The 288,358-nt window shown below is 36.4% G+C and overlaps 1 protein-coding gene across 2 annotated transcripts; it reads right to left on the reverse strand.

The window, feature by feature from the left end:
* Nucleotides 1–57,010: 57,010 nt before the first annotated feature.
* On the reverse strand, nucleotides 57,011–169,094 carry MDFIC2 (MyoD family inhibitor domain containing 2). 2 transcript variants are annotated; one of them, XM_045385882.3, is made up of 5 exons: nucleotides 168,975–169,094; nucleotides 168,310–168,397; nucleotides 100,558–100,596; nucleotides 69,432–69,653; nucleotides 57,011–59,730 (listed from the first exon to the last, which is right to left on the reverse strand). In XM_045385882.3, exons 2-5 carry the CDS (start codon nucleotides 168,395–168,397, stop codon nucleotides 59,471–59,473), a joined length of 609 nt encoding a protein of 202 aa, XP_045241817.1. In that variant the 5' UTR covers nucleotides 168,975–169,094; the 3' UTR covers nucleotides 57,011–59,470. The 2 variants fall into 2 exon arrangements, with proteins under 2 accessions (XP_045241817.1, XP_045241816.1); XM_045385881.3 differs by lacking the exon at nucleotides 100,558–100,596.
* Nucleotides 169,095–288,358: the final 119,264 nt, after the last annotated feature.

The following is a 288,358-nucleotide window of genomic DNA, read 5'->3' on the forward strand; positions in this document are numbered from 1 at the left end:
ATCTTCTCCATAAGAAGAATCAGGGTATATATGTGTGTGATGGCCAGTGGAGGTGGAATTATTTCAATTATGAAATGCCCAATAAGAATTTTTTTTTTCATGTACCCATTCTCAATGCTTTCAGTTGTCTGGCCATCCCTCACGCTGCCAATCTACTCTCTGTTCTTCTCTACCTTGTTCCTGGCTCCAGGAGGTTCACCTTTGTGGGTCAATGCATGTCATCCTGTTGGGTTTGGCCAATGGGGGTTGCCAGCAGAGAGTAAGAGTATGGAAGGAGAGTGAAGTAACACCCCAGAAGTTTGCTGGGTGAGAGTAGAGGGTGTTCTCTTCTTCAACTACAGCTACTTTGGAAATCTTTCCTTCCCGGTAGTCCTTCAAGTCAAAGAGTGAGCTCCCTGCAGTTACTAGCATTGGTGTGTCTCACCATTCTTTGTTGATTTCCCTGAACCCTGACCACATCTTTGTAAATAATTTCTTTTCAACTCCTCTCAACATTCCTTTGATGTAGCAACTGCTTTCTGCTGTCCTGTCAGGACAGCATATGATAAACCTCTTATTTTGTGAGAAGCTATTGTTTATTATTATTTGTAGACCTTTATAAGTACACAAGTGGCAGACCATCATTATGACTCTTGGAAAACATTTTTGAAGATAATGTTGGATTCCTATCAAAGTACACTTAGATATTGTTAAGCTGCTGGAGTATGCATTGTATGCTAACTATGCATTTAAAAACAGCTTTCCTTGGTAGAAGAACTCATCAAAAAATATTTGGAAAGGGCAATGACCTTTTGTAAAGACATCCCATTTAAATGTTTTATATTTTTACCTTGACTTTTTTTCATTAAACAATATGCATTATTTATTAATAAGGCCATTCACAGGGACAGGCAGCAAATTGGCAAATTGGCCTTTCCATCAAACTTTTAATGTTAACTTTATAATGAGTATGCTGAACTGCTATATATAAAATAATTCTCTCTCTCTTCTTTACCCATACAAAGAAAAACTATAGTAGGTCCCAGTGCTAGTGTGTATATACAAGGTATATTTCTTTCTGAATGCTTTTCTCATCTAAATTAATAAAATTCACCCCTTCCAATGCTGCTGTCATCAGATTCCCAAGTCCATTCATTAGAATTATGTATTTATGTATTTCAAGTTCATGTCTCCCCCTGTGGAATCCTGAACTTTATCTAAAATGTCCTCCAAAATATACTTAAGAAATAAAAATCTGATTATGTTACTGATATGGTTTGGCTCTGTGTCCCCACCCAAATCTCATCTTGTAGCTCCCATAATTCCCATGTGTTGTGGGAGGGACACAGTGGTAGATGAATGAATCACGGGGATAGGTCTTTCCCCTGCTGTTCCTGTGATAATGAATGGGTCTCACAAGATCTAAATGGTTTTTAAAATGGGAGTTTCCATGCACAAGCTCTCTCTTTGCCTGCGGCCATCCATGTAAGATGTGACTTGCTCCTCCTTGCCTCAGCCATGATTGTGAGACTTCCCCAGCTATGTGGAACTGTAAGTCCAATTAACCTCTTTCTTTTGTAAATTGCCCAGTCTCGGGTAAGTCTTTATCAGCAGTATCAAAACAGACTAATACAGTTACTGTCTGCTTAAATGTCTCTTTTTGCTCCCCGTTGCCCACCAACTAATTCTTGGGGCCACACAAGTATGTTTAGAATCTGTTACCCATCTTTCTCCCTTTACCTCCTGCTTTGCTCCCTTCTTCTTCATTGTTACCCAGGACTGCTGCAGCCATAGAAAATCTCAGGTCACAGAAAATCCAGTGCTCTTATTATCCTCCAGATGCCCTCACATGCTGAATTCACCTAACAAAGAATTTCAAAATTCCTGAAACAAAAACTGACAGAAATGAAAGGTGACAGACAAGTCCACAATTGTAGCTGGAGATTTTAAACCTCCTCTTTAAGTAATTGACAGACCTAGCAGACAGCAAATCAGTAAGGCTGCAGAACTGAACAACACCATTAACCAACTGGAAACAAATTGATGTTCTTAAAACCCTCCATCAAAAACCAATGGAATAATAGCCTTTTCAAAGTACGTAGAGCATCTTCAGGACAGATCATATCCTGGGACATAAAACAAATCTTAGCACATTTAAAATAGTTAATCATTAAAAATGCTCTCTGAATACAATGTATAAAACCAGAAATCAATAAGAGAAAGATAACAGAAAAAACTCCAAACGCTTGGAAATTAAGCAACACACTTCCAGATAATCCATAGGCCAAAGAGAAAATCTCAGGAAATTTGGAATATATTATGAACTAAACAAAAACAAAAACAAAACATAACAAAATTTGTGGGTTGTAGTTAAAACAGTACTTAAATGAAAATTTATAGCATTAGCTGCTTATGTTAGAAAAGAAGAAAGATCTCAAAGAAGTAATCTTACCTTCCACCTTAAGAAACTAGAAAAAAAAAGAGAAATGTTAACCAAAATAAGCAGGAATAAGGAAATAATAAAGATATGAGAAATCAATGAAATTAAAAAAATAGAAATAAAATTTAAAAATAAAATTATCAAATGAAACTAAAAGTGGATTCCTTGAAACTATCAATAAAATTGATAATCCTGTAACAAAACTGACAAAGAAAAAGAAAAGACACAAATTCTTAACACCAGGAGTAAAATAGAGAGCATCACTATAGACATTAAAAGGATAATAAAGGAATACTACAAACAAAGCATACCAATTCAGCAAAATAATTTACCTTTTCCCCAAAAACTATAAACTGCCAAAGCTCACCCAGTACAAAGTGGGTAATTTCAATAATCTTATACTATTAAAAATATTGAATTGATAGATAAAAACTTTCTGAAAAAGAACTCTTCAGACCCAAATAATTTCACTGGATAATTCCACTAAACATTTAGAGGAGAAATAATCCTAATTATACCCAATCTTGAGAAGAGGAGAAAATACCTCCTGACATGTTTTGTGACACCAGAATGCCCCAATATTAAAATCAAAGACAGTACAAAAATAGAAAACAATAGGCAAATATCTGTCATGAACATAGACACAAAAATCCTCAGAAAATACTAGCTAATCATATCCAGCAGTTTATAAAAATTAATATACCATGACCAAGTGGGATTTATTCTGGTACTGCAAGGCTGGTGCAATATTTAAAAGTCAATCAATGTAATCCACTAAATTAATAGCCTAAATAAGAAAATCCACATGAATATATCAATTGATGCAGACAAATGATTCCACAAATTTCAAAACTATTGGTGACAAAATCTCCCAGCAAACTAGAAATGTGAGAAAATTTCTTCAACCTGATAAAGAAAATCTATTTTTAAAAAAACCTACAGCTAACAACATTCTTAACAGTCTGTCTTATAGAGGAATGTTGTCCCTTTAAGACAGGGGACAAAGCAAAGATGTACACTTTCCTCACTCTTATTCAACATCACACTGCAAACGAAGCTAGGAAAAGCCAGTACAACCAAGCTAGAAAAAAGAAATAAAAGGCAGTCATATTGGAAAAGAAGAAATAAAACTGTCACCTATTCATAGATGATATAATTATTTATGTACAAAATCCCAAGGAATATCTAAGATAGTCTCAGAAATGAGTGAGTCTATCAAAGACAGGATCCACAATCAACACAAAAATTAATAGTATTTCTAGATACTATCATTGAAAAATAGGAAACCAAAATTTGAAAAATTACTATTTATGATAGCTGCTGCAAAAGGAAGTACTTGGTTACAAATCTGACAAAACATCCTTGAAATCTATTTGCTGAAAATTATAAAACACTGATGAAAGAAATAAAAAATGAACTAAATAAATGGAGATACATCTGGTGTTCATGAATTGGAAGATCTATACATAGGGAAGATATCAATTATTTCCTAATTGATCTATAGATTTAATAAAATTTCATTTGAAATTCAAGAATAATTTTTTTTGTAAGAATAGAATATCTGATTCTAAAATTTTTATGAAAAGACAAGAGATTTATAATGGTCAAAATCAATTTTGAAAAATGAATAAATCGAGAAGAATCACTCTACTCAATTTTTGGACTTACTGTATAGCTACAGTCGTCAAGACTGTGTGTTACTGTCAAGGGATCACATGTAGATGACTGGAATACAGTCCAGAAATAGACCCACATGAGTATACCAACTGAGTTTTTTAATAGATGAAGCAATTACTTGGAGAAAGGATAGTCTTTTCAACAAATAGTCTTGGAAAAATGGAACATCCATGTGCCATAAAATAAACCTTGACCTAATCTCACACCTTATATAAACATTAACTCAAAACAGATCTTTCATCTAAGCATAAAATTATAAAAGTTTTAGAAGAAAACATGGAGGAAAACTTTGTGATCTGTGGTTAAGTGAAGAATTCTTAGGCATGGCACCAAAAGATAATCAGTCCCTAAAAGAAAATAATTATATATTGAACATCATCAAAATTAAAATCTTATGCTCTTCAAAACACATTGTTAAGAAAATGAAAATCAAACTGCAGCCTGGGAGAAAAATATTTAAAAATTGCATTTCCAACAAAGGACTTATAATCTGAATTTATAAAAAACCCTCAGTGTGGCACCAAGATGGCCAAATAGGAACAGGTCCAGCCTCCAGCTCCCAGCGTGAGAGACACAGAAGACGGGTGATTTCTGCATTTCCAACTGAGGTACCAGGTTCATCTCACTGGGGCGTGTCGGACAGTGGGCACAGGACAGTGGGTGCAGCCCAACGAGTAAGAGCCAAAGCAGGGCGAGGCATCACCTCACCAGGGAAGCACAAGGGGGAAGGGAATTCCCTTTCCTAGCCAAGGGGAACCATGACACACAACACCCGGAAAATCAGGTCACTCCCACCCTAATACTGTGCTTTACCAAGGGTCTTAGCAAACAGCACACCAGGAGATTATATCCCACGCCTGGCTTGGAGGGTCCTACGCCCATGGAGCCTCCCTCATTGCTAGCACAGCAGTCTGAGATTTAACTGCAAGGTGTCAGCGAGGCTGGGGGAGGGGCGCCTGCCATTGCTGAGGCTTACGTAGGTAAACAAAGCAGTCGGAAAGCTCGAACTGGGTGGAGCCCACCACAGCTCAAGGAGGCCTGCCTGCCTCTGTAGACTCCACCTCTGGGGACAGGGCATAGCCAAAGAAAAGGCAGCAGAAACCTCTACAGATGTAAATGTCCCTGTCTGACAGCTTTGAAGAGAGTGGTGGTTCTCCCAGCACAGAGTTTGAGATCTGAGAATAGACAGACTGTCTGCTCAAGTGGGTCCCTGACTCCTGAGTAGCCTAACTGGGAAACATCCCCCACTAGGGACAGACTGACACCTCACACCTCACAAGGGCCAGTTACACCTCTGAGATGAAGCTTCCAGAGGAACGATCAGACAACAACATTTGCTGTTCAGCAATATTCACTCTTCTGCAGCCTCCACTGCTGATACCCAGGCAAACAGGATCTGGAGTGGACCTCCAGCAAACTCCAACAGACCTGCAGCTGAGGGTCCTGACTGGTGGAAGGAAAAATAACAAACAGAAAGGACATCCACACCAAAACCCCATCTGTACGTCATCATCATCAAAGACCAAAGGTAGATAAAACCACAAAGATGGGGAAAAAGCAGTGCAGAGAAGCTGGAAATTCTAAAAATCAGAGCACCTCTCCCCCTCCAAAAGAACGCAGCTTCTCGTCAGCAGTGGAACAAAGCTGGATGGAGAATGACACTGACAAGTTGAGAGAAGAAGGCTTCAGACAATCAAATTTCTCTGAGCTAAAGGAGGAAATATGAACCCAGCGCAAAGAAACTAAAAATCTTGAAAAAAGATTTGATGAATGGCTAACTAGAATAACCAAGGTAGAGAAGTCCTTAAATGACCTGATAGAGATGAAAACCATGACACAAGAACTACATGACAAATGCATAAGCTTCAGTAACCAACTCAATCAACTGGAAGAAAGGGTATCAGTGATTGAAGATCAAATGAATGAAATGAAGTGAGAAGAGAAGTTTAGAGAAAAAAAGAGTAAAAAGAAATGAACAAAGCCTCCAAGAAATATGGGACTATGTGAAAAGACCAAATCTACATCTGATTGGTGTACCTGAAAGTGACGGAGAGAATGGAACCAAGTTGGAAAACACTCTGCAGGATATTATCCAGGAGAACTTCCCCAACCTAGCAAGGCAGGCCAACATTCAAATTCAGAAAATACAGAGAATGCCATAAAGATATTCCTCGAGAAGAACAACTCCAAGACACGTAATTGTCAGATTCACCAAAGTTGAAATGAAGGAAAAAATGTTAAGGGTAGCCAGAGAGAAAAGTCGGGTTATCCACAAAGGGAAGCCCATAAGACTAACAGTGGATCTCTGGGCAGGAACTCTATAAGCCAGAAGAGAGTGGGGGCCAATATTCAACATTCTAAAAGAAAAGAATTCTCAACCCAGAATTTCATATCCAGTCAAACTAAGTTTCATAAGTGAAGGAGAAATAAAATCCTTTACAGACAAGCAAATGCTGAGAGATTTTGTCACCACCATGCCTGCCCTATAAGAGCTCCTGAAGGAAGCACTAAACATGGAAAGGAACAACTGGTAGCTGCTACTGCAAAAACATGCCAAAATGTAAAGACCATCAGTGCTAGGAAGAAACTGCATCAACTAATGAGCAAAATAATCAGCTTACATCATAATGACAGGATCAAGTTCACACGTAACAATATTAACCTTAAATGTGAATGGGCTAAATGCTCCAATTAAAAGACACAGACTGGCAAATTGGATAAAGAGTCAAGACGCATCACTTTGTTGTATTCAGGAGACCCATCTCATGTGCAAAGACACACATAGGCTCAAAATAAAGGGATGGAGGAAGATCTACCAAGCAAGTGGAAAACAAAAAAAGGCAGGGGTTACAATCCTACTTTCTGATAAAACAGACTTTAAACCAACAAAGATCAAAAGAGACAAAGAAGGCCATTACATAATGGTAAAGGGATCAATTCAACAAGAAGAGCTAACTATCCTAAATATATATGCACCCAATACAGGAGCACCCAGATTCAAAAAGCAAGTCCTTAGAGACTTACAAAGAGACTTAGACTCCCACACAATGATAGTGGGAGACTTTAACACCCCACTGTCAGCATTAGACAGATCAACAAGACAGAAAGTTAACAAGGATATCCAGGAATTGAACTCAACTCTGCACCAAGTTGACCTAACAGACATCTACAGAACTCTCCACCCCAAATCAACAGAATATACATTCTTCTCAGCACCACGTCACACTTATTCCAAAATTGACCACATAGTTGGAAGTAAAGCACTCCTCAGCAAATGTAAAAGAACAGAAATTATAACAAACTCTCTCTCAGACCACAGTACAATCAAACTAGAACTCAGGATTAAGAAACTCACTCAAAGTTGCTCAACTACATGGAATCTGAACAACCTGCTCCTGAATGACTACTGGGTACATAACGAAATGAAGGCAGAAATAAAGATGTTTTTTGAAACCAATGAGAACGAAGATACAACATACCAGAATCTCTGGGATACATTGAAAGCTGTGTGTAGAGGGAAGTTTATATCACTAAATGCCCACAACAGAAAGCAGGAAAGATCTAAAATTCACACCCTAACATCACAATTAAAAGAACTAGAGAAGCAAGAACAAACACATTCAAAAACTAGCAGAAAGCAAGAAATAACTAAGATCAGAGCAGAACTGAAGGAGATAGAGACACAAAAAACCCTTCAAAAAATCAATGAATCCAGGAGCTGGTTTTTTGAAAAGATCAACAAAATTGATAGACCACTAGGCAGATTAATAAAGAAGAAAAGGGAGAAGAATCAAGCAGATGCAATAAAAAATGAGAAAGGGGATATCACCAGCGACCTGACAGAAATACAAACTACCATCAGAGAATACTATAAACACCTCTACGCAAATAAAGTAGAAAACCTTGAAGAAATGGATAAATTCCTGGACACGTACACTCTCCCAAGACTAAACCAGGAAGAACTTGAATCCTTGAATAGACCAATAACAGGCTCTGAAATTGAGGCAATAATTAATAGCCTACCAACCAAAAAAACGTCCAGGACTAGATGGATTCAGAGCCAAATTCTACCAGAGGTACAAGGAGGAGCTGGTACCATTCCTTCTGAAACTATTCCAATCAATAGAAAAAGAAGGAATCCTCCCTAACTCGTTTTATGAGGCCAACATCATCCTGATACCAAAGCCTGGCAGAGATACAACAAAAAGAGAATTTTAGACCAATATCCCTGATGAACATCGATGCAAAAATCCTCAATAAAATACTGGCAAACTGAATCCAGCAGCACATCAAAAAGCTTATCCACCATGATCAAGTGGGCTTCATCCCTAGGATGCAAGGCTGTTTCAACATGCACAAATCAATAAATGTAATCCAGCATATAAACAGAACCAAAGACAAAAACCACATGATTATCTCAATAGATGCAGAAAAGGCCTTTGACAAAATTCAACAGACCTTCATGCTAAAAACTCTCAATAAATTCTGTATTGATGGAACGTATCTCAAAATAATAAGAGCTATTTATGACAAACCCACAGCCAATATCATACTGAATGGGCAAAAACTGGAAACATTTCCCTTGAAAACTGGCACAAGACAGGGATGCCCTCTCTCACCACTCTTATTTATCATAGTGTTGGAAGTTCTGGCCAGGGCAATCAGGCAAGAGAAAGAAATAAAGGCTATTCGATTAGGAAAAGAGGAAGTCAAATTTTCCCTGTTTGCACATGACATGATTGTATATTTATAAAATCCCATTGTCTCAGCCCAAAATCTCCTTAAGCTGATAAGCAACTTCAGCAAAGTCTCAGGATACAAAATCAACGTGCAAAAATCACAAGCATTCTTATACACCAATAACAGACAAGCAGAGAGCCAAATCATGAATGAACTCCCATTCACAATTGCTTCAAAGAGAATAAAATACCTAGGACTCCAACTTACAAGGGATGTAAAGGACCTCTTCAAGAACTACAAACCACTGCTCAATGAAATAAAAGAGGACACAAACAAATGGAAGAAGAGTCCATGCTCATGGATAGGAAGAATTAATATCGTGAAAATGGCCATACTGCCCAAGGTAGTTTATAGATTCAATGCCATCCCCATTAAGCTACTAATGACTTTCTTCACATAATTGGAAAAAACTACTTTAAAGTTCATATGGAATGAAAAAAGAGCCCACATTGCCAAGATAATCCTAAGCAAAAAGGACAAAACTGGAGGCATCACGCTACCTGACTTCAAACTATACTGCAAGGCTACAGTAACCAAAACAGCACGGTACTGGTACCAAAACAGAGATATAGACCAACGGAACAGAACAGAGCCCTCAGAAATAATACCACACATCTACAACCATCTGATCTTTGACAAAGCTGACAAAAACAAGAAATGGGGAAAGGATTCCCTATTTAATAAATGGTGCTGGGAAAACTGGCTAGCCATAAGTAGAAAGCTGAAAATGTATCCCTTCCTTACACCTTATACAAAAATTAATTCAAGCTGGATTAGAGACTTAACTGTTAGACCTAAAACCATAAAAACCCTTGAAGAAAACCTAGGCAATACCATTCAGGACATAGGCATGGGCAAGGACTTCATGTCTAAAACACCAAAAGCAATGGCAACAAAAGCCAAAATTGACAAATGGGTTCTAATTAAACTAAAGAGCTTCTGCACAGCAAAACAAACTACCATCAGAGTGAACAGGCAACCCACAGAATGGGAGAACATTTTTGCAATCTACTGCAAAAATCTACAAAATTTTTGCATCTGACAAAGGGCTAATATCCAGAACTTATGAAGAACTCAAACAAATTTACCAGAAAAACCCCATCAAAAAGTTGGCAAAGTATATGAAGAGACACTTCTCAAAAGAAGACATTTATGCAGCCAACAGACACATGAAAAAATGCTCATCATCAGTCACCATCAGAGAAATGCAAATCAAAACCACAATGAGATACCATCTCACACCAGTTAGAATGGCGATCATTAAAAAGTCAGGAAACAACAGGTGCTGGAGAGAATGTGGAGAAATAGGAATGCTTTTACACTGTTGGTGGGACTGTAAACTAGTTCAACCACTGTGGAAGACAGTGTGGCCATTCCTCAAGGATCTAGAACTAGAAATACCATTTGACCCAGCCATCCCATTACTGGGTATATACCCAAAGGATTATAAATCATGCTGTTATAAAGAGACATGTACACGTATGTTTACTGTGGCACTATTCACAATAGCAAAGACTTGGAACCAACCCAAATGTCCATCAATGACAGACTGGATTAAGACAATGTGGCACATATATACCATGGAATACTATGCAGCCATAAAAAAGGATGAGTTCACGTCCTTTGTAAGGACATGGATGCAGCTGGAAACCATCATTCTCAGCAAACTATTGCAAGAACAGAAAACTAAACACTGCATGTTCTCACTCATAGGTGGGAATTGAACAATAAGAACACTTGGACACAGGAAGGGGAACATCACACACCAGGGCCTGTTGTGGGGTATGGGGAGAGGGGAGGGATAGCATTAGGAGATATACCTAATGTAAATGATGAGTTAATGGATGCAACACACCAACATGGGACATGTAAGAAACCTGCACATTGTGCACATGTACCCTAGAACATAAAGTATAATAATAAAAAAAGAAAGGTTAAAAAAACTCTCAAAACTCAACAGTGAGAAATTTTAAAATGGGCACAATCTGGACAATTTACCAAAGAGGATACACAGAAGGCAGATAGGCATAATGAAAGAGGCTCAATATCATTAAGGAAATGCAAATTAAACCCAAGGTCAGATGCCAATATACATTTTTTGGAAAGGCTATAATTAAATATACTAATTATACCAAGCACTGGTGAGAATGTGGAGCAACTGGAATTTTCAAACATTACTGATGTGAATGCCAAATTACATAGCCACTCTGGAAAATAGTTCAGTGGTTTCCAGTAAAGTTAAATACACACTTACATAACCTAGCTATTCCCTAGTAGGTATTTACCTTAGAGGAATAAAAACAAGTTCACACAAAAATGCTATACATGAATTATTACCCTCAGAATGAAAGTACGTTTTGTCATGAAAGGTAATTGGTTTCTTATTCTTGCAGATATTCAATTACAGAATTAAAAAACTTGTGCAATAGCTTGTAGAAGTAATTTGTCTTAGCCTGTTTGTGTTGCTATAAAGGAATACCTGAGACTGAGTAATTTATAAAGAAAAGAGATTTATCTGGCTCACTGTTCTGCAGACTGTGCAAGAAGCATAGTGCTGGTATCTTGTGAAGGCCTCAGGCTGCTTCCACTCATGGCAGAAGGTCAAGGGGAGCTGGTGTGTGCACAGATCACATGGCCAGAGGGGAATCAAGAGACAGAGAAGGGAGAGGTACCAACCAGCTCTCAAGGGACCTAGTAGAGCAAAAACTCACTCACTACTTGGAGGGCAGCACCAAGCCATTCGTGAGGGATTCATTTCCCTGACCCAAACACCTCCCACTAGACCCCCACCTCCAACACTGGGTATCAAATTTCAACTTGAGGACCAGGAGAACAAATATCCAAATGATAGCATGATTCCTGCGGAAAGCGTGATGTTTTGGATTGGATTTCTGAGATTATGCGATCTGAGATTTGGTGAAATACCAGGAGCCAGAGGGATGTGAATGCATCTATTATGGAAGGCGAGGAAGAATGCTGCTTGGCTGAGTTGTGCAGTACCCTGGGTCTCTCACAAGGAACAAGTTCCATCAAAATTATTCTAAAGACACCAGTTTTGGACCTTGATCTATCAGGCTAGTTAGAAGGTCTGAAAATCGTTCCTCAGCAGAAGGTCAAATGTGGTGAAAAGAATGACTCCCAGTTTATTTATTTTTAAAATCTTTCTTATAGCTATTTCTAATAGGTGTTTAGTTTACAAAGCATTTATGTTGATTTTGATGTAAAGCTGTTAGTCTCTTTATATTCCAGAAAATTCCTTAAGCTTGTCTGGTCTATTAGGGGACAAAGCAGAGCTAGTAACCCTGAAGCCCTTTTCTAGTTTGCTAATGTAAAGACGCACACCTGCTTCTACAGTTAGCAGTGGCTTAGAACAGTCCTTAACCATGCGTTTGAGCCAGTGGTTCTTAGTTGATGGCTCAGAACAGCAGCATCAGCTTCAGCTGGGAGCTCATTAAAGATGCAAATTCTCAGGACCCACCCCAGACCTACTGAATCAGAAATTTGGCAGGGGGTAGCAGGTGGGGCAGGCAGAAATCCATGTTTTAATAAGCTTTCTAGATGATTCTGATGCAGGCTAAGGTTTGGCTGATGGATGCTAAGATTTGACAACTATCATGCAGTTAACTTTGCTTTTGATTTATTTCAAGCAGGGCACTGGACAAGCACCCACAGGTGATTTTTAAGCCACTGGGAATTTGCATTATGCTGTCCCAAGCTGTCTTGTCATAGAAGTTCCACTTGGCCCACTACTGGCTTAATTCAACATTAGGCATCAGAGAAATCAAAATTCCATCACAAGTCCGTCCATTTCCTACTTACAAGCTGTCTTGGTTTGCAGCTCCAACCCCTGATCAGAAAGAAGAAACCAAACATACACTACTCTTCAGCTTCTTATGTGATTGGCTCATTATTAGCCCATTTAAGAAGGCATACTCTAAATTGTATGTCCAGCTCTTTCTTTCAAAACTTAATCATTACACTCTCACCACTCCTTTTTTCCTTTTTTAAATTTCCAATTGGTAGTTATTGTCTCGTGGTGCTTGCCAGACTGAGTTTAAAACTTCACTGTCTGTTTTAATATCTCAGTTGGTTGCCATAATATGACTGTAGAGGTTTTTCGAACCAGAAGTATGTCTGCCAAGTAAAGCTTTCTGTCTGAAACTTGAATGTGACATGTTTCCTCATCATTTAAAGCACTGTTATAATTAAGGATTGGTGAACCCTTTTTCAGTTTCAGTTAGTTGAATGTCTAATGTTTATTCAAACATCCTGGTTTCAATAAAAGCTCTAAATGTGAGTTGCCAGCACTTTTTCCATTAACTTTTAAATCCCTGTGTGTTTCAAGGGAAATACAGTTCGTATGTTTCTGATTCATTTACACTTAACTCATCAGAATATTATTTTGCTAGAACTAGGTCTTATCCAAGTATCACGTACCTCTTGAAATCTATAGAAATATGATGTTAGTTAAAATACTGCAAAATACAGACCAAGCTGACGCTTAGAGGAGTTGAACCATAGTTGGCTTTGTTTCTGAATTTGGCCCCAAATGCCATATGTTTAAATTTGAAATAGATTAGCAGGATTCATTCTATTATTCTAGAAAAAAAATAGAGCTATGTACTTTGTACCCTGGATGTAATCACATGCAGAGTATTATTAGAGGTAACTGTAAGATTACATGACTGACAATAAACTACATGTAATACCATTGTTTTAGCTTCAGTGATGAGGATGCCTCACTTTCTAAAATGTACATACGAAGAGAAGCCATGTGCCCATTTAACATGGAGCCTGGGAAATGTGGAGGGAAAACAATTGGCTAGCTGCCATCCCCTTAAAGGCTACAGATAACCAATATCCAGGAATGCAGAATTGTGTGAATAAATGTTAAATTTTTTGAGTCAAGCTATACTAAAAAATGTGACATTCTGGGTTATCAGATTAACAGAACTATACATATCTATATAGAGATACACACAAAAATAAATGTTTTTAAAAATATATTGTTTACATGTTTCTATTAGCGTCCAGCCAGGAAAACAGACCCACTTTATTTCAACAGAGAGAATTTAATGGAGAGAACTCATGAAACAGGTATGAGAAGTCTCAAAAAGCAAAAGGAGAAAACTGAGGTAATGAAAAGCTAATGACTGCAGGATGCAGCTATCATGCCTAAGAGTAGAAGGAAAAAGGGAAGAAGTTGGGGTTATCACACCAGGAAGTTGGGAAGAGACTCCTTGGTGCTGGAGCTCAGACCTCGGAGGATGGTGTGGGGGTGTTCAGCTGGTGGAAGTACTTTTGGGTTCTGCTCCATGAGGCTGGTTCTGGGAGTGCTGAACAAAGCTGGATGCTAGAAATGATTCTTTGCTACTGCCAGCATAAAGAGCTCTATTATTATGAGTTACAATCCCAACTGGATTTCTGTTGATTCATGTGTATTTGTCATCCTTCAAGTTGAGATGCTATAAGGCTATGTTTTCCTCCTTTCTTTGCCTCAGTCTCTAAGAACATTATCCTTAACCATAAAACAGAACCAATAGTCTTTGCACTACCCCTCTTTATGGTGTCTTGGGAAAATAAAGAAATGTTAAAACACTTGGTAAATGATAAAACACTGATACATTTTAGCATTTCTTTACTTCAAAATACAATATTCAAATAAGATAAATGTAAGACAAAAATTGCTTATAATGCCATCATCTTATCATGTAAATGGGTTGTTTTTCTTTTTTTACATAATCGTTCAGTTTTATTTACTTTCTGCTTTTATTGTCATTTTAAACTCGAAGCTCTAAAATTTTTGACTTTGAGTACATAAGTGAATTGTTTCTCAATCTCTCTAAAATAAGTCTAAAATTTTTAAACATGTTTGTTTTTTTATAGAAATACATATATAGAGGAAGCAAGCAATTTTAAATAAAATCATATTATTAAAAAATAGTGTTAAGGATATTTTACAGCTGCAGATCACAGCACTGAAAGGAAAGCATAGCTGTGTCTATAAAATTCTAAACAGAAATATAATTCCATGTTCCTTGATCCTTTTTCCTAATTATGCTGCTTTCATGCAGGTTAGAGTAAAAATATTTATAAAATAAGATACAGTTCTGGCACCTGTTGCAGAAATATGTTTATCCTTCAAATTTTAAAATATTTCTCTATTGAAATTGAACACTCGGTTTGCAATACTATTAAGAAAAAAATATCATCAAACAATTTGGAGGATTTCAAGTCGCCATATCAAGTATATGGCTTTGAGCACTGACAGTCCTCAAAATATGAATAGGTGGTATTTTCTGAATAACAAAATGTCATTTTGATGCCCCTTGCATTTTTGAATTTTCATTTAGTAAAGCAATGTACAAATTGAGTGAAATGCCTATTACCAATGGATCTTTTTTAAACACTCTTCTAATCAAAAGTGACAGTGGGTACCTTCTTCTATATGTCCTAAACAAGTATGGTTTTTGTGATTTTTTTTTTTTACTTTTTCCATCAAAACATATAGTATTGGCATGTTATTTTCGGCAGCCCCCAAGGTGCTTTATTCTCTAACCCTCTCTGTCACCATCACTAAAAGTGGGTGGCAATAGACTATTTTCCCCTTGAGATATTGTTGGAATAGACTGCCTTTATGTGTATTATTTTCTTAGTCAATGAGCTTTGGAAGACAAAAAGCTATCAGTCTGCTACTCAGTGACTTGCTTCAACACAAAAATACCCTTAGGGGAACCACAGTGACTGGTAGAGTAGAAGGTATTGCTTCATGTTTAGACTTTTCCAGTGAAAATGAATTGGAAAGTTAGAGCCGTTGTAGCATGGGGGCGTTCCAGGGGGAGTGCCACAATCAATTGGAAAAGGGAAATGTGAATTCGAAATAGCTATTTGGTCTTCCCACTCCAGTAGCAGAAAATGTTAAAATTGTATCTGGTCTGAAACATTCACAGTCACAATTGAATTTCAGTAGAAGTGTCTCACGCCATGCGTAAATGTATGCAGTCGTCATTCCATTGGCCCTTTAATGAATCTGAAGGAATTGCAGAGCCAACACATTGTCCCTAGAAGGTATATATATTATACATATATATTTTTTTTCTCCCAAGGAAATGATCCCAAGGTGAGGGGCATTATTCTGTCAATATGACAGCCCTTGGGATGTCAATGAAGTATTTTTTTTAATCCTCACCCCAGCCCCGCCTAAGTTTTTAAAATGACTTTACAAAGTCAAGAGCGGTCTCTAATATGGTTGCACTGACAGTGTATAAGGTTTGAAAAAGCTGTCACAGCATCAATCAAATGTCAACTCTACAGAAACTTTACAATGTCAGTGAAATTTTCCCTATTAATGCTCAGGATTTTCTGTTTGGGGGAACCCTGCAAGTCACAGAGCATTCTCTATAGCTCCAGTTCACTGCAACGGATACCACTGAGGAATGTTTTTGTGGTTGGGTCAATTTCCCATTGTACCTATTAAAAGTGAGGTCATAAATTAAAAAAAAAAATTATTGAAATGTGGCCTTCACCTGGGGAGCATGAAAGAGAAGAAAGAATACACGTGGGATTTTAATATACTGAAAGTAATCTTGTAATCAGGGAAAACTATATTTAACTACACCTAAACTATATTAAACATATTCTATATTTATGTGATTTTTAAAAAACTCTCTTAACGTTCTTTTTACTGTGGTAAAATATCATAACATAAAGCATACCGTTTTAATCGTACAGTTCTATGGTATTCAATACATTCACACTGTTGTGCATCCATCACCAACATTCATCTCCAGAGCTTTTCCTTTTTTTTTTTTTTTTGAGACAGAGTCTCGCTCTGTCCCAGGCTGGAGTGCAGTGGCCGGATCTCAGCTCACTGCAAGCTCCGCCTCCCGGGTTTACGCCATTCTCCTGCCTCAGCCTCCCGAGTAGCTGGGACTACAGGCACCCGCCACCTCGCCCGGCTTGTTTTTTGTATTTTTCAGTAAAGACGGGGTTTCACTGTGTTAGCCAGGATGGTCTCGATCTCCTGACCTCGTGATCCGCCCGTCTCAGCCCCCCAAAGTCCAGAGCTTTTTCATTGTCTCAAACTGAAACTGTGTACCCACTGTACTCATTGAACAGTAACTCCCCATTCCCCTGAAACCCCCCATTTCAGAATACTTATTCTACTTTTTGAATTTGACTACTCCAGGTTCCTCATGTAAGTAGAATCAGACAAAATCAGTCCTTTCGTGTCGGACTTATTTCACTTAGTATAATGTCATGAAGTTTCATTTATCCTGCTATTTTTTTCAGGATGTTTGTTCTCAGTATTAAATGCTAGAGCTTCTGTGATACCAAAATACTCCTTGAAACTGACTTTTTTTTTTTCAGCACAGTGTTAGGGACTATTTAAAGCAGCATTTAATTACATTTAAATCAGAAAAATGTATTAATCCCCATATACAAATCACTGTCCCACATCTTCAAGTATTATAATAATAGCAATACTATATAGGGCTTTCTATGTGCTAGACATAATTCTATATACTTTGCATGTACTAGTTTACTTAATTCGCAGAATATTCTTACAAAACTGGTCTATTATCTTCCTCATCTTATAGAGAGTAAACTGAGGCACAGGACGGGTAACTTGTCTATGACCATACAACAAGTAAGTGGCATAGCCAAGTTGTAAGGCCAGGCTGTCTGATCCTGGAGGCTGTGCTCTTAAGCACTGTATTACATTGCCTCTCATGTATCCCTCCCAGTAAGAAGAGACTATACTTGAATTGATCTGAGTTTGGGTCTGAGCACTCATCAGCTCTTAAAGCTCCTCCAGTGATTCCAATTGTATAGTCAAATTGAGATTGCCTGGGCTACAGCATAGGAAAATAATAAAAGATGACTCTGGGTACTTGAGCGAATGGACTTGAACATCAGTTTCCTTAAAGAAGTTTGGCTTTGATTTAGTTAACAATGGAGGAAGCCATGAAAGTTTAGGGTAGTTATATAAGCTGAAGTTGTTTTAAGAACGTTAACCTGGTAAAGATTTTAGTAGTCACTTGCAGTGGAATGTTATGGTAGGCCATGCTGCTCCTGTCGACTTTGGCTTTACCTTTGATCCTATGAAGAGAGGCATCCCCAGGGAAAATTTAAATATAGGCTGGAGAGAAAAATGCATGGGGGAGGCAATATCTAAAGGGTAGGGGTCCATGGCATGAAACAGAATAACGTTTTAGAACAGCCAAGGAAAATAAGAGAGGTATGGACCACTCAGATCAATTGATAACATTTCATTGTTTTTATGTTTATTTGTATGTTTAGCGGTCAAATGGTTCTGGTGGATATCATATACCTATATTAGCTTACATATTGATAACATTTCATTTTTATATTTGTTTATTTGTATGTTTAGCGGTCAAATGGTTCTGGTGGATATCATATACCTATATTAGCTTACATATACTAGCTTTCTTTTCTCTCAAAATGCTATAATAGGTACCTATATCTGCAACCTCAGTCATGTCACCTATCAGGGCCTCATTTTCCTCGTTTGTAAAATATGGTTTCAAGGGCCCCTAGGGGCCTTTGGGTATTGACATTATGACTCTGGGGGTTGGGGTTTATTTCTCTGGATTATGAAATCCCTCAGCCCGATGCAAAATTCCAGGGGAGCCTAAGGCCTAAGGAAGGAAGCTCTTTCAGGAGATAATGTTATCACATTAGAATTGGGCCATAATGGAAGATCGAATCCTCATTCCTCTTCTTGTTGAGACAGTCACTGGTCATCCATCTTTTGCCTCTGTCACCCTAATTTAGGTCATTCCTATTGTGAGCCTTCTCAAACAGTACCTGTCTAGGTATAAAATTTATGTCAAAGAAGCATTAATGCAAGCTCTTAATAAGATGAAGAACTTAACAGTATGGTGTTATCTGGGGATGATATATTTTATATACTCAAGGCATGTTTAATTAGGTTTGCAGAAGTCAAATTGGCTTAGGCAGTAATGAAGCTTTCTTTCTACCCCTTTCTTTCAGATTCTGCTATAACAACATACAAGACATTTTTAACAATCTTCTTTTAGTTTTGGTATGTTGGCAAATCAGTCTCTCTTTCTTTGTTCTTGCAAAACCGATTTGTTTTGAAAATCCAGTTTTTGCTAAGGGTGGAGGGCAGAAGAGGGAGCTTATTGAGAAATACACAATGGAACAAATAATAGAGCTAATAGGTGTTAGAGCTCCTCAAATATTGAACATGCATCTTTTTGAAATAGAGTTACTAAATATTTAATAAGCATTTACATCTGAGCAGCACTCAAGGGTTTCATAACCTTTGATCCTCACTCCCATTTTGCAGATGAAGACACTGACTTCAGAGTTCAAGCAATTTGCTCAAAGCTTTATGTATTGGAGCCAAGACTCAAAACGAACCCTCCGCCCTGAATCCCTGCCTACTTCCAAACAGAAAGACCCAAGTTTAATTTACTAAGTCCATTCCCCTACTTAATGAATAAAAGAAAAGATGAAATTGACTAACCCAGTGGTATCTTTGAACTTCAGGGGTCAGATGAGGATTTGTTTCAGATGCACCCACCCAGTCAGAGCTGAAGAGGAAATACAATGAACATAATAATGAATTTGAATTTTGATCCCAAATCACTGAAGTATTTTCATACTTGTGGTCTCAGTTATTCTTTCAACATGCCTGTGCAGTCAACCATTTTGAACCCAGCGTATATTAGAAAGTCTCTCCTATCCAAAGTCAGTCACACACACAGACAGTGTTCAGGCAAGGCCAGGAAAATGTTGCTCCCAGCCTCCAACTAGGATAACCATGAAGTTTTATCAAAATTTTCAGTAACTCATATTTGATAGACACAAGACTAAAGAATAAATGGGAAAAGTGAAGACCTCATCAAAAGTGACAAATAATGGAAGGATGTAGGTCATTATCTGTTGTAAATGTATTTGTTAAAAAAAGAAGGGGACAATTTAAAAATCGTTTGAAGAATGAAAACCTCAGCAAGAACAGTTACTTCCTGCGGTAAAGACAGGTCTTTTGGTTGAAATTTTGATGTCTAAACTTCTGGAAAATGTCTGATTTTTTTTTTCCTTTGGAAGAATTGTAGAAAGTGAAAGAAGGGGAATATTCTTACAAAGTATCCTTCTATTTTAAGAAATAGAATTTCTAAGTTGTTGCTAATAAGAAAGATTAATTGTATCAACTGTAGTCCATGGCTTCATTCACTAATGTGCTACTTAATGTTTGCAGTATTTTGAGAGAGTTCAATAGAGTTTAACCGAGGGATCAGAATTTCTTTACAAGTTAGATATTTAACACACCTAAATTTATTTTCTTGCCTATTTTTACTGATAATATCTACTAGTCTTGGATTCTTAACCCTTTCGAAAGCAGGATAAAAAGATATAGTCATGGGCTTCTTTGTCTAGCAGCTAAGGAAGGATGTTAACGTATACTTTACAAATATCTTAACATGTCTTTTAAAGGACTTCTATCTTTTCCTAAACATTTTTATTTATTCCACAATCACTGAGCATTGCTTGATGCAACTATATACCCATAAAGATTTTATCTAGATTCAGGGAGAGTAATTGTCAAATCACCTGCCACTCTGGCTATGAGAAACGGTGATGAAGAAGGATTTAAAAGTTACACCTGAGCTGACTAGGCAAAAGTGGCATGATTTGATACATTAGTGCCCTCAGGCAAGGGGGAGTGTGGTAGCACATGAATCAAAATATATGCTGAGGAGAAGGTAAATGGCAATAGTGTGAGTGTGTGCTTATGATTCACATGAGTGATATGGATATAATAATTTGCAAGAGTTTAGGAGAGAAACATCCCTGGTGGAATGAAATGCTTGGAAGGAACTTGAAAAATAAGTAGTTTTAGTGGCAGGAGAGGTAGAGACCCTTAGGTGAAGGGAGTGACAATACAATTGCCAGATTCAGAATGTCTAGGGATAATCGATGAACAAAAATGGCTGAAGCAGAATTTATTTTGCAAAAGTCTAGACATAATTTGAAAATATAGCTAATGATTTTAGCTACCAATCAGTAAGGATGTACTCTACGCGTAGCATTTGCTAAATGCGTTATGAACCCTGCCTCCTTTAATTCTCATGACGATCTTGCAAGGAAACACCATTTATTGACCCAGTTTTACAGATGAATATTATAAATCTCAGAGAGGCAAAATCACTTGCTTAAGTCACATCTGACTCCAGACAGATTTGTACCCTCACAGTTTTTGTGTCTTGGGTAAGATAAAATCAGTGTGTATTTTATAGAACTTTCAGTTTAAATGTTAGATTGAGCTTTGTATGTTTTTTATAATCATTCAGCATATTTAGCATATCAGATAATTTACCTTTTTGATGTGTACGATTCCAAATTTTTAAAGTAAATTTACCAAGTTGTGCAACCATCACTACAAACTAGTTTTAGAACATTTTTATCATTTTGGCATGATTCCTCATGTACATTTACTGTTAATCCCTCTCCCTTGTCCCTGCTTCCACCTCCAGCAACCACAAATCTATTTTCTGTGTTTATGCCTTTGCCTTTTCTGGGAATTTTATGTAAATGGAATCATACAATATATGGTCTTTTGTGTTAGACTTCTTTCACTGAGCATAATGTTTTTGAAGTTTGTCAGTGTTCTAACATGTGTCTATAGTTCATTCCTTTTTATTGTTGAATAGTATTCTATTGTGTGGTTATACCACATTTTGAGTATTCATTCACCAGTTGATGAACATTTAGGATGTTTCCAAGTTTTAGCTATTATGGATAATGCTGCTAAGAACATTCACGTTCAAGTCGTTGTGTTGACATCTGTTTTCATCTCTTCAGTATATTCCTAAGAGCAGGACTGTTGGAGTTATGTGCTAACTATGTTTAGCATTTTGAGAAACTTCTAAACTGTTTTCCAAAATGATTGTACCATTTATACATTGTTATCAGCAGTGTACGAGAGTACCAATTTCTCTAATCTTTGCTAGTATTTATTATTATCTGACTTTTTTTTTTCCTAGATAAAGTCTTGCTCTGTCACCCAGGCTGGAGTGCAGTTGTGAGATCTTGGCTCATGCAACCTCCACCTCTTGGGTTCAAGCAATTCTCCTCCCTCAGCCTCCCAAGTAGCTGGGACTACAGGCACGCACCACCACACCCAGTTAATTTTTGTATTTTTAGTAGAGACAGGGTTTCACCGTGTTGGCCAGGATGGTCTCAAACTCTCAACATTGTGATCTGCCCGCCTTGGCCTCCCAAAGTGCTGGGATTACAGATGTGCGCCACCGTGCTCGGCCCTGACTTTTTGAATTATAGCCATTCTAGTGAGTGTGAAACTGTCTCCTTGTGGTTTCTATTTTCATTTTTCTGGTAACTAACGATGTTAAAGAACTTTACAAGTGCTTCTTAGCCATCTGTCTTATTTTTTGATTAGATTGTCTTATTGAGGTGTAAGAGTTCTTTGTAAGTTCTGGATATAAATTCTTTGTTAGATACATATTTTGCAAATATTTTATCCCAATTTGTTGCTTTTATTTTTGTTTTCTTAATGATGTCTACTGAAGTACAAACATTTTGAATTTTGATGTGGTCCAATTTATTAATTTTATTTCTTTTATGAATCAAACTTTTCATGTTATATCTAAAAACAACTTTGCCTAATACAAGGCCTTGAAGATTTTCTGTTTTCTTCCGTAAGTTATATTGTTTTAGCTCCTACATTTAAGTCTACAATCATATTGAGTTAATATTTGCATGTGTTGTGAGGTAAGGGTTTCCTTCCTTCCTTCCTTCTTCCCTCCCTCCCTCCCTTCCTTCCTTCCTCCCTCCCTTCCTTCCTTCCTTCCTTCCTTCCTTCCTTCCTTCCTTCCTTCCTTCCTTCCTTCCTTCCTTCCTTCCTTCCCTCCTTCCTTCTTTGTAGCTTTTTGCAGGCAGATAGCTTATTGTACCAGTACAATTTGTTAAAACTCAAATTGTTTCTCCAGTGAATTTCTGAGGTGGATTTGTGGAATATCAATGGACAATTGACCATTCATAGAAGGATATCTTTCTGGACTCAACTCTGTTCCTTTGATCCATATGTCTGTCCTTATGCCAGTATTATATTGTCTTGATGACTGTAGCTTGATAGTAAATTTTGATATGAGGAAGTGAAAGTCCTCAAACTTGGTTCTTTTCTCAAACTCCTTTATCATTCTGGGTCTTTCCCTTTCCATGTAGATTTAATGATCAGCTTGTCAATTGCTGAAACCACAACAAGGAAAAGGCTGATGGAAATTTGAAAAGAACTGCATTGAATCCATAGATAAATTTGAGCATAATTACCATCTTAACAATTTTGACTCTTCCAATCCATAGATATAGAATCTCTCTCCATTAGTTTAGATCTTCTCAGCAAAGTTTTATAATTTTCAGTATACTAGTCTAGAATTTTTAAATTTATTCATAAGTAGTTTATTCTTTTTGATGCTTTTGTGAAACATACCCTCAATTTTATTTTTGGATTTTTTATGTAGAAATACAATTTATTTTTGCATGTTGATCTTGTATCCTATGACCTTGCTATACTTCTCAGTTCTAAACTTTGGTTTTGTTTGTGAATTTCTACACAGGGTATCATGTTATCTTCAAATAAAGACAATTTTACCTCTTTTTTTCCAGTCTAGATGTCTTTCTTTTATATGCCTTTTATTTCTTCTTCCTATCTAATTGCACTAGTTTAAACTTCCCAGTACATTGTTGAAAAGAAGTGGTGAGAGAGCGTTCTTATCCTGTTCCCAATCTTAGGGGACTTCCTTCAGTCTTTTATGAGGAAGTATGATGTTCACTGCAGATTTTACATAGATGCACTTTATCACATTAAAGAAATTCCTGCCTATTCCAAGCTTGTTGAGAGCTTCTATCATGTATGAATGTTAGAATTTTTTGAATGCTTTTTCAGTATCTATTGAGATAATCATGCAGTTTTTGTCCTTTCTCTGTTAATACAGTGTTTTATATTAATTGAGTTTTAGCTGTTAAACTATCTTTGCATTCCTAGCATAAATTCCACTTGGTTGTGTTAACTATTTTTATATGTTGAATTTGATTTGCTAATATTTTGTTGAGGATTTTTGTATCTATATTCATGAGGGATATTGGTCTGTGGTTTTTGCTTTTTTGGTGATATGTTTATTGGACTTTGGTATCAGCCTTCATAGAATGCCCTCATAAAATGATTTCAGAAATTTTTCTTCCTCCTCTATTTTCAGGGGAATTTGTAGAGTATTAACATTATTGCTCCTTTAAGTGATTTATAGGATTCACCAGTGAACCATCTTGACCTGGCCTCTTCTTTCTGGCAATTACTTTATTTTCTTTATTTGTTATAGGTGTATTCAAATTTTGTATTTGAGTTAATTTGGGTAATTCATTTTTTTTTAAGTAATTTTTGTCATCTAAGTTATCCAATTTGTTGATATAATGTTGTTCTTAGTACTTTGTAATTATTTTAATTTCTAAAGATTCAGTGGTAATTCTCCTCTTTCATCTTTAATTTTTGTGATCTGTGTCATCCTTCTTTTTTTCTTGGCTGACTTTTGGTTTTCCAATTTTGTTGGTGATTCCAAAAAACAAGGTTTTGGTTTCATTGATTTTATTTATTTATTTTTCCGTTTTCTAATTCAATGGTTTACCACTCTAATCTTTATTGTCTCCTTTCTTTTCACTGCCTTGGTCTTATTTTCTTCTTCTTTTTCAAGGATCTTAAGATGTAAGATTAGAAAATTGCTTTGAGATCATTCATCCTTTTAAATATAGGCATTTAAAACTACAAATTTCTCTCCAAGTGTTGATTTAGGTGAAACCCACAAATTTTGGGATATGTGTTTTCATTTTCATTTTGCTCAAAATACTTTCTTATTTCCCTTGTGATTTCTTCTTTAACCCTTGGGTTATTAAGAAATATGTTGTTTAATTTCCAAATGTTTGTGGACTTTACAATTTTTTTCTGTTGCTGATTTCCAATTTAATTCCATTTGATTGAAGAACATACTTTGTATGATTTCAGTTTTTTAAATTCATTATGATTTGTAGTACGGCCTAGTTTATCTGTCTTGGAGAGTGTTCCATGTGCACTTGAAGCAAATATGTATTCTGCTGTTGTTGGGTGGAATGCTCTCTAGATGTATGATAGATCAAGTTGGTTGGCAATAGTGTCCCAGTCTTCTACATCCTTGCTGATTTTATGTCTAATTGTTCTACCAGTTTCTGAGAGTGTAATATGAAGTGACCAACTATTATTTTTGAATTGTCTCTTTCTCCTTTTATTTCTGTCAGATTTTGTTTAATGTATTTTGAGGCTCTGTTGTTAGATGCACATATGTTTATAATTGTTTTATATTTTCCTGTTGAATTGATTACTTTATCGTTATAAAATGTTCTTCCTCTTTGTCTCTAGAAATATTTTTTAATCTTGAAGTCTATTTTGTCTAATATTGGTATAGTTACTCCACTTGTTTTTTGGTTACTGTTTGTATGGTGTATCTATTTCTATCTTTTTACTTTTAACCTTATTTGTATCTTTGAATCTAAAGGGTATCTTTTATAGGAAGTATATAATTGAATCCTTTTTTTCATTTTCTAGTCTGACAACCTCTATCTTTTGATTGGATGCTTAATCTATTTACATTCAATGTAGTTATTGATATAGTATGATTTATTTCTATTTTGCTATTTGTTTTCTATATATCTTATGTCTTTTTTTGTGTCCTTTGTGCCACCACTACTGCCTTCTTTTGTGTTAAATATATATTTTTAAGTGTTCCATTTATATTTTTTTTCTGATATATATATCAGAACTATATATATTATCTGTCTATATGTAATATATATATTTTATATATATATATATATATATAGAGAGAGTTATCTTTGGTTCCTCTGGGTATTACAATATGCATCTTAATTTTAAACAATCTAGTTTAGATTAATATTAGCTTACTTTCATTAGTATATAGAAACTTTCTTCCAGTATAGTTCCCTTCCCCCCTCCTCATTCATGTTATTATTGTCATATAAATTACATAAAATACTTACTTTGTAGGATTTAAAATGCCAGATTGGGGTTTTAACTTACTCTCATAGGCACTGAGGAGACATTTTAAAGACCTTGGGCAAAAGAAAGAGAATCATAACAAAAAGCACATTTTAGGAATATTATCCAGGCAGTGGCATGAACGCTGTGTTGGGGCTGGCGACGCGGGGAGGGATTGGAGATAAGTAAAAAGAAGAAAGAGCAGTGACTTAGTAAAACGATGGCCTCTTAATTTTACTGAAGTTCTCAAATTGAGGTTGAAGTTATTCTGGAGAAAGTCAGAAAAAAATTGCCTCAAGCTTTTCCAGGGTTCCTAGCTACCAAACGCTAGGTTTACTTGTGAAGGGATCCAATGGTTCAAAGCACAGATATGAAAGTTCCCAAAGTAATTGCCTTGTATAGTTTAGCCATGTGCCCTGTAAACCCATGAACCCTATTTTTAAGGGCAAATTTCTTGTGGTAACTGGCAAAGTAATCCCTTTAACTTATCCATAAGAGGTGATTAATTGGAGACACTGGTCCATTGGCCTTGCAGTGATTGTGCTGATGGATTTGGGTTCATAAAAAGCTTACTTTTTATTACTAATTCATGTGTTTGTCATTTGAGGGGGAAACAAGTAGAAAGAATCTGAGATTCTGATGCAGGCAGATGAAAGCTCATATTTTAGTTCTGCCTCTAACTAGCTGTGCCATTTTGAGACAATTGTCTAATTTTTTTTTTTTGAGATGGAGTCTCGCTCTGTTGCCCAGGCTGGAGTGCAATGACACGATCTCAGCTCACTGCAACTTCCACCTCCCAGGTTCAAGCGATTTTCCTGCCTCAGCTTCCCAATTAGCTGGGATTACAGGCACCTGCCATCACGCCAGGCTAATTTTTGTATTTTTAGTAGAGACAGGGTTTCATCATGCTGGCCAGGCTGGTTTTGAACTCCTGAACTCAGGCAATTTACCCACCTCGGCCTCCCAAATTGCTGGGATTACAGGCGTGAGTGACCAAGCCTGGCCAACAATTGCCTAATTTTTGTGAACCACAGTTTCCTCATCTACTCATAGCAATAATACTTATCTCTCTATGATGTAATATGTATAGACCCCCTAGCACAATGACAGGCATTGTTTAATTAATAATGGCTATCATCCAAAGAGGGCCTATCAGATAATAATATAAGATTTAAGAAAAAAAAGATCTATTTTCTCTCTTTCTGTAACTTCAAGGGATTTACTGAGGTGACTAGTACTTATTGCATGAATTTTGTAAACCTTGTGCCTGCACTTTTTCTGGTTAGATCATTTGAAGACCAGCAAAATTTTACCAGGTAGCTCTTGACCTCCCACCTGTGCAAAAAATAAGGCTTCCAACTCAAGGTAGTATGCATAGTGTTCTGTCCATGAGCTCTGGAGCCAGACCATCTGGGCTCACTCACTCTGTGATCTTAGACAAGTTTTTTAACCTCTCTGTGTCTATACTTCCTCATCAACAAAATCCAGAGGATAATAATAGAACCTACCACAAAGAATTAAGTGAGTTATCACATATGAAGTTCTTGGAAGAGTGCTTGGCACAAAGCAAACTCTAGGTACATTTTAATGTTATTGTTCTTGGTGTTGTTATTTGAGTTTCACATAAAAGTTCCTCCACAAAAGATTTTGGGGCTTTAAAAAAGAAAACTTACAAACTGCTTCTTTGCATTATTGAATTTGGCGGCATAATATTTTGAAGACACAGTGCATTAGTATCTGCAGTGTTAAGATAGGTTTCATGATATGTATAGATATATTTTCAAGATATATATAAGATATATTTTCAAGAGATGTTCTACTAAATGGTCAAGTTAACTGGAGAGCCCCAAGGAAATGAATTCTGTGAATATGTGGAGTAAGGGTTTGAGAATTTACTATGAACGATCCACCATGTGTCCAGAAAAACAAATCTCTTAATTAGGATGTAATTTGTATCAATTATATAATCATTTTCTAGGTGATATGGAAAGAACAAGACTTTATGCAGACTTATCAGATAAGACAGGCTAATATAGTATTGTGGTCTGAATGTCTGTGTCCTCCCCAGATTCACATTGAAAACCTAATCTGTTGGTATTAGAGATGAGGCCTTCTGGAGGCGCTTAGGTCATGAGGGCAGGGCCCCATGAATGGCATTTGTATCCTTATAGAAGAGGCCCTAGAGAGCTGTCTTGGTTCTCCCACAATACAAAGACACAGAGAGAAGGCACATCTATGAGCCAGATGAGCAACCCACCCCAGACACCAAATATGCTGATGCTTTGATCTTGGACATTTCAGCCTCCAGAACCATGAGAAGCAAATTTCTGTTGTTTACAAGCTACCCATTTTATGGTATTTTGTCATAGTACTCCCAATGAACTAAGACATAGAGGAAGTTGCTGTCCAGAAACGCTATGGAAAGCTCATTCCTCAACACTCTGTCGTGGCTTTTCTACCAAGGATCAGAAGTTTCTCTTAGGTAAAGGATATGGAAGATGCTTCCCTGTCTATTCTTTTAAAGTTCTTGCTCATCAAATTTACCATTCTTACAGGATGTGGTGTCATGGATATGTCTCCAAAATTCAATGCATCATATTTCCAAAGCTATTGCCATGGGAAAATGTGCCATCCTGCTCTCTGGATATTTTATCCATGAGATACCATGAAGTGTAAAGACTGGGAGTTGTGACGGTTCCAGATTTTGCACTAGTTAATTATGGGAAATTTAGGCAGGACATTTAATTCCTCTGAGCCTCACTTTCCTCATCTGTAAGACATGCAGACTGAATTAAAGGAACTCCAATTTTCCTTGTAGCTAGTATGGCTTCTTTGTGAAGCTTCTAGAAATTTCAGGGGCAATAATTTTGATGGAACCATTGTTTTGTGTTCAGTTGGTTAAGATTACAGGCCTTGGAGTCAGCCAAACCTGGGGTTGAATCCCAGCTCTGCACTATGATATTAGGAAGGTCACTTAACCTCTCTGAAACCATTTTAAAGCATATATGAAAAAAATATCCTGACTGTTAGAGTTTTACAGTGAAAATGTATGTAGTGGAATTCTAAAAGGATGAGGCTTTGTGGTAACTATTGCTATGATGGTGGTTTGCCTTCTCTAGGTTGAAGAATTGCTTCCAATAGCTAGAAGAATAGCAGTTAGCCCTAGACAATTTTGCTTTCTCATATCCTATTTTAAATGTAGATCTCTAGAAGAGGTGTTCTTGAAGGTAGTATAACTTCTTCCAAAAAGAACAAGATAACAGATAGCACAATAGTTTATAAACCATTTACAGCACCCATATCCTCCATGGCATTCTTTAGTAATTATTGCCCTCCTAGAAGTCACTGACCTTCAGGCTGCCCAAGCGTGGCCGGCTGCTTCCGTAGAGGTAGAGGGTGATTTAAGGAAGAGCAGAATTAAATTTGAATTCCTGTTTATAACCCCACAGGTCTATTTGGTTTTGAATACTAATGCTGAGTCCATACCTTCCAACTTAAAATTGCCTGTGACAATTTTCTTTTATAATATCAACACTGAATACTCACCCAGGACAAAAATTTAGTAAATTTGAATCATTGGTGTCCACAATTTGTACAACAAGTGTCAAGAGATTTTCCTTTCCTTACCCTCCAAGGAAAGAGAATATTGGAGACAGGTGGGGCTAGACATTATTATATTTTATAGGTATTTTTCTCTTTAGTTCACCTTATTTTCTGTATCAGTGCTGTCCAATAGAAATATAAAGTAAGCCTCAAATGTAAGCTATGCAAGGAATCTAAAGTTTTCTAGTAGTTACAATAAAATGCTTTAAAAAAGGAAAAATTAATTTTAATAATACATTTCATTTAACTCATATATCCAACATATTATTCTTTCCACATGTAATCAGTATAACTCTTTTTTTAAACTTACTCTTTAAAATCCAATGTGCATTTCACACTTAAAGCACATTTCAGTTTGGGCTAGCTATATTTTAAGTGCTCATAGTCACATGTGGCTAGTGACTATGATATTGAAGAGGGAAGTTCTATATCCTTGCATGTTAAACTATAGTTGGCCAATAAAAATAAATAGATTGGTGGAAACACAAATGGCTTGTTATTTTCTACCTAGTAATGGGTACAGAATATATAGTGAGTAATTTTTGCATTTAAATACTGAGCAGAATTCTAGCATCTTCTAATAGATGATCTTCTTGTGAAATAATACATGTACATGAAAATAAAGATCATGCTTCAGATGTAGCATTTCTCTAAATGTAACATAATATATATTTTCACAGCCTTTGGACACATTGTATTTTGAGAAATACAAATCTAGTGATTTTTATCACTAGAAGGGAACATGGTGACTGAGAGGCTGAGCTGAGAAAAATATGGCCAGAGTACTCCTTTCAGCTGCCTCCTAAGAACTCCTGATTTCCTTCTACTGGGAGATCTTTATCTCCTGGAAATCTGGTCAACTAAATGCATCAGCTTTCTTGCTAGCACAAAGAGCGTTAGGGGAACAAATGGGCACCACAGACCCGATGAACATCAGCACCGATTGCATTATGACACCCTAGCTGCTAAATCTTTCATGGTAATGGGCCGCGCTGGAGATGACTACAGAGATAGACTTCATACTGAAGAAGCCTGTGGTCATCGCAGGTGGTGCCGATGCTGTCCTTATCACCGAATTTGAAGGATCGTTTGAACAGCTTGTAATGAGAGTGGCTAAAGTATTGATTTTGGACTACATCTGAATGTGGAAAAGGCAATGGTTTTGAATCTCGGAGAGCTGACCTACAGGGAAAAGTACCATCTTCACAGAAGCAATTTTTAGGGAGTGAAAATTGTAGCATTGTTTCCATGGCCAGAGACGTGAAAGACCTGCATATTCTGAATTAAGGACAAAGAGTGTTTCTCCTCCAGTTTTCCTATTCCATCTTTGATTATCTTGGTTGGAGCATTAGATAGCTGAGTTCACAAGTCAAGGGGACAGATTCAGTCATCATGCAGACTAGTGAACTTCAATATTTCCCGGCTACAGATACCTGCCTTCTTCTAGCTGCTGTCTTGAGTGTGTAGTTGGTCCCAAGGGAATTAAGAGAGAAAGGGGTGACAGATGAAAGTCATCTATCACCTCTATTGGCAAAAACAACTCATAACCTATAGAGCACGGGTCAGTAGTGATGCCTTTTAAAGAAAATCAGCACATGGAGCTTATGCCACCAGGAAGAGTCATGTGCTTATAAACTGGATCATGGTAAATTTTCAATGAAAGTATGCATTGGTAGTAATGCTGAGAATGGATGCAAAACCAGTCAACAAAGCAGCAGAAAAGATTAGCTCTTTGAAATATAGGGCTATCAGAAAAGCCTAAAAGAACACAAGCCAGTGAGATCAATGAGCACAGATAAGAATGCTGTTTGACATAGAATTGGTAGCCAACATCAGCACTAATGTTTCCATATCAATACTTATTTATGGCCCCACTTGTCAACATTAGGCTTACGTGGAGTGTTCTCAATAGATAGCATCTTTTATGCTTGTCCATCAATTTATTAGCATCTATCTTGCTTATTATGTTTCTAATCATTGTAATTTCTTGTACTATTCTAAAGGGAGTTATTGGTTATTTTTTGCTAAGAAACAATGTGTTACATGTGGAACCCACATCATGTTTGCTGACACTTGATTCAAATTCTCCCGCTGTTTTCTGTGTTTGTTAGTTTCCACCCAATTCAATAGCTATGTGTTGAATTACACTGACTATGCTAAAGCTACTCTCCTAATAGAAACAAGGTGAAGACATCATGGTCCCTATCCAGAAAGAGTTCTGTATCTAGCGGGGCAGAAAGAATCATAAAACAACTAAAATATAAAAGGAAAGTTTCTATCATGGAAAGGGGTTTTGCACACATGTGTTTAATGTCACAGATCTGGGAGAAAAAAAGATATTTTGGATAAACTTTGGTTTTGCTTATATTGCTACCTATGAATAATCTTTCAAAGCAAAAATCCTTCTCAGTTTTAAGATGGAAAATATCATTTGAAAAAGCTTAAAATAAACATAAGTATCAAATACACTATGAAGTCATTGAGTGAAGGCTATTCAGCCACAGTTTTCAGGATATCAAAAAAGCATATGATGTTTTATGCAAGGAGAATTTGTGGCTTACGCTTCAAAACTTTATAGATCTAGGAAAATGTTTGTATTTCTTATTTGGTATGATTTAGGGTGATATTTCCTTAACATCTCCTTTTCATATTGTGCAATTCACACTAGAGACATGTCTATGAAATATTTACACATGATTTTTATTTGAAAGGAAGTAGCTGGTTGCTGCATGAAAGCTTCATGGCGAAGATTCCTTGCTTTCAAAAGAAAATTGAAGCTAAATAAAAAGATTTCAAGGAGAGTTTAGAGGGGTCCTTTCTTTTTTCTTTTTCTTTTTTTCTTCTCAAGAGGTAATTGATTTGCTCCCCAAAAGAGTCTTTCTAGAACTCTAGGTAGACAATGCTCTAACCTTGTCAGAAGAGGATAATAAATTTAGAGTTAGACTGGTTTGGAAGGAAGGACTTAGAATGAACTACATTTTATAGGAACAGAGCACCAAGGGTCTGTTGTTAGTTTATAGGCCCTTGATTAGATAGCTTATTGATTTTGGCTGCTGGTGATATGGTTCATGTTCAGAAGGTATCAAACTCATGCTGAATAAAATAGAAGCAAACGCTTTAGAAAAAATACCTCAGAAAGGAGGGGGACACTGGCTAGCAGTCTAGTTGTAGTTCTTCAAATGGAATGGGCAGCTGTGCCTTATTGCCTTTAGCCCTCTGGAAGCAGTTATGTGTATTAAATACTGGAATAACTTGATATTTTAAAAGCTCATATGCTCATCCAAGTAAAATGGTTTTAGAAGACTACCGGGAGTTTTATGATTTTATAGTTAAATCAATACCCAGATTTATGCCTTTTGGACAGAGAAACTTGAATTTAATTGAGAAAATGGATCTAATGAGGATAGACATATTTTGTGCAGATGTAGGAGAGGTTTTTTTTCACTTATTATCTGAAAAATGAAACAGGTACTTTTGTCATGAAGATGAATATAGCTTTACAGGAAAAGTGACAAATGTTCAAAAATTTTAAAAGAAGGTTTGTGATATAATATAGAGGTTCCTGAATGTCTGGGATCTGGCAGGATAATTTTTTGTCTCTTTTAAATTCTTGAATTTAAAATTCATTAATTATACAGAAAATCACATAATATTTTTACTTTATACTGCACAATTAATGGCCATGTGGTATTAAATTGGCAACCAGACTTTCAAGAATAACAATTTTAAACAGAATCACTTGCAGTCTAGATTTTCCTTTTTTTTTTTTTTTTTTGTATTTTATGATACTTTGAATAGAAATTTGTATTTTATTCACTGGCTAAATAGAGGTGAAAAATTTTAAAAAGGAAATTGTGAAGGACATTGTTAATATTTTAAGAGATAGATATAAATAAAGATTCTCTAGATATTATTTTCTGTATTCTCAGAAGTCTTGGCATTTTCCAAATAGAAGGGAAAATCAAATAAGAAAAATTAGTGAGTGCAGAGATGTTTTGGTGATCTGCAATTTATTTTCCACTAACCCTAATTCTCCACAGTCTTTGACCACATTTTGCTGTAGGAAACATTCAAATACACTGTTCTTACACAAACAAAATTCAATTTCATGGAGATTCTGCCTGTGTAATAACTGCATGATTAGACCTTGAAATGCAATGAAGCAAATTCAGCTTCTAGAAACATATGGACTCAAGTAACTTTAAGAAAAATCATCGGAGGGCAGAATTTGGCTCTGTGATATTTTTATGCAATGAAAGTCTTCCAGAAATAACTGACTGCTTTCCTGCTGTCCAGAAAACACTCTTAAAAAAAACACATACACAACATTTTTTTTTTTTTAATTTTACTTTTTCCCCTAGACTTCATTTCTCACAAATTAAGAGCGCTCTTCTCTCAGGGCACTTGATGAACATCAAAATTTTAAAAGTGGAATTTGTCTATCAAAGTGCCAGAGACAGGCTACCCTGTGTTTTTCATAAGTATAGAGAACTGATCACTAGTAAATCTGGGAGCACCTAAGAGTTATGTCTAGAAGGTTAGCTGAAGCTTAACTTCATTGCCATATATTTCTCCTGGAAGATGTTGTGAATATAAGTTTAAAAAAATCTTCAGACATATCAAACCCATACTGTTCAGAGAATTTATAGGTTTTATGTATAATGCTATAAATAAAAATACATTTTCAAAATGAGCACTGCAAAAAATAGAAAATCTGAGTATAGTTTTGGCTGAAATAATTTTGAAAATGCATGAAAAAAATGGACATTGATGTAACTTAAAAGGCACAGTCTTTGGGGGGGAGCTTGACTCCTAGTTTTTACTCAAATGTGAATTATCCTCATTAATGAAAACATAAAAGATATTTATACTCTTCAACTTCATTTTGTGTGTTTTGGAATTTATTCTCTTGTCCTTTAAACTTTCTCTACTCTTTTCAAAGGGCATACTCATTATCCCAGAAAATCAAAACAAGAATCACTGGATACTCAAAAATGAATGAATCTCCCACCCCTGCCACATATTTCAGGAAGACACCTGGCGTATTAGACTAGGAGAGGCATAGAATTCAGCTGAAAAAGCCTCAAGTTGCAGGTTTCTATATTTTAAGGCTATAGTGGAGTGATTTGGCTGGTGCTGATAAGTGATTTGAAAAGTAAGCAGTGATTCAGTCATTTTGTCTCTAGAAAGTAACCTGAAAAAGAGATGCTATCTGGGGAGAATCTGCTAAACAACAATGATTTTATCTAGATAGTTGATCTGATCCACTAGAACTACATTTCCTATTACAGAGAACTTTCTATTGAGCTTCGTTCAATTACATTTCATTTCTTACATCTTTTGCCTTTATTCAATTGGTAACCACAGGCCAGGTAAAATATTTTTAAAGTCTAGTTATTGGAACAGATTTTCCCCCCAAGTTGTTACTTTGTTTCATTAGTGGTCTTTTTCTTTCTTTCTTTCTTTTTTTTTCTTTTTTAGGTGACAGTCTCATGTTGGCCATGGGGTACTCTCTGCGTCATGCTAGAAAGAGTTTATGGTCCCACCTGCATCCATGAGAAAGAGAAAACAAAGATTCAATTTTAAGTCCTTGGAAATTCCATGCCATTAAGAAACTGCTACTGCCAGCTTTCTGGTGTTATTTAAAGGGGTAAAAAGTTCATTACACTGGTTTTCTTATAAGCATTGGTTTTATTTCATATTATTTGAAGAGCTATTCTATTTAATAAGAATAAATTGCTTGGAAGATGTCAGACTTATGTTTGGGTTAGGGGTTGCTTTTAGCGCAGGTAAGAACACTCACAAAAAAAGGGCTTAAATGCAACAAAAGGGGAAAGGCTAAGGGCAAAAGGCATGTGACTTCAGCATCTGTTCCTTATAGAGATAACCCTATTTTCTCTAGATACTCATTGAACTGAACTCTTTCTCGTGGTCAATCACAACCAAAAGACAATTGGGGAAATTCAGGATTTTAACAGGGCACACTTGCTATGCTGAACAAAATCTGAGTTCTTAATTTTAAAAATGAAGAAGGGAATGATAGAGAGATACATGTTCCATAGTAGTTATTTAACTGTTTGTGTTTAATAAGCATCACTTCATATCAAATGTCAGCTTTACATCTGTTATTTTTTCTTTATTAGAACTTATATTATCTAAGAATCTTCTACTCTTAGTCGTTTGCTTCATAGCATTCTCATATTAGTTCTTTCCTACTGAGGATGCTGAAACCATTCACACAGGGTGATCCAGTGCTGTGCAGGGATTGGGAGGAGATGTAAATTATTGCTTGCATACTTGACCATTAAAAGCCCACTGCATTTTTCTTCTTGGATAAATATAAGCAGTTTAAATTTATACTGATAGAGATATTATTACCCTATCATATTAATGCATTGAGAGTTTAATAGATTGTAATACAAGTTACTGTTTCCTCAAACCATTTATTCTTCAGCAGACTATTTTACCTTTAAAATAGTCTCTGTTCTGTTTGTCACAGGACCCATGGGAGGTACTGCATTAATCAATTCAGTTTAATTTAAAAACAATTGTTGAATGCCTACTATTTGCTGTGGCTTTTCAAAATCCATTAAAAATAGCTTTTGGATATTTCAAATAATGATATAAAATTCATTCAAAAATTTCACAGCAGTAACAACCAAAATCTGCTTTAACTAAAAAAGCAAATATATGTTATACATTTTAAATCCCCTCTCTGGGCATTATATTATCCTTGATCTTTACCTCATCTTCCCTCTCATGACTTTGCATGTGCTTCTCATAAGTAGGAGAATTTATATATGCTTACACTAGATAATTTTTGCAAAAATTTAAAAAACATTTTTCCCTGAACCATTAGTTGCTTACAATGACAACTACAAATAATTTTTTAGTTTTGCATACTGTGTTTTTACAGTCTTGTTAATCATATTTGCCAGGTAAAAATCATACATCTATTTAATTTTTTTCTATTTAATTTTTTCTATTTACTTTTATAATCATATCGCTAATTTTTTTCATTAAGAGAATAAAAATAGTATTAACAGCACTAATGCTCATAAAGTTTTTCTCTTTGAGACGATATTTTGTTACTTTTCATTATAAGAAACAACTTAATGCATTTAAGTTGCAGGGAAATAATATAGATATACCAGAACATGTTACCAAGTTCCACATTTCTGCATCTGGGGAATGTAGAATGGATAGGAATCTGAATGGCTGATAAGAAACAAGCAAACAAAACCAAAAAACTTCCCCAGGAGAGTCACTCAGGTTTGTAACTCCTAAATCACATCCTCTCTTTGGACATCTGGACATTCTTTTTACGAGGCATCTTGTCCAGCTTAATCTCTTATATAATTCTTAGGTTATGAACAGATTTTGTTTTTGACTGGAATTTTATATTTTGGATAATTGCAGTGATATGTATTCATCTTCAGGTTTAAACCACACCTCTGCATCTGAGTGTTTATTAAGGTGGTATGAAGCATGGTGAGAATAAAAATTGTTTGTACTAGGAAACTGTATTATTTCATCTTTTGGAAAAAAAATCTAAATGATAAACCTAATCACATATTGATATCTTTTTATGTACGCTTTAAGGGGGTATAAGTGGTTAAATAGGGAGTGAAGTGTTGGTTGCTTTATGAAGCAGTTGTATCTAAAATCCAGGCTCAGAGTCAAGCCAAAATAGAATGTGCATCATCAAACCATGCAGAGGAGCAGAGCTAAGCAAGGCATAACATAGAGATAAAGAATCCTGGAAGTGGTTGCAGATATTTAGTAACTCTAGATTTAGGTAAATTACCATTAATTATAAGAAAAAACTAGGCTAGTCAGAGGTACCTCATGGTGTCAAAGAAGAATTTTCAACTTTTCTCAATAGCATATCTATTTTTCTACAGAATTTAGTTTTATTGTATTCATATGCCTACAAATGAAAAAATATTCTAGAAAAGGTTAATTTTCTATCCCTTCAATTATCTATTCAATTAGTGTCAATGAGGTCTAAGATTTTTTTTTAGGCTGCCATCTATGAAGAAGTAGCCACTGAACTGGAACCACTTGTAATTATAGATCATGAATCCTAAGTGGACAATCTAATTTCAAAATCATGAACCAAGCCAATTCTAACATATTTTCATGTTACAGCTTATTTCCCAAATTCTAATAAGTATTTCCCCCCACCTTCCCACATACATTTTAATGTTTTCAAATTGAAATACATCTTAAAATCAATATGAACACTTAATGAGGTGGTTTTTCTTTTATATCACAAAAGCTGGTATTCGATTGGCTTAAGTAATAAGAAAATTTATCGCAATTAATAGAAAGTCCGGAGATGAAGAGGTGTGCTTTTTGATTGATACAGTAGTTTAACTATATGGGGGACTTTGGTTCTTTTCATCTGTCTTCTGCTAATGATATGAATATAGGTCTGGCATTAATTTAATCATGGCCATAAGTTGGCTGCCAATAGCAATCAAGACACCTTACTTTCTTGCTCATGCCAAATGAAATAGAGAAAGAGTACTTCTCCCACTAGTCTAATATGTATGTCCTTCCTTTCAGTCTGATTGGGTCAGTTTAGGCATCTTTCAGACCAATCGGAGTTACCAAAGAAATGCCTTGCACTGACTGGTTTATTCTCATCAAGCCCTACCAGAGAAATGCCTGAGTCTCATGAATCACTTGAACTGTATGAGAGACAGGAAGTATAGGATTCACGTCAGGGCTCTATTAGGAGAGACGCAGGAGTAGATCTAGACAGACAACTTGTCATGTCCACTTTTGAGAAGTGTATATATGTGAGCTGATCCAGAACCACAAATCTACTGTGCTTCAAAAAAAAGTGTTTCTGAGACTTTATAGATATCATCCAAGAATTTGGATGCATCCTTTCTCTTACCTCACTTGCTCTACAATCGCCTCCAGAAACTCTGCCAAATGACTAAATAATGAATTCCTGATAAGGTGATAATGGCTTAGAATGACTTAATGTGGTAAGAGTCTCAGGACTACTGCATTATAACAAGACACTCCTAGCATAAAATTTCTCTCTAATGATGGTAAAAAGTTGAGTCCTGGGTTTCACTAGGAGAAAGCTAGTTTGAAGATGAGTTGTCCTGACCATTCATGGTTGACTTTACATGGGGCCACCAAAACATCTTTGCACATAGTAATTAGGCTTACATTTTTATTGCTTGCCATTCAAGAGCAAACTTCATCTAGAGATATTTCTGCCTCTGCTTCAAGTCTCAGATTCAGCATACCCATGATATCTCCATGCCTTAGGGATTCATACTTCAGGTCAGAATTTGAGTTCACTAAATTCACCAAGACACAAAATATTTACAAGTGGAATGCAAAAATCCCACTTGTTCACTGTCTTCTTCATGCTTTAATATATTTCTTTTGGTGGAATTGAGGACCAGGCAAATCATGGACGTAGTGTTGAGGACCAGGGGAAGTCAATTTATTTGTAGTTCACAGGGTTATACCTGCAAGGAGCCATTTGGTAAAACTGATTGCTCAGGCGAAACCCAAGAAATGTGCTTGAAGGAAACCCCATAAGCCTCTGTTATACAGAGTAAGTAGAGGAATTAAGAAAAACAGAAGAAGCTTCTGTGGGTGAGATAGACCCTTTTTATGAGATGACATCACTATTTGAGAGTTTAGCTTCATCAACTTTTCATCAATGTCTTGACCTGACATGGATTACAAAATATTCTTTTATATTGTGAAATTTGGAATTTTCTTCATTTTCCAATGCCCCTCAAAATGATGTTCTATGAGTTGTTATCAATACTATGATAATTCAATAGAAGCTTTCATATCTGACCCCCTACTTAAACAACTTTTCAAATGAATAATTCTCTTTTTCTACCAGAAAACAAACTCTGGTCACTTGCAATGACAATACTACTCTAATACACCTATCATTTAATTTGAATACTAAAAAGATAAGACTAGCTGTTCAAATTTGTTAATGCCTAATGTACTTGTTATATACATAAATGATTAAATATTATATAAACTGATTAAATAAGAGTATAAAAAGATAATCTTTTTTTCCTGAAAACTAAGTTACCTATTATGGAAATACTAGATAAAGGCTTAAATTCAAAATTTCTCTTCAACCGGGTGGAGAATAGATCAAAGTCTGAAGGGTGTGAGTATCACAATTAACTAGAATTCTTCACACAGGATTTTTATTAAAGGTCTATGAGAGGCTTGCTTTAAGAGCTAAGGATGAAAACTTTACGTGGTGCATTAAAGAGTTGGTATATACAAGAAAAATGATGCAGGGCATTGAAGATCAGACATCCACCTATCCTTCGATGTTAATACAAACAACTAGAGAATATATATGCATCTATATGTTCTCAGTGAAAGAAAATACAGAAAGAAAGTATGTGTCTTTTTTAGGTTCTTTTGCTTTATCTGCACTTTTTTGTTTAAGAGATCAGCTTTTACTGGAACAATTTACACTGGTACATACCCCTGCCTGACCAAATCTGACACATCCCTGTGTGCTGAAAGATCTGCCCAGGGTGTGCCATCCATTCATAATGATCTGTTCAATCAATATTTATTGAGCACCTACCATGAACTGGTCTCTGGTCCAGAAGGTAGAAAACAAAGATAAAATATACTCTCCCTGACTTCAAGGTCATAGTCAAATGAAAGGAGAGAGATATGACAGGTTAAGTACATATGGCTGGGGTGTGGTGAGAAGCAGAGGAGAGACATTCGGTTGTGAAGGATCTAGATGGACAATGTAGAATATGCTGCCATTCATTTTGACCTCTCTTGTTTCCAAAGACTTTGGGTGGTCAAAACCTGGTATGACACCTCGTATTAATAATACTAAAACTTATTGAGAATTTACCTTGCACTGGACAATATGCTAATTGCTTTACATGCACAATCCTATGGTGTCCTCACAGCTATCCCATGAGGAAGATCCTATTATGATTCCCATTTTATAGAAGAAGTTGCACCACTGAAAAGGGTAAAACTGAAATTCAAACTGAGTTCTGTCCATCTTTAAAATATGCCTTCTCAAGTGTCCACTTATGGTACCGCCAGCAACTTTTAGTGTAAGGAGATCCTTATTCGTTCATGATATAGTTTAAAAATTGTTTGAACATATGGACAATATATGTGCGTGTTTGTATGTCTGCAAAATATACAGTTGGATGTTCTCTATATGTACTTGCTGTGAAAATGTATGGTGTATGTATATATCTATAAACACTCCCTGCCCATATGCCGAGCGTTATAGTTAGCAAGATGAACCAGTTGGCCGTTACACATGCTGGCAGGACCATCCTAGGAGCAGTTGCTGGGGATGTATATCACCCCCCTTCCCCCAGGAGGGCTGTCCTATTGTCTTATGAGGGCTCTTCAAAACAGTTCCAGGCTCTTCTCTAATGCCAGCATTTCTGTAGCCAATGGATATTTTCTGCTTTTCTCTTGTGCTGGGGATGTGTGGAGGAAGGAGGGGGCATTAAAATAATTTTCTGCTCTAGGCTCTGATACACTTAAGACAGCCCTCTTCCTGGAATATATAAATGCCAGCAAATCAGCATTTCTTAAACTGCAGTATCCTTCCTGGAAATCCTGTTAAAGGACATACCCTGGCTGCTTGTCTCGGACCGAACGAGAATATAGCAAGCCTCATAATTTCCACTGCTGAGATATTAGCATAAATCTCCCACTAATGCACCTCTGTCTGTTAGTGGAAGAGTCACTGCAACCTAAGAAAATGCGTTAAATTGAGAAGGGACTAAGGTTTTGCAACTGGGGCATGGCACTACGAAGGAGGCATTTGCTGGGAGTTTCCAGCCCTGCAAATACCACTTGGGAGGCGTTTAGAATTTTTTCTTGTTTGGCCCATGAAAAATGATTTGCTGCCTCACTATGAAAAATGATTTTTGAACTGCTTATGGAGCAATAATAATAACTTTGTGCTGGGCGCAGTAGCTCATGCCTGTAATCTCAACACTCTGGGAGGCCAAGGAGGGAGGACCACTTCAAGCCAGGAGTTAGAGACCAGCTTGGGCAACATAGTGAAACCCCGTCTTTAGCAAAAATACAAGAAAATTAGCTGGGCAGATGGTATTTGCCTGTAGCCCCAGCTACTAGGGAGGCTGAGGTAGGAGAATCACTTGAGCCCAGGAGGTCGAGGCTGTAGTGAGCCATGATCGTGCCACTGCACTCCAGCCTGGGTGGCAAAGCAAGGCCCTGTCTCAAAATAACAGTAATAATAAGAAGAACTTTACAACTGATCAGTTTCATTTTATATTTTTGCCTCTGACATCACAATAACCTCATGAGGGAGGCAAGATAATTAGTCCCATTTTGAAGACGTGGCAATTGAGACTTAAGAGGTTAAGTGACTCTGAGACTTAGAATGTCAAACTGGAAGGGCTCTCAGAATTATTCTGGGCACGTGGAGCTCTCTTCTATGGGTGCTGTCTCTTTTTCCCCCTCTCACTTCTTAAATCTTTGTTCCCCTTCTTTTTGAGAAGTGAATGTTTTAGGCACTTCCACACTGCTTGGAGCATGGTGCTCAATACAGACATTTTTGGTGTTTGTTGAATGCATGTTAGGTGACTTTACACAGAATCCTATGTGGGACTGCAGTACCTAAGACAGATGGGAGCAGAGTTGCCAAGGCTGAGGGGGAAGAGAAGCCCAATACCCTGCTCACTCAGCTGCTCTTGGCTCCCACCTTGTCCTGTTGACCAGTCCAAGCACTGCACAGGGTACACCCCTAATAGAGTTCAAGATCTCGTTTTACTGAGGCCTCCTTATTTGCTGAAAGCCAGTAAGTTTCTTTATGGCAAAGGTGGGTCTTAACACTAGGATCTTTATCTACCAGCCCAACACTTTGCTTCTAAGCTTGTCTCCACTTGTACATGAGAATGGCTGACTGTGGCTTGGAGTTGGAAGAGAACTTAAGAGTTTTTTTTAATTGCCTTTGGACATTGGAATATCCTCTGTTCTATCTCTGAATGAGGTCAATGAACTTCTGCTTGAACTCTTGGATTATAGTGACAGGCTTATGTCCAAAGGACATTAAGAAAAAGTTCAACTGCTAAGAAGGATGTGCTTCCTGAGTGGGTGGATGTATGGGGAAAGATGCCCAGTGGATAGTGTCAACAGTCCTGTGGCCTTTATTCTCCTGGGATTCTTTTCCTCTCATCGTGGGATAGGTTTTTATTATTTTACCTATGCTTCGTGCTTGTGTGTGTGTGTGTGTGTGTGTGTTTGAAGAGAAAAGATAGGTAGAAAGGAAGGAGTTTGTTTTCAGTTTTGAGTGATGGCATAATAAACTGAAATTCAGTTGTCCTTAAAGAAAAAATGATTTTGAGTCAACTTAGGTTTTAGTCTTGGGTCTGAGAAACCTCAGACAGATAACTTAATGGTCCTAAGCAGTATTTCTTCATAGATAAAATAAGTATAGTAATATCTTTTTATGGGGTTTTGTGAAGATTGAACTAAATAATGTATATAAATTGCTTCGGCCAATGTCTAACACACAGCAAGTTTTCAGGTCAATAGAGGCTACTCTAATAATAAAAACAACAATAATACAATTATAATCATGCTGACAGTTACTCATATATGTGTAATTGTATATACTACCTACATATATTACATATATGTAGCATATATAATACCTAATATAGGCTTATATAGGTACACATACACGTATGTATGTATGCTTAATACTGAGGCCTTAGAAAACAGAAATCTAAGAACTGAAACCCTTTTACAAGCCTAGGTCTCTGTTATACACCGACATAAACCAGAATCTCCTTGAATTACATTACCGCCCAATCAAGCAAATGTTCAAGTTCTTTGAGGCTTCAGATATGCTATACTTCACTGAGCAATCGGGACTTACAGAAGTAGACCGTGCTGCTCCGAACCCATTCAGTCTTCCAAAAATATTAAATCTGGGCCAACCATGGGATATACAGCGGTGCACAACAGACAGGCTGTTCCTGCCCTGGCCATGGAGTTACAGATTCAATTAAATGCCGTGAAGGCAAAGAAAGATTCTATGAGTCAGAGAATAACAAAGGCCCCCTAAATTTAAATTGAGGTTTCAGTGGGGAAAGAGAACAAAGCTTTAGGCCTGAAGGGTGAAGCAAAGTTAGCCAGATGAAAGAACAGCAACAGCAAATGGACTCAGTCAGGAAAGAGCTGTTTATGTTGGGGACTAGCTGTGATAGCCAAGGCCTTGCACAGGCTCAGATCTTCCTGGCCTGGCAAGTCATAGGAGCTTGGAATTTATCATGGTAACAGTGGCTCAATGTTGAGAGTATCAAGTGCGGAAGTGATAAGCTTCAGTTTGCATTCTAAAGAGACTTCTACAGGACTATCTTCCCAGCAGCATTGCGCCTTTCCTCTCTGCAGTGGCCGAGTTTATTGCGTGAAACATGTCCACAGAAAAGGATCCAATTTTCTCACTCTTGAAAAGCAAAGTGGCCAGTGAAGCTGCATATGTGGTCTTGAGAGGACATTTATATTTTAACAGAGGTTCAAGTTTTAAGCTAAAGGAATGAATCTCTAAGTGTGATATTTCTTGCATCAACAACCTCATGAGTTGAAGGGGCTTCTTTTGGAGAGGGATGTGGCCTAATAATGTGTGGAAACTCCGAGACAAGCAGACCAGGGATAAAGTCCAAGCCCTGCTTCCTACAAGTGTGACTTGTTTATACTCATTCTTCTTAACCCGCAGTTTCCTTATCTGCAAATTGGGAAGAGTCCCCACCTCATAGGGTTGTTGAACTGAGTAGAATAATGCGTGGGAATAAATACACCATTGTGGGACTGTTTATATTAAAGCCTGCTGTGCAGGGTGGGAAAAGGACCTCCCTTCCTTGAATTCTTCTTTTGAAAACATGATCACAAGATTCCAGGGTAATTTCAAATTGACTTTCTCATGATCTGTATCACATCATCTATGTTTAGACATTTTCACACTTTCATCTGAAAACATTTTGGGTGTTCTTCCTTTAAGAAACATATACTTACTTCCACACATATTTTTGCATGTTACAAACTGTGTCAACGTGCAAATTATTTCCTTGAAATAATTGGCAATTTGGTATCGGTGATGGGCAGGGGTGAGTCAACTGGAAGCTCAAGAAAGAGATTTCAGAAGGACTGCAGGGAAGAAGCACTGGGGAGGGAGTACTCTTCAGAATCACAGGGTTTAGAATCCTAGGAGACACTGGCAGGATGAAATGAATGTCCAGGATGCTCCAGTGCTCTGATTCCAGGCCCGAGATGGGCTGGAGGTCCTCATTTTGCCTTCAGAAAGGGGCCTGGATAGGAAGCAGGTGTCTAATGGTGCTAAGGAGTTTTTTTTAAATTCCTATGGCATATGCCCTCAGAAAGCTTGCTTATCTCCCCAACCCCCGCCCCCACCTTCGAAAGAAAGGGGTGGGGGAGCTGAAAAACACTTGGCACAGGTGCAAGAAAGCTGAAAACGTCTGGCAGAGCTCACAGACGTCGTTTTCCACTCGGCACCAAATGTTTTACAGTCTTCGTGAGCCCATATAGATTCTGGCTTCTGCCCAGTCGTTTGTTTGAAACTGTAGGCTCTGAGAAAAGGCTCCACGCTGCAGCTGGCCTTTAAACTGTGTTTTATGGGGGAGAGTGTTCAGGGTACAATTGGAATTAGGAGAGCTTGCCTTTGACGTTGGACGTAAAAGTAACAGATTGGAGCGGGGTGGAGCTCATGCTAAGGAATTGTTGGTCTGTTCATTCCCCCCCCCCCCCCGCCGCCCCCCCACACCGAAGACGAAGCTTTTGGAAATTTTACCTCAATCTCAATGATTTCACGGGCTAATTTATAGCGAGGCCCCCAAATGTGACTTTAGCCCAATTTGGCTCAATTTGACTCCAACATAAATCTAACAGTTCCAAGTAATGGAAATGGCAGAACCGTTCTTAGTGATGTAAATTTCTCACTAATTTAGGGCAATTGTGGCTTAGTTCCCACCTACATGCATGTTCATTATGAATGAACATTTAATAGTTAACTATTCGTCTTTCTCTTTCTTTGTAGCCCTTTCTGGTTCCTTATCATGCTTATGGCTCATAATTTCAAAGGACTAATGACTAATTAGATTTTTTTTGCAACCGTATATTAATGATGCAAAAGAAAAAGACTTCAACAAGAGAGTTAATGCTGAAATCTGAGCATTAAAAAGTCTTTCTTGCTCTGACAATTTAGGGAAAAGTAGGCATTTGGGTCCTCCTCAGGTCTCTGGATTCAAATAATAACTATTCTTTGTTGAACACTCGCTACATGCCAGGTACGGGCCTAGGTGCTTCCCATGAACTGTCTCATTTTTTCTTCACTGTAACTGTGAAGTATGAAGATGAAATCTATGTTTCAGCAGAGGAAATTGAAGCTTAGAAAATTTAAGTGACTTTTCCAAAGAGATGATTATGAATGTGCATTATGGATTTACTTATTTGATCCTTTTCAGTTTTCAGGAACCATGAAGAACAAAATAGTTCACAGTTCCCAGAGTAAATATTACACCCACTTCTCTGTTCTCAGTGGCTCGTGTGGAATGACTTATCCTGGAATTTAGAGTTGAAGATAATCCTGCTGCTTCAAAGAGCAGAGTTTGAACACAGTCCTTTTTCTAAACAGAGGAATTGTTGAGTATGCGACTGAACCTCTGACTTAACTAATTAGTTAATTTGGAGGAGAGTTTGAACGCAGTCCTTTTTCTAAACAGAGGAATTATTGAATATGCAACTGATCCTCTGACTTAACTAATTAGTTAATTTGGAAGTTATAGGTTTTTTATTACTTGAGGAGCAGCTTTCTCTGAACATCAGCAAGTACAGTGTCCCCTGGGGTGTCCAAATTGTGACGGAAGAGTAGCTCCAGCTTGAAATTAGTTAGTCATCACATAGGTGGTATCATGTGAATGAAGACTCCCCCAAATCTGTGACTCTCTTCTATCCTTATGAACTAATTCAGTAAATAAATGAGCACTTTCTCAGTTCCCAAACTGAGAGCAGTTTAAAAAAATAATGAGAACACAGATATCTATTTAGAGAGATGGCGAGACAGAGGAGAGAGCAAGTTGCACACCACGAAACAAAGGGAAAGATAAGAAGAGAGAGTGTGTCACTACTTCCCCGTGGCAGAATCACAGTCTTCTTTTGGATGTCATGTTGAAAAGATTCCCAATTCGTAGTTCTGTGAGCTAAAGCAGATGGATGCTCCATGTTGGTACAAATTCCTATTTGAAGCAGTGTGGTTGCAAAGATGGGGTTTGGGTCATTTGATTTTCTCTGAAAAACAATCTTGTGTAACTGTTAAAAGAATTTATAATACCCAATGCAATGTATCATCCATGATGCTTCTTCAAAAATGTTAAATAAATGCTGAAACCAATGTTTCAAATATCTTTGCCCAGATTAATAGACAGGGTTACTTTGATTAACATATGTTTGGGAAATGCTGAATTTAACATATATAGACAGGTTTGTTATTCCCCTGCGGGACTTCTCAGAGCCTTTACTATTGCCCTAAGATTCTCTAAGAAGGGATAATATTATACCACTTGATCTTAGAATGCTTTTTCCATAAAGTGTCGGCTTGGCACTACTGTGCTGCCAAGCAAACTTAGGAAGACCCTGAAATATTATCACTTAGGTAAAGAAGGGTTTAACTTTTTCACCCGATTTTGGGTCATTATGGCTAAACCTCCACTTACATAGAAGTTTGTTATGAAAATTTTTAATAGTTAACACATCTCTTTAGTCCTCTTTGGTTTCTTATATGTTTGTTAGCACATAATTCCTAAAGATTGATAACTGATTAGGTTGATTTTTAGATAATCAGAAATTAAAGACATACATGAAGAGATTAAAGCAGTAAGGTAAATCAGAACAGAAATTTGGAGTCTCGGTTCCCATTGAATAATTTAGTTGCCAGCCCTTGCTGGGCTAACCACATGAGGTTATGTCACCTTTCTGGGGAATCTTTGGGAAGAATCCTGAAACAGAAGGCGAGATACCTCTCAGCATACCACATTTTACCTCTCAGGTTGTCAGGTGGAACTGATGGACTGTGTACTGTTCTTAGCATGGTGGACCAGGTTTGCAGTGACCTTTCCCTGTGAAACAGGACTATCTCCACTAAGGAGAATGCCAGCATATGCAAAGTCCCTGCTGCAGTCCTTTCTGATTAGGTGTAAACTTAACTTATCCTATTGATGTCTAGGTCTCCATCAGTAGATTGCAGAGAAACTTGCTGTATTGTATCCCAAACAGAAGCCTTTCAACATTTCCATGTGTTTTTGGAATATTGCAAAATTAAGGTATCTTTGAAGTCTTGATCTTGAGATTCTCTGAAGTTTTAAGCATCAAACCCCACAGGACACAGATCTACTCCCATCACCAAAGAAAGCCTTAACTGGATTTTGCCAGAAAAGGATAAACCATATTAAAAGTTCCTCCATGGCATATATCTTATCCCATGGAAATAAGAAAAAGGCTCAGAATAGCCCTTCCACTATGAAATGTGGTTGAAATGTCCACTAAAAGTTTCATATGGGTGCTCAGATGTAGCTGGGTGCTCCTTCTGTCTTTCCTTCCCTGTAATTAAGGGGGCATGTCATCTCTGGGGCCCAGAACTCTCCCATGATTAAAGTTTCCCGCCCTCTTGTAGGCAGAGGATTGAAAGCCTGACATAGCATATTTGGATACTGTATAAGCTTTACAGGACAACAGAGAGCATGAATAACCCTTGAGTTGTCTTTGGCAATTGCTTTCTAGAAATTTCCTTTTCATGATGAGTAAAAGAATAAAAAATATCACCCCCAAGATTGGCAGATCCAGAAGTATCACCTAAAGTCGACTTCTACCTTCTAAACTCTTCCATGGGTCATTCAAAGAGGTTGTGCCAGTGAGGTGTGGTGGCACATGCCTGTAGATCCAGCTACCAGGAGGCTAAGGTGGGAGGATTGCTTGGGACTGGGAGTTCAAGAGTAGCCAAAGCAGCGTAACAAGACCCTGTCTCTACAAAAATAAAATAAAAAATTAGCTGGGCATGATGGTGCGTACCTGTAGTCCCAGCTACTTGGGAAGCTGAGGTGGGAGGATCACTTGAGTCTAGGAGATTGAGGCTGCAGTGAACCATGACTGTGCCTCTGCACTCCAGCCTGGGCAACAAAGTGAGACCTTGTCTCACAAAAGCCAAAAAACAAAAACAAAAAAAAACCCAACAGTTTATGCCATCGTCCTGACCCACTACTGCTAGGAGCTTCCGGTGTGAGCTACAGAGATCTACTTATTCCATCTTCACCTCAGCATCCCCACTTGAAACACAGAAAGAGATCCTTTCCTCATCACAATGTATGTCACACAAAGCTTTGCATACTCTAGGAATTGGAGGACTTATTAAGTTTTCTCTACTGCAGATGACCATATATGCATTCCTTGTATTTAAAAAAAAAAAAAAAACAAATCCCAGTAATATTCTTCTCATTTTCAATAATGGGATTTTTTTTTGAGACAGATTATGCTCTGTTACCTGGACTCTAGTGCAGTGGCATGATCTTGGCTCACTGCAGCCTTGATCTCCTGGGCCTAAGGATCCTCCCAGCTCAGGCTGCCAAATAGTTGGGACTACAAGTGCATGCCGCCATGCCTGGCTAATTTTTATTTTTATTTTTTGGTTTTTTTTTTTTTTTTTTGTAGAAACGAGGTCTCACTCTGTTGCCCAAGCTGATCTTAAACTACTGGGCTCTAGTGACCCTCCTGCCTCTGCCCCCCAAAGTTCTGGGATTACAGGCGTGAGCCACCACACTCAACCCCAGGAATTTTTATTTTGAAAGGTTACCAAATAGTTGAAAGGGATTTCATTGATGGCACCAAATTGAGGGGTGGTTAGTAGGAGAATGAGAAAAACTTTGGACCTTTCTTAGCTGAAAAAGGAGCCCCCAAGAAGCTTCCACAGTGTGATGGGAAACAAATATCACTGGCATGTAAAACAATCAGTGCTCATAAAGTGTCATTATAAAAGCAACTTCTCATTTATCTCTTGCCATTCTTTTTTATTTGTCAGAGGGAGTCTTTTCCTAGCTCTTGGAAGTAAACTCAGGGGAGCCCCATGACATGTCTGTTTACACTTCAGTTATAGACAGCTTTTAAGTCATAAACAGTCTCAACTCATAATGTAGTTTGAGTATTAAGAACCGTAGTTCTGAATTTGATTCAGTCAATGTCTCCTCCTGTTGTAGCTGGGGACTACTGTGTGGACTGGCTGCTGGAAGAAAGGTTGTCATGGGCCTTTCTTCTTTCTCTAGCTACCATGTTTCCTTCTTGACGGGCACTGTAGCTCCTGACCCTGCCAAGGCCAAATGGGGAGTAGGGGGTTAGGAAGAGGATGAAGAGGATAGAAAGCTCCTAATTTGATTGATATCTTTATAACATGGTGGCATATTCTCTGGATCTTGCATATGTTTAAGGCGCCAATTTTATTAAAGGGTGCCTTTTGTGGTTCATCAGAGTACCCATCATGGAGAAGGGTCTCCAACGTGTATTCCTTTGACCTGGGAATACAAACCCTATTTCTCCAGGGCTTGGTGTTGCACACATAATTTCTTTTTGCTGAAGTCTCATAGACACTTTTGGTGGCCTTACGAGACAGGGCATGAGACAGCTCTGGGACCAACTGTGTCTCAGGCACCTCACCCATATGTAGTCCATCGGATCACACAATTCCCTGCCTGTGCTTGCTCTGCAGCGTGGTGCTTTTTTTTCTAGGCAAAAGCAACTCTCCCTCACTCTGCTGCCAAAGTAGCTCAACCCTCTGATTTCCTGGGTGGGAGTCAATGTGGTTCACCTTGTCTCCCCATAAAAAGAGGCCATGTAGCAAGCTCTCTGAGCGTTCACTTGGACATCCTTCTCACCACATTAAGGAGAAGGGCAGCCACCCCACCTTTCCCCTGGGGAGGCATCACAGAGAAGGATCTCTAAGGAAATCAACACCATACACTCATCTCTATCTATCTGCCACTGTCCTACCTTTTTAAATCCTCAAAATGGTGGGTTGGCCAACCTTGCCTTCAACCATGGCCATCTTACAGCTCTCTTTATTGTCTTTATAGTAAAGTGATGAAGAGCATGGGTTTTGAAGTCAGACAAACTCCAAAGTTCAAATATCTACTATGCCATTATGTTGTCTTGGTGTTAGAAAGCTATTTCAAGTCTCCAAGACTCACTTTACCTCATCAATAAAATGGGGGTCATAATACCTTTCTCAGAGATCGTTGAGGTAGTTCAGTGAGATAATGCATTAATGGCTGTTCATACAGCACTGACACATAAGTGCTTATTGAAATTACCTACTACAGTAGGTATTATCCTAATTTTGGGAGAAAAATGTACGGTATCTAAGAGAAGAAAAAATAAAGAGATGTGAGAATTAGAAGTGCTCATTTCCTGGAGGAATAATGAAAGGGATATTATATGGAATAAGTCTCAAAAAATTGATATGATGTGGGATAATGCAGAAATAAAAAATACATATCTCTCATGTGTTATGGAAACAAATGAACTAGGTAGTGATAATAATTATAGCTGAAATTTAGTGAGTTTACCATATGTACTAAGCCTACACTAAAGACTTGGCTGAATTATCTTTTTTACTGCTCACAATGACCCAGTAGGGTAGGTATTATTAACCACACTTTATCATCTAGGAACCTGAGGCTCAGAGAGGTTTAGTTACTAACTCAATGCATTTGACTGGTAAATGGTGTCGATGACTAGAACCAATGTTTGTCTGTAGTCTGCAACCTTTTCTTCTAGTATTACAAAGCTAACATGACAATTTTTCATGAAATATACTTGAATTATAACGGGGCATTCTAGAGCAGGAATCTGCTAATGGTCCAAACATCCCAAAAATCAGAAGAGAGGGTGCTTGAGACCATGAACCTTTAGAATGTTTCTCCAATTTTGAGTGCCTAAATAATATACCGCCCCCAGCACAAAGAAGTATAATCCTTCTAAGACGGTTTTAAACTCAAGGATGACCTCTATTCTCTTACTTTCTTTACCCCCAGGAGGAATCTTGAATTACTAATAATTGCTGTGTTCACAAAGGATAAAGCCAGGAGAATTGACAGGGATTTTTTCGCATAGATGGTATTAGTTATAAAATTTATGCTAGTTCTAGAGTTTCATAGGGCATCCTGGTAGCTCTCTCCCTCACGCAGAAAGCCCCGGTGAGGGCAGAGAGAAGTACATTTCAGGCATGACCAATAATATACACACTAAGTTCTAAGCCATGCAAATGTGCTGAAAGTTCATCAGTTGAGTGTTCACTGATTATTCCTACAGGACCAATCCAGCTATTCAGAAGTCAGTTTCCATTATTTTCTCCATGAAGCAGAACTTGCCAGGGCCCTGGAATACAATATAGAGTATAGTCAGATGGATTTTGCACTTCGTCCAACCTAGCAAAGTCACTCCTTGGCTATTATTTTTCACTCTATTGTAAATAGCAAGAGGCAGATGAAAAGGTAAAAAATATGTTGCTTGGAAGATACTTATTCTCGCCTACCTAGGGTAATCAAGAATAGACATCAGCTCCAGATTTGGTAAGTAATAACTCACATTTGACTTTAATACACCGTGATAAACTTTGAGGAATATATCTTTTAAAACATAAAATGCTTTACCTCTGATTTAAAGTTTGGGGGATTGGTCCTGCACCGTAGGCAGGTTAGATTTAGCATCTCTGGAAATTCCAGAGCAATTTTAAACTACTCTTTTTGATCACTTGCTGCAGCTCCAGCTTTCAAAGAGAATGAGATGTTTTGGGAATGAATTGTGATGGACTTATATGAAAATTTATATGACCAAGAATTGGATTTGTTCCCCTGGAATATTATAGATTATGTTTTATGTTGGAATTACATCAGTGTGCAGAGCAGCAGAAGGCTGGCTTAATGTAGCTAAAAATATACCTTGACTTTCCACTTGGAATAGAACTCCCCCCTCCCCAACCCGTTTCTTCCCTAATGAAAATAATGGCTTCATGACTCATATATGTGATAGACAGTAGGGAATATTTGAGTTTTAAAATAAGAAGAGTTTGAGAAAGGACTAATGGTCCTTTTCTAATTTCTTTCCCATCCATCTCTTCCCTCCTGTTTCCCTGTCACCATCCTATTTCAAGCCTTCATCACCCCTTGCCTTATTGCAGTTGCACCTTTCTCAATCTCTACTCTCCTGGCTTTAATCTGTCCTGCATGCTGCCGCCTGGTCAATCTTCCTCCTCCACCACTTTAATCATGTAATTCCTGCTATTCTTCAGTGGGTTTTCATTTGCTCCTTAGTAAATTGCGAGCTCACTTCACAATCACCATCTTAGTCAGGTCTTACCTGAAGTTGGGCAGTAGCCTCCTACCTGGCCACCTAATTGGTCTCAGTATTGCTTTGATTTGACCTAATGTTTTCCAGAAATATTATTCAAGTATTGTTTGTTACATGCAGGATGATTTTGGTGCCACACAGATACTTTTATGCACAGAATTACTTATAAATCATTGCTAATATATTATAAAAGTGTAACTAGGAATTTATGTATATTTTTGCTTAGAATGAAAGGCGTCAACAAAGTGAGCTAATAAATCACTTCATGGGGTGTATACAGTCCAGGCTTTTCCATATCCCTTAGAATACCATCTGCACCTCACCTCTCAGGGGGCAGTTTTACAAACTCACTTTATGTGCCAGGTGGTTTACTGCCATGCCCGCATTGGCAAGGAGAGGATCACAACAATGGCAGAGTGGCGACAGTGGGACCATCCTGGCCTCTTGCCTTCATCCCTGATTGCAGGGACCTGCCCCTAGTATTGCAAACTACACAGCAGTGATTGGACCCATTAAAGGAGCTTTCTGAAGTCTCAACTTCAAATGATGAGTAGCTTAGCTACTGAGAGAATCTTCTTCAATATTCTCATTTTATTTTTTAAATTTTACGGGAACTCAATATCAAATGAGGAACTATAGGCAGAAAGTGCTGAAAGAGGAAACAAAGAGGATGTTGGGGAGTGCTGAATTTAATGAAAGCCCTGTATCCACAAAATAAGTTGTGGCTTTGTAAATTCACTCTAAGTACATTTGAGGAACAATAAACCATAAAAGAGGTTGCCGTGACCTTGGATTCTGTATAGCTTTTGAGATAAAAGGTCTAAGTATCAGAATGCATTTTTTGAGCATAGTGTTGTTGACTGATTAAAAACAATTCATGCTCCTAGAACCCTCTGGTGGAATGCTGATGAGGGGCTGGCCTGGGTGCATTGTGCATGATTGACTGTCTTAGAGCAAAGATCAAAGTTGCTTTTCTAAAATGGAACACTAAAAGGTAAGTCTTTGTAACCATAGATAAATGAAGCAAAACTACTGACATAAGGATTACATTGCAATACATTGACTTTGCGTTTATTCCTTATTGGGTACGTATCTTAAAAGCATTTTGAAGATGTTCCAAATTCTAATCATTGTACAGGATAACAACTCTTAAAACATTTTCTATCAGTGAATGCTTTTCTTTGAATATAGCCATTGTATTTTTCTGAATGCTTTAAAAGTGACTACTTGAATTTTATCTTGGTTTCATAATTTTTCACACGTATAACTTTTTAGGTTTAGTGATTAAAAGCATGGGTTTTGGAATGAACAGACTTGGGCTCAAACCTTGTGATAATTGCTTATTTGCCGTGTAACCTGGGACAATTTACTTAACCTCTTTAAGACTCTTTCCCTAAAAAAAAGAAATGGAAATAATAATAAAATCTATTTTATAGGGCTGTTTAGAGAATGTGACAATATATAAAAATACTTAAATATTTTCTATATGATATTTTTTCTCATCTATAAAATAAATTAATAAAAATAAAAATTATGTAGAGAACACATCAATCTTTCTGGTCCACCCCTAACTATATACTAAGAGTGTAAGGTGAAATTTGGATTTTAGTAGATAGTATTGCAATCCATGACCAAAACATGTCTCCATCTCGCCCTCCCACTTACCCCCTCTCCCCCCAAAGTGCCCTAATAGCAAAATACGGAAAGGAAAATATCTGGAGAGGAGAAAATACTCCTTTATAGCTCTTCTAGAACCTCTAATACAGGTCTTTCTGGCCAAGGATTGAATCAGACAATGTGTTTTAGATCTGCAGACTTAAGTCGTTCTTCTTCCCACCCTTTGAATCAAGATAATCCTTTGGCTGAGGGTCCTCCTCAGCTGCCAATCAAGATGTGAAGCAGAGGAGATTTGGCCAGGGTAGTCCAGGGCCATGGGCCCTGTGTAAGCTGTGGACAGGAAGGAAAATGCCATGGAGGTGATCTTTAAGCCAAACTCCCCGAACCTGTCTTAGATTGCACCACATTGGAAAGTGTGGCCCAACGAATGTCCTGGTCTCCCACCAAAGAGATAAACAACCCCTACTCTCTGGGCGGCTGGGAGAAAGCTGAAGGTTCATCACTTCTATTGACCCCTTCTCAAAATGTGGAGTCTTTAGAACTAGGGTTACCAGCTTTAACAATTAGAAATAAGGAGCACCCAGCTACGTTTGCATCTCAGATAAATCAGGAATCGTATTTGTAGTATAAGTAGGTCGCATGTAATGTTTGGGACATGCTTGTTTGTTGTTTTTCTGAAATTCAAAGCTGACTCAGCATCCTGTACTTTGTCTGGCAACTCTATTTTCAACAGTTTCTAAAGGTGAATTGGTGATGGATAATTGACACTGACAGAATGCTTCAGTGAAATGCTGTTGACATTTAGATATTTGTTGGTGGGAGTCAGGGGTGGTGGCTGTCCTGTGCCTTACGGATGTTTAGCAACATTTCTGGCTTCTACCCACAAGATTCTAGTAGCAGTCTCCTGCCCTCCATTGTGACATCAATTACCTCTCCAGGCTTTGCCAAATTGGGAGGGAGGGAATTGAGAATCACTGCTTTAGATGCAGTGGAAAAAGCAGAGCTGTGAAGCATATCAAGATGGTAGATCAGAGGGTGGCAAATTTATCCAAATAATGGTGCTGCTCCGGCCCCCACCTGCATTTCTTGCCCTCTCCCTACATTCTGGACTCCTTCCCTGTAATATTTAGAGCTGTTCGGACCTCTGTTGGAGAAGCCCCACAATATAATTTTAGTCCCATATTAATTAATTAATTATTTTGAGGACAAGGTTTTGCTCTGTCACCCAGGCTGGAATGCAGTGGCATAATCATGGCTCTCTGTATCCTCGAATTCCTGGGCTCATGCCATCCTTCCACCTCAGCCTCCTGAGTAGCTAAGACTACAGGAACGTGCAACTATGCCAGCGAATTTTTTAATTTTTATTTTTTGTAGAGACAGGGTCTCATTATGTTACGCAGGCTGGTCTCAAAGTCCTGGCCTTACGTGATGCTCCCACCCTGGCCTCCTGAAGTGCTAGGAGCCACCAAGTCCAGCCCCATGTTGATTATCACTAGAAATTTGTTTGACTCTATTCACTTTGCCTTTCTGCACAGCTCACCTGAAGATACATGTGGCAACTGTTTAGGTTTTACCCAGATCTTCTTCAAAGAACACCCAATAAACTCTTAAATCAAATATTTATATTTTATCAGAGTCTATAGTTTGTGTGGACTGAGGGAACTTAGTATTTGATGGGCAAAATTCTTACAGTCAAACAACCTTACTTAAGTGTACATATTAATAATTTTCTCTGTTTTGTTGAGAGAGAGAAACTTAGAGGCACTGGGTCATGAATTCTGCCTATCAAATATTTCCATCTATACATTTATCCTTGAAAAAGTGCTAATACACCCTCCCACAATGTTTCCTATTTGTAAAGTTTCTCTGCCTGGATGTTTTCTTACGCCTTTGGAAAAAAACTGAAGCAGCTTTCGCTCTATTAACTTTGATTGTCCAGCATTGATAATTAATTTTGTAGGCCTATCAGCTTATGTAGTGGGAAAATTTCATTAGCAAGTTAAATGTAACTTCATATCTTCATTGCTTTCCATATTTTGTCGACTTTTACAGAAGCAATGGTTTTATAAAAAATCCCTTGAGCAGAGCAAAGACAATGTAGATATGTGGTTATAATGCTGTAGGAAAAATGCTGTTCTTCATTCTATATAAAGATTGTATGTTCTTAAATCTCTTTTACTCTAGCACGCTTCCTTAAATCAGAATACTCTGTTCCCTGAGAAGTCCCATCTTAAAGAACAACATTATCTTTATTTGTAATCACAGGCCTTCATCATTGCATAAAATATCTGAGCCTTCTTAGATTCTGATATTTGTATTTAATCAATAACCACATCCCTTTTTGATCTACCTTACTTCTGCAATTGTATTTTCCCAGTTGCGTATGTTTCATTGTGCAAGAATTCAATTGAAAGAGCCATTCATGTTTGCAAAAAGGATGATGTTTTATTATTGGTTATAAAGAAAAGAAATTTCACACTTTGTATAACCGACCCTTTCTGTTGTAGCACGGTGAATTCTGAAATTGAGGAACAAAGTTAACAAACCGTGGAAAGCAGGGCCACAGAAAGATCTTGTAGTGTTCTGACCACATTATCACATAAGACCTGGTGATTTTTATGTCTCTAATTGACAAGCATTCAATTCACATTTGAAATGCACAATCTTTGCATAATTTGAGGGTATGTAGAGTAGAAAGAATAAGGGAATGATAATTGAAATATTTAACAACAATATGGCATGGCCTCACCAATGATACCAGGTACCATATTATAAGAATAGGGTTCCAGAGACCCCCAGGTGTTCCTCCTTTAGTGACTAGACCACGGGTAGAGCGGTAGGTGCTCAGAGAGGAGCCAGGAGGGATGGGACATAAGGAAGCACTAGGAGGTGCAAGGCAACAACAGTTGATGAGTCGGTCTGGTAGTGTTTTAGTATTTTAATAACTTAACACCTGTGCCACTGTGTACCAGCTGGACTAAGAATTGAGTAGTGCAGGTAGTGAGAAAATTAGAACCCATGTTAGAGTTCCTGACACTGCCAATAATTCACTATGTGGTCTTGAATAAGTCAGTTCGTGGGGCCTCTGTTTTCCCCTGTGAAATATAAGAAGGTTGCATAAGAACAGCCTTATGTTCCCTTCCTGTTCTAGGAATCTATTTTTTTTTTTCTTCTAATGATCTACAAGTTCTATGCATCGAGTATAGAGCTGTTTCTTCGAGCTTCTGAAAAGCAGAAATACTGTTTCATAGAAGGTGTGGGGCACTTTCATGCTCTGTGGTTTGTGAATAACATGATCATCAAACAGGAATGAAGCCAGCATTAACCATGGATGCACTGCGCTGCCAGCAGCAAGTTGAGAGTGGTTAAATGCCTTTTTAGAGGCAGTTTACAAATATTTTTAAAAGATGAATAGTTTTCAATGTTTGGGAGAATTTACTTCAAATTAGAAAAATGTGTTAATTTGCTGCAGAAATAAAGCAAATGGTGATTTTTCCTGAAATTTCCTAAGTCAGGAAAAACAGGTATTTTGGAGTTTTCTTTTGCTATTGCTGTTGCCTTAAATCACACACAAAAAATTCCCTCAACTCTCCATTTCACTTTTGTGTTCTTTGTTTGGTTACTCATGCATGATGCTTTTTTATATCCAATGAAAATATTAAGATATATCCATTGAAATTTAGCACAAAGTAATGAGCAATGTATTTGCCCAAGGACTATGGAATTGTTTCTACAGAAAGTAAAGAAGATTCCAAACTAACTTTAATGTAGATGTGTTTTCACCACAAACTGTTTCAACTTATTTGAGACGAACCTCACTTTCCAGTCTATATCACATCTTTTTCTTAAAAAAAAATAAGTAAAAGAAGTACTTGACATAATTATTGATCACTTTAATTATCAGACAAGGAAAAACATATGGTTTCTGATGCACATGCCATATTAAGAAGCTTGGTGCTGAATAAATACCCTCAACGTGTATTTCTTCCTAGTATCTATACAAATGATAGTTTTGTAAAATGAATGGAATCTGTTTTAATATCCTGTTGCTTATTGGACCTGACAAATAAAAATGAAGAAAGTGAAGAATTGATTGGGATCTTTTTTTTTTGAAACTTGCACATAATTCTCATTTATGCTTATTAGAATAACTAACAGCCTTTCTGTAACAAATTAAGAATATGAATAACCTGTTATGACATAGTCATAGACGTACAATAATATGGTCTAGAATTATAGTACTCTCTTGAAGTACACCATATTCAAAATTCACTGGAGATGTTTTAGAGACATCTGTTGTAATTACAGGAACATGGTTTCTAATTCATTTAATTCCCTTTCCTACCTAAACTGTACATATAAGTGAATTTTAAGAGACTGTATAAATAAATTTTTAATTACAAAATGATGTTATACAATACATTATTAATAATAACCAACAATACATAATGTTTATGCATGAGTCCATTAGAAAGACGAGCTAATGTATGTCAGTTCTAAAAGAATGCACTAATTTGTCCTGAATTTGTGAATGAGGTTGAATCCGTGATGCAAGCTGATGAGTGCAATAACACAGTGGCTTAACATGCTATTTTATAGTCAAGAAACATCTTGTACCTACGGCATTTAAGAGGTATTTAAGATTTGTTCATCACATGTGATCAAGAATCTTATTTTTCAGTGAGCCATGCGGTTGTGAAATTTGGAATAAGACCATTGAGTTGACAATACTAGCTTTCCTAGACAGGTGCAGAATAAAATGGCCTATAGCATCCAAGAAATGTGTACAGTCCTTACATTTCAGCACATGGAAATCAGTCTTGTTGTAATGGAATTTCCCACTGTGGCCAAAAGGACTGCCGGAATGTGGTTACTTCACTGTACTAGCGGTAACAGATTTCTGAAATCTCCATGGCCAGTTCCAGACACTCGCTGGTCTCGTGGCAAGATTCAAAAAGGCTGCAGTCCATGTCACAATTGCAGTTGCAATCATTCCGAGAGTGATTTTCATCCGAGGTGTGGTGATACCGGTGAGAGGGGCAGCACACTTTGGTACACACTGTTTCGCACGTGCCGGGGAGCATCAGGAGACAGTCCCAAAACTGGCAAAACAGACAGGCGAGGATAAGGGAGGCACACTCCTCTGTTTAAAGAAGAAGACCAATTAATAGTGGCACATCTGGGGGTGTCTATGAACGGCGGGCATGTGTGCTGGGATACTTGATAACTTGATAGCCAACTCTTAATTATTTATCCACATTAGAGGTAATGTACACCGTTCTTCTCTCAAGCTCCCCCACCCCCATGCCAGTGCTCACTCTACTTAAGTAATTGCTTTATTAACTTCCTGAGCATTTCCTATTGATTCGACATGATCTGGTTATTTAAAGTGCTGTCACTTTTCTAAACTCCTTTATTTACTTTGCCTGCAAGGCTCTGGGAATCCACACAATTAGCTACCTCTTTGGAAACCTTGCAACTGTCTGAAAAATTGCAGGGACTCCCCAAATACTTGGGGCTTAAGAAGCAATTAGGACTGGGGACAAGGAGAGACTGTAGAAATGCCCTGTTTCTTATCATCAGGCTTTGTTATTTTTCAACATGGATTCCCATAAATCTGCCACACCCATATTCCAGTGCAAGCAAAAAGCACATTTCAAAACTTAATATAAATGCTTTTTAAAATAATCACAGCTTTTGGGTTGTGTTTTATTTTTAATCTCTGTTTCCGTTTCCCTCCAGTTATGTAAAGCCTTGATTTTATATTCAAGTTGTTTAAGTGAAATACGTCATCATATGCCTAAAAGGTTTTAAATCTTATCAATCCTCTTTAAGAAAATTGGTTTAAAAATTTACTACGCAGACTTGTAAAAATCTGGAAAGTATCTCTAAGGCATTGAAGGTAATTGGTAATTCTAGCCAAACAGCTGTGATGGGTTATAGATTATTATGTTTTTTGTTTCCATAAAGGGAATTAGTTAGAAGATGTAGCAGTTCTCTTGTTAAAACTATAACTTTTCTTTCTTTTAAGTTAAAAAAGTCTAAAAAATGTGTGAGTGTTTTGTAAAAGGGTAGGTAAGTGTTCATGTGATATATTATCTAATTAATTAAAATCAGTAATCTGAAGATTATTGATAATTGAAAGTAACATTCTAGCATGAATTGGAGAAAAATTTCTCCTCTAGATGGGCTTGTTAATTGATTTAAATTTGACTTTCTTAAGAGTCTATATTTGTCCCAATAAGAATGCTAATAACTTTGGTTTTCAGACTTTAGTCAATGGGGAGTGTATAAGCATAAGGAAGAGATTTTGCCTATAGTATCAGTGCTCTTATCGCCCTATTCATTTACTTTTCATTTTCCAGAAAACTCTTTTCTTTCATTATTCGTATAATTATTAGTCTGCAAGTGAAAGAAAAATATGGAAACATCTTATGAAAAGGAACAAATATTTTAAAGAAAGCCACTTTAGTTTCTTGTAAAAACACTATATAAACTTATGAGGTGAGTCCTGAATACAAGTAAACAAAAATCTTCTTCTTTCCTCTTTTTCTCTCTATCCTCTTTCTCTTACCTTCCCTTCCTTTCTTCCCAGAATGATGGTGGTAAAGAACCACATCATGACTGTTATGACTACTTTAATTGTCATATATTGTTGCAGGTGCTGTGGCCATTACTCAGTATTTATAGTTTAGGCAGCAGATTCCACAATACCTCTACAGTGTACATACTCATCTCTTTGCCAAATTTGCTGTATATTTCTTCACCTAGAGCCAGCTTTTAGCATGTGACCAACTCTCCCATATCTCATAAGTCACCACAAGCCGCCCACAAAAATGCAAGAGTAAGTTAGTAACAGTACATAGACGTTTCAACTATGCTTTTCTGAAAAGGAAAAGGTGGTCAAAGATGAGGGACATACAACCTCATTGAGTTTCACCAATATGAAGACCGCTGCTATAGCAGCCACTGGAAAAGAAGAGTCTGTCAGCAGATCATATTCCAAGTGAATACTCTGTGATCCCTCAGGCTGAATGCTCAGGAGACTTACTCAAGCTTATGACCATATAAAAATGAGTCCACTGGATCCTGTCCTTCATACATGCAAGGTTTAAAGTTTGCTTTGGAGCTAAGTAGGGCAGGAATGCAGGTGACCTTAAGGATAGGAGCTGGTGCTTCCTATCAGAGTGTGAAGGACCTGTTTGTAAAGTGGTCTTATAATTTCCTGAGAGTGTACAACCTTTTGGTTCAATTGCTCTTGCCAATGTCTCCTCAAGCTGGCAGACTCTGGAGGTCTCGTCTTCTGATGTATACTGTAGATTTTATTTACAAAAGAAAAAAAAAGTTTTGGCTTAATCCTTTGGCCAAATTGGCACTTCTTTCCTTCTACCCACCTATTTTGCACTTGAGAATAGAGCCCTTTTTTTTTTTTCTGTTTCTAAGTCAGTCCTTTTTATTTGGTTTTAAAAGGCAGAGTCTCTTGCCCAAAAACAACATAGTAACATTAATGAATTGAAAACAGATTTTTCCGAACTTTCAAGTGTGTTCCACACTTTTCCTAAAAGGCATGTTAAATAGTTCTACATGAGCAGGTAAAACTGTTTTGCATATGGCCAATTTTTGTTTGCACAAGCAGTTCAGGGGAAAATTTGCAACTGTTTGAAAAGAGTGTTGGATTTCCTCTTGTCCTGAATGAGTATATTTTTCTTTGCCTGCACTATTTCCTGGGGATTTAGTGTTTAATAAATGTGATATTCAAAGTCATATCCCATGATTCGCACCCCTTCTCTCAGCCCATCCAAAAGTGTGTACCATATAGGCTATTGCCTGCTGCACATCCCTTCTGCAACGTCTTCAAAACATCTCACTTACCAAGGCCAAACTGCATTTTGGATCTCTCACTCCCCGGTCCTACGAATCTGTTTCTCCTCCTATTTTCTTTTATGGATGGCTCCTGAACACACAGATGAATTCGGCAGAAACCTGGTAGTCATTCTTTGTCATTTTGCTTTTCCTCATCATAACTTTCCCATGCAATTCATTGCTGAGTGCTGCTGATTCCACCTCAAATTCGTATTCAAACTCCACAAGCTGCTCACCACCTGCAGGGCCACCATCTTAGCTCTGGCCACCATCAGCCACCAGCAGGTCAACAGCAATAGCCCCCTGGCAAGGACACTCTGCTTCCACACCAGCCCACTTCAAATTCATCAGCTCCTTCGATATTTTTAATTCTAAATGTAAACAACTCACTCTCCTCTTAGAGAAAAGTGCTAAATCCTTGCCTTAGCCTACAAGCCCTTGCATGACTGGATTCCTGCCTATTTCTCTGACTTCTGGACCTACTCTACTTACTTCATACTCACAGCACTCCAGCCACACTGACTAAATTGCAGTATTTGGAATGCACCTGGCTCAGGGTCTTTGCACAAGCTGTGTTTTTGCCTGCATTGCACACCCTTCTGTCCCCCAACTTCACCCAACTCCTATTCAAACCTTTACGTTTTTAGCTTCAAACACCTTCCCTCTAAATCACATCCTTGCTGAAACTCTCACAGCAATCTGTTTTATTTTTTCTTCATAGCACTGACCACAGGATGGCATGAAATTAGTTTGTTGCCTCCTCTTACTAGAATCTACGTTGCAAGAGGCAAAAAACCATCTCTCTCTCTGGTTGACTGACTAAATCAACGAATGATTCTAACAAGTAAATATTGTGGTCCTCATTTTTTAGATGCAAGGACTAAGGTTCAGAGATTGTTTCTGACTGTGCTAAATCCTCCCAACTGTAAGATTGTAGAGCAGAGATTCAAATCTAAGTCTTTCTGGATCCAAAGCCTTTGGTCTCTATCACACTGTTATATGTGTCAACTATTTTGCCAAAAGCCAGTCTATAGCCCTCTATACTTTTTTGGGGGGTGTTTATTTCTCTTCTCCTTCTTTATTTAGAACCTTTGTTTTGTAACTTTTTAAAAATTTCTTTAAATTCTTTTTTTTAAAAAAACATTTATTAAGTTCAGGGGTCATGTGCTGGTTTGCTACATAGGTAACCTTGTGTCATGGAGGTTTATTGGACAGGTTATTTCATCACCCAGGTATTAAGTCTAGTACCCAATAGTTATTTTTGCTGATCCTCTCCCTCATCTCACCCTCCACCCTCCAATAAGCCCCAGTGTGTGTCGTTCCCTCTCTGTGTTTATGTGTTCTCATCATTTAGCTCCCACTTATAGGTGAGAACATGTGGTATTTGGTTTTCTGTTTCGGTGCTAGTTTGCTAAGGATGATGGCATCCAGCTCCATCCATGTTCCTGCAAAGGATGTGATCTTGTTCTTTTTTTACAGCTGTGTAGTTCTCTATGGTGTATATGTACCACATTTTCTTTAACTAGTCTATCATTGATGGACCTTTAGTTTGATTCCGTGTCTTCACTATTACAAATTTTGTGCAGGCCTCCACATAGAGCTTATGCAGGTCTCCAAATAACCCTGAGTTGAGTACTATTATGATCCCTGTTTATGGATGAGGAAACTGAGGCAAAGAGTGTTTAAAGGCATGCCCCAGGAAACACAGGCTATTGCGGCACTGTAATTTGAATCCAGACTGACTCCTCCATAGTTTTTAACTAGGACGCCAACCTATCTTCCATAGTATGCTCCCAGTTTCCTTCTGACACACTTGAGCATGGCACAGGCCACTGCTGGCTTCTTGATGGCCTGCTTCCCTCTCCATTCCCTCCTCTTGCCCTCCTCTGTGCTGGATTCCCAAGATTGGCAAAGAACATTTTCCAGTTGCTCTTAGTGGCTTCTGTCTAGATTCAGACAGTAGAAGGCAGTAAGTGGAACCTGCAAGATGGGAGGAAGAGAAAATTCAGGGTACTTCTCCTCTTGCTCTTTGCTTTGGGTGGTGTCTTAGGCAGTGGTTTTATCTTCTCTTTGCTTTCCTCTCTCTCTGAGTGTATATCTTCCCTCTGTGGCTCTGGCTAATGGCAGTGACTGTGGTCTAACAGTAGTTAGTGACTAGTGGTCTATCTGATAGTGGTTAGTGACTAGTGGTCTAACAGTGGTTAGTGACTAGTGGTCTATCTGACAGTGATTGGTGACTGACTAGTGGTTTATCTGGTAATGGTTAGTGACTAGTCGTCTACTTGATAATAGTTAGTGACTAGTGGTCTATCTGCTAACGGTTAGTGACTAGTGGCCTATTTGATAGTGGTTAGTGACTAGTGGTCTTTCCGATAACTGTTAGTAACTAGTGCTCTATCTGATAGTGGTTATGACTCGTAATCTATCTGGTAACGGTTAGTAACTAGTGCTCTCTCTGATATCGGGTTAGTAACTAGTGCTCTATCTGATAGTGGTTAGTGACTAGTAGTCTGTCTGATAACGGTTAGTAACTAGTGCTCTATCTGATAGTGGTTAGTGACTCGTAATCTATCTGATAACGGGTTAGTAACTAGTGCTGTCTCTGATAACGGGTTAGTAACTAGTGCTCTATCTGATAGTAGTTAGTGACTAGTAGTCTGTCTGATAACGGGTTAGTAACTAGTGCTGTATCTGATAGTGGGTATGACTCATAGTCTATCTGATAACGGTTAGTAACTAGTGCTCTATCTGATAGTGGTTAGTGACTAGTAGTCTGTCTGACAACAGTTAGTACTAGTGGTCTCCAAGTTCATACCAGTGCACTAGGAGGCCAGTGGGACGAAAGGAAGAGGTGGGAGGGGCTTCTTGCTGTTGCTAACGTCTGGGTGGCTTACTGTTCACTGTATTTGACTTTTCTGCTCTTCTAATACCTTTGTCACAAGTTATTTGTGTATTAAATCTCCTCTATAGGACACCTGGCATCCTGGCAGAGGCTCTAATCACTGCTATTGAAGTGTCTACCTGGCTTTCCTTCCTTAAACCTGAATTAAAGAAGGTTTAAGATGGATCAGAGACCTGCAGGCTGCACAGTCAACAGTGGTGTTTCGCTGGGAGCAAAAAGCCATGACAAAAACCCCCTTGGGGTTCATTTCCTTGCTACACCCCGAGGCACCTTTAGGACACGGAGGCCGTGATGTGCAAAGTGATACCCTAATGACACTGAAGAATTAACACAGCTTCCAGAGGTGTTAAATGTACAACTGGGGACTGGCTAATTAGGAGGGAGAATCTCTCTCACTAGAAAGCATCATTTTAAATTAGACTGGAAAAGATGGCAATGCAAGGAGGTTCCACAAGTGTATTTGAGGGGAGCCTTATGGCTGCGGTCCTGCACTCCCTGATTCTGCCCTCCCAACTTTGGATCTTGCCATCTTGGTGCCCATGATTAGGAGGTGGGAGGGATAAGAGCAACCACAGTAGTTCCTGAAGCATTTCCGAGCTGCCGAAGCACACCTCCTGCTACCCCAGGACTCCTTATCCTAAGTGGCAAGAATCGTTCTCCCAGAAGTGACTCCAGGCAAATCACAATCATTCCTCTTCCTCCTCAAAGCAAAGAAAAAGAAAAGAGCCAACATGATACCAGCCCAAAGCCAGTATTTTAATACACTAATATGCTATCACAGAGAATTCAGCATCATAATGAGATTCGTGACACAATGAATCCACTGATTACTAAAAGTTTCCAAAAGTATAAAAATCAGTTCCCACTCCCCCACATTGAGTTCTTTAAAAAATGTCTGTAATGTAGAATGGGAATAAATAAAGAGTGATTGAATGCCTTTCTCTAGCTGGGGTATCATCCCTGATGTTATCAATTTTAATAGCTACTTAAATATGTCAAGATCTATTTAAGTTCAGACAAGCACAACTAACACTCAAGTCAGTTCTTTAGAACTAGAATGACTAGATTTGGGTGATACTAAGTAAATTTGTGCTTATGTTTTTTTCTGAGCAAATGAACTGAAATAATTATAAAATTGAAACATTTTATAAGGTGACACTAGTGCATTTAATTGTATGAAATTTACAGTGTAGAAAATGCAATCATTTTATTCAGTAGTCCATGGTGTAATTAAGACTATTCTTTTGAGGTATCTTGTATTTATGATTTTCCTCTTCCACCTGGATGAGATGCCTCAAATTCAAAATTATACATCAATTAGGTATATTCTCAGGATTATTTTTAAGGGGACTGTTTTCTAATATCATATATATTTCTGGTTTTCTTATCCACAGAGAAGATTTCACAATCAGAAGATTGCAGAAACAGAAGTGGGGACACGGATAGTCCTCTGGACACTTTCCATTTTATTCAGGAAAGGGACCACACACGATGAACCACAATTTAGTAATAAAGTAATGTTTCAGCACACAGTGTGTGATGTGCAGTAAAGATCCTTTTAAATTCCCATCAGAGCACACACCATGAACTGTGCTAATGGATGTAACACATTTTACAAAATCTGCATGTGTGAGGCTTTTCCATCCTGTTTTAAGTGGGGCAATGTATATAAATAATAGATATTAGCAATTAAGCATCTATTCCTACGCACTCATTTATACATTCGAAAATAAATTAGCCACAAACTACATGAAAGTGGATGCAATATTCTCTTTTCCCTTCTGTTTTCCCTGCTGTTCCTGAAAGATATTTCTGTATTTATCTCAGTACGAACAATGACCCCAGATCTCAATTTCTGCATCCTTAAATTAATTACAATTACTATCGAAAATTCTCTAAAATGGAATGAGTCTGACTTAACTCTTGATTTCCTTGATGTTTGCTGTTTAGGATAATAAGAGTTTCTTATCACTCTTTGGGGGTCTTAGGCTGACTTCTTTTCCTTTCTCTTTTATCCGGGTGCCAAAAGCTCTTACTTCACTGGGGAGATTTTTCACACGGGAGGAAAAGGACAAGTGGACTATCACCTATGTGGTCAGCTTACAACCTGAATTTCCTGGAAATGATCTAATTTAATTATCTTCATGGATCTCCTTTGCTCTTTGAATGAAGAGTAGTCAGCTATTTTTTTTTTTTTTTTTTTTTTTTGCGTGAGGCTCTTGGGTGTCAGTTGCCATTTTAATGAAGTAGTGATTTGGACCCTTTCCTGAGAATACAAGAGTTCAGGTGTCATGCTAGTTGGCTTGGCCCCTCTTATTCCTCCAGTATCCCTGATAGGTCAGATCACAGTGATTGTGGGGGGAAGGTATGTTTCACTGTGTGGATATGTACAATGGCAATTCCCAGTCCTGGAATTTAACTTAATTCAATTATTCACATGATAAGCAGCATCCACACATTCCTGGTAAAATTTGATAAAATGCTGTAGCATCAAGATGCTTTTAAAGAGGCCGCTCTGCCATTACGTTTTCTTGACTGGGATTAATCTCTACCAAAGCTAGAGACTTGAGTATCATCCTGAATTCAGAGTCATAATCTGATAGCTACAGGTCAAAGTTGGCCCAATAATGTGTTGTTGGGAGTATCTTGAGCTTTGTAAAATAAATGCAAGTAATGATCAACACTGGAAAACTTAGAAATTTTATATAACACTTCTGGTCTCTGGATTTTCTTGGAAACTTCAATATCTGGCAACTCTGGCCCTGTATTTCCTTTTGGCAACAATCAGCTGGTACTGTGTTGAGGCAGTGACCTTTAGATGAGCCATGTGCTCTCCAGCTTGCCATAGTCCTCACCAATTCCTATTGTTTACTTCCAGCCTACTTAGTATTCGTATTATCCGCAGGCGACTACAGGCAATTAAGCCTGTAGTTTCTGGCCTAAAGCATTCATGACAACATATGCACAAGATACCACATATATAACATGTGTTAGAAACTTTCCTTACTTTCCAAAATTGTAATCACAATCATGGCTAAAATTGAGTACCTACTGTGTACCAACTTTTGTACTAGGTGCTTTATACATGTTATTTTATTTGATCCCCAACATATCCCATGGTGTTAACGAGCCTATCGTATAATCGGAGACTGAAATTCAGAGATGGTAAATTTAAAAAACGCGTCCAGTACTATACAGTTAATAGACTTCAGAGGCAGAAGTGAAACTGGTGTGATTCCAAAGGTGCTGTTATTCAAAGTTTATTTAATCTTTTTTCTTATTTTCAAAAAGTAAATATGAATTTAAATGTTGACCAGAAACCATACCTTATTACATTTTCCTTTGAGAAACTCCAGACTTTCTTTAAATGCAAATGTAGATACTGAACACTACAAAATTCTTGAATGGTTTGTCTCCTGTAAAGGTCATTGCAAAGTTAACCTGAGTAAAATTCCATATCTTGGTGTGGAGTCCATAATTTTGAACTTTGTTTGGCTGATTGTTTATTTATCACCAAACCAATTTGAAATTGGCTTTGCAAATGAAACGTACCATTTATATCATATATAGGGATGGTTGGGTCTAGGTTTGCACTGATCAAAATGTCTAGGGATGATACCCAGGGGAACCACTCGTTTCTCATAGATTGCTGAGGTAAGCATCTTAATTTTTTATGCTGTCTATATTTATATATTTCCAGCATTTTAATACTATTTCTCTCTGCCTTCTTCTCTCTGACTAGAGGTATAGACTGAATAGTTCCATATCTGAGGAGAGAAAGAAGTTTTCCATTTTTCTTTATCTGCCTCATAGCCCCATAGCAAGAATGATTATGTCTCACCCCAGCTATTTAAAACATGCTGCCTCCGATTCCCAGCTTTGAGAGCAAACAATCTGCCAAGCGCCTCATAACTGCAAAGTGACCTTGACATATGTCATTCACCAGAGTTTTCAAATCAGAGTCTTCCTGTTTAATATTCATAAAGACTTTTTTTTCCCTAACAGCATATGTGATGATTTTACAGGGGATGGGGGTTGGGAGCTTTATTTAGAGATGGTTTGAATTCTGAGAAACATACCATCAGTGTCTCTGTGATGAACTGAAGTATCAGTTTGGAGGTAAGAAAATGTTGTTTGGCATTCTTCAAGGGAGGACAGTGATGTGCTGGATTCTGACAGTTTTTTCTCATTGGGGTTTTCCTTGGCTGGTCCATCTGTGATATTGAATTCAGATACTGAATTTATAACGATAGCATTAATGGGTTTCTCATCTGCATGCTTTTCATTTGTGAGTTGCGTATCTAGACGAAAAAAGAAAAAACACATACAGAAACCCACTATAGTTTATGTGACCTAGTGACCTAAGAATGGACATTTGCAGAAATTTTCACATTTGACTTTTCTAAGATTGAAGTCTTAAGAAAAAGAATGAAGTATTATTGAGCAAGACAATTTTGAATAAAAATATAAGAAAGAAGAGTGCAATCATAAAATTTTATACACATTGCAAACTTTACCTATCATGGCAATTTGTGACACTTATTTCTACTATTTTTTTTTTTTTGGTGATAAGTAGGGAGAATCAAGCAATTCATTCACTTGGATCAACAAAATCTCATAGTACATTGCCAGCCTCCTCTCATAGTGTATTAATCTGAAGAGCAGGATAAGGATCTCATATGGTGGGCAATACTGCTGAGTTATTCATATGATCTCAATCAAGTCACTTTATTACTTTGTTTTTACAAACCTCATTTTCCTCCTCTCTAAAAAGAAAAATGCATATAAATGAATAGTCTATAAGCTCATTCCTGCTTCTGTCCTCATAACCTCACAGTGGCTTTCTCTGCCTTGGTATTTAAGTTCCTATTCAGGTGATAACCTGTATGGCTTTGGGGGTATGCTTCTTGGGAACATGCTGTATTTCCATGTAACTGTCTGGCACAATAGTTAGAGATGTTCAGGGAATTTCCAGCAAAGTTCTTGACTGAGATTCTGGTTTGGAGAGCCATAGAGAAGGCTGAGAAACCCCAAGTGTTCTATGTATTTTACATCTCCTGTACAGTTGGCCCTCCGTATCTGTGGGTTTCACATCCCCAATACAACAAATCCTAGATACACAGATAGAAAATATTCAGAAAAAGTTCCCCAAATAACAATGTAACAACAAAAATGACACAAATAAAAAACAATACAGTATAACAATCACTTACATAGCATTTGCATAGTATTAGGTATGATAAATAATCTAAAGATCAAGTAAAGTATATGAGAGGATATGCATAGGTTATATGCAAATACCACATCATTTTATATTAGGGACTTGAGCATCTGAAAATTTCGATATCTGTAGAGTCCTGGAATCAATTCCCCTCAGACACTGAGGGACAACTGTATGCATTCTCCTGCCACATAATGATTGGGAGTCTGCTCTGCAACAAATGCTGGGCTGTATACTGGGGATAGAGGGATGACTAAGACAGGCATGGACCTTGACCTTCATGAGCATCAAACGAATCATCAAAGAAATAACTAAGTTACAGGATTGAGAAGTGTAAGCATATCATAATATCATGTCAGAGAGGACCAGACTGGGTCATGGTGCAGTTAATTTATAACTTCCTTACAGGCTCATGATGCCCAGGAACAACTTAAAACCTGAACAAGCAACAGGCCTCGTGGCTTGGTGGCACAACTGGGAGGTGGTCAAGAGGTGTCTTTGGGAATTACATTACCATTGTTAACACAATGCCTTGTTTGTTGGGTAATGCTCATTGAGTGACTGAAATTAATAATACAGTTGGCAACCTGGTTTGATTTTGCCATGCTTATGCAGCTCAGTGCAAGAAATATATTCTTGCCAAGTCCATCTTTATTTCCCTTCCAAGGTTGTTTCTTAGTTTAGGGCCAATGGAAATGTCTACTGGGTTCTGCCTTCTAAGGCAATGGGTTCTAGACTTTTCTGCAGAGTAGAATCACCTGGGAAATCTTTTAAAAATTCAGAATTTTTAAAGCTCTGGTATTCTCCTCTTCAGGAGACCAATTAAATCACAATCCTTGGTGGGACGGGAGAATTTTTGAAGCTCCTCAGGTGATTCCAACATGTAGACGAGTTTGGGAATCACGATGCCTGGGATCTTCTGCATTTGAGACTAGAGAAAGAGAGAGAACAGCCCGCTGACCTGTGCATCAGTGATTTTCAGAAACCAATCTTGAGATGGTTGCTTTCCGAAGACTCCTAACTGGCACCAGAACTATCAGTCTGGTATACACAACTGTCTTAGGTCATTTTTGTTTCCTTTTGAGCCTCCAAACAGCCTTGGTTTTCAACAATGTTTAATTTCTATTCTCTTCCTTTTATGTGCTGGCTTTAAATTTCTTGGTTGTGGTTTCATCCACTATAAAAAGGATTGACAGAAATAGGGATTCAAGAAAACATCTATTGTTGAAAGCAATTAATGTAGTATTGAATATTGAAGTGGAATCAGTCTTACAGATGAGAGAACACTAGGCTTCCTCTAATCCCAGAGGGATTCACCAAATTAATGATATAATGATGATGATGACGATGATGATGAAAATCATAATTAGTTTATTTTTCTTACTTAGGTTTCAAAGCATCCAGTAATCAGCTAATATTGCAGATAGATGGACATTCAAATGATGTCTTAGAACACTAAGAGCAGCATCAATATTTTGGGCCAGATATTTTTCTGGCATGGAGAGATTGTAGGACGTTTAGTGGTACCATAGTCTTTTATCCACTAGATGCTAGTAGCACCTGACCCTCTAGCTCATGACAATGAAAAATGTTTGTAGATATTGCTGCATTTCCCCTGTGGGACAAAATCATCCCGGTTGAAAACGACTGCTTTACACACACACACACGAACACACACAGCGTGGCATGTATCTTATGTCAAGTTCTATGTTACCACTTATATGCCTTATTGAACTTAAGCATCACAAAGACTCTAGGAGGTAGATATTGTTAGCCTCCTTGAACAGATGGGAAATGTATGAATGGGTATCCCCAGTTAGCAGATGAATGAAGGTAACCAAGGCTTACAGAGTTTATTTAGGTAAATTGTCCCAGGCCTCCTCCTTATTCAGTAGTAGAACTGAGATTCAAATCTAGGCCTGGTGGATTCCAAAAGCTTTGTGCTTGTCCTTTTCCCTTTTATATTATGCAATATTTTCTCTAACCTATTCTTAGCTTTTATCCCTCCTTCCTAACTACTGAGAATGCACATCAGCAAAACCTTCTCACCCTAAATACTGCGATGTGTCACCTGCCCAAAATCGAGCCTTGCAAATAGCTGAGTTTTACACACTCGCCTTTCCCTAAGCAGTCTTTGCAAAGCAAAACTACCTTCTTTGCACACTCAGGGAATCCTGCTTGTTCTGTTACAGCTGCTTTATCCCGTACATTAGAGAGCAGCTCAGAAAGAGCTGATAGATAACGAGACCTTGATGAGTATGGAGATTGCAGCAGCTATTTACTTAACAGAATTAATTAACAATCAGTTCAAATTATCACACGTAGTCAGGCTGCATGTAATTTAAATTGCTTTTGCACAAAGTAATTCAGTAACAAAAAAAAGTTGGATAGAGGTTACTGGAATGTAAGAACATGCGGAGAATACAGTATACAGCCAAGTGGTATATGATTCTCTTTTTAATTTTGTGACAATTTTAAGTATAGCATTTTGAATGTAAGTGGTGTGCTACATTAAGCAACCATTTGGAGCACACTAGGCTTGTACTGAGAGAATTTTATGGAGAAGTTAAACTGCCATTCATAAAGTTATTTTAATTCTATATCTCTGTTTATATTTTTATTTTTTTTCATTCCTCAGTGGGAACTATCTGTTGCTCATTAGAAAGTCATCTGACATGCACACATTTGAGAACCCAGTCTGTTCAACCCAGAATTCTGACATCTGAAGTGAGTCACAATTTTTGGGTGAATGTTACTGACATCTTCCATCTCTTATAGATGATGCTAACAATAATTTCATCACATTCAGATTCCTTCCTTTATGGTATTATTTGACATTGCACCCAAAGTACTATAAAGTAGCATAAGCTCAAAGGAGAAACATATAAAAAGTAGTATCACTTCTTCTGTAGAGAAAATTATTTTAGAGTTAAATAAGGAACTCGTGAAACTATATTTGGGATGTTATTCATAGTTCTTGACATTAACTTAGAGAAAATAATTTTTACCAATAGTTAAAAACAAACCAAAATTAGGACAAAAATTAGAAGCTCATCTATATTTCTTAGAAAAAAATTAAAGTGAATCTTAAACATCAGTGAAATAGAAAATTCATGTTTGGGCTACAGGTAATTGCAAGAACAAATGGACATAAACTTAAGTCAGAGAAAAGATAGACAGCTAATTAAGTTTTTATTACTGTTGAGCAAATGTTATTAATTTAATTCAATTAACATTTATTGAGTACCCACATGCAACGGATGAATCAATGTGACAGGAGCTATTAATTTATTTACTCTAAGTTATTAAGAAAACGTTTTAATGATTTTCATTTTTGATCACTAAATGTGACTTTGTAATTTTTGCATCCATGTTTTCTCTCATTTGAGTCTTTATAGATAAAAGCATTCAAATGATAAATAAGCACTATGTCCTCTTCTCTAGGTCCACTGATTCTATTCTTGTTTCTTCCTTTCTTTTCCCATTTTCCTTTCCCTTCTTTTTTCTTTTCCTTTTCCTTTCCCCTTCCCTTCCCTTCCTTTCCTTTTCCTTTTTCCTTTCCCTTCCTTTCTGCCTTTCCTTTCCCTTCCCTTGGCCCTTCCCTTCCTTTTGCCCTTCCCTTCCCTTTGCCTTTCCCTTCCCTTCCTTTCCTTCCCCTTCCCCATTTTCCTTTTCCTTCCTTTTTGCTTTTCTTTTGCCTTTCCTTTCCTTTCCTTTCCTTTCCTTTCCTTTCCTTTCCTTTCCTTTCCTTTCCTTTCCTTCCCTTCCCTTCCCTTCCCTTCCCTTCCCTTCCCTTTCCTTTCCCTTCCCTTTTTCCTTTTCCTTCCTTTCTGCTTTTCTTTCTCCCTTCCCTTCCCTTCCCTTTGTCTTTTCTTTTCCTTTGTCCTTTCCTTCTCCCTCTCTGGTGTAATTCCTTGACTGACCATTATCAGCTTCTGTTTTCTTCCAACTCCCTCCACATATTTGTTCCTTAGGACTTTGTCCTCTTAGTTTCTTTCTTCCTACCTTACCCTTGAAGGCCATATTTGTCCACACTCATAACATCATTGATTTCTTTATGAATTTGGCCCCTAAATCTTCATCTAGCTAGCCAGAGATGCAGGCAATATTTGCCAAGCATAAACTACATGCCTGGCACTGCACTAACTACTGCAGAATTCAGAGAAGAACAACAAATGGTTTCAGTCCTCAAGAAGCTCATAGTCATCACAAATTACAGTTTCACGCTTGTAATTGCCTATTGGACATTTTATGTGGGTAACTAGCAAAATCCTTTCAGTTATTATGTCTCTTTCTACTAAGTCTCTCATTCTTCTCCCCAAACTGGATAACTCTGGCTATCCCTGGAGAATTCATAATTCAATTTGTCTTTACTGTATTGTCATTTTTCCAGTTCCCTGGGCTTAAAACTATTCTTTGGCCCTATCCCTCCATCTAATCATTTACAAGTTCTTATTTATTCCTCCTACTAAACATCTCTCAAGTCCATGTCTGCTTTTTCATTTCCATTACTACCACTCAGATTTAATCCTCTCTGCCCTCACATCTGGACTCTTTTCCAGAATTCGTTGGCTCTGAATACAGTGACAACTTTCTTCAAGATATCTTATGCATTATAATCAAAATTATACTTTGGACAATATTCTTCTGATAATATTAGTCATAAAGAAAGCAAAACACACACATCATGAACACACACACACACACACACACACACACACACACACATATTAATGGCTCACTATTACCTGAATATTTTCTGATTTTCTCTCTCTTTTTTTGAGACAGTGTCTCACTCTGTCACCCATGCTGGAGTGCAGTGGTGGTGGTGCAATCACAGTTTACTGCAGCCTCAACCTCCCAGGCTCAGGTGATCCTCCCACCTCAGCCTCCTGAGTAGTTAGCACTATAGGTGTGCACCAACACAGCAAGCTTATTCTATTATTATTATTTGTATTTTGTGCAGAGACTCAGTTTCACCATTCTGCCTGGGCTGGTCTTGAACTCCTGGGCTCAAGGGATTCATCCACCTTGGCCTCCCAAAGAGCTATGATTACAGGGGTGAGCCACTATGTCTGGCCTCCATTCTCTCTCCCTCCTCTCTCTCTCTTTATTTTGTTCTTCTTTTAAGAGACAGATTCTTGATATGTTCCCAGGCTGGACTAGAGCTCCTGGGCTCAAATGATCCTTTCACTTCAGCCTCCTGAGTAGATCTTTTTATTCTCATTTAACCTACAAATTCTATTGCCAAGTTGCCTATGGAAACAGGTAGCTTGTTGCTAAGTTTTTCTTGTGAGCAGTAAACTCCAGAAGCCTACATGGAAATTATTACATAAGACTTTAAGGTAGGGTGATTTTAATTTTAGTTCTAGGCCAAAACATTTAAAGTGAGTGTATTTTTCAAATGTATAGACCATTTTTTAAAGCTATAATGGTGAATTATGTTTTCCCTTGGATTTAAACTATACTCCAGCTTAGAATTTAGTACTGTAATTATCCGTGGCTGAAATCAGACCAAGGCAGACAAGTGACATTTCAAGGTATAAGCTACCAAACCATTAACAAATTATTGTGGTTAGTAAAAGGAGTTAATTGAAGTGACACTGTATAGAGAAAAAAAGTTTTTTCCTTTGTATGAAAATTTTGTAAAGTTCATTCAAATGTTAGAGGTGATTTTTGTTGTTAAAATATGTGATTATACTCTCCACAGCTTGGTAGGTAATAATACAATGTATAAAATATAGGAAATCATTCAACATGATCAAACATGGTGAAAAGTATCAGCCAGGGTCAGAATCATCATTTTTTAGATGTGTAGATCACTATTACTTTTATATTGAGTAAAATTTGAAAACATACAATGGCTGAAGACAGAACAAAATTAGGAAGATGAAGATTTCTTGACATTGAGAAAAGCATAATAAAAGGTGATTGATACTCAAAGAAGCTATGTTTTCAAGAAAAACATATTTTCTTCTTTGAAAGCTGAGTAATAAAGCTGAGTGGATAATTTTCTCCAGTTGAGGGATGAAGCCTTCTAAAATTTCCTCACCTTTTTGAAATGAATGGAAATAAGTAACTATGGAGTATTCAATTGCTACATCCTGATAGATTGGAAAAGACAAAACCTTGGGTTCATTAAATCTAATTTGGGAGGGAGGGTAAATAAGATAAATACATTTGACATTTTTTCTTTAATTTTCAAATGGCAGCTCTGGTTGGAAGATGTCCTTTAAAAACTTTCAAGTTAAAGTCACAGTTGTATAAATCATTGTTTTGATTTGTCTTCTGTAGCACTTCAGCTAAAATCCTGCCTCAAGAAAAGTTAGATGAAATGTTTATCAAGGGCTATGAGAAGAGGACATTTTAAGCCTTTTCAATCAGCCTTAGTAAATCTTTTTTAAAAAGAGAGAAAAGGCTAAAGTATATTATTCCTCCAGAAATAATAGAAGTGAGTGTTCAAGGTGAAAAGGATTAAAGAGTACAAAAGAACGAGGGAAGAAGGCTGAGCATGGCCCCCTCCCCACGCTTCCCTGACACCTGCAAAGCAACTTCAATTTTTGGGGGCTGAAGTGGGCTTTTTTTTTTGGTCTAACTATTGTGGATAATTACTTCAGTTTTCTGCCTGCCACTATACTTTGCACCTGTAGACAGACATAGGCTAAGTGATATACTTTTATAGCTGGATCATAAGCTGGTAACAAGGAACAATTGACTCCTAAGAGATAGTTGAATCTTCTTCAGACATGAAAGCAGTTTGCAATTATGAGTCTCCATTTCATTTTTATGCAGTTACCTTCAGTTTAATGTTTGTAAAAAGTGTCTCAAGAAATAAAGATTATGTTATCCGAGAAAAAAAATGGTTAGCAGTTTTTATAGTTTGATGCACTTGGATTAGTAATAGGTTTAGGGCTCTGAAAAAATAAATGAAGCCAATCAGGCTATAAACTCATGCATGATTGGTATTACATATACAGTCATTTTTTTACTATCAGTGTTTAAATATAAATGTTAAAAATAAACCATAATTATTCAAAATATTCTCTATTATGTTAAAACCATCACAATTTATTCATCCGAACTATTTGAATGTCACTTAAAGTCTCTTATGTGCATTATCACATTTGAAGCTCACAACAGTTTTGCAAAGTATTATTATCATTATTACATGAATGAGGAAACGGATAGAGGGTCAGAGATTTTAGTGGTTTGCCCAAGATTACCCCGCTGGTAAGGGGCACAGCTAGTACTTGAACTTATGTCTTCTAATTCCTACAGCAGTCAGACTGCATTTCCAAACTGCTTCAGAAACCAAGCACTCTGATATGAGCTTGAGATACTTTCTGAAATAAAACTGCTTTGTCCCTTCTGACTTACCCCTCTCCAGGTTAATTGATCCTGCTGGTATTTGATTAGCAGGTACTTTGTATGTAGGTTCAAACCCAGAATTCCTATTTGATAACTAATAACTGCTTTTTCCAAACTTACCTCTCAAAGCCCACTGTAAGAAGCCTCCTACAACTGTCCCCTGCAACTCCCATCAAAATTGTTTCCTTTGGGAGCCCCCAGAAATCCAGGTTGATATCCTCACTAGAGCACTTAGTTTAGTTTATAGTACTGTGATTAATTGTGGATGTATTTCTCCTCTCCTTTCTGTTGTGAACTCCTTGAGGAAATACATAAGCCATGTAGCTCAATTTCTCAGAACTTAGCATAGTGCCTGGCAGAAATAAATAAATAAATAAATAAATTAATTAATTAATTTCAGCCAACTGATGACCTGATAGACTAAAGGTAGGGTGTCTTAGTTTTCAGTTGACATCCTTAGGGGAGGTTTTCTGAGCACATCCCAGTGGTCCTCCTTCCACATTCTCTGTGGACCAACTGATCCTAGTAAAAGTCTATAAATTTCTGTCTTTTGTGGTAAAACACATCTTGGTATTTTATTTTGATTTGAATGCAACATTTGCACTGATATCCGTAAAACTGTGAAGAATACAAAATGATACAAATAAATTAAAATCTATAAAGCTACCATTTTAAACACATTGTTATATTTGTTTCACAAAAATGTAAATATCTGGTATATGTGTATTTTATATTTATAGATTTATATGTATGTATCTATATATTTGTATTTATGTTTCATATTTGCATATTAGGATATATATTCTAATTCTAATTTATATATAAATAAACATACAATTACATTAGATTAATAATTAATAAATACACTATTCCAATTAGATATCTGATTAATACTACATATTCTAATTATAATTTATATATATATATATATATATATAAACTTACAGTGCTTCCCAGATGCCATTCATTTTTCTAAGAGCTTTGCCTATATTAACCCATTTAATACTCCCAGCAACCCTTTGTGGTAGGTACTGCTAGTGTCATTGCCATTTTTTATTTGAGGACACAGAAAACACAGGGATATCAAATAACTTACCCAGAATCACATAACCAGTAAGTGATGGAGCTAGAATTTTAACTAAGGCAGCCTGGCTCCAAGTCCATGTTCCTAACTTACAGGCTAGACTGTCTGTCTAGATAGAATTTTTTTAGAGTAGAATTTTATTGAATATAATGTATTATAGTGCTACCATTGTATTGTAACCATTTTCCTTCATCCTAAAGATTATTGAAAAACATACTCAGGTCTCTGCTCATATGTCACCTCCTGGGTGAGACAGGCCTTCCCTTACATTACATCAAAAACAGTGCTTCCCAATCAGGGCAGATTTTGCCCCCAAGGGAATGGAAATTTGGCAATGTCTGGAGATAATGTTTATTGTTATGACTGGGCTAGGTACACTAGCATTTTGTGGGTGGAGACCAAGGATGCTGCTGAACAACCTATTATGCACAGGGACCCCTCCCCCTCACCACCAAGACCCATAAAAAACGTGGTTTCAAATGTCAATTGTGCCAAGACTCAGAAATCCTTTAATGTCATAGTCCTGATCACCAGTCATTGCTATCACATCACTCTGTTTCATTTTTCTGCACAGTGATTTTTAAAAATATCTTATTTGTTTATTTGCTAATGGTGTGCATGGATTTCCCACCCTTGACTAAAATGCCGCCTAATGAAAGTTTGTCTGTGTCAATTAACTGCTATATCCTAGAAGAGGACCTGGCATACAGCAGGTACTCAGTATACAGGGAATTAAAGAATGCTTAGCATTTCTTACATGGTGAATAATAAACTAACAGTTCCCCCATTCAACACAAATGTAGACAGTTTCTATTTTTTGCTACCATGAATACTCTTGAAAGAAACATTGTTGTCATGATTATAAAATACTTATTTATTTGTGTAGGTTGAATTAAGAGAAAAGGACTTATTGAATTAATGGTTGAATTTCTCCCTTTTTATATAATTTGCTAATTGTCTTCCAGAAAGATTGTGTTCATTTAGACTTGTGCCAACAGGGATTGGGAGAAGTTTTGTCTATTCTCTGATCTTTCTAGGTTTGACCACTAAGATATTTTATTTTTATCAATTTAAAAGGAACTGTGATTTAAGTGTCCGATTTTTCCTACAGCTGAAAAAACAGTTTTTCACTATAAGAGGTAGAAGGTGTTTTCATATCCACCACCTTTCTGTGGAAGTTTTGTTTCACAACTAGATTCATTGGTAATCTGAAATCTCTTGCATGATATGGAATTGGGCAGTTAAAGACATCTAATCTGTATTTGTAAATCAGTAAATTATTGTTGAAAAATACTTACTGAATGATCATTGAACCTGGTTTATTTAGCTAGTTCTGTCTCTGAGTTATGAGGCCTTGGGGGTGACATAATGTGGATGGACTTTAGGAGTCTCCCTATCAGCATCTATCAGGTTAATATCCATTTGTACTGTGCCTGTATAAATGTAGGAAATAAGATCTATACAGAGGCCTTGGAGAGGCCAGAAGTCAAGCCACATTGTTGGAAGGACAAGAAATCACGGGAGCAAGGGAACAGAGGATCAAACCATATGCTTATTTATAACTCCTTTTGCCCACCTCTGTGTGCCCAATGAACTATGGAATCTTTCAAAAGGGGATTTAAGATCTATTTTCTTGATTGTCCACTCGGTGGAAATTTAGCCCAGTAGTCTCCAAAGTGGTATATGTATATCTGGAGGAGGCGCAAATTTATCCAATGGGGTTAGAACACTTATTTCTATTTTTAAATCCTAATATAATAACTATTTTTGCATGTTTTATAATGTTTAGTACAGTGAATATGGTAGCATATGCCTCCATTGTGTATGCGTGTGCACATGGATGTATATAGATGCATATATGCATGCATTAGGTGGGCTTGCTATTTTTCCCTTTTTTACTAGTAAAGGTTTATATAAGCTTTACAATAAAAAGTCTGGAGACCGCTGGTCTGAGTAATAGACTGAGGTCAGCACTCTACATCCCTCTTCTACTGAAAAAATTCAATTTTCTTTTGCTTCCTTTTGGTACCCAGGGTGTGGTTGCTGGAACGTTTACAGCCACAGCAGCTGCAGTAGTGGCCTGAGTAGACTTTTCCTCTGAGTTTCTATAGTGGTAACAGGATTAACAGACTCTATTCTGGAAGTACTTGGGTGGCATAACACCTCCCAGCAGAACTATTCCTGACAAGGATGTGCAGATGGAAATGCATATTTATGTCACTTAAAGCCTACAAGAGACACAAGGATTTGAGCTATAACAATAAATAGAAAAAAAAAAAATTCTTCAGCATTTTTGGTAACCCATACTCAAGTGCATTGACTGTGCTTGGCGAAAGACCTACAGTTTGCTCTTTGTCCAAGCATAAAATATTCAGCATTCAAGCATGTTGAGGTGAACTATTCTGAATATATTTTAGAGTGTTAAAATAAGCTACCACAAAGTTAGTTTAAAATTTCAGGTCTTAAAAATAACAGGACAATTTTATGAAGTGTTTGGGCCATTTCGAGAAAAAAAAAGTTCCCTTTAAAAAAGAATGTTCATTTGTTCCAATTGTTAGTAAAGGCAGGTTTAAAAAAATTATTTCTAAACACCAAATAGTCATTATAGTCAAGGCTTTCAAGTTTAAGGTATTGTCTGCATCACAGCCTCTCCTAGCTTTCTTCTAAAACACCTTTAAAAATATGGAAAAACAAGAATGCTCACATCTGCAAATTTGGGTTTGATAGTATTGGGAAAGGAGAGATTTACACTAAATATCAACCCATTAGAATTGAACGGAATAATCCAATCAGTCTGGCACTTATGGAGCTCTGCTGAAAGTAAAATGGAATTAGTGTTGTTTTCTGCATGCTCCCGATTCACAAACCATATTTTGTGTCAACAAGAAAATTAGGCTGTTACGATTTTTTAGAGGTGTTGATTTTTGATGTGACCAAGAGAGCTATAGTTCTTTGCCACCTTGACTGATCCAGAAATAATTTGTTACGGTAAACAGAAGAAATTTTTCAAAAATTGTATAAGGCTCTCATTAGGCTGCAAGAATAACTTTGTAAAGAAAAGAGACATACTGAGAAATAATCTTAAGGATCAAACAAATTGGGATAAAAAGCCAACAGAATGGATTCAAAGGGACATGTGTGAACCAAGAGAGATACTGAAGAATTCAAAATTGAAATGACAGAATTAAAATCTGCATCAGAAGCAGTAAAATACAGAATTGACACTGCAGAAAATATCATTAGTAACATAGAGATTAAAAGCAAATCTGAAAAACTCTCCCACAGTTCAAAAGTGAAGGACAAAGAATTCAAGTTATGATGACAAAATGATGTCAAACTCAAACGTTGGAACATATAGATCTCACCTAAGAGATACAGTTTCCTAGAGGAGAAACCAAAACAATCCAAGCATAAGCTTTGTTCAAAGATGGTACCACAATGTATTTCCTGAGCAGAAACACTTTTTGAAAGTGTGCTCCATTGCCTAAAATTTAGTAAACAGAGACCCACAATTCTAAAAAATATTTTGAATTACAAAAATAAAGAAAAGATCTTTCAAGTACTCAGGCAAGGAAAACTAGATCAAACGAGAAATAACTGTTCCTGAAGTTGGCCTCAAAGTGTTCTTGTACAAAACTGAACATCAGAAAACAGTGGTGTGATGTATTAAAATTTTGAGAGAATAAGATTATATTTCATGAATTTTATCCTCAGTTTGTCTTTTCTGTGTGAGAGTACAATAGTCAGAAGAAAATTTTATTATCTTCATTATCAGAAGAAAATATGCTACATTAAAAAAACTTCCTTAAGGGTAGGCTCAGTGTCTCATGCCTGTAATCCCAATGCTTTGGTGAGAGGATAACTTGGCTCCAGGAGTTTGAAGCTGCAGTTAGCTATGATGGCACCACTGCACTCTACCCTGGGCGACAGAGTAAGACCTTATCTCTTAAAAAAAAAAAAAAAAAAGCTTTTAAAAAGAATTATTTCAAGTTATATTTTTGTGACTGACAGCAAAAATTAAGAACTGGTACACAATTTGTAACTGGTTCAAAATTGAATTTACTACCAAAGCACTGAAGTAAATTTCAACATACAAAACTAACCCTGGTTGGAAACACAGTCAGGACCCAGGAAGTATGTTGAGGTGTTTGTTGTCCCTTTAGAATGGCATCTGGGTATAATGTATAAGGAAACCTTCAACAATTAACTTTTATTCAACAAATATTTACTGACTGCTAGTGTATCAGGCAGTGAAAATATGGGGAAGAGTAAAATCCTTTGTCCTCCCTTATGAAGATTTCAGTCTCTCTGAAGTTTTCCTCGACTTGCATAAAAGAAGGTCATTTCCTTTTTTGTACTTCCATGACATTCAGTTGTAAGTGTGTCTTTCCCACCATCAGGGAGGGGAATCATGCCTTGGCATTCCTGAGCTTAGCACAGGGCTTGGCGTAAAGGGTGAATGAATGTAGTAGCTATGCATCAGCTTACTAAGTGGTAGGTAATGACATGTTTTAAATCTGGTTCTAGGGCTGCTAGTCCATTTGCTTTTTCCCATATTATATTGCATCTAAACCAGGTACAATAATAACCAGCACTGGTGAAATATTTTCAGATAAGAAGTTTTCAGACATGAAGTTCTTTGGAAACTGAACAGAAGTATAAAATTTTAGATGTGGAATACACCGTAGATGTCAGTTAGTTTCCTCTCCCATGTACCCATTCATCCATTCATTTATTCATTAGTGCCTGCTATAATAATAAAAATAATGATAGCTAACATTCACTTCACACTATGAGAAGCTTTGCCTAAGTGCTTTAAATGAATTCTCATTTAATCTTCACAATAACCCAACGAGGAAGTTATTATAAGTTCAATTTTCCTAGTGAGGAGAATACGTCTTAGAGAAGAAGGGCACTGTGCCTTATTCATTGCTTTATTACTAAACTAGTAAAGATTATGAGGAAGAATTTGAATTTAGGCATTTGGATTCTACAGCCTTTCCTCTTAACCACTGTGATATATGCAGGAGACACAAAGATGAATGAGGCCTGGTTGTGCCCTCGGGAGCTTTATGGCCTATTTAAAGGAGATACACATGTCAACAGATAGCTTGCCTACAGGCATTCCTTCTGTGCCATCTCTAACCTGATTTTGAAAACCAATGTAATTCCCCTGAATGACTAGTGACTGGTCAATGATGCCAAGGTTCAAATGGAAGGGGAAAAAGGACAATGAGGTAGATCTTGGATGATAAGGCAATTTGACTGTTGTCCCAATCCTTAGAACCCTGATTACATCAAGCATCATTGTTAAGGTGGTCTTGCCATTTACAGGACATTGCTACATTTTTTGACTGGGGCAAAAGTAATTGAGGTTTTTGCCATTACTTTCAATTGCAAAAACCACAATTACTTTTGTGCCAACCCAATAGATAATGTGTGTTCGTATTCATCCTATCAGTTGGGTAGATTAGTCACCTCATTCCCTTTTAAGCATCTTGATCAATTAGGTTGTCATAGAAAAATTTCAGGCATTCCATAGGCGAGTGCTTTGGCTCTATCCTACTTAGTAAATAACAACAACAATATTAACCGTTGGCACACCCACCCTTTATGCTTTAGGTTTCTCACAGTGCTTTTACGTTCCACAGCTTCTCCCCGTCTCCCAGGTTTACAGAGACAAAGATGTTCTGCTGGTCTCTTTGAAAATCTAAGGCAGGTGAACAGTCAGAGCCTTGGAGAATTGTAGGTTTGGATAAAATTCGTACTTGCTTTTGGCAACTGGAGATGAAGACTCTTTGAAACTTCAGGTCCTGTACTTTGGAAATTCTATGTTATCATGAAGATAAAACTACTCATTTTAGCTCATTGCTAAGAGCTCATTGGCATTTTTATTTTTGTCAAATGAGTTATAGAAAAGTATGCATTTTAAACCTATTTTAATAATTGATATTTATGGATTTGTTTGTGTCTATGTACTTACAAGTTAGTACTTTGGATAGGTTGGTTTTCGGTAAAGCAATTCTTTACTTACGCTAGATCTGATTTGGGCTAATCTCACTTAAATTGAATTCTGAATAAATTTGAAGAGACTCAAAAGGTTGAAAACAGTAACAGAAATTCCAAAGGAACAATATTTAAGATGGAACCATAGGGCCTCCTAGGTTACTCAGACATCCTTACCACTTAGCTAATGGACTATTCAAACCTGAAGTGAGCCAGTCATACTTTGTACAAAGTTGTGTCTTGGTGATAGAAACCAGTGTAAATATACCAGGTGACTCGTATTCAATAATTGTGGTAGACTGGAAAGAGTACTTCCTCCCTACGAGAGCTCCATAAGTCATTAGAAGATACTGTTGATGTTTTAAAGGAATACCATTTGCTATTGTCAAGGTCACTCTGACAGGAATGCCTTTTCAGGTGATCAGCTTGGTAAGCCCAAATGGCATACCATAATTTATATATCATGACCTGTAGTGCTTGTTGAAACACATATTGTTATGTTATACTCTCAGAATGTCTGATTCTGTGAGTATGAGTTCTGTGAGTATGAGTTAGGCTCAGGCTTCAAATTTCAGATACATTATATTAAACAAAGAGTCATGGAAAACGTGGCAAGTCTTATGGTCAAGGTCCTTTATGAAGATTTCAGTCTCTCTGAAGCTCTCCTCTGACACCTGTTTCTGATGATTGTCATTGTTCTATGCTATTCTTTATGTCTATTTGTAACAGGATGCTAACACGTGAAAGTGATACTTTTTGTCTAGGTTTTCCCTTATTGTGCTCTTATTTGTGAGCCACAAAGCAACTGAAACTCAGAGAGATGAAGTTATTTAGCCAAGGTCACACAGTCAAGACTCAACTCACTTTTTTTTCTGACTCCCAAGCCCTCTCTCTTACCACCACCTATCTCTGCACAGATTCCTTAAAAATCAACTGAGATGAGTGCAGAGCGCTGATATAAACACTCATATCCAGTATTTTGAGCCTACATATGTTTAAGAAAATGAGATAGAATTAAAAATGATTCCATTTTTTCCTTTCTGAGCAAAAGTTACCCTTCTAGATTTCAAGGAAACTAGTGCAGTGCCTCAATTCAGAAAAGCTGAAGTTGTCTCCCCCACCGAAAATGAGAAATCTATTGACAAATTATTGTCCTTTGGGCAGACACAATGAGTCTTACAGGCTATTTCCTGGTGCCTTGTCACAGGTTCATTCCCAAAACTTAAGTCTGAAAAATTTATTTTCCCAACATATTTCCCAGTTTTAAGAGCATCCTAGAACAGGACCAGGTCAATTCCAAGCTGGTTGCATGCATTCAATTTAATTCACATACAAATGAACGTTAGCTGCTTTGAATTTCTTTTAATGGTTTTTCTCAGAGGTGAGTTTGCTTTTAGCCACTCTTTTAGACTTAATCTTTTTTCTCCCTTTATCGTGCTCTTTCTCTTACTCTGTTTCATCAATCTAACTTTTGTACTGTCCTCTTCCCCCACCCTTTTGGTTTTCTTTCTTTCTTGGCTATAACCTGATATGCTCTCTCTACTGGAAATATACTAAGACTGCAGTATCTGCAGTCTTAATATATTTCCCCATGTATCTTAATCTCTATTCATTACCACAGAAGATATTGTAACAAACACCAGGTTAGTGTAAAACCCAAATCCCTGTGTGTATCTTTATCACTAACAAGCGGAGGGAAAATAATTGAATGTGGATGAAACTGGATTTGTAGACTTTGGTAAATAGCCAAAATATATTTTCTTCTCGGTTTATAAGTAGGCTGATTCTAAGTCCCAGCCAAGGTTTCTACATGAACCCAGCATGTTGCACTCTTCCTCAATCCTCCAAGCACACTGCAATGGTGGATAAATCCAATACATTTGGAGAGATGACTCCATGCTGCAGCGGATGTTACAAACTTCCATGGCTGAGCTGCTTTATTTCATTATGTTCTCCTACCTATTCTAGAAGCCCTTTGGATGGGCTCCAGATGTTCTATAAAAGGTGGCCCTTTTTGTAAAGAAAAGCGCTTCATTCTCTTGTTGGCAGCACTTAATGAGTGTGTTCTCTGAAGATAGGAAAGCACCCTGCAGAGGATACATTTAACACAACACTATAATTTCCGCAATGCTCACTAAGTGTCTGACTTTACAACTGCCCCTTTGGCTTCTCAAGTGCCAGAGGCAGTAATGGGTTCAGTTAGAGAGCTTCCTGCAATACTTGGGAATCCACCCTCTGAGACCAGTGGAGTTAAATATCAGGAGAAAATTCACCCTTGGTTTTTTAAAAATTCACATAACCATTGCACTCGGCAAAATGCTATTTCCAGTTCTGCGCTCTATTAAAACACTGCAGTTGATAATATCACTGTAATTTTTGCAGTTCCCCCACCACCTCACCTATCCAACAAAGAAAGGAGATGGCTGAAAATGTATGTTAAGTGAAAACATAATATTATATCCTCTTTTACTTTTTCAAAGTGTGGTGAAACAGATTCATTAGTTTTGACTAAATATAAGGTTTTCATGAGGATTTTGGATAGGTGACATGACAATGTTGATAGGTGTACTCAAGACAATGGAGGTTAAAAGTGTTTGGAAAATATATTTCTCTAATACATCTTGGGTGCTGGAAAGTTACAGAATAAATACACGGTAGATCTTTCTCAATATAAGAAAGGAATTTTCAAAGCAGGTACATCCTTTCATGAAACACCTTTTGTGCCATGATGAACTAGTCCACAAAAGAAATTTTATTTTTTGGTTTAATAAGAAAAATTTATAATACTGATATGTCAATATGTTTTTCAATAAACTTTTCCCCAGATTTTCTTGAATTCATGTCAGTGTGAGAATTATAATTATATGTCTTCCTCCCACTTGGAAAGTGGCACAAGGTGCTCATTTGCAGAGTTCTGCCGTTCAAGTCGCTAGAATAGAAATGTCATGACTCAGTTAACAATGCTTTATTATTCACATTGATCTTTTTTTATAGTGTTCTTTATCTCAAAAACATTGTAAATCAGATATCTACCTCCCACTCTTTTGTTCATTTGCAAATTTTTATTATTCTAGTTTAAGAAAGCAACGGTGTGTCAAGAGTCAGTGTATACTGTTTATATTCTCCCTGCTTCAAAATCCTTTTCTCTGTAAAAGTGAAGATGCCAGAAGCATGCCTAATTCCAAGTTCTCTGAACACCTTCACAAGAAACACTGTTTCTCTTCTAGATCAAAAGCAGTTTAGTGTTTCTTGAACACTCCCAAGATGAAACAATAAAATAGAACTATAGTTTGGTGATAAGAACAAAAACACTTAAGATTTATGTCTTTTAAAATAATGTCATTTGTCAGTTAAAGATACATGGTGGTGCCATTGTTGAAATAATGTTATAATGAGCTTTGTTTAGACAAACGTTGCTAGTGGAAAGAGTTCTGGCCTCTGAGGGCTTAAGAATTATGTTATCAAATCTTTGTTCCCTCTCCATCTACCAAGTGGTCTTTTGATGATGCTTACGTCATTAACAATGTAGAGAGGATGAGACATATTGCCTTAATTTTTCAATTCCTCTCTATATTGAAGAGTATGGTAGGTATTTTCCAGGATGGATTAATCAGCATTCACTTAAAAAAAATAAAAGACAACAGTGGATTACATCCCTCAGAAAACACATACAACATCCCCACCTAATAGATAAATTTTGAAGCAGGACAGTAATCAGCATTTCCTTCACTCATTCTGTAAACATTTATGAATGTTCGTAAAGTGCCAGGCAATATAAACTGCACTGGTAGATATATAAAGATGAGTACGACCTGGCCTCTGCCTTCAGAATTCACTCTCCCGTGTGTGAGAGGCACTCAGGTCATTTTAATAGCATATGATGAGCCATATAACAGAGGCATGCACACAACTTTGTGGATGCAAAGCCCAGGAATTTCCTATTCCGTTGGGTATAATATGCAGAAGGGTGTCTCAGAGGAGATGAAATTTTCACTGGATCTTTAAAAATTAGTGTTCAAGGCCAGGAGCAGTGGCTCACGCCTGCAATTCCAGCACTTTGGGAGGCCGAGGCATGCATATTACCTGAGGTCAGGAGTTCGAGACCAGTCTTGCCAACATGGTGAAATCCTGTCTCTATTAAAGATACAAAAATTAGCCAGGTATGGTGGGGTGTGCCTGTAATCCCAGCCTCTCAGGAGGCTGAGGCAGGAGAACTGCTTGAGCCTGGGAGGCGGAGGTTGCAGTGAGCCAATATTGTGCCACTGCACTCCAGCCTGGGCAACAGAGCGAGACTCTGTCTTAAAAAAAGAAAGAAATAGTGTTCAATTTCCAGGTGGCAATTAAAAGCAAGGATATTCGGTAGAGAAGAAAAAGTTTGTAGAATATGGAAGTGTAAAAAAATAGTGCTTAGCAGAGCATGGTAAGAAGTGGGGATGGGAAAAGAGAGAAGAGGGACTGGTAGGAATTCTGATGAAGCTTTTGATCTTTACCCATAGATTATTTTTATTTCAGCCTATAGACAATGGAGAGGCACTGGAGAAGTGGCTCTTGAATGACAGAGGATGGACCTCGAAAAAATACATGCATCTTTTTTCCTGGGAAAATGCACCATATGCAGACATATGATATAGATTCCTTCGTTCCCCAGCACACAAATTATATCCAAGTTCCCTTAACACCTGTGTAAGATACCTGAAATACAGGTTAAAGCAGGAATACAACAAGATGATATTTTTGTCTTAGAAATGCCATGATGGAGGATGAATTAGAAAGGAAATAGACTGGATTCTAGTCATTCTTATCTCACTGTTCTCTTTTAAATTAATCTCCAAACCTATTATAGTCTCCTCCTTATACTATATTTTCCTGGACAACTGTGATAACAGTATCTCTAGTTTGTTCTTGTTTTTTCCATACCACTTCTTCTTACTCAAGAGATGAGAATATGTCAAGAAAACAATGTGATTCAAAATATGAAGTGCTGCAAAGAAGGCAAGTATACTTTGACAGGAAAAACGGACCACTGACTTTGGCAATATGGCAGTCATTGGAGACTTTTGCTAGAACAATTTCAATAGAGGGACAAGGCTAGAAGACAAAGTGAGTGGGCTGAATGAAGGAAACAAAAAATAAGAAAGTGAAAAGTTGAACATAGATTACTCTTTCGAAAGGTATTAGGTTTTTGCCATTGAAAGTGCAATGACTTTGGCACCAACCTAATAATAATAGTTAACTATTTCTACAGGCTTTTGAGATGCCAGATAGTGTTCTGAGGCTTTCAATGAATAAGCTCTGATAATTCTCCCAATAACTCCATGGGATAAACACTATTACCCTCCATGTTTTACAAGTGAGGAGGCTGAGGCACAGAAAGGTAATACAAATTGTGAATTATAAATGCAGATAGTAGTAAGTGGCAGAGCTGGGATTTGAACACAGGAAGTCTGATTTCAGAAAAGAGCATGAGCTTTTAACTACCAAGCTGCACTGCTTCTGCTAAAGCAAACTTAATAGGTAAATAGTATAACATTCATAGTAGGTATAATATAATAAATAATATTGATAATATAGTAATATAATAGTAATATAATAAATAAGCAATATAAATAATATGCAAAAGAGAATCTTAATGATATCAGATTGAATAGGTCACTTCTATTGTTAAAATAACATGTACTAAATAGTTCAACATTTAGAACTGAAGAAGGTGCTAACTGTTGTCTTTACTATCCTTAATTTTTAGAGGTTTTGTTATCAAGAAAGGCATGTTAGAGCTAATATCCACTATACTATCTACTAAAGCACTGCAAACATGCCAAGATGCTGCAGAAAACATAACACTATATTATATATTTTATGTTTCACTATGAATTGAAAATATTAACCAAAAAATCTTTTCTTTAATCAAAGTTTAATTTGACAAGTAACTCATCTTCAGGATAGCTTTTCTTTCCTCTCAGAAGGAATTGTTGTCTTATGACTGACGTTAGGCTGCCAAAAAAAATAATGCTTCACTGATAGAGATTCAGAAATAGACTCTGTATTTTAATATAGCACAGTTTTGGGAAAAGGACCCCTGGTATGATTTTTCTAAGTTGTTTGTCTTTTTTCTAACTTCTAGATTAAGTAAATGAAAGGAAAATATTTCAGAGTCAACTTATTGGAACCTGGTGAAACACTTAAGTTTTCTTACTTTTTTTTTTTTTGGTAGGGGGCTAAATGTTAAAAATTGAAAACAAAATAACAGTTTTGTATTTGATGAAGGAAAATGTATATTCTTCTCATTAATTTTTTTCATGAATCATTTTTTTTTTACTAACAACAATCAAGTTTCATTTGCACTCTCCTTTTCTCTACCTATTAAGATGGATAGCTGGGTTATACCTCAAAATTCCTTAATTCCTTTAGCTAATGCTACCAAGTGTCTATTATGTGGCAGACACTGTAGTACGTGAGGAGAAACTCAGCTAAAGGGCGTAAGTTAGCTTTCAAATAGCTGCTAGTCCAAGAGTAGAGTCCAGTGAAGAAACACTGAGAATACCCTGTAATAAATGCTACAACAGAGGCTAATGGGATACCAATGCAGGGCACCCCACTTAGCCTCCACAGCTAAAGAGGTCTTCCCAGAGAAGATGAACCAATAACTGAATTTTGAGGAAGAATAGAAAGGATGTACCTTCTCTTTTATCAAAAGCATAACACTTTTTGTAAACTTTACTACGATTTTTAGTTATCAGCATCTTACACATGCAAGAAAAGAAAAGGGGTCAGGGGATGCATGATCGGGAAGCAGGAGAAAATTCCAGAGATAGTTGAGGAGCGTGAGTGTGTGAAAGAATTTAGTGGGCAACCATGTCCGTGCATATATTAGGAATATTCTGTATTCAGATGCTCCTTATTTGCATATATTGGTATATCCAATACTTCAAATATGGCTAAAGAAGATCATTTTAATTACCCTCCCTTTAGCTCATAAAGATCTATGTTGGTGACACAGACTGGCTAGATGCTACATAGCAGAACTTGCTTCCTCTTTCTGGGCACACGGTTAAACTATATTTTTCTGGTTTTCTTGCATCTCAGCAGGACATACAAATAGTTCTGGCCGAAGGGACACGGGCAGAAATGATGTATCTCCCTTGCATGTTTGGCCCCTAAAATATATCATATGATTCTCCACATTTTATTCTCTACTTATTGGCCAGCTGAAAACAGAAAATATGGTAGACAACTCGGAGGAACCCCCTGAAAATGACAGAGACACAAAATAGAAAAAGCCTGGATCCCTGAGTCACCACATGATGGAAAGCAACCCAGGGATATCTATCTGCATTGAGCTTTTGGTGGCTAAGAATTCACTTTTATTAAATTCGGGTACTAAAATTTGGGGGTCACTATTTGTAACAGCTACTGTCAATCAGCCTAGCTAATAACATGTTAATTTGGAATACAACTTATATGTGAATTAATCAAGAATATTTTGGGGTATTTATTATGGAATTATAATGATACAAATATTTAATATTTATTGAATTCTAAGATTTGTACAAAATATAATATATTATTATCGAATTTTAACATATTAAAAATGCTATGTCTTAGATGCTATTGCTGCCATCCCCATTAAAATGGTTAAGAAATTGAGCTCAGGAAGTTGGAAATATTTACTTAAGCTTACAGAATTAAAAATGGTCAGGCTGAAATTGGAATCCACGCTATCAGACACAAGAGCCATCCATTTAACAGCACATTGTCTCTTACTGGTAGATACCATAATTTACATTGGACAATGAATGCCCTTTTAAGAAAGTAAACATAGTTTAACACCACCCAATGCATTTCTCTTCATTCTGTAGACAAACGTAGGAGATTCATTTCTCTGACATGAAATTTCACTGCACAGCAATAGAAATTTTTTTCACCAGGATATCCTTTCATAAAAATCTGTATGTATTTGTGGGCTGGTGTCAAATGCTTATTTTTTGACCACTAGGACTTTTACTTGGTTCTTAAAACGTCTATGAAATTATTGTTATATTAGACAAATTTGAGATGAATCATATATATACACACACACACATATAAATACGCACACACATACACACACACACACACACACACACACACATATATATATATATATAAATATATATACAGGTTTTCAATCCCAGCCAAATAGATATTTGAATAATGGAACTCTCTCTTGAAATTGACTGGCAGAAGTTGTCTACTTATTGTTTATTATTTAATAACTGATTTCATTTAACAACAGCAAAAATAGTTGAGCTGCTATGACAGCAAATGGTAATTTGATAATCAATTCTAGGTTTCTTTGGTGGATTCTTCTGTAAGTGGTGGTTTGTCTGTGGAAGAATTCATCCCATGCCTTCACCCTCCTTGAGTTTTAAAGGCAATGCTTCGTGGTGAGACCAAGGTCCAAATATGTCTTCAAATCTAAGGATGTTCATGCCCACGCCACACCTGCTGTGTTACTATCTTCCTCCCAAGTCAGAAAAGAGAATCTTAACAAACCCAGCTCTATTGAAAAGGCAAATTTGCACTTCTCAATTTGGATGACAAGACCACAACCTGATCCCATTTTGCAGTGATTCCCTGCTCCAGGATGCTGCACTGACTCTCCAGGGCCTAGCAGCCCTGCAATACCGTTGTCTTACCATTGCTCTGCATTTGCAACAAATACTTTTCTACCATTCCTGACAAAACAGCTCTATTGTTATCAACTGTAAATGTATTAAAAACACACAAGGGCATTTTCGTACATGTACGTGAAAACTATTGCCTGACAGGCTCCAATCAGCAAGTGCAAAGAGGTTTTATTGAAGGAAACAGCAGCAGCAAACAGCTAGCCATGTACAAGGAAGGGAATTGCTCCTTTAACATTGGCGGCACACGTTCGCTTAAGACGACGCTCCTGCCCCTGCCTTTTCCCACCCAGAGGACCTGCTAGACAAGCAGCCCGCCATCTCTCTCTGGGATCAAGCTGTCAACGCAAACTTGCGTTTTTTCTATCTTTCTGCGCTAAGCTCTACCCCCAGAGCTCCCGATGCCTTCCTGAGTGAAAGCTCTAAAAGAGCTCCCTTCTAAATTGCATCACACGTGCCGCCGTACTCTTCAAACTGACAGAACAAAAGAGCCAAATTCCAAAATTCTGGTCTGAGTGACTTGTTAGTTGTGCTGGATGTTTACCCCTTAATGGGCTTGGTGAACAGGCTGGGGTGTCCTTCCCTGGTTAGTGACCAATTAAGGCTGATTTGCTTAATCAGAGAAACACACGCTAAGGAGAGAGAGAGAGGGGGGAAGAAAGAGACACACACAAAGAGACAGAGATACAAGGAGAGAAGAAAGGGGACAAAAAGAAGTCCCACTACTGTCTCCTTGCCCCTACTAATTAGGTGGCAATGTAATTACTTGGACTAGGAGTCACAAAAATAAATTCTCATCTGGAAGATACTAAACAGGCCTGCTGTGATGTGTGCATGTGTGTGTGTGTGTGCATGTGTGTCTGTCTTTCCCTTCCAGAGCTGATGCTACACCAAATAACAGTCGTGTATTCTTGACAGTTATTTAGTGTTGGAAGCCCCCAAAGCATTGTTGTCTGCTCCTTCCACCCTTCTTCCCCTTAGCCATTAATAAGTATATTCAACTGCTGAGGGTCACTTTGTTATTCTGACATAATGAACTGGGAGATGTGCTTTCCAAGTGCTGAGGCTGACATGGTGACACTGGCACTGTGATGTTTTCACCTCGAGGTACCCCCACCATACACTCGGCACACTTGGAAGAATAAACATTGATCTGCTCTGTGAGGATGTGCACCATGTGAAATGTTAATGCTTTTAAACAGCTTTGGACACACCAAGTAGATATTATTACTACTGTTATTATAAGGTAGAGAATCTCAGCAAGTGTCTCGTCTTCAACCTTTATCCTCATGATCAGTGCACATGAGTCGAATGCCCACAATATTCACACCTCCACTCATGAGGCTGAACACAATGATGATGTTACTTGTTTTTTGTTTTTTTTTTTTGAGACGGAGTCTCACTCTGTCACCAGGCTGGAGCGCAGTGGTGATCTTGGCTCACTGCAACCTCTGACTCCCGGGTTCAAGCAATTCTCCTGCCTCAGCCTCCCGAGCAGCTGGGATTACAGGTGCCCGCCACCACGCCCGGCTAATTTTTATATTTTTAATAGAGATGGGGTTTCACCATGTCAGCCAGGATGGTCTCAATCTCCTGAGCTCGTGATCCGCCCGCCTCAGCCTCCCAAAGTGCTTAGGATGAAGACATCAATCCCGAAACCCCACAGCAAGAGAGGTAATTATTCACAATAATAATGTAAATATGTATTGTTTTTACCAATAATAAATGTTTATTCCCTCACAGGGACTGAGTTCTTGCCGGGTTGGAGATTTTCTGCTTGTCTTTCCAGGGTGATTCTCTCCTTTGTACAGAGAGAAGGAAAAAATCTCACCATTTCTAAAATCATAAGTGCTTGTGAAAGTTTGAAGCCCTATGCTAGGCGTGGGGGTTCACACTTGTAATCTCAGCACTTTGGGAGGCCGAGGGAGGCGGATCGCTTGAGGCCAGAAGTTCAAGACCAGCCTGGCTAACATGGTGAAAACCAGTCTGTACTGAAAATACAAAAATTAGCTGGACCTGGTGGCATGCGCCTGTGATCTCAGCTACTTGGGAGGCTGAGGCACAAGAATCGCTTAAACCTGGGAGGCAGAGTTTGCAGTGAGCCGAGATCGTGCCACTGCATTCCAGCCTGGGCAACAGAGTCTCAGAGTTTGGGTGCTAAAAGTGAGGTCTCCCAAAACCCTGGTGTAGGAAAGAGTCATAGTTAAACTGCTCTGTAAAAGATACAAGCTGAAATCTGTGAAGTGGGTGGCACTGTTGATGTTTGAGGGAGATAGGAGTGCAGCAAGATGACAGGAGCAAGATTTCAGCGTGGAATAATGGTCAGTGACAATAAGCAAGTGACACAGTTCACATTACAGATATCTAATATCTCATTTTAAATCATTTGCCACCTGGCATTTTGATGATAAAACTTCCCTTTTCATTGTTTGCTGTTTAAAACCTTTTTATAGATTTAAGATATATTACATACAACAATTGACAAGCCTTTAAAGCATAGCATTTGATGACTTTTGACATATATGTGCACCATGAAGCCAAATCAAAACAACAAACATTTCTATCACACCCTCCGCCAGAGTTTCTCTATGTCCTTTTATAATCCATCCATCCCTCCACTTCCTTTAGTAGGCAACCTCCAACCCATTCCTCTTACTATAGATTGACTCGACTTCTAAAATTTCATGTAAACTGAATCACTCAGTTTGTACCCTTTTTTGGTCAAGATTTCACAGAGCATAATTATTTTGAAAGTTATTCAGATTGTTGCATATCTAAACAATTTTTTAGCTGAGTAATATTCAGTTGCATGAATATACCTTAATTCAGTTTGTCTATCCACCCAATTGAAGGATATTTGTATTGTTTTCAGTCGTTGGCTGTTACAAATAAAGCTGCTATGAAAATTCCTGTGCAAGTTTTTGTGTGGATATTTCTCTTGGCTAAAATCCTAGGAGTAAAATGCTGAGTCATATGATAGATGTGTGCCTTCCCTATTGTTTTCTCATTTTTGACAAACTTTAATAAAAATCTGATACATTAAGAATAAAAAGACTGGAGTCATAGCTAATGAGACCTAGAAATATCTGAGTGGGATGTGGACAAGAACTGATAATGAATGACTTGGGTTTGATTATGAGACAATTCCACTTTTCAAGTATTCTAGACACTTAAAGAGAGGGCTGGGTTGACACCTAAAAAATACATTTGTTTATTTATTAAGCTATTTATTCAGCTCATGTTTGTTGAACATCTACTATATGCTAGGCACTCTGATGAGGTTTGGGAATAAAAAGTAAACAGTACTGATAAAATTCCAGTGCTAGGCTAGGCACAGTGGCTCATGCCTGTAATCCTAGTACTTTGGGAGGCTGAGGTAGGTGGATTTCTTGAGCCCAGGAGTTTGAGACCAGCCTGGGCAACATAGAAAACCCCATCTCTACAAAAAATAGAAAAATCAGCCAGGCGTGGTGGCATGCACCTGTAGTCGTAGCTACTTGGGAGGCTGAGGTGGGAGGATCACTTGAGCTTGGGAAATCGAGGCTGCAGTGAACCATGATTGTGCCACTGTACTCCAGCCTGGGTGACAAAGTCAGACCCTGGCTCAAAAAAAAAAAAAAAAAGTTTCTGGTGCTTAATAGAGCTATGGTCACAAGTAATAGGACACACGTACATCTACTTTGCAGCAATTTGAAATCTTTGTGATCTACTCACAGACCAGCTTTTCTATTTCATCTCTCACTTCTTCCTCACTTCCTTTGTTTTAAGCAAATTAATTTTTTAATTGGTGCTGCTTAAGTTGTCATCACATGGAATGCCTCCTCTTCTCCTCACTTATTCAAGTCTTGCCTGTCACTTCTGAAACCCTGCCTTGGACATCTTCAGCCTGAAGAAACCTCACAGTTTCCTGATTTTTTTGGTCTAGAGTGCAGTCTGGGCATCACAATTTTTAGCAACTGTGAAGATGATTCTAATGTGTAGCCAGGCTTGAGAACCTCTGTCCCAAAGAGATTTTATCAGCACAGTTTCCTACAATTGTACTTTGCTGCAGAATGTCTTTGTTCCTTTTTTTCCATCCTCTATCAGAGAAGAAGGGGCCCTCTGTCTTTTAAAGGTGAACCTTTGCATGAGGGGTTTACATCCCTGTCTCTTTTACCATCCACAGAAGATGTGTCTTTATCAACAGTCATCCTCTTTCCTCGCATCTTCAGTCTTACTCTACTGATGGCTTCCTCCCTCTGGATGCATGCTTAGGTGAACCAGAGCCTATAAATCCTATGTGCACTATTTTTTTTCTATTGTCAAATTCCTCCAGGTAGCCCTTAATACATTCTGTTTCATCACCCACTCACTCCTTAATCCCTCACAATTGGCTTCTGTCTTCCTGCGAATTAAACTGACCTTTCAAAGATCATGTGATAATACATGCTAGGGGCTTAATAAATGATTGTTGAATGAATGTTAAACACATGAATACATGGCTCTAATCACCAAATCGATGATCTTTAACCAGTTCCCATCCTTGACACATGGTCAGTCAGGCTCATGACTCTGTCCTTGTCTTCTTCAATGTAGAAACCTGGTTTTTCTCCTATTTTAGAGGTTTCTCTATGACCCCTTTGCTGGCCACTCTTGAATATGTTAGGTTGCACAATGTGTAAGGGTTCTGGTGGCAGACAAAGTTGGCATTCAAATCAGGCCGTTGATAATTTATTGCTGTATGACTTAGAACAAATTGTCCCTCATCACTAAGCCTCATTTCTTTATCCATAGAAAGGAAATAATTATAGCATTGTTTCAAAGGCTGATGTGCTACTTAAATGCCATAGCAAAGACAATACATGCTCATTAAATGTGCATATTAGTGGTTCAATGGACGTAAGCTTCCCATGGGCAGTCACCATGCCATTTTTCCCACCATCGTGATTCTGTCTTCAAAACTTGCACAGGATTTGTCACAAGGTACTTGAAAAATATTAGTGGAGAATGAATGAGCAAATGCATTATTCTACTTCTCTTAATGAATAATCTTTCCCAAGACCTTGGCTTTAGCTCTCTTCACTCTTTCCCTTGCTAATCTAACTTATTCCCTAATGACCTGTTGACCTTATTCATTCTTCAACTATCTCCTTTGCATAGATGACTGCTGAATCCAAACTAAAATCGACTTGGCCCCTTGTGATCTACAGATCCAAACGTGTTGTCTTTTAGACAGTTCCCAAAAGAACTTTCCCAAAGACATTACTTTGAGACCTTAAACTCCCAATACTTAAAAAAGAATGATTATCTCCCCTTAATCTGTATTATTCACTCATATATATTCACTTATTGTATATTTTATGTATTTTATTATACATATATATTTGGAATGGCCTCTAAAGAGTTCTACCTGCCTATTGTTTATTAGCCTTAAAATATTCCCACTTGCAACACGTTCTTCTTACTAATGTGTAAACCTTAATGTATTAGCAACCTCCACATTGCAACCAAAAATAATTATAATATTAATTTTTTAAAGTCCACACTCCTTTTGGGGCCTGTAAATTTACCCTTGTTTTACTAGAAAACTTTTTTTGGGGGGCAGGGTCTTGCTCTGTCACCCAGGCTGGAGTGCAGTGGCACAATCATGGCTCACTGCAGTCTCGACCTCCTGGGTTCAAGCAATCCTCCTGCCTCTGCCTCCTGAGTAGCTGGAATCACAGGCGCATGCCACCATGCCTGGCTAATTAAAACATTTTTTGTAGGAATGGGGTCTTGGTATGTTGCCCAGGCTGGTCTCAAAGTCCCGGCCTCAAGTTGTCCTCCCTGCCTCAGCCTCCCAAGGTGTTAGGATTCCAGGTAACAGCCACCATGCCTAGCAGAAAACTTTTATTTATGTAAAAAATATCTCTTTATTAAGCAAGTAACATGTAGGTAAGTTTCTATTGTGAAAAATCATAGCTTAAGCAACACAGATGTGTCAATGTCAAGGCAACATCTCCACTTCATTACTGCAGCTTGCCCCATTCTCACTGCTCTTTGACAAATTTATTTGGTTCCTATTATCAGTTTGGGATAAAGCTTTCCAGATCTTTTGCATACATTCACGAACATTTGCATATTTGATTTTTACTTAATGTAAATGGGACCAAGCTGTATTTATTAATAGGAAGCTATATTTTTCCCTTTGTTAGTGTATCCTGGAGGTGTGCTCATTTAGATCTTCCTCATCTAAAGAATTACTGCATCACCTTCTCCAGTGTGGATACACCACAGCATGGACAGACATCTATTAATGAATGCTTAAACACTACCTTGCTATGTTTATTTCCCATCCCTCTCATATGTGTGATCTCGTAACCAAATAAAAAAGCACATTTCAAACTTTTCTATCTTGACCTCTTTGTGCATGCCGTTCTTTTCCTATTCCTTTCAGTGAAACTTCTACTTATCCTCCAAAACTCACCTCAAATGTTAACTCCATGTGCTGTCCATCATGTTATGCTAAAAGTGATGTCTTACACCTCTTACTCTTCTTCCTTAATCATTCAAGGACAGACACTAAGGATTTTATACTCCCACAGAGCTAAACCTAGTGTCCTACATACAGTAAACTTGGAATCCGTGTATTGCTTAAATAAGGAAATGATTGTTAACCTTTTCTTATCTAATATGTATACACACACAGATTATAAGCACCTCCAAGGTGAAACATACTCCAATAAGCTTTGAATAATGTGCATGTGTTATGATTTGTATGCTGGTGCCATGGCAGCCATATTGTGGGCATGGACAAAGGCGGAGTATTTTTCCTTAAATATTGCACCGAAAGTGCCCCTTAGTCACTATAGGAAGCTACCACAAGGAAAGGAGGATGAACTTACCAGGATCTCCAAGAGGATTTAGAATTGGTGTGGATAATCCTAAAAGAGAAGGGAAAAGAAACTAATTGAATGTCATCCTTTTTTTTGTTGTTGTTTGCCTGTCCAGGATCCCTTTTTCAGGAAAGAGAACTCTACTTTACAGTGAAGAACCTATTCCTTACACCTCGAGTGGAATTGGCTTGCCCTCTCCTGCTCCTCATGCAGACTATATGATGGCCAGAGTCGTCTATCTCCTAGCCACAGCAGCTTGGTCTAGGATGGTTATGAGACTCACATAGTACCAATCCAGGTGTTCCCTGAGACTTGAAATTAGCATACTGGGAGTAACAGTTCTCTCCTTTGATGTAAGATGTAAACCCTATTTGGGCTTTGGATAGACACAAGCCATTTTTTCTGCAATGTGTAAAAAGTCTATCTGAGGCTGGGCATGGTGGCTCACACCCGTAATTCCAACATTTTGGGAAGGCTGAGGCATGAGGATCATTTGAGCCCAGGAGTTCAAGACTAGCCTGGCAACATGTAGAAATCATATCTCTACAAAAATAAATAAATAAATAAATAAATAATTAAAAAGGTATGGTGATACATGCCTGTGGTCTCAACTACTTGGGAAGCAGATGTAGGAGATCTATTAAGCCTGGGTGGTGAAGGCTGCAATGAGCCATGATCACACCATTGCACTCCAGCCTGGATGAGAGTGAGAACTTCTCTCAAAAAAGAAAAAAAAAAAAAAAAGTCTATCTGAGAATAAACCCCAAAAAGGGGCCCAAGAAAAGAAGGTAAAGGCAGGGCACTTTAGCCACAGGGACAAATTCCAAATCTATTGTTTGGGTCTCCATATTTAGTTGCTCCTGAAGCTTGTCTCCATCTGGACATCCTAGATATGTGAGTCTACAAATTCCCTCTTTATCTAAACTGGTTAGGTTTCTATGACCTGTAATGGAAAGAGACTCACAGAATTGCATAGGAGGTTTAATTAATTTTATATATTTCTTCTGACTCTATTTTCTTCCCATCTCTTTTTAGAGGATGCATGCTGATTAAATTCTCTAAATCTAATTGTTTAATCTCTGCTTTCTAACTCCCAAAATATTCACAGAGTGGAAATGTTTAATTTTGTGAAGGTATGCCAAAAATGATCTACAAAAATGGCTTAAAATTGGAGGCTGAATCTTATGCTAAAATGAATGGAAAGGAATAAAGAAACTGAGATGTGGTTTCTGCTGAACTGGTCTTTCGTCAGTTCTATTCAATTTGCAATAGTGAGAAGTGTGGCTAGGAATTTACGTATGTTATGTTGGGTACCTACTCAGTTCAACGATGTCATGAAATTTACCTGTATCTTGTAGATATTGTTATCCTGATTTGAAAGATTGTTTTAAAAAAATCAAATGATTTTCAGAGTTTCATTCTTGCCCAAGGACTAGCCTTACCCTAGCTGTTAGGTAGAGAAATGCAAGATTAGACCCTAGCTGTCTGAGTGCTCAATGCTTCTCCACCATTCAGGATGTTATGCAATTAGGTTGGATATCGACTGTGTTCCCAAAGAGAACATTTCCAACTTTAGTCAACTGTCTTGAAGTTCATGGTTTTATCATCATTGTTTTGGAGGAAAACAAAGCCAATCACTTTCTAGGGAGTACATTGCTATAAAGAGAGTATAAAATTTGAATTTGGAGACATAAATTCTAGTTTCATTTTCACTAAAGAGCTCTGTGATTCTGAAGTTTAACTTTTCTAGACCTCAGTTTCCTCCTCAGTCAAATAAAGGGAATGAGGGCCGATCATCTCCCAAGTCTGTTTCATCATTTTTCTCCTGGTAAGTGCTTTCCCAGCACCCTGTATTTTTCCTGTAGGAGATCATATCGTCCTATATTATGATTATATGCTAAATACAGTGATGTCTCGTTCAACTCAGTATTTCCCAATAGTGAGTCCAGTGTCTGGCAGACAGATCATCAATGAACATTTGTTGAATAAATAAATGAGACAATGAAGTCTATTTACTCTTGTGGACAAAATATTACTTTTGTGTGTGTGTATTCTTGTTCTTTCACTAACCAAAGGAGTAAGCTTTGAAATTGAAGAAAATACCTAATTTTCTAATTTTGCTGATGAGAAGTAAAAATAGGTTAATGATAGTTTTGAGTGCTTCAATGTTCAATACATCAGTATGGATTTTACACAGGACATTTCTTCAACTAGAAGCGCAAGATAAGCAAGGAGTTAATGCAAGTTTTAAAATAAGAGATGTATTTTAAAGTATAAAATGGTCATTTTAGATAACCATTGTATTTCAACTTTTAAGGCTTGGTAACAGAGCCATCCTGGTGAACTTTCTATGTGAACGAAGTTTCTTTCATCAGCTTTTCCTATATTATTTCATCTTGGGGGAAAAAAGCAGTAGCTAAGCCAGAAACAAGCAGAATAACAACAAAAAAAGTCTGTGGCCAAAGCAACAGAATTACTTTTTAATCCCTCCACTTGTGTTTGTGAAGGAGAAGTGAGCTATGTGGCTTTTTGTCTTTGTTTAGACATTGGACAATAAAAATCATAAAAACATATATTTTTGACATACTATTTTTTGGTGTTCTTTGGAATTTGGACCCTAATTAAAAAATATGTGTTTCCTAGCCCTTCTTACTGTGAAAATCCTTGGCAATATAAACAGATGCACTGGTTGGCTTTTAATTCTGACACCAGACTGTCTGAAATAATAGCTCTAAGAAAGTGTGAATTCTTTCATTCCTGTAGCATCAATTATAAGTACTTAATTTCTTTATCTTCCTACTGTGGACTATAGTACCAATCTGGTTTATTTTTTACCTGGCTAAGCATGGTGCACTTCAGAACCCCCTAGTTTATTCTGCACGAGAAGACAGAAACAAGCCATAAGTTTGAGTTATTTTCATACTCTGGGGCACATCACTGTAATTTCATAATTAAGATATTAAGCGGTGTTCTGAAAATTTCAATAATATAGACCCATAAGATGACAGAATTAGGATACTTGATAAGCAGTTTGAAAACACTGAACATTTCTCATAAAAGTTGATTCATCATTTGATAAATGAGCCAAGTTAATAGCTTACTAGCTCATCTTGGCCTTTCATAGTCAAGGATATTCATTTTTTTGTATCCATCATTTTTTACACCTTGTAACCAATTTGCTGTCAGTGTTTTTAGCCTGTGATGTAACTGTGGTGACACTGACTTCTGTACATGGATGGGGTACCACAAATGACATATAGGCCGAAAAATTTATCAGTTCCTGGGAGTTGAGATATTTTGGAAGAACCGTTAGAACGGATCTTCATAAATATTGCCATATTTCTACTTTAAAACTTCACTCTTTAGAGGTGTGTCTTTATATACTAGAGGCAAACATAAAATCAAAGAAAGGCAAATTATTGCTGGAATTCATGATAAACATAATGAACAACGTGCTATGCTTCTCCAATTGTTTTCTTTCAAAGTTCTGTCTTTGTATATGCATTTGTATTTTGAGATGTTTTCACCAGTCATTTTGATGCCTAACACTAAAGAAGTTTATATCTCATTTGCAAATATGATTAAAAGAATTATTAGGGCTAAAATGTAATGGGATATGTGGTAGGAATTGTTAAGCCCTTTATTTCTATTATCACACTTGAATCCCCATGACATTGCTAAAGCTATTGTTGTTAGTATTTTTCTCATTTTAGAGGTAGGGAAGTTGAAATTTAATGACACCAAGTACCTGACCCAAGTTCACAGAGTCAGGAAGTGGTGGAAGCAAGGGCTTTAAGCAAGTAGGGCCAGAGTGTTCAATCATGTCCTGCTGTTCCTAAACATTGTGGCTACTAAGGTACCTAATGCCTCACACACATGAGTCCATTTAATCCTTCCTAAAAACCATTAATGTTGAAAATATTATACCTATTTTACAAATGGAGAAACCAAAACTCTGATGAAGTAATTTGTTCAAGCTCACACAGTGTGTAAGTAGTAGAGATGGGCTTACAGCCAAGGTTTGCCTGATTCCAATAACCTGTGCTCAAAACTTTCATTCTAAACTGCATAATAACATTTGTTTAGGTCCTTAGAGTTTATTATCTTATCCTAGTAGGTGGCACCAACACAGTTCTTCTGTGTGCAATGGCTGACTACACTATCTTTGATGCCAGAAAGACTAGAGACAATTTCCTCATAAGGGTAAGGGCCAATGATGTGTACTGCTATCGTGACATATGTATAATAGGGATGAAAAGGAGTCTTGGAGGATATGTATTTCTACGGGTAAAAGCAGAGGCTGGGGATTGGGCTTCTGGAGTATCTTTCCAACCTTTTTTATATGACACATCATTTCATTCATATGCCTACAATTAATCTCTCCTAAAATCAAGTTGGCTCTGATAACATCTCTTTGGAAATGGTGGGAAAAACACATAGTGACATCCTCTTGATCTTTTTGCAAAAACACAGTTACGATTTTGTCAGTTTTTAAACTTTTTTTCCGATTTGTAGAAAATTTGTTTTTGTGGAATTAGATAATTGAGAATATGAAATCTCAGTGGCGCACAGGTCCCATGACCATGCTTTGGGGCAATTACTTGGACAAGCGTGATAGCTTCTAAGTTGTTTCCTGTTGATCTTGGCCTCATTGCAATCCTTTCCAAAACTTCCCTCCTTCTCTGCTGCATTAGTAATGCAAAATGAAATTCATTGTGCCCATTATATCTGTTAAATGGTTTCCATTTTAACTTGAGAAAAATGTATTGACGTTCATGTGTTTGGCATGAAAAATGTGTATATCTATCGAAGATAGCAACTTGTCTGTTGGAATTACAGTGCATTATGTATAATGCTGCTTTTAGCTGTGCATGTACATTTCCTGGAATCTTATTGTGTCAGAGCTTGGAAAGTTTACACAAGCATTGGTAATCTAATTTTTGTCTGGTGGGTGGCTGTGGAAATATGGAGTATTTGAAAAAGCAAATGTCTTGGCCATCTGTGCCAGGGAGGGGTTTGGTGGCAGGGGTGTCTAGGCAGGTGGGTAAAAAACAACCATCAAAAAAAGGCTTTAAAAATTGCCCCAGGCCTAACCTAAATACTAATTTCCCAAGAGCAGAACGATATAACTGTTTTGTGACATGGTTTTTAGCACATTTCTGGTTATTCTTTTTAGGAGTTCTAATTGTAAGGTTGAGGAATCTGTTTTATCTTTCTCCTGCCTCTTAACGATAATCCTTCTCTAGACTATATTGTTTCCTGTGCCTTTTGTCTTCTGCAGACAAGAGTGTTTGGCTCATGAACATCTTGTTAAGGTCTGTTGAGGATTAGGGGCTGTGACACAATTTTCTTGCTGAGTCTTTTTATTGGGGATTTTTCAGCTGGTTTGTCTTGGAGGCCTTTGAAATGTCTTCTATCAAGCAATAATTTTCATTTTTCTTTGTTTTCCTTAAAATTGGGGTTGTATTTGGCTCAACTGTTCCTGGGGTCTAGGTAATGAATTGTATTATTTAATAGGCCAGTGTGAAATGCTGTGTGCAGCAGCTGCACTGCTCTCTGTCTTTCAGAGCTGCTTAAATCCCACTCACTGTGCTGCTGCTGAACTGTGATGTAGTTTTCGTTTTTTGGCTTTAAGTGTATTTCAGCCACACATCTAAAGCAAGGTTTCTTAATTTCTGCACTATCGTCATTTTGGACTGGAGAATTCTTTGTCGTGGGGGGGCTGTGCTACGCATTCTGGGTTGGGTGGCAGCGTCCCTGGCCTCTGCCCACTTGATGTCAGCAGCAGCTTCTCCAAAGTCTCCAGGTATTCCTAATGTCCCCTGGGGACTGAAATCACCCTCAGTTGGGCATCACTGATCTAAAGCAAGGCTGAAAGACAAGGCTGGCATGATGTAAAGGAATTTCCATAAAAAGCACTGAACTCAAGCAATACAATGACAATTCTGAGAGAGCTTTGTGTCTTGGAGGACACGTGGAGGAACTGTATCACACATCCCTGGAGAAAATACTGTAATAATTGTCTATAGTTTCCTAGACTGAGTAACAGAGGAGGTAAGGGTCACCTTTTAACTGCTTTGCTTCTGATCTGCTAATTATCTCCTCACCCTGTGATGCCTTTCATCTCCCCTCTACGCAACTTGACTCACATATGGAAGATTCTAATTCTTCGCAGACTTTCCACCTTAACTACTTTCCTAGCCTAACCTCCCTGCTCTTCGGTTTCCCCCACTGTTTTTCTTTGGCTCAAATGGGAACAAGGTGCCCATTATTTCTTTAATCCACTTCACCACCTAATAATTGCTGAGGACCAATTTTAACAAGATGCTTCCTTACTCTGTAATGCACTCCAGTAAGGAACTAATGTTTACCATGATGAGTATTCTCTGTTCCAACTGAAAAGCTGAAACGCTGCCGACCACTGCAGTGTAGACTTTTTCATGTTTAACATTTTCTCAATGCCTCTTTGAGTGAGTTACATCTATTATATTTAATGGCAGTCTTATGGGCCTGTCAAAAGGGCATTCTATTTGCTACCGAAATATCAATTAAAATAACATGTAAATGAACGAGGTAATCAAATGCATCTGATGATAATATCAAGATTATTTTTAATTTTTTAATGCTGTGAAAGCTGTGGAGTAGACTAACAAATCTATTTGATCAATACATGGGATGTAAAAAGAAGAAGAGACAAGATTGACTGATGAATAAAATGAAACTGACACAAACAGGCTGACAGCCAGCTGTAAGTCTCTTTAGGGCAAATGCAATTAACTTAGAATAATAGACTCAAATTTGATGGTTAGAAATGCATTTTTATTAACAATCACAGGCTGAATCATTATGCTCTTATGAATAAAATGGTACTTATATTTTGTGCATGTGTGTGCACGCATATATAAATACATACACATATGTCTCTATGTATATATCCATGCCTCTCACGTTCCTATGTGCTCTGCTTACAATTTGGGTGGAAAAGTTGATTTTTAGAATAATGTACTTTAAAAAGGAAATTCATTCATAAATTGTCTTCAGGACTATAAATTCTGAATATTCCCCCAAATTATATATATAAAAATCATACTACTTATCTGGTGCTATTAGGCATAAAGTCAGTGAGCCCTGGTCCCAGAACTGCTGGTCCTTAGGGGATTTGGAATTGCAATCAGGGATTTACAGATTTCATTTTGAAGAGGAGAAGTCATTACTAGAAACCTAAGCTCATTTCCTCTCCTTTAATAGCTATTTTAAATCATTCATTTAGAAAATACATTAACTATTTAGGGTGCTTGCAATGCGTTTCTCTTGGCGTTAAGTCTGCATTTTTAAAAGATTTTTTTTTCTAAAATTATTTCAAAAGAAGATGAGAATTAGAAAAAAACCAAATGAAATTTTGGTGATATAAAATTACTTTTGGATAGCATTTTCCTCTCTCATTGCCTAAGAGAAAACAACGTAAAACTTTAACAAAATATTAGACTATTAACAAACTCTTAATGTTTTAATGCTATATAGAGTTAAAAAGTACATGATTCTTGGAAAATCACAAACTCAAATTTGAATATGATTAAGAAATAGCATATGGTCAATGGCCTCTTTAAATGAATTTGTTAATAACTTAAATAGAAAGCAGTTTTAATTCTGTACTACTTACTTAATATTGATGCCAACCTTAACTGGTAACTGGGTAATAAAGGGAAACGAGATTATAGTAAAAAATAAGTAACTTTAATTTCTACAAAGAATTCAGAATATGGATTGTTGCATAACATTTTTGCACACTGCTTTGTGTGTGTGTGTGTGTGTGTATATATATATATATATATATATATATATATATATTCAAATGCAAAATAAAGCTCCCCGAGTTATGTAATTGCTATTCTTCAAAAGGACATCATGAAGGTTGACAATTTAAAATGTGCTCTTCCTGTCACCATCCAATTCTTTTGAATGTCTACTGATGGTGTTAAAAACAATCTCCGCAGAAGAGGGCTGCCATTGCCAATTTAGGACACTGGCTTTGTTATTAGCGTAGGCATATTAGATCATCCTCTTGCTCTTCCTGCCTGCTTTGTTCTTTTGATATGGTAGGGAACTGAAATTGACAACAGTCTACATTTATATAACAATAACTTGCATTGTTAAATATATATATGCAGATAGACAGATAGAGAGTTCTTTTATCCCCAAAAGATATCAAAGTTCACTACACACCATAAAAAAAACCCCACAGATATATGCAGATGCTTCTGGGGTGAACCATAGCAACTTTTTAAAAGCATAAAGTATTGACAGCCTTAAGATGCTTGGAATAGTACATCACCATTTTTAATTTTTGATATTTATATCTCCTTAGAAAATTTCTGTTTTGTTCACCAGGAGGAAAGGATAAAGGTCACACTTCGTTACTTGAGCAACATGTCAGAAGCAGTTTGAACATAAGCTGGAAAGAAACTGTCTAAGTCTAAATGCTTGAACAACACTGCTGTTGTAAACACAAGACCAAGTATGCTGCTTGGTATCTCATCATTGTTCAATCCACTGGTCCACTGAAACAACATAGAGTGAACTCAAAGTGGGGAGTGTGATCATTGGATGGGCATCACTATACGCAGGGTTATCAGACTTGTCAAATAAAAACATGAGATGCGCAATTTAATTTAAAGTTCAGTTAAATAATGAATCAATTGATAGTATAAGGATGTTCCATTGAAATACGAGGAACAATCTTGATAACTGAAACATATTTAAGGGGTTGTTGACAACAACCTACATTTACATAGCAATATGTGGGACACAATACTAAAAAAATTGTGGGCACTCTGTATTTAATCTGGTAATCCAAACTATGAAAGGAAGGCTTTGTGTATTCTTTACAAAGTAGACTATCATTGGGATAAAAAACATTTTTAGAGGGAAAAAAAACCAATAGAACTTTATTTTTTGTCACCCTTAAAATAACCCTACCATCTTAAATATTTGTAAATACGTTTTCTTCTTCACAGAATAGAAATAATATTATATTTAGACATGACTCTTTTTTCAATAATCCATAATTATAGGTTCTGGATGGAATATTCATGAACAATACAAGGCTCAGGGCATATCATAATAATCAGTGAGTGGTCGCCTATCTGTTTCCATGACTACCATGAAGGATAGTTACTTTTTTTTCTTTAGTTTATTTTCCTGAATGCCAATCATAGTACCAAGCACATGGTATGTTGTTTGAATGAATTTATTCTTGGCCATTGGATTGATTTTTCTCCTTTTTTCTAACTTTGGATGACTTCCCTCTTTTTTCAGACATAATGGTAGTTTTTCCTCTTTGGTTTTATTTCCATTTTGAGATATTCTTCAGCATATGCAGGGTGAAATTTGACACCCTTCTATCAGTAAGTTATAGACAGTGTTTCTCTGGCAGTATTTCTTACAAGGATGAAAAATGAGGAGTTCTGAATTGTTGATGATGAGTCTCCTGGAGACGGAGAGAGTTAGTGAATAATTTTTTTAAAGCCCACGAGGAAAGCTGTATTACAGAAAGTTAACTGTGCTCTTGAGCACTTCATATGTATTCTTTATCATATAATATATATTATCTATTATATGAATTAGTTGAAAATTTTCTAGAGGAGTTTAAACATACAGGATTTTTTCTATATTATACCAATTTTTAAATCACATATCAATGTCACAAGTCAATTCTATTAGAATTTTAACATATAACATTATATCTCTTTTAATCTTCAGAATTTATGACTCTAATAGAAAAAGGTAACATTTTTATCTCAATCATCATTATCGTTGGTTTCGTTTCTACTGTATACATGCTACGAGCATTTGCCAATGCAATATAAAGCAAGTGGGACCAAGGTAAAAAAGAGAGGGAGAGAGAACCTAAAGGAAGATTCAAGGTTTCAAACACACAAAATAGGGTTATGGTCATCAAAAAATAAAATAGATATAAGAATATTCATGAAGCACTAAAAGAATATTATAAGTTATTTTTTCTAAGTTTCTATCTGTTTTTTGTAGTAAAGAGATGTGTATTCTTTTAGATGAGATCAATCATTATATTAACAAATAAAGTAGAATTTGATGCTACAATGATCAAAATAAAAGTCTAAACAGGTCAATTCAATCCATCTTTGTATTATTTGAAGGATAGGAAGGAGAGTGGTAAAGGAGATATGCTAACATTTATTGAGTATGTATTAAATTCAGACACTGTGCTAGACAATGAGAATAATGAACCATGTTATTCTCTGTCCTGAAGTCTCTGACTCACAGTCTAATGGGAGAGACACACGAGCAAGTAAATAATTGTAAAGCATGGTAATTATGTGCTGTAAAGACATAGTATATTGTATAGATATGATCCTATGTAGAATATTATCAACCTTCTAAATAGCTTGCAGGAATGTCTTCACTGGAGAAATAATGTTCCAGTTCTGAAGGAATTTATAAATGGAGTAAAAAAGTTTGAAAAGCATGCAATGTTTAGAGCAAAATTGCCAAAAAGTGTTAGGTTATGAAGCAGAATTAGAAGCACACTGGTTTGAATTGGAGTGTAGGGTTCAGGATAGAAAGAATGCTAGGAAATGGAACTTGAAAAGTAGGCATAGCTCAGAACTTGGAGGCTCATACATTAAATAAAGGAGAATTTAAAACAGGGAAAATACATTGTCAAATTTAGAAAGAGAATACTGGCAGCAGATTGGAAGGGACAAGACTGCATTGGAAGAGCAATATTTAGGCTATTACAATCAATAGTAAAGACAAGAGTTAATTAAAGCTTAAACAAGATGTTAACTTGCCGTTGGAAATGGACAGGATAACCAGATTCAAGAGTTAATGAATAAAAGAACTCAGCAGCTCAACATATTGAAAAGTGGTGTTTAACCTGGTTAGTATAAAACAAGATAGTATTGAGTAGGCTACCACATGTGATATGTTTGCCAATGGTGGCCTACATGACTCAATTGAAAGGAAATCAATTGTAAGGACTCACTGGATGGTAAATTTACTTACCAGGAAATGGGCTAAGAAGCTTTAAGACATTGTTCCAATTGTCAACTTCACTGTCGTTTTATTTCCTAGGGAGTTCTATTCCATTTGGCTAAAGAAGAATCAGAAGCTCAGAGATATTAAATGTAGTATCGTAAGTTCATAGTGCTAGGAAATGATGGAGTGGAGGTCCCTACTCAAGTCCTTCTAACCGCAAAGTCCCCGATCTTTTCTTTAAGGTATGCTTCCTGAGGTTGACTTCAGATAGATGTGGATGTACACTTGGACCAAGTTCTACATTAGGAACACTTTTAAGTGATTGATCTAGAAGTATGAAGTGAATCAAGAGCTTTGTGTCCTTAATATTTACTAACTAGTTTGAAGGGACAGAACTGGATTCATTCATTTATTCACAATTTATGTAGTGCCTTCTTTCTGATGGTAGTTATCTGAATTTGGAGCTACCTCAGGCTTTAGTGTCTAAGGGGGGGAGCTATCATATTGTGCAAATGTGAGTATTGATTGGAATGAAGTTTAGGAGACAACTAACAGATGCTACCATTGCTGTGATCGCCGCATCATAAGAAAAAAAAAATAAGCAGGATATAATTTTAATTTTTTCCTCACATCTTTCTCTTCTGACTAATCATCCTTTCCCCTCTCTCTTTTATGCCTGCCCCTTTAGGTCTAAGTAAATTTTTTTTTTCTTAAAATATATCATTGCAGGTGCCCCTACTGTGAAAATGGAAAGAAATGTAATGTTTTGGTCATGGGAGAGCTGCCAATTCCACAGTACCAGCACAGTGAGAGTCATCCTTCATTTATTTCCCCCCTTCCCCTTTTTTGGACGTTGATGAGACATTAGTATGGCGCGAAGCCTGTTTGCTCCTTGCTGCATTTATTTTGTTAAGATTAGAGTTGCTAAGATACGGTAGTTATTTCAAATTGTAACCACCGATGCCAGTGGTCATAAAATAAAGTACTGAAATTCCTTTATTTGCTAATGTTAATAAAAAAAATTCTTGAGGGGGCAAGGGAATTTTCTGGCAAAAAAGGAACAGTACTCCAAGTGGCCTCTGTTATAGCACATAATTAGATCCACTAGCCTAGCTGGTATTGAGCTATTTTTGGTGTAAAATCTAGAGAGAAGTTCTGGCTTTGAGTTGTTTATTAAGTTATTCTTTTAAAATAAAGGGTGTGGTCAGGTTGTGCAAATTTTACATCCAATCTTCTATTTAGTTGTTCAAGCCAGGGGATTTATTTTTCAGCCTGTTGCTAGATATTGTTCTCTGTTCAATAAATATTTTGAAGGATTTGGAGTTTTTAACACTTTCTCACAACTTCTTGAGTTGGGCCTATTAATTCTTCCCATCTTGTGCTGCTGAAGCACCAAATCTCTCTTGTTCCATTGATTAATTCTACTCTCTTAGGACATAATTTGTAACTTGTAATTTTACTGTTGCCAGTGACATTTTTTAGGTAATTGAGAAGTCGTGCCCTGTGTTTTTACTGTTATTGACAATATTCTATATTTTTCTTTATAAGGAATCACACACACACACACACACACACAAAACCCCAGAATGATTTCCAACTAGATTTGAATCAACTCCAGGACATTTCTTTGAGCTTGTAGGTAAATATTTTCAACTAATACTTAAAAGAAAAACCATTAAACTATTTGGGTGGAAAAATAGTCTCTGAGCAGCCAGTTTGGCAAAGGTTTGTTCAGCGAATGTGTGTAATTTCAAATTACACTATGTTTTTATTTCACAAAAATTTCCAGCTTCCCTAGAACACTTCAAATACTAATATCCAGAGTTTCCACTGGCAATTCTTTTGTTTGTCCTGGAAGCATCTTGCAATTTGGGACTAAAAAAATATTGTGTTCTCTTTGGATTTATAGACATAAACATATGCATTTCTTCTTCAGCACACAGTTCTTTTCAGGGGAAGCCAGGTTGAATGGGCAGATTGTCAAATAGTAAGAAGGCTTCATCAAAAATATATAGTACATTTGGCTGAAAAAAAAATGGTCTCCAGTAAAATTTAATCTATTTAGAGAAAGATAAACTATTAAATAATGACATCCCAATGTGATTTGATTAAAAGTAATATTTTGTGAAATCACCATTTAAACGCCTTTCCAGAGAGACTCAGAGAATATGCCGTACACTGTTGAATCGTATTCATTAAGTCAAACTCGTAATACCCAGTGGAGCCTTATTCCACAACAGGTCTGTGGTTAATTGTAATTCCATTAGAGAAATTGCAAAAAGGTGGTTTCTGCCCACATCTTTGGAGACAAAGCTACTCCTCATGTTTTGTGGTTATTACTGTCTCAGAATTTTGAGATGCCAATGCTTTGTAGAGTTTCAGTTCTAACATCTGAGTTCTTAGAACTCAATGTCCAGAAGGTAAAGTGATTTGCTGCAGTCTTCAGTCTTCATTTTCTATGTTCATTGTTCACCTATGCCATAGTAAGAGGACTGATTTTTTTTCCCCGAGTATGCATCCCAAGATTTAAGATTACAGATACGTCAGGTATCTGTCTACTTGCATAATAGTGGGTATATATTAGATCAATTTGTTGGTTTAAACTTTTTCATTTCCCTAAATGGTATTTTATAGGCATAGCCTTGCTCTGGCCTCATGATGGCGGAGTGTACATTCCTGCTCCTTTCTGGAGGGCTTAGTGGCTTGACTTGACCAACATAAAGAATATTATGACAGCAATATACCTGCAAATTTAGATTCTGCTTTTGCATCGAGAGTATTAGGTTGGTGCAAAAGTAATTGCAAATTTTGCCATTAAAAGTAATGGCAAAGCGGCAATTACTTTTGCACCAGCCTGATACCATGCCTAAGTAGTTGCTGGTCTAAGGAAGATGAGGAACATGTAGAACAGACCTAGGACACCTGCAGCTTTGAACCAAACCCTACTGCACCTTATTCAGATTAGCCAAACTGCAACTGACTCACAGATAAGCAAGCAAGAAATAAATGCTTGTTGTTATTTGCCATTGAAATTTGCGATGTCTTATTACACTGTAATTATGGCAATATCTAACTGATAGTGTGCCAATTTTACTGCCTTAACACGTGTTTTGAAAACACGTGTTAAGGAACTAAAATCGAAGGCAAAACAAGTGCCTTCAATTCTGCATATATGAGGAGGCAAAAGGAGTTTCTCCTCTGTTATTATTAAGTCTTCAGGTTCTATGCTAACTCTGAAGCTACAGCTTGAATTCAGCTCATATAGACCTACAAAATTTTAATAAAGTTATGAGTCATGTGTAATTGATCAATGCCCCGAACTTGTGACTTGGCAAAATTGAACAAAATGGGGGAATTCTGCAAACCCATAGTTTCAGTGAAATTCTTATCCAATATATGACTTAGGCTTAAAGTATATGTATTGTATGCTGTGATTTTTCCATTGGTGTATGGTGTGGCATACCATTGTCCCATAAGCCTTTCATAGGTGTCACCCCATTTGCTTGTATGACTTTTTTAGACAATTGGGTGTTGGGGAGTGGGTCTTAACTGAGTACATAAACTATTGTGGTAATAACTGTTGATGGATTATTGAGTCAAGTGGGTTCAATTAAGATGGGTCAGAGAGAATAATAAGTTAAAAACGTGATTCAAGGGTTACAATTGCAAAAGCTAAGTGAGGCTAGGCAGACAATATAAATGAATAAAGTGGGCCAGATAACAGGAATGAGAAATCCATGGTAAACTGGAGAAGATGTGCCCCATTTATAGGAGATAACTATTTGGTTCCAACTACTTGTCATTCAGGCACTGTATTGCCCTATATTTATTTATTTATTTTTAAAAATTTGAATGCCTCTACATGTCAGGAACTGGTTCTGTGGATACAGCGGTGAACAAAACAAACTAAACCATTTAAAAAAATCAAAAAGAAAGCCAGGCACGGTGGCTCACGCCTGTCATCCCAGCACTTTGGGAGGCCGAGGCGGGCGGATCACCTGAGGTCAGGAGTTCGAGACCAGCGTGGCCAACATAGTGAAACCCTGTCTCTACTAAAAATACAAAAATTAGCCAGGCGTGATGGCAGGCGCCTGTAATTCCAGCTACTAGGGAGGCTGAGGCAAGAGAATCTCTTGAACCTAGGAGGCGGAGGTTGCAGTGAGCCGAGATCACACCATTGCACTCCAGCCTGGGGGACAACAGCGAGACTTTGTCTCAAAGGAAAAAAAAACTAAAAAAGAAACTAATACCTAAAATAAAAAGTATTTTGGATTGTGATAAGTGCTAAACAGAAAAACATGCAGCAGGTGAATGAGATGCAACATTTTGGAAAATATGGTAGGGTCAGTCCTTACTGAGAAGGTGCCTTTTAGTAAAGTCCTGAGAGAAGCAATAGAGGGAGCCATGTGGATAGGGAAGACCATTTTATTTACGGGGAATGGCAAGTGCAAGGATACAGAGGCAGGGGTGTGCATGGAGTCCAAGGTGGGGGATAAATGTGGAAGGGGCTGAGTGGATAAAGGAGAGAGTGGATGAAGAGTTGTAGAATACCAGAGCCTTGGCTGCTTTAGGTGGGGCACCTTATTTCCACATTGAAAATGTTTCATCCAACTGGCCATAGTGGCTCATGCCTGTCATCCCAGCACTTTGGGAGGCCAAGATAGGAAGCCTGAGCAACATAGCAAGACCTCACCTACAAAATACAAAATAATTAGCCAGGTATGGTGATGCACCCCTGTAGTCCTAGCTAGTCAGGAGGCTAAGACAGGAGGATGGCTTGAGCCCAGGAGTTCAATGCTGCAGTGAGCTATGATAGCACCACTGTACTGCAGTCTGGGCTACAGCGCAAAACCCTTACTCTAAAAAAAGTAAAAATAAAAATAAAAAAATAAAATATTTTATCCAGATCTTGAAATCTGAACACAAATACTCAATAAGACTATGCCATAACCCATTTAGAGAGGTTTGAAACTCTTGTATTAAATAAGCTTAAGTGAAAAAAATTCTTTTCCAGGAGATAAAAATTTTTAAATACACTAAAAATGTGTAATCTCTTTTAAAAACAAAACAAAGTCCAGAAGTTTTCCTAGTATGCTCTGTGGCATAATATAGGTAGCTCAGGAGATTCAAAAAAAGGGTTAACAAATGCAGAGATAAGATTAATTATGAATCTGTACAGTTTGATTCAGATAACAGTTATTTAGTAGGCATATTTATATTTTTAATATTCTTTTCAGAGCATTACAATTTTTTGGTAATTGTACATAACAAAACCCAGTTCTAATTACAAAAAAAAATTGTATGCTAACTAGTAATGATAAAACATTAGTGTCAATTGCATGATTTTAACAGCTGTGAAGTCTGTATTTGAATTCTGTTAAATTTAATGGATAAATTAAAGTGATATTTCAAGACTACTTAAGGGAATCTTTTTTCAAAAAAGCTCAACCCCAAACATTCTAAAATTGCTTATTTTTATTCAATCCGTGCAGTTATTCTCAATTATTATTTTGTTTTGTACAAGTTGTACATTATTATGATGTACAGATGTGAGCATGAACTGAAATAACATAATCCATCTTAGATACAAAGGGCATAAAAGCAAAACTAGACCTTCTTTTGGGCTTTCCTTCCACTAAAAGTTAGGGAAAATGAGTTTTCACTTAGAGAGCTTTTGGAACAATAAATACAAATCTATTTTCCCTAGTGGTGAGGTGACAGAGGTTGTCATACTTAGCAAACCGAAAGTGGAAAACAATTTTCCGCTACAAAATCAGGGATTACTGAGAAGTTTACTATTTAAGTTTATCACAGTGGTAGATAAAGATAATCTTTTTCTTAAGATTATAAAATGAAAAGTGTCATGATGCACTCTACTCGATAGAGATATTCTTCTATCACCTCTCCAAGGTAACTAAACAGTTGGTCGTTTCTTGTGCATTCTTCTATACAAGATTTATGCATACATGTCTTTATTTATGCATCCCTTATTTTTATTTTAAAAAAATGAGAGCATATTATAGAAAATTGTCATTGTATTTCCTTTTCCCACCGTAACATTCCTTTTTAATGTTTTCCTAATATTCCTATTATGAATATGCAATAATGTGTTTGACCAGTAATAGAATGATGGACATTTACATTGTTCCTTATAATTTTACAACAATACTTTTTGAAATGAGTGGAAAATCAGCTTGAGAAAGAGAGAAAAGCAGGTAAAACCTGTGGAACAATTGAAAGTTCAACTAATGAAACAGTGAACTAGCGAAATTCTTAAACCATACTGATACTTTGGTATCAAATAACTTAATTTGTTTTATGTTATCTAAAAAAAGAAAAGTAAAAAATTGAAATATTAGTAAACTATAAGATGAATAGTAGATTAGTGGACCAATGACAGATAAATTTTTCTAAAACAAAACTTCTATGAAAAAACATACATACCGTAATTTTATAGTCAGTAAAAGTGCAGAAATAAAAGGACAAAGGCTGTTCTTGACATTTGGTTCATAATAAGCAGATATGTAATAAGCATATTGGTTCTGTGATTGAGGAATTTTTCTTTTCTTCTTTATTTTAGAGACAGAGTCTTGCTCTGTTGCCCAGGCAGTGGTATGAGCACAGCTCACTGCAGCCTTGACCACCTGGGCTCAAGTGATCTTCCTGTCTCAGACTCCTGAGTAGCTGCGACAGCAGGCATGCACCACCAAGCCTGGCTATTTTTTTTTCCTGGCTATTTTTTTTTTTTTTTGGAGGTGGCATCTCATTATGTTGTGCAGCTTGGTCTTGAACTGCTGGGCTCAAGTGTTCCCCCGACCTTGGCCTCCCAAGGGGAGGATTACAGGTATGAGCCCCTGCACCCAGCCAGGAGGCTATTTTTCAACTGCAGCTTATGTGCCCTCTGAACATTAGGAATTGGGAAATGATCAATGCACACCAATTGATGGAAGCCTCCATAACTTTAGAAAATGCTTTAATTTCTTGGTTAGGTGCAAACTGTGTGGATCCTGAGAATTTTACAGGAAAAAACTTCTAATTACAGGGAGAATTGGTAAAAATTTTTACAATACGTAATTGAAAATCAGGATCTACCCCTTTTCTTTCTCTACTAGCACTGAACCAATTTATAGGTGTAATAATACCATCCCAAATTACTTTTTTTTGTACACATAGTAACAATATACTTAGAAATTCAGGGTTTTAGGTAATGGAGCAAGAACCAAAGAGGTCAAATGATTTTTATCTATTGGTTTCCCAACGGTTACGAGTGACTCTTTAAGATGGATTCTTTTTATTCAGATGGAAACATTAAAACTTTAGTTGTAAAGTTTTTGTTGCTAATAAAAATGAAGCCACTTTCTGGGAATCAAGATGACACCTTTGTTATGGATTTTCTGAGTCAGACAGAGAGAAATGTACTCGTTATGTGAAAGACATAGTTTGGCCTTTTTAGCAATCTTCTCTGTGATGATCTATTGTATAAACTAATCTCTAAGGTTCCTTTAAAATGTCATGCTGACTGTTAACTGCAATTAATAAAAGCTTATGCTCTCAATTCTAATTTAAGGAGGTATATTAACTCTTTGAGGATCTCAGGACCTCATTTAGTTCATTTAGTTCTTCTTAAGTGCTATGTATTGAAACCCTAGTGACTTTAAAGAAATTAATACAATATTGGAAAACCTATGCTATGCCACTTTCTACTCCATCAGTAAAGTAAATAATGGGAAAGTAAAGTAAAGAATGGGGAAGGAAATCCTTGAGCCGTGAGATGTGTCCCTCCTTTTCTAGCAGTATGGGGAAGCAATGGAAAGGGTCAGACGGCATTATTGGTCTTCTAGGTCATTCTAACTGTCAGAAAGTCCCCTATTAATCATTTACTTCCAAGTTAAGAGTTCTCTAAACATATATAACATATTAATACTGGAATTCAAAGCAGATAGGCTGTTTCACCTATGTCTGCAACTAGAAGCTTAAATAAACTTCTGTAGATGGATGCTTGGGATTTCAGCACGTGTTCTCAGTTCCCTGGGAAATGGACTAAAATTGCTCCACCCCGTGAAGCACAAGGAAAAGCCAGACTATGGGCTGAGTGAAGGAGAGGAGGGCAAGACCAGTGGTGGAAAGAATATCATAATAATTCAGAGATCTGATGGCGAAAAGCAGTATTAGAGCATAGACTATGAAAAATGAGAAAGGATATTTATATACTGTTTAAAACCAACGCTACTTTTCTAGAAAATGATTGGATAATACATGTCATGATTATCGTAGGAAATTTTGTGAACTATACGTTTGGTCTTCCTAGTACTTGGGACAGATTTCTTTGGCAAACTCTTCCCTATTCCTTAAAACCTGGCACATCTGGCCATTCAAAGAAGTTCAAGAATAGACTTTTTTGGTAATTTGGTAATGGAGATATTGGGGAAGAATCTTCCCTTTTTGGATCATGGGTTTTAAGGGATTAGGTTTAGGAATGTCAGTAGTCAGCATTTCTTTTGCAGATAACCTGTTCATGGCAGGAGAAAATGTGGCCAAGAAGCAAAGAAGAATCATAAATGAGCAGAGCTATAAGATAGAGAAAGAGAGGAAGGGAGGAAGGGAAAGAAGGGAAGAAGGAAGGAAGGAAGGGAGGGAGGGAGAGGGATAGAGAATTGGAAAATTACTTGAGAAGATACCATTTGCAATGCCATCAAAACCCATGAAATACTGGGAAGAGATTTAAGGAATTATATATGAGGCCTGAACACTAAAAGCTATGAAACATTGCTTAGAGAAGTTAAAGACTACCTAAATTAAGGGAGATACATACTTTATTCATGCATTGGAAGACTCAATACTGTTAAGATGACAGTCCTCTGCAAATTGACTTACGGATTCAGTGCAATCCCAATAAAAATCCCAGCAGCAGGCATTTGTAGGAATGTAATAGATCTAGGTAAGCCCTAACCATTTTGAAACAGAACACAACAGAAAGGATTTTACTATTTGATTTCAAAAGTTACAATAAAGCTGTAATAATCATGACAGCATGGTATTGGTGTAAGGATAGACATATACATCAATAAGACTCAATGAAGAGTTCGGAAATAAACCTATGTAACTATGGTCAATTGATTTTTGACAAAGATGCCAAGGTAATTAAATGGGGGAAATGGAGAGTCTTTTCCACAAATGGTGCTAGAAGAACATCTGGATATTCATAAGGAAAAGTTAAATGAATCTCAACTTTCATTTCACATCATAGACAAAAAATTAATTTGACATGGATCATCGATCTAAACATAAAGGCAAAAACTATCATCTTCTAGAATAAAACATAGGAGAAAATATTTGCAACTTTGAGCCATGGGGTGTGCAACAATTTCTTAGATCAGACACCAAAAGCATGAGCCATGAAAATTAATAAATTGGCTTTCATCAAAACTATAAATATTTGCTCTTTGAAAAATAACATCAAGAAAATAAAAAGCAAGTATATATGGAGAGAATATTTACAGTTAATTTATTGGGCAAATAACTTCAATTGAGAATACACAAACATGTATTTACAGAGAGAGAGACAGAGAGAGATTTACTGACATTGTTATAACCTCTAGGTTCAACCGTAACTGAAGATAGATCTGTTCCTAGACTATCCAGTCATACGAGCTAGTAGAGTCTCATTTTTTAAAATTAGTATGATCTGAATTTCTATCAATTGCAAATAGGGAATACTGATTGGCACAATCTTTTAAAATATTCATATGCTCTAACTTAGCTCTCACACTACTGGAAATTTATAGAAAGTAAAAAGAAACTATGCAGTCAAAACTTTATGTATAAGAATGTGAACTGAAGCATCTTTTCTATAGTGAAAACTTTAAAATTATAAAAAAACCAATGATAGGGAAATGGAACCTTGCAAAAAGTGTTATTTAGCTAATAAAATATAACCCTAGAAGGAGGCACACAAAAATGTTGAGAGCAGGTGATGACCATGTGATTGAATTTTTTCTTTAATTTTTTAAATTAAATTTAATTTTTCTTCAATTTCTTTAATTTTTTAACAGTGAATCTCTTATTTTTATCATTAAAATTTAAATATGTATTTGAAAAACAGCTAAAAAGATAAAGAAGGGTGCAAGATATGTAATAAAGGTACTGAAGTTAGTGCTAACTAGAGAAAGATACAGTTGATGTGCTTATCAGGTCAGTTTGCTACTTAAAACTATATGGTACCTCCCGCTAGCACTCAGTTTATATTCTGAATGTCTCAGGATGGCAGACAAGGCCCTTTTTCATATGTGGTCCTTTTTCCAGTTACAACCTCAACTCTAGCCATTTCCCAGAATACATTCTATTCATAGTCTATACTAAAAACCTATAAGAAAGAGGTAAGGGTTGGAATTTCACATTACTTTGGGAGAAACTGACATTTATCCATTTAAAGAAAGTAAGCACCAAGCCTTACACTCAGGTCTGGGAGGTGTTAGAAGTAGCACGCAAGCACTAAGGGCAGGGAGCCTGTCTGCTCTATTCATGGCTGTTTCAGAAAGCAGAGCCATGCAGGCTTTCTGGATTACCCCTCTGAGAAATATTTTTAATTTACTCCTCCAAATTCACTTTCTGCTTTCTTTTAACCATCTCTACACCCTGAAAGTCTGACGTGTAAGGAGTTCATCAGTGGGCTCCCATATTAGTTTCCCATGGCTACTGTAACAAAGTGCCACAAACTGGGTGGCATAAAAGAACAGAAATGTATTGTTGTATCAGTCTGTTTTCATACTGGTATAAAAACTGCCCAAGACTGGGTAATTTATAAAGGAAAGAGGTTTAATTGACTCACAGTTCAGCATGGCTGGGGAGGTCTCAGGAAATTTGCCATCATAGTGGAAGGTGGAGGGGAAGCAAGGCACCTTCTTCACAAGGAAGCAGGAAGAAGTGCCAAGTGAAGGGGAAAGAGGCCCTTATAAAACCATTAGATCTCATGAGAACTCACTTACTATCACGAGAACAGTATGATCTAATTACTTCCATCTGATCTCTCCCTTGACACATGGGGATTACAGGTTACAATTCAAGATGATATTTGGGTCGGTGGGAGGGACACAAAACCCAATCATATCAATTGGTTTACAGTTCTGAAGACTAGAGTCTGAAATCAAGGTGTTGGCAGAGCCACGTTCCCCCTGAAACCTAGAGGAATATCCATCCTGGCCTCTTCCTAACTTCTAGTGGTTTGCCAGCAATCACAGGCATTCCTTAGTTTGCAGCTGCCTAACTCCAATCTCTGCCTTTGTCATTGTATGGCATTCCCCCTGTGTGTGTTTGTGTCTTCCCATCGCCACTTCTTACAAAGATGCCAGTCATACTGGATTTAGGGGCCCACCCTACTCCATATGACTTTATCTTAAGCTAGCTAATTACATCTGCAACAATCCTATTTCCAAATAGTCTCATTATGAGGTAATGGGGGTTAGTACCTCAACATATTTTTTACGTCTCCTCAGTTCAACTTATAACAGCCCCATTCCCTATCATCTTCTGACTGTGTTAAGTCAAGGGCTAGGAGTCCCTATCATGACATCAGAGGATGGTAGGAAGGGAAGGTCTGCATATTTTATTTATTTATTAATCTTTCCTTTCAGGTTCCCTGGTGGCTGCATCACTCCATGAAAGGTTACAACTTCTGTCAGACTGCCCTCTTTATACAGCTATTCTCTCCAGATTCAGCACCTGGGATACCTATAGCTTATCCCTTTCACTTTCATATTTAGGGATGGTAATGAACTCTCTTCTCAATTATTGCTAGCTCCAAGGTACTATTGTCCCTCTTGGTGGGTTCCCAGACATCTGCCCACCCTTTTGAAAGCAGTCCCTTTATAACCACTCCTCCAGTTAGAGAATGTATCATCTTTTCCTGCTGAGATGAGGACCAATATACTTCTAGCTGATGGAGAAACTGAGTCCAGGGAAGAGAAGTGATTTTCTCAAGTTCATAATATTTGCAGAACTTGTGGGCCCCAGGTCTCTTGAAAAATTCCCCTTGACATGAAACAGACCTTGCACAAATTATTCAAACAGTAAGAATATAAGCACTTCAAAGTTTATTTAAAGTTCAATTGCATTAATTTTAGAAAAAAGGCACAAAAATCAGATGTCCATTAGCAGATAATATTGTATTTCAGTTTAGTTCCCTTATGCATTGCTTGAAATTTACTCAAAGACATTTGGTGGTCAAAGCTTTGAATCATTCACAAGAGTCAATCTTGGATTCTTAAAATCAAAGCCATGCTATTTCTTTTAAGAGAGTTAGTGCAGTGTAGCTTTCTCCTTATTGCTCTCTTGGCTTGTCCCTTCATCATACTCTAACAACTATGCTTCAAAAAAAAGTTGATGTGAACATGCATATGTTTAATCTGAAACCTCAGCAGCTTCACTCTCACCGTATCAGCTACAGCCATCTAGCACTTCAGAAGCAACTTCCCTCCGTGGTTGTGTTTGTACTTTCCTTGATTCATTCTCTATATCCTGATTAATAATTACGTTTCAATTTCCATTGTAATGACTCACTTCCATATCATTGCTAGTTCCAAGGTATCATGCTCTCCCTTGTTGGTTTCCCTAACATCGCTGAATGGGTTTTCTTCACTTTCAACAATTTCTACCATAAGCACAGGACCAGCCAAAACTGACCTTATTTTGTTGATAACAGAATATCAAGCCATCTTGCAGAGGTAGCAAAGCCAAAACTGCAAGTTATATAACCTGGGCATGTGCAGAGGAGGAAAGCCTTAACCTCAAATAGCATTAGAAACCAACATTTCCTCCCCGTGGAACCAAGAAGACGAGGATGTGACTGGAATCTGAATGCCAGAACCCTTTTAGAAACAAGGAGTTTGTTATCCTAGAAGATCCGGGGCTGAAATCCGCCATTTCATACCTTACCATAAATGGCCAAGTTTAAAGCCCTTGAACTCTGCCCTGCCAGCACTTCTGCATACCAACCTGTCCTTCCTTACACATAAGAGTTTGATCTAACCCCAGATAGAGGAGACAGATTTGAGCCATGCCTCCTGTGTTCTTGCTGGTCAACCTCACGATAAAGCCATTTCTTTTCTCAAAAGCTGGTGCCACAGTATTGTCTTCCATATGTGTTGAGCAACAAGGCCATTGCTTGGTAACAATACTTTCAATAGAACCATCAAATAAAGATGAAAGAACCAAGATCATATGATGAAAGGATGAAAATGCGTGAATAATTATACTAATAACTGAGACTGAAAACAGGCAGTGAAGCTTCAAACAAAATTTAACTGAGTTTCCAAGGAGCCAATGCAAAATAGAAAATGATGCATTGCTGAGCCTCACCATCTGATACCATAAGTTTTGATGAGAAAAATATAATGTACAATAACTTCAATCTATGTTCTTTAAAAGATGCAGATCCATTCTTAATAAGACTGTAGAAATGAAATAAGACCAGTTATAGTAAATGCAGAGCTCTTCAGTGTTTATTATGGGGATGGCTTGGGGGCTCTGGAATGCCATTTCATGTGGGCCTTATTTACTGTCATAATAAAGGAATTTTGAAATTATTTCCAAATGAAGTTGCATGTAATATCATATTACAGAAATATTCTGCTAGGTTCAAAGCAAGTAGTCATTGACTCTGAAACTTTACACTTGTGTCACATAACAGGGTTGGCGCATGCACCATGTTTGCCTTGCTTGGGGTTATTGGAGATTCTGGGATCTGTAAGTTTATAGTTTTCATCAAATTTGGAAAATCTTTAGTTGTCATTTCTTCAAATATTTTTCTATGTTCCATCTCTCTCCTCTCCTTCAAAACTATGTTAGATGACATGGTATTGTCCCACAGGTCAATAAGGTTGGGTTTTATTTCCCCCATATTTTCGTCTCTGTGTTTTGCTTTGGATAGTTTCTATTGCTACATTTTCATGTTCACTGCACTTCCTATCTGTATTGTCTCACCTGCTGTTAATACTATCCAAGGAAATTTTAATTTTAGGTATTGCATTTCTCTAAAAATTTTATTTCATTTATTTCTATGTAATTCATCTCTCTCTTCATGTTTGTCTTTCCTTTACATCTTTGAGCATATAAAACAGATTTATAATAGTTGTTACGATACCCTTGACTATAAATTCTGTATTTGCTATTAATGGTTCTGTTTTTAACCAACTGATTTTTCCTTCTGGTTATGGATCATATTTTTCTGCTTCTTCTTTGTTTAGTAATTTTTATTGTATGCTGGGTATTGTAAATTTTATGTTATTGAGTACTGGTTTAAAAAATATTCTTTTAAGTGTATTTGACTTTGTTCTGTGACAATTGTAATCTGTGATCACTATAATTCTTTTCTGTTTTATTTTAAAACTCTTTTAGGGTAGGTCTATAGTAATATTTACTCTAGAGCTAATTTAGCGCTTCTAGGGTGTGATCCTTCTGAAGCTGTGACCCTGAATGCTACTATATTCACAGAGGTTTCTCCTCTTGAGCTGTTGGGAATTCAAGTAATTTTCAGCCCTGAATGATCTCTGGAAAACGTTTGGTTGACAGATCTCTAGTAGTTGTTCTTTCCCAGAAAGTTTGTCGTGCCTAGCCTCATAGGGTTTCACTTCACACATATACATGGTATTCAGCAGAAGACTCAAGAGAGCCCTACGCAAATTTATAAAATATTTATCTCCATAGCTCCCTTCTCTTGGGTTCTCTGCCCTACATGTTTCTAACCTCTCTGCCTCCCCAAATTTCAACTTGCCTTTTCTTCAACTCAGTAATATTGCCTGGCTCCATCTTGGTTCCCATTGCTATATCACAGTCCAGAAATTACTCCTAGGCAGAAGGTCTGGGCGATGGTAGAACTCACTTTGTTTCCTTTCTCTCAGAGATCACAATCCTGCAATTGCTGTTGTCTGGTGTCTAAAATGGTTGTTGAATACATTATTTCTAGTTCTTTAGGTGTTAACAGCAGAAGGATGATTCAGGCTTTCCTACTCTGTCATGACTGGAAGCAGTTAACTTTACTATGAATTATCATTATGTTATAAATTCTATAATCATCTTGTGGCTAGCACAATCACGTTGCATTTAATATTTTTGCAGAAAGCATACTTTTTAAATGATTACAAAATATACATATTTAAAATGCAGCATACATTTTGCATTTCTTCATTTTAAAATATATACAGATGGTGTAAATAAAAATGGCAATGGCAATGACTTGAGCATCTCTTGACCTTAAAAAGGCCTCCGTGTTATCTGCTATCTCTCTAGTTAAGTATACTTTTGCAATTTTCCATAATGCAGGCATTTATCATCTTTACATATTTAGAAATCTGCTCTTGTTTAGTCTTCTAACAGTGGATTTATTTTTGGAGGGCTAACACAGCAACAAGGATCATCCAATGGATGTCTAAGAACTGAATATCAGTTTGCTAATTTACAGATCATAAGGATCAATGTGCCTGAGTCCACATGACCAGCATATTCTCTCCCTGTTAGAGAATAACCACGAGAATTTGTTGGTGAGCATGGACTTTGAATAAAGTGAGTTGGGTGAGTCAAACAGTTGCTGGCATCAGGCCATACACTAAGTCACTCGTCTAATCAACAAATATTTACTGAGCACTTAAAATATGCCATTTGCTTTGCTAAAGATTCACTTTGCTAAACACAGTGAACATGGCAAATGCAGTCCCATAATAACAGAATTCTTGGACAAATATTAAACAGGGAATAATAGCAGTGTGATGAATCTCATGACAGTGAAAATACAGGAAGCTATGGAAACTCTTGGGTACATGTCGGGGGACATTGGGGATGTATTAGTCTGTTCTCACACTGCTAATAAAGACATACCCTAGACTGGGTAATTTATACAGTAAAGAGGTTTAATTGACTCACAGTTCCACCTGGCTGGGGAGGCCTCACAATCATGGTGGAAGGTGAATGAGGAGCAAAGTCACGTCTCACATGGTGGCAGCAAGAGAGGGTGTGCAGGGGAACTCACCTTTATAAAACCATCAGATGTCGTGAGACTTATTCACTATCACAAGAACAGCACAGGAAGGACCCGTCCCCATGATTCAGTTACCTCCCACCAGCTCCCTCCCATGACATGTGGGAATTATGGGAGCTACAACTCAAGATGGAATTTGGGTGGGGACACAGCCAAACCATATCAGGGGGAGAATGCAAAGTAGGTTAGTGTTCATGTAGGGCTCTCTGGATAAGTCATATTTAAGGTGAGATATAGGGGACTGAAAATAATTATCCAGGTAAAGAAGGGAGAAAAACCTAACCTAGTGAGATATTCTCCAAAGGGTGATATTCTTTTCACTAATGGAATGCAAAAGCAGGAAAGGCATCAATTTTGGAGCAAATGTAAAGGAAGATGGAGATTGCAGAGAAGGCAGGAAATCTCTTGATTTTAGGATGTGATGACCACCACCCCAACCCACCCCACCGTGCTCCATGCAACCTCCATACTCCCTGCACACACACTCACACTAACACACAAGTTCATGAACGAACCTTCCCAGCCATCTCAGGACTTTTAGGGTGGGGTTGCGTTATCAAGGTGCTTCATTAATATTTTTTCAAACTGATTGGCAAAGGTAAGCAGATAAGGGACATTTTCTCCATGTGTTTTGCACCTTACCAAATGTATTAGTCCATTCTCACACTGCTGTAAAGAACTGCCCAAGACTGGGTAATTTACAAAGAAAAGAGGTTTAATTGACTCACAGTTCAGCATGGCTGGGGAAGCCTCAGGAAACTTATAATCATGATGGGAGGCACCTCTTCACAGGGTGGCAGGAGAGAGAATGAGTGCCAATAGGGGAAATGCCAGACGCTTATAAAACCATCAGATCTCAAGTGAGACTCACTGTCAGAAGAGCAGCATAGGGGAAGCCGCCCCCATGATCCAATTACCTCCACCTGGTCTCTCCTGTGACACATGGAAATTATAGAGATTACAGTTCAACATGAGATTTAGGTGGGGACACAAAGCCTAATCATATCACCAAATAAGTTTGCTTATTCAGAAAAGAGAATGTGAAATCTCTTTGTCTTTGGAACCAGGTTTGTTGAACCAGTCTCTTACACTATTTTGGTTACTATGTCTTTTTCTTCAGTTTAGTAGCCTTAAGCAGAATGTTGCTTTATTAAAAATATTTACAAACATTTCTGTCTTTTTATTGAAGGAGAAACTTATTTTTAGCTATGTATTTTTGTGAGTTGATTTGATCTATTATGACTTATATTTAATTATGTACTTCTAATGTCAAATTTTTAATTTATATAGTTCAACACGGTTTTGATTAAACTGTAATCATTATTAAATATAAACATTTTAGGGCAACTGTAACTGCTTTGCTTCTCTACTTATCATAGAGATATATATTTTTATATTATATTATTATTTATTTATTTAGAGACAGGGTCTCATTTCTGTCACCCAGGCTGGAGAGCAGGGGCACAATCATGGCTCACTGCAGCCTGGATCCCCTAGGCTCACGTGATCCAGAGTCCTGCCTCAGCCTCCCAAGTAGCTGGGACTACAGGCGCCCACCGCCACGCCCAGCTAATTTTTTGTAATTTTTTTAGTAGAGACAGGGTTTCGCCGTGTTAGCCAGGATGGTCTCGATCTCCTGACCTCGTGATCCGCCCGCCTCGGCCTCCCAAAGTGCTAGGATTACAGGCAGGAGCCACCGCGCCCAGCCTAAAATAACATTTTTTTTTTTTTTTTTTATTGCAGCTTCATAGTAAACGATTTAAGATAAAGGGTCTTCAGTGGGTGAGAGTGAAGTTGTTTTTAGGAAACAAGTTTTGTTAAATAAAAAATGGAAATTTAATATGAGTCCTAATGGATCCAGATAACTCGTTTACCTTTTGAAAAGTGGACTTGCGAATTTGAGTCAAGGGCCCAATTTCCTTTCCTTTTCTTCCCTTCCCCTTCCCTTCCTTTCCTTTTCTCCTTTCCTTTCTCCTTTCCTTTCCTTTCTCCTCCCCTTTCTCCTCCCTTTTCTCCTCCCCCACCCTCTTTTTTCTTCTCCTGCAATATTTAAGGACCTCATTGTTTTTAGAGTAGTTTTAGGTTCACTGCAAAATTGGGCAGAAGGTGCAGAGATATCGCATATACTCCTGCCCCCACGCATGCACGGCGACCTTATTATCAAAACTGCCCGGCCGGGCGCAGTAGCTCACACCTGTAATCCCAGCACTTTGGAAGGCCACGGCAGGCGAATTGCCTGAGCGCAGGAGTTCGCGACCAGCCTGGGCAACACGGAGAAACACTGTCTCTACTAAAACACAAAAAATTAGCTAGGCGTGGTTGTGTGCACCTGTAGTCCCAGCTACTTGGGAGGCTGAGACAGGAGAATCACTTGAACCCGGGAGGCGGAGGTGGCAGTGAGCCGAGATCGCGTCACTGCACTCCAGCCTGGGTGACAGAGCAAGACTCCGTCTCAAAAAAAAAAAAAAAAAAAAATCCTCACCAGAATGTTGCATTTGTTACAATTGATAAACTTGCACTGACACATCATCACTCCAAGGCCATAGTTCACATTTGGGTTCACTATGGGTTTGGACAAATGTATATTGACATGTAGCTTTCTTTGTCAAACCATTAAATTTTCAGTATCACTCTTCTTTTGTTTTTGCAGCTGATTTTTAAAAGCTTCTCTTTAAAATCTATTGATTTTGGCAACTGCTTTAGAGAAATACTTCAATGAAGTATCTACTTTATATCTGATTATTTGCTTCATAAATATTTTTCCTTCATTTACAAAATAATCAAACTATTCTTACTAAATATTTTGTATCAATAAATTTATAAAATCTCAGTTCATAAGAATTATTTTTTCTGGAGCACATGTTATGTATGGCCACTATTAATAATTGACAATGGAAGCAATTAAAATTTAGTGTGCTCCTTTGAGCCAGGAAAAATCTTAACCTTCTTGTATATTACAAAGGTTAAATAAAAAAAGAAATAGAAAAAAATTGTACTGTGATAAGATATATTATTGTCCCTTTATCAACCTATCAAAAGTTAAAAAAATATATACACATATAAAGAGTGGAATAATAATATTTACAAGGCTGACATATCAGATAAATAGGTATTAATTTTAAACATCTGTGGAATATATTTATTTGGAATATCCACACTCAATACTCACAAAAGTTAATAATTATCAATTACAGACTAGGTCATAAAAAGAAATAAATTCCAAAAAGCAGTGTTAAATTAAGTTTAGCCTAAAGCTGGCTTGTTATATAGTTCACATTCCAGCTAAAGGTTTCTATGAATATACTGAACTGTAACGTATCTGGATACATAAACACCACGTAACCTACGTAGGTCCCAATCCCTGAGTTTTGGCCAATCAAAGGCAGTCAACTGTTCTAACCAAGTAAGGCAAATGCTGAACTCTAGTCAATCTGGCTGTTTCTATAACTCACTTCCATTTTCTGTATATCATTTTCTTTTTTCTGTCCATAAATATTCTTTGACCATGAAGCAGGGTTGGAGTCTCTCTAAACCAATTTTGGGTCAGGGGCTGCCCAATTCATGACATTTTCTTTGTTCAATTAAAGTCTGTTAATTTAATTTGTCTAAGGTTCTTGTTTAACAGCAGAAAATGTAATAGCTGTATTTAATATAGTGGCAAAAAACTAGGAATTAATGACAAAACTGTTTTTAAAAGTGCCTAGTCTATTGAACGTTTAAATATTATTCTCTAAATTGCTAAAAGGGCAAAGAAGAAATTTAAACAAAATTACATCTCATTTAGAAAACAAAGGCCGTGATAACACTAAATATCCAAACTTAAGGAAGGAGTCAAATATAAACTTAGAAAAATTACTATTCTTAAGTGACAACAACTGAAATAAATATTCATCTCAAGAAATTTGAAAAAGAAAATGATCCTTAAATAAAGAGAAGGAAGGGAAAACAGATCGAGAAAAAGAACTGGACAAGAGTACAGTGATAAATAAATCCATTAGTTTATTTTTCCTTCAGGTAATGAAGAACGGCAAAAATACAATGTTGAAGAAATCCAATGATGCCAGCCACAGCATTATGCACATAAATTTGAAATGTTTGATTATTTTGAAATTTGGAATATGTAGACAAGTAGAATAGACTAACAACTTTGAAAAAAAGTGGTGGAAGTCTCAATGATCAGTTGGTTTTACAAATGAGTTCTTTCAAGTTTCTAAGGTACAGCAAATACCACCACTTTACAAAATATTTCAAAGCATGGGAAATAAATAAAAACAACTTCCAAAAATAGTTGTATAAAGAGCATATGACCCCGATCCCTAAACTAATATTAAATTTTTTAAAAAGAAAAGAAAAACACAGACCAAACACATATAAATTACAAGATCTGTTTAAGCGCTAAGTTTTGTGTTTCATTCACTTGTTGACAGTGGCTACCTCTCATTATTGTCAGTACTGGGGTACTTTAATTACCGAAACTTTCTCAAGTACGTACATACATGGCCGCTTTCTTAGTCCGAGTTCAGTGTTTGCAGAAGGTTGGCTGGAATTTCACAGTTGGCCAGTGTTTTCTCTATGTATATACATGAGTGAGTGACTTCCTGGGATGGATTTTTAGTACATTAAAATTTTATTTTTAAAATACACCATGGAATACTATGCAGCCATAAAAAGGACGAGTTCATGTCCTTTGCTGGGACATCGATGAAGCTGGAAACCATCATTCTCAGCAAACTAACATAGGAACCAAAAACCAAAAACACACGTTCTCACTCCTAAGTGGCAGTTGAACAATTAGAACACATGGACACAGGGAGGGGAACATCATACACTGGGCCCTGCCAGGGGATGGGGGTCTAGGGGAGGGATAGCATTTGGAGAAATACCTAATGTAGATGATGGGTTGATGGGTGCAGCAAACCGCCATGGCACATGTATACCTATGTAACAAACCTGCACGTTCTGCACATGTATCCCAGAAATTAAAGTAGAATAATAAAAAAGAAATATTGAGAATAAAGAAAAACAATAAATTAAATAACAGGCCATTTTTCAAAGCTGGGAAGTTGTTTATACTAAATTGGTGCAAAAGTCATTGTGGTTTTTGCCATTTAAAAGTATGGCAAAAGCAGCAATGACTTTTGCACCAACCTAATTATCTTCAGGATCTGTTATTTATCATTGATCTACTTTAGGGTTTGCAAACTCAAAATGACCAGGACTAGGTAGGTATGTAAATCATTGAAAGGACCTGGTAGGAAGCAGAGTAAACTGGAGAGCATTATGCACGAATAAACTGTGTTGTGGCTAATCACCTCCGGCTCACTGGAACCGTCTGGGATGCAGATTCAGTATCATCAAATTTGTTTTTCAGAGAAGCCAGAAGTCTGGAATTTCTACGATAAATTTCTGATTTTTAAATGTTAATTTACTTAACTATTTAACGAACATCACCCTGGCCTTGCAAATGTTGAGCAAATTTGACTCATAGGCCACCAGTTGGTAAATTCTGGTTGATCCATTACTTTCATCTTATAGCCAAAACAATAGACCCAGGCAAGTGACTGACTCATGTAAGGAGGTCTCTGGAGTTAGGGGTACAGCGGAGCCTTGAATCTGAGCATCTGAAAGAATGAAAATGTAGCACTAAATCACAGTGGCCAAAATTGCTATGGCTCACACTTCTTTTTTTTCCAGATGAGTCTTGCTCTGTCACCTAAGCTGGAGTGGAATGGCATGATCTTGGCTCACTGCAACCTCCGCCTCCCAGGTTCAAGTGATTCTCTCGCCTCAGTCTCCCAAATAGCTAGGATTACAAGCACCTGCCATCATGCCCAGCAAATTTTTGTATTTTTGTAGAGACAGGGTTTCACCATGTTGACCAGGTTGATCTTGAACTCCTAACTTCAGGTGATCCGCTAGCCTCGGCCTCCCAAACTGCTGGGATTACAGGCGTGAGCCACGGTGGCTGGCTATGGCTTACAATTTTTAAGGAAATAACAACAATCCCTAAGTATCACATGCCAAGAGTTGCTCAGCACATTTATTTTGTCCTAAGTATATGTAATGTACATACAATAAAATGTACCCATTCCAAATGCATAGTGGGGGTTTGACAAAAGGGCACACCGTCACAATTAAAATGAAAAATATTTCTATCTCCCCAAGATGCTCCTTTACACTCCTTTGCAATCATCACACCCTTACCAGCCAGCCCCAGGCAACCACTTTCTGCTACTATAGATTACATTTGCCTTTTCTAGGATTTCATACACTATGTACTCTTTTGTGTCTGGCTTCTTTCGCTCCATATAATGCTTTTGAGATTCATCCGTGTTGTTGAGTTCATTCATTTGCAATGCTTGGGCATAATCCACTGTATGAATAAACCACAATTTGTTTATCTGTTCTCCTCTGATGGATGTTTGGATGTTTCCTGTTTTAGGTAATATGAATAAAGCTGCTATAAACATTCCCGTGCAGGTCTTTATGTGGACATATGTTTTTATTTCTCTTGGGTAAATACCTAGGAGTAGAATTGCCCAGTCAAATGGCAAGTGCATGTTTAACTTTATAAAAAACTGTTCAGCACATTTTGAATTTTGAGTTTAGATAGAATACATTGCATTGCTGGAATGTACAAACACTAGTATCCTTCCTCTAATTCCCCCATACTTTCCTCCAGGTTCCCATTGGAAAGGATAAATGAATGTTGCTTGTTTCACAAAGTTAGAATTTTCTTTCGGCAAGACTTTGGGAAGGAAAGGAAATAAAAAAGAGATCAGAGGAAATCACTGAACAAAATTCTAAGGAGACCGCCAGCAACTAACATTCTGCAAAAACTCTGAGGAGTCATTTATGGCCCTGTGCATTCTAATTGGCATCCTTTAGGCCTCAGTCCAGGTCAAATCACTTCCTCCGTTATCACTCCACCTCCAAATATCCTCCTCACTGTCCTGCCTACCTGTTGTCAAGGGAAGTCCAGCCAGTGACCCAAGTTTTGTCTGGGAAAGGCTGCCGTACAAGGAAGATGAATACAATCCGAAAAGGACTGACAAACCTAAGATTCATCCCGGTGATCACTGAGACTTGAAAGGTATGCATGAGGTTTCATGCAGATGTGAATGTTTGTCCCCAGAGATGGAATAGCAAGTGTGCTAAGCCCAGTGAGTTCATTAAATCTTAGTCGACTCAACAATTTCTCTGAAGACTACTCTAAAGAAAATATGTGTTTATATAGTACTTATCACCTCTTTTTTTCTTCATAAAAATGAGATGCTAAGACCTTTAATCCAAAGGGAAGTCTTAAAAGCTTCAGGATGAGATCACAGAATTGTTTCTCTCCAGGAGTTTTTGGGATCATTGCCATCACCCAGGAGATCGTCCAGAAAAATCCTCCCTAAAACAGTAAACTCCAGATAATACAGTTATATCACCTAATTGGGAAAAGGTCAAACCTAGTGAAACACTTGAGCTATGAGGACATTAAAAAAAAGAAACGCAGGTCTTGTGTTTGGTTTATAAGAGCATTTTGACAGTATCAAAGGAGAAAAAGGCAAGGTACAGATGGACTTGGCACACATATGCTGCCATTCCGCAGGCCTGTGCCAATGGCAGGCATTACTAATCAATCCCAGTTTTTAAAGAGTAGCTTTTTCAGATTTTCAGATTTGTTTAGCAGTCAAATGTAGAAAGAGGTTCAGAATTTCCTTTATTTTTATGGTGTTTTTTTTTTTTTCCTCCAAGGCAGAATCTCACTCTATTGCCTAGGCTGGAGTGCAGTGGCACAATTATGGCTTATTGAAGCCTCAAACTCCTGGGCTCAAGTCATTCTCCCTCCTTGGCCCCCAGAGCAACCACAGGCAGGCACCAGTGAACCCGGCCCAGAATTTTCTTTTTGATGCTAAAATTTATTGGCTGCTCTCAAAACAAAGATGCCATTATTAATATTATAAATAAAAATAAGAAATTAAGCCTCCTTGTGTGTGTGTGTTTGTGTGTGTGTGCCTGGGCTAAAGAAATACCTTTAGAAAATAATGTGAAATTATGGTTTCATACATATGTGTGGGGGATGGGGGATGTGAGTGTTTGTGTGTGTGTAGAGAAAGACAGTTGATATTTTTAAATAATCTCAGGTAGTTAAACCAGGCAACTCAAATTTTAATATTTTGGAGCTTTCGATTGCATATACATTATCACTTATGGAAATGAAACAAGGTTTAGAATCATCATATTCGACAAAATAAGCTTAATTATCTTGAAATATGGAATGAGTATGTGACAGAAATGAGCACTGATATATAATTTTTTAATGACATTGTTCATCAACTTAGCGTTACAAGATATATTTGAAAAGTGTTTTTCTTCAAATAATTAATGTTAAGTTCACTGAAGAACTTAGTAAGAAACTTCCAAATTGAACAGAAAACCAAACACTGCACGTTCTCACTTATAAGTGGGAGCTGAACAATGAGAACACATGGACACCGGGTGGGAAACAACACACACTGGGACCTGTTGGGGATGGAGTGGTGGGGAGGGAGAGCATCAGGATAAATAGCTAACGCCTGCGGGGCTTAATACCTAGGTGATGGATTGTTAGGTGCAGCCAATCACCATGGCACACGTTCACCTATGTAACAAACCTGCACATCCTGCACATGTACGTTGGAACTTAAATATAAAAATATTTTAAAAAGGAAACTTCCAAATTGAATACGTATTAAGGAATATTATAAAAACTATTAGATATTGCTAGTGATGTAACTTTAAAACCCAAATGTCCTATTCTTTCTGTAAACTCCGGATTTGTTCTGTTAAAGAACTTTACCAGTTTGTCAAAATGAGTTATATAAAAAGGGGTAATAAAATCTATTACTGTTTGAAACTATTTATCTGTGAGAATGAAGATTCTCGGTACCTTGTCTCTCAAAGGAAACTACAGAAACTCAAAGGAAACCACCACTTCAGGTGATATAAGCCTGCAGCTGTTATTTATAACCTCCAAACAGAAGTTGTTGTAGTCACCATTCTCACTGACTTTATAGTCATTTAAATATTAGAATTTTAACTTACAAAAAAGTTAATAAACTATGGCCTGTTTTATGTAATATTATAATTATTAATAAAATAATCTTAATTATTCTTAATATTTTTAATAATTATTCTTAATTATTACAGGTGCAGTCACCTGTAATCTCAGCACTTTGGCAGGCTGAGATAGGAGGATCACTTGAGCCCAGCCCGGGCAACATAGTAAGACCTCGTCTCTTCAAAAAATAAAAATAAAATAATCAGTTGGGTGTGGTGGCATGTGCTTGTAGTCCCAGCTACTTGGGAGGCTGAGGTGGGAGGATCGTTTGAGCCCAGGAGGTCAAGGCTGCACTGAGCTGTGATCATGACACTGCACTCCAGAGCCTAGGTGACAAAGCAAGACCCTGTCTCAAAAACAAACAAACAAACAAACAAAAAAAAACAGGGAATACAGTCCTTGGCACTGCACTGCCTAGGTTTAAATCCTGGACTTGTCACTCATTAGCTCTGTGACTTGGGCAAGTCATTTACTCAATCTCCCATGCCTCAGCTTCCTCATCTGTTCATCATAGATAATAATACTTACCTTAAAGGGTTGTTGAAAGGATTAAATAAATTGTGAAGTACAATTAAATAAGTTGTGAAGTACTTTGAGAAGTTTATAGCATATAGTAAGTGCTATATGAGGACCTGGTAAATAAATTTCATTTAAAATAAGAACTTTTCTGCTAAAATATGCTAAAACTCAAATTGTACCCTGTGTTTAATTAGGCAATAATTACTTAAAATCAGACTGCTCATTGTTGATGCAAATCATGGTAACTAATCAGCTTTGATTAATATTCTTAATCAAAATAAATGGAATTACCCATGATTTTATTCTCCCACAATAAACTTTTAAAAATATTTTGATGAAGAACATTTCAAACTTAAAAAAAAATGTATACATACTCTTTTTAACAAAAATACAATTATAATTAAGATAATAAGATAATATAACTTATGTGGACAGGAGTTTTGCCAGTTTTTTCTTGCTGAATTCCAATGTCTAGAATAATGTTTGGTATATGGCAGGTGTTCAATAAATATTTGTTCAGTGAAAAATACTTTCTTTTAGTACAATTTTTCACTCAGTGTATTTAAAGCTATTTTAAAAGCATTAAATATTATTCTTCCAATTTTGCATACTGTCATTTTAAATAACTGCATATTATTCCACCTTATGAACATGCTTTCTTCATCCACTTTCCTACTTCTGGAAATGTGTGCTAATTCTATTGTCTTGTGATTATAAATAAACATTGCAACAAATACCCATAACAAATCTTTACATATGCCTCTCATTATTTTTTTAGGATAATATCTAGAAGTGGCTGGCCAATGAATTATATGAACTTTTAAGAACTATGATTCACTCAGTGTTTATTTATTTAGTAAATATTTATCAAATATCTAATCTGTGCTTTGTGTTAGACACCTACCTGAGGATACCATGGTGGATTTGCCTTCATTTGCTTTCTAATAATCTAATGTAGAGGTCGATAAACTGTGACCCATGGTCTATGTATGGCCTACTGCATTGTTTTTGTAAGTCAAGTTTTGTTGGAACACAGTCGTGCTCATTAATTTATGTATTATTTGTGTTGTCACACCATAATGGCAGAATTGAATAGTTGTGACAAAGACGACATGACCCACAAAGCCAAAAATATTTACTATCTGCCCCAACACAGAAAAAAATTGACAAATCCTTCAAAATAGATTGCAGTTTTGTCAAATGACACTCCAGAAAGTTTATGTTCTCAACCATAATCAATGAGAAATCCTCACATTAATAAGGTAAACATGCATTGGTTTTTCACTGGATTTTTTTTATTATTTCTTAAGGAACTCTTCATACACACATAATTTTTAGCATGGCATTCATGGATAATTATCAAATTTGAAATGAGTGAAATCAGAATTATTGAGATTTATTTTCAGTGAGACTTGAGAAACATTGGCTGAGTCTGTGTGATTAGCTGAGACCTCAGTAGTTTTATCAAACTTTCCTGATATGTTCCTAAGGACTGAGAAGGGTGGAACAACGAACAGAGCCCTTATCTCCAGCTGCCTGGAAATACAATACAAAAAATACTGGAATTGTTGAAAGTGATAGTATATCATTTTACATATGAAATCCATTTTGTTTTTTCCGAAACTAACCAACAATACCTTAATGACTTATGTAAATGGAAATATCTGTTATTTGACTTTTTCCCCCAGCACTGGCCTCACACAGGCACGCTAATGATTATTTGTCAAAGTCACACTGTTTGCTTACAAGGTATGAAGGCTTTTTAGACACTATAATGACGGCTCTTGATTCACTTGATAATATTTAGAATAAGCCATAAAAGCTGATCTCTGAACGAACAGACCGCTTTTATTGGCTTTTAGTGCTATTACTGCTGTCATAAGTGGAAAATTGGCCTAATGCAAGCAATACTGCTGTGTCATACTGCAAAACTGCTACTTGGTTTTATGGTTTATTTCTTCTAATGAAAGTATGGTCAAGTATGGGGAGGATCCCACCACCTCCTGAGCTTCAGGGCATGATGCCACCCCAGTCTAAGATTCACTTAAGAAACAGGGAGGGGCCAGGCGCGGTGGCTCACGCCTGTAATCCCAGCACTTTGGGAGGCCGAGACAGGCAGATCACGAGGTCAGGAGATCAAGACCATCCTGGCTAACACAATGAAACCCCGTCTCTACTAAAAACAAAAAAATTAGCTGGGCGTGGTGGTGAGCGCCTGTAGTCCCAGCTACTTGGGAGGCTGAGGCAGGAGAATGGCGTGAACCTGGGAGATGGAGCTTGCAGTGACCCGAGATTACGCCACTGCACTCCAGCCTAGGTGACAGAGAGGGACCATCTCAAAAAAAAAAAAAAAAAAAAGAAACAGGGAGGGATGTGCTTGAGGATGTGTGGGAACTTGCTTAATACCGCAGGTGCATGCACAATTTTTATATAAATGGTTGTTGAGATCTACGTGCCAGGTACAGGAGATAAAAGGGCAAGACAGATCTGATTAAGATGGAACTCAGTCTTATCAGAGAAAGATGACTGAGCACCTACTGGCCAGATTTCATTAGCCCTCTCAATGTTTTAAATTTTTGTTGAGATACAACTTACATAAAATAAAGTGAGCAAATCTTAAGTATATACATTGATCAATTTTTACAAATGTGTACATCTATCTAACCACCACCCCGAGACAAAAAACATTTCAGCACCATAGACAGCTCTCATCACCCCCTCCCAGTCAGCAGCACCTTTGCCCCCAACTTCTTCTATTACTATTATTTTGCCTGTTCTTACCATAAATGGGCTCATAGTGTATATTCTTTTATTTATATCTAACTTTATTTGTCCAACATTTTGTCTGAAAGATTCATTTACATTTTTGTGTGTACCAGTAGTTCAAAAATTGCTTTGTAGTACTCCATGCCAGGACTACACATGTGTATGTACCCAACCTATGGTTGAGAGACATTTAGGCTGTTCCTAGCAGTTGGATATTATGACTAAAGCTGATTTGAACATTTTTTGGTGGACATAAACACTGGGGAAGAAGCCCAGAAGTAGAAATAATTGTAGAATGGGAAGACTTCTAGCCATAGGTGAATACTGCTTAGCAGTTTTCCAGAATGGTCCCAATTTATACATCCATCAACAGTGTATGAGAGTTCCAGTTACTCTGTGCTGTTGTCAGCATTTGGTGTTTTCAGGTGCAATATTATTTTAATAGATTTGAATGCCTTTATTGACTACTTGGCTCTAGAATATGTCTTTTCTGTACAATTGAGCCTGTATGATGAATATACTGGGCATATCCAACCTGGTTGGAACCCAGGTCTTGAAATCAGAGACATCTAGGTTGGTGCTCTGTTTCTACTAAGTATTAACTAGGAGACCTTAACAAAGTCACTTATGCTCCTATGCCTCAGATTCTTCTTCTATAAAGGATAGCAAGCCACCTCAAACCAAAGGGTTGTTGTAAAAACAAATGAAATAACAATTGTAATGTAGAGAGCTAGTGTTTGACATGTGTCTGGGGCTCAGTGAATAGTTCCTTTCTCCTTTTCATAGTGGTCTAGGTGGTCAAGGAAAACAGTGAAGTTGCTCTGAGAAAATCCATCTGTATGTAGATGTCTACCAGTTTCTAATTTTCTCCCTTGTCAAGCTTTCTCCCTTTCCTGACGTCTTCTCATTTGCCCAAGCCTGACTTCCAAATGACATACTAGATAGATTCTTTCCTCTGCTTCACTCACTACATGCAATCATGACAACAATAACTGTCATTCCATATTTTTATTTAGCAAGTCCTATGTGCCAAACACTGTGATAAATGCTTTGCACTAGTGTTTCACAAGAACCCTGCAAAGTACATATTATTATTTTCATTTTACAGATGGTAAGAAACCAAGACTCTGAGAGATCAAACAAATCATCCTTGATCACATATGGAGTGGGTCATAGAGCTAAGATTTGAAACCAAATAAGTTTGATTCCAATGGTCATTTGATTAACTACAAGTCTGTATATCACACTCATCAGAAAGACCTCTGGACTTTATCTCCTTCACATCTCTGAGTACATTGTCATTTTCACTTCATCCCCTGTACCACATACAAATCTTGTGCACCTTCTCAGGTTTCCTCAACTACTTTTTTCTTGCCAAATGTGTCACCCCATCATCACCTTTCCTGGCACTCTTGGTGAGCTCCCAGTCCAGACGGAATCTGGATTGAAGGCTCAGATTTGCATGACTGTCTTGCACCACATGCTGAGTCCTATTTGCATTAAGTGGCTCCTCCATTTCCGCATTTACAGATGCAAACACACACCCTGGGGTGTGGAATCAGGCTTCCTAAGCAGTTGCCAAGGAGCTGGATGGCATAAATGCTTTTCCTCTTTTCCTTCCATGGGCTGTTCTGGGGCATGGCTTCTCCTTGCATATCTTCTGGAGAAGTCTCTTGGGCTGCACAACTACACCTGCCAACCCACCTGCTGTGTCACTTCCTGGTTCTTTGTCAAATGGTGGCCAGAATAGGAAGACATCATATTGCTTAAGATCCTGTCTTTGCTCCATTACTGTATTTGTTTTTTAAGGTTGCTATAACAAAGTACAACCTTGGTGGCTTAAAAATCTCTGAGTTCTTAAGCCCAGAAGTGTGAAGTCAGGTTCACTGGAGCAAAATCAAGGTGTCAGCAAGGCTGCACTCCCTCTGGAGCCTCTCACAGATAGTCTATTTTTTGCCTCTTCCAGCTTCTGGGGCTGCCAGCATTTCCTGACTTGTGACTGCTGCACTCCAATCTCTGTCCCCATGGTTGCATCATCATATCCTCTTCTGTGTGTGTCAAATCTCCCTCCTCCTCTCCCTTAAAAACATGTTTGTGATTCAATTTAGGTGCCACTCATGTGATCCACATAATCTCCCCATGTCAGGATCCTTAACTCAATCACATCTACAAAGGCCCTTTTTCCTTACGAGGTAATATTTATAGGTTCCAGGAATCAGGACCCGACATTTTGAGTGGCCATTATTCAACCTCCTACACTTACCTTATTTCTTCACCCTTACCACCCTAGGCATGCAACTCTCAAATGAGGCATCAATACTTTCACCCTTGCCTCGAGTCCTGCTTTCTAGAGGAGCTGAGCTGAAGCATTATCTTTACTTTTATCTGTATTGAATGTTGGGACTCAGGAAATGATATCCTAAAATGAAGGTCTCAGAAGCAGCCTCAGAAGCAAAGGTTCTTCCCTGCCCTCCTGTCTCTCAGTCTCATTCTTCTCTGAGGCTAGCCATAGAAACTAGAATACCTCTTCCCCAAGGCAGGTCTCCAAAGTCAGCCATAAGACCTAAAAACATTACTCTTACTTTTGCCCTGCCTTTCTGTGTAAAAACCGGCCATAGAGACATGATATGACCTACCTCGTTTGACTGTAGGTCATGAAACCCCCATCCCAGAGAGGGTACTGCCCCACACCCAGAAGAAAGGGACGCTGCACAGAAAGTCCAAGAAGAATCTAAACAGACAGGCCTTGTTGGGTTTCCCCACTCAGTCTATTAGCATTAGATCATACCCTTTTTGTGTGATCATATGTCTACACAGCCGTACATAGTTTGTTAAACCTATGTATAAAAAGTGACAATTTCCCTTTTATCTTTGGGTCTTCATGCTGAAGGATCTCATGTACATGTTAGTAAATTTTGTGTGCCTTTTCTCCTATTAATCAGCCTTTTGTGAATTGATTTTTCAAGGATGTTTCAGAGGGTAAAGAGGAAATTTTCTCCTGGCCTCTACAATTTTGGTGTAGTTGTCAGGATGCCAGAAGGATCATACTAAAGTTCACTTCTGATCATGTCACTCCTTTGCATAAATTTCTTCAAGGTAACCTCCCCAGATTTGTGTCAATGCTCTAACTTCTTGGTTTACAGGAAGACATTCAAGGACCTCCTGATCTTATCCATTCTCTCTCAGACTTCATTATTTGACTCTCCTCTGTCTAATGGGTAAGACCATAAGCTTCAGAATTAAACCCTGTTTTCTAGAATTCTGTCTTTACCATTTTCTAGCTAAGTAATCTTGAACAGGCCATTTAATTTCTTTGGTTCTCTGACATGCATTTTTCCTTAAAGTCTCTTTAATAGTAATGGAGGTGATCAAATGAGATCATATAAGTGTCTAGCACAGGGTAAAATCTCAAAACAAACAAACTGCTCTAGTTATGTCAAATCATACACAGGAATCTAAACATCTGATATTTTATGTCTTTCGGTATTTATGCATGATGGTTCTTCTCCCTGAGGAATCCTCACCATCATTGCTTTTTGCCCCACCTCAGGTGAACTCCTTCTGGTCTTTGGAATTCAGATAGAGAATCCCATTCTCTTCAAAGTTTTCCCTGATTCCGGTAGTTCAACATTCTTGCACATATGAATCATAAGTGCACCTTGTTTACAATGCAAATTCTTTAGCCTCAGCCACAGAAATTCTACTTCATCACACCTTGGGTGAGGCCCATGAAATCTTCAGTTTTAAAAAGCATCTTGGGTAATGTTTGATTGTACAGTAGCATCCTGTGTACTGCACAAAGCTAGTCCTGGCTTAGGATGGAAGACCACCTGGACAGACACATTACCAGAACACAAGGGGTTCAGTCTAGGTCCCTTTGCTTGCTGCATAGAAAGCCAATCACTGAGACAAGAACTGCCAGGGAAGAAGGCTTTTTTATTCAGGTGTTTCAGCTGGGGAAATGGGTCGGGGAACCGGAATCTGTTACCGAACAGATTGCTCCCATCTCCTGGGATGCAGTAACCAAAAAAGCCTTCTTTCCTGGCAGTATTTGCTGTCTCAGGAATTGGCTTTCTGTGCAGTGAGCAATGGGACCTAGAAGGAACTCCTGTTGTTTCAGTAACAGACACACCACTTAAGAAGATGTACCCACCACATGGAATCTGATGTGCTCCCCTATCAAATGCTAATGTGTCTTAACCCTACCACTTAAACTTTGTAAATCAGATCATGTTACTTACAGAAGCTAATGATTTTCCCTATCTCTCAAATTGAAATTTAAAGTCAAATCATGGCCTGCAAGGCCTGCTATGATTGGGCTCTGAGCCTCTGGTCTTAGCTCTTATCACTCAGCCTGGTTCATTCTGTTTTGTTGGCTTTGAACATGCCTAGCATTCTCCTGAATCAGGAACTTTGCACTTGCTATTTTCTATGCTGGAAATCTTTTCCTTCTAGATCTAAACATGGTTCTTGCCCTCATTTCATTCTGCTTCTGCCAAGATGCTGCCAAATCAGAGAGACCTTCCTCAACTACCCTATCTATGCCCTTCCCGCTTATTTGTCACCAGTCATACTACACGCTTGTTAGTTTATTTATTGCCTCCTATTCCTGACTAAAATACAAATATCTATGACTGTTCGGTTTATTCCTTATGAAGGATGCCCATAGCAGTGCCTGGAAAAGAGAGGTATAAATATTTGTAGAATTCATGAATCTGCCAACATTCTCTCCCCAGAATGAAATAGTAAAAGGGATGATAAAAAATGAATCTTATAACCATTGAGTGTCCAGGCAGGCCTGTCACTCAGAATAAGAAAAATATGGAGCAGGAGACTGAAAAAACAGTTGATTACATCTCAATCATCAAGACGATGAGGCTAGTGACTCAGGAACCTCAGTATGATTCTCTCTACCAATAGATCTTGGGTATATTAATAATAAAGTTAAAAAGATGCATTTATCTCGGCATCAACAGCAGCACTAGGTGGTTGTGAGCTTAAGCAGTCCTGTGGCAGGAGATGCCTGTGACTCCCAGCTTCATCAGGAACGAAGACACTGAAATAGATTTGTAGGAGCCTTGTAAACTCATGCAGTCCTCTGACTGATTGCTTTTTGGTTGGTCTGTGTTTTCAATGCACTTGCCTTGCAGATAGTAAATGCTCAATAGTGGTTGAAGGAATCGGGCCTGGACTTTGCAGAACCTGAAACTGGATGGTTACTCTTCAGGTTGATCAATACTGAAATTCTTCCTGCATACTGTAGAATGGTTCAAAGAGCAACGGCCTTGAAGAGAGGATTTGAATCCCACATACAGCATCACATTACTTTGAGAAGGTCAGTCTCAGCAGAGCTGGGTTCAAATCACACATGTCAGCCTCCCCTAGCCTCTGTTATCTCATCTATACAATGAGCTTGGTTGTGTCCACCACCTACCTGGTTCTTGGGCAGATTAAAGGGATTCATACTGGGGTCAGGCTTTTGGAGCTATTACCACAATAACATTTGGGTTCAGATGATTGTATTTCAAAGGGCTTCAAGTTAGAATCTTGATTTCATACAGAGTAACAGAATAAAGAGTATGTAATGCTTATTTTTTGTTAAAAAAAAAGAGAGAAGAAAAAGAAAAAGGCAAATATGGCCAAATGTTAACATCTGTTAAATCTGGATGGTGAGTACATAATGTATTTTTAAGAGAATGTGTAAAATGTCAAGAATCAAGTATTTAATATATGTGCTATTAATAAACTTAAGATTATTAACTATGCTTTACTTCTGATCCCTGATCTCTAGTTTTCCCACCACCCTTCTGTCATACAGAAGGGGTTTCCATGCCTTTGGGCAACAGACGTATTGGCTTCTGGCTTTTTAAAATCCTGGAATGAACTTGGTTTTAAAGCTCAGTTTGAATGGTTTTCATGAGTGCTACTCTTAAAACTGTTACATCGTTCTAGTTAAAGTTTCATGAAAGCAAGAGTCATGGTGTATTTCATTTATAGGTTTTATCTAATTAGAGAGACTTAATGAATGTTAACTTAATGAATGAATTTGGACAAGACCAAGAAATGTGTACTTGCTAATCCCTAAGATTTATTTCTGTAAACTGCTCTACAATTTTATAGAGTGAAGTTAGCCTGGTTCCAAGTTGTAAACTAATAAAGTTTGCATTTGAGTTTTCATATTTCCAGCAAGACTCTATGAAACTTTCTAAAAACAAAAGCAAAAACAAAAAGAGAACCTCTGACTTTGAAGAATGACAAGAGATTGGAACCCATTTACTCACAATAGCAAAGACGTGGAATCAACCTAAATGCCCATCAGTGATAGACTGGATAAAGAAAATGTGGTACATATACACCATGGGATACTATGCAGCTATAAAAAAGAATAAGATCATGTCCTTTGCAGGGACTGGATGGGGCCAGAGGACATCGTCCTTAGAAACTAACGCAGGAACAGAAAACTAAACACTGCATGTTCTCGCTTATAAGTGGGAGCTAAACAATGAGAACACATGGCCACGGGGAGGGAAACCACACACACTGGGGCCTACTGGGCGGTGAAGGGTAGAAGGACACAGAGGATCAGGGAAAATAACTAATGAGTACTAGTCTTAAAACCTGGGTCATGAAATATTCTGTATAACAAACCCTCACAACACAAGTTTACCTATGTAACAAACTTGCACATGTACCCCTGAACTGAAGATAAAAGTTAAACAAAAAAGAGTAAATGTCATTCATGTAACTGATTCATGTGCTTTTGAAGTTTCATTAACAATGTTACCTGGGTTAAACTTAAATCACTGCAGTTCCAAATTACTTATTTTTTTACTAAGGAAAAGAATATTATTGAAAGCAGTTTTACCATAAAAAGTATTTTTCCCATATTTGCATGTTTAACATCCAGGGCCCTGGAGCCAGACTATCTGGGGTTTGAAATCAGCTCCTCCACCTACCAGGTATTGACCTCAGGCAAGTTACATTATTTAGGACTCTATTTTCTCATCTGTGAAATGGGAATAATAATAGCAGTCAACTCATATTATTTTTTGAGATAATTTAGTGAATTCATACACATAACTGCTTAGGACAGTGTTACATGTATACTGTTATCATTATTATTATAACTAATATATCGTATTACTAATTTATCTAAGTAGAACTCTTAACTACCTTCTCCAGATGGACCTAGAATCTTGTATATAGCTCTATTCTTCTACTTCTCACATTGTATTGTACTGTACTTTTTCTGTTTATTTGGTCTTATCTCTCATCACATTCTGAGATTCTCAGGAGAAGGGACAATATATAAAAACTTTAGCACAGTGCTGGGAACGTCGGATCCACAAATGACAAACCCTTGGCTGTCACGTTCCCCTGTGGCTTCACTCATGACAGATTTGCTAGCTTTTTGCCACTCAGAATCCCCTTCAACACGGAACTCCTGTGAGTCACTGACAACAGATTAGAAACAGACAGCTCAAGATGACATGTCTTTTCTCCTCATGTAATAGATGCTCACTAAATTTTGAATAATACATTGTCATTTTAATACTCTTCTTCCAAGATATGCTGTCTGGTGATCTGATCTTTGCCTTCCTGGAAGAATGTAGGAGTCTAATATTTTCTGCTCTCTCATCTTTCGCCTCTTACTTAAATTGTATGCAACATTTTGCAATGGTTCTCCTTTATTTCTCAGATTCATTCGTTCATTAAGCATTACTATCATAGACAAGACACAACGGTTTCAAAGCTGAATAAATAGTCTCTTCCTTCAAGAAGGTAAACATGATTATTGTATAAAGCTATTCCCTTATGAATACTTCATGTATTTAAGTCTCTCCTGATATACTGGTAGCTCTGTGTCTCCCTTATAGTAGTGTGGTACTGGACAAATCACTCCATGTCTCTGAATTCAAGCTTCCTTTTATGAATTGGAGATAATAATACCACATAGAGTTGTTGTACAGATTAAGTGATTAAAGAATACATCTTGTAATTTTTACTCATTGATAACAATTATATTTATTTGATTATTTTTAATATAGAGTATCTATTTATTAGAATGGAGCCTCTGAGAGCCATTGCTATATATCTCTTTTTGGTCTTGAAATCTTCAGCTAAATCCACTATGCCTGACACATAGTAAACTCAATTATTGTCACTTACTATTATCAAGCATGATAACACTAGTAATACTAGCAAAGGTCAATCAGGAAACAATCATAAAGATGAAGCTTGAATTCAAGCCATGTGGGTCTGACTCCTTTGGTTTGAGAGACATTAAAAAAGGATAGTTTATAAACTTGTAATTATTTTTTATGCCAAATGATTTTTTAACTATCTAGCTTTGGGATGAGTTTTCCTCTATGAAAAATGACTATTTAAACTCCCTAATGATTGATAAAAACAATTCATTTTCAAATGTTTTCTGTTTTATGATGTACAAATACTTAAAACTAGATCTTTGATCACACACACACATGCACACGCACACACACTGCAGATAAAGAAAAGAATTATTTTCTTTTTTCCTTCTTTTTTTTTTTTTTTGAGACGGAGTCTCGTTCTGTTGCCCAGGCTGGAGTGGAGTGCGGTGGCCCGATCTCGGCTCCCTGCAAGCTCTGCCTCCCGGGTTCACGCCATTCTCCTGTCTCAGCCTCCCAAGTAGCTGGGACTACAGGGGCCCGCCACTACGCCCGGCTAATTTTTTTGTATTTTTAGTAGAGACTGGGTTTCACCGTGTTAGCCAGGATGGTCTCGATTTCCTGACCTCGTGATCCGCCCGTCTTGGCCTCCCAAAGTGCTGGGATTACAGGCGTGAGCCATCGCGCCCGGCCAGAATTATTTTCTTTTCATGGTTACACAATGAAATTGTAATAAAAAATTGTCGTTATGTTCAAAAATTTTTCTTTGAAGGTAGAATCACCTTGATAGAAATACTATATAATGAACTTTCAATAATAGCCTTAGAATATTTATGATTCAAAATTATCTAACAAGAAAAACATACATACGATTAATTAATAACAATTTAAATGTTTCATCTTTTCAGAATAAATAAAGACTATTTGTAGGTAGTACAGTGCAGGACTTTGATTTCTGTGCTTTGAAGCAAAAAAAAAAAAAAAAAAAAAAAAAAAAAAAAAAAAAAAAAGTAGCATATTATATGATGAAAAGAAAGAAAATTTGGCGTTCGCCAACTGCTGCTCTCCCTCCAGCTTTTTAGATTTCTGGAAGTATTCAGCTCCCATCAGTTCAATTCCTTAATACTTTCTGTCATGTAAGTCTGGTGAAGCCTACAGACTCCTTTTAGAATAATGTTCTTAAATGCATAAAATAAAGTACATAGTATTACAAAGAAAAACAATTACATGCAATTATCAAAATATATAAAAAACTGTGATATAGTTGTATATGTGCATCCTTATCAATACATTACATAAGACTTAGAAGTGGAATAACTAATTTGGGAATGAGAGCCAAGGATACTTTCTAATATCAGCAACAATAGAAATGAAATAGATATGAAAATATCTTTGATTTCTATTAGTGACAAAATCACAGACGATGCTGATCCTACTATTGTGATGCTGCCTATATTTCTGATTGAAGGAAATTTTAAATTTTAGTTAGAGGTTGTGAAAAGAAAACATCTGTGCCTTACTTGGGTGCCACAGTGATATAAAATGGTGTTAGCTTGGTTTTTGCCACCAAATAAGACATTTTTTTTGGTAGGCCTGTTCCTTTCCTTCCCATTTTCTCTTTCCAGAAAAACATTCTATTTCACTAGAAGTAACTGGATTTTTAAAATTGCATTAATATTCTTCTAGGTGGTCTTAAGAAAAAAAAATAACAATGAGTATCTGAACCTTACTGAAAGGAAAGAAAAAAGGTCTTAGGAGCCTGGTTATATTTATTAATCGGTAGAATCAACTTACCACTTTCAATTTCATCACTTTGTTTATTTTTGTGTTACATGTTGAAGCCTAAAGAGACTCTTGGAGCCAGAAAAAAAGAGCAAAGTTATCTGATGACAGAGGGAGCATACAAGCAGAAGCGTAAGCTATCACCCAAGAGTATGAGTGTACTTGGGGCAACAGCTGGGTGCATTTTAATATTTATCAATTTTTATTAAGGATACAGCTTGGTTTTATAAAGACATTACCATGTTTTAAGTTGTCTCATCTAAGTTTCCTTTTCTCAGTGTTTTAGAAATGTCAGTTGTTCAAAATAATACTACCCCAGCATTTAAAAACTAGTGTATAGAAATTTACAGTTTTCTATAGAACTAAAAACATATCCTTTAGAATAAAAATTACATTAATTAAATTGATTTTTTGAATAGTGTTCTTTATAAAACATTTTCTTTTTTTGCTAATGAAACCTCTTCACCCTAGGTCATGAATAGACCTTGTAGTACAAGTAGTAATGATACTTAGATTTGATTCTATTTCAATTTAACATATATTTATAAGCATTCACTGCTGACAGACACTACTGTAGGTATGTAGGAGAATATAGAAAGGAATAAGAAACCATATATTCCCTGATAGTTTCAAAAAAGTCAGAAAAAATGAGAAAGAGGTCCCAAAAATGACTATGAGAAAAAACGTAAAATAATAATAGTAGTCATTATTGGGTGTGAAGTGCTCTTCATTCATTATTGCTCATTCTGCAAGGTAGCCGGGTCACTTAGCATGCTTTCAGCTGTAAATAACAGAAAATTTCAACTCAAACTGGCTTAAAAAATAAAGTAATTTATGACTCACATATAAATTTTAAAGGTAGAATGGCTCAAAGTTTGATTAAATCAATGGTACAACAACACTTTTAAGAATCCAGATGTTTTTTTCCATGTCATTTTAGGTTAGACGTGTGGCTTTTTGCTCAGTCTGGCTTCTCTTATAAGATGGTTTCTGAAGTTTCAAGCATCACGTAGCAATTTGATAATATCCAAAATAGGAGACTATCTTTTTTGTGAACCGTCTTAAAGGAGCCAATGATCCAAAAACAAAGCAAAGTAAAACAGCCAACTCACTTCTCCTGAAGCAAACAAACAAAAACCCACAAAACCTTTACTAGAAGCCCCTAGCAGACGGGCTGTCATGTCTCATTGTCCAAAATTATTTGTTGCCTAAAATAATCAATGATCTGTTGCATAAAATGATCATTGGCAAGGGCAGTAGGACCACCATTATTGGGTTAAACCAGTCAGAAATCTTCCAACTTCTGAGACTGGTGATGGAATCACTCTGGAAATGCATGACTGCCCTGAGATGTGTGGATTCCTGAACAAAATTGAGATTTCTTAGAAGAATGTATGATGGGGAAGCAACCAAAGGAGCCATCATGATTTTTTATTTATAGCTTTGGAAACTGAGTTTCAGTAATGTTAAGCAATTGACCAAGATTAACATCTGATGAGTCCAGATTTCAAATATAGGTATGTGTGCTTCCAAAGACTCAACTCTGACTGAATTATTCCCAATGGCTTACATACCATAATGGAAGACCAGATATAGTGACTTATTACTGTAATCCTAGCACTTTGGGAGGTCAAGTGAGATAATCACTTGAGGTCAGGAGTTCGAGACTGGCCTGGGAAACATAGTGAGATCCCGTCTCTACAAAAAAGTTAAACATGAGCCAGGCTTGGTGGTGCACACCTGTAGTCCTATTCCTAAGTACTTGGAAGACTTGAACCCAAGAGGTTGAGGTTGCAGTGAGCTGTGATTGTGTCATTGCCCTCCAGCTTGGGTGACATAGTGAGACTCTATCTCAGAAATCAATCAATCAATAAACAAATAAATATACAAATACTACAATGCAAATATTTTAAAGTGCTGTATCTTTTGATCCATGATATCTTTTGATTCATGTTGAATCTCTTAGGCAAAGATGTTGCATTTTGGTATAACTATAATACATTATTTTTTATGAAACTGAATGTGGTTTAATAGAAATGTGCCTCCCACTTGATCTTTGTCTTGTTTCTCATACTTGCTCATTATATTCCTTCAGGAAAATAATAAAGCTAAATTACGTGTAGAAATAGAACCAGTCCTGACTTGCAAACCTTACTGCTTTTTGTACACCCATTTAAAACTGTGGCTAATATGTATTAACTTGTTAAAGACATCAACAGGATTCTGAGTCTGTTTTATATCTTACAATTCATTCAATGAGCAGCAGTGTTAGTGGTAGGCAAAGGGTGAAAGCCTTTTTTATCAGTACATTTTCTTTACTTTGTAATAAAGCAAACATAAAATGAATGAGTCTTTTACCCATATCACTAACCGTAGACATCCTTTTGCCATGAGCCCCCAAATAAGTTGTAGTTTGAAACATGAGATGCAGTGACATTTAATTTAAATCCTATGTTTTGTTTCCCTTTCCAAATCAGTTTATTGTCTCAATAAGTAAGAGACTGAAACAAACTCTTAACATGATGCTTTCTTACTATTAACTATGGGCTCCAGAGCCTACCAGAAAATGGACCTAATTTTAGATAACCAGAATTCAAGAAACACTTAGTCCCAGTTTATAGAACCCATCACCTCTCACACCATGACACTGATTAATACAATTTTCCAAATAAGATAATTTAAAAAAATCATTTAGTTACTTAATTCACACCAGGTGGAATCTACCCTACATTTCTCCCTGTGTTTCCAATGGAATAAAAAGCATGATCATTTACCCAGCTACTAGGACCTTGTCCTTGATGTTTTCTTTTCTTCCATCCCCACAACCAATTACCAGGAAGTCTTGACAATTCTAACTTTCAACAAGTTCTTAAAACTTCTCTTTTCTTCATTCACAGTGCCATTTTTTTAAACTCCTGCTTGGGCTACTGTAAGCCCACCTATCAGCTTTCTGTCAATCTGCTTTTTCTACTCTTCACCCCACACTGTAGCCACAGTGGTCTTTTTAAAAGGCATATCTAATAACGACCTCTCTGTGCTTAGTGCCATTTAATGTTTTCCCATTGCCCTTAGAGTAAACTTTCACATGGCTAAGAAATCCCATGTGACCTGACTCTCTGGTCTAGTTTATTGTCAATATTTGATCTAATACTGTCATGCTCCCCAACCGCCGCCCCCACCACACACACACACACACATACAATGGCTTAATCAAGGTATGCTGATTGATGAACTAAGTAATATATTATTTCTTATCAAAATGTTTTTCTGAAATGCTAGACACCTATTTCTCTCTGAACCTTGCTTACTTAAAAAAAATATGTTTATGCACAGTACGCTGTTTGTCAAATTTACTATTGGATGATTTAAATAAGAGTATGAATTATTTTGCCCAGCTCTTACTAATTAGTTATTGTAAAATGAGTCCTTACAAAAATAAAGCAAAAGAACCAAAGGGCCTATCTGCTTACTTAAATAAGCTGGGGAAAGTTCAAATAGATAGAGATTGTGAGATGCTTGCTCTAGACCACAACAAGAACTGGAGATCTTGGTGAAAATTAAGAGTTCAGATATTTGAGCCACTCAAAGGTTGTAATTAGACTATGCTTCTGTTTAACCCTCACATTGTTTATTTAGCTTCTCTGGTTACTAATGACAAATTTATATAATCTCTGTAGTTTCAATTGGTTAGACAGAAATATGAAGGCTTATTATTGCATATGTCTGGGTACCCTGTGGAGCAATGTGTATATTTGTGTTATCAGAATTCTCTAAAATGAAGTGCATTAAATTCTTTCTTCAAGGATGGAAAAATATTTGACTTAGTTTCCTCCCTTATGTAAAACGAGGAGTTAAAATATTTTCTTGCTTAAGCGTTTGGTTATTATTACTATTTTCCTTTTGTGGGGTATGTGTTAAGAAGTCAGGTAATTTGTAAAGTATCATTTGATTACCTAAAGAAAATGCTGAAACTAAAAAGTGTTATTACCATGAACTCACAGGCTTCTGATCACCAAAGTACAGTTGAATTTAATTCATGATTGAAAAGTACAGTTGATGTATAATGGCTATCTGAAAAATGTTACATTCGTTTATGGTTTAAAACTTTTAGAGAGTGGTCTCTTATTCTTTGCTAATTCCTGCTATTTAAAGATTCAGGGACAAATTTTTTAAAATTCTAAATATAACAAGGAAAATCAGGGTCACTTCTAAGTTTGACAATCGGGTGCTATTTGCTGAATATGAGAAAACAGGACTGTGTATATAATTTTATTGTTGGAGAGATGGTTTGACGAGATAAGGATATTTGAAAATTAAAGTTAGATTCGGCATCTAAATATCCTTAGGTTTGCAGGTTTTTGATCTGTTTATTAGTCATGCAAAAATATATTGCTGTTTGTTAATCTGATCATAGTTGATTCTGCCACTGGAGTTATTTTCCCCACACTTTGATGTGATATGTTTTATTTTCAAGTGCTTGTTTCACAAAGATAAGCAAACAGAATAAGATTTCCACTACTCTCTTCCACCAGCCATGTTTTTGTTTAGTTAGCCAACATCAATGGGAAGATATTAAAATGATTAATCCTTATAATTTGTTTGTGTCTTAAATGACTGGATATTATGGGAGCTGAACTCCAACTTTCATCTTGTAAATATGAATGCAGCAATATTACTAAGTTGTAATTCATTTTGAACTATTTAATCACTGTGATCTACAAATAAGTTGGCTTCTGAATCTTCGCCTAATTTCATAACTAAGTCTTCTTTCTCATTAAAATCACCATGACTGTGCTGAAGCTATGTGTTTAGGGAATCCAACTGAATGAGTAATAGGTTTAAAAATATGCCAGCTATATTGACTTCTCCACACTTTTCCAGTCTTCTTTAATTTTAGCTGTTGTAATGAGTGCAAATGAGGGGCTCTTGGTTAGCCATCTTTAAGTATATTTCAAAGCAGAGACTATGATAGAAGATGTACTGGATTTAGGATCAGAATACTTGGCTTGGGACCTGCTCCTGTTGTTTACTGCCTGGGTGACTTTGGACCCAATTATCTAAACTTCTCTGACCTTTATTTTCCTCATTTATAAAAAAGCTTGATAATACTTCTGCACATATATTTTATGTAACTAAGCTGAGGCATTGATGTGCAATAGGTTGTAAAGTGCCATCCAAAGGCCAAAAGTAAGGTGTGAGGATCTCACGTGGTGTTTTGGGTTAGCCAGATTATAAGGAAATACCAAAACACATTGTAATGAATTCCCTTGAGATTTAAAAGCAGAAAATGTGAAACAGCCTGAATATTCAAAAATGGGTAATTAGTTACCTATATTTTGTTACTTCATAGAATACTATATGGCTCTATATGTAGAGCCATTGAAATTATGCCATAAATCTGTGTTTATTGCTCTAGAAAGGTGTTCACATTAATTCATGAATCATCAAAACATGCTATTAAAATATTGCATAATCATATTTTATTAAAATTATAAATTTGTGTGTGTTTGTATACACACACATACACAAATATAAAGCATATAAGATGTACAGTGGCTATGTTTGTTGGTATTGAGAATAATTTTTGCCATTTTCATTTTTTAATTTTTCTAAAAAATAGATAACTTACGTAAAGCCACACACAAGCACATACCCATAAAGACATACATTACAAATTCCCATTGAATCCAGAGGTTTCTATAATCTCTGACAACTCCTGTCTCTCTGATCCCTTAATATCCAGTCCATGGCCAATGCTTGTTGGGGTCAGCGTTCTCCTGGGTGCCAGCCCTTTGTTTTCATTTCTGGAAACCAGTATCTCAAATTCAGAATTCGTGTCTTCGCATTTGTGGATGCAACAAGCTTCTAACTAGTCACTCTGGTTTCAGTCTCTACCCTTCCAGTCCATCTTCACAATATCCTCAAAACACAAATCTTTTCTAAAGCACAGAGCTGATTCTGTTATCGTTAGGTCTTCTCTGCCTTCCTGAACCCAACCTCACATATATTTTATCGCTTCCCTTTGTCTAATAACATTCAGTTTACACTCTTCAACCTAATGTTAAAAGTCCTTCATAATATAGTTAAGATTTATTTCACACTCCCACACATGCCCTTTCAACAGTCAAACATAGCTATTGTTCTCTGAAAAGAACATACCCCAGACTTTTCTGCCTCCACACTTTGGGCCATCGTATTCCATCAGTTTGTATTGTTACTGCCTATTGAAACACTATCCATGATGTATAGTCCAGCAGAATTCCCCATTTGTCTGAATTCTAGATGTGCTGCTTCCTACCTCTGAATCTCATATCTTCTTTGAAATTTATCCTTCCATTTATTCATGTCATTTTTGAGCATCTGCTTTAGAGGCTATTGTACCTCAAATATAGAGGTAAACAAGCCAGACACGCCCTTGCCCTTGAGTAAACAACACTTAACATTTCTCCTTTATTTAAATCTATTGACTTAGAGATAAACTTTCCTTACCTATCACCTTCTCTTACAACATTATAATACAACAACTATATATATCTTACAGCAACTATAATCAATGTCTATTGATTATGGGCACAATGAGTGTTATCTTACAAATAGAAGATATTCAATAAAAATATAGTTAGAAGGACATAGAGACAGAGTTAAATATGTGTATTTTTCCAGCAATGTAGTTACATACATACACATATATTATATATATTATATGTATATTAGCTTTTAACCATGTTACTTTCCCCTGTTGAGTGTTTTCAAAAATTAGATTTGATTCTTATTAGCATATTACTTCATCTCTAAAATAAAAAGAACTAGTTCTTTCTCCCAGTTGTATCTAGGGGAATCCAAGATGAGACTGATATTTGTCAAGTAACACTGAAGCAAAAAGTGTTCTTCTGTCATAGAACAAGTTATGTTACAAAACCCAAACTTGGCTATTTGTCCTAGAATTCAGAGGCCAGCGTGTTGCTTTTTAATTAATGGATGTCGGCCCACATAATGTAGAGGTTCAAATCTATACCAGATTTGGACACTACAATGTATTCATATCCTATAAACACACTACGTCTCCAAGTTATGTTGCTATTTTAAAAAAAAAAAAAAAGTCAAGAAAGCCCTTAGTGCAATTGTCTCCTCTTCTTTTGTTCCTAAATAAATGATTCATTCAGTAATTTCCCTTGGAAAAGTGAACTTCTTAACTATCTATTAAGTACCTCCCTCTCTTTATGTTATAGCTTTTCCTCATTTAAAAAGATGATATTAGTTATTTTCTTTTTTTTTAAGAAAAGAGGCTGGGTGATAAAGATTATTTACACAAAAGTTCTTTTCTTTTGAGACACAGTGGTAAAAAATGTGTTACTATTTTAAAATTAATTATGTTGTTTCAAGTGACTATTTAGCATAGTTGTTTTAGCCCAAACTTACTGAGTCCATTAAAAACAAAACAAACAAAAACACTTTTTAAATTTTAAGGTAAATCTTCATCTAAGGAATTGGGTATGTTCATATGGTTTGGTGTGTGAGAGATTTCATACTGCAAAATCCACCCAAATTGTTTTTCCATGTTCTATTGTATTTCAAATACAGCTGAAGAGTTTGTGCTTATCTGAGTCCTGTGGTAAACAGGATGTATTGCTGATATTTTATTTTCCCAACTGAATTATAAGTTTCTTGATTGGGCATGGGAATCATTGTGTATTCCTTGTGTAAGTGTGTGTCTTGCAGGAAATGAAAACATTTGTTGATTTCATTTACTTAATTTTATACTATTTTGTAAAACAAATGCTTCTTTTACAGTAGGAATGGTTTGTTTTATCAATCTGCATTTGCACATATTGGTCTAATAGTTATAAGACACATGTGAAGTGTGCAATCTTATCTTAATTTGTGGCCTGAATATATATTTTTGATACATTCTTAATTCTCAAGAAGATTTATTTACATAAACTTTTCATATTTTATGGAATTTATATTCAAGATATTGAACATAAATATTAGCAGATATATTTTGGTAACTCTAGAGGAAGTTTATTTTCTATCTATAATGCTGAATTTTCTAAATACAAAAAATGAAATATATTTGATATGTGAAAGAGGGGTTAAAAATGCAGATTTTCTTCTGTTGTCTGTTGTTTGAGATTAGAAATCATGAAGCACTTTTCTTTACTTTCTGCAGGGTAGCTATTTCATTTCAGATCCATATCGGTGTGGAAATTTAGCTCAAGAAGAAGAATTGCCTGATGTCTTATTTAATACTACGCTTCTATGAGTTGTCCTCTCTACTTTTTCTTAGAGTTATACACTGGCAAAACTACTGTCATTGCCCTTGCTTTTCATCTTTGCTGCACATTTACTTCTCGACAGGCTTAAATAATGGCTAAAATGGTTGAAATGATTTATGCCTGTAGAGCGATATCTTTATTTTCTCTATTCACATTCCTTTTTTTTTCTTTTTTCTTTTTTTTTTTTTTTCACTAATGGTCTGGTGAACACCTAGTGTAGGTGCATTTTATTAGCGAGTATATTCCCTCTAAATGCGGTTCCTAAGCTGAAAGAAATGGGCCATAATCATATAAAAGTAAAGTATCTCTTTGTAGAATTTACAAGAAATGGAATGTCCTTATTCCTGAGGCATAGAACATAAGAGACTTTTTTCCTCTCACTGTAAGACTGCTCTTTATACTAATGTTGATTAAGTGTATCACATCAATAGCTGTTGTGACATGTAGGAAAATGAATGATTCTACTGAAAATCTCTATTAAAAGGTGTAACTTGCTTGAAATTTCTAGTTATCTACAATTGTCTTCTTCCTACTGGGACAGGACGATTGGTTCCTGGTCTCTACAGATTGCTTCACTCCTAGTTCATAAAACTGCAATTAATAATGGTGAGCTAAGATCATTCTGGATTTGAAGTACTGCCTTATCATCATTGAATGAGAGTCTCTAAATCTGCTATTTAACAACTTATCGGGACTTTGCACTGATTAATTCATCTGGTCATAGTCTGAAGGCTGACATGGCATCTTGTAGGCCTTTCATTCCGTTGGGATCAACATCATCATTTTATACGAAATGAACTTACTACTTTATAGGCTTAGTTGGAAAGAAATTTTAACCATCAGCAGTGGGATGTGACACTGGAATTTAATTTGTTGGCCTATGAGAACAGAGAAGATCTCGTCTTTTGCTGAACTTTCTAAATATAAATTAAAGTTATCAGAGAATCGAAATGATTTTGACATTTGAACTTCAGTAGAAGGCCAATACATTTAAAGTAAGTACTCTCCTTCCTGAAACATTCAGCACTTCATCAACAGCACATATCAGGTTCTTAAGAAAATATTATTCCCTGTGGAGAAAAGCATGGGTCACTGCTACTGGCTCTTAGAATAGACATTACGTTGGGGCCACACAGCATCTATTCTCCCTTTATTCTGATGCTCAAACCCTGAATTCCCTCTGAAGAAGCATCTTCCTCTCATTGTGTGTAGCATTTTGGTGCTGTCAGTCAAGTTTTCTTGGCTTGCTAACCCAGGAGTTAGACTCATGGCCAGAGTTTTTGAGCTTTCTTCCTTGGGACTTGGAGTCTTAAGGAAGGGAATAGGAGGAACAAAAAATTATATGGAGCTAATTTATTTCAGAAGTGGTGATCTGAATGTATTATGTCTTGCTCCTAGGCTCACCAGAGCTAGATTAGTTCCTGATTCTCCTGACCCTAGATTTCCCTTCTAGATTGTGAGCTACTCTTGCATTTTCCAGTAAATTACCTTTATCATTAATGTAGCCAGAATCAGTATATGTTATTTTCCTCTCAAAAACTGATAAAGCTCCCTTTTAATATCGCTGAATTTTGAAAGTAATGTGCCACTATTTGATAGTTCTTTATTTTGTTTTTCTGAGATGGAGTCTTACTCTGTCGCCCAGGCTGAAGTGCAGTTGTGCGATCCTGGCTCACTGCAACCTCCGCCTCCTGGGTTCCAGAGATTATCTTGCCTCAGCCTCCTGAGTAGCTGGAATTACAGGCATGTGCCACCACACCCCAGTAATTTTTTGTACTTTTAGTAGAGATAGAGTTTCACCATGTAGGCCAGGTTAGTCTCAAACTCCTGAATTCAAGTGATCCATCCTCCTCGGCTTCCCAAAGTGCTGGAATTACAGGCGTGAACCATTGCGCCCAGCTTGATAGTTCTTTAGAGAATAAAATGTAGTAGGATAGCGTTTACTACTACAGTATAAGCTATATGTTTAGTAGGCATTCCCAGGGTTAGGAGTTTATTGCACTCCCAAATGTCAACCAGGGTCTGTGAAAGGCTCTAGGGCCTGTTTCTAGGCAAGCTCTCCACACACATGGAATCTCAGCCTTCTCTTTGGTCAAGATGCCCCAGTCACTCCTGTTTTCCTTCTCTTCTTGGAGCATGACATGTTCTTTCCTGCCCCAGTGCCTGTATACTTGCCATTCTTTCTACCAGAAATTTTATTTAATTTTCATTTCTCTCCCCATAAACAGATGCCATCTCATCCTTCAGATCTAAGCAAAATCTCAATACTTCTCTTGTCAACATTTCTCAAAATAGAACAACTCATCTCATATATCCTATTGCCCAATTGACAGTTTCCATGAGGATACCTCAGAGGCATTTCACAAGTAATCTGCTCCACCCGGATCCTTGACTCCTCCCTTTTCTAGCCAATTTCTCTCTCCCACTTCACCCGTCATCATTACCACTTCACAGTGTCAAAAGCCAGGGGTCAGCCTTTGACTCCTTTCTTTGTATCACCCCACATCAAGGCACAAGCCAGTCCTGTTGGTTCTAACTTCGCATAGACCTCAAATTCAATTATTTCTATTTCATCTTCAAAGTTGTATCCTATCCCAGTTACCATCTTTTGCATGGCCAACAGCAATATTCTCCTACTTTATTTCTGTTTCTTCTCTTTACCTCATGCAATATAAATGACTGCATATGTTACCCTGTGTAGAATCTCCAGTGGCTTCTAATTCCAAATAGGGGAAAAAGTACCCAAATTCCTGACTGGTCAACAAGGTCCTGCATTATTTCCAACTTAAGCACCTTCTTTTCCCTCGTTCTGCTTTTTCTTCATTCCCTTTTCCTTTTCCTTCCTTCCTTTCTATCCAGCTATTCTGAGCTGTACTATCTGCACAGGCTGTTCTCCCCATGGAATGCTTTTCCCAGATTTTTGCAGCACTGGCTCATTCTTGTTATTTAAGTCTCAGCTCAAATAACTTTCCCACAGAGAGAATTTCCTTGACCACTGATTCTAAAGGATAGTCCTCATGCCAATCTCTATCACAACATCTTGTTTCAAAGCTTCAAAACAATTACCCTTGTGAAATTATCTACTTCATGGCCTTGTTTTTATATGACTCACAAGCGAGTATTTTCACATCTATTTTTTTCTGTTGGCTATGCTTAAAAACAAAACAACATTCCATTTGGCTGCTACCTTTTTTTTCACCGCTATTTTTGTTATTAGGTAACGCACTTTCATGAGTTAATGAAAACTACAGAAATAAGAGCTAATAATTCCATTACCTGTGTTTACATGTAAAAAGAGTCTCAAGATATGCTATTTGTAGAAATTAACAATTTAAAGTAAGCATTAGTGTGGCTTAATATTTAAGCTAGATACAAAAAGTATCCCTTTTAGAAATGAGAATTATCTGAGTGAGAGAATTAGCATGGATTAATATTTAGTCATTATAATAAAGCACTTAAGTACATGAGTTCCTTGAGGGCAGGAACTGTGACATTTTCATTTTTTGGCATCTTTGTTTCTTTGTCTCACATGTTTTCTCTGAGTTCAAGAGGAGCCACATCAAATGGTTTCTGAGTTGAATAAAACGCATATTTCAGAATTATATAAATGTTCATGATCCAAAATTATTTTTTGAGAAAATGAAGTAAGTTGTTTTCACTTAGAGTTAAAGGGAAGTCCAGTGAATTTACGAATGTCAGTAAATGTGGGAAAGATTCTCAGTTTCTTCATCTCATTTGAAAACAAACATGAAAGTTCAGGAATGAGATGAGATTTTTGTATTATGCATTTGAGATTTTGCATTACATTGAAAAGGGAATTTTTGGAACCTGGATTTTTTGGACCTCTAGGCTCTTTTCTAGTATTTTGGATTATTAGTGTCTAATATTGGTTAATTCTGATAACCAGTGTATTCAAGGTGCTAAAACACTGGCGACATAACTTTTCTATGCCAACACTAAATAAGTTTAGAGGCATTTCCTCCAAAATGCACCTAAATAATGGTGTTTATTTATTTATTTATTTATTTATTTATTTATTTATTTATTGAGATGGAGTCTCGCTCTGTTACCCAGGCTGGAATGCAATGGCACGGTCTCAGCTCACTGCAATCTCTGCCTCCTGGGTTCAAATGATTCTCCTGCCTCAGCCTCCCGAGTAGCTGGGATTACAGTTACCCACCACCACACCTGGTTAGCCTGGCTCATTTCTGTATTTTTAGTAAAGAAGGGGTTTCACCGTGTTGACCAGGCTGGTCTCAAACTCCTGACTTCGTGTCTGCCCGCCTCGGCCTCCCAAAGTGCTGGGATTATAGGCATGAGCCACCTCTCCTGGCCAATAATGGTTTTTATATCACCAAAGATTGCGGTCATCATGTGACTGCTTACAGAAAAGAAGCTATACTGAATTCACAATAACTACACAATTCTCATCTTTCACACTCTTTCCTTCCTGACATGTATGGAAGGAGAGAAGAAAGCTTGTTTATTGCCCATTCCCCACCTCCTATATTTTTTATCATTTTTTTTCTCTCTCATGAATTTTTCCATTTGGGTACAACACAATTTAACAGTCATTGGATAGTGCCAACATCTGGGTAGAAGATTTTGCAAAACTACTGCTTTGGTGCACTAAAGGTGCACTTGGAACTTGGAATGATTTGTTTTTCCCCTATTGGTGACAACAGTGAATAAAATGCCCCACTAAAACAATTACAGGTAGCTAGTTTTCTGAAGGACAAAAAATTTATTTCAATATTCTTAGCTTCACATTTTTTAGGTCACATGATTGGTGTCTTGACTTTGCTCATATGTATAAATATGTATGTATATGCATATATGTGTACAAATATACACATTGACTTTGTTTGACTTTGCTCATACAAGTAAATATATATAAATATGTATATGTATGTGTGTATATATTTATATATAGAGAGAGAGAGACAAATAGAGAGATAGAGAGAAAATCTCTGCCAATGCAACCATGTTTATGGAAAACCAGTTTTCAGAAAATTACATTAGGTTTTGTTTAGAGATACACCCTCCTAGAACAGAAGCTGCAAACTGTCAGTCTATGGGCTGAAATAGACCCCAGAGCCTGGTTTCATTTGTCCTCCTTGGTATTTTATTGTTGTTGTTGTTGTTGTGTTGTTATTGTTATTGTTGCTGTTATTACTCAACCTTTAACAATCAGGAGATTTCACGAAGAAATCCAGATTTCCAGTTTTTCCTGAAAAATCAGGAGACAATATAAGAAATTGTGTGCAGTTCAAATGCTGGCAATGCTGTGATTTTAAACTGCAAATGGCAACAATTTAAGGGCCTCCATCCCTTCATCTTGATGTTTCTCTTCCGTATCAAATGGTGTAAGCTACAAGCACTGAAATGCTTACCCAGAATGCTCCTTGGCTTAATGGGGTATTACATGATATCCTATTCCACCTGTAATTTTCCCCCCAATTTCTATGTTATAACAATTTTTCCTCCATAAAGTTTTTCACATTTGGGCCTATTTTCTCCTTCTCTTTGATATGACTTTCATTCAGGTCATATTTTTCTCACTTCAAGGCTGCTAAATGTAGCTGTCTGTATTAGCCATTACCACCCCCTTCCCTTAACCTTTCCTCTGCTGGCTCCACCCCATTTTGCACACCAGTTACATATTTACAGGCTCATATCACACAAGCCTTGCCTCAGTTTCTTAGTTCTTGTCCTCAGGCCTCCAGTGACAACAAAGAACCAATGTCCACTACTTAACCAAAAGTCAGCACTCAGTCTGTTTTCTCCCTTCATTTTGCATTATTCCATATGTGAATAATTAGCCAATATGCCCATTTCCCTAGCACTGAAATAGGCATCTTCCAGCCTCTGATGCCTTTGCTCCCAGCATCACCTCCTTCTCTCCACCTGTGCAAAGAGACTGTGACTGCCTTCAAGACTGGACTTTCTAGACCACCTTGGCCCACAGTTTGCATAATGCAGCTCATCCTGCCTGGTGCATATATTTTATTTTGTTTTGAATCAGAGTCTTGCTCTGTTGCCCAGGCTGTAGTACAGTGGTGTGATCATAGCTCACTGCAGCCTCAACCTCCCAGGCTCAAGCAATCCCTGGCCTAAGTCTCTCTAGTAGCTGGGACTATAGGGGTATGCCATTATACTCAGCTAATTTTATTTTATTTTATTTATTTTTTTGTAGAGATGGTATCTTACCATGTTGCCCAGGCTGGTCTCAAACTCCTGGGCTCAAGGGATCTTCTCATCTTCTCCCAAAGTGCTGGGATTATAGGCATGAGTCACTAAGCTGAACAATGCTGCATATTTTTAAATCATGCCTTGTTTCTCTGATTATCTTAAAACAGGGTTTCTCCAAACATGGTTTAAAAATGAGTGCTTTTTTGGGTCTGTCAATGGTGTTTCTCAAACAAAATTTAGTTTAATTTTTTGTAATAGCTCTGGTTGTGGCTTTCCTAGATCTCTTTGACACCACCACTGATGTGAACAGACCCATGACCCATTTGGGGAAAGTCAAGGGCAATTAGGAGCCTCTTTGCTTTCCTGGCAAAAGCAAGACGATTGAATGAGATGAATGAATAATAAGGTCCTTGAGTGCAGGAGTGTATTTCTTTTTTGTATTGTTCTCTGTCACACTTATACCTTGTCTCTAGTTTCTCCAGTTAATAACACTGAATTCAATTGGATAAATGATATGAATGTTTGAAGTTGAGAAGTTAGAAATAATAGCAGTACTCAGAATGGTGATGATGGTAGTAACTCCTGTTGCTTGCATGTTCACTCTGAAATCAAGCACTTCACTCAGTGCTTTGTGTCAGTGACTCCACTGAAGTGCTTGCTCCAACCCGAATAAGGCATTGCTGTGATTAGCCACATTTTAACAGTGAGCAGTATTCAGCTGGAGTTCCAGAGGGAGGCAGCAGAGTCACTGTCATGTGAGATGTGACCACTTTGTCATTAATGAAAAAAACACTTTTTTGAACAACTGAAAGTATCTGTATTGCTTTTTAAGGGGGAGTGAGGGAGGGTGGAGGTAGACACATTTAAAATTCTGATTGATAACTGTTGTGGAAGTCACTGTAATAAAGTGGTTTAATGAAATGAATAGAATTTGGACCTCAAAGACCGAGGTTGGAGATTCAATTTGCCACTTAACAGCCCTGCAAATTTGAGCAAAATCTAAAGTCTTTCCAAGCCTACGTCCCTTAATTTGTAAAATGGGGACAGTACTACTGCATACCACCTTGTTGTAGGGATTAAAAGGAGGAATTTATATAAAATACTATAAAAAGTGTTGTTGCTATTACCATTGGTTCAGAAAATATAATTATATTATTCTGAGTAATATATTACTGAGTAATGTTTTTAAAGAGGGGGAAAAAACAGAGAAGTAACGAAATCACAGTCCCATAATCTCATAAAGCAAGCATTCTAGTCCCCAGCTAGGAAATTGAGGCTCAGGGAGGTAACGTAACACGGCACAATCACCCAGCTAGTAGGTGGCTGAGCTGAGATTTAAAAACAATGCCTACCTGATTCCAAATGCCATGCTCTTTTTACTGCACCACTTTGCCTTTTTAAAAAAATAAGCCAACCCATATGCTTTTTCTTAACATTGAAAAAAAAGACATTTATGTTTGAAAACCAACTCATCCTGATAATTCCTAATTAAGATGTTGTCATCTAGCATCTGGCTCAATTTCCTTTTATGAAATATAGTAAACATAATTTGAGTGTACTTAAATGAAGTGTCCAAATGAGATAAAACAGGTCACCTGGGAAATTAGATTTTATAGATTACAAGAATTCAAGGCCTAAGTTGTACTTAATGGACACAATTCTTTTTTTAAAGAAAATTCTTCAGGAAACAATTGATTGGTCTATCAATTTCATTATTATTTCTGTACGAGACATCTGTAGCACGAAGTAATTAAAGTAAAAATAAATAATATGAACTTCACCGCAAGTGTAGTGAAGAACATCTCTCTCTTCATGAATTTGAGATTCATAAGAAAGACACAGGGGATCTTTGATGCATGCTCTATTTTTTTCCCTTCCACATTGTTTTTAAAGGATTCTATTTAAAAGACCTTTTCAAAAAAAGAAGTTAGAGAATTTTCTTTTTTTTTTTTTTTTTGAGACGGAGTCTCGCTCTGTCGCCCAGGCTGGAGTGCAGTGGCCGGATCTCAGCTGACTGCAAGCTCCGCCTCCCGGGTTCACGCCATTCTCCTGCCTCAGCCTCCCGAGTAGCTGGGACTACAGGCGCCCGCCACCGCGCCCGGCTAGTTTTTTGTATTTTTTTAGTAGAGACGGGGTTTCACCGTTTTAGCCAGGATGGTCTCGATCTCCTGACCTCATGATCCGCCCGTCTCGGCCTCCCAAAGTGCTGGAATTACAGGCTTGAGCCACCGCGCCCGGCCAGTTAGAGAATTTTCAAGCTTTTAACAGAAATGATTCTGGCAACACTTTATGTCTGTATCAACTTTAGTCCTGAAGTAGAGTCTCTTAAAGAGATGATGTCCTACTATTAAAATTGCTTGGTGGGGAATTGGACAGAGAGAATTACCTTTTTTCTTTTTTAAAGAAGTATATTTTTATTATTTTTAATTTTATTTATTATTATTATTTTTGAGACAGAGTCTTGCTCAGTCACCCAGGCTGGAGTGCAGTGGTGTGATCTCGGCTCACTGCAACCTCCGCCTCCCGAATTCAAGCAATTCTCCTGTCTCAGTCTCCTGAGCAGCTGGGACTACAGGCGTGTGCCACCACACCCGACTGATTTTTGTATTTTTAGTACAGACAGGGTTTCATCATTTTGGCCAGGCTGGTCTCAGTCTCCTGACTTCAACTGATCCACTTGCCTCGGCCTCCCAAAGTGCTGGGATTACAGGTGTGAGCCACCGCACCCGGTCGTAAGTGTATTTTTAAATTAGGGTTGGGGGTAGGGTGAGATTAAGGACAAGAGTGGATGTGAGGGTATGATGAAGTTGGAAGTGTTGATTTCAACACTGTAGGAAAACATTTTTGAGCACAGATCATGTTCTGACAAGTAATTTAAACATTTTTTTTTTCTCTGGAACATGATGAGGTGGTGGTTAAATTCACATGCTGTAGAATCACACAAACTGGCGTTGAATCTCAGCTCTGGCACTTCCCAATTTTGTAATTTTCGGCAAGTTACTAGAACTCTTTAAGGCTCTATTTTCTTATTGGTAAATTAAGGATAATAACTGCTTCATAGGGTTGTCATGATGATTCAGCAAAATCATCAATAAATGTCAATAAACATTGTCAATATTGACATTATTATTATTGTTTTGGTTTGTCTAATTAACTTGACATATTTATTAGAATTTCTTATGACCTTATAAAGCAAATTTTAAGAATGTCAACTACTTAAGTAAGAGCTGTCCTTTTACAATGTAATAGATTCATTAAATGCTGAGAAAGACACAGCATACCTATTTAGATAAAATATCAAATGTTTCTTTTATGAGACATTAAAAGTGATCATAAAATCAAAAAATTATAAAACCCTGCCTTCTAGTAAATAATCACAGGTTTAGATGTATTTTCAAAAGTGCACAAATCTGTACTCATTAGGAGAACGTATTGATTTGTGTGTGTATTTCAAGCAACCATTTTACGCATGTGGTGCCCATGGCCGACTGCATTCTCCCTTGGGAAGGTGGCTTCTCTAATTGCAGTGAATGGTGATTCTATTTGTAGACATATTTTTCTATAGCAAGCATTCCTTTCTGTGATTATTATTTAAAAATATCTGCCCTTAAATTATTTAGTCTTCTTGGCTATGAAGGAGAAAAATCTACAGCACTGCAAAGACCTCACAGATAATATACATCTGAGTAGAAAATGCATATTAAGTCTTACCAACAAAATAATCTATTTCCTGCAATACAGGGACCACGAGAAGCATTTTAATAATAAAGATCGTCAAACAACCACTGAAGCCACATGAGAATCCAAAAAAGAAAAAAAAAAGTGAAAATCAGAAGTAATACTATTTGAACAATCAGGACATTTTTTTCCTCCTTCTCCCACACTATTCTTTGCTTATAAACAAAAGCAAAATTTTCACACCAATAGAAAATCAAGAGCAAGAAGACTTACCTTCTTTCAACCAAGAAATGTTATTTTTATCATTTTCTAAGTGCTCAGCTGTTCTTACTTTTATCTTTTCCAGCTCAGTTTCTGACATCTAAGTGGAAACAGAATTTGTGATATAAAAAATTCATTAAGAACCCAAATTTATAACATTGAGTTTTATATTTAGAAACTACTGCCATATTATGGGAAAATTTTATCTCTATAGTTTTTCAGTTCACTGTCCAATGTTAAGTCTTAACATTTTATTCATTTGTGTTATTTTAAAACACTGACATTGAAAACTAAACTTTGTATGATACTTCCTTGCCCAGCAACAAAGATTGCTATAAGACCTTACAATTTCTGAATGTGAAAGAATAACAAATTAATAACTAGCCATGGATTTGTAACAAACAAACAAACATTCAGTGGCTGTTTTAGTATTTTTTATAGCCTATAGAAAAGCATGCTGCAAAGTGGTATGCAAAGAGACAAATAACAATAAAACACAAAAGCATCTTTTCAGGAATTTATTGGGTGGGAATAAGAACCTTATGACCTAAGCCAGGCCAAGTTGAGCTCCCTGAAGGTGTTGACAAGACCTATTATGCACCTTCAGTGCAGTGCACTTGACTTTCATGGCTTGATCGCAATGAGCTCTGCTTGAATCAACACTGCAAAGTGCTTACCTGTGTGTTCCAAAGGGAGGCCCAAGGTGTGGGACTGGGGAGCAGCGAGCTGCAGCCTCCCTTGTCTCTGGATGTCCAGCATTCCTCTATCCTGACAGAAATGAGCGAAGAAGCAAATACGCTCCCTCCCGGGGTGGTGCTAGATTTGTATCGCTGCCAGAAGCATCCAACTTGCGGCTGAGAGTGTTTTTTTTTTTTTTTTTAAGGTAATATAAAGCCTGTGGTTGAAAACAATAAAAACCTTCTCCAGGCTAGTACTTATTTTAAATGACACTCTGCAAAACAGGGAAAAAATAATGAACTCTTTTCAAGTGGACCAAGTTTCTTCCATCCCTGCCATTCATTACTTCAGGTTAATATCAAAAGATGTAGAAAAAAAATGTATTGAAAAAGATACACAAGCTATTTTGGTTAAAAGAAAAGAAAGGGAAACCTTTAAAGCTACATTCTGGAAATTCGTCCTGTAGTTGATAGTTTGAAAAGCGAGTGTTTTTTCCACCTACTATTTTATAAACAACAAGAAAACTTTTCAGGCTTTTTTGATCATCTGTAGATATTCCAAAGGAAGTTTGGAATAACATTCCAAAGATGATATGTCATTAAATTCTTCAGTAAGGATAATACTAATTTTGCCAGACATGGTGGCTCATGTCTGTAGTCCCAGACTTTGAGGAGGCTGAGGCAGGAAATGGATTGCTCGAGGCAAGGAGTTCCAGACTAACCTGGGCAGCATAGTGGGACTCCATTTCTACAAAAATTAAAAAAAAAATTTTTTTAAATTAGCTGAGTGTTGATATATGCCTATAATCCTAGCTACGTGAGAGGTTAAGGTGGGAGAATCCCTTGAGCCTGGGAGGTCGAGGCCGCAGTGAGCCATGATTGCACCACTGCACCTCAGCCTGGGCTGTTAGCAGAGCAAGACTGTGTCTGAAAGGAAAAAATAAAAAGGAAAAGAAAAAAGGATAATCGTATTTTCAATGGAAGATTAAAAACAGAAAGCATAACTCTTGGGTACACATCATGATGAATAGCCCACCATTTCTAAAAGTTGTCATTTTTTTCATCAAGGAAAATAATATTTATTTTTTGTCTCAAGGTGGCTTGCTTCCTCCAGTGTCTTTACCTGGACAATTGTCCATTATCAGATTCCCTTATCCATTTCACCTTGTTTCCTAACTTCATTTCTTTTTGTACATTGCTCCCACTATATAATCTTTAAAGACTACCTTCATCAGCCAATTTCCATACTAAAATAGCTGTTTTTCCCCCCTTTATCAATAAGATACATTTCAGATTCCTTAGATAGATAAGAAAGACCTTGACTAGTCAGATTCTATACCACAATTTTAAAACTGTGGCCCACAAAGTCTTAAGATTTCTTGGAGGTTCCTAACATTTTGCTCCAACTTAATTGCATTGTGGCTGTTCCTTGAAGGGACTTGCTTCTGTTATCAATACTCCTAGAACTGTTTCCATTTCCACCCCTATCTTGAAGGCTTCCTGATCTCTCTCATCTGGAGATGACCTTACCTTTCTCTGATCTTACTTGGGACTTTTGATATGATCAGTCTCCACTCTAATCTTCTGTAAACCTTTCTCATCTTCCTGACAAAACTATAATCACCCCTCCTTTTAGCACAACCAAGGGCTCAGCCTCTATCTCAATATTTTATGCATCTGTCTCGGTGTTTAACATGATCGCCCACAAATTGATAATCATTAGATAAACTATCAAAAACTGGTGATAGTGTTTTCCTTTGTTCCAAAGTTGTGGAATACATATAATTACCAAATTCCTTAATTTGTCTCTTTTCTATGGATAGTTACAGTGTTTTACGTCACTTCCTCATGCATTTGGAAACCTAATCTAATTTCCTTAATAATTTAATAACTGTCTTTTGGAAAAGCAAATTATCTAAACTTTATGTATTAGTGGGGCCAGAAAGACAATTGAAAAACAATAATCACAGTGATCTTTAAGCAATGAGCAGAGACAACACAAGAGATAAAGGAAATCTAAGGCAAAAGTATCTAGATGAGAAAAGACAATTAAGAACCTGGAGAGAACGAGCCAGGGACACGACTGGAGCTACTAGTCCTCCTAGTTTATTATCACTTTTATTTTAATATTTGACCATATGATTTTATATTATTTTAATATTTTAATATTATTTTAATATTTGACCATATTATTCCTCAAGAGAAATATATATATGTTTTAAAATTCCAAAATGGATTTGGATCTTTGTAAGGTTACAAGTCATGTAATCTCTTCTTTTCATGTGCTTTCTAAGGCAGAGAACCCATTCCTACCCACAAACCTGTGATGTTTCCAGGTTCATTTTGAAGCCTTTCTAAGATTCTGCGTTCATTTTTATGTACTCGTATACTTATGTCCAACTAAACAGTTTTTAAAATTTTCTGTCCCAAGAGCAATCCACTACTTAAATCCTTGTCTGAATTTCTCACTTTGGAGAGTATGGATTATTCTTTGATTACAGTTTATCCTTTGATAATTCTTGACTTATAAATGCTTTCCACTTGCCTGACTTTTCCAATTACTATGATATAATTATTTAAGTCCAAATATTAGAATAGAATCCCTGTGCAAGAGTTTGTTCTGAGGGGGAAAGATTTGTGAAGATAGTGCGGTGACTAATTTGGACACAATATCCAATTTGGCTGATGTATTTTCAATATGTGGTCAGTCCTAACTCTTGGAATTTTTCTGTTGTTTTTCTTTAACATTTTTCTCTGCTTGGCCTCTAACTGCTGTTTGATTTTGCCTTTGCCCTTTCAACTGTTTTTTTGTTCTTAAGAGAGTATAACATTCCTCAAATTTTCTATATAGAATTTTCTTTCATTCTGAACAGCACCATTTTTCAAAGTTAGACAAACTTACTTTGAATTTTATTGCTGCAATCATTCCTTATAAGAGCTGTAGATATTAATTAGCATAATATTCCATTTTTTGTCATCCACTTCATTAGAAGGATGGTAAGAACAGACACCAAGTACTTTTTCCTGGATCAACTTTATATCACTTGTCCTTGTTGGACATTAAGTGTATTCCATAATGATGCCAACATTTAACCCATTTATTCATACACCTAGTGATATCCTTGTGCCCCCCAAAATTCTCATCTGGGTAATGGAGTCTGGTTTGGACTAACATTTTGTCTCTTGAGCTGGGCTGGGCCTTGGAATGAATGAAGTGAACCCACAGTTGATGGCTGGGAGTAAAGAGAAACCAGTCTGATGAACTCCCCACAAGACAGACTGGGAAACCACAGGGGCCCAACCTAAAGCTCAAAAGTGACAAGCCAGCCTAGGACATCAGGCAAATCTGATTAGAATCCAAGAAGAGTAAATAAGTCTTTAAATAATTCCCTGTACAAAGAGTGTTCATTGAGCCTGTTTAAAATAATGAACTAAACAATTAATAATCAGGGATGTGGTCTCAAGGCTCAATGTTTCTTCTTAAAGTCTGCTTTCTTTTTAAAATGGAAATACTGTGAATGTACACTTCTTTTTATAATTATCTTCCTTTTATTTTGACTCAAGCCTTAGTATCCCTAATTCCGAATCAAAATATGATCCAGAAATAGAATCTTTAAGTGCAAACTGTCCAGCGGAAGATAATCTTAGCTAACAGAGTAACCTGCAAGATTATCACACATTTTATGTTCTTTTTCCTGTTAAAATAGAATTAAATGCATGAAGCTAGAGCCTTTTGAACAAACAAATAACCAGTTGCTATCATATGAGTCTTTTTGCCTTAAAAATATCACATTATCACTTTTCAGTGTTTTTAAAACAATAAAAATATATATATGATGTAAGAACATGAAATTAATCAATGTGTAAGTATGTCACCAACTCAAATTACTGGATTTGAGGACTATTGTTTATAGAGCTCTGTGAAAGATTTGTGGATTAGATCCAATACAAATGATAAAAGAAGGTGTACTACTCCCTTGAAAGTATGTTTTCTGCTACAGAATGGAATCTCTGCTATTCAGTATACTTAGTTAAAAAATTTAAATAGCCATTCTAATGACCAATATATACCATGAAATATTTTACATTAAAAAAATTCATTTTGTAACTTTTCGGCCTTGATACAAAAATAAGCATGGTATAAATCAACACTGGTCTAAGGTATCAAAGGTAAAGGTAAATAAACCAAGAAGAAAATTCCATATTTGTAACACCAGTTCTCCCAGGAGAAGGTTACAGCTAACACCACAAGACATGCCAATTCAAGGATTTATGAGATGTTAGATCTCACCAAAAGTTTATGTATGAAAAATAACACTCAGTGTTACAAAATGCATTAAATTTTATCCTTGCTTCATGCCAGGTCATTTAAAAGGGTGCTTATCTTGACCAAATTATTTTTATACCTGCTTTTTCTAACTGAGACCTTGGCTGGCATTGAGAAATCGTGTAAGGATAAACATGTGAATAACAGTTGCTAGTAGGTGTATTATGAATATTCTTGGTTCCTCTAGGGGTTACAATATGCATCCTTAATATAGTTCACATAGTATAAATATTGCTTCACTTCATGTTATGGGTAATAGCTTTTTAACTATATAATTTCATTTACATGCTCTCTTCTTTGTACTATTATTTTCATATATTTCATATCTACATGTTATAATCCCACAAGCATTGTATATGTGTGTATATATGCACAGGCTTACAGGCATACCTCATTTTATTGCATTTTGCTGTATTGCACTTTGCAAATATTGCATTTTTTTCCTATAAATTGAAGGTTTGTGTCAGCCTCACATTAGTCAAGTCTATTGGTATCATTTTTTTTCCAACAGTATGTGTTCACTTTGTGTGTTAGTAATTTTTACCAAAAAAATTTTTTAATTAAGTACAATGTTTTTTAAACATAATGCTATTGTACATTTAATAGACTGCAATATAGTGTAAACATAACTTTTATACACACTGGTTTTTTGTTTAACCAAAAAATTGGTGTGACTTGCTTTATTGTGGTATTCACTCTATTGCAGCAGTCTGAAATTGAACCTGCAATATCTTGAAAATATGTCTATCTGTATATGTATATATATGGATATATACACACATATATGAACACACGGTTCAGTTTACTGTCTTAAAAATAAGTTAGAAGGAAAAAAGATTGTTTAATGTTTACTTTCAAAGTTACCATTTCTGGTTTTCTTCATTACTTCTAGTAGACCTGAATTTTCATCTGATATCATTCCTCTTTAGCCTAAAGAACTTTTCAGCACTTCTTGAAACGTAGGTATGCTGGTGACAAACTCTCTTAAGCTTTAATTTGTCTAAAAGTGTCTTTAGTTCACTATCATTTGTGAAGGATATTTACGCTGAATATAGAATTCTTGATTGACAGGTCTTTTTGTTCTCTCTCTCTCTTTCTCTTTTAAAAAACATCATTCTTATCATTGTTCCTCTATATCTAATGTGTCTTTTTCTCCTCTTTGGCCTCCTTGACTGTTTTTTCCTTTTCTCTCTTTCAGCAATTTGACTAGGATGTATGTGGATGTAATTTTCCCTGTATTTTTAGTCTGCTTGGGTTTTGCTGAGATTCTGGGTTTGGTAAGTTGATGTTTTTCACCAAATTTAGAACATTTGGTCTATCATTTCTTCAGATATTGTTTTTCTGTATTTCTCCCTCTAGGATTCCAATTACACATATATTAGACCACTTGATATTTTCACACAGTTCATAGAGGCTCTGCTCATTATTTTCCCCAGTCCCTTTTCTCTGTTCTGCAGTTTGAATAATTCCTATAGATTTGTCTTCAAGGTCACTAACCCTTTCTTTTGCAGTTGCCAATCTACTATTAAGGCAACCTGGCAGAGTTTTCACTTTAAATACACTTTCAGTGCGAGAATTGACATGTTTTTGAGTGTGTAATTCTTACTTCTTAGATGATACTACCTATCTCCCATCCATTATCACTATCTTTTCCTTTAATTCCTTCATCTTATTTATTATACCTAGCTTAAAGTCACTTTCTGGCAACTCCAACATCTGGATCTTCTATTGACTTCTTGTTTTCTTGTTAGGGGGTTAGGGGGTTACATTTTCTTGTTTCTTCAAACATCTAATATTTTTAGTTATATGCTAGACATTATGAATGATACATGGTAGAGCGTCTGGACAATGCTGTAGTATTTGTAGAGGATGTTGAATTTTGTCATAGCAAGTAGTTAAATTACTGGTATAACCTTTTGATTCTTCCAGGTTTTATTTTAATTTTTCTGATAATGGGTCATTTTCATCTTTTTGCTTAGTCTTAGGATGTAGTGTTCGTGCTTTAGGACCTGGTAATTGTGTCCAAGGCATGTTCTTTTTTAGGTGTCAAGTAAATGCCCAAAGTGTATAAGGAAATATTTCCTTTTTGGTTGAGGCAGAGTGTCTCCTAGCACTGTATCAACTGTGGTACCTATGTTCAGTGCTCAGTCTCACAAAAGCTACTTTTTGCCAGATTTATTCAAGTCTCATCCTTTGTATGCACAGCTCAGCCCTTAGCCAAGACTATCTGTGACTGAACCCTGTCTCTTCTCTACCTTATAGAGTTCCCTCTTCTCCATAATCCTACACTGCAAATTCCAGTCACTTCAACAACCCAAACTCCTGTCTTTGCTGCCTTAGCTCAGCAAGTCTGCCATAAATTTGGGTTCCACCTTCCTGCACTATATTAGGGAAAGAACAGCCAAATCGAGAGCTGAAGCAAACATGTAGCTCATCTTTTGTGTTTCCCTACTCTTAAGAATCACAGTCTTGTTCTGCCTGTAGACTTATGCTTGAATTTAGCTTCTTCATATATTTTGTCTGGTTTTATAACTATGTATGAATAATGCAAGTCCAGTGTATTCCATCATGACCAAAAGCGGAAGGAATTTTTGAAATTCTTTTACCCCTATCTTTCCAATCAATCATACAGTAGAGATAGTCTTCTCTCTCTGTCCTCCTGTGAAGGGCAGACACAGCCTAGAACAAAGAGTAGCTAAGCTTTGAGATTCAAATTTCACTTTATTTTAAGTTTTAGAAGGATCAGTAGTTTTTAATGTAAGTCTTTTTTATGATAAGTAGCAAAAAGTTGAGATTCCATTTAAGCCATAAATCATATGATAGGTAAGAATACAAATTTGCTTAAAAGTATTGTTTGAGCTAACAATCCCATTAAGTTAAATTTTTACAAGTCAGGGGGAAGGAAATTTGAAAGGGATGTGTGACTATGGTTTAGATACTGGATGTGTATTTTAGAAAAGACTTGGTGTATTATTGCCTCAGTTAATCCTGGAAAAATTGGGACACTAAAATCCCCAGATAACCTGGGGAAATGCTAGAACAGAATAGACTGTTGTCTAGTTTCCTAGAAATACATTAGTAAATTTCAAGACTTATAGAAAATGTCTGCTTCCAGTATAGTGTCTGAGTACCAATGGTAGATGGAGGCATCTAGATGGAAAGATTTGAGGTCAATATATTATAAGGACTCATGTAGAGAATCCTAAACTTCCTTCAAGCTTAAGAGAAGTGCTGAGGGCCGGCAAACAGGAACAGGGGTCCTGATGATTATTAGAGATGCCATTAGTGGATACTACAGACCTGATATAAGGTATAGGCAATGCAAGGTTTTAGACATTGGGAGAAGAAGCAGTGGGGAAAGGGATCTTTGCAAAGGCTAGCAGAAAGTGCTCTACTTAAGTGAAAACCACCAGCAATGACAGTGGGTTACCATGTTGTAGGTGTGCTACCCAGTAGCAAAGCAAGGGGAAATTATTTTGCCCCGAAAGCCTCTTTTTTAGCTAGAAAAGATTGAGAGATTGGATTTGCAAGTTTGTTTTCTACCATCAGCAGAAATGTGGGGTAAAATGCTAAATTAAAATCAGTTATGGAAAAATAATGACATCATATATTTTGTTAATCTGAACACATAGCCTTACTCTACACTTTCATTTCAAGTCCCCTCTTTTCTCCAAAGACCTGCATTATGAGTTTGCCAATTTAGTCAGCACCTAAACAATCCCATTTAGAATTGAATTCTTCTTAGAAGATAACCATCATTACTGACAGAGGTGGTTCAGCACCACCAGGCCAATCTGTACCTTCACAGACTGTGTCATAACTGGGTCATTCAAGCTAGCCAATCCAATCCTCTCCCCAAATTTGGAATTGGGATGCAATCAGTTAGCATTTACCTAATTAGGTTAACTGTAGAGTCTAAGTCAGCTAGGGTGGCCTGTTTGGGACGTGGGAAAATAGACAAATTTTGCATGTGGGGGAAAGCAAAGTAGGCAACTTCATTGTGTCAGTTTCCTTATTTGTAAAGTGGAGATAATAATGGTATCTACTTCAGAGTTGTTGGGGAGGAAGGCAGTGTTAAATAAGTTAAATAAGTTAAGGAAAGGAAAGAGCTTGGAAAAAAACCTGGGCAAGTCAGAAACACCCAGTAAAGACTCAGCAGTTATGGTTATTGTGAATGATTTTTGATTTTGCAACTTTATTGAAGTATAACTGAAGTAGAAATGACACAGGATCCAGGCCAATAAATGACATAAGGCATGTGCTGTGATCAGCTTTGACATACCTATACATCCACAAAATGATCACTATAATCAAGATAAGCATCTGCATCACCCCAAAGTTTCCTCATCCCTTTGTAATCCAGCCCCCCCTCCATCCCCATTCCCAGGCAAACACTAATCTTTTTGTCTTTTCCTATGAATTCATTTACATTTTCTAGATTGAATGTAAGTGGAATTATACAGTATATATTCTTTTTGCCTAAGTTCTGTTATTCAGCACAATGATCTGGAGATTCATCCACACTGCTGTGTGAGTCAATAGTTCACTTATTTTTATTGTATTCCATTGTATTAATATACCACAATTTCATCATCCATTCCCCTGTTAATGGATATTTGAGTGGCTTCCCATTGTGACCATTACAAATGAAGCTTTATGAACATTTGTGTATAAGTTTATAATTTTATGTTTTTATCGTTTTAATATTTTTCAAATTAAAAATTTTGAAGAGAAAATTCCCAAAATAAATAAAACTGTCATTAGAAAATGCAATTGAAAAAATAGTCTTCATTACCCTATAAAGTTAATTTTATCCTAGAGGATCATCAACTTTACCTTTACAAAACTAGCTGACATCCAGATAGAGTTTTTTTAGTATTTGATTACTACAAGGTCTTTGCTTAACTAAAATGTGATAGAAAACTCTCTAAAGGGAAAAAAATATGATATAAAATTAGAGACAGTAGACCAGATACTATTTCTTACCCTCCCAAAATTGTAGTGTAGAGATGAGAGTATATCATCTTCTTGTAAATGTGCAGTATTATTTTGTTAAAGATATTGAGCTTTTAGTACATTTGCAAACTCAATTTATTTTGTTTTACAAACAAATTACAGAAATAACAGCATTGCTTTCTCATTAAAAACCTAGGTGTTTTGGAATATTTAGATAGTGACTGCAGCAATATAAAATATTGTTTATCCTTCAAAAATTTGCTTTACTAAGTTTATATTAGAAATTACTTTAAAAGTATTTACTAATAAGAAAATATTGATTTATTGGATCTTCACAGTACAGTACCTATTGCTAAATTCTTAATAATTTTGTGAAATAATTATGTAAACTAATAGATATTATTGAGAGAGGTATGATTATGCTTAAGACAAAGTTCTCTTTAACCAATACAATATGTCAATTAAATTTATCCTAAATCTTAGCATCTGTAAATGTCTTTCTCTTGAGGGAAAGGGCATCGTTTGTCTACATGTAGTCATTTTCCTCTTCATCTCCTAATTGTCGAGTTCTTTGTCATCTTCTTGACTGTGTCTTTGCTTTTGTAGTTCCAAGATCTCCTCCGCCAAATAGGACAGACAACCATGATTTCTTTCATATAGTACTTGGTCTTCTACCTACATCAGTGAAAAGTACATTTTTCTTTTAACCCAGGAGGGAAAGAAAAAAATATGTTATCTTGATCAGTCTTTTCTCTAGACCACCTCTCATGGGTCAGTCTTAAAGCAGGATATTTAAATAAATTGAACTTCAAATACAATCTCAGTATAACAGGACTTTTGGGTCCAAAAAGAAATTCTAACATTTGATCAGCTATTCACAAATGATGTCTTTGTATCCTTTAAAGAACTATAAAGCAAATAAAAAACTGTAAGCAGTTTTATTTGATGTTATCTGAGATAAAATAATTCTTTGAAGAGCCATAGAGACTAATTAGAAAAGAATATCAGTGTGTCCCTAAATTATAAAATTAATAAAGTTAAAAACCATACAGGACCTACAAGGTAATGCTACAGTAATCTAAGAATACACAGTTGTTAATGTTATACAAATTCTAAGGGGAAAAAATGAGATTTCTGGAGAAGTCTTGAGAAAATTTTGGGGAGCAAAGATTAAGAAAAAGAAGACAATGGTTGAATTTGGGGGAAGGATAAATGGAGATGATAAAAGAAAAAATTTATCTTTCCACAAATTAGATTGAAAATGGCATCTCTTTGCTTCTCTGATAAATAAAAGGTACAAAGTTTTTTTTCTTGAATTATGAATCTCCTCTAAAATGCATAGGAGGTAAGAAGAAGAAAAAGAAAAGCTGTCCTTTCTCTCATTAATCTTGTTTGAAGTTAAGGAAAATATAAAATTAATCCAAGATTTTTTGTCATCGTGAAAGGTAAAATGAATGTGTTCGTTTCACAGTAAGTGGCAGGCCTTAGTGATCCCAAGTTCATACTACTAAAAGGAACATTTTCTACATTGCCAACCCATTTCTCCGAATTGTCAACTTCTCTGAATTAGCATGGTGACACCAGGATGTTCTCTGACATCACTGTGTGCTTCCTCTTTGCAGACTTTACCAAAGTGGCAATGTTGCAGTGGTTGCCTGATCCATGTCGTAAGCTGGTACATGCAGCCACGCAGGTTGTGCACTGCAGAACTCCAGGGTGTGTGAGATAGCTTTGAAACATGGCAACTTGGCAAGGCTGCACTGTTTCCTAGAATTTCTTTCCTTGTGTGTTTCCAGTTAGGGAGGGCCACAGAATATATTTTTGTGGGAGATTTGAAAGACAAGTGTAGCAGCTGCTATGTTGTTTTATTACACTAGGAAGATTGCGGCAGCCCTTTTTGTAGCTCCTTCACCTTGTTCCTTTTCTACTGGCATACCTTATTGTTGTGAGGCCACAGTTGATCTGCAACTGCCCATTTTCCTCCTGGAGCCTGGTTCAGCTTCTCCATCTCTTGAGCTCGCCATGTGCTTATCTCCAGGATGAAGGGCACCAGCTTCTCCTGCAGGATGCCTACTTCATAAGGGCTGGAGGCAGGAAGAACTGACACAGCTCCAGTCCAAACTCATGGGTTCTAGCTCAGGCTCATGGATTCCAGCCCGTCCATGCCATTCTCCACTTTACATTCGTTCTTCCCTTCCTGACCCCCTTCTTTGCCAGCTTGAAGCTCCAGAATCAGAAAGAAAGATGACAAACCTACAGGCACTGTTTAACCAGCTCCCCAAACTGTGTAAGGTCAAATCCCTGTAACAGACCCCTTTACATCTATCTATCTATCTATCTATCTATCTATCTATCTATCATCTATCTATCCATCCACACACACAAAAAAGGAGAGAGAGAGAGAGAGATCTCCCAGTGGTTGTATGACTGCTAGAGTGCCCATTCATACTGCAGTTCACACAAGTAGCACCACCCACCTGAAAGTTATATACTGCCTGGGGACCAGATCAGTGGCCCTGAAGGTCTGTATTACCGTAGCTTAAGTAGCCTGAAGACCAGAATCTTTAGTTTCTTGTTTGTTGTTCTAGTTATAGGTGAGAAATTTGATTCCGTGGTCAAATATATCTGAGAAACACTGAAATCATCCCCTCCCCCTGCACTGAGATCCTAATACATATTCACATAGTAAAGGCTTTTGTAAAGCTCTGCACTACAGTAATCTGTTCAGTCCAGCTTTCTCCAAACTTGTATGACTATTTCCAGGTGCTGTCGAAGTAGAGAGTTAATGTAACTTAAAATTCCCACTTAGTCAAAAATTGAAAGCAACCCTTTTATTGTGGTGTGGTAATAAGCATGTGATGAAGAACAATGCTTACTGATGTGCAGTGTAATTCATTCCAGTACTTTTCAGAAGATCTTGAACAAGAGAAAGGCCAGTGGCAGAAACTGCATCCTGATGTAGGGAAAGCACAGCGTAATGCATCATGATATATAAACAGGTGATAGAGGGAATATTTCTCCTCTCCTCCGCTCTCCATTCCTTTTCTTTCTTCTCCATGACGAGTTGGAAGGTGAATATGTAAATGGCAAAAAAAAAAAGTGATATGATTGGGAAAAAAAGGCATTGGATATTGAAAGCTGGAACCAGGTTAGCCTTGAGTGAAATGCAGGAAAACTGGGCTTAGAGTGATTCTTAACTCTAGTGTTTACATGCAGATGAGATAGTTCCATACGTTAGTTGTGGAAGGGCCAATTCTGGCAAAATTGTAAAATAAGGTGATTTTTGATGCTCTTGGTTTCTCTTGGTGATGCAAGCAGTGATTCTCAGAAAGAGTACTTTATGTTGCATAGTGACTGGGAAACATTACTAGTATATTTGGGACAGAAACCTGGGGCATTAACCATTCTGTTATGCAAGAAACATCCTGCACAATAAAGAACTGACCTGCCCCAAGTGAGTTGCTTCTCTGTTGAGATACACTTTAAGTATGAACGTGTATTTCATTTTCTGTTCCAGTCACCTCACCCATGCAGGCTGTGAGTGTCTCAGCTAGGTGTGGATCTGATTAGCTGACAAAAGTTACTGCAGAAAGATTGGATAAGGCTCAACTTTCAAGTGTTCATTTACATTTCAAAAGAGGAAATAATCAACTCAAAAGCATCTCTAATTGTGCTGTGAGAGAGGAAAAAATATTAAAACATTTTATTAGAACAGTAATGTAGTCCCTTATATGGTGAGAAATTTTGAGACATTTACTTCCTTTGCAATTTACTCATTTCAAATTCTACTATTACTCTATCTGTCCCTCCACCTACAACACCCTCTTTAAAAGGAATAAAATACGTGTGGCTAATACTGCACCTGCATAACATCACCTTTACCCTTTATAAATAGATATTTATAAAAACAAAGGGCCAGTCCTTGAGGAAAACTGGTAGGTATATCAGATTGTAAATCACATCTCTGTTAGAATAAAGGAAGTCTTGTCTGAACTACCAGGCTACCATTGCCACCCAGCATAGCCTGGATAGCCCTAACATAACTGATAAACCCCTTCTAGATCTAGACACCTCTTCTCCGTTGAATTGTGTTTCTTCACATATTTACAATCCAGTTGATTGTTACAACTTTATTTTATCTCATCTTTCACTCTTTCTTTCCTAGAATCACTCTCAGAACTCTAGTAAAATTGATTTTATTTCAGTCAAAGCCTGATCTTGAGATCAGCACAACTGCTGAGTATTTCTGACTTTGGGAAATTTCTATTTTCATTTTTAATGTGCTGCCTTTCCTCCCTCTTTTCCTCCGTTCCTCCTTTCCTCCCTCCTTCCCTTCCTTCTGCCATTCTTTCTGTCTTCCTTATTTACTCTCAGAGTGTGACAACTGCAAATTGGTGCAGATTCTTAATATAGCCTGCAAATGATGGGTTTGACATTCCAGCTATGCCACTTATTAATTGTCTGATTTTGGGGCAAGTTATTCAACCATTCTGTGCTGTACTTTTTCAATCTATTAAATGGGAATTAATAATAATATCCATCTCATAGTATTATTGTAGGAATAAATGAGTAGTAAAGGTTAAGTGGTTAGAACAATTGCTAGGACAAAGTAAATATTTAAGTGTGGGCAGTTATTATTGTTGTTGTGCAGCCTTCTTTCCCAGTCTTTGGCAAAGTGAACTTTCATTTTGATTTAACAGCACTGAGGTCCATAGCCCTAGGCATGAATTTCAGTCCAGTGGCCATCTCTTATATTCTGAGCAGACACTTGGAAGAGCTAAAGAATATTATTAGAGTTTTTATCCTTCCATGTAGTCTTCCTCCCTTTTTTCCCAAATTTTGAATATATTTTTCTTTCATATATGATTACCTTTCCTTTATTCTTATTAATCAATTACCCATAAATAGATATTCTATGGACATGAGGATTACGTGATGATAGCAAGACTGTCATGGATAAGGTTTTATTCCTTTCAGGCATCACTGTACATATTTGATGATGATGATGATGATAATGATAATTTTTTTTTTTTTTTGAGATGGAGTGCAGTGGTGTGATCTTGGCTCACTGCAATCTCTGCCTCCTGGGTTTAAGAGATTCTCCTGCCTAAGCCTCCTGAGTAGCTAGGCTGGTAGGCGTGTGCCACCACACCTGGCTAATGTTTGTATTTTCAGTAGAGATGGGGTTTTGCCATGTTGACCAGGCTGGTCTCGAACTCTTGACCACAAGTTATCCAACCTCTTCAGCCTCCCGGAGTGCTGGGATTACAGGAGTGAGCCACTGTGTCCAGCTGGATGATGATAATAATTAATACTAATATTCACATCTATCAAATATGTTATGAGGGACTTCGGCTTCTAGACACAATGGAGTAAGAAGAACCAGATTTGCTTTTCCACCATAAACAACTTAAAACAAATAGACAGACAAGCATATAATCCACAGTAATTAAACATTAGACCACAAGCTGTGCAGGACAGTGATTCCTGAGGAAAGAAAACAAGAGGAGCCCTATGATTGCCCAGCTTGTTGCCCAGAGAGTTTTTACAGGGTTGGGGAACCCAGACAGAGCCTGGTAGTCTTCCCGAGTGGAGGAGACAGAATTCAGAATTCAGGGATGCCAAGGCAGGTAGAATTCACATGTCTGTGTCCTGGAGAGAAGGCTGCAAGGAGAGCAAACAAGCAACTCTTCAACAAAATATGGATCAGTCCATCCATGTGAGGAAACTTCAGAGTCCAGGAAAGATTACCTGAAAGGAAAAGGGAGAACCATAGCCAGAGCTCACATAGGGTCCAGAAGAACTTGTGTTTCCACTTGGAAGAATAAAAAGACTTCACCACTGGGCATCCAGTAAGCCCTCAGATATCATCCTAGTAGTGGGAGAAAATTCACCTTTGAATCAGCCTGATCAAGCTTGGAAGCAAGTCATGAAAGGAGCAAAAATTTTGCAATTAGCACTGTCCCAAACTGTCCCAGAACAAAGGTAAAACATGTTTAAAGGAATAAACAAATCTTCCAGAACAAGACAATATAAAATGACAATGTCTGTGTATTAGTCCATTTTCACACTGCTGATAAATACATATCTGAGACTGGGCAATTTACAAAAGAAAGAGGTTTAATACATTCACAGTTCGGCATGGCTGGGGAGTCCTCACAATCATGGTGGAAGGTGAAAGGCACATCTCACATGGTGGCAGACAAGAGAAGAGAGCTTGTGCAGGGAAACTCCCCTTTATAAAACTATCAAATCTTGTGAGCCTTACTCACTATCACAAGAATAAAATGGGAAAGGCCTGCCCCCATGATTTATATCTCCCACTGTGTCCCTTCCACAACATGTGGGAATTATGGGAGCTACAATTCAAGATGAGATTTGGGTGGGGACACAGCCCAACCATATCAGTCTGACATCCAATCAAAAATTACTGGGTACCCAAAGAAGTTAGACAACACAATCTATAGTAAGTAGAGGGAAAAAAAATCAATCATTAGAAATATACAGAGAAATGACATAGGTGATAGAATTAGTAGACAGGAGCCTAAAGACAGCAAATAGAACTATGTATGTCCCAAAAGGCAGAGGAAAGCCTGGGCATGGGGAGAAACCTGGAAGATCTAGAAAAACACCAATTTGAACTTGTAGAGATGACAATACAATTTCTAAGACACAAAACAAAAAGGAATTAGATAAGAAAGAACAGACTAAGGACTGCAGAAGAAAATATGAGTGACTCTGGAAACCTTGCAATAGACATTATCCAAAATAAAACACAAATTTTAAAAGCAACTGAAAAATAAGGAATTGGGCATTGGTGAGTGGTGAACAACTTAAAATAGTCTAATATATGAGTAACTGAGGCCCAGAGAGAGATGCAGTGAGGAGACAGGGAAAACAATATATCTGAAGAAATAATGGTTGAATTGTTTTCCAAATTTGATGAAAATTATAAACCCACAGATTGAAGAAGCTTAATGGAATGCAAGCACAAGAAGCAGAAAGAAAACTACACCAAAAATTATCAAATTACTTAAAGCTCATACCAAAGAGAAAAATCTTAAAAGTTGCTTGAGAGAAAATGACACATTACACATAGAATAAAAAAGATAAATGACAACAGACAGTAGCCATCTCATCAGAAATCATGCAAACTGGAAGACAGTTGTGCAACTTTTTTAAATATTGAAAGAAAAGAAATCAACCGGCTAGCAATACAGTACCAGATTTTAGTCATTCAGTTACTTCATATAGTTAATCATGGCCATTCATCATATGAAAATAAGAGTAGCAGTAAACTTTCTGAAGCATTCAGAATTAAGGTTAAAAAATATAGAACTCAAGTGTCACAGTAGAAACTTTCTGAATAAAAGTGAAGGATTAACCATAGATCTTTAATAAGTCCTTAGTTTTTAAAAGCTCTATTAATATTTGCCTTTATGGTTTTTTTAATTCCAAAAACTCTAAAATACTATCTGTGAGACAATTGTTGGCAAAGCTGTTTTGCTGCTATTTCACTTCATTTTTCAAAACACTTTTGAATTGGTGAGCAATGTGAGAGAGGTGTAGAGCTCAGTTTATGTCCGGTTGCATTAATCAATTAGTAGCAACTCAATCATGTATATCAAAACTAAGTAAGAATTTGTACATGATTATTATAAAAATATTATATTATAGAAAAATTCAGGGTCTTAAGTTATTGAAAAAGTAACTTCCACACAGAAATTTTTCTGTTTTAACAGAAAATGTTCAAGTGATTACAATATCCCGGAGAAATTAGAAAATACTGTCTGTCAGAGAAAAATGAGAATATGAATTCTGGCATATTTCATGAAATTCATTTGTAGACATATTATCTGGGAATAAAGAAAAATCACACAATAGAATCTTAAAGATTTTCCTTTAAAAAATTTTTTAAAGGCTTAAAAAGTCATTTTACCTCTGGGTTGCTTAATTGATGTTTCTCAAAACTTTATTGAAATAAAATGTTTCTAATTGAATAAGCAGAAATAATTTGGTTAAAGTTTTTCATCTTTTTGTTTTGTAGATTATCAGAAACACACCTATATGTACTTCATACACCCACCAAGTATTGGTATGCTAGAATTTGAAATAATTTACAAGAAAAAGTTACCAGATACTTTAAAAAAGGTTAAAAATTCAGGAAGAAACGTAATCTAAATATTAAAAGACAGCCAGAAAGCTTGATTCCAATGTAAAAGACTATTAACTCTGTCTCAGAAAAGAGAACGAATAATTTTAAATAAGTGTATAAATTATCTAGTTAAAATTAACTGATCACACACCTAATTTGGAAAAAATGTATAAACTTTAAGAGAAACTTCAAAAGTGATCAAAGAAATAATCAGTATTAATATCTACAAATATTTTTTCATTTTTAAAGTCATATTTTAAAATCTTAATTATGAACTTATAGCTGATATAAACCTTTCAAAACCCACATATCTTTTTCTATAATTAGTTATAAAACTTTGAGAACATATCAGTAATCTGATGTACATGAAAAGTGAAATGAGCTACTAATATTAAATGGCATATTCAGACAAGCTATCTTTATCTTTATTGTATATCTATATTTGTCTTTATATAATACCACTTAATACAGTTTTAGGTTTCCTGAGGTCTTTTATAGGTAAGAGACATTACCAGAAAATAATGAAAGGAGAGGAAAAACTCAGTATTTGCTTATCTATTAATTCAACCATTCCTTCATTTGTATTTCCAACATAAAAATTGTTGTTTATATACCCTGCTTGATAATTATGCCCTATAATATTATGCTATTGAGTCAGTGCTGTTGGTTTAAAAGTACCCAAGTCAAGTATAAGGGAGAAGATGTTTTTAGTTTTTAATTAAATACAAAAAATAGTAAATTATAGTGAGTGGTTATTTCAATGTGTAATTGCCTCACATCTCAATAAAACATTCCAAATGAATCTGAACAAATCATTTAAATTTGTATACAAAATAATATAAATAGACATTTGTTATGTAGAATCTGAATGATTGAAGTGAATGAAAATAAATTATAGGCAACTCATTAAATATAATTTTATACACTTATAAGTGAAAGGAGAAGGCAATTACTTTTAAAGTAGGACAAGTGAACATTTCACGTCTTTTCAATAATTTCACTTTATTTCTATTGATAACAATATGCATAACAACCCTATGGTGATACTAAGCCTGAGATGATTAAGATGCCCAAATTAAAGCTTTTCTCCTCGTAGACAAAACATGAATCCTTCAAAGCATGAGCTCTGAAGATTATTTAAGTGTGCCCACGAATCTCATCCTATTTTTCAGAAATCGCTTCTGTAATATAATGTTTATTTCCATCACTCTTCTATATTTTTTTTCTCTCCAATTCATGATTTCCTGCTGATGTCAACCTACCTACCTGACCCAGTCAAAACTTCGTCCCGTGAAGTAATTGGCACTAGTGGATGAGCTAACACTGGTGTATCGCTAGGGCTTATGTACAGCTTATCACATTCTGGGACTCCAAAGGGAGAAATGTGTGTTTTCTGTTTCTTTCTTATCAGAATAAGACTTGGGGCCACCTGATAATCAGACCCTGGATTCTCCCACCCCCACAAATCCAATTTATTCAATCTATTCTAGACTTAAGCATTCCACATAGCTCTTGACACCTCACTGTACTTTATGATAGATAAGGAAGAAAATTCAAGGTACTATTGATGAAAATAAAACAACAAAGTCTACACACACAAATCTTGTCAGAGATGTGCATTTTTGCCGTGTTAAAATATATAATTCACCTATTTAACCTTTCTAAGCAGCGTGTTTACATAAGTGATAGAATAAAGCACAGCTGTTTTTGTTTATAAAAATTGTCAGATAATTAGCACCCCTGCCCTTTATCTAGACTATTAGTGAGATATTAAAGAAATCAAGTTCCATTTGATTCTATTCACAGAAGACTGTCATATTCAGATAATGGCACAATTCAGAATTTATCAAGTGCCAGGAGATTATAAAAGTTAATGGAACAAAATGGCATTAGTGTAAGATTTTGGGGAAACCTCATGAGATTTGGTACAATAACTTCACAATTAAATTACTATGTCACTACTGTATGTGCAGACAAAGGGAAGTGTGGCATTAGTGAATTCAGTATTGATAGATCTGATGAATGATCTAAAAATGGAAACCGCCATTGTTTAGATAAACGTGAATTTTTTTGAGTGTGGCTTTCTCTTTCATTGCACAAATACTCAAAACAAAGGACATGGCAATGTAAGACAACTAAGCAGAAATTTTAGAATGACTTTCTTCTTTAACTCAAACACACAGCATTCAAAAGAGAAAAAAATTGTGTTTGGGGACATGAGGACTATTACCAGAAGCTCACTTCAGATTTGTGTTTTGTTTTCTCTTCGTTAGAACTCTCACATAAACAGGCTATCGTAGGATCAGTTCACGATGTTGAAAGGACTCCCCGGCTCCTGGTGTTTCAGGCTAGTAAGCCATTCCTAGGTTAAGTCCCTTATGAATGACTCCAAGACATCTCCCTCCATCCTCATTCTGGTTGCAAGCCGCAGTTCCTGTCCACTCTTGTGGATGTCCAGGTGTCATCTCAGACCTAGTGCCTCAAACTGAGCTCACTTCTTGGAAGAAGTTACTTAAAATAGATCATTAGTAGCATTAGAGTGAGAATTAAATGAGGTAATGGGGCATGTAGCACAGTGTCTGGCACCAGAAAAGTTTTTTTTTTTTTTTTTTTTTCGTTTGTTTGTTTGTTTGAGACCAGTCTCGCTCCGTCCCTCAGGCTGGGGTGCAGCGGCGCGATCTCTGCTCACTGCAAGCTCCGCCTCCTGGGTTTGCGCCATTTTTCTGCCGCAGCCTCCTGAGTAGCTGGGACTACAGGCGTCCTCCCCCACGCCCGGCTCATCTTTTGTATTTTTAGTAGAGACGGGGTTTCACCGTGTTGGCTAGGATGGTCGCGATCTCCTGACCCCGTAATCTGCCCGCCTCGACCTCCCAAAGTGCTGGGATTACAGGCGTGAGCCACCGCGCCCGATTGGCACCAGGTAAGTTCTTAACAAATGTTAGTTGATGTTACTATGAGTAATAGAGTCTCCTACGTTCTCTAGTTTATCAATGTTATCTTTCCTTGACCATTCAGCCTGAAAAACTTAAAGCCATTTTTATTCTTCTCTCAGTCTCACTCAGCCTGTCTTACTTGGTCACAAATTCCTTTATGTTCTGTCTTTGTAGGATTTTTTTTTTTCTCTTGTTGCTGCAGCTACCATTCTTTAACCTCTTGTTTCCAATATTGCCAGACTAGCAGCCATTCCCCACTCGTTATTCCTTGTGGACAGAGCCTGTTTCACACTTTGGAGGCTGAAATGCCACATACTCATTTTCCATCCTCCTTTTCACCCAGAGCAGAAACGTGTGACCTGATCCTGCCAATGAGATGTGAGGGGAACGTCTAGGGAGGGTATTCTTCCCTTTAAACATTAAATTAAAAATATTAAATACTAAGTAAATTAAAGTAATAAAAATATTTAAATATTCAAATGGTTATACACACACATATATAAAACATATACTTTTTTAAAGACATAAATGGGAACTTTCATTGTTTTCTTCACTGGATACTGTCTTGTCTACATGTTCTGCCTGGAACTACCACAGTCATACTGATACTATGCAAGAAAACATAACCTTTTACAGAATGCTAGGTTGAAAGATGAAAACCATCTGGGCCTTGATTTTATTTTTTTTCTTTTCACACTTTTACATAGAGCCTAGCATCTAAGTACCCAAAGTGGTCTTCTGATTAGTCTGCAAATTTCTTCTCTATTTCTCCAAATTACCCTACATGTTGCTGCTGTACAGCATTCCTCCAACTTGTCTTAGTCCTGCTTAAACACCTTTAACACTTTTCGGTTTGGAGCCCATAGTAATGGTCTCTAAATGGAGTGGAGTGACAGGATAACCCAATGAAGCATGTGAAGAAACTGCTAGAAATTATAAGTACATGAGAGAAATTAAACTTGCCCAATTTCTTACATGTTGGTTGACAGTGACTTTCTTACTTCGTTCAGTTATCTGATGGTCACCTACTACACAAGGTGGGGAATCTTCACTGAAAATCAATTGGGAAAGCTTCCTCACTTGTTCAATGGCTTTCAGAATATTTTGACATATGGAAGTCTGCCTGTGCCTAGTTAAGCAGACTGACAGATTATATATTTTAATTATTTTCTAAACTAACTTTCGAAAGTGGCTTTAAAAGATTTTTGTTAAGGAATCATAGTTGAAGATAACAGTTATGCAAGCAGCTTTCTGCTATTTAGGGAATGAGCTCTTTGTCAGCCTCACGATAAGACCTAAAAAACAATAACCTCATCATATTTGACATGAATCAGCCAAAAATATCAGAATTATTAAGGAGAAAATTTAAAATATGTATTTATATCCGCTATTATTAATGGTGACACTATCCCTTGGAAATAGAATACCTTAAGATAAAAGTATATGTGATATATACATGTAATATATACGTACATAATATACAAATGTATATAATATATAAATAAATATATGTATATTGGGGGCACAAGCTCAAAATTATATTTCACTATTAGGGATTTTAATGAGAAAATTAGACACCTGTGACCTACAGGACAATGTTTTCCTTCTTGCTACCTAGTGAAATTCTGCCCCTGCTTTAATATGATAACAATTATTATAAATAAGTGCTTCCCTTTCCTGAATGCTTAATTGCATGTCTGACACTGTACTAGGCTCTATGCATGATAACATTTATTTTGTTCAATACTCACAACAACCCTGTAAGCTAAATATTATTCTCTCATTTTTACAGATGAAGAAGTTGAGAATTGAAAAACTTGCCCAGAGCTACATTGCTAATGAGTTAAAGAGCTGGGATTCAGGTGATGTTTAAACCTTAACTACTATACTGAACTACCTCTTTAGCTCATCTCAATTCCCATGTTCCTCTAGGATTGACAATCAATGGACAAACAAAAGAAATACATATGTCTACTTTTTTTCTGGATACCTGATTTTATTCATCAAAGCCAGTGTAATGTTATGGGAAAAAGGTTGATTTGCTTCCAGGTTGATCTGGAATTTCATCGCAACCCTCACCCATAAACCTACCGCTTTGGGAAAGCAAAAAAAAAACCCAACAAATTCTATAGTTCCGTTATATGTAGAATGGGTATAAAAGACATTCTTTAAATAAGTAAACATGTAGCACAGTGCTTAACACACGAGCAGTGAATTAATGCTATTTTCTCAGCTGGTGGGTATATTTCATCTCCAAGCACACTGCAAATTCCTTGAGAGCAAAGTGTGGATGTTTTACTATTTTGTTTCCTTCACAATGTTATGTACATAGTACCTGCACTGTATGGCTAGCCCTTAGATTCCTCAAATATCCATTAGTTTGTTTTGTTGGAAGATTTATAATGTTAAGCAGAACAAAATATATATGCTTAGGTTTTGTTACTTTATAATATACCAGCACACAGTCATAATTTTCAAGATTTTCCATAAAAAATTTATCTAAGTATTTTTTTGTAATACCATAGACAATATTTGTAAGAGAGAAAGCACACAATTATAATTGAACACTCTGAGGTTGAATAACTAAAGTAGCTGCTTTGAAATAAAGACAGCCTATTTACTTTGCCACTGTGGGATTGTCCTGCTACAATTGTGAGTGGCATTGAGGTACTGTAGGTATCCTGAACTTGTGCCCACTCCTGTCTGGGTAATTTTTAGTCAATATCCTGGGTTCATATCATGCTTGCGAAGTATAGAAGTTAAATTCAATTTACCACCACCAACAACAAAACAGTTTCATTACGGCATTGACAAAGGGTAAATCTGCTTATTCTGATGTTTAAAAATAGTGATCTCTGTCTTCAAACTCTTCAAAGGATAGATTGAAATATGATATTAATCTCAAATTAATCTTTCCCACTATGCTGTTATAGCTGTATCCAACCAGGAGACCCCATCTTGGAAAACAAAAGACGATTCAATGGCTGTAGGGAATCACAGTCCAGGCACTCTGCCAATAGAACAATTTCAGGCTGAAGTTAGAAATTGACATCAGCAACAAGACTGAAAGTTCTTCCTAAAAAGGAACGTCATATTCTAAATGAATAGACTTCCACTCAAGGTCAAATTTATATTTTAAAGAATCACTGTACAAAATAGCACTCAGCACCCGGAAAAATCTATGAGCTTGGACATCTCCTAATCTTGTAGTTTGATTCGGTAATATATATTATGGCTTTAGCTTGAAAATTGTGAGCAGTTTATTTGACTCTCTAAGAACTACATAGTAAGTTCTATGAAAGAGAACAAGTAAGCAGACCCCAGGTGTTTTGAGGCAAGGACCAATTTGAGGGCATTATATATTTTTAATATAGTTTCCTTGGAAATTGTATGCTTCACAAGTACTCTTTTATACAGGTGATTGTAGGACAAGAGTAATCAATGTCGCGGTGGGTATCTCTAAAGTTTCACATGAATTTACTTCCTTTCCTGAGATTTCCATGTTACACAGAGTTCCCCTTTCCCACTCAAAGACATATCTGTCAATCTTGGAGGTTTGTGGGAGAAACTTGTGGGAGTCAGAAAAAGTCAAGCGTCAGGAAACTAACATTTTCTGTTCTTTGGATTGGTAAGGACATCTCCTACTTAGGAGCGGATTTTGCTCTTCATTAGTCTTGTAAAACATAAGTAAACCACAGCAGTTTGATGTCTGAGATGGGCCTTGGTAGAATAATTCAGTAGTTGAACTTATTAGCAACATTTTATTTTCATCAATGTCCATACTTAATGTGTCCTCTCTTTAGAGAGAATCATCATCTTTCCTTTTTGTTAGAAGAGTTAGACGTAATGGAAAGTGTGTGTGTGTGTGTGTGTGTGTGTGTGTGTGTGTGTAGAGAGAGAGGGAGAAAACATTCTATGGAAGAATAGAGCTCCTACCAGGAGTTCATCTATCTCTAGCTCTTCCTGGACCACCACCAGAGAATCAAATATTATCCCTCATGTTGCAGAAAATCAGAATGATTTAATAATAATATCTAACTTAATAGGGAGTTTTATGTCTCCTGCTCTTAGGTAGTTAATTTTAAAATAATTGCTCTGGTGGTCCAAGATTTAGAACCATAAACAGAGAACCAGCTTCTCTTCTAGTCAAAGCTTCCTGAGAGTGGTTTGGCAAAGTTGGAATATAGCTACCCTGTTAAGTGCTTGTTTTCCCTGTTGTATATTCTGCTTGATGGCTACATTTCAGCTGTTAGTTTTCTCTAGGGAAAAGCAGCAAGCAAAGAATATGAATAAATAAATGCTCAACATCTTGCATGCCCAGAATTCATTATAATTTCTTGCAATGACAATGATAGATATTTTGCAATCTTTATTTAGGGAGATCTTGCATCACTTGGCATAATCGTATGCCATAACTGATAGTTGAAGTTGTATCTATTCCTCTTCCTAGGGTATGGACTTACATGCTAACTTAAATAATAATAGAGCATTTTATACATTGATCATAAAAATATGATTTTCTAAATGAAATCCACTACTCATGCACTCAAAGAAAATTTACATAAAATTAAATACAATGTTTATCACTTTATCTTTTGTCTAATAATTACTTTTGATTTTATATTTTCTCTACTGATCACATATACCATAGCTTTAATTAAGCACTTTATATTAAATATTTAAAATTTCATTTCCTTTCTCTAGTTTATTTGAAGTATTTTAATTTACAGATCCCAAAATTCTCATTCAAGAATTAAACCCTTTTGATTGCATACTTCCCAATACGTAAAGATTATAGTCATATATTTTTACTATTTATTGACCAAGATTTATAATATATTTCAAATATATTTGTTATATAATCGATTTTAAAAAGCAGTGTGTTTTTACAGAGGGAAATTTGACTTCAGCATTTGAACAAGCCTGTGCTAGAATCCTAGTTCTCTCTCTCAAAATGTTGACTTGTGATTTGGGGCAACATATGTAAACTCTCTGATTCTCATAATCATAATTAGATACAGATATCTTTATTCTTTCTTTTCTTTTTAATGTTATAAATTCGCTTTACTATATTCAAAAGCAAACAGGGGGATAATGAAATATAGAATCAGAAGACCCAGATTCAAGTCCAGGTTTTGGTATGCTCTAGATAGATGATTGTGCAGAAGAGTTAACAGCAGGCTATCCTTAGAAAGCCCTGCTTAAAATGTTGGCCTTTGGCTGGAATATGGGTACTTGGATTTTTGGAGGGTTCCTACTACCTTAACTGATAAGAGTAGTTCACTGCACCTAAATTGTTTGGACGAACAATATGATTTATGCTGTATGCCTGCTTTCCTTCAGGGAATGTGGGATTTTAGTGTGTGCTAGGTAGACGGTGCTTATGTAAACAGCTCCCAATAAAACCTCTGGACATTGAATGTCTAATGAGCACCCTGGAAGACAACATTCCATACCTGTTGTCACAATTCATTATTGGGGGAATTAAATACATACTGCATTATTCCACTGGGAGAGGACTCTTGGAAGTTTGCACCTGGTCTCCTCCTGATTTTGCCCCTTGCACCTTTCACTTAGCTGATTTTGCTTGTATCCTTTCACTGTAAGAAATCATAGTACAACTATATCAGCATATAGTTGAATCCTGTGAGTTCTCGGTGAATAATCAAAGCTGGGGTCGTTTGGTGGACCCCAGCATAGTGATCTTGAATGAGTTAATAAGCCTTTCTGAGTCTGTTCCCTCTACTGTAAAATATGCATAATGCTGAAAACACCTGCCTCTCAGGGTGGCTGTGTAATTAAAATGTGATTTTGTATATCAGGCAAAGTGCCATACATATGTGAGTCATTGCCATTATGTTTATTGTTGTTGTTACTGTTTGCACCATCATCACCATATCCCTCTTTCTGGTGCTTTGGGATATAGTTTCTTGATAGAGTAAGGGAATGGGAGAGTCATCCAAGTCACTCCCCTTCTTCAGCTTGGCTCTGCTATGGTTCCATAATTAGCCCACAAGAGACCATGGAAGAGCAGGAAGGATTTGCACATACAGTGACCAATTCTCTCCCACTAGCGTCTAGGACTGTGAGGCAGACCCTGTTTTTTGGCCTGCTTTAAAGGCAACCAAGAATACTCTTATTTCCACCAATCAAAACTCTGATTTTTTTCATGATGAAAGAAAGATTGCATAGTCTCAGTAAGGATACGTTTCTACCCCAGGCCAGAGGATGAATCCTAGTTGGTCAAAACAAATCAGAATAAAATAATCTTCTTCCCCTTGACCACTGATGGTTTAAGATTGGGCAGGTGACAATGTTCTGGTTTATGAGATGGGAGACTAACACTGATAGGCAGTGTTTTCCTTCTTATATAAGAAGACAAAACCTCAAGAGGCAAACACTTTTTCCACTTGATTATTCCCTCCCTCTTGTCAAGAATATAAATGTGATGCCTGGAGGTGCAGGTGGTCATTTCTTGTTCATGAGGACATAAGCCAACAGGATATTAGAGCAGAAGGGCAGAAAGAACTTTGTCCTTAATGGCATTATGCAGCAGCGAAGTATTTCCTTGTTAAGACACAGGTTCTAGCACATGATAGGCACTCCAATAAAAAGAAACTTTAAAAATATTATTTATTGATATTGGATATACAAAAGAATATTTACAATAGATCAGTAATATGTAAAGCCTGTTGATAGATACCCCTGGGAATCAAAGAAAGTATCAAATCCAAAGTAAATATTTGCACACATGGTTATTGGAGCCTTGATGTAAAACTGTCCTTGTACTCTCAATCCTCAGATCCTCTTGTTGGATTACTACAAGAAAAATGAGCACTTTTACAGCAAAAGTAACAAAGCGTTGTCTGAATATAGCTTTTAATAGCAATGCCTTATTCTGTTTACACCATTTCTGGTTGTAAAACGCTATTACCATTGAGTGTTTGGGGTCATTTTGTTTGAGGCAGAAATTAAATAGTGATGACAGAATGCACTGTTTTTTTCTTTGCAAAAACTGAGGAGAGATCACATGGTGTCTATAATAAGAAACTTTAGGGGACTCACTTCAAACTTGTATCTTCAGTAGCTGCAGTAAACACCTGCTGTCATATTTGACACCGCTTGTTAATAAGTGGAAAATTTTGAAAGTATCTGTATCTTAGCATAACTGCTTAGCTGGCTTAGAATTCGTGAATAATTGATGAAGATATATTGATGGTGTACACCAGTGTAGTTGGCTTTACACTATCTTCATTCCAAAGTATTTGTCTTAGTGTCTGATTAACTTCTGAAGAACCCAATTGCACTTTTTTTTTTCACTAAATTGATTGATTAATGGCTAACTGCAAGCTACATTTTCCAAAGGAATCCTAAGTGTCTTTTAGGAATTCTACTGAAGCATGTAACAGGGAGTTTATGAGATATACACCCTTTATTTCCAGAAACATCATCTCTTGGCAGAAACATTCAACCAATGGCTGAGGGACAGTCAGTATTGCCTAAAGTCATTATTGGTGACTCTGGCACTTCCAGTGTAAATGTGGTTATGTTTCTTTTTGTCTAGTCTCTTTCATCTTTGAATTTCTCTCCCTTTCCCTTTTTCTTTGGCCAGTGTTTGTATATTGTGGCAGTTAAGAGTAAAGAGGTGGCTTGTTCCTATATTATAGTTAAGTCATTCAGCATTGGCAAACATGAGTAGTAGGTACTAAAAGTTAGTAGTGGGTGTAAAATGCTCTGAAGAGTTACAAGTGCCAAGGAAGATAGAATTGGAGATGTTACTCTTTTAAAGAAGACAGTTTTGTACTTGAAGCCAATTCCTCATTACATTTTTAAAATAAGCTTTTTATTTTAGAATTGCATTAGATTTACAGAAAAATTGGGAAGACAGTACAGAGTTCCCAAATATGTCACACTCGATTTTCCCTACTATTAAAATCTTTGCATTAATATGGTATATTTATCACAATTAATGAACCAATATTGGTATATTATTATTAAATAAAATTTATACTTTATTCATTTTTCATACTTTGTTCATTTTTTGTAGTTTTAATATTAACCAAAGGCTCTTTTTTCTGTTCCAGGATCTCATATAGGATACCTCATTACCTTTAGTATTAATAGTTATGCTTCCTTTGGCTCCTCTTTACTGTGAGTGTTTTCAAATTTTTCTTGTTTTTGATGACTTTGACAATTTCAAGGAGTTCTGGTTAGGTATTTTGTAGAATATCCATCAATGGGGAGTTGGCTGAAGTTTTTCTTATGAGCAGATTGGAGTCATGAGTTTTGGGAGGAGACCAAAGAGGCACAGTGTGATTCTTCTCACATTATATCAGGGCCATATACTTGTAGTATGGCTTTTCACTGTCGACATTAGCCTTGATCAACTCGATAAAGGGAGGTTTGTCAAGTTTTTGTTGTAAAATTATTTTTTCCTTCTTTCCTTACTGTACTCTGCAGAAGGAAGTCATTATGCCCAGCCTACTCTTGAGGAATGGTCAGTTGTACTCTTCCCCCTTGAGTATCTAAATAAATTATTTGGAATTGTTCCGCACGTGAGATTTGTTCTTTTTCCTCCATATATTTATGTATTCATTTATTTATTCATATAAAACCATGGATTTTTATTTTGTATTTTACATTATAATCCAATACTATTTTATTTTGTTGCTAAAATTGTTCTATCTTTGGTCATTGAGAGCTTTTTCAGTTGGCTCCCATGTTCCTTTGACAGACCTCCATTATTGAGGGTGTTTTGAGCATAGCCTCTACTTTGTAGCACTGCTGATACGGACAGGAGACAGGGAAATACTGGGTAGAAGAGAGCAGTTAACCAGCAAAGACTCCGCCCTCAAGCCTGGAAACTTGTGGCCCTAAATAAGAACGGGCATTCCTGTCTTCACACCCAAAAGTTGCCTTTTGGGCTGTCACACCTCCCTATCCCGTACCTGTTTAACTCGCAAACCCCCAGCTCCATGAGGAGATGAACAAAATTGCAGAAGAACAGCAGAATGGCCGGGCAGAGAAAGAGAAAAGAGGAGTGTCTGAACACCAAGAGGAGTTTGGCTTGGGATGATCGGAGAGGAGATTGGCCACTGGACGGTCAAACTCCAGGGGCAGATCATCTTCCCACTCCATCCCCCTTCCTGTTCCGCATCCATCCCACTGAGAGTCACCTCCACCACTCATTGAAATCCTGGCATTCACCATCCTTCAAGTCTGTGTGCAACCTGATTCTTCCTGGACACCAGACAAGGACCTGGGTACCAAGAGGGCACTGAGCTGGTTAACACTTAAGCCATCTGCAGACAACAAGGCTAAAAGAATGCACTCTAATACTTGCCCATTTGGGCTTCAGGAATCACAGACACCCACCCCTGGATGCTACCATGGGGCCAGAGCCCAGGGGCACACTTCCTGGCTCCCGCACCTGCCCATCTGCTTGCTCCACTTCCTGTAATGGGTTTGAGTGTGCACAGCTGAACAGATGAGCCACATCTCTGTCACAAGTCCTGCAAGAGGGGTCAGAGAACTCTCCCGTTTCGTTACAAGATGCTCCAGACTAATCTTCTAAATTTGTTGCCCCAGCCCTAGAATAAGCCATTCCTCCAAGGATGTATTTTGCTTCCTTTTATTAGTGAATGATATAAAAAACCAATATATGAATGTTAATTGCATTAATTGTTACTTGGATATCATCAGTTCTAGACCTTCTTAGTTGACAGAGCAAAGAAATATATGTGTGTATACTAATTCATATAAATATAAATGTATGTGCATTCTACATGTAACAATCTATGTCTATATTAAATTAAATATGAGTTTATACTGATGTCTCCATCTCTAATCCATTACCACATAGACCATACTAATTTTCTCCCCTTGCTTATCTCTAACCTGCTCCAACAGAGAAATCTAGTTCCCAATATTTGTCACCAATTTTCATTTTTCCATTCCAGTGTGCATGTCGAGTGGTTTCAGAAGTGCTAGCCCATATTACCATAGGAACTAACTTTATCAAGTGGAGTCTGTTCTTATATACAGTTCCTTTTGCCCTTAGTCTTATAGATTCCAGTTATTTTCAGTGTTACTTAGATCAGAACCTTTCTCTCCCAACACCTTCAAGTGAGACTGCTTTATACATTTGTAATTCAGTCAGATAGTTTTGTCCCATTTTCCATTTTATCATTTGATTCTCTAAATCCTAAATTATTTTTTAAATTTCATACATTAAAGCTCACTCTTTGTGCTGTAAATTTCTATGGCTTTTAACTAATACATAGTGTCATCTATCCACCATTACAGTATCATACAGAAAAGGTCCACAGCACTAAAAAATCCTTTGTGTTTTAGTTATTGAACCCTCCCCCCATCCTCTCCAAAACCCTTGGCAACCATTAATCGGTTTACCATTTCTATTCTTTTGCCTATTCCAGAATATCATGCAATTGGAATCATATAGTATGTAGCCTTTTCAGACTGTTTTTTTTTTTAACTTAGCAATAGCATTTAATACTGATCCATATCTTCACATGGCTTGATAGCTCATTCCTTTTTATCACTGAATAATATTCTACTATATGCTTGTACCACAGTTTGATTATACATTCATCTATTCAAGAGCATATGAGTTTTGTTGATTATGAATAATGTTGCAGTAAATATTTGTGTGCAAGTTTCTACATGGACATGTTTTTTCAAATAAGTTTGATAAATACCAAGGAGCACAATTGCTGGATCATAGGACAAGGCTTTGTTTAGCTTTGTAATAAACTGCAAAACTGTGGTTGAAACTGGTTGAACCACTCTGTGTTCTCACTAGGACTAAAGAAAAGTTCCTTTTGCTCTTCACTCTCACCATTAATTGATATCGTTAATTTTTTTGGATTTTAGCCATTATGATATGTGTGGCATTTCTTATTGTTGGTTTAATTTGCCTTTCCCTAATGATAACTGATGGGCATCTTTTCGTATGTTTATTTGACATCTGTTTATCTTCTATACTAAAATATGTATTCAGATCTTTTGCTCATTGTTTTAATTTTTTTTCTTTTTTACTTTTGGTGTTGTATATAAAAACTCATCACCCAACCCAGGGTCAGACAGATTTTCTCCTATATCCTTTCCTAGAAGTTTTATAATTTTGCATTTTACATTCAGGTGTATGATACATTTTGAATAATTGTGGTTAAGGTCTGGGTTTAGGTTTACTTATTTGCATATAAATATCCATTTTTTTCAGCACAACTCCTTTGAAACTTTCTTCCATACTATGTGCTTTGAAAGAAGAGGAAAGAGTTGTCTTAAATGTTTACTTAAGGGGAAAAATCTTCTCAAACAGAAATACCTAAAGAGAAAATGAAAACTTAGGGAAGATGTTCTAATGCTTTCTGAGTTGATCTGGGTTCTTCCAAATCCTTATCTTTGATGGACTGAGTAACATTTGTATTTTATAATATAATTTCTAATTCTAAAATTCTTACAAAAGATGTATTACAGTTTTTGTTTTCAAGAACGAAATTGGGCATTACAAATGTAATGTTAGTATTTTATATATTTGTAATCCAGTCTCAGAAAATTTCCTATTCAAGGATGCAGCACCATCTCTGAGGTGGTATGCTTTGGCTTCGAGTTGTTGACTCTTTTCTGAAATGCACAAGCAGATCTTGCAGTGAAACTGATGCTAAACCATTATGCAAAGACATGCGCTGATTACCCACTGATGATATATTGATTACAGATCTTAGCGGAAGAGAAATGGAGATCACCACCCAACACATGAATTGGGTCATTAGGTGGATTGCAACATGCTAAAATAAGATCCACAAACACTGACCTGCAATGTACAGAAATCAATTTAATAGCAAACTAGACTAAGATAACACAGGCAAGTAAATACATCATCAGGGTGATTTCCTGACTATAAGCAGTGGCAGTATAAAAATTCCTTAGTGTGGAGCAAATATCTTAGTAAGTTAGATTTTATTTAAGCAAAGCTGCACTCATTCACTTAACTTAAATATACGCATTGTGTGCAAGGCATTGCAACAAATCAAGGGAGGGCAATTGAAAGATAGAAATAAACAAACTTGACTCTTGGCTTTTGCCGTCTTAAATGTATTAGAGTCTTAGTTCAAGCCATAGTAATTTTTCAGAACTGGCCTAAGTAGAGGAGGGAGTTTATATTATAAACACAGCAGAGATAGAGAAGAGCCAGAGGAAATATATGCATATACTTTATGCTTCTCTGTAGCTTCAGACCTACTTTTTCTGCTCCCCTCATCATACACTAGGATGTGGCTACATATTTACTTATTCAACAGATATTTATGAATGTTCATGATATCAAACATTGTTCTAGGTACTTGGATACAGACAGCAGTGAAGACAAGTCAACAAGACCTGGCCTTACCAAGCTTATACCCTAGTATGTGGAAACAGACAGCAAACAATAGACATCAGAAATAAGATATATGGAAAATGTTAGGGCCGGGAGCAGTGGCTGACTCCTGTAATCCCAGCATTTTGGGAGACTAAAACAGGTAGATCACTTGAGGCCAGGAAATCGAGACCAGCTTGGCCAACATGGCAAAGCCCCATCTCTATCCAAAATACAAAAATTAGCCAGGCATTGTGGTGTATGCCTATAATCCCAGCTACTTGGGAGACTGAGGCATGAGAATTGCTTGAACCCAGGAGGCGGTGGTTGCAGTGAGACAAGATCACGTCACTACACTTTAGCTTGGGCAACAGAGCAAGACTCTGTCTTAAGAAGGAAAAAGAAAAGAACAATGTTAAAAAGTGTTAAGTGCTAAAGGTATAAATGATTGGAATAGACTGAAGGGGACTGAATATGCTATAAATAGGGGAGGGGAGAGAAGGGAGGTTGTGATTTTAAACAGAATGTCAGAATAGGCCTCATTGATAGGACAACACTTGCAGAAAGGCTTGAATCAGAAATGTGAGATTTGATCATGCCAGTGCATCGGTGAAGATGGTCATGGACAGAGGGAATAACCAGGGCAAAGGTTCTGTGTTAGCCTATTCAGGCTGCTATAGCAAACTACACAAACTGGGTAGCTTAAACAACAGTTTTCCCAGCTGCATAGGCTGAATGTCCAAGGTCTGGGTGCCAGCATGCGTGGGTTCCTGGTAAGGGCCTGCTCTTTTTCATCCCTTTTTAAGAGCCCCAGTCCAATCCTAGGGGCTCCACCCGAAACCTAATCATCTCCCAAAGGCCCAACCTCCAAATACCATCACATTGGAGACTAGGTTTCAACATATGCATTTTAGGGGGACACAAATATTTAGTCTATAGTAGGTCTCAGGTTCCAATTCCAGGGGTATTGGAACAGCATAGAAGCCAGCAATGCCTAGAGCAGATAGTGTGATAACTAAGAGGTGAGAAGTGAGAATTAACGGGGACACAGGTCACAGAGGACTTTGCAGGCTGTTTGAAGAACTGTGTGTTTTTTTTCCAAGGATCATGGGAGCTCTGAGAGGGTTTTGATCAGATGAATGATGTGATTCACTTTCAACACTAGATCTTACAGTCTGAGCTACATGAAGAGAGACAATCAATCTCTCTCCCTTTTTCTTTTCAGGCCCTGTTACCCAGGGAGCAGGTCAAGCATCCACCCATCACCAAACATTGTTTCCCAAGATGCTGTTGCTTGGTATGTGATCCTGGTTGCTGGAGCACATTTGCTTCTTCACAGGTCATGCATATGAGAAATGGAGGAGTGGAATGGAAGATCAGGCTGGGCACAGTGGCTCATGCCTGTAATCCTAGCACTTTGGGAGGCTGAGGTGTGCAGATCACCTGAGGTCGGGATTTGAGACCAGCCTGGCCAACATGGTGAAACCCCATCTCTACTAAAACCACAAAAATTAGCCAGGCGTGGTGGTGGGTGCCTGTAATCCCAACTACTCAGGAGGCTGATGCAGGAAAATCGCTTGAACCCAGGAGGCAGAGGTTGCAGTGAGCCGAGATCATGCCACTGTACTCTAGCCTGGGCAACAGAGTGAGACTCGGTCTTAAAAAAAAAAAAAAAAGAATGGAAGGTCAGCTATCAGAAAGTAGGGAGCAGTTGGCAGAGCATGTAAGGCAGCCAGCAACCCATTAGTTGTTCACCTCATTACAGTTAGAATCTAATAGGATAAAATGTGTTCATAAATATTGTCTCACCTGTATTATACCTAACTATAATGAGGGATATTGATAAAGTCTCAGGGGTTGTGAGAGAAGGAAAAATAACTTTCTATGTGGTCATTAAAAGCACTTGAGCTTTTAATGCTGAAAGACAGTTTGGATTTGGCTGTAGAGAGATGAAGGTAGGATTGGGAAAAGAGGTCATTCAGTGTAGGAGGAAACAGTATGAGCAAGAAGTCCCAAATGTTTTCTCCCCCCAGCAGGGGTAGGTACAGTACTGTAGACAGTATATTGTGCACAAACAGATTACGCATGAGTTTACTCAGGGGACTGCTAGACCACTCAACAATAATGGGTAATTGCCTTAGCAAACACATCCTTCTATCACTTATGCACCCCGATGAACACTAAAAGAAAAAGGTATTAAGAACAAATGTCAATGTGAAATATGTTATTTTTATGAACATGATTGTTACACCGAGCTCATGCACAGCACTCTTCTATTAGAAAGTCTATAGATACATTGGTTAAAGAATAAGGAAAATTTCCACTTAAACTTCTTCCTTTTGGATACTTAAACTTGAACATGAGTGCTGGTGACACTCTATGATCCAAATTCTAAAAAAGACACCAGAGGCACTTAAACCAAATTCTCTATTTTAAGTTAAAAACAAATTCTGTGGGTGACTAAAATCTCCAGAACACAAAAAGTGTTCCTCAAAGTTATTATTTCAAAATAGAGTCTGTTTACTTGCTCTAACATTTTTTAATCTCCCAAATATTCTGTACCAATGCTACATTTTTTGGCTAAAAAGTAACATTTTTTTCCATGTAGGTACATTGAAATTCCAAAGAACAATTATCTTCTATTTTGAATAAAATATGTAAAATGATTTACCTTAGAATTTACTGCTAAAACTATATAGGAACTCCCCCTTTTTAAAGTATAGTATTGGTATCTAAAATCTGAGTTTGTTTCTTGATGTGTATTTAATAAATTATCATACTAGAAACATTGTGAACCCTTTATGATACAATTAGATAAGGACTATGAATGAAACATAATTCCACATATAATATTTTTCATCACTTCTTCACCCAAATTCAAAATTTCAAAACTAATTGTAAATATAAAACTATTTTATGTATGTGTCATACTAGCTATTTCATTCATTCATTCAAATTCTAAGTTCCTTCCTTATTATGTTCTATAGGAAGAAGATAAAATGAATATAATGCATGCAAATAACTTAATAAAGTAATTTCAAATATTAAGACATGCTATGAAGAAAATAATTTAGGATCAGAAATACCATACTGTGGATGGCTTAATTTAGACTGGGAAGTCAGTAACAACATTTCTAAGGAGGTAACATTGAGTTGAGACTTAAATGAGGAGCAAAAGCCAGTCTAGCAAAAATTTAGGTAAAAAGCACTTCAGACAAAGGGAATAGTCAGTCAAGACAACTCCGAAATATGAAATGAGCTTAATGTGTTATATGGTAGGAAAGAAGCCTTGAGCAGTGGTTCCATAGTACTCATAATATGTACCTGAAATATATCCTATTTCAGATATTATGAGTAATTTGTGATATCCCTTTTTATTAGGCCACCTTATAAAATCATATCATTGAGACAGATCTGAATTTCACAGATAAAGAAATATTCCCTATATAAAAGAGAAAAGCATAGGAAAATTGGCCAGGTGCAGTTCATGTTAACCATTCCCCAATTCAAAAACAAAAAGAAGGATTCTAAGAAAAAGTAAGTTGATACTTAATGGATAAGGAAAACCTCCAAATTTTATGAATAAATACCTGGATAGAGCCTGCTTTCTTTAGTGATGAGTACTGGTGGGGAAAAGTATGGGATTTTTGCAAGGTTCTATAGTAAAAAAGATAAAGAACATGGTATTTGAGGCAGAGAAGAAAAATGTTTCAAATATATATATTAAAATTAATAAAATAGTTCTATTTCCAGAAATATGGAGGAGATGTAATTTTCCCTATTCCTCTTGCTAAGTACAGCTAAATCCTCTAAATATTATATATTTAAAATGCCCAAAAAACAACAAGGTAGTTGTTGAGAAACGACATGGTAGTGAATTCCCTGGGATTTCTTTTTACCTCATATATCGCATACTAGCAGCTGAAGAAGTTGGTTGCTCAGAAATGCTAATGAGCACAGATAAAACAAACAACAACAAAATCCCAAAAGCCTCCTCTCTCTAAACAAATAACCAAGAACAAGGCACCCTAGCAAGACAAAAACTTTTAGACAATAATCACTCTTCTCTAGTCAAACAGCATGGACAACCATGACTCTACTCCACCGTAACAGCAAAGGCCCACTGGGGACGCTAGACCTCCTCACTGATTAGGTTCATAGTAAGTCACCCCAATGGAATTGTAGGACAATATAAATGATTTCGTCTGAACAACAGAAAGAAAAGAGATTTTTGAAAAGTAACAAGTCCTTGAGGATTTGGGGTATGATGAAAAGGATATCACATTCATGTCTTTGGAGTCCTGATAGGAGAGAAGAAAGATGGCATGGCTGAAAAAGTAGCAAAAGAAATAATGACCCAACTTCTCAATCTGTTGAAAAAATGGTGAAACTATACATTCCAGAAGCTAAGCAAACCTTCAAAAGATAAACATAAATAAATTCACCCCAAGAGACATCCTAGCCAAGTTTTAGTGTTCTGAAAACTTAGGAGAAAGAAAAATATCTTGAAAGGAGCGAAAGAGAATTGAGACCTTACTTTAGGGGTGGGTACTAATTAAAATGACAGTAGATTTCTCATCAGAGAGACCATGGAAGCCAGCAGAAAATGACATAACATTTTTCATACTGAAAGAAAAGAACTAACAACTCAGAAGTCTGTATCCAGTAACATATCCTACAGGAGTGAAGGAAAAATCATGACATCATCAGATGAAGGAAAACTAAAAGAATTTGTCACAAGAATACTAATCCTAAAATGCTAAAAATAAGTTCTCTAAACAGAAACAAAACAATGAAAATTCCAACCTTGGAACGTAAGGAAGAAATGAAAAGCATGCTAAGCAACAACATGGGTAAATCCAATAGATTTTCTATCTCTTCTTAAGTTTTAAAAATTATCCTTGAGAGTTGAGCAAAAATCTCAACACTGTCTGATGTGATCTTAAATGTATATAGAATAAATATTTCAGAAATGTATAAACACAATTTTATAGAAATAGACAAGCATATTTTAATTATTTTCCAAAGAAAAAAAGGAGGATAACTAAGACAATTTTGAATAGAATGAGTTTACCCAATTTCAAGACCTATTTTATAGCTATAGAAATCAAAACTGTGTGGTATTGGTTGAGAAATACATAGATTAATGAAACAGAATAGAAAGCAAAAATAGATCCACAAAAATATACTTAACTGACTTTTGACAAAGATAAATAAACAATTCAATGGAACAAAAAGATAAGTTTTTTCAACAAATAATACTAGAGCAATTGGACATCCATAAGTTAAGAAACAAACAAAAGAACTACTAAGTTTCACTTTATATTAAAATTTATCTTATAATGTATCAATGGACTTAAATGTGGAACGCCTATTTAAAACTGGGCAAAAAATCCTTAGACTTGACATCAAAATCATGATTCATAAAAGGAAAAATTTATACATTGGATCTCATTTGTGTAAAACAAAAAACTTTTCTCTGTAAAAGAATAAAACTTCTCTCTGTAAAATAAAAAAAACTTTTCTCAGTGAAAGAAGAAAAATAGAAGCTACGTACTGAGAGATAATGTTTGCAAATTACTTATCTGAGAAAGGACTAGCAACTAGAATATATAAAGAACTCAGAAAACTGCATTAAATAAACAATTCAGTAGAAAATGGGTAAAAGAAATAAAGAAGACATTTCACTGAAAAGGATGTACAGATGGCAAATTATCACAAGAAAAGAGGTTCATTATTCATTAGTTAGTGAAATCCCAATTAAAACCACAATGAAATATTACTACACTACATGTCAGAATGGCTAAAATAAAAAAATAGTGACAACACTAAATGATGTAGAAGTTCTGGAAAACCAGATCAGCCATATGTTGCTGATGAGAATGTAAAATAGTAGAGCCACTCTGAAAAACAGTTTGGTAGTTTCCTTAAAAACAAAATATGCAATTATCATACAACTCTGGAATTCTTGGGCATTTATCCCAGAGAAATAAAAACTTATGTTCACACAAAAACCTGTGCATAAATGTTTATAGCAGCTTCATTCATAATAACCCCAAAACTGAAGACAACCCAGATGTCCTTCAATGGGTGAATGGTTAAACAAACTGTGGTACATCTATTCCCTGGAATACCACTCAACAATAAAAAGTAACAATCTTATTCAATTTCTAGGGATATATGCTAAGTGATAAAAGTCAATTTGAAAGGTTACCTACTATGTGACTCCATGGATATGACATTCTGAAAATGACAAAATTATAGAAATGGAGAACAGATTATGGTTGCCAGGGATCAGGGAGAGAATGAGAGTCAGTCGTAGGTAAGCTTAGCTGTAAAAAGACCAAGTGGTGGCTCCCTATGATGATTAAAATGCTCTGCATCGTTAATGTATCAATGTAATATCCTGGTGGTGATATTGTGTTACAGTTTTGCAAGATGTTATCACCAGAGGAAGCTGCATTGAAAGTACCCTTCTCTGCAGTATGTCTTACAATTGCAGGTGAATCTACAGTTCCCTCAGAACAAAAAGGTTAGTTAAAAAATTAACAGAAGTATAATTTAGCAAGTATTGACTCTATACTCAAAATTTAGGAAAACCAGCTATTTTAGAAAAAAAAAGAAAATGAAAGATGAGATCAAATGAAGAATAAATTGAACACTGGATGAAGCAAGTCACAAAGACTGGAAATAGTTTAAAGATAAGATGTGATTATAGAATTAAAATCATCAGAAGAAGCAATAAATAACAAAATCAACACTTCATTCTATAAAACCAGGAATGAGGAGGAGCATGACAACCAGGAATGAGGAGGAGCAGACTTCTGGCTGCAGGGAGTGTAACTGTGTCACTGACCCAAAGCTTCAGCTGCTGGGCTAGGAACCCAGTGCTACATTATGTGAGCCTATGCTTCTCACATGCTGCCTCAAGCTGGACAGTGCCTAAGCATGTCAGGAAGGCCCAAGCTCCTAAATTCGGCTTGAGGACTCCACAACAGCCTTGTTAAACTTCTTAAGACTGCGTCCATTCTGGGATGCTTTCACCCAACGTTCCTTCCCTCTGTCCTTCACTGGGCGTCAGACATACATTGTGGTTGGATTGCCTTTCCAGCCTTACCTAGGTCCTTCTCTATTTCCTCTCATGTGGGTATTTTTCTTAATAAAATCTTTGAACTTTTAATTGCATCTTGGTTTCTGCTTCTTGGAGGACCTAAACTAACTCAAAGACTTACCAGGACTCAGCAATAGTACACTAAAGATAGAGATTAAAAACAAAGGATAAACTGAAATTCGATAGGTGGAAATAAGCCACCTGGCCAGTGCAAAGAACACCAGCAACCAGGTGCCTGACTCTCAGGTAGGAGACTTTAGGTCTCTTCTGAATTAATAGAACAGCTGCTAAGAGAAGATCTCCACATACTGATGTTGGAGATCTGGTTAGGAATACTGCATCCCATGCAGCCAATAAACAAATTCTACTAAGTTTCCAATCAGTTTTCTCATCACTCATTCTTTCCTACAAATGGATCAAGAACCACCAGCCCTTGAGGAAATCTTCCAACAAGGAAGAGTGATATCGGAATGAATACATGCAAAGAGCCAACTGAAACACGCACAAATAAAGTAGGAATAAGAAAAAAAACACCTTAAAAACCAATTAGAATCCTCATTCCTTCCTCATTCCTTCCTGACATTACTTCCATAAAACAAAAACAGGGTGTTATTTTTAAAAATAAATAGCCAGAGATCAAAAGAGAGCTCTGGAGAATTTTTTTAAATGCTTGCAAAGAAATCAGTTTTAAAATTGGAAGATGAAGTCATGGATACTTTCCAGAAAGTGGAACCAAAAGAAGAAAAGAAAGTGAAAAAAGGAGAGGGAAAAAAGTCTTTGGATTGAGCTAAAAGTATCTTTAAAAAAGAAAAGAGAGAAAATAGAGGGCAAGAAATTATTACATAAGTAATGCAAGCATAACTTTTCAGAACCTATAGACGTACTCTACAGATTAAAAGTATCCACTGAATACACAGCATAAGGAGTAGAAGTGGAGAGGTAAATGGCACACTCAGGCACATTGCTGTGAAATTCCAAACGAAGGAACTATTTCACTTGTTCCTTCAACAATCTTTTGAGCATGTAATCCAGGTTTTCTTACCACATTTGATTTATGATTCTTCACATATTCTAAAAAAAACTCATCAGAAAACAACCTAGCAAACTAGGAGAGACAAAAAGACATATATTTGTTATAATAATTAAAATGAAGTTTAAATCAATATACATCAATGGGATTAGTTCTGAAATGATTTGTTCCTTAAGTTTATATGAATGTGAATTCTTAACACTTGATTGAAGATCTAACGGTAATGACTCAATGACATTCATAAAAGCAGGTATTAATTTTTATTCAGTTTCTGAAAAAGTGAAATTGTTCCCCTTCATTAATTTTTTTACAAAATCATTGGTTTTGTACGTATTATAAAATACTATACATTCATTTCAGAAAACTTAGAAATTATCACACAAAATAACATAAAAATTACCTATTACCCCAAATCCAGCAATGGCAATCATTAAGATTTTGGCATATATTTTTCTAGTTTTTCTCTATACCTACAAAACAAAACCATCAAATTATATAATTTAACCAACTTTAATAAACTTAGGTATACTAATAAAAATATTTCCAAACTGTGCTATACGCTAACCAGCCTAAATAAATAAATACTTGAATATATTTAAAATTTTTCTTGATAACCCTGAGTTCTGGTTACAAGTCCCAATAGTCATTTAATGACATTCTCAAGATCCACTAAGAGATGTCAGCTCCTTGTTCTGGTCTTCTATGGTTCCTCACTATTCTTACTTTTAAAATACTTGTCCTTTTGTCTTTTAAACAAAATATTTGTATTAAAAACTCTTAAACTTTAAAAATACCTATCCTTTTTGTTTTTTTGTAGGCTGTGTTTTCATGAATGAGCAGAAGTTAAATTGATGTTTCTCTCTGCCGTAAGAATGCCAATCCCAGACTGTCTCTGCTTCTAATTTGCTGTGGGCTGGGAAACCACATAGCTACGTTTATTGATAATCATGACACCACCCAGAGCAGTATTTACAGCTGGCACTTTTTTTGAGCACTGATTTTATCCCAGGCAATTACTGTGATAAGTACTTTTAATCTTCATAATAACTGAGAAGGAAACTCGGGATTAGCAGAGATTAAGTAATTTGCCGAAATGCATACAGTAAGTCACCTACTTTTGAAGTAGAATTAGTAAAGCCTGTAATCTAGAGAAGAAAAATTATACTCTGGGGGTTTTAACCAACTGGTGGGATGGTGGTGCTATTACGCATTTGGAACATGCACCCCCAGTGGTAGGTAAGATGATTGTAGGATGCATTCTAATGGATTGTATATATAAGACCTGGACATGAAAATAAACAACATTGAATTGCATAGCGAGAATCTCCATTTAATTCAGTTTCCATTTTCCTGATGATGTAAAGGAAAAAGTCTCAATGAGTGCTAATGTGTTTTTAATATTTTATTAAACTCAGGAAAGCATCTTTTTGGCAAAAAGAGCGCAGGCCTCAGATACAAAGCTTTTGGTAAGCAGTGGTTTCTAGACAGAATTTACTAACATAGTGCTTTTATCATTTATATTTAGGGTTAATGCCTATTTATAAAATATGTTAATGACTTTCCCTTTATGAATGTGATTTTTTAAATACAATTTTTTAATTTTAAAAGTTGAGTTGATTTTTTTAAAAGTTAAATAATTACATGTTAAAATGAGAGCACATGGACACAGGCTGGGGAACAACACACACCAGGGCCTGTTGGGGGCTGGGAGGCTAGGGGAGGAAATTTAGAAGATGGGTCAATGGGTGTAGCAAACCACCATGGCACATGTGTACCTATGGAACAAACCTGCACATTCTGCACATATATTCCAGAGCTTAAAATAAAATTTAAAAAAAAGAAAGAAACATTTAAGAATGAAAATAATAATAATAACATGTTCACAGGGCAAAAAAAGTATGAAAGTGACAGATACATGATTAATATGACAAAATGTGTCAAAATTCTGTCGCTTTTATTTTAAAAGTAAATAGTATTTTCTATTAATGGGATATTATTTTTCCTGCCTAGAAAACTGAGTGTAAAGGATGATAAAGTACTTTAAACAAAATGGACAACTTCTCCATCTTGACTCTCATTGTGTTTTGTTGTACTACTTCTCTTAAGATTAAGTACCGGAAGGTCTGGTGTATTTGTGGTGTACTGGAGTAATTTCATACAGTTCCCAAGAAATTATTGTTAAATTTGCAGTGGTTTTGTGAGCCAATTATTAAACATAGCCATTATCAAAAAATTAAGTATATCAACTTATAATACATAAATTACCTTAAAATACAAAAGTAGTATGTATTTGAAACTTACCATTTCCTAATTATTTTACTACATTTTTGCTATTATCTTTACTTTTGTGGCTATGTCCACTCTATCTGCAGGTTGGGAACATGACCTAATGGTGGCTACCATTCAGCTCTTTCCAACTCCATGTTCTGTGACTTCATATTGGTAAGTTGAAATCTACTATGGCGCAAGTATTTACACTACAGAAATTGGCAAAATCTGTGATTTAGTGCTTTTTCCTCCTGAAAAGCTGGCCGTTGAACATTTACCAGCATATGACAGGGTATAAGAGTTAAAGGAACAGAACTTCCATCTCTCTGGCCAGGTGATCCCTAGTGCAATGCTTCTAGTTGTTGGCTCATGGAAGGCCTCTTTGAAAAGAAACAGATGGCAAGTAATTGAGAGCTCATTGGCCAGAAGTGGCATATAGGAGTTGTTAATCATGTTAGAAATGAGCATTCTGTGGATTGGAAACTCCACCTGTCATCTCCTAAATAGGGATAGAAAATATATCTTCTGTTTTTTTTCTTGTGAAAACTGAAGCCAACTTACTTTTGTTTATTGCATTGCTTTGTAGTTAAAATGTATTTATTTCAATAATTCCCTGGCAGGAAGTATTATTCTTCAAAAGTTTGATTACTTTCTTCAATGATGTGAACTTATTCTTAAAATCCATATAATGTAAAAGAAGCCAAAGTAGAGAGTGATGAAAATGTCAGTTGTCGTAACAGAATTTATGGCTTTGGTTTTAATACTAGGAGTGTTTTGCAAATATCTTGTCTCTTATCTTGTGCACACAGTGGCTCTTATTCAGCTGAGAGAGAGGTTAAGTGAGAAATGAGTTGGCTCGCCAAGGATAGATTTGTTCCACCCACCCCCAGCCCCCAACACACATATACACTCACACACACATACTCTGATGTTAATTTGATTTGAAAAAATATCAGAAAACATCATCATCAATTTCTCCTCTTGCAAAAATGATTATTCTTGCTTGACTGCCCTCTGCTGGAATTCCTGAAATATACACTTTGCCTCTACTTACAGGGACAAGTTGTAGGTGGTATGTAACTTAATGTGAGCAATCTTTTCAAGACAGTATGTGCAGAAGTCCAAGTACTCAAGAATAGAAATAAAACTGAGTTAAGCATTAAATGCTGTGGTCAAGTGTTGATTTAATTAACCATGAAAAATAGCCAGGTTTTGAATGGATCAAAGAAAACAATTATACATAATGGGTGAACTGAAAACAATTGACTATTACTGAAAGAGAAGAATGCTTTAATTAAACTAAAAGTTATACCTAATGTTAAATGAGGTGGTTAGAAAAGCTCCACAAAAAAGCTGCTTAACTGCTGAGTATAATATGAGAGATCAGAAAGAGTGCTTAAATGTACGTAATAAAAAATGCAACCTTATTAAAACTGTATCATTATTATTTTAAACTATTGCAAGCTTTTTCTCTGTTCTGTAGCTAAGCCATCACACTTAAGACTATTCATTTAGTTGTTTAAAATATATTTAGATTTTTCATTTATTGGTAATAACAATGTATTGCTTATTGCTGATACAGAGATACTGCTTTTTTCTACTTAGATTATATTTCTTGTTTTATTTAGAGAAAATTATTTTAGAGAGAATAATGGTTGTAATATCTCAGACCTTTATAATGTACTAGGTTAGCATATACTTATCTCCATACTTGTAAGGCTCTCTGGAGTTAGAAGAATAGAGAATAATTGTCAAGCATGTTGAGTTGGTGGCGAATTGGTGCTGTGAGACTCACACTTGAAGAGTATCATGGTGGAATATTTTTTACTGTAAAGATCAAATCCTTCATCTGAGGAATTTGAGCTAGTAAATGGAACAGACTTCCATCGGTGCATTTGCTGATCAAAGTCTAAACTTTTATTTTATTCACCATCTCCTTTTTATGTCATTGTCTGTGTAAGAAATGAACAAGGGGATTAGAGAGGAAGGAAGGGAGGGGGAAGATAAAGAAAAGCCAAAGATTTAATAGAAAGGAGAAGAGCAAAAGATCTCCCGCCACCATTTTGTTTCATTCTTATGCCTCATATGGATTAAAACCTGTAAAGTTAAACTTGTAAAAACCCAAGTTTTCCTAATTCAAGACACGGATTCTGCATCATTGAACATTACAACTTAAGTATACAATAAGGATGGGACCTTCTTAGAAACAATGTTAATTAAGTGGTTATGGACATTAATTCTTTTGCAGTAAAAGCTGATAACTATACAAGTAAGTCACTTTTCCTACTGTAAAAATTACTGTTATATATTTTAAGCTGAGGCACCAGGGGAAAGTAACGGGATTATAGACACTTCCTTACTTCACCAGACTAAACGCACTGTATTCCAGCACCATCTCCCAGACCAGCAAACCTACAGCCATCATGTTTCCTATACTAATTTGAAAGGAAAATCTGAAGGCAGACTAGGATGGTAGACATAGAATTTGATTTAACCTTGTGAGTGTCATAAGATGAATGCTTAATCATTGAATTTTTAAATGAGATATAACAATTGAACACTTCTCAGAGTAAGGTATGATAAAACATCATAATATGAATGGAAAAAAATTCATATTTTGGAAAAGTTTGTATATGCTAAGCTTTTTGTAATTATGCATTTATATTTCAGAGTGAGAATATTAAAGCATTATTTAGTCTAATGTAATTCTAAATGAAGAAGCCCTATTTTATTAAAGGAGAAATATTAGCAGAGCATAAATGTAATGAATAGCTATCATGTTTTGCATTTTGAACTATACCGTCACTGTGCTAATTATTTTACCAGCATTCTACCATTTAATTTTTTAAAACTCTATATGAGGTAGGTACTTAATCATCCCTGTATTACAGATAAGAAAACTCAGCCTCAGAGGCCCAAGGTCAGAGAGACACAAAGTGCTAAAATGGGAACTGTAATCCTGGGTTTTCTGACTTTAAGGGCAAAGCCCTTAAAGACATATTGCATCGGTGATATCATAATTTTCTCTTTGAAAATCCCTGTATTCTCCTTATGAGTCACTATCCTGGTTGTAGACAAGGCATAAGCAGAACTCTGATCTCTTTAAGTACTTGGTAAATGGGAGTGCTTGGGTTCTTTTAACACATTAGCTAATTGAAAGCAATCACATCTGACATTTCTAGATTACCAATTTTCAAAGAATTATAAGAAATTATACATACTACTGAACCACTATGGAAAGGAATTTTTATCCTCTTTGGATAAATTTCTGTTGTCTCTGGGCCATCATCTTTGTTCATGTTTCCAGAAACCTATTCTGGGGAAATGATCTGACAGACAGCCTGCTCCCAGAGCAACAAGCCCCTTCCCCACTCTCATCTCGCTGCAGCATCTGCATTGGGCATGAGCCCGGATCCATATTTACAAGACATATGTAGACACTTTTCCCTTTCTTGGCAAATGCATAAATAGAATCCTAATGTCTACATGTAGGTACTATATAAATACAAAGTTGTGCATACTCTGTGGATGTCATGCATCATTTATCCGTGTATTTTTAGCGTCACCAACACATTTACATATGCTGTCACGTTTCAAACTGCACCTCAATATAGTGCCTTTTTCAACATGAACTCGGCTGCAGGCAACATCATTCTTTTAACATTTTCACCACAAATGAAGATCAAAGAGCAAGAACATAAATCCAAAAATAAGAGACAAATTTAAAATAGGTAACACTTTTCCAAAATGCTCTGAGGATACTATAGGATTACCTAGAGCAGAGGACTGAATCTTTTGCTCTATAAATAGATCCATGTAATTATTTTAATGTACCTATTATGCTTGGATTTCCCGAGATGAATGTTTACACCTTGGCTGTTGTCTACAGGGGATAAAGATATGCAAACCATCATTTACAATTCTGTGTTAAATGCCTGTAAAGTGTGGTAGAAAAAAGGGAAGGATTCTTTAAATATACTTGAAGAAGTCAAAGTCTTCACTTGGGGAAATAACATTTGGATTGACTCTCGGATGATAAGTAGTGGTTTAGATTTTCTTTTGTATCAAACATTTAAAATGTTAGAAATAAGTTGACCTAACAGATCAAGTCCAAGATTAAACATTAGAAATTAATTGATCTAACAGATAAAGTCAAAGATGTTTGAATTTCTCAACAGGGATCAGTCTTAGGGAAAACTAGAAGTAGTAGATGATTTGCCTTTCTTTCCCTTGTAGAGCCCAGAACACGTATGTCTTTGACCTTATGTTTCTGTGTTCTACATGTATAGCAAGTCAGTTTAATAGGTTTATGGTAGAACCACACCAATAATTTTTAAAGCCTTTTCTCTTGAGAAGCAGAACAATTTATTAAACGAAACACTTCACTGAATACTAAGTACGAAACAGATAAAGGCAGAGAGTGGTCTGGTGGAAGTAAGGAATAGAAATAGAGACCTACAAAGTACTTTTTGCCAATCCCTGGACTTGGTAAAAAGTGTGTATGTGTGTATGTATGTATACACATGTGTATCTTTCTTTATGTCCCTGAATTGCTTTTTACCTACATATTGTGTATAAATAACTGTTATTAACACAATAAGCTTACTCTGATCTGTGAAATTTTGGCCACCCAGGAAAGATCTGCTTTTTTTTTTTTTTTTAAGCTCTTTTCTCCAGTGGCTGCTTCAGTAACAAGTGTTATGTATGGGATTCAACAGTGACTCTCAGAGTATAGAAAACATGTTAGATGGAGTTTACCAGGCCCATCTCCAGTAATATTGATAGCATGGGGTCTGCGATAGAGCCCAGGTATCTATCTCTACGGTTGACGTTGCACTCTAGGTAATTCTGATGCAAGGGTCTATAAGAGCATGGACTAACAGATAGACCATAGTGAAGACAAAGGGGAATGAAAAAATAAAATAATAGATTAAAAGGAAAAGAAGAATAGAAAACAGAGAAATATGGTAATTGCAGAAAGCCAACAAAAATTGCCTAGTGGCAGAGAAGGAGTGTACCTCAAAATAACGAAGGCCATATACAACAAACCCACAGCTAACATCATACTGAATGGGCAAAACTGGAAAGGCTTTCCGTTAAGAACTGGAACAAGACAAGGATGCTCACTTTCACCACTCTTATTCAACATAGTACTGGAAATCCTAGCCAGAGAATGAGGAAAGAGAAAGAAAGAAGAGGCATCCAAACGGAAGAAGAGAAAGTAAATTGGTCCCCTTTGCTAATAACATAATCTTATACCTAGAAAAACCTAAAGACTACACTAAAAAAAAAAAAACCAAAAAAAACCTCTTAAAACTGATAAATGAATTCAGTAATGTTTCAGGCTATGACATCTACAGTCAAAAATCAGTAGCATTTCTATACACCAAAAAGAAATCGAAGAGGTAATCCCGTTTACAATAACTATTAAAATAGAAGAGGACTATGTATGTGCATGAACATTTTTTTGGTGAACATTTTAAAGTTTTAGTACAAATTAGCTTAGATATTTGATACAGTGCTTTTCAAGAGTCATTTTAATTTGCAATGTCACTAGCACTGTTTGAGAGTGTCCATTTCCATGACCCTCATTAGCATGTGTGATTTATCTTTTTTTAAAGCTGTTTTTTTACAGTTGTGTTATTACGCTGTCTGTGTGTGTGCGTGTGTGTGTGCATGAGAGAGAGAGAGAGTGTGTGAATTTCCTGTTTATGACATTTTCCACATATTTGTTGATTTTTTAAAATTTTACACGGGCATTTTATATAGTGTGAGCTGCAGATATATTTCTAGCCTTTTTGTCTATTTAGTTTGGTTATGGCCTTTTAAAAAATGTATACATGTTTTTAATTTTCTTGAGATCTTATCTGTTGACATTTCATTCCTTCCTGCCCCCTTCCCTCCTAATACTTACTATTTCTATTGTTCCTACAGTGTACAGCATGTATAGTTTATGTTTTGTTCTTTGCACATGAGTCCTGCATTTATTTCAGTTTTATTTCTACAGTTAAACCTTTTCTAGTGCCCACTAGTTGTCCTTTTACCATAGTTTCCCCAGTTATCTGTTGGGAGAAGTTAATCCTCTGGTAGTTTCATCAATAAAGGCTCATGAGAAAAATAAACCAGAGTTATTGATTGTCCAAAACTGTGTGTGTATGTGTGCATTTTAACAGCCTTATCCTTGAAGGGCAGTTCGACTGGATATAAAAATCTTTGGATTACACTTTACTTCCTTGAGTATTTTGTAGATGCTGCTCAACAAACGTCTTCTGTTTTGTTTTGTAGTTAAAAGTGAAGAAATTCAAGGCCAACTTTATATTTTCCCCCTTTATCAAGCGGCTTGAACTTTTTCTCTTACTACCCCAAAGATTCCTTTTTAAAAATTCTGTCTTTAAAATGCAAGATATTCACTAAGATTTATGTTGGTGTAAGCTGGTTCTGGCTAGTGTTCTGTGGTATACGGCATGTCCTTCTTTTAAGGAGGTTCAAGTCCTATTTTATCCAGGACATTTTTCTTGCATTAAATCTTTACCTTTATTTCCTGTTGTTGTAATCTTCTTTTGCAGGACTCTGATAGTGCAGATGTTACATCTCCTTTTCCTACATTCTACAGCTTTTATGTTTTTAATCTGAGCTTTATTTCACCTTACTGTAGTTTGTTTTCTCTCTGTCCTCCATGTCTCTTACTATTTTTTCCACAGTGCCTGTTTTCCCTTATATTCCTTCTAATTTTATGCTCATTTCTACTATAATTCCCCCATCTCTTTCAATGAGATTGTGTTATCCACTTGTAATGCACTCAGATTGTTTTGTCACATTCTTTACATTTTTTTCTGGGATATCTTGACCTCACAAATGTGTTTTTAAAAATTTACATGTATTAAGGTTCATTCTTTGTGCTGTAAAGTTCTATCGGTTTTCAAAAATACAGTGTGTCATATATCCACCACTGCAATATCATACAGAATATTTTTGCCATCCTAAAAGCACTTTCTTACTTTCTGGCATCATAAAATGCTCCATACTTTTCTCCACATGTATATGTGTGTGTATATATGTATCTATGCGTGTATATATGTACACACACATCCCAAATGTACATATATCCAGGAATATTTCTATATGTCACAATCTGTACCTATATTAGATGCACCATGAATTATGAATTTATTCTAATGTACCAAACTCTTATGACCACATGTATTATCAGAGCCTCCCCATTTCTTATCTGTAAACTCATATTCCAGTAGTGAGAAAGCTGACTACTCCTATTTGGAATCCACTTACTTGTTAAGTCCAGTGAATATTTGTGTTTCAGAATTGTTAACCTGTACCCTTTCAGGAAACAACTTTATCAACTAGAGTTCAGCACTTAGGTGTAGTTTCTTTTGCCTTTCATCTTACAGAGCCCATTCAGTTCTAAAGTTACTCTGAGCAGTATCTTTCCTCCCATCCTCTTCAGTGAGGTGGCTTTATATATTTGTGATGCACTGATTGTTTTGTCACTTTCTTCAATTTTTGGGGAGATTTCTTGACCTCCTATTTTTAAAAATTTACATATATTAAAGTTGCTCCCTTGTGCTGTAAAGTTCTATGGGTACTTATATATTGACCCTTACAGAATATTTTTGCTGGCTTAAAAATCCCTTGTGCTTTCTCTTTTCAATCCTCCTTGTCTCTCTTCAAAGACCTGGAAATCTCTGATCTTATATTTCACTTTTTTCCAAAGTGTGATGTAATTGGAATTATGTAGTAGGTAGCCTTTTTGCATTGGCTTCATTAAACTTATTAAAATATATTGGTGATTCTTCCATGTCTGTTTTTCTGTTTTGTTTCATTTGTGTTTTTATGGGGTTTTTTTTGTTTGTTTTTTGTTTTTTGCCTGATAGCTCATTTCTTTTTAGCACTGAATAATATTCCACAGTATGGATACACCACCATTTGTTTATTAATTCTCCAGTGAAGGACATCTTGGTGGTTATCATTTTTTAGCAATTGTAAATAATTTGTCATAAAAACCCATGTGCAAGCTTTTGTGTGGACATAACTTTTCAAATCAGTTGGGTAACACAATTGCTGAATCATATGGTAAGACTGTTTTTAGTTTGTAAGAAGCTGCTGAACTGTTTTAAAAAGTGATTGTACCATTTTTCATTCCCATGAGTAATATAGTGGAGCTCTGTTGCTCCATTTCTTTTTCAGTAATTGTGCTCTTAATTATTATATTTTGAATTATAGCCATTCTAATATATGTGTAGTGTTACTTTTCATTGTTTTAATTTGCATTTTCTTAGTGACAAATGAGGTTGAGCATATTTTTATATTCTTATTTGTCATCTGTATATTTTCTTTACTGAGGTTTCTGTTCAGTACTTTTGTTCATGTATCCTTTGAGTTCCAGAAATATTGTATGAATATATAATTGTACATATTTATGGAGTATCTGTGGTGTTTTGGCAAATTCATACAATAAGTAATGATTAAATCAGGGTAATTGAGAATTCTTTCCATCACCTCAAATATTTATCATTTATTTGTGTTGAGAACACAAATCTTTTCTTCCAAGTATTTTGAAATATACAATAAATTACTGACAACTATAGTCACCCTACTGTGGTATCAAACACTAGAACTTATTCTTTCTATCGAATTGAATGTTTTATGCCAATTAATCAACTTCTTTTTACCCATCCTTTCCCCCATCTTTCCTAGACTCTGGTAACTATCATTCTACTCTCTACTTTTATGAGATCAATTTTTAAATTCTTAAAAAGGTTTTTTAATTGAAAACATCAACTTAAAACAAAGAGATCAACTTTTTTAGCTTCCATATATGAGTGAGAACATGTGATATTTGTCTTTCTGTGCCTGGCTTTTTTCATTTAACCTAATGTCCTCCAGGCTCATCTGTGTTGCTGCAAATGACAGGATTTCATTATTTTTATGATTAAATTATATTCCATTTTGCATATATACTACATTTTCTTTATCCATTCATCTGTTGATGAGCATTTAGGTGGATTCCATAGCTTGACTGTTGTGAATAGTGCTGTATTAAATATTGGAAAGCATATATTTATTTGACTTACTGATTTCCTTTCTTTTGGATTGCTGGCTTTACATTATAGTTCTGTTTTTAGACTTTTGAGGAACTTTCATAGTGTTTTTCATAATGGCTGTGCTAATTTAATTGCCATAAACAGTGTACTAGAGTTCTCCTTTCTCCATATCCTTGTCAGTGTCTGTTTTTTGTGGTTTTTGTTTGTTTGTGTTTGTTTGTTTTTGCCTATTTGATAATATTTTTGCCCATTAAAAAAATTTTTTTTATTGTTGAGTTTGAAGAGATTTTTATATTTTGGATACAAGTCTTCTATCAGATATGTTTTCTGCAAATATTTCTTCCAGTATATAATTTATCTTTTCATTTTCTTAAGTGTCTTTTGCAGAGCAGAAATGTTTAATTTTAGTAATAGTAAGTTCTATTTTAAAAATGTTTTTTTCTTGCATTGTGCTTTTGTTATTATATCTGAAAATTCATCCTCAAATTCAAAGCACATATATTTTATCCAATGTTTTCTTATTTACTTCAACAGGATCCAATAAGAATACTATACAGTTATTAGAATGATATTTGTGAAGATTTTTAATGACATTAAAAACATTTAATGTTAAACCTAATAATAGCGAATAAATAAAACTATACGGGCAGCGTGATGCCAATTAAATTAAAATGCACAGAGGAAGACTGTTAGGAAATATTCTGAACATTAACAATGTAACTTGCCTGAGTGAAAAAAATTTGTAGATTGTCTTTATTTATCATCTATAATTTTCTATAGCTTTCAAATTTTTAATAACGAACTCAGAGCATTTAGATGTATGGTCCATTTTGAGTTGATATTCGTGTGAAGTTAAGATCTGTATCTAAGTTTTTTTTGTGTATTGGCATCCATTTTCTAATGCCATTTGTTGAAACATTATCTTCTCTCTATTGAATTGCCGTGCCTTTGTCAAATATTGCTTGCCTGTATTTGTGTGGGTCTAATTCTGGGCTCTCTGCTATGTTCTGTTGATTTATGTGTTTATTCTTTCACCAACACCACACTGTCTTGATCACTGTAGTTTTATAGTAAGTTTGAATTTGGGTAGTTTGAGTCCTCCAACTTTATTCTTCAATATTATATTGGCTACCGTAGGTCATTTGCATTTCTGTATAAACTTTAGAATTATTGTCAATATCTAGAAAATATCTTGCTGTAATTTTTATTGAATTGTGTTGAAAATGTAGATTGATTCTTCTGGTAAGAATTGACATTAAGTCTTCCAATCCATGAACACAGCACATCTTTCCATTTATGTAGATTTTCTTTGATTTTTTTAAATTAAAGTTTTCTATACACAGACTTGTATGTATTTTGTTAGATTTATACCTCAGCATTTTATTTTTGGTACTATTATAAATGTCTGTTTTAAATATGAATTATATTATTTTTAATCTTTCCAACTCCAGTTATTTGAAAGCCATTGCTTTTATATAGGAAAGCAATTGATTTTTGTATATTAACGCTGTATCTACAGCTTCACTATATTCACTTAGTTCCAGAACTGTTTTGGTGGAATCTTTGGGATTTTCTAGATAGACAATCATGTCATCTGTGAGTAAAGATAGTTTTATTTCTTCCCTTCATGCTTTTATAGTTTCATACTTCAAACTTTCATAGTTTCATACTTCAAACTTCATACAGTTTTATTACTTCCCTTCTGACTTTTAATATCAGAAAATCAAAAAATTCTGGAGCATGACAGGAAAAATTTTTTTAATTCTCTCAAAATGCTTGTTGTAATTAATGATAATTCTTTGAAATTTTCTATAAGACAATTATGTCATCTGTCAACAAAAGCAGTTTAATTTTTTCCCCTACCTGTATTCCTTTTATATTCTTTTTTTGTCATATTGCACTATCTAGGACTTCATCTATGATGTTGAATATGAGTAATGAGAGAGAAAATTTTGCCCTGTTCCTGATCTTAGGGGAAAAGAGCCCAGTTTCTTGTAATTAACTATTGTGTTAGCTACAAGTATTTGTAGATTTTAAAAAATTGATACATAATAGCTGTACCTACTTACAGAGTACATGTGACATTTTGTTACATTCCTATAGTGTATAACAAACCAGTCAGGGTGTTTAGGGTATGCATCACCTCAAGTATTTATCCTTTCTATGTGTTGGGGACATTTCAAGTCCTCTCCTCTAGCTATTTTAAAATATATAGTACATTGTTATGAACTGTATTTATCATACTCTGCTGTTGAACACTAGGACTTACTCCTTCAATTTAACTGTAGTTTGTACCCATTAACCAACCTCTCTTTATCCTTCCCCTTTCATTCCCACAACTTTCCAGTCTCTAGAATCTATAATTCTATTCTTTACCTCCATAAGATAAACTTTTTTAGCCCCTACATATGAGTAAGAACTCATGTCTCTCTGTGCCTGACATATTTTACTTAACATAATGACCTCCAGTTCCATCAATATTGCTGCAAATGACATGATTTCATTCTTTCTTATGGTCAAAAAGTATTCCACTGTATATATACACCACACTTGCTTTATCCATTCATCCATGGATGGACATTTAGGTTGATTCCATATCTTTGCTGTTGTGAATAGTGCTGCAATAAATATGTAAGTGCAGGTAACCCTTTGATATACTGATTTCCTTTCCTTTGGATAAATACCCAGTTGTGGGATTGCTGGATCATATGGTAGTTCTATGTTTAATTTTTTGAGAAATCTCCATTTGGTTTCCCATGGTGGAAATTTTCAGCCCCATCAACAGTGTATAAGACTACTCTTTTCTCTACATCCTTATCAGCATCTGTTATTTTTGATCGTTTAGTAATAGCCATTCTAACTAGGATAAGATGATATCTCATTGTGATTTTGATTTGCATTTCCCTGATGATTAGTAATGGTGAGCATTTTTTCATATATCTGTTGGCCATTTGTGTATCTTATTTTGAGAAATGTCTATTCATGTCCTTTGCCCACTTTTTAATAGAGTTATTTGTTTTGTTTTGCTTTTTCTTGTTGAGTTGTTTGAGTTCCTTGTATGTTCTGGATATTAGTCCTTTGTCAGATAGTTTGCAACTACTTTCTTCCATTCAACAGGTTGTGTCTCACTCTTAATAATTTCTTTTGCCGTGCAGGAACTTTTTAGTTTTATATAGTCCTATTTGTCTATTTTTGTTTCTGTTGCCAATGAATTAGAGGTCTTAGTCATAAACTTTTTGCCTAGACCAATGCTCAGGAGAGTTTTCCCTAGGTTTTCTTGTAGTATCCTTATAGTTTTGAGTCTTACGTTTTAAGTCTTTAATCCATTTTGAGTTGATTTTTTAAACAGTGAGAGATATGCTCCCAGTTTTATTTTTCTGCATGCTGCTATGCAATTTTCCTAGCCATTTATTGAAGAAGATGTCCTTTCCCCAGTGTAAGTCCTTGTCAGCTATTTTGAAGATCAGTTAGCTGTAAATATATGGGTTTATTTCTGGGTTCTTTATTCTGTTCCATTGGTCTTTGTGTCTATTTTTATACCAATACCATGCTGTTTGGACCGCTAGAGACTTATAATATATTTTGAACTCAGGTAATGTAATGCCTATAGCTTTGTTCTTTTTGCTCAGGACTGCTTTGGCTATTCAGGCTCTTTTTTGGTTCCATATGAATTTTATGATTTTTTTTTCTTTTTCCGTGAAAAATTACATTGGTATTTTGACAGGGATTGCCTTGAGTCTGCAGATTGCTTTGGGTTGTACGATCATTTTATTGATAGTCTTCCAATCCATGAGCACAAAATGTCTTTCCATTTGTTTGTATCCTCTCAATGTGTTTTATCAGTGTTTTGTAGTTTTTGTTATTTTTCTTTTTTTTTGTTTTTGTTTTGTAGAAGTCTACCACTTCCTTGGTTAAATTTATTCCTAGGTATTTTATTTTTTAATAGCTATTGTAAATGGATTGCCTTCTTGACTTCTTTTTCAGCTAATTACTGTTGTATAGAAATGCTGTTGATTTTTTTCATATTTGTTTGTATCCTGAAACCTTAATAAATTCATTTATCAAATCTAAGAGTTTCTTGGGGGAGTCTTTTGGTTTTTCTACATATAAGTTCATATTATCTGCAAATAGGGATAATTTGGCATCTTCTTTTCCAGATTAGTTGCATATTATTTCTCTCTCTGGCCTGATTTCTCTGGGTAGGACTTCTAGTACTAGGGTACATAAGAGTGGTGAAAGTGGGCATTCTTATTTTGTTCCAGTTATTTGAAGAAAGGCTTTCATGTTTTCCCCATTCTATATGATGTGACCTGTGAGTTTGTCATTTATGGCCTTTATTATGCTGAGGTATGTTACTTCTGTGCCTAGTCTGTTGAGAGTTTTTGTCGTAAGACAGTGTTGCATTTCATAAAATGCTTTTTATGTGTCTATTGAGATAATCAGAAGTTTTTTCTTCATTATGTTGATTTTTTTAATCAAGTTTTGAAAATCTCTCTCTTTTCCTAGTTTGCTGAGAGTTTTTAAAATCATGAATGGGTTAAATTTTATCAAATGCTTTTTCTGCATCAATTGATATGATTCCATAATTTTTATTCTTTAATCTGTTGACGAGTGGACTGAGATGGTATTATTTGTTTTATTTTATTTTATGTATTTTATTTTTATTTACATATTTATTTATTTTTGATATGGAGTCTTACATATTTATATATTTATTTTTAATATTTATATATATATTTATATACTTATTTTTGATATGGAGTCTTACTCTGTTGCCCATGTTGAAGGGCAATGGCATGATCTTGGCTCATCGCAAACTTCACCTCACAGGTTCCAGTGATTCTGCTGCCTCAGCCTCCTAAGTGGCTGTGATTACAGGTGCCTGGCTTATTTTTGTATTATTAGTAGAGTCGGGGTTTCACCATGTTGGCCAGGCTGGTCTCAAACTCCTGACCGCAGATGACCCACCCGCCTTGGCCTTTCAAAGTGCTGGAATTACAGGTATGAGCCACCATGCCCAGATTATTTTTTAATGTTGAGTTTTGACAGCTCTTTACATATTCTAGATGCTGGTACATTTTGCATATATGTTTCACAAATATTTTATCTCATCCTATATTTTTCCTTTCTAGTTCCTCATCAGGGTCTGGTAGAGATCAAAAGTTTTAAATTTTCATGAACTTAAATTTATCTACTTCGACTTATCTGCAGTATTTTTAAGTATAATTCTTTGTATAACTCTTCTAGCAGTTGCTCCAGTTGTGTATTTTATGTACATGACTTTTTACAGTCTACTGGTGTCATTTTTCCAATTCAAGTAAAATTTAGGTACCTTACCTCCTTTTAAGTTTTGTTATTTTTATCCATTTATAATTGTCTTAAAACCTTCCTATTCCTACATTTAGAACTTCATTAAACAATGTTGTGATCTCTATTTCAACTGTCAAACATAATTTAGAAATGCAAGAGGAGAAAATGTATTATCTTTACCCACATTTTACTGTATTTGTTCTTTCTTCTTTCTTGACATTCCAGTATTTCTTCTCTTATCATTTCCTTTCTGTTTATAAATCTCCCATTAGTCATTTTTTAAGAGCATGTCTTCTGATTGAACATTCTGTTTTCCTTTACCTAGGAATGGCATTATTCTCCTTTCATTTCCAAAAGATATTTTCACTAGACTTAGAATTCTGGGCCCAGCATTCTCTTCTTCTGGTTGTAGAAAGTGTTCCACTTCTTTCTGTCCTTCATCATTTTTGATAATAAATCTGCTACCATTTGTTTTTCTCCTATAAGGAAGAGTTTTCTTGCTGTCTTCAAGTTTTCCTTTGTTTTTAATTTCTAGAAGTTTGACTATAATATGTCTTGGTGTATATTTATTTAGGTTTTCTTGTTGGGGTTTACTATAATAGGCTTCTTGAATCTGTATGTTTATGTCTTGTGCTACATTTAGAAGTTGAATCATTATTTCTTTGGATACTTTTTCCAGCCCCACTCTCTTTCTCTTCTGGAACTCTGATGACACACAAGTTAGATTTCTCATTATGGTTCAGTACATTCTTGAAACTCTGTACATTTTGTTTTCAATTTCTCTTCAGCATGGCCAGTTTCTGTTGTTTTACCTTCAAGTTCAATTATTATTTTCTCTGACTCCTCCATTTTGCTATAGAGCCTATTCACTGAGTTTTCAATTTTTAGTTATTGTGTTTTTCCGTTTAAAATTTTTCATTTGGTTCTTCTTTATATCTTATCTTTCTCTGTAGAAATTTACTTTTATTTTTAAAAATTGTTTTAAGTATGTTCATAACTTCTTGTTGAAGCATTTTTATGATGATGGCATTATTATTATTATTATTATTATTATTGAGATGGAGTTTTGCTCTTGTTGCCTAGGCTGGAGTGCAATGGCACCATCTCGACTCGCCACAACCTCCGCCTCCCAGGTTCAAGTGATTCTCCTGTGTCAGCCTCTGGAGTAGCTGGCATTAGAGGCATGCGCCACCATACCCGGCTAATTTTGTATTTTTATTAGAGACAGGGTTTCTCCGTGTTGGTCAGGCTGGTCTCGAACTCCCGACCTCAGGTGATTTGCCCGCCTCAGCCTCCCAAAGTGCTGGGATTACAGGCGTGAGCCAGCATGCCCGGCCAATGATGACTTTAAGGTATTTGTCAGAAAATTGTAACGTCGTTGTCTCACTGTTTGTGTCTGTTGATTGTCTTTTCATTCAAGATGAGATTTTCCTTGTTCTTGATATGATGAGTGATTTTTTTTTATTGAAACACAAGCATTTGAAATACTATAAAACTATGAGTCGTCTTTAAACCTTCTCTTTAAGCTATTTTCTTATGACAGCCTTCCAGCACAGAAAAGAGGATGGCTCATTATTGCTAGGTGGGAATAGAAGTCCATGTTTCTTGCTTTGTATTCTATTGACATTTGAGGTGGTAGAGTTTATTATTGCTACTGGGTGGGAGTGGCATTTTTGGTTCCCCAAGAAATCACTGATAATACTGCCTTGGTTGGGAAGGTGTTTTGTTACTGCTCTTCATGTGGCCTCCACTGATACCATGAGGAAGAGAAGAGCCTCACTGTTGACTAGTGGGGATGAAAGTCCTGGCTCCCTTCTCTAATACCACTACAGTGGGGACATTGTGATGCTTTGTAACAGCCTGGGAAGGGTGGAAGTCTAGGCTTCACACTTGACATTTGCTGTAGTAACTGGGGCTAAGGCCACACTTTTTTCCTGTGGTATTTGGCTGGAGTGCAGCAGCTATTGTCTAAAAGTTTCTGTCTTGCTAAATTGCCCCAATGTCCTGGTAATTTGGCTAGAGACAGTAGGCTTTTACTGGGGCTTATTCATCTGCACCCTTCAAAATTTCTAGATTGTTATTTTCTCCAATATTGAGTCTGATAAATATGAGACAAAAAGGGAAACCCAGGGAACTCACAGGGTCCATATGTTTTATATCTATATGTGTGTGTGTGTGTGTGTGTGTGTAAAGTCCAGAGTTTTTAGCTGTAGTGCATGAGAAGAAGAGTGAAAAGTACATCTATGCCATCTTGCTAAAAGTGCAAGGCCCCTCAATATTTTGTTTTTATATTCTACTTCTATTCTTGATTCAATCCATGCACATCACATTTTATCTCCTTATTTCTCTGTGTCTCCCCTAAACTATTGCATTTATGCTTTGTATAATGTTCTCGCATTTTCCCTTGTGGTATTAGAGGTGATAGCTTCATCACATTTTTAAAACACACAATAGTGTTTATGGTTGTAATTTTTTTCTGCTTCATGGCAACATTTTATGATATGTGTTTTTCATCCGTTGAACAGTTTTTTGTTTTTGTTTTTGTCACAATTGTCTGTGTCATATCTTTATATTGATGCTGTTCTAAACCCTCTTTTTTTACTCATCATGAGTGAGTTGGCTATTTGCAGATTTGTGATGGTGTGGGATTTGGGAGGGGGTAAGGGCCAGGGCAGTTCTCCAGGTTCATGACCTGAAAGCCCTCTCCTCTGCTACCACAGGGACAAATATGCAAATATGTCATTCCTACAGATATGGCATATCAACAGGATTATTTGCATATGCCAACTTCATCTGCTTCTTTGAGACACACCAGGTTTAAGAGTGTTTCTATTCCAGTCCTGTCTACTTTATTTTCTGCCCCTCATTGCTCATAGAGGATATAATTGTTTGATCGCAGAGTGAGGCTCTCACCTTCAGGAACTGTATTATTGCTGACTCTCTCTGACGTTCACTGTTTTGGGGCCTCTCAACAATTTCATGTTTTTATTCTTTTCATATCTTCCCAATCTAAACTGTTTTGGGTAGTTCATATACATGTCTCTGGGTTACATTTATATCTTAACTTCATTGTAAGTGGAGTTTGCAGACATTTTAAAAAATGTCTGTATTCTTGTTGCTGTTATATGATTTCTAAGAGAAGGTGAAAAAATGCTAACATAGGGAGACATTTTCATATGGAGGTTTTAACCTGCATTTATTGAATACCTAGTGTTCCAATCTTTCATTTTCATACTTCAGAAGAATCAAAAGAGGATATATATTGTAAGATGAGACAACAAAGAACATGTTGATAGGGTTTGTTGAGGAGTAACAATTTTCAATTTACTATTTAGCCTTCATCAAAATACATTCTAGAGAATTCACAGAAAATTTCCTTTGGGTTAACTAAGCGTTGTCTTCAGTTCATACTTCAACTAGTTGGTGATTTTGGGTAAAGTGTTTTCAAACTTTCCACATGAAACATTTATGATAAGCTGGAATGAAGTTATAAATGCCATATACACTGATTGCTATTACTTCCCATGAACTCCAACATAATGCTTATGTTGTAAGGCAGAACTGGTATGCTTATTTTAGAGTTTCTGTTTTATAAGGAAAGAATCATTGTACACATATATTGGTGCTATGTAATTTGATTGAATCCATCAGACACCTTGTCATAGAAGGTTTTTTATAGGTCCTTCTGTGACAAAATGGGACTTTGGCACACAGCAAGAGGTGCCACTTATTTTTCACTATTGATTCTAGGATTTCAACTTCACGACCTCTTTCAGTAGGCAAAATAGGAGCATTTACATACTTTTCTCATCCAGAGCCAGGCTCTGAGTTCAGCCCACTATTAAAGATTTGAAAGGTATAGAAAATTATAGATAGCAAATACAGACCACCTACAAGTTTAGCACCCAGAAATGTCATATTGTTAATGTTTTAAAATATTTCCTGTTGATCTTTCTCTGTGCATTTTAACTCAACTGGCATCATGGTGCCCAAATCATTTTATTTCTTTGCTTTTGTTTGGTTTAATATTAAATATTTTTGAATGTCATTACGAATCTTCACAAATATCATTCTAACAATTGTAAAAATATTCTTATTTAAACCCGTTGAAGTATATAAACCTAGATTACAATAAAGCAAAGGCATACCATTCTTGAATAGTAATTTAAAATACATTATAAAAATGCCCATCACTCAAAACAATATAAATAAACTACAATCTCAATTAGAAGCACAAAAGTTCTTTAAAAGTTGTTTGGAAAGAGTGAAATTTAAAAGGCAAAATAATCTGAATGTCCATGTGGAAGAATAAGTGCCCAAAGTATCTAAAAATTATATAAAACAGAGAAATCATGGGAGATAATTAATTTCTAGAAATTAAGATCTGCTATAATTTAGCCTGATGCTGGAAATAATAAGGTATTAACATAGAAAGAGACAAATATATGTGTGGAAAGAAATGTATCTGTGTATACACAGAAAATTAAGATGTAATGAAGAATGGTACTTTAATTCAGTAGAGGAAGAATGATTTATTCATGAAATGTGCTTTCACAACTGGCTATCCATCTGGATAAACAGCAATTTTGGACACCCCACTCCACAAGATAAATAGAAATAAATTCCAGATGGGCAAAAGGTTAAAATTTTAAATCTAAATAAAACCTGATAAGAGAATTTAGAAGAATGTTTTTATAACTTCCATGTAAAGAAGAGTAATTTAAGCAATTCAAAAACTCAGAGCCATAAAAGAAAAGAGAAATCTAAATTCACAAAGATATTCTTTTTGTGGTGAAGTATACCAAAAACGAAGTCAAATGACAGATGATAGACTGGAAGAAAAAGTTACAACACGTATGGCAAAAAAAGAATACTAGCCATGATGTTATAAAATACTTACAATTAGTGAGCAAAAGTCAAGTGTCCCAATAGAAAAATGTTCAAGGAATATGAATAGGCAATTGACAGGAGGGGAAATTCAAAAGGCCAATAAACATATGAAGGAATGCTTTATTTCATTAATATCAATGCTGTTCTACTTTTTGCCCATCAGATTGACAAACATTTAATAAGTGCTGGTGAGTACATGAAGGAGAACACTCTCACACATTGATGGTGGGATTGTTTATTGGTATACACCTTAAAAAAGTAATATGGAAATATGAATTTCAAATGAAAAAGTACATCCCTTCTTTCCTAGCAATTCCAATTCAGAGAATCTTTTCTATGAAAGTAAAAGCACTAGTATTTAGTTATATATGAATTCATATATATGTGAATATTTATTTTAGCATAGAGTAGCAAAAAACTGCAATCACCCTGAATGCTAATAAATAGGAACACCATTAAATAAAGTATGTTTCATTCATATTAAGAAATATCACACCACTAATAAAAAAGAGTGACTTTGGGCTTTATGAGGTGACCCATAACAATGTCTATGATATCTAATGTTGAGTGGGAAAAGCTAGCTCTAGAGAAATGCCTATAGAATGATTGCACTTATATAAAACTAAGCAATGACAAAAATGTCCTCTACATGTGAATTTACACTTATCAATTATAGGAAGAAGGGTAAGGAAGGGTAAAAACCTGTGAGAAATAGGCTTATCTTAGTGAGATGAACATGAGGTAATAAATACCAAGAAGGTAGCAAAATGGAAATATTTTGATGGTATAATATTTTGCAATATATAAACTATCGAATTCTATTTTATTACAACTTAGTACAGTTGTGTATACTTGCAAAAGTATTGAAGGGTTCTTGGTATAAATGAAAACATAAATTGGCAATATCTATCAAAATTACTCATGCATTTACCTGTAATCTGGCAATCTCTTTTCTAAGAATCTACCCCAAAATACATTGGTACAAGTATAAAGTGACATACACATAAGATTATTTATTGTGACATTATATGCAATGACAAAAATAGTAAATAACCCACCTATAGATTCTTATAATGAACAGCAAAGAGAAATGAAGGAATGATATATACAAAAAGGCAGAGTGATCTGTAGGATATTTCATTAAGTGAATGCTGTATTCTCTAGGATAAGTATAAGTATGTCCCAAACATTGCAGGGGATATACTTATACATTTTTTTTTTTTTTTTGAGATGGAGTCTCACTCTGTCGCCCAGGCTGGAGTGCAGTGGCGTGATCTCGGCTCACTGCAACCTCCACCTCCCGGGTTCAAGCCATTCTTCTGCCTCAGCCTCCTGAGTAGCTGGGATTACAGGCACGCGCCACCACATCTGGCTAATTTTTGTATTTTTAATAGAGACGGTGTTTCACCAGGTTGGCCAGGCTTGTCTCAAACGCCTGACCTTGTGATTCATCCTCCTCGGCCTCCCAAAGTGTACTTATACTTTTAAAAAAATCATTGTTTAACTGAAATCCAAATTAGTAGATATCCTGCATTTGTATTTGCTAAATCTAACAGCCTTGTTTGGGGAGAAGACTCTGAAATGGAGTTCAGTGTGCAGAATGTTGGAAAGCAGCACTCCTGGGATCAACACCTGTGAAGGCAGGAAAAGGAAGCAGGATTGGGCAGAGGGAGAATTGCACTGCAATAGAAGCCTGAGCAACAACTTTAGGTGACCCACGAGGGGTTCTGGAGCTGCACTTGCTTATCAGAGGGTCCTCTACTGCACTGAAATGAGTGGACTTTGATAGCTTCCCTCTTCGCTACTCAGTCAGTCATTGGATATGGTCAAGACAACTCTCTGTGGCTGAAATGCCCTTGAAGGGGCTGACAGCAGAAGACCATCTGCTTATAGCTTCCCCAGCAGCTTAGCCAAAAATTTCCTTACTGAGGAGGAGTCTAGGTGACTAATTTCTTTGTCCTTTACAGAGAAGAAAGCAAAGTGCAAAAAAAAAAAAAAAAAAAAAAAGTATGTAATGCATGCTACCTTTGATTTTCAAGGTGTAAAATATAATATACTGTATTTGTTGCCTGTGTTTATAAAAATAAATACTAAGAATACTTTAAAGTTAAAAAATGATTAATAATGTTAAAAAAAAAAAGGGAATAAGGCAATGGAAGTGAAACATCTCTCAGTGTACTTTGTTTTCATATTAATAAAAGAAAAAGTTAAAGCCAAAACAAAAAATGAAGCCCTAAAAAGTTAAATGAAAATAAATACATTTATATAAAGTGTTGGTGGCAAAACAATTCAAAGAAAAAAATTATGTCAAGCCATTCTAGAACAGTGTTTTCACTGCATAACCTTAAGCTGGGTTTATTCTAAGGTCAAAAATTTAAGAACCACAAAATATTTTAAGTTTTGTTCTTAATGATATTATTGCTTTGAGATTAAAGTATGTTTATGTAGGATAAAAAATATTTTTCTAATATTGTTAAAAATCTGAATTTTCAGCAGAAGAAAAAAGAGATACAAGTACAAAATCAAAGAATCTGAGTAAAAATCCTGTAACATACTATTTGAATTGGAAATATCAAAATGACTCATTTTTTAAAAACTAAAGAATTATTTTCTAGTTTTGTGTACTAAAAAGCCCCAGAAACAATGACAAAATAGTTGTCATGTGCACTAAGTGTTCAGAATGTGATCTCTAAATACCATTATTTCTAACAGCATCTTGGGGCTCTGTGGAGAATCTGTTGTGTGCTAGAGTAGTGCAGTTCTCATAGCCCAATGTAGTTGTGTTAAAAAAATGTAGAAACTAATTCCTTACTCTGAATGTTGGAAGGAAAGCATGTTTCTTGCCTTTTCCCTGTGAGCTGTATTTCAGGGTAACCAAGTAAAACCTGGTTGATGAGGGAAAGTTCTTAAAGAAGAATTCTAGCTAATTAATGTGGAATGAGTGGTAGAAAAATTGCCATTTTTCAGTCTTAATGAACAGATTCCAGGCAATGGTTATCAACAGATTCCAAAACAATCGGGTGAAAGGCAAATGGACAACTGCATATTTGCAGTTTGCCAAGGAACTGTAGATAGATATAAGGGGCAATTTGTAACTTGACAAGAGGGATATTAGATTGTTGCTTCATGAACCTTCGTGTGCCCACTGATGAATCTTCACATTAATAAATGAGGCAACCAGATTTTATGTGCTTCCTGATGTGAGACACTACAGAGTACAGATTGCACATGAACCAAGCTAAACCTGAGTCAAACCAAGTAGCTGGATGTAATGAACAGATTGCAGGAAGTAAGGGGAGGAAAAAAAACCAAGTTAAATGGCACTACCAGGAAGAAACTAGACAAATCCAGAATGAGGACATTCTAAGAGAAATTGGAGGGAACAGACCCAGTTTCTTCAAGTTAATAGCTTTGGGGGAGAAAAGAGCAGACAGGAAAAAGAGGAGATTTAAAAGATATCAACAGCTAAATCAATTTGTTTATACTGTTTGGGTCTTGAATCACATGAACGTACTATAAAAGGAGTTTTCATGGTCAATTGGGGAAATATGATCATAGACCATATTAAATGATGTTTAGGAACTACTGCTAAACTTGTTAGGTGTAATACTGATACTGTGATTATGTGGGAAAATGTCTTCACTTTTTAGGAATACATAGTGAATATTTAGCAATAAAATATCATGGTGTTTAAGATTTGTCTTTTTAAAAGTGATACATGAAATATATATGGAAGATGTAGACAATCTTCATTATCAAGAAGAGGTATATACAGGTTCAGTTTCTTATTTAAGCACTTTAGTATGTGTCTGCAAAACTTAAATAATAATAAAGACAATTTATCTGAGATTTGATTTGAATACATATATTTCTTCTCTCTTTCACTTTGGCATATCGTCTCTTCTTAATAGTATCTTTTGAGATGCTCTTTAATAATTCTACCCAAACTTGTATCTCCTTCCTAACTCAAAAAAATTGATTCTTAAGCACTCAGGTTACATCAGTGGTTCTCAAATGGGAACAATTTTGCTTCTTAGGGGATATTTTGCAATATCTGAAGATATTTCTGGTTGCCACAACTGGCGGATGCTACTGGCATTTAGTAAATGTTGAATTAATAAATAAATGTATGAATGAATGAAAACCAGAACAATTTGGTTCAGTTAACCAGGAAAACTTTAACAGATCATGGCTGTCCCTGGATGGCTCTTTTAAAATGTTTGTATTTTTTTCAAGCAGATGGCAATTCTGTACATTAGTAAGCTGATACGTGTTTAGTAATTTAGTTTAAAATGAGAGGTTGAGAGATTGAGAGTGTTGTGTTGTAAAAATTATATCACAGGCCAAAAGTTGTTTGACATGCTGGGATTCTTAGCTGTAAAGTTTTATTTAGTTTGTATTCTGAATTTGTAGTTGGACCAGTCTTAACATTTTTCATAACAGGTATTCAAACAGTTCATACACATGGCTCTTGAACTGTATTATATGAATGTTGAAACCTTTTCCTTTACAGACTTTGAGAAGGGTTAGTTTGAGGGAAAATTTGAGAGAAAGAGTATTCTCAAGTTTGGAAGATAAAGGTTGTTTTACATATTGGTTTGTTTTTACTTCTAAGTAAATGAAAATGGTTCTTCCTGTCTTTTCTTATTCTATTCATCCTCTCTTCCTCTCCCATGCTCATCCTCTCGTAGGTAACTTCCCTTCATAACTCCTTCCACTAGGAGATTGGACATGGGGAATCCCAAAGTACAAATCTCTTTATGATTTAAAATAGTTTTTCATCTACATTCTTTGCATTTAATGATTATATTTTGAGAGTCATTAACTTTGTAAAATAATTAATTATATATAAAAAGACATATCACTCCAACAGTCCCTAACAGGGTTAATATATATTTGTTACATTTGTTGACTATTCTACTTGGTTAAAAGTGTAGGTATATTTTTATAAGTGTTCTCCCTTAAAAAAAAAAAAAGGGAAAAAAAAAACCCCAAAAACCTAATGGTCCTTCTTTTACCTAACAGCTAAAAGCAAAAAGTCATGTTAGAAAATAGCTTTCATTTTCGTAAATGCTATAATTAGTCATTTGAGGACTAAAACCATGGCCGTGACCCCTCATGTTCTTTGAGGTTTCCATGCCCACTTTCTGTATGAATTGGGGTTTTAAGTCCTGGTGTCAGTGCCAATCCTAACTTAGAAATTACATTCTTCCCACTCAGAAATTCCTCCTGGAGTTTCAACAGGAGAAATGATTCTTCATTTTCCCTCCCAAAAACTGTTGTGTAATATTGCTGGCAGAGAGAGGATGATTGGTGCCACTGCAAAGCTAGCTAGATTTCAGTGGAGGTTGAAGCGGTATCTAAATATAGCATGTAAAAAGCCTTAGGCTAACTGTAGATGAAAAGCACTCTAGATATGTAAGGTATTATTACTACTAACGCATTATTATTTTAACTTTGCTACAAGTTACAACGAGCCTATAACATCTGCCCTACAGTATTGCAGTGAGGTGTGCTTTCTGCTGTGAATTTTTCACCTCTAACAATTTGTTTTTCTTGTATCAGCACTACCTGTCAATTTTTATTAAGCAAAGTAACTTGAGGCATTTTGAATTTTTTTCACCCTAGATGTCCTTGGTGGGGAGTGAAATGATCAACAAAACCATTGGTTAAGGATGCAATCTTTGAGAGCCACTAAACATAGGAGCAGAAAGCAAGGGCTAAAAAAAATTGCCCAGGGCAGAAAACAAATTTGGAAAAATAATCTACACCAGTCACACTGAGTCTCAAACATAATTCAGTTGCTACCTGCTGATTTAATCAATCCTTTTCAGTTAAAAAATAGAAATTGGAGTGTAATATGCATGATGAAAAATTTTAATAAAACACATCGGGATTTTTTCAAATGGGAAATGAAAATTATCTGAAGGTGACCAGTGCAAATTTTAAAACCTCCTGAAAAAGAAAATCAAATGGTATGAAGGCATCAAAGCCTGTTTGCAGTCCTACACATTTATTATAATATAGAACACTTTAGTTCTTACCTCCTTGGAATCAGAGAGGTAAATACAGTCAATCTGATGACTTGAGGCCAGTCTTTAGTTGAGGTATTTTGATTTTGATCTTCAAGAAGATCAAATAGTTTTGCTCTCCTCTGGACATAAAACTTCTTTGGACATAAGGGGCAAAGAAAAGAGCTTGAAGCACAAATTATTGTAAATCCATTTCCACTGTCATTGGCAAGTAGAAGCACTTGTACCCCTGAATAGCAGGGGCACTGTAACATCTATAAACAAAAGACACAATATGCTCGTCAATAGGTCAGATGCAAAGTATACCTTTCTCTATAAGAATAAATAACAAACACTATAAATTACCTTCTCACTGCCATCTAAAAGTGGTAGACTTCAGATTTTCTGATAAGAATTATATAAAATAAGAATTTTTTCTTCTACCCAAGTGCTATCCAATAGAACTTTCTGGGATGATGGAAATGTTCTATATTTGTGCTGTGCAGTAAGGTAGTCACTAGCCACCTGTGGCTTTTACCACTTGAGATGTGGTTAATGTGACTGAGAAACTTTCTAATTTGATTTTATTTCAATTAATTTTAATAGCCACATGTGTCAGTGCTGACATATGGGATAGAATAATCTAGGCAGCAGGGGAATGAATTAACCAAAATGGTAGCAGCTGCAAGCCAGAATATGTCCACCTTTCTAAGGAATGTCTAGGCCCATGAACTTTGATAGACAAGGTAGTATAGAAGAAAAAGCATGGTGGTGTAGTTTCAGCATCTGGGTTCCAGTCCTCCAGTTCTCTCCTTCTGTAAAATAATGGTAATAATACTTACCTTGTGAATTTTTTTGTGAAGATTAACAGAGAAAATGTACTTATGTTATCTAACAAAAGGCCCACCATGTAAGAGGCACTCATCAGATATTAGTATTTCCTCATAATCATTATAAATATGTTAATGATTGAAGACCAAGGTGAAAATTGGGCACAGCTATTAGCCTCAAAACATTTCATTGTTGTAGGTGTGGATGGAATCCTGGGAAACCAGCCAAAATGTGGAAACTTATTCAGAGGTTGGATTTATTCCATTCATTCATTCAATATAAATTGAAATGCCAGGTTGCATGCAGCACTCTGCTAGGCTGTGACAATGGGGGGCACCAAGAATATTACCCACCCTTGAGTTGTCTTGTTGTGTAGCCCAGGACAGTCTGTGATTGGGTGAGTTGGGAGGTTGCAGCAATAATCTGTCGATACTGAAGATTTTGACTAATGGCATGACCTCCATGATGATGGATGTCAAACTCAGAGTCCCTTCATAATTACCTGATTAGTGGCAGTAACTCACTATATCACCTTTTCTACATTCTTCTCCATTATTTATTTTAAGCTCCTAAAGTACAGATATGTCATCTTAACTTTACTTAAACAGTGGTAGAGTTGTTATGTTTTTTGAAAAATTCCTGTGGATGCTGGTAAAGATTAACAACTGTCAGATAATGCTTGAAGAGCACTATTAATAGTCTCTTTCCAACAGTGTCTTTTCATCCTGAGTTTTGGAGTAGCAACGTACTGCCCAGGACAAATAAGGTAGGCTTTTGAACAAACATCCCAACTCAGGGTCACAAATCTGCAAGAGCTAGGAGAGTTCTTCGCTGTGGGGAATCATACTGGCTGCTTGCCTCCATGCTTTGGGAGCAGGATAGCATAATACTGTTGGCAAGAGCGTTTTGAAGCCTTCTGGAAAACATGAGTGAAAATCGCAGCCTTATGCTATCAGGTCAACAAATTTAATCCAAGCCAGACATACAATGACAGAAGCTCCACTGATTATCAAGGTCCCTGGCACACCCTAGTGTCCATCTCAAAGTCAACAGCTCTACCTAGCTCTCTGATTTCAAGGGGGGAGTTGGGTTAGAAACCACTATTATTCCCCATCTGGTTTACTAGAGACAGAAATGAAATGACTAGAGACAGAAAATGTGCTGTCCAGGTTCTATCTCATTTATGAAGAGATTTAACTTAGTTTTTACATATATAAAATGAAAAAAAATAAATTCACTTGAACTTTAATGCATAGAATATTTGATAAGTGAGGAAGAAACCAATGAATTAGAGATCACATATTGCCCTCTGATATCAACAATTCTAACTAGAGTGACTGCAGGGATTAGGCTATGCTACAGCTCATGTTAAGTTTTTGGCAGATGGAGGATCTGGAGGTGTCAGTAAAGCCCAATGTAATTAAAAAATAATTTCTGAAATTTGGAGCAGCAATGGTTATTAATTGAATCAAATGCTAATTTCTCAGATAAAGTTCCACAGGAGGTACATGAGGGCAGTTTTATTTGCTAGACCTTTTTCTTTAAGGAAGGTGGCTTGGAGAAAATGTCCAAACGAGTTTTACATTTAATGAAAAAAAATGACACACAAGAAAATCCAGGCATGAGGCAGTTGATTTCTCAGTTGGGATGTATTTCAGGAAAAGATGGCATTGTGCCTTCCCCATCAGGACTTGGTAATCATTCCACTATTCATGAACAGATGCCTTGGTCAGATCCCCAAGTGTAAGTGAATTCATTAAAAGATCTAGGGAATTGAGGTATTAATTCTAAATTATTACATATTATAGATTTTCTGGAAACAAGTAGGGGGACATGGCAAGGAGAGGAAATAGTAGAGATTATATTTAACTCTTGGCCAGAAGTTGGTCTCATGAGACCACCAAAAGAGCACTTTTTAGCATGGTAAGTTTTAAACTCTTTTAAAAAGGATTTAAGCAGTTATTGTCACAGTGTAGAAGGTTGATATAAGGCAAAGTAGAATTATGAATGTTGCATACCATATATGGAAAGCCTAGAAATAATCTATTGGATGGAAGAGAGTGCACAAATCATTTTGTTCTTTGTATACTTTATAAAGGAACTCTTCTGATATCACTTTTTTTGTGAAGGAGACTCTGTCCTGTAGAATGCATGCAATGATGGTGTTTGTAATAGTACGTAGTTCTCTAAATATATTGTGGCATATTTTTGAAATTTAGGCTTAGTTGCTCTCTTTCCAGATTTTTATTTTTTCACTCAGACAATTTGGCACTGGTTGATGTGTGGGTGGATATATTTTCTCACCTGCACAATTAACTTGAAGTTATTTTTGGAATCGTTTTCATTTTCAGCTATTATGATTATACCATACTTGGGGAAAATGCTGTTGAGTGTGAGTTAAGATATTCTGAATACCTAAGGGCAAAATGTAACAATCAGGTCACACAGAGAACTTCAAAATAGCAATTGAAATTGTTTTTATCAAGGATAAAGTTTTTGATTACACAATTCTTATGGATATATTCTTATGGATAGTTCCATCATAACACTCCTACAGGGGCTGTATTAAATGTTCTACCTACCTCTCAGATGACTTAATGTCATCACAAATAGGAGTTACTTGAATTGCCTTCACGAAATTTTACTGTAGAACGTGATTGAAATGGATTATAAAATATATTTTATTTCTATAATAAAATCTTGGCTTAACATTTGCTACTTTTGAACCTATTTTTGTTTGTTTTGGTTTGTTCGTTTGTTAATCTCCCATCCCATGCACTGCTGAAACAATGATGCGATGAACGCTTTTTTGATACATTGGCCAACAATCAGGAAATATGGTTCTTAGTGGTTGTGCAGACCATTTGAGGAGAAGTTTAAGACTCTGAGGAGATGCATAATATAGATATCTGCTTGCTCACATTTTTGTGGTAAAGCAGGAGTGAGCAAACTGTAACCTGTAGGCCAAATCCAGCCCAGCATTTGTTTTTGTAAATAAATTTTAATTAGAACATAGACTCCTTAGTTTATGTATTATCTATGTCTGCTTTTACACTAAAATAATAAAGTTGAGGGATTTTGACATAGATCATTCGGGCTTTGAAGCCTAAAATATTTACTATTTGGTCCTTTACAAAAAAAGTTTTCCAACCCTTCTCTAAAAAAAGAAAAACAGTTGTTTGCATGTTTCTTTTTATTTTGTTCTCGAATTTTCTCTTTTAAGAAAAAATGTGATGAATGCTACAGATTCACTATAATCCAAAATATAATCCAAACCTCTTGTCCATTGCTATTTCTACAATATAGTCTGGAAAAATCTACATGCTCACTTCTCAATTTCCTTTTCAGTTAAGGGCAGCCATATGACTCAGTTCCAGCCTTTGCTATATGAATGAAAGATGGCTGTGGAATTATGGGAAAAAGCCAGGCTAACATCATCCCATGCTTATTTTCTTGCCTTGAATATGAACATGATGCCTTTAGTTGGGGGACAGCTACCTTGAATCATGTAGGAATGCCTGAGGAAATAGCAGAGATATCAGTGCTAATATCTTTGATTTTTGTTAATTGCAGTCATAAGTAAGTTTCTATGGTTTGGATGTGGTTTGTCCCCACCAAAACCCATGTTGAAATTTGATCCCTAATGTGGCAGTGTTGGGAGGTGGGGTCTAGAGGGAGGTGTTTAGATCATGGGGGCAAATCTCTCATGAATAAGTTAATGCTCTCCCTTGGGGTGAGTAAGTTCTCACTCTCAAGGAATGAATTAGTTCCTGAGAAAGCAGGTTGTTAAAAAGAATCTGGCTTCCTCAGTATCTCTCTTGCTTCCTCTCTTGCCATGGGATCTCTTTGCACATACCCATTCCCTTTCTGTTTCTTCGATGAGTTGAAGCAGCACGAGGTCCTCACCAGATGCAGCTGCCCAACCTTGAACTTTCCAGCCATCAGAATTGTTAGAAAAATAAACCTCTTTCCTTTATAAACTACGCAGTCTCAGGTATTCTGTTATAGCAGCAGTAAATGGACTAAAACATAAGCCTGTGTAGTGTAAAATGGTAACTTGAAATTTTATAAATCTCAATTTTTTCTTGGCAAGGAAGAAGATGGGGAGGGAGAGTTGCCAAAAACTCAGTTTAAAATAAAAATAGATGGTCTGAATATTCTATATAAACATGTTGTGCTAAATTATGACGATTCTCTCTAAATGGGACGTAGTTCTCTTGATCTTCTCCTAACCTCTTAATCTTCATTAACTTGTTTAACATCTATTTATTTTTGAGGTCTATGCTGTAGTCTGTAAAGATGGCTACCAACAATTTTTTCCCTCCCTGTTTACTCACAGAGTACTGTCTATTTGCCCTCCACTTGTATACAGACTGGCCTTTGTGACTTGCTTTGACCAATTAAATATAGCTGATGTGACATCTTGAGACATCTTAGGTCAAGGCCTTAAGAAGACTGGTAGTTTTTTCTGGATGCTAAGAGAAGAAAGTGATTCAAGGAGGAGGGTGTAATCAACTTCATCAAATGCTGCTGACAAATCGAGTAGGATGAGGACCAGGAAGTGGTCACTGGGAATACCAATGTGGATATTATTTCGATTCGGTAGATAGCAATCTGAGTGGAGCATTTGGAGCAAAATCCTGGTTAAGGTAGATTTAAGAAAAAATTGGAAGAAAGAAATTGGAGACAATGAGTATAAATAACTCTTCTCTTGCTAGAAATTCAAGAGCAACAGAGCAATGACTGAAGGAAGGTGCTGATAAATCACAAGAGCAATTTTTTTCAAGGTGGTAGAAATAACATCAGCTTATCTAAATGCTATAATACACTTCTGAACCTTAACCTATAATTTAAAGACAGTACAGACTTGTTGTGAACAGGATTTCTAAAACAATGTTAATCCTTACCACATAATATCTTGGCAAAAATTGTCTTCCTCTTGTGTTTCAATTTCATCATTTGTAACATGAATTAAAATAACCATTTTACGAGGAATTGGCCTGGTAAAATTTTTTTATTTAAGGTTTTAAGTTTGATAGTTCTCATTGTTTCATATTCTTCCATTTGCAACTTGGTAGAAAATGTTAAAATTGATTCCAAGAAATAATGATTTCAGTAAACGTATTAGGCCATTCTTGAATTACTGTAAAGAAATACCTGAGACTGGATAATTTATGAAAAGAGAGGTTTAATTGGCCCGTGGTTCTGCAGGCTGTCTAGGATGCATAGCAGCATCTGCTTCTGGGGAGGTCTCAAGAAGCTTCCAATCATGGCAGAAGGCAAAGGGGGAGCAGACACATCACATGGCAAAAGCAGGAGCAAGAGAAAAAGAGGATGGGCGAGGATGTACCACACACTTAAATGACCAGATCTTGTGAGAACTCACTCAGTATCACAAAGGCAGCACTAAGCCATGAGGGATCCATCCCCATGACCCACATACCTCCCCACCAGGCCCCACATCCATCACCTCCACCATTAGGGTTTACGATTCAACATGAGATTTTGGTGGGGACATATATCCAAACTATGTCAATAAATTCAATTTTTTTCACAGAAAATAGTAAGGCATAAAATTTAAAAATAAATATTTAGTCTTGTAATTTTCCAAAAATTGGAGGGATGTATAAGTTAAAAGGGGAAAGAGGGTGTATGTGTAGGAGATTAAAACATTATAAACAAAAATTTTTAAGTGTTTGTTGCCTATAATATGCCAGCCAGATATTTTGTTGACAAATTCATGTTAAGGTGACCCTATTGTGTCATTAGAATTTATGAAAAATATGTTACCGCATTTCATCATGGCCAGACCATATGTTGGAAAGAGTGACTAGTGGTGATTTAGAGAGAAAAGACGAAAAACTGTGGCATCAGAATCCCCTCACCTCTGCAGCTGAGACTATATGCCCTAGGAATTACATATGTTTATGCTGTTGCTATTTTGCTTAAGATCATCTCTAAAAACTGTAGTTTAGAAAAGCAAATCTCTATTGCTCTTATGACAAAAATGTAGATGTGAAGTGTAATGCAGGAATGGATAAATGAGTAGAATATTTTGGACTTAAAAGGCTCAAATGATTGGAGTAAATATTTATAATCATTCTGATGCAGTCTTTACAATCATGCCCTTTATGACATAATATTTGGTTGTATTTTGTATACAATTTCAGGTTCATTTCATGTTGGCACCTATTTTCTGGGTTCTCAAGGGTACAACATGTGTTTTAGCCTGGTGCCAGTAATATTTTTATATGGTCTCTTTCTCAGTACTTGTAGGAAAATTATTCTTGTAACTGGAAGGCAGAAGTTGTCTGTAGTCCAATTATATGTGCATAATTGTTTGTGTTCACTATAACCAATGTTTGATTGTCAGTAGTATAGAGGGCAATGTCTTGGTTTTTCCTATTTTAATATTAATTAAATTTCCTTCTAATAAAGGGAAGTGGGAATAAAGCTTCATGTTTTTGTCAGACTCATTTGTTTCAATCTCCTGGTGTTAAACAAAATGCATCTGTTGAAAAAGAATGGGAGTTTAGTTATACAATTAAACTTGCTCCTTATTTTCATTATATGAAGGCAAACTTACTGATGCATCATGGCAATATCTATAGTAGGAATTTGATAAATTTTGTATAAAATAAAGTTGTCTTTTCACTTCTGAATAGATTCATGCAACAATATTTATAAGATTTGTTGCTTGACCCTTATTAAATGCCAAATACTCCCATGTTATGTCATGAGAACTCTACTATCTATTTTCATGGTGAGACAAGCCCATCTGCTCACAAGTGGGCATCTTCCTGTGTCCAACAATAGAAGGGGATGGGTACCCCACCTAGCCCTAGACCAATTGGAAATTTATATAATTTTGTTCCTTGAACCTTCTTTTTTTCTTTTCAAAAACTTAAACAGGACTAAAAACCATTTAAGTAACATTGTCCATAACTGTTCATAGTAATCATAATAATGATTCTGATTTTTAGACATTTACTCTGTGACAAACACTGCACAAAGTTTTTCCATGCTTTATCTCATTCGCATCTCACCACCCCATCCCCCAGGAGGTAAGCACTATTTTATCTCAATGAATTTGAGGCTCAGAGAGGTTATGTAACTTGGCCAGGATCACATAGTTAGGAAGTTGCAGAAGGCACAAGCCTGGCTTTACCTGACTCCAAAGCCCCCGCAAGTAAACAATGTGCAGGTGGTCCCCCTCTCAAGGAAAGATTCAATAATGGCAGACCTCAGGGCTTTGCAGCCTCGTAGTTGGTTGCTCTGTTTATTTATAAGGCTCACCCTAGGCAAGGCCTGCTTTAGAAGACCGTGGTTCTCTCTCCACCACTAGCCTCACAGAGTCACTCTGAAGAATGTTTGCAGTAAGGCTGAAGAGTTAAAAGTGGGGGCTCCAGCATCAGTCAGGCCTCTGTGCGAATTCAGCCTCTACCACTGGCTTTGTGACTCCAACTAAAAGACCTAATTCTGGCATCCCCATCTATAAAGTAGAAATAATGATAATATTGACCCTCCAGGGTTGTTGAAGGATGAAATGGGATAAAACTTGTGACAATTTTCACTTAGTACTTGGTACTACCTTTGACTCAGGCCAGATATTGATGTTGCCATACCAAGCAGATGTAAGATTGAACAAGGAGAGTTCAACTGGCAGAAGGCACGGGCAGTAAGGGGTGGCAGAGAAAAAGAAGTTTTGGAGCCAGGCAGATTTTAATTCGCATTGCAAAGCTATTTTTGCACACTTTGGGATCTCCAATGAATATTTTGTTCAGAAAAAGCAATTCCTATCTCTTTCTGAAGAAATATGATCAGAGCAGAAATGGAATATGGACTAATTAGAATGTTTTTGATTAAAAGCTTAAATGTCTGAATATGATCATGATACTTTCTTCAGTAGTATGCCATTTTACGGCCTGTATTATAATATTTTGTGTAACTGTTTATGTTCACGTATTATTGTCACATGTTTCTGCATTCTCAAAAGCTGGTACAGCAGTGTTTAATTCACATCACAAAACTCAACTTGCAATGTTTTTGCCTTTGGGCAAGTCCATAAAACTCTATGAGCCTCCATTTTCTCACATAAAATTGGGCTATTAATATGAGACAGTATATATAAAGTGCTTTGTACGATGCTTAACACCTCAGTTGATTTCAACACATGGTGGTTGTTTTACTACTTTTCATAAAATCTCCATCACTTGTTTATGAATTCATTCAACAAGTGGTTTGGGTGCCTCTTACATGCCATGAGCAATGCTACAGGTTGGGGAGATAATCCCTGCAGTGGTAGTACTTGCTTTCTGGAGAAGGAGACAAATGAATAAATAAACTAATAGAATAAAAGAACTACAGAAGGTTTGCAATAAAAGCTTCTAGAAAAACAAGCTGCAAAACAGAATTCAGTGCTCATCTCTAAAGAAATGAGACTAAGGCTGAAGTTTGAAGGATGGCAAGGGGTGGGCCAGGCAAAAAGTGGAGGACACATCAGGTGCAAAGGTCTGGAGGTGGAAATAAACTTCACTGTTCTGTCTCCAAGCAGAGCAAACCCATAAGGCAGAGGTAGGGGTTGAGCTCAGACAGGTGGTCTGGGGCCGGCCAGAGTAGGGTTTGCTGAAGAGTTGGACTTCTTACTCTACATATATGAAAGGGTCATTTATGCATTTTACGTTGGGAAGTGACATGATTCAATTTTTAAACAGACGACTTTGGCAGCTATGTGGAGAATGGATGAGAGGGAGGCAGGCGCACAAGTGTCAGACAAGAGGCTCTTTCCAGTGAGCCCAGGTGAAGGGTAGTAGTGCCTTGGGTTCCAGTGGCTCTGGGAGTGGTGAAGGAGCAGCAGCCACTGAATCAACACAAAGACTCATTTCTGATCACAGATTTTGCTACCGATAGAAGAGATGGCTATTGAGTATCGTGTGAGAGAAATGCCTGACTAAATGTCAAGGGTGTTGGGTCAACTTGGATGTGTGAAGAGTGGGAGTGGCTTGGTGATATTATTTGGGTGGATCCTGGCATTTTTCTAGTATTGTCTAGGTAATAGCTCCCAATTTCCCTTTGTGTGGTCTTGACATGTTATATTGGAGCCAAAAGGAAAAATGTTTGCCCCTATATGCACTTACTGACACCTCCTCCCATGGTTTGGGCCAAGTGGACAAAGTTAAGAGAAGCTCTACAATAAAAAATCATGATTACATGGCAGTTCCAGGACCAGAAGAGAGGGAATAATGGAGAGTTACTGTTGAATATACACAGAGCTGCAGTTTGGGAATATGAAAAATTTCTAGACATGGATGGGTAATGGTTGTGCACAATGTGCCTGTACTTATTGCCACTGAACTGTACCTTTAACAACGATTAAAATGGTAAACTCTATGTTACATATATTCTACGACAATAAATAATGAAAGAAAAAACTATACGTAAAATCTTGTCCAAACTTTTCAGACATCAACATCAATCCTTATAAACCAACCCATCATGGGACACAAAGGCTGCTGGGGTCCAGGAACCATGAGCAGATTGAAAAATAATGATTCTCATTGTACAAAATGCAGCATTGTAAAACAAACAGCCAGCAACAGCCAGTCTGTACTTAATATTTTGACATTTTGTTCATAATTAGTTTTTGTCCATTACTTTATATTTTTTTGAAATCATAAATTAAAATATGATTTATCTTCAAAGCTGGGTTTTTGGTGCTCTCTTAAATTTTGTGCCAAAGACACAAAATGTATTTCCAAGTATCATCTTTTTGTTTCTGGTTTCAGAACCATCCCCCAACTGCTTAGCAGCTTTGCTGTGGGCCAAGCATCTCTCAGAAACATACCTTTTCTCAGGCCCACCCTGGGGAATAAGACACACTGGTCCCTGTTGCTCTTGAGCCTGTCTAATTCTGCCAAAGGTCTCTATTGTCTCCTGCATTCCACTCTTCTCTCCTCCTTCAGGATGCAAGTCAGGATAGGGAGGAATAAGAACCTACTCACTGCATCTGAGTTCTCCTCTCCTCTCCTCTCTCTCTCTCTCTTTTTTTTTTTTGTTTTTGTTTTTGTTTTTGTTGTTGTTGCTATTGTGCTCGCCTGTGCCTCTAACCTACCCATAAGAGATGTTTACTTCTACTCTGTGTGGCAAAAAAGTGACATTAGCCAAGTCTATGGTTTGGATTCTGTGCAGTAAAACTCCTTTATTTTTTCGCATAAAGTGCCTAGTTTTTCCCTAAATTCTCAACTATTTTGTTGAAAGCACTTTGACTTTCCAGTTATTACTCCTGCCACAGTTTTACAAAATCTATTCAGAAATGTACTTGAGGGCTTGCTGTAGACTTTTTGTGACACCCCTACCCCGACAAAGCAGCTACTGCTTGGGGAAGAATAATGGGTTTAAGGAACATGGAGTGACAGGGGCAGTCACATAGTATATCTAATATCATCATCCAACCAGGTAAGATTAAATAAACTCATGGTGAGTTTATTCAAACTCACCCAGGCTGGAGTGCAGTGGCGCCATCTTGGCTCACTTCAACCTGGGTTAGGAATCAATGGTCTAAGTTCTAGCTGTGATTAGTCCCAGGAAGGGCTGAGAGCTTCATGAAGAGATTACATTGTGTAGTACTTACAGGCACAAGTTTGGAAACCAGACAACCTGGGTCTGAACCTCAGCTCATCCAACCCTTCCTATGAGAAACTGGGGTGTTAATTCATGCCTCTAAGCCCGTTTTCTCTTTTTAAAACTTCACTAATAATTATAATTCCCAGCTTACAAGGTGCCTAGCTCATGAGAACACTAAGTTTATCCAAGCCCTTTTCCTCATCTTTAAAATTTGATCTCTAGTACCAAGGATTAAACAAGAAGATGAAGATCTGGGCACAGTGACTGGCATATAATAAGTGTTCAATAAATGATGACTCTTAATTTCTCCACATACGAAAGAAAAAAGAATATCTTCTGTGGTTGAATTATACTTTGTTAGAAGACTGATGCAATGTTATAAATATGACATGTTACAATATGAAATACTATTAATATATATAATAAAGGGCTAGATCAATATAAGGGATTCTTCTACAATGATTTTCAAATATCATTCAGTGACTAATAATCAATTGTAAAGCACTCAAGAAATCAAATCCTTTAATGTTCTTCAGTCATGTCTAATGTCCTGTGATTATTGCAGAGGTCCACAAGCCTTTTTGGTAATAATTCATGTGTTTACCCATTCAGCAAATATTTGAGGAGTGCACACTATGTAACATACGGGGCTCTGACATTGTTCTAGGGATACAGCAGTAAGTTAAAAAGCCAAAATATTTTAATTTTAGATAAAGTAACTGTGAAATATCTATAACCAACCAAATTAAGGTTTCATGTGGGCAGCTGAATATACGATTCTAGAGTGTAGAAAGAGGGAAGTCTGGCTTAGAAATATAAATTCAGGGGAAATCAGAGTATATATGTTACTTACATAAGGCAAGCTAGAAGGCATCTTAAAATTTGATCCTAATCTTTTCCATGTCCAAAACGCTGATTTATTTTTTCTTACAAGGAGCAGGAATGCAAAGACATCATCTCCAGTTATTGTGTTGGGAAGACGGTGTTGAGGAAGTGTTGGGGAAGACAGAGTTTGGGAAGGAAGGCAAAAGTCACTTAGGAGATCTCAGAAAGATAATCAAAGGAAAATTTTACTGCTTGTTTATCTTTCTAAAATGTAAGTTAGCTTTCAAGGGAAAAGTACATTTTATAAACTTGACAAATGCTTAGTGGGTCCTTTACTTGGACTGTGGATCCTTATATAAATTCAGAAAACAACAAAAAAGAATTTCAGATTGTTATATGTACTGTTTAATAGATAATGTAATAAAGAAGGAAACAGCAGTCACCCTAAGTTCTATCACTAAAAGATCATGCCTATTATAAAATTGAGATATTTTCTCAGCTTCCTTTTCATATGTGATAGCTATCACTTTAATCAAGATTTGAGTATTACTATATATTAAGTTTTGAACTCCATTTTAGGATCACTAGTATATCCAAGATTCTTCATAGGTTCCATAACCTTCTTTTTGTTTTTTTGAGACAGGGTCTCACTCCATCACCCAGGCTGGAGTGCAGTGGCGCCATCTTGGCTCACTTCAACCTCTGGCTCCCAGGTCCAGGTCATCCTTCCACTCAGCCTCCTGAGTGGCTGGGGCCACAGGTGCACATCACTATGCCTGGTTAATATCATAATATTCTGTAGAAAAAGAATTTTTAACATTTGGTGAATGTTTGACTAAGGGGACATACAATGTTCTATTGAAGACTGAAGTTGTGTCCACTTTCGGATTTTGGATTAACAATGTGTGTGTGTGTGTGTGTGTGTGTGTGTGTGTGTGTGTGTGTGTATGATTATATTTTTATTTCATCTAATTTCCTTAGAAAAAATCCTAAAAGTAAAATTACTAGATTAAAAGGTATAAATATCTTAATATATATGATCTAGTTACCTTAAAAAACATGCTGCCAATTTACATTCTCAACATCAGGAAAAGAGAACTCATCTCAGAATTCACACTAAAATATTGGTTATTAATTGCTGATATATTAGACAAACTATAACACAATCCTTTATTTGTACATTTCATCATGAAAATGTTAAATGTGCCTATTAATTCTGACTTTCTTAGCTTTTCTAACATCCTAGCAGATATTAATAATGTTATCTGTTCATTTATACTAGTTATGTATTCTATTTTTTCTTATTGAATCATCTTGAATTTCCAAAACAATTTTGAATAATAATGGTCACAGTGGCCAGTGTCTAGAAGCAACATTTCTGGAAGCAAATCTGTGGTATGCAGCAATTCCATCAGAGCAACTTGGGAGAAAATTACATGAGTTATAAAGCAGATATTGAAAGAAAAATATAAAATTGTACATGTCTATGGGTGGTTTAAATATGTTTGCCACTTGAAAAGAAACAGCAATATTTACTCATATTGGCTTTATTCTAGACTTATTTTTGCTGATCTCCTTTGAGAATGAATAAGGTTTCCTGTATATTTTTGGACTAAAGCAAATTAAAGACTTTTCATCCAAAATGGATTCAAAATAATTTTGTGGATCATATCTTAACATGTATTTCTAGCTGTCTCCATAATTTAGAAAAACTGGTTTCTTTAACAAATCAGCATAAAAATTTCTAAAGCACTGTATTCTTTTTTAACAACCCAAATAAACATAGCACATTCTTATTACTAATTTTGTTCTGAACAGCACACATCTTTGTGTTCTTTAACTAAACTATGTGTTTGACCAGTTTAAGTAGATAGAAGATATTTCTGAAGCTCTTTTTCATATTAAAAGAATTCATTATAAAATAGCTTTTATATGACCTGAAGTTGCTCTTCATAATTTTTGGAATCCTAAAGATGTCCTGTAAATTTTATACTTCATCCCTCCAAATTTCACTTTCACTTCATCAACCAGATAGGGAGTGTGTGGTAGAAAATGTAAATGCTCGATGTTCTTCTGAGACACACATAAATATAGATTTGTTGGAATTACTACAGCTATCTGTCAGCCTCATGGCTTTTGGAGCCAAAATTCCCTAATTCCAAAATTATGAACATGTGACAAAATGTGGTTTTATATTGCTAGAACTTTCATATATACAAGTTAATAGACTGAAAAAATGGACTTGGGCTAATGAGAAGGATATCTTAATTCATCCTTTAGCAATCATTTGAAAATGTAACTCTTAGACTCATTCTGTTTTAGAGCTAGAAGCATCTGAAAGCAAATACATGAATCTTGCGTTTTTAGTCAGAGAAATTTACAATGGAAATGGAGACAGAAATGTTTTTACTGGGAGTAAGCAGCCACCCCATATTTCCTCCCCTCCTCTTTTCTCCTTTTGCTGGTTGGCAAGCCCACCTACTCATATTCCACAACATCCTCGGTGTTTATTTTCGTTTTAGAGGCAGACTTTGTAATAGGACACACTAGTGGGCAAATTCCAGATGTATACTCCTAAGCAAATTGTTTAAATGATCTGAATCCAAGTTTCCTCATCTGTAACATGGGGTAGAAATTGGGAAGGGGGAGGGTCACAAAAGTACCAAATTCATTGGGTTATCATGTGAATAAACTGTATTTAAGAGCCTGATATAATGCCAGTGGACATGACAGTATTTTATAGAGAGAGTTGATTATGCTTTACAGTATGATTTCCCCCAGGATGCAATGTAGACCAACTGGAGGTTTTGAAATTAAGTGAAAAATCCCAACAAATATATCTGTTGATATCATTTTCATAAAATGATTACATAAAAAACAATTTCATGGGCCAGGCATGGTGGCTCACACCTGTAATCCCAGCACTTTGGGAGGCCAAGGCAGTTGGATCATCTGAGGTCAGGAGTTTGAGGCCAGCCTGGCCAACATGGTGAAACTCCTTCTCTACTAAAAATACAAAGAAAAATCAAGTGGGCGTGGTGGTGTGTGCCTGTAGTTCCAGCTACTCTACTTGGGAGGCAGAGGCAGGAGAATCACTTGAACCTGGGAGGCAGAGTTTGCAGTGAGCCAAGATCTTGTGACAGAGCAAGACTCCGACTCAAAAACAAAACAAAACAAAACAAAAAACTCCAAACCAAAACAACACCAATAACAAAAATACTTTCATGTATATCAGTTTCTCTCATTAATGTACTGCATACAGTACATTAATGTAGGGTAGCTTTTTTTTAAGTAAGGTAAGCAGAGTATGTGATGATTTTGTGTGAAAATAGTGTCATATTGTTTTTGCTTTAATAATACTATTTTTATTTTAATATATATTCAAAATATAACTGGAACACCAAACTCTGGATTTTGTGATGATAGTGGATTTTCTTTTAAAATACAGGTAATCAAGAAAAAGGGGACCAATCAGTAACAATTTGTAAATAATAGTAGACATTGCACACAAATACGGTACCATGGCTTGGTTTGTCCCCACCAAAATTGATGTTGAAATTTGACCTCGAAGGTATTAGAAGATGTGGCCTAATGGGAGGTGTTTGGGTCGTGCCGGTGGATCCTTCATGAATGGATCAATGCCCTCCCTCAGGGGCGAGTGAGTTCCTGCTCATGCTAGAGCAGGTTGTTAAAAAGATCTGGCTTCCTTGGTTCCTCTTTCTTGCTTCCTCTGTCACCATGTGATCTCTGCACACATCTGCTCCCCTTCCACTTTCTGCCATGAGTTGAGGCAGTCTAAGGCTCTCACCAGATGCATTGCCCAATTGTGAACCATCCAGAATCAGGAGCCAAATAAACCTCTTTTCTTTATTAATTTCCCAGCCTCAGGTATTCTGTTATAGCAACACTAAATGGACTCAGACATATGGCAAGAATTATGAATTTGGTACATGAGTCACTGCGATTTGGAAAACATTAACCTAGAGGTATGATCAAAAGTAGAGGTGATTGTTGGCTGGGTGAGGTGGCTCATGCCTGTAATCCCAGCGCTTTGGAGGGTGAGGTGGGTGGATCACTTGAGGCCAGGAGTTCGAGACCAGCCTGGCCAATATAGCGAAACACTGTCTCTACTAAAATCACACAAATTAGCCAGGTGTGGTGGTATGCACCTATAATTCCAGCTACTCAGGAGGCTGAGGCACAAGAATCTTTTGAACCCGGGAGTTAGAGGTTGTGGTGACCTGAGATCACACCACTGCACTCCAGCTTAGGTGACAGAGCAAGACCCTGTCTCAGAAAAATAATAATAAATAAAAGAAAGAAAGAATACAAAAGTAGAGGTGGTTGTCACTCAGAATCTCAAAAGAGAATTTATAATCATTTTATAGTACTGTTTAAGATTAATGTCAATATGTTATCCACTAATATAATATTATATGCTGCTCTGTTTGTCTTTATTCCTTTTCTTTTCCTTTTTTCATTTCCTTCATTCTTGTTTACACTAGTAATTTATGTAATAGATATTTTGTTTTTTCTCATGGACAAAGGTTTATCTCTCATTACAAATTAGACTCCATGTTAACAGAGGTTTTTCTGGATAGTGTTTCATATCATTACATAATACAAGATAGAAGAGTTAAAGTGAAGAGCTACAACTCCTTTTCTAGATTAGCTAATAACTTGGGCAAATACTGAATTTAACAAGGACGAAGAAATTCTACATGATCCAAGAATGCAAGTTTCAATTTAGGCCTTTACCTTACTCTTGCATAAGGCAATTGCTAGCACTTAAGGTTAAAGTCACATGAATGTTCTTTGGATAAAATACAATCCCTGGTAATTTGAATGAAATAATTTAGTAATTATTCTCTCAAAATAATATGAAAATGATGAATAAGTACAAATCAATTTATTTTTTAAGAAAAAATTACTCACTACCAATTTCCAATTTTACTTTTTCTATAACTTTGTTTTTTTTTCTGGATAATTTTTCTATTTATTTTTACCTTTTGCAATTCAAAAACATTATTGAAAATACGGTTAAGATTTAGACTAAGGATCTATTTCTTGCTAAAAGAAATATACCTTTTTAGCTTAGGTTTCCTTTTTGAAAAAGCTCAAAGCAATTTTACTGGCAAAAATCTTCCTTTTGCCTAGGGCAAAAACTAGTGAAATTATGCCATCTGAAAGAGATTATTAAATATTTTATTTTGCTTTTTGAAAAAGTCATGAGCAAACATTTACAAGGTCCTTCTTTATACTGGTTTATTTTTATAAACCTTTACTAAAGAAGTGCTTGTCCTCTTCCTAATCATATTTCTTTAGTATGTCTTCAGGACTTACTAAAATTCAACAGATAATTAAGCAGCCCTGTTTTTCCAGGTTACATAAAAGTGTGACCCTGTATGCTCTGTGGAAATCCTGCTTTATTATGTCCTTGTCTTTCAGTATTGTCCGTAGTCTCAAATCTCTTCTGTAGAGTTAAAATGTATATTTACATAGAATGCCTTCTAGGGGAATGTGTGGTTATTGGCAGAGCCTTGATTCCTTTAGAATTTCAGTTGTTATTTAATCTGGAGCAATAGAACTAGGTTTGTGGAATAATAAAACACATATTTCTTACTGAAACACCATCTGAAAATATACATCCTTCCATAAATTGAATGGTTCAGCTGGTATTTTTTCCTGTTTGATATGTGAGAATAAGGGAATTGACATCTGAATGCCTACAATATGCATGCACAGTTTTAGGAACCTTATAAATGTTTTCTTAATTAAATTTTCACAACATCTTAATGTGGATGCTACCTTGTTTCATGAAGTTCATCATTCATAGATTAAGTTGGCCTATTTTTCTAAAAGGTTTTAAAAATGTATTTTAACAAAAGTAGTAAAATATAGTACATAGTCTCTTAGGAAAATGTATTTCAAAATTATAAAACATAGGCTAGATGTACTGGCTCACGCCTGTAATAGCACTTTAGGAGGCTGAGATGGGCGGACCACCTGAGATCAGGAGTTCAAGACCAGCCTGGCCAACATGGTAAAACCCCCTCTCTACTAAAAATACAAAATTAGCTGAGCTTGGTGGGGTGCACTTGTAATTCCAGCTACTCAAGAGGCTGAGGCAGAAGTATCACTTGAACCCAGGAGCTGGAGGTTGCAATGAGCCGAGATTGCACCACTGCACTCTAGCATGAGTGAGAGAGCAAGACTCCATCTCAAAAAATTACAAAAATAAAAAAATATATATATATCTACCATATATATATACCGTATATGTGTGTGTATATATTATATACATATATATCATGTGTGAGATAGACATGTTTTCTTAATATCATAGCAGCTGAGACTTCCAAATAGTCTATATGGTCTATATGTTTTATAGTCACAGATGCCCAGTTAATAAATAATTTCTTTTGCTACTTCAGTGTGTTAGCTTAGGGAGGTGCAGAAAAAGAGACTGTGTGGATAATATTATTATTCTGCATAATGAATAATGAAATCAAATGATGTTCTTAAAGAGTTCATATGTCCACCCATTCCTACCCTGCCTTGTGCAGACAAAAACACATTTGACTTGTCCTGCCTCAAATAGTTTATAGCAGGGAAGCCAAAGAGGAGAGGCCCAGTCAAATTTTTTTGTGAGGAGACAAAACAAACACCCAAAGCCAGGGATAGGGGCCAAAACAAAGTTGGAAACAAGCAAAAAAATGGATTAACATGAAAAGAGTGGATGGCAGGTGTACAAGAGATGGATGTTCATGTTTGAGAGTCTTAGTGGTTCAAAAGTGACCCTAGACTATGCACCTATCTTTAGGTAGCTCTAGGACTTTGGGTTATCCTATACTGTAGGTCACAGATTGGCAAACTGTGACTTGCAGACTCAATCTGGCTTGCAATTTTTTGTGTAAATAAAGTTTGGAACATGTGCTCATTCATTTACTTATTTTCTATGGCCCCTTTCATACTAGAGTGACAGAGTTGAGTGATTGTGAGAGACTCTCTAGGCCACGAAGTCTAAAATATTCACAATAGAGTTCTTCATATAAATTGTTTTCTGACTCTTCCTCTATAGAAATCTTATAATAGGATACTAAATGTCCTCATTTGTATCTTCTGATCTTCTGTATCTAAAGTTAGATGTACACAAATATATGTATACATAATGTATACAGATAAGTATGTATATGTGTGATACTTATTATCCTTATGTTTGATAAAAAGTCCTTCTTGATCCAGAATAGATATTATTATTTCTATCAAATTTTACTTTAAGTGTCTAAATTCTGTTTCCAAGTCTTGACAAATAGCTTATAATTTTCAATATACAAAGTCCATGTTTCAAAGTAGTCTCAAAGATTTTTTCATCAATTTTAAAAATACTGATTATATGGAATCATTAAAATGTGTTGTGAATGGGTTTTTGATTCTGTTTAAAATATCTAGTGACTAAAACTTTTACTGTTATTAAATTTAAGCTAATTTAGCATGACATTGTCATGGATATTACATAGTTTCTTATGATCATTATAATGATGCTAATGATATACATGTCATTAGCATCATTATTACAATGTTTGCTCATATTCTTTTTGGGGGATTAGTTGATATTTAAGGTCACGCAATTATGAAAAAACTCATTATCTGTGATTTTGAGACCAAGGAATGTTGTGTATCAAATTTAGCCTATATAAAACATTAATGGACCTTATATTGACCTGGATTCATGTAGACATCGTTCCATATGGCAGTTTTGATCTTGTCAAGATTCAGAGATACCCGGTAGACACAGAAGACCAGATGGAAAGGAGCTACACTGACTTGATATAATTAATCTTCTTGGGATTCAAGCATAAGAATAAAAATTGTAGTAAGGATTATATATAATGTGAATGAGTTTAGAAGTCCTTATATGAAATGGTTATGACTCTTTTCTACTTCTGAGCATGATGAAGTAGTGATAACAGATTTGCATCCCTGTCATAAACAACCAGCATCTGAAAAATATCATAAGAAATAACATCAGATAAAAGGCAGCACAAGACTAAAATCCCTGAAAGAAGGCAAACAAAGAAGCCCTATGATTGACCTGGATTTCTATCTGAGGCACTTCCTGGACCACACTGTATTTCTACACTGCAAAGCACGACAATCTCCCTGAGTTGAGGAGTCAGAGCCCAGAGTTTGGTAAGCTGGAAGCCGCTAGAGTATGACAGAATAATGAAGAGAAGGGAACCTAAGGGAAAGAATCTCCAAAAATCTGCAAAGGGTCACTTTGAGTCTTTAGCACACTACTGTTTATGTGTAGGGTGAGAATCCATGAGGCCAGCAAAACCAAAACAAAGCAAAACAAGTAACAACAACAACAACAACAACAAAAAATTAGTGAAAGAAGAACTACCTGATGGCTAAAAGTGGAGCAATTCCCGGAGCTCTCATAGTCTGGGTGATACTCAAGTTTGAACCAACTAGAGTGACATGACTCTAAACAATGGGGCATTTGGTAGATATCAAATAAAGATCACCACATAATAGTAGGTATGCTAAACAAAGCCCTACATGAAAGGTTATCCTAGACCTTCCTTAGCAAAATTTTAAAATTAGACTGAAAGCCTAAAGCTTCACTGATGTCCAAAAAATAAAATAAAATAAATTATCAACACTTTTTAAAGAAATAAAAATCCTGGTATTTAACAATATCTAAAAATTGAAGCATCTAATCACAAATTACTACACAGGCATAGTACAGTAGAAGAAGCAGGAAAATGTGACCCATGGCCAGAAGGAAAAGTTTTTATGACTATGTTAAATGACTTAAAGAAAACTATGAGCATAATGAGATAAAAAATGAATCTTATAAATAGACAACCAAATAGAACGTCTAGAGATGAAAATCTAAAAACTAAAACAACAAATTCACAGAATGGGCTTAATGGGAGATTAGACACTGCAGAGAAATAATCGATAAGTTTGAAAACATAGTAATAGAATAGAAATTATCCAATTTTAAGCACAAACAAAAAGCTTGAAGATAATAAATGGAGACCCAGTGACTTGTGGGACAATAACAGGCAGTCAAATCTGCATGTAGCTGGACTCCAGAAAGGAGAGGGTACAGTAGAAGACAGAAAAAGTATTTAAAGAAATAATGGCCAAAATTTGTTCACATTTTATGAGACTATAAGCCCACAAAGCCGAGAAATTCAATGAACAATGTGTAGGATAAAAATAAAACTATATCAAGGTACATTATAATCAAGATTTTGAAAATTAATGATAAGGATAAAAAATCTTAACTGATGCCTGAGAAAAAGACATATTCAATACAAGGAGTCTACTGTAATACATGGTGACTATAGTTAGTAACAATGTATTGTGGCCTCGAAAATTACTAAGAGAATAAACGTTAAGTGTTCTCATCACACAAAAAATTAAGTATGTAAGCTAATGCTTATGTTAATTAGTTTTATTCAGTCATTCCATAGTGTACACATATTTCAAAACATCATGTTGTACATGATAAATACATCCAATTTTTATTTGTCATTTAAAATAAAGAAATACAAGGAAGCAAAAGTAAGAGCTACTACTAACTTCTCATCAGAAATAATTCTAACCAGAAGACAATGGAAAAACCTCATTTAAGTGCTGAAAGAAAAATAAATACAATTAACTTAGAATTCCATATCCAATGAAAATATTCTTTACAAAATGAAAGTACTATAGGTTTTAGACAAAATCTGAGAGAATTTGTGCCAACAGACCTGTACTTCAAGAAATGTTAAAGGAGCCCAGACATGGTAAATATATGGAAAAATTTAAAAGACTTTGATTGCTTGGTTTTAAACATTTTTTAAAAAGATTGTTGACTGCCTAAAGCAAAAATAGCAACAATATATTAGGAAGCTTATAACATATGTAGAAGTAAAATTTATGGCAACAAGAGCACAAAGGATGATAGAAGAGAAATGGAAAGTTTTATATTATACATGATGCACTGTTTCAGCGTAGGCAATGATAAGTTGAATATGCATATGGTAATCTTAGAACAACCATTAAAATATAAAGCAAATAAGTATAACTTAAAAAGCTAATGGGCTGATGGAGGAAATTAATTGGAATTCTAAGAAGGAACAACCTTCCAAAAAAAGGCAGTAAAAAAGGTAAAAGACAGACAATAGATGAGACAGGTAGAAAACAATGAGTGAGATGATAGGCTATGTAACACTTAAACATTAAACGTAAATAATCATATGTATTAGTCCGTTTTCATGTTGCTGATAAAGACATACCCAAGACTGGGAAGAAAAAGAGGTTTAATTGGACTTACAGTTCCACATGGCCAGGGAGGCCTCAGAATCATGGTGGGAGGCGAAGGGCACTTCTTACATGTTGGCAAGAGAAAATGAGGAAGACGCAAAAGGGAAAACCCCTGATAAAACCATCAGATCTTGCGAGACTTATTCACTACCATAAGAACGGTGTGGGGGAAACAGCCTCCATGACTCAAATTATCCCCCATCAGGTCCCTTCCACAACATATGGGAATTATGGGAGTACAATTCAAGATGAGATTTGAGTGAGAACACAGCCAAGCCATAATTTTCTACCCCTTGCCCCTCCAAATCTCATATCCTCACATTTCAAAACCAATCATACCTTCCCAACAGTCCCCCAAAGTCTTAACTCATTTCAGCATTAACCCAAAAGTCCACAGTCCAAAGTCTCATCTGAGACAAGGAAAGACCCTTCTGCCTATGAGACTGTGAAATTAAAAGCAAGCTAGTTACTTCCTAGATACAATGAGGGTACAGGTATTGGTAAATACAGCCATTCCAAATCAGAGAAATTGGCCAAAACAAAGGGGTATAGGGCCCATGCAAGTCCAAAATCCTGTGGGGCAGTCAAATTTTAAAGCTTCAAAATGATCTCCTTTGACTCCATGTCTCACATCCGGGTTATGCTGATGTAGGAGGTGGGTTCCCATGGTTTTGGGCAACTCTGCCACTGTGGCTTTCCAGGGTACAGCTTCCCTCCCAGCGTTGAGTGCTTTGGGCTGGCATTGAGTGTTTGCAGTTTTTCCAGGTGAATGGTGCAAGCTGTAGTCTGGAGGATGGTGGCCGTCTTCTCACAGCTCCACTAGGTGATGCCCCAGTAGGGGTCAGAGCCCCCACGGAGGGGCTCTGCCCCCACATTTCCCTTCCACACTGCGCTAGCACTCCATGAGTGCCCTGCCCCTGCAGCAAACTTCTGCCTGGGCATCCAGGCATGTCCATACATTTTCTGAAGTCTGGGCGGAGGTACCCAAACCCCAGTTCTTGACTTTGTGAACTCGCAGGCTCAACACCACATGGAAACTGCCAACACTTGAGACTTGCACCCTCTGAAGCCATGGCCTGAGCTCTAGTTTGGTCTCCTTCAACCACGGCTGAAGCAGCTGGGACACAGGGCACCAAGTCCCTAGGCTACACACAGCACAGGGACCCTGGGTCCTGCCCACAAAACTATTTTCTCCTAGGCCTATGGGCCTGTGGTGGGAGGGGCTGCCATGAAGACCTCTAACATGCCCTGAAGACATTTTCCCCATTGTCTGGGGGATTAACATTCAGCTCCTTGGTTGCTCATGCAACTATCTGCAGCCAGCTTGAATTTCTCCTCAGAAAATGGATTTTTCTTTTCTATCACATTATCAGGTTGCACATTTTCTGAACTTTTATGCTCTGCTTCCCTTGTAAATCTAAATACCTTTAACAGCACCCAAGCCACCTCTTGAATGTTTTGCTGCTTACAAATTTCTTCTGCCAAATACCCTAAATCATCTCTCTCAAGTTCAGAGTTCTGCAAATATCTAGGGCAGTGGCAAAATGCTGCCAGTCTCTTTGCTAAAACATAACAAGAGTCACCTTTGCTCCAGCTCCCAACAAGTTCCTCATCTCCATCTGAGACCTCCTCAGCCTGGACCTTATTGTCCATATCACTATCAGACTTTTGGTCTAAGCCATTCAACGAGTCTCTAGTAAGTTCCAAATTTTCCTACATTTTCCTGTCTTCTCCTGAACCCTCCAAACTGTTCCAACCTCTGCCTGTTACCCAGTTCCAAAGTCGCTTCCACATTTTCAGGTATCTTTTCAGCAATGTCCCACTCTACTGGTACCAATTTACTGTATTTATCTGTTTTCATGCTGCTGAAAAAGACATACCTTAGACTGGGAAGAAAAATCAGTTTAATTAGGCTTATAGTTCTACATGGCTGGGGAAGCCTCAGAATCATGGCAGGAGCAAAAGGCACTTCTTACATGGTGGTGGCAAGAGAAAATGAGGAAGATACAAAAGCATAAAATCCTGACAAAACCATCAGATCTAGTGAGACTTATTCACTACCATGAGAACAGTATGGGGGAAACCATCCCTATGATTCAAATTATCTCCCACCGGGTCCCTCCCACAACACATGGGAATTATAGGAGTATGACTCAAGATGAGATTTGGGTGGGGACACAGCCAAACTATACCATCACACAATTGAGAAATTTGCCGTGGGACTGTATTCTGAGGACTCAACATAATCATTGATACCAACCATTATTTTCTTTTGTGACATTTTCCCAAAAATATATTTTATTTAATAAATTGATGACATTCCATCAGGGTATAAGAATTTGGAAATGACATTTTAATTTTCTTTGAGATTAATTTCATAACATATGACTAAATAAAAAAAACTTATCACACAATGTTTTTTGCATACAGATCAAAAGTCACTTAAGAGAGAGAGGAAAAGCCTCAGAAGACAAAGGCTTTGCTAAAAAAAAAAAAAAAAAATTAGAGAAATACTTTATATGTTTAAAGTGTTGATCATGGAATGTATAGACATGTATTTTGGTTGCAACACTCGCTCCAAGTAACTCTGTGGCCTTATCTATGTCATTTAACCTCTCCCATGTTTGGTTTCCTCTTCCATAAAATGAGAGGTGGTCTGTGTCATCAAGACTCTTTGGAACCAAAGATCAAATTAAGGCACAATTGATATAGTAGTAATAGCCAATATTTTAAAAATGTATTCCTGCTTGTATTACCCTTGTTGGCTTTGGGAATTAGAAAAAGAAAGTCTCAGAGTGCAAGGTAGATAGGTTTGTTCTTTTATTCATTTTCATGTATTTTTAAAAAATAATTTCAACTTTTAGATTGAAGGGGTACATGTCCCGCTTTGTTACATGGGTATATTGTGTGACACTGAGGTTTGGGGTATGACTGATCTCATCACCCAGGTAGTGAGCATAATACCCAACAGTTTTTCAACCTTTAAAACTGCCACCTCTCCACTTTAGTAGTCCCCAGTCTACTGTTGCCATGAGATAGAGTTATTTAAACCTGTTGTTATTATGTCCTTTAGAACCTTGACTTTTGATCTGCAAGCCTCAGGCTTTTGAACTGGAAAATATTTTCTCCCTGAACTATTATCCATCTGGACTTTGAATGTCTAGTTACCTTTCCATTTGCCTTGTGCTGTTGGCATCCATGTCGTCCTCCTTCCTAGACCCTGCTTGTGAATCCATTCTACAACCTGTCTTCCACTAAGCTAAATGCCCTATTTTAGAAAACCAGGTATAGTGTTCATTCTGTAGCTGCAGAAGTGAAGATGACACCTTGGTTCTGATGCCTTGACAGTCAGTCACCTCTACTCTCTAATCAGTGCTCTTGGGCTTTTCATCCCCTAAGATATTGTTTAAAAGACAAATATGATAAGATATTGATAGTCTACACTAAGGATATCAAGTACCTGGTCTATTTTTAAGGTGCATTTAGAACATGACTTCCAGGAGGCCTAAATATAAGTTTACTTGAGAAGGGAAAAAAGGGTTTCAGAAACAAACAAGTTAGAGAAACACTAGATTAATGAAGGCTAAACATATTTCTTTAATGCAAGATTTTTTTAAAACCTTCATTTTGGCAATAAGAATTGTAAAGTGCCAATAAAATTCAATCTCCACAATTTTATAATTTGTTATTATCACTTAAATTTGGGCTATAGCTTAAAACAAAGCAACATAAAGAATTTAAGAAATTATAATTTAACCCTCTGCCTACTGCAGTAAACAGAAATGAGAAGTATTTATCATGAAATCGATTATGGAAATTATTACTAGGGCTTGCTTTTAGAAGGACAAGGCCCAGCAATGACCTTCCAATAATATTGTCTCTTTTCTCTGAAACCCCTAAGAAATTGGCATCTTTTACTTTATGCTTTAAATCTATTTACGTTATTATCACCCATTGAGCTGTATATTTTCTGAGAGCCAGAGCACTGTCTCATTCATTATTATATCCAAGAAGCCAGGTGTATTGACATTACTTACCACAACCAACCATCCTTTTATTTACCCCCCTGAAATTACACTTCAATTGTTTTGAAGACCATCATTGATCTATGTAAAATAGCACAGGTACAGTCTGTAAAGGTGATCTAAATGTAGCACTTTAAAGCCAACAGAGACTAGAATTTTGCTAAGTTATCTTCACAAAAAGGGAAGTAGATTTAGGGTTCATTTTCAAATGAAGTTTTTATATTCTCTTTGTCAGATACAATTAGTTTTAGATAGCTTAGATTTCAGTCTTTCTGGAGGTAAGGATTTTAAATAAGTGAACTAGTTCTTGATTTGTGGACAGAAATTTCATTTTACATAAGAGTCTTCTTGAACATTTCAGTACAGAACTTTCATCCACGTATAGCAACATGGTTAGGTGAGAAACATTCAACATATCCACTTATAATAGCAAAATCAACAACTATTTTTTCATTGTTTATTTCTAGACTTTTAAATTTTTTGGTTCTTGTGATGTTAACTGGGTATCAAAATGTTATGGTTTGGCTGTGTCCCCACCCAAATCTCATCTTGAATTGTAGCTCTGATGATCCCTATGTGTTGTGGGAGGAACCTGGCAGGAGGTAATTGAATCATGGGGACAGGTTTTCTTGTGGTGTTATTGTGATAGTAAGTCTCACAAGACCTGGTGGTTTTATAAATGGCAGTTTCCCTGCACACACTCTCTTGCCAGCTGCCATGTAAGAAGTGCCTTTGCACCTCCTTTGCCTTCTGCTATGATTGTGAGGTCTCCCCAGCCATGTGAAACTGTGAGTCCATTAAACCTCTCTTTCTTTATAAATTACCCAGTCTTGGGTATTTCTTCATAGCAGTATGAAAATGGACTCATACACACAGCATATGTATAAGGATGAGAATGACTTTTTCTTATGCTTTAATAATGATGAAAAATGTTTATAGACATGAAATATGTAACAAAAACTACTTTGACTGTTTAGAACCAAGAAGGACATTTCCTCTTGGTTTTGACGAAATTTTAATGATCTCACAACCCATTGTATTCACTTTTCTTTTCAATTTCCTTTCACATTAATGAGAGGAAGTTTTTAAAGGACTAATTCAAGCCTGATGAAAGTAAAAGCAGTTAAACTTCATGAATTGAATATGTAAAAACATATTAACCATTATGGACTTGTCTTACCAAAGTGATCAGACAGACTTTTTTAAATGTGATGTGGTGTAGAAGTCAAACCCCCACATTATGTCATATGTACATCCTAGTATAAGCACATCAGGCCAACAATCTTCTTGAAATCATATGTTTAATATTTTCTTACTATATAGTACTTTTAACAAAATATTTAATTATTAAAATAGTTTTCAAAACAAAAGACTAAAATGCCTAGATGCTTACATTTTCTTTAAACTTTGGAAAAGGTTTAAGTATGCAAAGTGATCAAGTCAAAAGAACATTTTGAATGTCTAAAGTGTTGTCAGTTTACTAAGTGGTTTCTTTGTTCACAGGATATCAAATGGTGCAGAAGTGTTTGCTAAAATATGAAGTATAAGTAAGTCATGCTTTCTGGGTTACGATGAGGACATCAGTAGCACAGATCAACAGCACATTCATGGTATTTTAACACAATATTTCCTTTTCCTGCTTTGATGTCAAAGCGATGCACTGCTGTGACTTAGCAGGGATAAGATGGAAGTAGTTGGTAGATTTGAATCTACTTAGAAGCCCAAGGGGCCTCATTTCTACAATTAGAATTGGTGACATCTTGAATAAAATCGGGTATTCAAGTTAGTAGGCTAAAGTTGTTCTTAACATATTGCCAACATTCTTGTGCCTCAGTGCCGTCAGTGATTACAATAATAATTACTCTAATTCTCAGCTTGACCAACTACAAGGAAAGGTATTTCAACTCAAAAATGAGGCCTAGCAAGCAGACTTTTAAGAATGTTAACATCTTCAACTAAACAGTTTAGTTTTTTTTTTTTGTTTTTGATTTTGTTTTTTTTAAGCACAGAATCAGCAATTCTTAAGAAAATAACTTTAAAATAAGTCTTAAAACCTGTATTTCCTAACTTAAGGAAACTAGAAATCAAGAAATCAAAATATCGAACAAGTGGAGGAAATGTCAAATACTTTGTGTGCTCTGAAGCTTCTAACCTGAAAAGCCTCTTTTAGGTACTATAATTTGAGATATCTACAAACAGAAATTCTCTAGCCTTCTTTAGTAATCTGCTCCAGTGTTCAATCTTTTATTCTTCCTATATGTCAGGCTGAACTCTGTATTGCCTCAATGGCCATTTAGGCTATGTTTCAGTCTAGACAAACATTTCTGTGTTTAGTTCTACGCAAAAAATGTTCTGAAATTGCTCTTTCTCTGTGTAATAGCTCAAGTGGATTCGTGCAAAGTCACCCTGAAAAGGACCAGGAGAAGGAAATCAGCACCCAACTGAAGTGCTGTATTGTAAGCCTTTCCTACAGAAGCCAAATTAATTGTAGAAGCAGAAAATGTACGCAGAGTAATCAAAATACAACATCAAATATATTAAAATTACATAAAAAGAAACTGAAGGCTGGAATTCCCCCAAGAGGGCACAACTACATATTTGTCCTCAAGACATTCCTGAGACAAAAGAGACCCAAATACTTCTTACAAAACATTTTGTGGAGATTCTGCTTGCTATGCATATTCTATATATTTTCAGAAATTGTGTGTATAAATAGCATGTCAAAAAAGGGCACTATTTAGGGAAAATAATAGGCATTCATTAACACATGGACAATAGAGAATGAAGTTTCTTCAGTTTCTAAAATTAGAGGAAGACGATTCAATAATAAATAGCTCTGCCATTATTAGTTTGCAGTCCCTTTTGTTAATTGCACCTTTTGTTACCTTTACAGTCTGTCTAAACAGTGTGCTTGAAGGCTCAATATTGTTTTCTAGCTAGTCCTTTTAAAAACTGTTCTGAAGCATATCAGGCAAAGAAAAAGTAGGAGAAGGGAGTATGTAGTCTTTTGTAGAAAACAGCTTAATAAATAGAATATGAGAATAATTATTGATATCTGTCCTATATTCATCTTAGATAACTTGGTCCTATTGAGAGGCATCTGAAAATCTCTAGTTTCTGATCATTAAACAGTTTGTAAAGTCTTGTGTGAGGCACAAATTTTGACAAGTATGAAACTGATTTGCTCTGGTTCACAACATGTAAAAACCCATTATCATGGGTCATTTCAGCTCATCCCATGACATGGTATTTAGAAACAACCTCTGGCCCATTTCTTACTAGATTCATAAAGCTTAAAAATATAATCAAAATGATTATATCAAAATGATTAGTTTATTAATTTTAAATTTAGAGGAAAATGCAAATAAAAGTAACAAATATAAAAGTGAAATGTATATTTTCATAAATAACCAACCTATTACCGTATCTCTATAAAGGACATCCCCTGCAAAGGTGGCTGTACCTGCACTCAGCAAGACTGTCACTTACTGTGTGATGTTGGTAAATTAACACTCTTCCTGATCTAAAAAGTGAAGGTAACTAATACCTGATTTTTCCATGAAGTTATGAAAGAATCAAAATCAGAGCCCAAAATACAACTGGAAATAGTTGGCTAAACTATTTTAGAGACTATACGAACATTAGGTATTTAATGTGACCTTAGTTAAATCACGTAACTTTTCTGGATCTGTTTTCTCATTTGTAAAATGAACCTCATCTAGTTCATTTATAAAATGGACCTCACGTAATTCATTTATAAAGTGAACCTCATCTACCTCACCTGACAACTTTTAGTATTCAAAGATGAAATCATTTAAATTGAAGTCTATGAAAATACTTACTTTTTCAAAGAACTTTCTAAAATACGTATAATTTTTGGTTAAGAGCATTTTCAAATCATTTAAAAATTCGTGGTCCAAATGGCTGAAACTAAACAACTGCAACTTTATAGCAGAGGAGAAGAAGAGAGGAAAAAAGATCCGTGCATATAGAGAAAAGCTGAAAAGAATTGGATAGAGGGAGAGAAACTATAGCAATTACTGTCAACTGTAAAACGGGCGGGGGAGGGGTCCCCAGGGGGAAAATACAGGAAATAACACCCCTGTTGACTTCTGCCAACACAACCCCCTTCCATTGTGTAAAACAAAGGTGAGTGGAGCGTGGCTGGTAATATTTAAGATATTATGAATTCATTTTGTAGACAAAATTTAGACTGGGATGAGGACTCATCTGTCATCATCGCATCTTCTGTCAAGCGCATGTTGCCCTTGGCAATGGGTCTGCTGTTACTAATTTTGTTTTTGTTTAGAAGCTTGCTTTTCCTCTTTGGTTCTCTGAGTTGCTGTGAATAAAAACAAATTTAATCACAAAGGAAAAGTGTCTTTGATTGATTTCTGATGGTGGTTCTGACACCGTTGTACTTAATGTCAGTGCCAACGTGATTGTTTGATGTTTATTACATAGGTGAGTGGGAGGAGCTCCCCCCACCCCTTTTTTTGTTGCAGCTATTGTTATAAGACTGGATCTGGTTTTTAATCAGAGCTGGAGGGAAAAAGCAGTAGTTATTAGCCTGTGACAATTGGGAAGACCCAGTTTTGTTTTCAGGGTTTCAGTATGGTAATGTGTTCTAATAATTGTCAGGTGAGGTCAATCTCCTAATCAAATTTCAAATTTTCTTTAGCCTTGAAAATTTTTTAGATGCTCCTTTTGAGATATGGGACACAATCTTTTGAAAAGTAACATTAGAATACGCCAACCCTGCCTGGAATTCTTCTAGCTAATTACCAAATGTACTGAGCAAGAGTCATGTTGTTAAATGTTGGACACCGAGGTACCCTTTAATTATGTAGTCTTACAAATGACCTTTTAAAACAATCTTTTAGTATACATTTCACATTATTTTGCTGTTGAGTTTGGATTCTGTGTACCGCAAAATGTCTATCTCGTTCTCCTATCTATCACTATTTTGCTGTAAAGACAGAGGAAGATCTATTTTAAATTATTCATAAGCTTTAGATAGAAACCTAGGCAAATTAAAATGTAGGCCAATATAGAAGAAAATGATAATGGGCATATAAGTATTTGTAGCTACTGTAGCTTCCATTGGGACAATCATAAAATTAATTTCATACCTTGCACAGTAATTTCAATGGGAACAATTTCTCAGTTCGTGGTCAAACTTGTTTCCAACATTGATGGAGATGAGCACTAGAGAAAGTATTGAATTTTCTTTCTAATTAGCTTTTTCTTATGAAATAGCTTCTTAATAATTTCCCTTCGTGTCCAGTACATAAAGGTATCTATTCCTTTTAAACTGTATGTGAATTTAATTTATATGCCAATGATGTTTAATGCATTGTCTTGTCTGCATCTCATTACTGTCATTAATAAGCGCTGGAGTACATCTAGTTACAAGGTTAATTGGGACAAATCCGGACTCTTTTTTACTGTAAATATGCTATATCTTAGCAGTGTATTACTCACGGATGGGTGGTAAAAGTTATGGTATTTTACACTGCATTGCTCCTTCTGTTGTCAACCAAATCAATCTAAATACAATATGGAGTGATTTTCTGCATATATTGTCTAAACTTTGTACAGAAATTTTGCTGTTGTTTTTTTAACCAGCCACATAATTTCATGGCTGATTTAAATATAATTGCAACTCATCTCTGTGGGATGTAGTCTCTCTTCTTCACCCCACCCACATCTTAAACTGTTCAAAGGGATCTATATCACCGGCATAAACCCCTTTAAATTTAGTGAAATTTATAAGAATTTTCCATAAGAAAGAGTAAGTGTTTTAGTTGTAATGTTAGATATTACCCACGTAAATTTCCATTGATTGTAGAAGCTAACAGGAGCTAATGGATTTTTTTCACTGTCCCTGGAGTAAGCCATTGCTCAGGGTCTCTGCATTTGAGAATGAGACTCTATAGCCAGCACAGGAATAGAGAAAAACATCTGGCATAGACCCTACCCTTTTCCCCTCCAACTTCCATGACAGACATCACTAATCAGCTAAGACTGCTTTTCTGTTGAGCCCAGACCTCAGAATCTTCTTCTACACACTGTTCCATGTAGCCACCTGGAACAAAGCCATCAAATAGCCTGGCACAGGAGTAAAACCCAACATGCTTTCCTGAATAGAGAAATCTTACCCGTCAGACTATTTTACCCCTTTACCAATGTCAATCATCATTAGGTTTGGTCAGCCTACTGCCTAGAACCATCATCAGTCAGGTGAAATTGACTTAGGTCATTTTAAGTTGATATCATTCATTCACTTAAAGATCCCTAGACAGAACAAAATGTTAAACCATCCTTGTATGGAAGTGTTCCTTACATTATCTTTCCCTGAGACAATGATCACGTAAGGCTACCTTATTCAGCTTTCTCTGTACAACAGTACTTGGAATTTTTCTTTACTTTAGAGCTTTAGGAAGATGTATTCGTCAGGACTTTTTGGTTCCAAGTGACAGATTTGAATTGGCTCAATTAAAAATGGAAATGTATTTCCCCAGGCAATTAAAGAATCCAAGAATGATCAGAACTTCAGACATAGGTGGATCCAGGAGCTCAACTACAAGTATCATCTTTCCTCCTCTTTGTGTCTTTCTCTGCTACTTTCTCTGAGTTAACTTCCTTCTAAGGAAGTTTATTTTTTTGTGGTCCCAAAGACCCACTAACTCAAGGTCTTCATGATTATAGACACTTTGATCATGGAAAGAGAGAGATTCTTTCTCTCTTCCACAAAAGGATTCTGATTGGCTCTTCTTGATCACATACCCACTCCCAGGTTACAGGTCACCTAGGTTAAAGCCAGCCTGGGTCATATGCCCCTACTTTATATTGCAAGTCCTGAAAGGCATGTGGTGAACAGCTCCCTCATCCTGATCGGGTAGGGTCAAAACTCAGAAGAAATAGAGGCTTTGCTAGCCACAAGAAGAGGGAAGAGACACTGTGGGAGCTTTGCCTCATTTTGTGAATCCAGGTTAGGCCATCATTGAAGTTTCTGTCCCAGGACCTCAGCACCAGAGTGGCCACATTATTGGATCAAGAATCTTACCACTAATCTCAGGTATTTCTGTCTTTGATCATGCTGACTAGTGTTGACTTCCGAAGGAGACTTTACTTTTCCCTTTCAGAAGGAGCAGGGAACAAATTTCAGAGGAGCAGTGTACAATGAAGACAGCTTCCTCCCATAAGTAACATAATGTCTGTTCAAGCCCAATCCACCTAATATTTAAAAACTTAACCTAGAAAACTCCAGGTAAACAAAGTCACCTTTTTGTATTCACCACTTCAGGTTACTCTCTGTCCATTTTAAATTTCTTCTCTTCTTCCTCCTTTTTCCTAGGGTGGTCAGGTGCTTATGTATTATCTTGGAATGGGGTGGGTGTCAGGGCATCTGCCCCCTGGCTCAGCTCTCTTACTCTTGCCTTTGCTGATATCCAGCCCTACCCGAGTTTCCAGTATAAATACCCTGCCATACTGGCATTGGCTGTGGCGTCTGCACATCCCAATGGCATTGATGGACAGTCTGTCACTTTGTCTTCTCCCATTAGACACTGGAATTCCAACAGCCATCTCTCAGCCAATGTCTCTGTCACCCTCAGGAGATGGGGAAACTCATCTCCTCTTCCAGCCACCTGCCCACTCCTCCCCTTAGGGTTTTAACTTAGAAAAAGGGCAGAGAACAAGCCCATTCTCTGAAACCCAGCAGTGTATAATTCTCTTCCTTTCTTTCCAACTGTTCCTCTCTATTCCAGACAAGCCTTATCTGGGGAAGAGGTAGTGAGCTATCATTCTTCTCTTAATTGCAAGTCAAAAGTATTCTCTTTATTGAATATCAAAAAGCTCTAATGGAGCTCAAAACCTGAGGGTTTAACGTCTTCTTCCTTCCTTCCTTCCCTCCTTCCTTCCTTCCTTCCTTCCTTCCTTCCTTCCTTCCTTCCTTCCTTCTTTCTTTCTGGTCTTACTCTTTCACCCAGGCTGGAGTGCAATGGCATGATCTCTGCTCACTGCAATCTCTGCCTCCTAGTCTTAAATGATCCTCCTGCCTCAGCCTCCTGAGTAACTGGGACTACAGGCGCATGCCACCACTCACGACTAATTATTGTATTATTTATTTATTTAAGAGATAGGGTTTTGCCATGTTGCTCAGGCTGGTCTCGAACTCCTGGGCTCAGGTGATCCACCCGCCTCAGTCTCACAAAGTGCTGAGATTACAGACATGAGCCACTGTGCCTGGCCAGATTTCACGTTTTCTTTGTTCTATTTGACTTCTCCATTAAGTCAATGATGTTATGCATGGGAGGAAGAGGTCTCAGTTAAGACCTCCAAATTTTATCCTGCTGCATAATTGTTCCCAAATGGTTCCCTTTCTGATTGATCAGTCTTTTAGGTTAGTTCTGTGATTAGATTTTTCTATACCTGCCAATATAGCACTGATTGGAATGAGGGCTTGAGAAAGTCAATTCCAGGACATAGGTTATCTAAGAAATAAAAACAGACTCCCAAACATGTGGAAACCCCACTACAATTATACTACCTGCAAAATGGGTTTTTTTGTTTTTTGTTTTTCTTTTGTTGTTGTTGTTTGTTTGTTTGCTTTGTTTTGTTTGAGACGGAGTCTCACTCTGTCGCCCAGGCTGGAGTGCAGTAGCACAATCTCAGCTCACTGCAAGCTCTGCCTCCCGGGTTCATGCTATTCTCCTGCCTCAGCCTCCTGAGTAGCTGAGACTACAGGCGCCCACCACCACACCTGGTTAATTTTTTGTATTTTCAGTAGAGAAGGGGTTTCACCGTGTTAGCCAGGATGGTCTCTATCTGCTGACCTCGTGATCCGCCCACCTTCGCCTCCCAAAGTGCTAAGATTACAGGCTTGAGCCACCGCGCCCGGCCAGGCCCCAGGTTTATATATATATATTTAATTCTCTCTCGTTTAATTTTTTCAGTCTTTTCCTCCCCTAAACAAGGAAAGATCTTCCGAAGAAATAGGGAAAGTTGCTTGCTCAGTTACAGTTAGTAAAGGCATTTCTTAGTATAATGTGTCTTTTTTATGCTAGCTCTACTAGCTGACTCTAGCCATAAGGAAAAACAATAAAAAACAAAATGCTGCATATTCTGAAATTTAAAAAATTGTATTCATCTGACAAACAGCTTTAGATCTGAAAATACATCTTCATGAGTAACTTATAGATAGGCTATAATTATTTGATAATTAATGCTCTCAAATTAATCCCTTTCCTAAAGAACCTCTAGTGGTTCTTATGCTCCAATTGACATAGAAATGCTAGATCTTAGGAGGATTTCCTTCTAAATTCAGAGAGTGTTCATCCACACAGGTTTCCAAGGGCCTACAAATAAAATCTAATCAGGTCTGAAAGCAATCAGGTCCAGCCAATCAGAAATCGAGCTGTGGGGCAGAAAATCAGAATTTAAATAAAAGTTGCAATTAGAACCCACAGAACTGGCATGACACTCGTTTAAGTTCTGAGCGCTCAGAGACAGTATGAAAATTATCTCCACAGTAGGAATAAGAAGGGCTGGTGAAGATTTTTGCCTCCTGATAGAATATTGAAAATTATCTTCATCAGTGGGTTAATTGGCTTAATTTTCCTTCAGATGGTAACTTTCAAATGCTTGGTCTTAATTAGCATGGGTAAATGAGAAATGTAGGTGATTCACACTTTTCAGTTTTCTTGTTCTCTAGAGATTTCCATTCCTTTCCCTTAAGATATTTGAAATGGCTGAGGGCTACGTTGATTAAAATAAATTAGGCTGGTATTTTACACCAGTGAAAATGTAGATGGAATTGACTAATGTCTGGTCCATTAAAAAATGCAACCCACAAAGAACATGAAGGTGAAAGATAGTGTGAGCTACTTATGAGGAACCTTGTATTTACTGTGTTAAAAATTTTAAGACCATAATTTTTCAATATTCTGTTAGATGAGGTATGATGTTCAACTAAGAATGGTAAAAAAAAAAAAAACAGAGATATTTCATGTATTTAATAAGATGTGTATATGAGAAAATAAATATTAAAAGAAAGGACAGAGGCATAAAATGAAAAAAATATTGTTATTCTTAGGTGATTTTCTTCAAGTCTGGTTTACTCTGTAATTCCCCTGCCAACTTCACCTTCAGCTCTAACAAAGATTTGAAATCAGCACCAAATATTTTGTTTTTAGAATCTGAGAAGAGTTTTATGCTTATTAACTAACATACATTAGGTAATTCCTTTGCTTTTTTCATATTAATATTTTATTATAAATGACATATTATTGGTCTCTGGTAAAAAAATCTTTCAGATAATGAAATTTGAACTAGAAGAATACTAAAGTACATTTTGAACTAATTGGCAGTAATTTATTGTGTAATACTGCCTGAATTCAAAAAAATCAAATAGTATCCACATTGTACTGTGCACCTTGTATAGTTTTGTAAACATCTAAAAAACTTAAGAGTTTCTCATTTTTTTTCTGTTAGATTCACCTATGAAAACCCTAGTAAAGATCATCATAAAGCCAATAATTTATTTAAGAAAGTTTAAAACTGAAACAGTTTTTGAAATTTAGTTAATACAGTGCAGAATGTAGTGCTTTTCTTCTAGTGGCACCTATATAAATAAAAAAACACAAAAATGATACTCATTTTCTAAAATTACACATAAAAGCAAGCAACTGCAATGATATCTTTGAAAACAGTATGCACCTGGAGTCAAAATATAGTAAAATCATCTAATATGATTATCTCATTGATACTCAGATTTTAACACTTCTTGGGTAAACCATATTTATAATAAAAACTTTAATAAAATGTATGTTTTGTATATTTATAATAAAATTTACAGAGTTACTTATAATGAAATTGTAAAAAACACTGGGGCATGGGAAGAATATATCATTACATGAAAAAAACAAGTTATCAAAATTATATATGTAATGTTTACTAAAAATTGCTTGTTTAATAAATAGATATGTGCACATGAAAAGGGGGAGAAGCAGACTGAGAAAGATGAGATAAATTGTAAGAAAGAGCCAAAAAGGAAATAAACTAACACTTACATGTTAACATCTACCAGTGGGGCTGGGGATTACAAGTCTATTTTGTATTCTTGGTGCTTTTCTGTAATTTACGAATTTTCTAGAACAACTGTGTTTCTTTCTAAATCAGAGAAAATGTTGTAAGAATGGTCCCTTTCTTTGCCTTTTCTTGGAGGAATAGAATCAACATGGTTTTATTACCTGTAAGAATTTTTATTCTAGAAATATCGCTGCATTCTTCCAGGTAGGCATGCCAAGCACTTAGGCATGGAGATCACATTTTACCTTCTACCTTATAGCATCTCCGTTTCCAGATTGCTCCCCAAATAAAAACAAGCATTGAACTTCCAATCAGTGATGATAATTTAATTTCTCTCTCAGCTGTAAGTACCAGAAAACAGTCAGGCAATCAGTGAGAAAAAACGTGTTCTCCTGGTTTATTTTTACATTAAGTAATTAACATTTTCCTCTTTAACTAACATGAGGTCTAAAAAGTATAGGCTCAGCTGACCTAATTGTGTAGGACTTCTTGGAACTCTGTATATTTGGGGGTAAGGAAGAACAGAATGGAGGAGTGAGGTCTTTAAATAAAACCTGGAAATGTTTATAAGGGTTCTTCATAATACAGAAACTTTAAGACTGATTTGGGTCTTAAAAAAAATGTCAACGATTTGGAAATGGGCAAAAGAGATTACTAAGTATCTTTTCAGTGGAGTGTGGATCACTGTTTAGCAGATCTTTCTGGTCTGGGATTAGCAGATTCTATAGGGATGTGGACCTTTGTTGGTTGATTGTCTAGGTGATTTTATAACTTTACAGTGGTAGAAGTTAAGTAGCAATCATTTTTGTTCATAATGAAGCAAATTAATTTTGTCCAGTAGAGATACAGTTGATTTCCATTCTTTAGAAAATATGACCTCAGATGATGTCAACATTCAAAACTCTATGTACATATTTGTGTGGCTTTTTTTTAACTGAAAATCTCCTTTGAATAAGTTTTAATATTTCACTGGTTATCTCATTAATTAATTAAATACTTCTTGATACATATTAATTTCTCACTTATATAAAAGTCATGTGCTTAATTTTTTGAAAAATTATCTTAATAACTGAAATATATTATATTGGGGTTATAACATGCAGATCAGAGCCAAAGTGGTCCACAGAACTCTGGTGTTCTATAGAGGTAATTTAGGAATCTTTAAAATATTTAATTTAGATTTCACTTTTAAACACATTTTTACATATTTTTTCAAATGATAACAAAAAACAACAAGTGTACTAAAATAGGTTAATACCAAGTTTTTTTTTTTTTTTAATTTAACACTGGATGTCACTGACACATTAACTGTGGTTTCCATTGAATGACTTTGTAACATGTAAAAATTATGGATTTGAGACCACAAAAATAAATCTATTCAAATAAAATACTGCTTTTCTTTGCAGAATGGAGTGATACATAAAAGGTCATTAAGAATATAAAAAAATTATACTTAAAAAAGAACTGTTTTAGATTAGGTTCACCTTTAATCACTGCAGATTCAAGGTAGTTTGTAAAGCAGGCTTTGTCAATTTCAGTACTATTGACATTTTGATCTAGAATTCTTTGTTGTAGGGAGCTGTCTTATGCGTTGTAGGATGTTCAGCAGAATCCCTGGCTTCTACCTACTATATGCCAGTAGCACCTCTTCTCCAGTTGTGACAACTGCAAAATGTCTCCAGACATTGTACTTCCAGGGATAAAACTGCCCCCAGTTGAGAACAAAGAAACTAAAGGATGAAGAAGAAAGAGGAGGAGAACGAGAAAAAGAAGGCGGGAGGGGAAGGGAAAAGTGGAAGAGAAAGAGACGGAGAAGGAAGGGGAGGAGGAAGGGAGGAAGAAGAAAAGGGGAAGAAGTGGAAAGAGAAGAAGGAACGTTTGTAGGAGGCAGTTTAACTTAACAGGGCACTATACTATGTGCCAAGCCATCAGTGTTCTGACCACTGTTTCCCAGTTTCTCCAATAAGCAATGATAGTGTGTCACATCATTTAATTTCCTTGGTTCTCAGCTTTTTCATTTGTCGAATAAGAGTATTAGACTTAATGATCTCCAGTATACTTTTTAGCATTATTTTTCTCTATTAGGAGGAGCACAAAAGTAATTGAACTAAGAAACTCCCTATCTGTCTTCAAATTTTGCAAATATCCCCCCTTACCCAGCAGACTGACAACCTATTTCAAGTTGTCTATTTTTCTTTTTTTTCTTTTGAGTCGGAGTCTCATTCTGTCGCCCACGCTGGAGTGCAGTGGAGCGATCTCAGCTCACTGCAAGCTCCACCTCTCCAGTTCACGCCATTCTCCTGCCTCAGCCTTCCCAGTAGCTGGGACTACAGGTGCCCGCCACCACGCCTGGCTAATTTTTTTCATTTTTTTCAGTAGAGACGGGGTTTCACCATGTTAGCCAGGATGGTCTCGGTCTCCTGACCTCGTGATCCACCCACCTCGGCCTCCCAAAGTGCTGGGATTACAGGCGTTTGAGCCATGGCGCCCAAGTTGTCTATTTTCTATACAATAGATAGAAATGCCTAGGAATAATTATTAATTGTGGTAAAAGAATAAAAATTGGTTCCTTTTATTTGAGGCCCCTGTGAAGACTCAGGAAGAGTATTGCTAAAATTTTGCTGCACATTATTTGAAAGGAAACATTTCTAGTAATTATCTTGGGGCCACACCCAACAGGGATAAACATTTTTGAAGTTATGTTTTTGCCATCTGCAGCCAAGGCTCTTAAAACTCACTGATAGTGTCAGAAACCTATGTCATTCTAAATGTATAGCTCCTGTTGCAAACTTAACAGAAGCAATACTGATAGGAAGGAAAGACCCAGAAAAGTAGCAAATGCGATATTTTCTTACTTGGTAACTGCTTAGACCTTCATAAATCACTCAGTAATCCAGTAATATTGAGTACTTTTAGTAAACATGAAATGACAGGACAAATAATTAGAAACTTGGCAAGCCTATTGTTCTATGTCATCCAACAGGCTGTTTCTCGGGGCATCCTTTGATCCTGACCATTTGTCTGACAGTGAAGAAACCAAATGTGACAGCTTGAATGAAGTTCCTGTCCCCAGATTCCTTAAACTCAACAGAGCATATATTTTATTAGAAACAATAGTATATTGCAAACAACCACTATGACTGAAGCAGAGTTTGGAAGAGGAACTATAAACACTAAATCATTTTGAGGAGGCAACCTATCCTGATTGAGAGGTTCTCCCAATGAAATGGTACTTCAAAGTATGCAAGGACTCCCAAGTTGAGGATTCTGCAGCAGTTAAACTTTTACAGTGAACATGAAAAAGTAGGGGATTTGGTTCTGCATTTTCTCCTGCTTCTTCATCCTCCTCTTCTTCCTTCTCCTCTTCATTCTTCTTCCCCTAAACAAGAGTAGCAAGGGATGTAGCCTGAATTCCTCTTCCCGTAATAGCTTTTCCAATATCAGAGTTATTTCCATGACAGTAGACAGAAGTTTTAGCCATTCCCAAACCAACATTCTCACAAGATAGTGGAGTTTTTGTATGCTCTGAACAACATAGATCCCTTGGCTAGGATTATTGACATCTTTGAAGACTCAACTATAGAAAGGATGAACGTTAAACTTTGAAAAAGAAAGTTGAACCTGCCTAACTATCTGGATCATACAGAAGTGTGCTCTGGATGAGTTGAAAAACTGAGTTCATTTCTGGATCACTTTCACATTTAACATTTCTTAAATAAGCTCTACTTAGGTTGTCCAAGGTAATTAGAGAATAAAATGTTACTTTTGTTTAAAAGGCACCTACAATAAAGATATTGATAGTTTGTGAATAGTTTAAATTCTTCAGAAAGTCACTCCATCATTCACTCAATCTGCACTCAGTTTAAGACAAGAATGAATATTGTGACTTATGTAGTTAATTTTAAAATGTGATCAGATTTAAGAGATAGGTTGGGGAAGTCTGCTAACATTCACGTTTCTATTAAGGTGACACGGCATATAACATCTGCAGTGGTAGACAGGATTTCCTACATTCAGAGTTGATCTTCTAGGCATTCATTGTTGTAGCCATCTGCTCATTCAGTTGTTCAATTGTGTTTTGTTAGTAGTTTCTACTAACTGATACTTGTATAGAGTTTTAAGGTTTATAAAGTGTATTTCTTCCATGCTGTCTCACTTAGGCAAAAGCACTAAACTAAATGTTCTGGTAATACCAATGAGAATTACCTAAAAGGTGATCCTCTTAAAAATGTCCAAAAGATCTCTCTAATTAGTGCAAATTGTAATGGCCTGCCATTGGAAACAGTTGTGGAGTCTCTTGCTTTCAGTGTTAACTTCAAGGAAATCTTTATCAACTGAGATGGAATCTTAGCTTTTTGTAAGATTGAAGAATATAATATTAATATTTAGAACCAGTTTTATTTCTATATACTAACAATGGACAGTCAGGAAATGAAATTCTAAATAAATAATTGTGTGTTATTTATAATAGTACAAAATAGATTAAAATACTGTAGCATAAAGCTGGCAAAATATGTGAGAAGCCATCACATTGAAAACTATAAAATACTGCTGAAAGAAATTAAAGAAAATTTAAAGGAATGAAGATATATATTTTGGTTCACGAGTCAGAAAACTCAATATTGTTAAGAAATCGATTCTTTCCAAATTGATCTAAAGATTGGATGCAATCCATTTATAATGTTAACAGGCTTTTTGTAGAAATTGACAAATTAATTCTAAAATTCACATGGAAATGCAAACAGCCTAGAATAGCCAAAATATTTTTTTTGAAGAAGAAAGAATTAGAAGGCTAACACTATCCAATTTCAAGAATCAGTAATCAAAATGTTATAGAATTGGCTTCAAGATAGAAACATAAAATGATAGAAAATAATAAAGTTCACAAAGAAATGCATGTTTAGATAGATTACTGATTTTTGATAAAGGAGCAAAGACAATGTAGTGGGAAAAGTGCTTTGGCAAATGATACTGAAACAATGGGATATCTATATATAAAAAAGAACTTGGAATCCAATGACTAATGCTAATGCCAATGTTGTATTCTAAAAATGTGATTTATTTCTTCTGACTTTGATATCTTATATAGGACACTAGTGTAGAATTTTGTGAAGGATTTGAAATGTCCAAAAGATCTCTCAAATTAGTGCAAATTATAAAGTCCCAGCATTGGAAATAGTTGTGGAGTGTATATCTAAATGGTGATTTATCTGAAAGTGGTTTTATTTGTGTACTTTATTATTTTCCATTGATTTATATGTCTATCTTGAAGTCAATTCTGTAACTATTTTGTTATCCTTTCTTCCAAAGGATTCACTCAACAAATACTTACTCAGTAATTATACAATGTCAAAGACTGTAGCTACAGTGACGACTAGATTAAAAAGATCATTGCCCTTATGAAACTTTAGATAGAATAAGTGACAGAAACATATTAATTAAGTCAATTTTGGCATTTGTTGCCATTGCTTTTGGTGTTTGAGTCATGAAGTCTTTGCCCATGCCTATGTCCTGAATGGTATTGCCTAGGTTTTCTTTTAAGGTTTTTTTTTTTTTTTTATGGTTTTAGGTCTTACGTTTAAGTCTTTAATCCATCTTGAGTTAATTTTTGTATAAGGCGTAAGGAAGGGGTCCAGTTTCAGTTGTCTGCATATGGCGAGCCAGTTTTCCCAACACCATTTATTAAATAGGGAATCCTTTCTCCATTGCTTGTTGTGTCAGGATTTGTCAAAGATCAGATGGTTGTAGCTGTGTGTTGTTATTTCTGAGGCCTTTGTTCTGTTCCATTGGTCTATATATGTTTTTGTACCAGTACCATGTGGTTTTGGTTACCATAGCCTTGTAGTATAGTTTGAAGTCAGGTATCATGATGCCTTCAGCTTTGTTCTTTTTGCTTAAGATTATCTTGGCTATACTTTGCTTAAGATTATCTTTGTTTAAGATTATCAGGCTCTTTTTTGGTACCATATGAAATTTAAAGTAGTTTTTTCTAATTCTATGAAGAAAATCAATGGTAGCTTGATGGGGATAGCATTGAATCTATAAATTACTTTGGGCAGTATGGCTATTTTCATCATATTGATTCTTTCTGTGCATGAGCATGGAATGTTTTTCCATTTGTTTGTGTCCTCTCTTATTTCCTTGAGCAGTGGTTTGTAGTACTCCTTGAAGAGGTCCTTCACATCCCTTGTAAGTTGTATTCCTAGGTATTTTATTCTCTTTGTAGCAGTTGTGAATGGGAGTTCACTCATGATTTGGCTCTCTGTCTATTGTGTATTGGAATGCTTGTGATTTTTGCACATTGATTTTTGTATCCTGACACTTTGCTGAAGTTGCTTATCAGCTTAAGGAGATTTGAGACTGAGACGATGGGGTTTTCTAAATATAGAATCATGTCAACTGCAAACAGAGACAATTTACATTTCTTTCTTCCTATTTGAATACCCTTGAATCTTCCTCTTTCTTTTTCTTGCCTGATTGCCCTGGCCAGAACTTCCAACACTATGTCGAATAGGAGTGGTGAGAGACAGCATCCTTGTCTTGTGCCAGTTTTGAAGGGGAATGCTTCCAGCTTTTGCCTATTCAGTATAATATTGGATGTGGGTTTGTCATAAACAGCTCTTGCTATTTTGAGATACGTTCCATCAGTACCTAGTTTATTGAGAGTTTTTAGCATGAAGGGGTGTTGAATTTGATTGAAAGCCTTTTCTGCATCTGTTTAGATAATCATGTGGTTTTTGTCATTGGTTCTGTTTATGTGATGGATTACGTTTATTGATTTGCGTATGTTGAACCAGCCTTGCATCCCAGGGATAAAGTCGGCTTGATTGTGGTGGATAAGCTTTTTGATGTGCTGCTGGATTCGGTTTGCCAGTATCACCACAATGATCGTTATGTAATGAAAATTACAATACGTTCAACTGAAAATTACAAGTTGTTATGACAGCATGTGACTTGAGATCAATCTAGTAGAAGGAGTAGGGTGGAGCAGTCCAGAAAGGTTTCTTTGAAAAAAAGACATTGAGTTTGAGGCCTGAATGGGAGTAGCCAGGAAAAAGAGTATGCAGAAGACCATATCTGGAATCCTTGAGTTGGTGAAGCCAAAGAAGAAGCACAAACCTTAAATTGTAAGCATCTAACTTTGAAATTACCTGAAGAGTAATATTTTACCATTATTTTTACCATAGTTATCAACACCAATTGAGTCTCCACCCACTGGGCATAAATTGAGATGAGATTGAAATATTTAAAAATATTTTTCAATCCATCAGATTCATCAAGAATTTTGTTGATGTATACTGTAGGATATAGTTTAGCATTTGTGCCTCAATCGCAATATAGTTATAATTTATACTCAGTTTTTTTACATTTTAGTTTTGAGAAAATTCCACCAGGATTTGGAATAAAGAAAATACCTTGTTTAATTCAATACTTGGGCTCTCATTCAATTACTTTTTTTCATCTGAGAAATTAATATGTTTCAACTATTCAGTGGTTGGATATGGGGAGATGATCACTGAATTTTCCTTCAAGCTCCTGGTTCCTTAGAGAATTATTTGGACAGTCTATTAAGTTATTATTTGTTGGAAGGAGTAGAAACTCACTCAAAAAAGCTTACATGAGACCCTAGAAATTTATGAGAGTATATGAAGGACTCAGAAAAGCTCAAAATGCTTTCAGCTTTGAAGAAGTATCTCTTTTCTGTAAAAATGGAGCACTCACTAAATTGTTTTTCTGAGTTTCAAATTTTACATTTTTCAGATAATAATATTGGTAAAAATACAGCCTCTTTATAGAAGTTCATCAGTTTGTCTAGTTTCAGGTGAAAAAGAAATCTGTGAGACCCTTTGCCAAGTATAACCTGTATTTATGTCTGACACTTTAGAGCACTGCATGGTTTTCTTCTGGGATATTTAGTTTTGTGTATTTTAATATAGAATGAAACTCTCTCAGGATAGGAATCCCTAAAAGTAATAGAAATATAATAAAATATTTTAATCTGTCTCTAAAAAAATTAGTTTGGAAACAAAGGATTACCCAAATTTTATAGTAGCATACATTTGAATTTATGTAAATATATTTTATTGTGCTGGCCTCTGGGCATTTTTATTTAGCTATAATTAACACACAATTCACAGATCTTAAGTCTTCAGTTTAATGATTTTTGACAATTGTATAAACTCATATAATGATCACTCTAAACAAGATACAGAATATTTCCCAGAAAGTGCCCTCATGACCTTTTCCATCCAATTTCCCTCATGAAATTATCTAATTTCTATCACAATTAGTTATATATATTTGGATTTCATATAAATGGATCACACAGCATGTATTTTCAGGTTCTGGTTTCTTTTGCTTAACAAAATATTTTTGATACTTTTGCATGACAAGCACTTCATTCAACTTTTATTGCTGAGAAGTATTATATTTCAAACATATACCACAACATATTTATTCATAAATTGAGCATATTTTGTTTCCACTTTTTAACTATTAATAATTATGCTGCTATAAAGATGTACATGTAAGTCTTTGTGTGAACATATGTTTTTATTCCAAACCACTGAGTAGGATTGCTTGGTCATCAGCTGAGAATGTTTATAGGAAACAACCAAACCAAGGAGTTTGTATCATTTTACATTTCCACCAGCTATATTTGAGAGTTCCAGTTTCTCTATATTCTCAACAATTTTTTTTATATTAGCCTTTCTTGGGGATGTGAAGTGTTAACTCATTGGTGGATTTTTTTCATGTGCCTATTAACCATTAATATCTCTTCTTTTGTGAGGTATATGATATTATTTTCCTCAATGTTTATTAGGCCATTCATTTTTAATTAATTTTTAGGAGTTATTTATATATCTAGATGCAATTCATTTGTCAAACATATATATACTATCACATGTATGTATTGTGTTTTCAATCTATTGCCTGTTTACTCATTTTCTTAAGCTATCTCTTAATTAATAAGCCTCATTTTCATAGCAGTTTTAGGCTTAAAGAGGAATTGAGGAGAAAGTACAGAATGTTCCCATATAGATGCCACCCCCTGCCACACCCTCACACAGTTTCTCCTAACATCTTGTATTAGTATGGTCCATTTGTTAAAATTTATGAGCCAATATTGATGCATTATTGTTGAATAAAGTTCATGGTTTACATTAGGGTTCATTCTTTGCACTGTACATTTGTAAGTTTTGACAAATGTATAGACATGTGCCCACCATTACAGTATTATATAGAATGGTTTCACTGCCCTAAAAATACCCTGTGCTCCACCTATTCATCCCTCCCTCTTTCACCCAGAATCCCTCACAACCACTTATCTTTTTACTGTCTCTGTAGCTTTTGCCTTTTTCAGTATGTCATAAAGTTGGGATCACACACTAAGACTGACTTTTTTCATTTAGCAATATGCATTTGAGATTCCCCTATGTCTTTTAATGACTTGATAGCTTATTTCCTTTTATTACTGAATAATATGCCATCATAGCTATATATTATACTACAGTTTGTCCATTCATCTATTGAAGGATATCTTAGCGCTTTCAATCATGAATAAAGCTGCTATAAACATCTCTGTGCGCATTCCTACGTGGACATAAGTTTTCAACTCATTTGGGCAAATACCAAGGAGCATATTTGCTGGATTATATAATAAGGATATATTTAGTTTGGTAAGAAATTGCCAAGCTGTCTTCCAAGTGGCTGTTTCATTTTGCATTTCTACAAGAAATGAGTAAGAATTCCTGTTGCCTCACATCCTTGCCAGCATTTGATGTTAACAGTGTTTTGGATTTCAGTCATTCTAATAGGTGTGTACTGGTATTTTGTTTTGATTTGCAATTCCCTGATGGTATTCAATGGTGAGTAATATTTCACATGCTTATTTGCTATCTGTATCTGCATTCTTGGTAAGGTGTCTGTTCAGATCTTTTGCCCGTTTTTTAATCAGGTTGTTTACTTTCTTGTTGTGGAGTTTTAAAAGTTCTTTTTATATTTTGGAGACTTGTCCTTTATCAGATACATATTTGGCAAGATTTTTCCAAGTCTGTGCTTTGTCCTTTCATTCTAATAGCTGTCTTTTGTGGAGAAGTTTTAAAATTTTAATGAAGTACAACGTATCAGTTTTTTCTGTCATGGATTATGCTTTTCATGTTGTATCTAAAAAAACATCACCAAACCCAAGGTCACCTAGATTTTCTCCCATGTTATGTAATGGTTTTATAGTTTTGCCTGTAAGTCTTGAGTTAACTTTGAGTTACTTTTTATGAAAGATGTAAAATCTGTGTCTAGATTCTTGGGAATTCTTTGCATGTAGATATTTTGATAGTTCAGAACCATTTGTTGAAGTTTTAATACTTTGTTCCTTTGTCAAAGATCAGTTGACTACATTTATGCAGATCCCCTACTAGGCTCCCTATTCTGTTCCATTCATCTGTTCATCTATTCTTTCGCTAATACCACACTTTCTTGGTTGATGTAGCTTTATAAGCAATTCTTAAAGTTGGGTTATAACCGCCATCTGTATTTGTTCTCCTTCAATATTTGGGTCAATTGGCCTTTCCATGTAAACTTTAGAATCATTTGTTGATAGACACAAAATAATTTCCTTACATTTTGATTGAGATTACATTGAATTTGTAGATCAGGTTGGGAAAGACTGACATTTTGGCAATATTGAGACATCTTATCCATATATATGGAGTATTTATTGTTATATTTAGTTCTTTCTTATTTCCTTCATCAAAGTTTTATAGTTTTCCTCATAGAGATCTTAAACATATTTGTTAGATTTATCTCTAAGTATTTAATTTTGTGTTAATATAAATATTATGCTTTAAACTTAAAATTCTATGTGTTCATTGTTGGCATATAAGAAAGCTGAGATCCGGCCACTGCACTCCAGCCTGGGCTACAGAGCGAGACTCCGGCTCAAAAAAAAAAAGAAAGCAATTAATTTTTGTATATTAATCTTGTACCCTGCAAACTTCCTATAGTAATTTATTAGTTCCAGGAAGTTTTTTGTTTATTGGGATTTTCTACATAGACAACTATGTCATCTGTGAACAAAGACAATTTTTTTCTCCTTCCCAAACTATATATTTTTTATTTCCTTTTCCTGTCTTATTGCATCAGCCAGGACTTCCAGTACTATGTTAAATAAAATTGATGAGAAGGGACATCCTTGCCTTATTCTTGATTTTAGCAGAAAAGCATTTACTTTCTCACCACTCAGTATGATGTCAGATATAGTAGTTTTTACAGATGCTCATTATCAGGATGAGGAAGCGCCTCTCTGTTTCTAGTTTGCTGAGATTTTTTTTCTACTCTCTTCAGTACCAGAAGCTAGAAAGGCAGAGTTTTGTTTTTTTTTTTTTTAAATATTCTACCCTCTGCAGGTTGGTGCAAAAGTAACTGTGGTTTTTGCCATTAAAAAATATTAAATTTTTGCCATAAAAGTTTTTTTAATGACAAAAACCACAGTTACTTTTGCACCAACCTAATAATAGGTTGCATTTCTTCATATTTATTTGAAGTAGTGTTGAATTTTGTCCAAAGTTTTTCTGCATGTGCCAATACTATATATTTTTTTTTCTTAGAAGCCTTTTAATTTGGTGGATTGTACACATCAATTTTCAAATGAGCTATTTTTTGATGAGCAGAAATTTTATTTTTGATGAAGTTGCATTGTTTCTTTTTTCTTTCCTCTTATGGTTTTTGTGTTCCATCTGGACATCTTTTTAATGGGATTCTCTTTCAACACTAGATGATGAAATAGTAAATAGTTTAAGAATTTTTAACAATAGTATCTTGGAGTGATAAAATTATGCAGGGAATAGGGGGAGCAAGATGGTTGAATAGAACCCTCTAATGATACCTCCCCTCACCCCATAGGAACACAATTTGAACAAATATCCACAGAAGAAAGTATCTTCATAAGAACAAAAAATAATGTGAGCAATCACAGTACCTGGTTTTAACATCATAGCAAGGAAGGAGGTACTGAGGAAGGTAGAAAAGACAAGAGAAGACATTCTTGAATTACTGACACTATTCTTCCCCCAACCCCAGCAGCAGCCACATGGTATGGAGAGAGAATCTGTGCATTTAGGGGAGAGAGAGCACAGTAATTGTAGGACTTTTCAGTAGAACACAGTGCTGCCCTGTCACAACGGAAAGCAACACAGGGCGCAATTCAACCAGCACCCACAGAAGAAGCATTTAGACCAGCCCTAGCCCAAGGGGAATCATCCATCCCAGCAGTCAGAAACTGAGTTCCAACTAGTCCTACCATTACAGGCTAAAGTGCCTTGGGGTTATAAATAAACATGAAAGACAGTCTAGGTCACAAATGCTGCAATTCCTGGGCAAAGCCTGATGCTATGCTTAGCTCAGAGCCAGTGGACTTGAGGTATGCATGTCCTAATGAGACACCAGCTGGGACTGCAAAGGGAGTCCTTGCATCACCTCTCCCTCAATCCCAGGCAGCACAGCTCACAGCTCCAGGAGAGACTCCTTCCTTCTGCTTGAGAACAGAATGGGGAGAGTAAAGAGGAATTTGTCTTACAACTTGGAAACCCTCTCAGCCAGTAGAATAGGGCACCAGCAAGATTCCTGAGACCCCTGTTCCAGGCCCTAGCTTCCAGATGACATTTCTAGGCACACTGTGGACCCGAAGGATACCTGCTGCCTTTAAGGGAAGGACCCAGTCCTGGCAGGATTCATGATCTGCTGATTAAAGGTCCCTTGGGCCCTAAATAACCAGCAGTAGGTACCAGGTGATACTTGCCATGGGCCTCGGGTAAGACTCAAAGATGCTGACTTCAGGTATGACCCAGCACCTTCCCAGCTATGGTGCTATGAGGAGAGACCCGTTCTGCTTGAGGAAAGAAGAGAGAAGAGTAAAAGGTTCATGGTCTTGCAGCTTGGACACCAGCTCAGCCACAGTGGGGTAGAATACTAAGTGGGCTTCTAGGGTTCCCAATTTCAGACCTTAGCTCCTGGATGGCATTTCTGGACTTTTCCTGAGTCAGATGGGAGCCTACTTCCCTGAAGGGAAAGACCCAGGACTGGCAGCATTAACCACAAGATGACTGAAGAACCCTTGGGCCTTGAGTGATCATTAGTGGTAGCCAGTCAGTACTCATTGCAGGATTAGGGTGGTGGCCATGGGGAGAGACTCCTTCTGCTTGAGGAAAGAAGAGAGAAATGTGGAAGGAACATT

Source organism: Macaca fascicularis, chromosome 2 (assembly GCF_037993035.2).
Source record: "Macaca fascicularis isolate 582-1 chromosome 2, T2T-MFA8v1.1".
NCBI lineage: Eukaryota > Metazoa > Chordata > Mammalia > Primates > Cercopithecidae > Macaca > Macaca fascicularis.

Coding starts and splice junctions, on each gene's coding strand:
- MDFIC2 (XM_045385882.3), bottom strand. CDS start 168,397: ATGTCAGAAACTGAGCTGGAAAAGATAAAAGTAAGAACAGCTGAGCAC. Junction 100,597..168,309: donor CATTTCTTGGTTGAAAGAAG/GTAAGTCTTCTT, acceptor CTTCTCTTTTAG/GATTATCCACACCAATTCTA. Junction 69,654..100,557: donor AAATCCTCTTGGAGATCCTG/GTAAGTTCATCC, acceptor TTTTTCGTCTAG/ATACGCAACTCACAAATGAA.